The 207,945-nt window shown below is 43.3% G+C and overlaps 1 protein-coding gene and 1 long non-coding RNA gene across 8 annotated transcripts; both read left to right on the forward strand.

Moving 5' to 3' along the window:
• The first annotated feature begins 23,696 nt into the window (after nt 1-23,696).
• LOC125426934 lies at nt 23,697-48,143 on the forward strand. The gene is made up of 3 exons (XR_007243601.1): nt 23,697-23,853; nt 47,323-47,432; nt 48,025-48,143. It is a non-coding gene; the product is annotated as an uncharacterized LOC125426934 (long non-coding RNA).
• Nucleotides 48,144-82,820: 34,677 nt separating this feature from the next.
• Nucleotides 82,821-202,546, forward strand: PTPN5 (protein tyrosine phosphatase non-receptor type 5). Of its 7 annotated transcripts, none has more exons than XM_048485806.1 (15): nt 82,821-82,960; nt 116,962-117,035; nt 121,977-122,111; nt 151,947-152,125; nt 152,486-152,605; nt 155,036-155,119; nt 164,231-164,469; nt 165,501-165,690; nt 168,803-168,887; nt 176,405-176,484; nt 187,985-188,122; nt 190,185-190,295; nt 192,828-192,988; nt 193,680-193,793; nt 201,923-202,546. In XM_048485806.1, exons 4-15 carry the CDS (start codon nt 151,967-151,969, stop codon nt 202,017-202,019), a joined length of 1,578 nt encoding a protein of 525 aa, XP_048341763.1. In that variant the 5' UTR covers nt 82,821-82,960; nt 116,962-117,035; nt 121,977-122,111; nt 151,947-151,966; the 3' UTR covers nt 202,020-202,546. The 7 variants fall into 7 exon arrangements, with proteins under 7 accessions (XP_048341763.1, XP_048341766.1, XP_048341762.1 ...); XM_048485805.1 differs by lacking the exon at nt 82,821-82,960 and adding an exon at nt 83,048-83,175; XM_048485810.1 differs by lacking the exons at nt 82,821-82,960; nt 201,923-202,546 and adding exons at nt 83,048-83,175; nt 199,748-199,918.
• The last annotated feature ends 5,399 nt before the right edge of the window (nt 202,547-207,945 follow it).

Consider the following 207,945-nt stretch of genomic DNA (forward strand, 5'->3'; position numbering starts at 1 on the left):
GTTGGGTCTTCTTCTTTTCCTGCTGCTTTTGGCTTTTCCTAATGTTATCTTAATGAGACCAACACTGGCGCAAGCCCCTGCTCTAGGGATTACAGTACCCTTTGGTCCCCGCCATTCTGTCGAGGCTCTGTCCTCCCTACATAGCGAGGGATTGAGCTGCCCCTAGAAAGCAGGCACCAGCAGCCAACTGCTCCCCAGTGCCTGTCAATGTAGCTCCCATCCCACTCTGGTAATGTGGCCTGAGTGTCCAGGGTAGCAGATCAGGAGACTCCCACCCTCCTCTAAACCCATGCAGCATGCCTTATTCGCCATTCCTAATTAGCCTTCTCCCAGTAGGTGGGCTCTGCAGGCACAGGGAAAGAGCAAGCTAGAGCAGGGGAGGTTTCTCCAGAAGCATGGCAGCAGGTCTGAAGATGATACACTTTGTTTGCAAACCTTCTAGGTGTGCGACTTGCGAGAGATTTACATGCTTAAAAGTTAATTCCCTTGCACCTGCTTCTGGTTCTGTTTCTCTGGCTAAGCAGCCTTCCCTCACAGGGTTGGTGCAGTACCAAATTTTCCCAGGCGGTGGAGGGAGAGCCATGCCTGTTTTGGTTGGGGTTAGGAGGTGATTTCGTGAGAGATGAAGCTGACGCTTAGCTTGGTAAACCTTTCATGGGGGTGACTTTGTGAGATTTACATGCTTAAAAGTTAATTTCCCTGCACCATGGCTTGGAGCTGTTTCTCCAGGGCTAGCAGCCTACCCTCATGAAGCTTGGTGTGGAGGACACAATTAGGAAAGTGGTGGGGAGAGAGCCATGCCCTGCTCTAGCTGCAGGTAGGTGATTTGTGAGAGATGATGCTGACGTTTGTTTGAGTGCAACCTTCAGATGGGGCACTTACAGGATCACATTCCCACTCTGCACTGGCTTAGGCAGCTCTTTCTGAGGCTAACAACCTTACCCTCATAGGGAAGCGTAGAGGATGCCACCAGCAGAGTTGTGAGGGAGCCACAGCTGTTTTGAAGAGGGTGAGGCTGTTGAGTTGTGCAAAAAACGGCCACTGGTGATGCTGCCTGGGGAGGGTGGTCGCCCACACCTGGGGTGGGGCAAAGCAACCAAACTTAGAATTTTGTCCCTATCTAGTTAGTTTAGATTCCTTCCCTGGAGACCAAATATGATAGTCTCTAAGACATTTCAGCTTCTAGAAAGAATTCGGGCTTGATTTAATACTAACAATTGATGGTCTCTACCACAGTTGGCTCCTGGTCTTGTTTTAGCAGAGAGAATAGAGCTTTTCTATCTTTCACCTCTTTGGAGGTCCATAAAATTGGTCTCCCTGACAAAATCTTTACCAAACAATCTTTACCAAACCCTGACCCAATGACCAATCATTACCAAACTTGGGGGTTATTCTAAACTTATTCCAAGGAGAGTTGCCTGAAGCAAATTTGGTGGGTTTACCACCCTCAAGAGCCCCACAAAAATTTCCCACAGGTTCTAGTATACTCCTCCCCAAAATTTAAATAGTAAAAAAGCCAGAAAATTCCCATTTCAGTGTGGGAATTTAACTTTTTCAGAGTTTCTAAAATTTTCAAGTTTATTAAACTCTGATATGGAAAATACCAGGAACAAATTGATGCACACCAGTAGTTAGAAGAGTTCTTTGGAGCAGGCATGGGGAGCTCTTAATTCTCTAAGTGACAACTGATGCGCATGTAACCCCTGTGTCAGAATGGGATGATCCAGAAAGGGGTGGAGTCTGAAATGAAGTAGAATGCTGCAGAACTCATGAGGTTGGAGGAAGCGAGACTACCAGGCTGGGACCTTGATTGATTTTATTAAGCCCTTAACACCTTGTTTAAGGTAACTGCAATGTTGTGGGGAACTAGTGGGAAGGGAGTTTCATTTTTTGTTATATTGTAAATGTTAGGAATTTATTGTTTCAGTGGTTTTTTGTGTATGTAAATGGTGAGAGTTTTCTGGGAACCTTCATCATCTTGAAGCCCATTCACCAAGCCTCAGAAGTCTTCAAAACCAACCACCAGCAAAGAAGAATTGGACTTGGCAATATCAGTAGACTGTAAATAAGGACTTGAAAATGCAAACTTAACAGGACTGCAAAGTGTAAATGTTAAATGTTTTAAAAGTGTTATTTGTTAAGTAAAGTAAACTGTTTTGTTTAAATTTGGTTCTTTGCAACTCCTTCCAAGTACTGCCCCACAGAACCCACAAGCTGAGGTTACACGCACTATACCCTAAGTGTGCCTCAAAGGCAGGGCAGTCTCTGAAGAATGCAGCTAAGGGACACCTGGCAGGGGGTCACATCAACATACTCCCCTACTAACCCAATCAAATTCCTGCTATAATTATAATGTTTATAATTGTTTCACACTAACAGCCCAATTCAGATCAGGCTGGTGGGCGAGGACAGTGCTGCTCTGGCACTGCACTGCCCTCTCCAAAGGGCTTCTCCATGGCACAGGAAGCCCAAAAAACAGCTGGAATTCCCCATAGGGAATAACAGAGATAAGCCATAACAAACGTGGTATATCTCCTAGGATGGCTCCACCAGCAAACGGAGGTTGGGTAGGAAGTGGAAGTTGACTAAGGTCAGCTCCACCCAGTCTTCCTCCAGAATACCCCTGGCTACACCAGCTCAGCTTTCTGCACCGGAAGCCTAGACACAGATGGCAGCTTCTGGGTTAGGCACCATGAAGCTAAGTCTCCCCTCTGCTGGTGAATTTGACCGTTGCATCGGGGGGGGGGGGTAGGCATCCCCACCAGCACAGGGCTGAACTGGTTCCACCCCTCCCCCAGTCTGAACTGCCCATGTCAGGACTGGCTTGAGAAGACTGGAAGAAGCACCAAAGTATTTTCTCTCTTCTAACTCCACCAGAGCTCAGCTGAACACTCAGCCAAACCAGAGTTTGCAACCCAGCTGCAAGTCCTTGTGTTGCCTGAAGAAAAGGATACTGTGACCACTTCTCCCTCAAACAACCAGATTTTCTCCCCATTCCCAAGAGGTGTTACAGTTATAGCTGAATGCTGCCAGTTCCTAATACAAGAACACATTTCTCCCAGTACTTTTTTTCTTGAAGTGAAGGAGCCATTTTGACTCACACACACTACTTTTCTTTGACTAAGTTCTCACCTCAGCCCTTATCATCTTTATCATCTACATGTACTACACCTTGAGAGTATGCAGATGTCTGCAGTGACCAACATATACAATGACAAATGATTTACATACCAGTAACCTATAAGCCCAAACCATACCCTAGTATACTTCACTAACAATAAACACTTTGACCTACTGGGTATCTTGCACAAATTGAGTGTGTACCCTGGAATTTTCTGAAATGCTATTGAAGGAGGTAGTTCAATCTCACTTTGTGTGGGTAACATTGCCTCAGATTCTACCTTCCAATATTTTGTCACAGTTTGCACCAATTTGTCCACCTACAAGTTACCAGGCTTTTAGACTCTCATTTTCAAAATTAAGAATTCGTAAAAAGTTTACAATTTGAAAACACACATGATTTCCATCTGGATTCATACTGATCCCAGGTATATTGTTGTTCATTAATGGCTCATGAAGACTAAAGCCCTCTGTTTTTAAATATGTAATGCTTGCTATCTTCTATCCCACAGGTGTCAAACTCACAGCCCTTCAGATGTTATGGATGCTGACAGGGGATGATGGGAACATCTGAAGGGCCATGAGTTTGACACCTATGTCAAGTAAACACTATTTTATCCCATCATGAGAGATGCACAAGTCTTGTCCAATAACACCAAACACAGTTTTAGAGTATTTAAGTTTGGCATACATATTCTCCAAAAGACTGCCCATAACATAGTTTTTGGATACAAACACATTGACAAAAACAAGCTGTTTCTTCTTATGGTGGAATAGCACATTCAAATGATTTCCCCTTCTGCCTTTGCATGCACCACAGCGTTCACCCTCAAACTGATGAGGCATGCAAATATCCATGTCACACAGCTTTAAGCACATTTTAGAAGGCTCCATCTCCAGAAATTTTCCAGCCTGGAGTTGGTAACCCTGTTCTCAAGGGAAGTGGAAAGAACATGGCAACTGCTGCTCCATCAAACTCAAATCTGAAAGCAAACTAGAGAATTTGTCTGTCATGCAGTAGAATGTAGAAAAATGGCAGCCTATATGGGACCTCAGTATCTTCAGTGTTTTTACTATAGGGTGTAAGTCCTCTGAAAAGCTGTATATTACTGAAGCACCTGTTGGCAACAAGAACTATATTTCAATATAACAATAACAGAGAATGCTTGGTCCCACCATACACCCAATGTTCCCATGAACTCAGCCCCCCACCCTTTTTCAGAGATGGTATGAATCCCCCTCCCATGCATTACAGGGGTGGCAGGAAGCAGATGTGGGGGTAGATCTAATGCGAGAATATCAAAATACTGAGGAAAATCAAAATAACAAGCCCCCTCTCATGGCAGCAGAAGCAGCAAGAAATGTGTGTGCGCACGCACGCCCATACATGCTGAGGGGAACAGAAAATATCAGTTCTAGGATATAGTCCCCTTCTTCAGCAGTGTGTGGTCCAGTGAATTGTTTGGCCTCTTTCATTTGGGGGTGGGGGTGGGATTAGCTTTTGAAAGGAGCTACAATATCACTATAACAGCAAAATCTATGTAAGCAATTTAAAAGGCTTTAACAAAGCCAGCAATCTTGCAATTGTGTGCCTTTAAGAGTGAGCTGGAAGGTGGAATTAAGAGAAACCAGAAAAAGCAGAAACCTCAGAGACTTTAGCAAGCAAGTTGCGCAGCAAAGAGCCCCGAGGTAAGCGTTCCATGCATAATAGGCCTGAGAGAAGTAACTAGTCTTTGTCAAGGTTGGTAACAAATAAAAAAATGCACCAGCCCATAATAGTTGCTCTTGTGGACAATATTAATGAATTAAGTGGTGTGTAGGTTTGCACTCTCAGGAACAATAGAATAAATAAAACAATCACTTTCAGGTCTCAGTTTGGTCAGTTAAAATTGCCTTAGCTATCTCTGTCATTTAGATTACAGGTTTTGGGAAGTTTTGTCTTAATAGAACAGTTCAGCACAGACAGCTAGATAGGGAACTCATTTAGGAGTCCCTACTATTTGGTGGAAAAATGAGGCTTGTACGGCCTCAATATGATTGTTAAAAGCATCCATTCGTACAGGAATACCATATAAAATTTGTGTTAAACCTTTGGCATTAAAATTTTTTTATTGCAGCAGGAACTGATTCCCTTTCAGAAAATAAAACTGTTTAATTTAAGTAGCAGAACATCTGGCCAAATTAATAGTATGATTTCTGTGCATTGTCCATTTAGATTATATTGATAGGAGATGGATTTTCATATAGCCAATTTTCCAATTCTGGAAAATAATAAATAATATAATGGTTGTGAGGTTATAAATAATATAATATTTGGTTATAATATATAATAAATATATAATAAATAATATAGTATAATGGTTATAAATAATAATGGCTGTGAGGCTTTTATGAGCTTTTTTGCGGATAAAGTCACGTCGCTCCGCCATGACCTTCCTGCCACCCTTGATACAATAAGTGAACTGGAGGCTCCGTGGCCAGCTTCAGGTCCTTTCTTGGACCAGTTTTCCCTGCTCGCCGAGGCTGATGTTGACAGGGTCCTAGCTGCTGTTAGACCTACTACCTGTCCTCCGGATCCGTGTCCCTCATGGCTGATTAAAACTTGCCGTGAGGAATTACGGTCCCACCTGTTGAATATCATCAACTGCTCCCTTGAGCAAGGAGTGTTTCCTTGGTGGGTTGAAGCGAGGCAGTGGTCCGCCCACTCTTGAAAAGACTATCCTTAGATCCTAGTGTGATCTGGCCAAGCTACCGCCTGCTTCGAATCTTTCGCTTCTCTGGAGAAGGTAATTGAGAGAGTGGAGTTGGAGAAGCTTCAGGGCTTCCTGGAGGACAGATCGGCCCACCATCCCTTCCAGTCCAAGCCTGTATGCTGGGCATGGGACGGAGACCGGGCCCTTGTTGTTGCCACCAAGCAGATATGCTCCGTGCTCAGCTTGACCGAGGAAGGGATCGTGGCGCTGCTGGTGCTCTTGTGGGATCTCACCGCATGCGTTTGACGTGGTCGATCACGATCTTTTGACTCCAATCAGCTTGGCTATTGTTGCTAGAGTAAGTGGGCACAGCTCCTTCAGTGGCTTGGCCTCGTTCCTCCGGAAACAAAGTCAGCAAGTGTGGGTGCGGGGACCGGGCTTCCCAACGGCTTCCACTCACCTGTGGTGTGCCTCAGGGAGCTTTGTTGTCCCCGCTGTTATTTAATATCTATATGCGACCCCTTGCCCGGCTGGCGCGGAGCTTTGGGCTGATCTGTCATCAATATGCTGATGACACTCAGCTCATTCTGTTGATGGAGGCGGGGACGGCCGCCACCCCTGCTGCTATACAGCATTGTTTGGAGGCGGTTGCTGGTTGGTTGAAGCAGAGCAAGTTAAAACCTAATCCAATGAAGACGGAGGTCCTCTGGCTGGGTCGTGAAGGGGGAGGCTGAGGGCTTGCGGCCGCCGGTGCTGGAGGGGGTCCCTTTGACATCGACCCCTTCCGTTCGCAACCTGGGTGTCCACCTGGATTCATCCCTGTCCATGGAGACCCAGGTGGCTCATGTAACCCGGGTTGCTTTCTTCCATCTCCGCCAAGCCCGGCGGCTGGCCCCCTACCTCTCCCAGACCAACCTGGCCACAGTGATCCATGCAACGGTCACCTCCAGACTGGATTATTGTAATTCGCTCTATGCGGGCCTTCCCTTGCGGTTGATCTGGAAACTGAAGCTGGCCCAAAACGCAGCGGCTTGTCTTCTCATGGGGGTCTCAGTTAGAGATCACATCACGCCCGTGTTGTGCTGTCTGCATTGGCTCCCAGTGGCATTCCGGATCGTCTTCAAGGTGCTGGTTCTGACCTTTAAGGCCCTTTACGGCCTGGGGTCCTCATACCTACGGGACCGTCTCACCCCTTACGTCCCAAGTCGTGCCCTCCACTCTGCGGAGGCGAATTTACTGGTGGTCCCCGGCCCCTCCATGATGCAGCTGGTTTTCCACACGGCTGTGGCTGCTACTGCCCTGGCTCCCTGCTCGGTGGAACGCCCTTCCTCCAGTGTTAGGTTCCTGCGGGACCTTGGTGAGTTCCACAGGGCCTGCAAAACGGAGCTGTTCCAGAGGGTCTGTGAGGGAGCCGGCCGCTGAGCCCGCCCCTCATGTTGTCCTGCACACTGGCTATCTATTGGACCATCTGCCAATCCCCTCCCTTCCCAGGGTTTGATCACTGGGGTTGGGTGCCAGACGTCTTCCATTATTAATCAAATTATTTATTGAAGGCTACTACTGCTGCCGTAGTTTTATAGTTTTAAGGTTTTGTATTTTAACTGGGGTTATTCGATTTGTTTTATTGTATTGTTGTTTGTTGTGCACCGCCCTGAGCCCTTTGGGGGTAGGGCGGTTTACCAAATCGAATGAATGAATGAATGAATGAATGAATGAATGAATGAATGAATGAATGAATGAATGAATGAATGAATGAATGAATGAATGAATGAATGAATGAATGAATGAATAGGTTTAACAGATGTGGGCCAAGGACACATCCTTGCTTGACCCACTTAATAGTTGGTATTTAGGTAATAATTGGCCATTTGCTGTACATTTAACCTGGTACATAGTGGCCTCATAAAGTTTTCTGAGAAGGTATAATAATTGCTGTTCCATACTCAGTGCCTTCAGTTTGCTCCAAAGCAAGGCAATTGTATCAAAAGAGCTTTTCAAATCATACAGAGTAATGTGAAGCCCTTGTACACAATATGTTTCAGTCAAAGGATCTTTCTAGCTGAGTTAATTGAACACCCAGATTTTCCTTTACAATGTACTTGCACCATAAGCCTTGATCCAGCTCCAGTAATGAGATATCTTATAACCACATAAGTAAGTATATGATATATTTATAATCAACTTTTCTGACGATCATTTCACAAAAGGCTTATACTGATAGAGAAAGGCCACACCCTCACAATCTAAAAAGACAAGTATATAAAGAAAAGGGTTTAATTGAATATGAGAGAGAGAGCGCGTGGTTTAACAACTGGAACTTGGCTAAACTGATAGTTGCTAGTGTTCTTGCTTGACTGGAAGTAGTACAGCTGTCCTGCAGACCTTACTGCCCTGGGAAAGAAAATGGACTTCTGATCTATAACTAACAGCAAGGCTCATTTTATGTTCTTACGATCATTAGGTCACACCAATCTTGTCTCCAGTACCTGCATCCACACCACATTTAGCTAAAGTACATCAGAGCGGACAATTAAAGAGGGGAGGAGGGGGAAAGAGGACAGTAAGGAGGCTAGAGAAAGAGCTCACCTATCCTGTGTGAAGTAATCTGCTGTGTGTTACTGCATTCCAGGAATCTAAAGATCCAAGTGGACTTCAGACTTTACATCAGCTCAGGGGCAAGGAGTGCCAGGGCAGGAAACTTGGCGAGGGTGCCAAGCACGAATCAAGGCAGTGATTCAGGCATTATACCTGTAGAGCACCTGGAGCCAGACTGAGGGGAATAATAAGATACAAAGATGCCATTTCAAAGCTGAGCGCAAACTGGAAGGCTGAGGAGCAGCTCTTATTGCAGGGATGGAGAGTAATAGAAACAAAGTTTGCTTTTCATAGCGTTGAAGGAATGTGGATATCCCTGAAGTAGCTTCTGTATTGGTAGACAGGAACAGAAGGCTTGAGGTGGGGAGGCGGTGCCAAAACAGAAAGCTTTACAAAGAAGGAGAGCCAAAAGAAGCAAGAGATAATCCATTAGAGGGAATACCCTTTCTCTTTAGTTACAGGTTGTTATCATCAAAGATCTTTCCTGTTAGGCTATCTCAACACTTAAAACCAGGGCACTGTACTCTGATTAAATGAAAACTTCTCAGACTATAAATTCTGACCCTCAAAATAGAACCTTATTGCTAACTGATAGGTTACAAATATTATTAACCTATTTATTATTATTATTAAGCTGTGTGTGTGCGTGTGTGTGTATTGGCATTGTATTTATGTACTAGAATCTTAAACCACTATTTCTGATGTAACTATTACTCACAAATGTTAAGTACATTGTTTATAATTGATGTGGCAGATCATATTCTGTTATTGCTGGAACCACTTTAAGTCAGACTGTCTGTCAAATAATATGTATTCCTAAATGATAAAATAAAAATAATTCCAGAAAAAAATACTTCTCAGACTAATAGCTATAGCACCTGAGCCATCTCTCTAGCCTTCTTCTTTTGTGCCAAAGCTACACCTTTCCATGGTCCTTGTACTTCATTACTGATATTAAGTCATGCAAACACTGTTCTAACCTGCCTTTCTCCTACCTAGACAATATAACCTCCGTTGTCCTGCATGCACACCTCCCGCTCTCTAGACAATGGAATGCAAGATTGGTGGTCTAGTCATCGACCAAAGAGAAGTAAACGTTCACTTTACGTTGTCACGTAGCAGTGTGGATTTGATTTAAATTAAATTGATTTAATCTATGATTTAAATCACAATTTAAATCACTAGTCAGTAAGACTTGATTTAAAGCATGGTTTTCTACACGCTTTTATAGCCTGCTGCCATTATCCTCCAGGAAGAGAATAATATGATAAATATCAGGCCACATACTTCAAAGATCCTACTTGTAGAATATTCTGCTCAAAAGGTTTCACTTTCATTTTCACAGCTTGTTCCTCTCTCCTCACATTTAACTTGTGGGGTAGATTCATTCCATGCCCCAAAATGTTCTATTTATTGAACTTCTTAAAACGTAGCACTTTAGAGGAGAGGGCTGATTCTTTGTACTTAGATTTGCAAAGGAACAATAGGATGACAGTATTTTTCTCAACTCTAAGTTTGTTTTATAACATTTTTGCTTTGAAGAAGAGGCATGTTATCTCTGCAGATACATATTCACAATTTTGAGAACTGCAAAACCAATCATGTAATAATATCAGAGATTTTTGGGAGACTCTCCTGATGATACCACCCAAGTTTGGTGAGGTCTGGTTCAGGGGGGCCAAAGTTATGGACTCCCAAAGGGGGTGCCCTATCCCCCATTGTTTCCAATGGGAGCTAATAGGAGATGGGGACTTTGAGGGTCCATAACTTTGGACCCCCTGAACCAAATTTCACCTAATCTGGGTGGTATCATCAGGACAGTCTCCTAAAGATACCCGGAAAGTTTGGTGCTGCTAGCTTAGCAATTGTACCCCTGACAGAAGGCACCCCCCAAATTTTCTCAGATTCTCCTTTTAAATCCACCCCCTTTGGCATGGATTTAAAGGGAGAATCTGAGGTCCCCAGTTTAAACATTGAAAGTGATGCTATTTCAAGGTGAGGGATAATACATCCCCAAACAGCAGCAATTTCAATATTTTTTTAACTGGGGACCCCAGATTCTCCTTTTAAAGTGGATTTAAATGGAGAATCTGGGCTCCCTAGTTTAAACACCAAATGATGCTGTTTGGGGGCGGATTCCAGCATCACAGCGGCCGCTCAGGGGGTGTGTGTGTGCAAAACTCCGATTTTGCACCGGGCTTCATTTTCCCTAGCTTTGCCTCTGTCCAGAGGAAGGGCAGAAGGGATTGCCATCTGCCATCTGGGAGCCCAGCCGATGGGGGGGGGGAGAGCAGGGGCGTCTGTTATCCCTGGCCTTGGAGAGCTGCTTTTATAAGCACTGAGGCCAGGGGCGGGGCTTGGGGAGGCGTGGCCACACACACCCCGTGGTGGGGGGTGGCCCTGCACCACCAAACCCACCCCATAAAAAATCTATACCTACGTCCCTGTTTCTGAGTACTCAAAGTTCACCAGATATATCATCTCCCTAATCTGCTCTACAATTTCACAAAGTCTAATAGCATTGCATTTGAAGGATGAAGGAAGAATGACTTGGCAAAAGTCACATAGTAATGTATTCATAGCTGAAATCAGGTAACATGTTAATCATGGACTTCCTGATCCACTGTTCCAATTCTGAGTCATTATACTACATCATTCCTTAATTTTCCTATGCCTCAGACAATATGAAAAAAAGTTCAACACAGAAAGAAAAGTCCCTCTATCTCAAGTTCATGACTGCTGAAGCAGTTTGTATTCAAAAGGAAAGGGTGGAATTCAAAAATGTAATCACACCCTGCGATTGAAGTGACAGTACATCTCAACACCACCTTCTGCTGCATGAATAGACCCAATCTAGAATCTAGAATTTAGAATCACACCAAATTGTGTCCAAAAGATTCAGAGCAGGTTGCAGAACATGAATACACTTCCTTCACAAACTACTAGGCAGTGTTCTAACCCCCATGCTGAAACTAGGCATTTCTTTCAGGAGACTGGGTTAAAAGTTACACAGGGAGCTAAGCAGAAAAATGAAAGGAGGTGGTATTTCCACTTGTGATTTCTGGAATCTCTGATGCAAAAGCCAACGTTTTATTTTAGTTACAACAGTTAATGTTAATGAATAAAGAAAGCTGATTTTAATCAGCTAAGCCTTTCAGGATACTAATTTGTGAAGCCACCATTCTAGCACCTCAGGCTGTTACAACACTCTATCTCTTCCTGTTGCAAAGATGTTGTGGCCCCCATTCAGATATCTCAATGAACAGAGGTTCATTACAACGCAGTTTGTTGTACGTGAACTTCTACCATTAGTGTCACATTTCACTTCATGGCATTGGTTTTACCACAGCCAAGTTGTTTGTCCTCTAGAACCTCAGGCCCTGCTGAACAACACCCATTCCTTCCCCTCCCACCTGGCTTGGCCTCTACCCTCCTGCTCAGGTGGCTTCTACTCCAAGCAAAGTTGAGAGGAAGATCATTTCAGCAGTCTGATAACTACTGAATTTATTTCCATTGTTAAGCCTAGCCCAAGAAACAGATCACAAATAAGGCATGGAGATAATACTTGCCAGAAGGTGAAACTGGGAAAGGGTTTCAAGGATAAGGATAGAGGATAAGTGTGGCAGAAGGTAGTGCTGGAAGAGTAGTCATATAATTATTGCTGAGATAAAGCATCCGACGAAGGGAGCTTTGACACTTGAAAGTTCATACCCCAAAAATTTTGCTGCTCTTTATAGCATTACTGGACTCAATTCTAGCTCAACACATATGCTTACCCTATCCTGCATAAAATTAAATGAGGATATCATTGATCAGGTTAACGTTTAAAAATATTTTAGATAAAAATGCTTTTGAAAAAATAATAGAGTCAACCTCCTTCAGGTAGTGTAGGATGGACTGAGTAGTTGAGGTAATGCTGTTTGGCTTACTTGTTCAAAAACAACTTTTGTAAATGTCATCAACATAATAAAAGTGATTTCGGTCAGTGAACATGGTTCAGTGAATGTTCATGAAGCCTGCAGAAGAGTTTTAATTTATATCCTGCTTTTCTCTACCGCTAACAGTAGCTTAAAAACTCCTTCCTTTCCTCTCCCCACAACACACACCTTGTGAGGTAGGTGGGACTGAAAGAATTCTGAGAGAACTGTGACTAGCTCTGTGGGTAACCAAGGTTACCCAGTCTTGTGTAGGAGTGGGGAAACAAACCCGGTTAATCAAACTGGAGTCCATCTGCTCTCTCAACCAATTCACCACACATTCTGATTATGAAATTAGATTTTTTTCCTTTTCTAAACTAAATATATCTTAACACGTGCATGTGTTAAATATTTTCCTTCCAGTATGAAACTAAGCAAACACAACAGGTGATCAGAATGAAAGATACAGAAGGTGGGCCTGCAAAGATTCATGAGAGGGAAAATCCTATTTCCTCCACCTCCACCAGCCCCCAGTTTCTCCTGATTCTACAGTTCTGGTTTCTCATTCCCAGTTGCTAGGTTTTCTCTCCCTCCCTCTACCCAGCCACCTGATTGCCTACTCTTCCTGACCGGTTTTTCCTTCCTACACAGCATTCACTCTTCATGCCCAGTCCTCACTCCTAGTCCACCCACTCACCTCTCCAGTCCTTGCCAGCATGGTGAAGGGGTGGGGGAAGAGAGGCAAACTATGGCTGGCCAGTACTACCTGAAGTGTCCATTATGCCACATTTTCATGCAACATCTTGGGTTGCTTTGGTGGAGTTAATATGGCACTCTAAGATGTCAGCTGAAGTTCTTTGACAAGGGAATGTCTGTACATACATACATGTTTCACCGTTCACATTTTTAGATCACTTTCAGCTTTTAAAGCTTTTCTTGCTTTTCTGCAAACCGGGGGTTACCTCTGAGTTTGGAGAATTCTGCACTCTACCAAAATGTGGCCAAAGTATGCAGGTTTTTAATCCCATGGGAGGGCATACATGGCTTTTAGATATAAAGTTATTAGGCTTGGTGGAGGGAAGAGAAAGTTCAGTGAATAAGAACTCTGCAGATATTGGGCGGTGGGGGAGTGTTTTGCACACTTGCTCCAAACTTTTGTACAGCATCCTCTGGCAGTTACTTGACATAACCCTTTAGCATATGCCAACAAGTTGACAGTGGGCAACTGTTGAATATTCTGTGCTTGGGATGGTAGAAGAGAGAATGATGCTGAACAGAACTCAAAGAAGGAATATTCCTTTCCTGGACATAAATGTGTCTCTTGTTGATTTCCATTTATTCATTCCCAAAAAATAAGTAACAAAACAAAGGCAAGTAATTTAGATAGGTTAATTATATTATTAAATACCTTCATAACAACATTTGCAAATGTTCACTGTCATGGGTCCTTAGTCCAAAAAATTCCCAGGTAAGGAGAGGTCCCAGACAGAATTGCTTAAATAAACTCTGGGATTGAATCCACAACCTCCCCTCCCACCCAGTCTGGTAGTGCTGCCACCAACTCTTTGAGATATCTCAATGACAAGAAGCTAAAAGGCAAACTTCCAGCCTTTCTGGAAATTACAAGCAAGAAAGTCAGCTCTGCAAGGCAGGCCAGTTGCATACTGAGTTTCCTAAAATAGTTAACCTGTTAGTATGTGGCCAAAAGGGTCTGGGACTGGATTTAATTAATGACTACGTGATCTAAAAGTCAGGACAAGATAACAAGGCAGGAAGTATTCTTCAGTCATAAACCCTCCCTTCTCATGGGATCATATTTTGATGGCAACCACCTTATCAGCTAGCAAAAGATCAGAGTTCTGGTAATTTTACTAACACACAGCACAATTGAATTGTCCCTTATTATTTTATAATACGCCTCACCTGAAACCAAGTTTTGTAAAGAACAGGAAATGGTGGCAAAACAGTTTCTTGACATTCCCTATCCGTGCAGTACTGTAGCTGGAACTGTTTTTGATGTGGGAGAGTATGTATGAAGCTTTAAAGCCATTTGTCTTTCAACTTGCTGTTCTTGACATAGCTCTTGTGAAGAAAATAGGCAGTTTTGAGCTACAAATGTAATAAGCAAAGACTCCTCACTCGACATCAAGAATAGTTAATGTTCACCAGGATATGAAAACTAAAACATGCAAAAGAAAGCAAGAGCAGAACCTTATTGCTAAATTACACATTATGTGTGACACAACCATATCCTTTTTTTGCAAGTGGATGTGACACTACAAATTAAAGGTTCCCATGCACACAAGGGCCTCATTTGGCTTCTGAGTATAAAGCAGGAAGAAGGGTTTCAACCTTCCTTCTCATGCCATTTTCTTGAGCCAAAATGGCCATGGGGGGCACATTAGCCTCCTCCCACCACACTGCCATTCAGGGCTCAGGAAAACAGAACAGGAAGCAAAGGTGAAGCCTCTCCTACTCTCACATTGTGGTCCTGAGACAAATCGGGTCCTGGTACACTTGGCGACATTAGTCCCTGATGTTACATCTTTCTGCACAAAGAACACAGCTTCCCTGACCAAATTCACTTTACTGGTAACATGTAGTCTCCCCCTCCCCACCCCCAAACTATAGAATTCAACTCACAAAATTCAAGAATGCCACAGGAACTATTTTCTCATTAAAGGAACTAATCTCAAAGACTGGAAAGAATGTGTGGTACTTTATGGACTCAGCAGCTAATATTTGATTGTGGGGGGTTGGGGAGGAGGGATGTGTTACCTGTTCGAAAATCTTGATGTGTTTCATGATGATATTGCGTATTTATACAGAGTCAGATTCTTGCTGCTTTCTTCCACTGTGATGATTGAGAAGAAGCAATTGCAATTTGGGCCAGTTTGCTATCAGCTACCTGTCTTTTTGTTACAGTCCCAACAGGAGGCAGCTATCGCAGTACTCTTAGCTTTAAGTGAATGAACATTGATCATTAACAGATCTTGATAGTGTATCAGGGGAAAATGTAGATCTTTTTCCTGTCTAGAACAGAACTGAGTCTTAAAATAGCCATATGCAAAAAAAAAAGTGGGGGAAGTTATTTTGAGGAAATATGTAACATTTTGTTGTTAAATCCTGAAGCTGCAAGCCAATTTACACAACTCCATCAGTATGTCTACAATGAGAAATGGTAACATGCCTCAATCATATAACCCCAAAAATATATACCAGAACAATCATATAGCCTCCTATTTCTCTAAAAAAAATTACATGGCATGAAGATTCTTGACAATACACTGCACATAGAAAGTACTGCTAAGGGATCACGGTACATTTTTTTTCCACACACTGAATCTTAACTATGAGATCAAATCTTCCACGTACACTGGCCATGTGTAACATACTGCTTCTTAGATTCTCCAGTTTGTTTCCAATCTTTTCTACTCGTTTCTTATTTTAAAGATTGTATTTAAAGCAGACAGAAAGTTGGTGAATGAGACAATATAATCAATACCATTCTCTTGCATCAGGTAAGATACTTGCTATTTCCACCATTCTTTCTTGGTTTTGTATATCCCAAACAGAAAGGAGTAAATATGTTGTGTGACTACAGAGTTGTTCAGAGCATTTGGTGTGGTCCAGTAGTTTTCTGCAAGATCACTAATTATGTTTACTTCAGTGAAGGGACCAGTTCAGACCCCACATCTGTGCATCTATAGGATGAGATCCCATCATCACTTTCTGAATGTGTATGTATATATGGTATTTTTTAGGAATGGGTCGTATGTATTGTTTTCAGTCTTGCTGACCAATTTTAAAACAAAAATGTAAGAGTTCAAATTCCAAATACTTACTTCACAGAGTATAACTTTAAAATAACAAATCAAAAGAAGTATGATATACCAATATAAGCTGGGGAAAAAATCAAAAAGAAATAAATACTGATCTTGGACAACAGATCATAAAAAAAACATACTAAGTGTTAGAGGTAACCACCCAAGGCAAGTCTACTCAGAAGTAAGTAAGTCCAATTCTATTCAGGAGGGCTTATACCTAGGAGATTTCCCTAGGACTGCAGCCACAGGCTTTCAATGAAAGACTATTCATTTTTGGCAATTAATGGTTTACAATTTAGAAAACTGCCTTGTGGCAAACACCAGGCAACAGTAGCTGGAAGGGATGTTATTATCCACATTCTTTTTTGAGACCATAACTTTGTGTACCCCATTCCTATCCAGCAATCTCAGTTGTTCATTGTACATAGCAAAACATGTGATATGTCTCTTCAAGCACTAGGGAAGTAAAAGAGATTTAATGACAGCCATGATAAGAGCTCTTTGTTACTAATTAACCAAGAGCAACCTAACTTAATATATTAAAAGAATATTTTTGCTGTCTTCGTCAAGCTTAAGTCACAGTACAAGCATAAACAACTTCTAGGAGAGGAATGCAATTTCACCAAGAAATACATACACACAATCTTAAAGTATTAGGAAGTCTTTCCATAGAAGGAAACAAATATTTTGACCACATCAGTAGCCTGAATCAAAGGTAAAGACACTGAAATTAATGGAGGAGCACTGCTCTAAATTTTTAAACAGACCAATCCAAACTTGAGCTCCCAAAGCAAGGATACTCCAGTGAGGATACTCCATTTGAATATACCGTATATCAGACCTGGGCATTATACGGCCCGCGGGCCGTATCCGGCCCGCCAGATGACCCTGACCGGCCCCCCTGCCTTGCTGGGGAGCACAGGCGTTTTTGCCTAGGGACAGTACCTCTTGTCCCCGGGCGCATCCATTTTGGTCACGTGGGGGGGCACCAAAAACGTCCCTGCACACAAGCTGATTCAGTAGGCCTTAGCAAGCCCAGCACTGAGGCAGCGACTGTTGCCAGTGCCTGTTGTAGCCCCACCCACTCTGTACGGTGGCCTGGAGTGTCCAGGGGGCAGGGGAGAAATCCCTTGATGCTCCAGGTAGCAGGACTGGAAATCTCCGCTCCCTCCCTCTGACCCAGTGTGCCTTATTCTCCCTTACTCACAAGCCTTTCACTGCAGAGATCTGGCTCCGATAGACACAGGAGAAGGGGAAGCTGAGCTGGATCCCCGCCAGCAACAGAACTGATGATGATGCTGGCAGCATTTGTTTCCCAGTAAACCTTCAGATGGGGGTGGTTTGTGAGAGATTGAGATGCTTAAGAGTTAATTTCCCCTTGCACTGGCGCTTGGAGCTGTTTCTCAAGGCCAGCCTACCTCTAGGAGTTGGTGTAAGGACAAAAATTAGGAAAAGAGAGTTGGTGGGGGAGAGAGCCATGTATGTGTTTGCTGGGGTGGGGGGTGATCTGTGAGAGATATTGCTGACATTTGTTTGGTAAATCTTCTGATGGGGAGGTGATTTGAAGAGATTTCACATGCTTAAAAGTTAATTTTCCCTTGAACTGGCTTGGGACTGTTTTCTCAGGACTACCCTCGTAGCTGTTTCTCAGGCTAAACCTACCCTCACAGGGTTGGTGTAAGGATCAAACATTAGGAAAAGAGGAGTTGTTTGGGAGAGAGCCATGTATGTTTTCGCTGGGGGGTGGGGGGTGTTTTGTGCAGTGGTGCAAAATCATTGTTTGGTGCGTGTGGTGGGGAAGGGTGGCCGCCCACATCACGGGAGGGTAAATTCAGGTTTGTCCCGGGGCTCCAGTTTGCATAGATGCACCTCTGCTAGAGTGAGAGCCTTTGAAAGCCCGCAGAGAAGCTGAAGTTTGCCTTGGCTGCGACTGCTTCGGGGAGCTTTCATCAGCATACGCTTACTAGGCGTGAGGTGTCTTTGAAAGCCCACTTGAAGCCGGTTGCCTTGGCTGCCCGGCTTCTGCGGGGCTTTCAAAACCAACTGGCCCGGCCCTCCACAATATTTTCTGTTTCTTATGCGGCCCCATGGAAAAAATAATTGCCCACCCCTGCCGTATATGTTGTATTAGTTTAGACTAGTTGTTAATGGTTCTAAATACATTTTAAAGTTTGTATCCAAATCTACACACACATATATTGCCATCAAGTCACAGCTGATTTATGGTGACCCCATGGGGTTTTAAAAGGCAATGGACATTCAGAGGTAGTTTGCCACTGCCCGCCTCTATATCATGACCCTTATATTCCTTGGGGGTTTCCCATCCAAATACTTGCCAGAGTTGAGGCTGACAGTTTGTGACTGACTGCAAGCTTCCATGACAGAGTGGGGGAAAGAGTAGAGTGAAAATACAATAATTTTTCAAACTCCTCTTGCTACTAATGAAATGACCAGCAGTTCCCCAGTTTTATAAGAAAACAAGGTAGTTGGAATTATGCTATAAGTAGCCACCAATAACAGCCAGAGAAAGATACCAAGTGGCCAATAGCAACAAGAGCAGATAGCAAAAGTTTCAGGAATGGCGTAAAGGCTGGAAGATTTTGGCAGACATAATGAGGACTATGGACTGTATATTGAGAAGCAATATTATAAACAGTTATTTTAATACTACATCAGCCTCAATTCAGATTCTTAGATACTATTAATATTGTCATATATTTGAAAGGACAACACAGAATAAACTGATCCACTTCCTAGTAAAGATGCACATTTCCCACCTTGCTACTCAAGTGTTCCCAAACATACATGTTTACTGGGGAAATGGGAATAGGAAGAATGCCTAACCCATCCATATTAGATCTACAAACATTTTAAGAGACAGAAAGCAACAACAGAAGATACACTAAAACCCTAAAGATGTGGTTCATAATTATATCTATTATTATATCAGCTTTGTTCCATTACTTGTTACATTTTGGGTAACAAGGTTGCTTATGCCTCATAGTGCTGATCAGTTAATAAAGAGTATCTGAAAGTTTCATTTATTTTCATTTCATTCATTCTTTATTTTGTCACAAATATAAGGCCTCCCGCGATGTGGGGTAAAAGCTTGACGGCCTGAAGTGATAGCGCCCAGTGGCCGCCCGTTCAGATAAGCTGCTGAAATACAGCAGCGTTTCGACCTCGGCTACCCTTCCCCTCAGGGGCGGCGTCCAGAGCGCCCTGAAAAAGCGCTAACCCTTTAAGCGGTTGTTTTGAGGGAACAGTGTCTTCCCGGTGATTGCAAACAGCACCGCCGTGCCAAGTTTCCTTTCCCTTCCCACTCTTTGTCCAGTCGTGGCCTGCTGGCCTCCAAGCCCTCCCTCACTGTCCTCCTCAACCCCTGGAGGCCGGAGAAAACAGCGCATGGGCGGGGCCGGAGGCCAGCAGGTCGCATGACGGGACAAAATGAATAAGGAAAAGAGTCAGAAATGCTCCATGCGCGGTTTGCCGCCTGTTGTCCGCCTGCCTCTCCTGAGGCCGCCCGCACGCTTGCGTGTGAACGGCCTCCGCCCTCACGCCGGCAGAATTCTTGCCGGCATGGGGGCGCCTGGGGGGCCATGCAGAAACGGCCATAGCTAGGTCAGAAAATGTACTGTTGCAAACCAAGACCTAGCCCTATGAGGAAAGGCTGAGGGGCTTGGAAATGCTCAGTTTGGAGAAGAAGAGGTTGAGGGAAGACATGATTGCTCTCTCTAAGTATTTGAAGGAGAGGAGAGCAGGGAGCTGTTGCTGTTGGCAGCAGAGGATAGGATTTGTTACAGTGGGTTTAAATTATATGCCGAAAGGTACCAGCCGGATATTAACAAAAACATTACAGTAAAAATTATTCAACAGTGGAACTGGCTACTAGGGAGGTGGTGAGTTCACCCTGACTGTCAGTTTTCAAGCAGTTTTTGGATGAATATTTGTCAAAGATGATTTAGGCTGATACTGCATTGAGCAGGCAGTTAAACGAGATGACCTGTATGGTCCTTTCCAATACTATGATTCTAAACATGGTAAGTTTTACCTTTCTTGAGTGGTACTATACCACCACCCTCACCTAGATGGTCCAGGCTTGTCCAATCTCATCAAATCTCATCAACAAAGCAGTATCAGCCCAGGTAAGGATCTAGATGGGAGATCACCAAGGAATTCCAGGAATGTTACGCAGAGGAAGAACAGTTTGAATTTATTCACCACCTTTCTCTCCTATAAGGAGACTCAAGGCAACTTACAAACTTTCCCCCCCTTCCTTTTCACACCACAAACACCTTGTGAGGTAGGTGGAACTGAGAGAATTCCAAAGAACTGTGACTAGCCCAAGGTCACCCAGCAGGCTTCATGTGTAGGGGTGGGGAAACAAATTCAATTCACCAGATAAGAGTTTGCCACTCATGTGGAGTAGTGGGGAATCAAGCCCAGTTCTCCAGATTAGAATCCACAGCTCTTAACCGCTATACCACAAAGACAATGGCAAACCACCTCTATAAGTTTCTTGCCTTGAAAATCATATAGGGTCACCATAGATCAGCTGTGACATGCTAACAAGTCTACCACTGACACATGCTACCACTGAAACATTCATATTGTCAAATAGTGACAGGAAGCATCACCTTTGACCAAAATTTCATGTAATAACTAAAACCTGATCTAGCAACTTTCTTTTCTGTAGAAGGTACCCAATCTGCTGAAAATAGGAGATGGTGAGAGAAGTGAGGGAAGTGATTTCCCTTTCTAGTGCTATTATTTTCTGGTGAGCAGGCAATGTGTATCATGTTCAAGAATAGCCAGCAAAGACAGAAGTACTGGCAATAAGTAAAACTGATCCTTGGATTATTGGTGCCTGTACGATTGAACTTCATACCCACATGTCCTGTACACACCACACAGCACTTCCACATTCTTTATTGTGCACTTCATGTTGTCACAACTGGGAAGTAATACATTATAGTGAGTGGAATAAAGATGCGATACAGACTAAATGCACCAACTATGTACAAATCTTTAAATAAACCTAAACATGCATCAGAAGACCCTGTTTCCCTTTCCCACTGTTTTTACAGAATCACTCTTGAACTAGTGAACTAATACACCCCTTGAGGCAAACTGGAATATGATCATGTCCTTGTGGTTGCCACAAGGATGATGCCACCATTTTAAAATCATGTAAAAATGATGTGAGAACCTGATCAGGCCAGCAGTGCAGAAGACTGAGGTTTTTTTGTTGGCCCCACCACCACCACCTTGTTAAGTGCCAATATGGCTGCATCCCTACCACCAGATATTTGAACTTGAAACAGTGCAGGGTCAAGAGAGTCATGCTACCAGCCTAATCAGCATTGTGTCCTTAAGGTGTTTTTAAATAACTTTAAAATGGTGGTGGCATCCTTGTAGCAGTCAAAATGATGCTATCATGCCTATTTTGGCCCTTACATCAAATTCAGTTTCTTTACTTATGGACACTAACACACATCACCCTGCCACAATACAAATGCCACAGTATCACACTATTCATTATGTTTGTGCATGTGCGTGAGGTGCCATCAAGTCACAGCTGACTTATGGCAACCCAGTAGGGTTTTCAAAGTAAGAGACAAACAGAGGTGGTTTGCCATTGCCTGCCTCTGCATAATGACCCCGGTATTCCCATCCATGCACTACCTAGTGCCGACCCTTCTTAGCTTCTGCAATCTGACAAGATCAGGCTAGCCTGGACCAAATCAAACCATTATTCATTGTGCTCCTTCTTAATTCATGGGATGCTCATTGTCTGCTTGTCCATCCTCTGCCCAATCCTTGTTTCTTCCCCAATCATATAAAGGGGAAATCTTTCCTTGCACTGTTTACCCACCCTGGATTGCAAACATAACTGGAATAAATAATATCACACCATAAAAACAGCTATGTGGCTGAGCATAAGCACCAACACACTTCAAAAGAGTCAGGAAACCTACCACTTTGCTATTCTTTCTCCTCTGAGAAGACAAATGTGATTAATGAGAACATTAATTAACTGGCATCACAGTGATTTTTATACGCAGGCCCAGTTACACACACTAGCAGTGCGTGCTTATTCAAATATGAATCCCACTGACTTCTGTGGGACTCAGACCTGACCTATCTATACATGGGAATGAGATGTTAGAATAGGAATACATCACTGGAACTCTGGAGATGGATGCCGGTCTTGCCACCATGATGAACAAAACAATAATTTCATTTCAAAAAAGAAACCGAGTACAGCAAGGAGAAAAGCATTCTTGCCCAGCTGATGACCTTCTGTACTTACTCTCTATGGGCAAGGAGCTTTTACAGAGTATAAACAATGTGATTTCTTACTGCTCTGGAAAAGTGGCACAACCCATTCTACTGTCATAGCATTCTACCATCTTATTCTGCTTTTTTGGTTGGGACTAAGCCTTATCTCCTAGAGAAGTATACACAGCCTCAAACTCATTTTTTAAAAAACATTTCTGTCATCTCTAAAGTGAACTCCATGGCGCACACTAATATTATATGCCCTACAGGAGTATTTAATGTTCTATGGTGTAAAGAATTCCCATACACCAAAGAGCCTCGTCAAAGTTAGGCGCGCCTAACGATGGGGAAAGACGTGTTCAATTCATGACCCAAAGCACTCCTCAAGGACTCTCAGCCACGTCCGCCCCAAACACCTTTCCGGATCAGCTTATCATGGACTTTCCTTTCCTTAAAACCCGGGGGGAGGGGGAGGAATAAGGAAGCTGCAAAGCGGCTGTGTTTCCACGAAAAGAAGAAACCGGTTACTCGACGTTGGGAGCGGGGCTGCATAGGTGAGCACAGCAAGACGCTCGGGTGCAAGGCAGAATCAACCAGACCTTGATGGGCTGTAAATGCCCCTCACAGCCCCCCACCCTTGCCAGCAGCAGCCCCTCCTCCAGCCACCCTCCAAGCGCCTTACCTTGCTAAAGCATAACACGAGAAGGAAGAAAACCGCCTCCAGTCGCCTCATGGTCTTCGCGGGTGGGGGGCTTGACAACGCCTCTCCCCGACTCACGTTAGGTTTACTCAGCCCCACTCCGCGGAGTCATGGCAGAAGGACTCCAGCCCGCCCTCCCGCCAAAAAAGAAAAGGCGAGAGCGGGTCCACTCAAGCTGCCCCCCACCCCCGGTGGGACCTCGGGGGCTGATCTGTCCCCTTTCTCCGTGGCGAATGTGAAACCTCGCAGGGAAACGAGAAGCGCCCGGCAGGGTGGAGCGAGATGCACGGGCAGGACACGGCAGCCGGGGAGTGCGAAGCGGCAGTCGCCTCCCCTTTCTGGACATTCATCGCTTCCTCCACGCTGCCGGGGGGCAGGAACCGGTCGACGTTGGCAGGAGTTGAAAAGGTCGCTTTTTGCAGCCGGCCGCTGGGAGCCGCGGAGGAAGTTGTTCAAGCTGACATTCTGCCCCTACCCCGTCCGGGCTGGGATTAGGCGGGGAAATGGCTCCAGGGTGTCCCCCCGCCCCTTGCATTCTTCTCCGCATGGGATTGCAACTGAGGCCGAAGGGAAAGGGGGTCTTCCGGTTAGGGTTTTGGTTGTTATTGTTGAGTGCAATGCATTTTTTTCCCTAGTTGCGATAATTGCGACTTCACCGTGGCAATCCGAAGCGCATTTGCTAGGAAGTGAATCGAGTTGAAAATGGGGCTTTTTTGCAAGTAAGCATAGCTAAAATCGGGTTATAAATGTTATGTAGTACTGCAGTTTAACTCAATGGGTTTTACTTTGGGAGAAATATACGACAAAGGAAACTGCCTTGGTTGTAAAAATACTATAAAATGGGATTTAAATGGGTAGGTGGTTAGGCTAATTTTAAAACCTAATTTTATTTTGTGTACACTGTACCTTGTTTTAACGCACCTTTATAAATACATATTAGTAGCTCAGATGTATAGACATTCTCTAACTTTTGCCCACGTGTCAACTTTCATGTTTTATAAAATGCTGTTCACCTTGAAATGTGAGCAGCTCTTCAGCCTCTTTAATTTGTTTAAGGTTACTGAAGCATTTGCAGTTCATTCCACCTGAACACAGGGTGTGGATTAACCAGCCAGTTTGTTTTGCTCCGTTACTCATTTTATTTTCAGGCTGAAATCATATGTACATTTAAAGTAGTTTTATCACTGAGGAAATTTCCCCCAGCTCAGTTAATGGAGTTACCATAATTGTCCAGTTATGCACTGCAGATGTCACCAAAACTCCTTTCTGGTGAAATGGACAGTTGCTGCTTGCTTAAAGAAAAACAAAAGTTACTGTGAACTCCACTTAGCGTTGCGAATGGGGCCTAGTGTTCTCCCAGAATTACAACTGATCTCCAGATTGCAGAGATTATTTCCTCTAAGTAGGGGTGGCTGACCTATGGTGCTCCAGATGTTCATGGACTACAATTCCCATCAGCCCCTGCCAGCATGGCCAATGGAGAAACCAGCAGCTTTGGAGGACACACTCTATGGCTCATTCCGCACATAATGCACTTTCAAACTGCTTTCAGTGCTCTTTGAAGCTGTGCGGAATGGCAAAATCCACTTGCAAACAGTTGTGAAAGTGGTTTGAAAACGCATTATTTTGCGTGTGCGGAAGGAGCCTATGACACCGCATCCCTGCTAAGCTTGTTCCCTAAACTCCACCCTCACAAGGCTCCTCTACCCCCAAATCTCCAGGAATTTCCCAGTCTGGAGTTGGCAGTTCTAACACCAGTACATACATGCCTTTTGCAGAGACCTCTCTCTTCACATATACCCTGTTTCCCCGAAAATAAGATATCCCCTGAAAATAAGACATAGTAGAGGTTTTGCTGAAGTACTAAATGTAAGGCCTCCCCACAAAGTAAGATGTGACAAATGCCCATATTTGGGAAGTGGTTTCCAGTGAGAGACTGCCCTGAAAGAGTTAAGTCCTGCCCAGTCCTGATTAGCTGGAGGAAATTGCCAGGGAGGAGAAAAGGAGGCAGCTGGAGTGCTGAGGGTTCTTTTTCCTTGGCTTGTGCTTGGACCAGGATCCAAAGCAGAGAGAGCAGATCAGGAAGGGAGATCTGTCGCTGCTTGTGTGTTCTGACAAGAAGTCAGATTGCTCTAGAGTCTAGTCAGGCTGAGGAGGCTTGATAGAGTGTGAGGGAAAGCCCTGGGCTTGGTGGAAGGTGAACCCGCCACTCAGGTGCTTGTCAGCTTGGCTGTCCAGACTAGTGTCTGTCCAACCCCAGTTCAAAGCCCAGTCAGGAGAAGACCGGTCCATAAAGGGGGCAGTTGGGCCTTAACAGGGGACTGAAAGGGAAGGTGGCGAGTGTCGAGCCAGAGTCCTTCCAGTCTTAAGACTTGGGTAGTTGTGTGAACTAGAAAGGGTGTGGATCAGAGAGAATCTAGTGTCCGTGTGTGTAACAACTAAAAGCTGAAACCTCTGTGAGAGAAAGCTGAAGCAAATTAGAACCTGTGTGTAGGAGAAAGCTTAAGAACCAGAACCTCTTTAAGAGAAGAAATATGTTGGCCACTTCATGCAGTGACCAAATGGAAAACTCTTATTGTGAACCACTGAGTAACCTCTAAGTAGAAGCTGTTTACTTTCTGTAATCAACAAGCGTTTAAAACCTCTCAAGTCAACTGAGAAGCCTTCATTTCTAGCAAAATAAACTTTACAAGTTCTGTTTCACGTTACCCGAAGTTCCAGTCTACTTTTTCAGTGTGCCTACAAAGGGAGGTGTCTGTCAGCATTTGGGCCAACACTCTCTCTTACAGAGTTTCCCCTCCATTTTTGTCAGAGGTTCCTTCTTTTCTTTCTCTGGGGGAGAGTTGGAGTGAGGCAGACTCCAAAAAGGAGTCTGAGCGTCCACACCCTGTTACATAAGACATAGCAAAGTTTTTGTTTGGAAGCATGCCTGGCGAACAGAACACCAGGAAAAATAAGTCATCCCCTGAAAATAAGACATAGCGCATCTTTGGAGGCAAAAATTAATATAAGAAACTGTCTTATTTTCGGGAAAACACGGTACTAACTTTTCTTCTTTGCTGTCAGGAAAAAGTTTGATAAGGTTTTCCTGGAATAGATGAAACTAACAAGGTTTTTCCCTGACCTTGTCATTTTCATCAAGGAGGGGAGACAGAACATTTTGAAAGTTATCTGTATTAATTAATGCGGAAAGTTTAAAATGTAAGAAAAATATTCCCAATATGTATAAGTAGGGATTCAGGGAGGTAAATAATGAAAACACATTTCAGATAGAAACCATCTGCAAAATGTAAAAGGGTTGAAATGTATAAAGCGTTCTTCCTGCATATTCCACAGTTGATTTAAAACCAGGAAGCATACACATTTTAAAACTACATTTCTGACTTGTTCAAATCCATGTCAACATCCAAGAGAGGCTCAAACATGCTTTAAGTGGCATGTGTGAAATCTGTCTCAGGCCAAAATCATGTGTGCATTGTAATGTGCAAGTAGGCTGAAATGCATCTGTAAAGCAACTTTCCTGCAGAATCATGTTCAGCAGCTTTACATGTGGCATTAAAACTACATATTTTCACCCAGGTACATCAACAACAAAAGAGGGACTAAATAGTTATTTAAGTGGCTTGTGTGGATTTGATCCCACACTCTTCCTGTACAGGGACTTTCAGTGTCAGAGGTGCTGAGTATTCAGAACCTATTTCTATAGTGAGGATTTTACAGTTAAATAGGGGATGCCACAAGCAAAGTTTCACAGAAGTGGGAGGAAGACTTCCGATGAGAGGATAGTCACAGTTTATACATAAGCACCTATCTCATAATGTAGCACTGAAGGTTTCAGTTGTTCTTATGAATGTTCAGAAAGGTAGATTAGCTTACTAGCAGTGAAGCCCATTGCACAAAAAAACTGCTGGTGGATTAATGGCGCCCACCAAAGAGGCCAACCCCCTTGCTTTTCCTCCCCTCTTGGCCCTGCACCACCAGCTCCCTCATCCTCTTCCTGGACGTTTGCATCGACACACAAGGGTTAATGACAGCCACCAAGGGGGACAGACCCTCCTGCCTTTCCTTGACTAAGGGGGACAGACCCTCCTGCCTTTCCTCTCTCCTCTGCCCCATGTCACCAACTCCTTCCTTCTCCTCCTCTTCCTGGATGCCTATTCCTTATCCCAGAAACCTGTGTTGCTGTTCAGCTACCAGCAGTCACAACTTCCTATGGGGAGCAGCCAATACCTGCACCTGCTCCTCCTCAGGCAGCTGCAGACAGCATATTGACTGTAATTATTCAGCAGTGGGGGAGAAGGGCAAATGCCCAAGAGAGCAAACCACCACCACATTCCGCTATTTTGTTTGTGTTGTTTTTCACTTGTTATGTGTAAGTACTGCCCCTGAGCGCTGTGTGTGTGAATTGCATGGTAATTGGCTGGAAGTGAATCGTTGCCACCATGGTTAGCCTTTTATATAATAGGCTTTTGTTTGTTTTTGTTTACAATTTTGTTTACAATTAAAGCTGCACTTTCTAGGCCATGGGTAGCCGAGCAGAAAATTATTTTCAAGTCATATTTGGGTGGGAAAGTATGTGCCAGGCCACTTTGGTTCAGAGATCACGTGAGAAACTCATTCACTGTTTCTACAAGGGATGTGACAATACCCAAAATGAGAATCCCTTCTACTGATTTCCTGGCAAATTGACTGTTCCTGGTGCCTACCATGAATATAGGATTAATATTTCAAAAAACTAATTTATAAAATCCATATTTATAGGGTATGTTTTTATTCCTTTGAACAGAGACTCTTTCCTTAAATTGGGACAGGATGTTGAAAAAAAGTGACATTTGCCCCTTCAACAAAAGTAACAGCATCATTGAAAGTAACATTTTTCTTCTTATTGCCAGCTTTCAAGTAACTTTATATAGAGTTTAATTCTATTGTATCAACTCTATAAAACAACTGAAACATTATTGCAGCTCCAAAAAGTACATCCTTCCTTTTTAAGAGCAAGAAAGCTGCTTCTCAGAGCTGATAACTCAGATAAACCTTCTGCAAATATTGTGAAGTGATCTGAGCTTCCCTAAGCCAGCACAAACAAAGGGGCTCTAGACCATCCAAAAAGTTAACAGAGATAATGTAATAATGGGCAAGGTCAGCTGACAGAACTTCTCTTCACCCAAGACTGATTCAGACACTGTGTTCATGACATAGGTTCATCTCAGCATAGGAGCAGTTGCCACACAGAGACCATCATAATTGTAAACTGCAGCTCTAGCAGGACAATCACAAGTAGCTTTCAAATGTCATAGCCCCAGAATGACATTTATGCCTTATGGAAGACATTTCTGGCAGCCTCTGTATGGCAGCTGAAATTTTGAATCGTTAAGCAAGAGGGGACAAACAAAAAGGGGTCATGCAACCTGCAGTACGTTGCCAGGTCTACTGAAGAAGGATATAAGGGTTATAAAGTCTCAACTACCGTAAATGCTACTCAGAAAGATCTTCTGGTCTAAATCACACCTCTATGTGGGTTTTCAACTTGTGTTTGCCCTCAATTATGCTCTCCCAATGCAACTTTTCGAGCTAACTACAGTCTGTCAAGCTACTCCTTAAACTGTGTGAATGTCTGTGAAAAGTAGATACCCACAGCAAACATTCATTTATCTTATTTACTGAGAGTACTTATATTTCTGTCTTCCTTACAAGAGATTACAATGATAAAAACAATTAAATTTGTCACAAAAACAAAGAAAAACACAAAAATGAAGATTGTTTTTGAAACTGACCAGCATTCTTTCTGTCTGGCCTGCTCCCTACTGCCTGTGAGATTCCTTCTGTAGGATTGCCATATTTTATTCTTGCATAAATTTTATCTTTATCAGCAGTGTGTTAGGATAAATATCAACAGGTACATTTTTCCCATTGTGAAAAGATTGTAAGGGAGAAACTGTTCGGGTGAGCCTCTTGTTACATGCAGAGTTTAAAAAGCATAGAACTACCGAGGGGATAAAGTAGGCAGCCACACCCTCCTAAAGTTTTCCACATTACTGTAATTTATTCATTTCCAGTGTCCAGTTTTCCAGTCTAATGTCTAGATATCCTGCAACAAGTGCACTATCAGATTAGTTCCTGCTTTGGACCCATCTCATCCTGTGTTCTTCCATCTTGTAGTCAGATATAGTGGAAAGTCTTGTGGTATTTCTGGACTCTTAGATGTAGTATCTTTTGGCAACTTAGTCAGTTTGAAGAACTGATGATAGATCTTCGCTGGCCCTGCCTATGTGCCCTTTCAGTTCCACTGCTGGCACTTTATGCTCTGGTTTCTATTTTCTTTATGCAAATACCCAGTGTGGAAACAATGGGTGTGGTGTACTTAGGTTGAGCACCAAGTTTCCTACACTGGAAAGAGAAGATTAATTTTGGGTCTTTCATGAAGGGAAATAGAGTGTGTAGTGGCTCCTGTTTCCAGCAACATGGGGTGCTGTGTTGTTCATTTCTCTGTAGATTTTCTGCACAATATGGTGGTTATATTCCTGTTGATAACATGGGCTGTAAAGACCCAGCCATGTTCCAAAAGTCAGTCTGCTGTTTACCTCCTGCAACAGTAACACAGATCCTGGGAATGAATGGTTTATGGCTTTACAATGTTCTATTAGTTCTTACCCCACTGGAAATGTCCTCCACGGCAGCTACATTGGCTTCTGGGTTTCATTTTTGTTTATACAATAACCTTTGAAAATGTTAAATCTTTCCATTTTTATTCCCACCATTCCTCAAAGGAGCACTGTTATCCTCCACTGTAGCCTTACAGGAACATGTGAGATCAGCTATGTTCATAGTTGAACAGGAATTTGAACCCATGTCTTAGTTACAGTCTGGCATGCTAGACACTGTTGCAAACTGACTCCAAGACAGGCATGCAGTATGGCAAGAATTAGAATAGCTTTTTAGTTATGAGTTGTTTCCTTTGTATTCAGAAATTAACTTTCACAGCTGAGTCACAAAATAGCCTGAAAAATAAGGTTCGGGCAGGGGGATGGAAACATCTGAAAAATCAGAGTTGCTGAAGAAGACTTTTATAAACCTTTTGTGCCATGAGATTTGATTACTCTGGAGCAACAGATTATATTTGCTGCTGCTACTAGTATTTGGGCAAGAGTGAAAATGTAATTTTCACCTGCTTCCTCTGATAAAATAAACAGTCTTGAAAGAAAGACAGAGGGAGGTAAGTAGGTAGGCACAAAAAGTAAGAAAATAGTCTAACTGCTGTCTTACCAGGGTCTGAACACTATATTGTATGTAGAGAAGTTTCACTTTTGTTACAATTCTCAAATCATGTAGATAGAAGAATTGTAGATGCCTGAAGCATCCTCAATCCCTTGTCACTGCTTTTCTCTTTTTATGCAGAAAGTAAAGTATATGATAGAATCCATAAATGAACAAAATCCAGTCCTTTTTATAGATTATTGCATTATGTTAATTGGCCCATAGTGACTCACTAAGGGGATCCACTAACATAATTGCTGTGCAGATGACCCATTTTTCAATTCTTTCTTTCAAGTTACCAATGTATTCGGCTTCTTCTACACCAGCTACAGGCTACTTGCTGGCATATCCACAAAACCCTTCTGAAAGTTTCAACAGTTCCCTTCCTATTGTGTTCTGCTAAACCTGCAACACAAGGCATTTTATTTATATGAAGCAAGGCAATTATGCTGGATTAGCAGACAGGAACATATAACCACAATTATCTAGGGTAATTTGCCCTGCTGGTCTTTACTCAGTGACTTTGGATACAATCTATAGACACACTTACTTGGAGCAGGCCTTAGTTGCTGAGAGACCTCTGAATACATATGGCATTTGCAAAATATGAGCTGCCAAGAAAATGTAGTACCATGCATTTATATATCACTATGAACAATAGGTTATTTATTTAGGCTATTTATTTAGAACTAAGAACAATATAATATGTTGTGAGGCCAGAACTCAAGTCCGGCCTGCTCAGCTGTTTTGAGAAAGATAGGTTAGAAATAAAAGCATCAGACATCTGACATCAGAAACAAACAGACAGTTTTTACTTAGCAGAATACAGAAAGTTACAGAATGTGAACTCTCCCGAGGGAGAGGCACTCCCTGAGTGCTCTCAAATGAGAGACACACCCACCATAGGAAGGACCTTAGTCTTTATAGATACAAAGATACATACGTCACAGTTCATCCCCTTACTCACGTACATAATCCATACCTTTTCCACGTGCTATAAGCATGAACCTTAAAATCCCATTGGATAGTTCTGTCTCATAAGAACATAAGAACAAGCCAGCTGGATCAGACCAAAGTACATCTAGTCCAGCTCTGCTACTCGCAGTGGCCCACCAGGTGCCTCGGGGAGCTCACATGTAGGATGTGAACGCAATGGCCTTCTGTGGCTGTTGCTCCCGATCACCTGGACTGTTAAGGCATTTGCAATCTCAGATCAAGGAGGATCAAGATTGGTAGCCATAAATCGACTTCTCCTCCATAAATCTGTCCAAGCCCCTTTTAAAGCTATCCAGGTTAGTGGCCATCACCACCTCCTGTGGCAGCATATTCCCAAACACCAATCACACGCTAGTGAAGAAGGTGTTTCAACATTAGTCCTAATTCTTCCCCAGCATTTTCTGCTAATAGATGATGCCCCTGGTTCTAGTATTGTGAGAAAGAGAGAAAAATTTCTCTCTGTCAACATTTTCTACCCCATGCATTAATTCTTGTAGACTTCAATCATTATATCCCCCCCCCTCAGCCAGCCTCCTCTCCAAACTAAAGAGAGTCCCAAACGCTGCAGCCTCTCCTCATAGGGAAGGTGCTCCAGTCCCTCAATCATCCTTTTTGTTGCTCCTTCTGCACTGCACTTTTTCTATTCGGCTCCCTCAATATCCTTTTTTTGAGATGCGATAAGCGACCAGAACTGGTCACAGTACTCCAAGTGCTGGTCCACACCACTGCTTTTATATATATGGGCAATGACAATCTTTGCAGTTTTATTATCAATTCCTTTCCTAATGATCCCCGACGCATAGAGTTCTTGCCTTTTTTACAGCTGCTTTCATGCATTGAGTTGACATTCCCATGGAACTATCAACTAAGACAGCCTAAATCCCTTTCCTATTCAGTGACTGATAGCACTGGACCCTCTGTAAGCGTGTATGTGAAGTTTGGATTTTTTTGCTCCCTATGTGCATCACTTTACATTTTGCTACATTGAGCTGCACTATTTGCCATTTCTGAGCCCACTCACCCTAATTTATCAAGGTCCTGGCTAGAGACTCTTTCAGCCAATCCTTTTGTGGTTCTCACCACCCTACATAATTTGGTATCATCTGCAAACTTGGCCACCACGCTACCCACCCCTACTTCCAGGTCATTTATGAATAGGTTAAAGAGCACTGGTCCCAAAGCGGATCCTTTCTTTGGGGACACCACTCCCGAGCATCTTTCCATTGTCAGAGAACTTCCCATTTTACACCCACTCTTTGCTTCCTGTTTCTCAACCAGTTTTTTAATCCATAGGAGGACTCTCCCCTCTTATTCCCTTGATTGCTGAGTTTCTTTCTCTCAACAGTCTCTGGTGAGGTTACTTTGTCAAAAAGCCTTCTTTGGAAATCCAAGTGAACCCAATAATGTCCACCGATTCACTCCCCTGTCCACATGCCTGTTTTTTACACCCTCAAAGAACTCTATAGTAAGTTTGTAAGACAGGATTTGCTCTCTCTGCAAAAAGCCATGCTGACTCTTTCTGCTAGCAGGTCTTGCTTTTCTACATGTTTAATAATTTTATCTTTAATGATAGATTCTACTAATTTACCAGGAACAGATGTCAAACTGACTGGCCTGTAATTTCCCGGGTCCCCCCTAGATCCTTTCTTAAAGATTGGTGTGACATTGGCCATCTTCCAGTCTTCAGGGATGAAGCCTGATTTCAGGGATAAGTTGCATATTAAAGTGAGAAGATCAGCAATTTCATGCTTGAGCTCTTTAAGAACTCTTGGGTGAATGCAATCTGGGCCAGGGGATTTGGTAACATTTAGTTTATCAATGGCTGCCAGAACTTCTTCCTTGTCTACCACTATCTTCGCTAGTTCCTCGGATTCGCCTCCTAAGAAGCTTGGTTCAGGTGCAGGAATGTTCTTCACCTCCTCTTGGGTGAAGACAGATGCAAAGAATTCATTCAGCTTCTCTGCAATCTCCCTGCCATCTTTTAGCACACCCTTTGCTCCTTTGTCATCTAACGGGCCTACCACTTCCCTTGCTGGCTTCCTGCTTTTGATGTACTTGAAGAACTGTTTGTTGCTGGTCTTGATGTTCGCAGCCATGCGTTCCTCATAATCCTTTTTTGCCTCCCTTACAGCTAACTTGCTTCTCTTTTGCCACCATTTGTGTTCCCTCTCATATTCTTCATCAGTCAAACTGGACTTCCATTTTCTAAAAGACATTTTCTTTTTTCTGATAATTTCCTCAACCTCTCTTGTTAACCATGGTGGCTTTCTTTTGGATTGGGTGCTGCCTTTTCTAACCTGTGGAACACATTCTAGCTGAGCTTTTATTACTGTGTTTTTAAATAACCTCCAAGCATCCTGGACAGTTTTGACGCTCTTGATTTTCCCTTTCAACTTCTTGCGCACTATCCCCCTCATCTTTGAGATATTTCCCTTTCTGAAGGCGAATGTAACTACATTAGTAGTTGCCACTTGTTCGCATGCAGAGATACTGAATCTGACAGCATTGTGGTCGCTGTTCCCTATCGGCTCAACAACACTGACTTCCTGCACCAGGTCCCACATAGATCTAGGATCACCTCTCCCCTGGTTGGTTCCACAACCATCTGCTCTAATTGTCTCCTTGTCACATTAAGACAGCCTCTATTCTACGTGTCTGATTCCTTCTGTTATTCAAAAGCTGCATGCTGTTAGCTCGTGGCCCTCTCTGCCCATATGCAAAGGGCAGCAATAAAACTAGCTTCTGCCTCCAAGAAAAACCTGTTTTCTAAGTTTGCCTCTGAGGAGAGATATACCTTCCTAGGGTATGCAGGTTTGACATTCCTTTAGATCATAACACTTCCCTTTTCATTTTAAAATGATTTTACCTTTTAACAGATTATACAAATGATTCTAACACTTATAGAATTATAGTGAAATACAAATAAATGTGAATCTCTCATTATCATTTCTGTGTTCCTTTAACAATATATAGAAAAACACTTTTTAATTTAACTAATCACATTCTATAGCTAGTTCTGAAAACAAAGTTTATGTCTGCTGTCACGTTGGCCCTTAGTGACAAGATATTAAAGATGTTTATCTTTGCTTGCCTGCATAATCACTGACAAGCTTCTTTGACCTGCTGCTAACATGCAGGCTTCAGCTGGTCACTATAGAGAAACTCCATTTTGATTCTTCATATCTTTGGTTCATATGAATTTCCATATTCCTTAATCAAATACAATTTATAGACATTCTGGTCCATCTCCACAATGTACAATAACAAAGTCCTTTCCCAAAATGTTTACTCCAATAGGCAAAGGCCAGTCATCCCACAGGAATAGATGTATTGTATCAGTTCATATTTAGATGTTGTGCTATATGATGAAAATCCAAAGAAAGATATGCTTACATTTAATTGAAATAATTGAGATTTTAGCACCCAATTAAGGGATTAATTCATATTGTCCATCATTAATCTTATACATGCTTACCATAATTTGGAATGTAATTGCAATAAATATATCATGAGAGAATTTTAAATGTAAAAGTTACTTTTGTTCTATGTCAGTTTACATGTGCAGAATCAACAAGGCCATTGGAAATGGTAGTTGGAATTTGGTAGTTAGCATAATGTGTTCTGAGTTATTATTCTTTTTGTTAGATATATAGCTAAAAGGTATCAGCATTGTGCAGCTGCAAATTTCATCTCTCAGATAAACTTTGAAACCAATATTGTGGGTAGATAGAGCTATCTGAGACGTCTTCTATCAACACCTTGGCTATAGCAATCTTGTTGACAAGATATGTTGCTCAGTCATGGTAGCTTATTAGGATATGCAGAATTAGTAGGCTTCCTTGGGAGCTCAGATTTTGATAACAATTTGTTGTTTAGCAGATTCAAAAGGATATAATTATTTGTAAAGCAAGCTTTGTATGTAAACATTTAAAGTTAATTTTAGTTCTTCTTTTAAAAAATTATTACAAATTATGCAGAAAAAGCAGAGTAGGAACTTATGTTTGTATTTGCTCTCCCCATCATGTCCAGATGACATAATAAAACTAGCTGCAAAGAAGCAACATACCGTTAGTTTCCATTGATGTTCCATTGACGGGTTCTTTTAAAAAGCACAATCTTTCTATTAAATGTCGAATGTGGGTAAAGGTATAGAGTTTTGGTCTAGTCATATGGCTTGTGATGAAACAACAGTGTACAAATTACACATTTTGCTAAGTATATGCTCAAAGGTTAATTTAAAATCACGGCTAGAAGTAGGCAAAAGGTTACAGATCTATTTTTTCTATTTAGTATTTATTCCGCCAGGCTAGAAACATGTCAGTCCATATGTTAATTTTCTAGCCAACAGAAGGGGAAAAAACTTTCCTGCGCCTAATAAGGGGAAATATTGCTGAAAGCTTTCATGGCCAGAATCAACTGGCTGTTGTGGGTTTTCTGGGCTGTGTTACACTGTGCCACGGAGACAAACACATCTTACCATGATATGCCTTCGAAGATGTCAGCCATATATGTGAGTGAAACATTAGGAGCAAAGTTACCTGATCATAGCCACACAGCCTGGAAAACCCACAGCAGCCAGTCTCATGGGAAGGTGACAACTTTGGAAGAGGAATGCTTGAGGGACATGAGAGACTTAAATAAAAAAAACAACCTGTGAATGGCTGGAAGAAGACTGGCCTGAACATAGCCTGAAACAGAAATCTAATCACTTAACACATTATCATAAAACGTCAGTGTTATATGTGGTAAAAAGTACAGTCAAGTTGCAGCCAATTTACCGGTAAGGGTTTTCAAGGCAAGAGACATTTGGAGATGGTTTGTCATTGTTTGCCTCTGTGTGACTTTGGACTTCCTTGGTGGTCTCCCATCCCAATGCTAATCAGAGCTGACCCTACTTAGCAGCTGGGATCTGACAAGATTGGGTTAGACTACTAGACCATCAAGGCCAAGGCAGTTTTATATAAAAGGAGAAGAATTTTGTTCTTTGCTCATTATATTTTCCCTTTCCCCAGTAATTGCTATATAATATTTTCCTCATCTATATGCTTTTCCTTTTTATAATCACCTCCTGAAAATACAAATAAAACTTTTTCCTTCTCTACAAATGGTCTTACAGTGATCTGCCTGCAACTACATTAAGGCCTAACTTGGCCCATGCTTACTAAGGTAGAATGGGAAGGTTGGGAGACACCTGCCTGAATCTGAATGTCTCTAACAAGTGAGACTAAGAAGGCTTTCCTTACATCCATATTTCTTTACACAGGTAGCCAAGTAAAGCCCAGGCTCTTTCCGCACATGCAGAATAATGCACTTTCAATCCACTTTCACATTTGTTTGCAAGTGGATTTTGCTATTCCACACAGTAAAATCCAGCTGCAAAATGCATTGAAAGTGGATTGAACGTGCATTATTCTGCATGTGCAGAAGGGACCCTAGTGTTAATTTTAAAGAGGAGTTAATAGACAAAAATAGAGAGGCTAGATTCAGTTATCTAGAAAGACATTTCTCTGATTTATATTCTGGCGTGGCAGCAACATTTGTGATTGAGTAGAGAAATAATAAAGCAGGAGAGATAAGCTCCAGCAGCTGGGATCCCAGCCAGCTAAATAACTGCTATCTTATCTAGTTACTCCAGTGTGAACTCATTGTGGGTTTATATTGAAGTAACTTTGCATAGGGTTGTATTGTAAATTCTACACCCACCATAATAAAATGAGGTACCTGTGGAGAATATTCACACTGATCAATGCTCAGAACAAGCTAAACATGCTTAATTCTGTGTGAGATTGTTCCCTACATGTGCAAGATGCCATAGAGTCTACCCACCAAAGCATTCATTTTCTCTAGGGGGAGCTGATCTCTGTTGTTGGAGATGAGCTGGCATCCCTAGTTGGAAAGTGATTGATGCTGGAAGTAACAGTATAATCCTAAACAGAATTATACCATTCTAAATCTATTATAGTTAATGGGAGAATAAGAGTGTGACTCATGGTAGCCAGGCTTTTCCTTATGCAATACACTCTTCCCACCAGGGCTGCTTTGGGCAGCAGGAAAAAAATGTTAAAAATTTGCCAGTGACATGCATTGCATAATGTCACTTCCAGCAAAAAAACAAACAAAAAAAACCAGAGGAGACATCATGGCAACCTAGGAATAGCTGGAAACTCTGTGGTTTTATTGGGGTGCTGTGTGGTTTCCGGGGTGTATGGCCGGGTTCTAGTAGCATTCTCTCCTGACGTCTCGCCTGCATCTGTGGCTGGCATCTTCAGAGGATCTGTGGTTTTATGCTGGTACCCTTCAATGTCTCCCCCTTCCAAATTCCCACTTGCTGTTAACCTTCAGTTGGCAGTCCTGGTGTAATTGCAAGTGTTACACTGACAAATTGGCCAAGCTAAACATGTTTGTGTATGTGAAGAGAGGATGCTTTCCATTCTATGTCCTTTGCTTAATTATCTTGCCCTGTATCATTTAATAGGATTCACCTATTGAATGAAAACATTTCACAAACTCTATACTCATACTATCAAGCAAGTATCTAATTTTTCATTTTTTTTCTCTGTCTCCTTCTCTGGAAGTTACTGGACAGAGGATTCTACACAGAGAACTCTGAAAGAACTTTATTATTAACAACAGAGGAGGCTAGTGGGTCAAAGCAGCTCATAAACAAGAGGTTTTTTCTTTTCAAATCAGCATTCCAAAACAAAGAGGCCTATTGAGTGTCTAAATTATAATATGGGGGACTCAGTGTTCTATATTTTGTCTACAAAAGCAGCTGTAAGTTTTCACCACCACCCCTCAAAAAAAAAGAAGGAAAGAAAGAAAGAAAGAAAAGGATCCCTGGGTCCCTTTATACGCAACTATGCAGAACTCAGTGACATTCTGTGATAAAAATAGAAAATAATGCCATTTATTCATTTTGACTGAATATTATTAATTGTTGGCTGCTTCCACACAGACAGGATTCTCCATGTTTGCATATACTTTGATGATGGAGCTTCTACACATGGCAGTTTCCCCCCCACCCAACTTTTTAAAAGGGGAGGGCAGCTTTCCCTTCTATATATGCATCCCAGTGACTATGCACTGACTAGCAGGGGAATGCTCAGTCTGGCAACTTGCAGACAAATTTTTTTTGTTCTTTTCTTCATGGATAAGTTATAGCTCTAGAACAGCTCTACTAAGATTGGAAATAGGTAAAAGGCAATAGATTGCTATAATTCATTTATTTTATTTTATTTATTTATTAATTAAACTTATAGGCCACCTCATCCCCGAAGGGCTCGAGGCGGCTCACAACATGGCTGTTCCAACGAACAGCAAATCAACAAATCAAATCAACGGATCAGCACATAAAAACTTAATCCCTTAAAACCTATGCAGCAATAGATTAAATAACTAAGTATTTTAAAACGAAGATTGTTTAAAACAGGCACCCGAACCAAGGCCAAGGAAGGGAGGAGATAGGTAGGGTCAGCGATGTTATCAATGGATCAGGCCCAACCAAAAATAAAAAGATGGAGACAGGCAGTTTCAGATTCGGTGGGGAGCAGTAGGACCACGGCCGGCCTCTCCAAAAGCCCGGTGGAATATCTCCGTCTTGCAGGCCCTGCGGAACTCACCAAGGTCCCGCAGGGCCCGGACAGCTGGAGGTAGAGCATTCCACCAGGCAGGGACCAGAGCCGTAAAGGCTCTGGCCCGGGTCGAGGCTGGCCGTATCATCACGGGGCTAGGGGTCACCACCAGTTCTGCTGTTGCCGAACGCAGCAGCCTATGTGGGACATAAGGGGTGATGCGGTCCCGTAGGTATGAGGGCCCCATGCCGCGTAAGGCCTTAAAGGCCAGTACCAACACCTTGAAAACAATCCGGAACTCCACTGGGAGCCAGTGCAGACGGCATAGCACAGGGGTGATATGATCTGAGTAGTCACCACCTGTCAAAAGCTGAGCCGCTGCATTCTGGACCAGCTTCAACTTCTGGATTAATCGCAAGGGAAGGCCCGCATAGAGCGAGTTACAGTAATCCAACCTCGAGGTGACCGTCGCATGGATCACAGTGGCCAGGTCGGACCGGGAGAGATAGGGAGCCAGCCGCTATGCCTGGCAAAGATGGAAAAATGCAACCCGGGTGACATGGGCCACCTGGCCCTCCATTGATAATGAAGAGTCCAGGCGGACCCCCAGGCTGTGCGCCAGGGATGTTGGGGCCAACACAACCCCCTCCAAAATAGGCAGCTGAAAATCCCTCGGTCCCTTCCCCCCAGCCCAGCCAGAGGACCTCCATCTTCGTTGGATTAAGTTTTAACCTACTCTGCCTCAACCAACCAGCAACCGACTCCAAACAATGCTGTAGAGCTGCAGGGGCAGGGGCCGCCCTCCTCCATCAACAGAATGAGCTGGGTGTCATCCGCATATTGGTGACAGGCCAGCCCAAAACTCCGCACCAGCTGAGCAAGGGGTCGCATGTAGCTGTTAAATAAAAGCGGGGAGAGCAAGGCTCCCTGAGGAACCCCACAACTAAGTGGGGCTCTATGGGAAGACTCATCCCCACACCATACCTGCTGACCCCGACCCTGGAGAAACGAGGCAATCCATTGAAGGACAGTGCCCCGTATTCCAGAGGCAGCCAGGCGGTGGATCAAAAGGTCGTGATCGACCACATCAAACACTGCTGTGAGATCGAGCAACACCAGCAGCGCCGATCCGCCTCGGTCTAGCTGCATGCGGAGCATATCTGTGATGGCGATGAGGATGGTCTCCGTCCCATGCCCAGCACGGAAGCCGGACTGGAAGGGATCGAGCACCGATGCGTCCTCCAGGAAGCCCTGAAGCTGCTCCAACACCACTAATATTATAGTTCTATACCAATTATTGATTTTAAAAACTTCAAAAAGACCTCCAGTGGCGTGGAAAGAAAAAAAACACCCTAAAAATTATTTAGTTGCAATTCAATCCTACCCAGGCGGCTAGCTTTTATAAGTCAAAAAAGGCAAGGATCTAGAAGACATGTTGCTGGCCGGACCCCAGCAAGCAACTTGTCCACATCAGGCCTCATTAATTGAAACTGAAACTTGATCTCTGGGTCCCTCCTCTTGATCATTCTCACTTGTGGTATCCAATTCACAGTAGATCTGAGCAACTTTGTCCTCAAAGTGGCTTGCAGAGTCATCACTTCAGACATCATCTGTCCATTGCCATTGGCTCCTCAGGTGGTATCTTACAAGCCCATTTAGTATATGGAAAATTTCTTCTGGATGACTACTTGAAGATGCAATGGTGGTGGAGAAAAAAAACTCCCCTTCACTATAACCACCATTACCCGATGGGCATGATAATGTGTTCTAACTCAGGTTTGGTCAGCCCCACAGCAGGATTTTAACCATCTGAGCTTTAGCCATATACCTTCCTGTTTCATAACCAATCATGTTGATGGCCTGCTCATCTCACCATTCCAGAGAGAGACCAAGGCCTCGAAAGGCATGCCATCCATTGGATATATCTGGAGTAGAATCCAATGACACAGAATAATACTCAAATATCTTCACTTCACCAACAACGTGATCCAGTATGCTTGATCCAATCTGATGAATTCCTCACATGTTTTAGATAGGTATGATCTATGTCCCCTTCCTTTGTTTGCATGAGTATTTATATGCTGTGCAGAAAAAGGTCAAACTTGGCCAGTAATTCTAACAACCCCAAGTAACTTCCATTGTTGCCAGAGGAGGAGAGAGAGAGAGAAAGTTCAAGGGCTTCTGTAAATATACAAAACAATTGTTTAGTGAAATGGGAACTAGCCACAGTTTGTTTATTGATTTGCTGGCAGAGGTACAGCACAGAAGATGAATCTAGTCACTGTGCAGCAAACCTGCTGCTCCTCCCCCATGACAACCTTCCCCCAGGGCCAAGTGCTGAGGGAAACCTGGAGCAGAAAGACCATAGGAGTCATTTGGGCACTTACCTCTGCATGAATCTTCCCTTGTTGCCTCAAGGTGTGAGCCCACTAGCAGTTCCCTTCTGGGCATACAGCACCAAGACTCACTCCACCCCCAAAGTATTCCTGGACTACCTCTTTATTTATTCTGTGCTGAATTTTCCCTACTGTATCATCTGTTCCATTTCTCCCTGGTTGAGCACTGTTTTCCTTTTGGAAAAAGACCAAGGCAAAGAGTAGTTCTGCCTTTTCTCCATCCCCTGTTAGGATTTTGCCATCTTCTCCATTATCAAATTCCTCTTTTCCCCTTTTGCTATAGACATAACCAAAAAAGTATTTTCTATTGTTTTTAACCTCTCTGGCAAGCCTGGGCTCATTCTGAGCATCACCTTTTCTAACTTTCTCCTTACATGTCCTGGCTATTTGTTTGAATTCCTCTTCGGGGATTTTCCCCTCCTTTTCCATTTCTTGTAAATGTCCCTTTTAAATCTCAGCTCAGTTGAAAGTTCTTTAGACATTCATTCTGGTTTCCTTAGACTGCCCGTTTTTCATCCCCATTGGGATTATTATAAATTGTGCATTCAAGATCTCACTTTTGAGAAACTCCCATCCATCATGCACTCCCTTCTCTTTTGGTATTCGTAACCACAGGATCACATCCAGTCATTTTCTAAGTTTACTGAAATCAGCTTTCTTAAAGTCTAGAATGCATGTCTGACTATGCTTGGCATCCCCTTTCCACTGTATTATGAACTCCAAGAGAACATGGTCACTTCCACCTAAGGATCCTACCACTTCCACCCCATTAACCAGGTCATCATTGTTGGGTAGATCTAAAATAGTTGATCCCCTTGTTGCATCTTCCACCTTCTGGACCATGAAATTGTTGGCAAGGCAAGTGAGGAATTTATTGGACTTGAAGTCTTGGCAGAGTTTCATTCCCAACAAATATCAGAATAATTTCAATCTCCCATTACTATTACTTCTCTCCTTTCTGAAAGTTTTGGTCATCTGTTCCAGGAAGGCATTATCTATTCTGTAATTCTGCTCAGTTCTCTCTATGATGTTTGGACTATTATCTCTTTCACTTGATGAACTCCTGCCTGCTTGAATACTGTCTCCTTCCCCCTCAGAACTCAGTTTAAAACCCACCTGATCAAGTTTGTGAGCCTGCTAGCAAATATATTCCTAACTATAGCTGTGAGGTACAACAACTCATCCCTTTCTGAAAGTCCATCTGCATGAAACCTCAAACCATGGTCCAAGAAGCCAAACCTTCCTTGCGGCACCACCTGTGAAACCAGTTGTTCACCTCCACTATTCTTCTTTCTCTCCCTGGGCCATGTCCTTCAACCTGGAGTAGAGATGAAATGACAACCTGTGCATCCAGATCCTTCAGGTTCCTTCTGAGAACCTCAAAATCCATTGTGATGTTCCAAAAGCTACACCTTTCAGTGTCATTTGTTCCCATGTGGATCAAAAGGAAGGGACAGTGGTCTGTGGGCTTGACAAGTCTCATCAGCCTCTCTGTGACATCATGGGAGACAACACACTTTGCAAGACATCTTGTCAGGCCTGCAAATCACTGCTTTTGTTTCCCTTAGCAGGATGTTCCCTACCACCACCATCACCACCACATGTCTCCTCTGGTGTTTTGCAGGGCCGTTCCATGGGCTGAACCTTCAGTTACTTGCACATTCTCCAAGGGCTGATTCTGTTGCTCCTGTGCGGCATGCCTGTTCCTTCTCCTCACTGACAAAGGACAGAACTTCAAATCTATTCTGTAGCTTCAAACTCACAGAATGCTACCTGGTTCCTCTACTTCTATGTGTCACATTCCTCCAATTGCCCACCTCCTGTGTTTGAGAGCAGCTGTCCTCCTCAGAGTGATCCCTTGTGTATTCCACATCCAGTATCATCTACTGCACTCTGTCCAGGAAATCCTCATTCTGCTTAACAGGTTTAGTACCATTTTTGTGAGTTACTTCCTGAAGTTTGCTAATCTTTACGATCATACATGTTCACATGTATGGTTTTTTTGTTTCTGTTTTCTGTTTCTACTGTAAGAACCCACATTCCAGATGATTCATACTTTCTGCTCTGTTAACTTCCTAGTAGTCCACAGCCTGAAAAGTGTCCGGCTGTCCTCAACTGGACCTGGGGGGTTTTCTGATCTGGCTCCAGCCTGGTGCAATGATTTGTCAAATAAAACCAGGGCCCTGTGGAATTTGTCTCAATTTCTCAGGGCCTGTAAGATAGAGCTGTTCTGCCAAGCGTATAGTTGAGGACAACAGGTTATGGTTCCATTGCTGATGGCCTCCCTTTCCTTTTTCCTTCCTTTTTCGTCCCTCCCTTCTGTTGTTTTGTGGGCTGTTTAGGATAAGGTTGTGAACATCCAAATGTTTCATCTTGACTTAATTATGTGTCATATATACAGGTTTTTTTAGAGCGTATCATTATTTTTGTATATTATTGTATATTTTATGATGTAAGCCACTCTGAGCCCACTATGGCAGAGAGAGCAGGGTATAAATTAAATAAGTAAATAATATTAGAAGGCAGCACAGGATACCACTAGCAATCTACGAGGTGTTTCCCTCTTCTTTCATTTAAATTTTGTTAATTCCATCAGTGGATTTTTCCGGGAGTTTAGATGGGGCTGTAAGGGAAGGTGGAGCTTGAAGAAAAACCAAACAGGGGAGAACTAAAATGGCTAAACATAATTGAGCAGCAATCTGCTTTAACAATCTGTAACCAATTAAACTGTTGTGAAGTATGCCAATGAATGCATCCAGCTGCAAATTTTGTAGAGTCAAAGTAGGTACATGCTTTGACATTCAACTCTTGCCTTATGGGGCAGCTCTTATAACTGATGTTCATAAAAGAATATCATACACCCCTGGGGGAGGGGTGACTTCAAGATACAAAGTGACCTGTGGAGATTAGTGCAGGAGAGGCTACAGGAAACAAAGAGAGATTTCATTTTAGTGAATGTTAAGCCCTATGTCCACTGAAAGGAAATGAATAGGACAGTATAGTAGAAAGCACCGTGAATGTAGCTTGGCAGCATCCTCAATCCCACTAAAGGGTTTTTTCATCCCCTTTTTTCTGCCCTTCCCTTTTCATCCATGTAGTTAGTAAGTTGGGATCAAAACCTAATCACTTCACGTATTTTGTATAAAAAGAAATGGAAAGCCAGCCTCTTCCTAGAACAGCATTCTTTTTAAATCATACAGCACACAAATGAGCAAAGAGAATACCATAGGGCCGTGGTGGCGAACCTTTGGCACTCCAGATGTTATGGACTACAATTGGCCATGCTGGCAGGGGCTGATGGGAATTGTAGTCCATAACATCTGGAGTGCCAAAGGTTCGCCACCACTGCCATAGGGTATTAGTTATACTACAGGGTATTAGTTAGCAAAGAGAATAATGCCACAGGGCATGCTCAAACTGCAGAAAGATTAGCTACTGTTTTCTAAAGTACTAAAAAGGATTTTAATCAAGGTTTATTGGGGGGCTTTTCCCAATTATATGAACTAAATGTTTTTTTCCCACATGAACTAAATGTAACACTGAAATTACATGGCTTTAATTTTGACTGTAACTCTGAAGTTGGTAAAGAAATAAATAAAAGTCCTTTAAAGCAGGAGTCCCCAACCTTCTGGCTCAGGAGGCCCACATTAGAATGCCCAATACCAAAAGAGGGCCAGATCTTAAAATGTAACAAAATTATTAACCTATCTATTAGAATCAAAATTAAACACTCAGAGGCAATGAAGAGATATTAACTTGATCCAAACCCATTTTGGAACAATATTTTACAATGGAATTTCCATCCGAAAAAAATTTACTTGAATATTCTGGTGCCAAGCCTCAATCATGAGAAGCAAAATGGCAGCTGGGGGTAGTGGAACATGGCTGGAAGAAGAGGTGGGAAGGGGAATCCCATAAGTACCCCTGCTAAGAATAATCCTTTCCTCTCAAACCAAGGGGCCACTCAGTGGCTCCTGAAATCACAGATGCACAAGAAGACTCCCAGCCAGGTTGGGTGGGGGAGGAGAGGCAGAAGCAAGCAAACCAAAAAGTCATAGCAGTCAGCTCTTGTTGAGGAAGGAAGAATGGTTTTGCCAGCAGCTCACCAGCAACTGTGAGAGCCACTTGGAGGAGCCCTGATGGGTGGAGCCTCTAGAAATGTTAAGTATGCAAAACACTTTGTGTCGTTCTGTATCTGTGTGTGTACACGCATGCACAAAAATACTAAGCTTTTTATTGTCTTTTCCCCACCTTTTTTTTGTAAAAGCAGGCCAGATTACTCCTGTACCTATTAACGCAGCTGCTTTTCAGTAGTCCCATCTTCCAAGAGGCTATGGTTCTCTTCTGTATGTCTGCATAACTTCGGAGATAGCAACTTGGAGGGAAAATTATATTGCCAGAATTGGCAGGACCAGCTGAATACAACTATGTAGTTTTGGGGCTGAATCGGCACCCAGGATCAGAGCTGGCCTGCAGAGCAAATGTTCTGGGGCTACCTCCAGCAAATGACAGCAGGGAGAATCCCTTCACCAGCACACAACATTTTGGGTGCAAGCTGAAGGTGAAACTGACCTACATTCAACACAATCTGGCAGTAAATATCTTGCAAGCTGCTTAGAGGGAAAACCTGCACTTTGAAGTGTTTTTTTAAAAAATGTCTTGAGCAGAAATAAGCCATCCTAAATACATCTTGAGAAAGTGCCTTCCCAGGATACCTATTTTTGCATTCTCAGGATAACTCATTGCAGCTGTGGGGAATTGACCTTTTCTTACACAAACTGGAATGATTCTAGCTGCTAATCTTTACTTCTTATGTGGGCCTCCCTTCAATGGTGCACCATGTCTGATTATACTGTGTAATTTTATTTTTCTCTCTTATGGTCCCCTATCACAATGGGACCTGAGCTTTGCGGGCTAGTAAAGTACCTAGAATAGCAAAAATGCTAATATGGAGGATAAGACCAAGAGGGGACTGACAGAAGAAAAAGCGGAGACCAGAAGAAACAATGTCACTATTGTGTATTTTGCAAGAAAGGGACAGGAAGAACAGTAGCCAGTAAGTGGTGCCTCATGAGAAAAGAAGAATAGTGTGGGTCTGAGAGAAAATGTGTTGAGGGTGATAGAAGCAAACGAGCAGATTGGAGGGTTGCACAAAAAGAGCTTGGGAACCAACTGCAGCCTGTGGTTCCCAGTTTCATTTGTAAATTCAACACATGTTGGTTCCTTCTTACAAACATGCATTCACTCTATCATGTGAAAGGGCCTCCCAGGTCCCGCAGCCAGCCCCTAGGAGTGCAGCCCACTCCAGGAAGGTCACCATGGGGAGGCTTGCCTAGGTGGCCTTCCCAGGCTAGAATAGTGGGCTCCAGGGTGGGGAGGAGAGCCCAGGGTGGGGAGGAGAGCTGAGCCAGAGCCCTCTGCTCCACCACCCTCCACTGCTGCCTGCCTTGCCTCTCCTCCGCACCCTGGGCTCCGAGGAGCTAAAAGCCCCATCGCTTCCTCTCCCAGCAAGGGGGCTTTTAACAACCAGTTTGCCTGAACCGGGCCAAACTGGCTGAATCCCACCACTGAGTGAAATGTGTAGTAGGCACTAGAAGAGACTGCCTGTGCTTTTCTCATAGGCAACACTGAAAATATCTTTATGAAGCTTGTGCAGTAATGTACCAACACTGAATCCTGCAGCCGAAGCAAAGGATTGACCTGCCACATGTCTGACACCAACAATGCCAGTCTTTCCCTTCAGCCACTAACCACTCATCAGAAGAATGAACAGACCCCGAGAGCAGGATGAAATGCTATACAGCTCTGCAGAAGGACACGAACATGAGAGGAAAGGACTTTCAACAAGTTGTTCTGCAGTGTCAGTCGGGGAGTGGGGGCAAGAGTGGGGATGAAGTACCAGGTAGTTTATGTCAGGAAATAATAATGCTAATACTACACTAATTATCCATTTCCTCTGGGCTTCTTCTAGGCTATATGAGTGGAGGGGAAGCCAGCAATTTATGGAAGGAATAAGAGGATGCATCTGTTTCCGGAGTTAGACTGATCATCTCAACAGGCTCAAGTTTTCACTTTTGAAATGTGAATGTCTTTAGATTGGGATTTCCTTTTTTTAAAAAACTCGAACATATGCTTATAAGAAATGCAATGAAGATTTCTGAATGTGCAAGCTCCAGTTGGTTCAGAAACCTGTTTTAAAAGCAGGAGCGAGATCCTGCAGGGAGGAGCAGGGATTTGTAATGAAATCAACTTTGAAAGATTCAAAGTACAAAAAATCGCAAGTGTGCCTTGTGCTTGGTTATATAAATGCTACTGCATGTGTCACAAAGAAGCAGGGAAAGAGGAAGCACCAGTCACTTGAGCTTCCTCTTTTGCTGTCTTTTCAGCATTTACTATGGACAATTTTGTAAAACACTAAAACCCCTTTGAGCTTCTGTTATCCCATTTGTTCACCATAAAAATGCTTGTATTACAAAAAAACACACACAAAAGGACTGCTTCTAGTCAATGGAAATATTACATTTTCATCAAGCACGAATGCACTGGAGCCTCCTTTATAGAAATGCCCTAACTCTGGATATTCATTGAAATGAACTAAAGTTCCAAACTGACCATACATTTGAAAAGTTGACTAGATAGAACTCATGCTTTTCTGTGTCTCCTATTTATGCAGAGGTCATTTATTCTTCCAGTCCATGTGGTCTGCAGCCAGGGAACATGGTCTGTCTAGACCAGGGGTCTGCAACCTGTGGCTCTCCAGATGTTCATGGACTACAATTCCCATCAGCCCCTGCCAGCATGGCCAATTTGCTCATAGGAACACAACTTGTATAAAATGTAAGAAACGTTATTGTTCTAACTAAGCCTGTTTGTCACATTGCTTTGTTTCTTCATGTTGTGAAATGACAGAAATCTCTCATGGTTTTCAGCAATACCATTACTATAATCTAAGAAACTGTGACCAACTATGTTCCATGCTGATAGGGACTTTACCTGCACATACAGATGCAAGCATGTTTTGCTGAGACATGGAAAAAATGGGCAAAGTTATGAATATGATATTGGTTGATTGGTTGATTGATTGATTGATTGATTGATTGCATTTATAGACCACCCTCCCCCGGAGGGCTCAGGGTGGTGAACAACAGATGAAAATGAAATTCAAAATAATCAAATTCATAACATTAAAACCAGGTTGCCCCTATCTAAACATTGAAATACCATATAAAATCCAATATTAAAATATCTTCAAAAACTCAGGAACCATATATAATCAGATGGTGGCATGCCCCCCCTCCTCCCAACCCAACCCTTCACCCGTAGGAGGCCTAGATGTAATTGGGTGTTGTTCTCCTCAACCCAGCTGGCCAAATGCCTGGCTGAACAGGTCCATCTTGCAGGCCCTGTGGAAACTTTGTAAGTCCAGCAGGGCCCTGGTTTCCTTGGGGAGCCTGTTCCACCAGGTAGGGGCCAGGGCTGAAAAGGCCCTGGCCCTTGTAGAGGCCAGCCTGGTTTCTCTTGGGCTGGGGATCCTAAGCAGGTTCTCCTCTGAGGAGCGGAGGGACCTGGTGGGGCAGTTTGGGGAGATGCGGTCCCTCAGATATGCAGGCCTGAGGCCGCTAACAGCCTTAAAGGTAAGAACCAATATCTTGAACATGACCCAATACTCGATCGACAGCCAGTGCAGTTGACATGGACTGGAGTGATCTGGTCCCAGCTAGATGCCCCAGTAAGGAGCCTGGCTGCTGCATGTTGTATGGCACCTGCCCGAGCTGCCTGCCTAGGCCATCTACTGCCTAGGCCATCTACTGCTGTGGACAGCATGGAGTGGGTGCAGAGGAGCGTGACAAAGATGATCAGGGGCCTGGAGATCAAACCCTATGAGAAAAGGCTGGGGAACTTGGGAATGTTCAGTCTGGAGAAGAGGAAGTTGAGGGGAGACATGATTGCACTCTCTATTTGAAGGTCCGTCACTTAGAGGAAGGCAGGGAGCTGCCCTGTTAGCAGGTGGGGATAGGACTTGCAATAATGGGTTTCAATTACAGACAGAAAGGCATTGGCTGGTAAAAGTGTTCCGATAGGGAGGGAGGGAGGGAAGGAAGGAAGGATTGTTTTTTTGCTTGGTCATGGAATGCCAGATTTCTGGCTGTTAAACTAGGTGAATAGTGCTGTTGATAATACTACTTTTGGCCTCCAATGAACTCAAGAATATGGTATCGTTAAAACTGAAAGGAATTCCTGTTTCAATCTGTTATTCTTGGCTTGCAGAGTCATGTGGGTTTTCACTGCACATGGTCTATTTTCTTTGGGGCAATTTTCCTTCAGTTCATCAGCTGCTATTTGGACTGTTCCACTTAGACTTTGTGACTGTTTTTGGATGGAATTATGTACAGACCAGTAATGAATTAGAGGGCTGTTCAGGACATTTTCTTAGACAACTTGTTCTATTTCTGCTTTATGCCCTTCCTTTTTTCAGGATTTACCCTGCCCCAAAATTCTTTAGAATTGTTTTCTTCACTTTAGTATTACTTAAAATATATGTCCTGTATGGGTCAACCTAGAACTGAACAGTCCAACTGTATAAAAGAAAACAAATATCTACCATTTGGATGGGATAGTGGTAAGCCTGTGCTTAATCGCAATACATAATGATTAATGAATACATTATTTCCTATTCAGTCAGTCTGCATCCCTGGGAAAGTGACGTATCTTTTGCTGAACAGGATTCTCATCTGCCAGATTGCTGCATGAATTATTCACTCATGGCATGCAGTCCCTTAAGGCAGCAGTAAAGATAGACTATTATTTCCTATCAGACAGTAGGGCAATTTAACTATTGCCCAGACTGAGCCTGGCTGGGCTAGGAAATACCTACTAACTCTGCATTCCTTTCTCTTAAAGTTAACAGTTCAGTGGTAGACTGTGGACACAAGGTCACAGATTCAGACCTTGGCATCTCTCTTTAAATGATCTCTGATAGCAGCTGTTTGAATGTTTGTTTGTTTTTGCCTAAGATTTGGAGGAACTCTGCCAGTCTGAGGAGATGATGCTAGATGGATTGATGGTCTGAGTTAGTATGAAGTGGATTCAAATATGTGATACATAGGCTATCTCATAGGGTGAGATAGCTCAGTGATCTCAGGTTCAATCCCTGGCTTCTACAATTAAAGGATAAAATAGCAGACTTTTGAAGGGGTCCTTGGAGAGCTGCTTTTGGCTAGAGTAGTGGCATGAATTGTGTTTCCTTCACACTAAAGTACCATTACTACCATCAACAAATCTCCCACTAAAGCTGAGGTGCATGGCAGCACAATACTACCATTTTTTTCACTCAACTCAGGCTATTCCATCCCAACTTGGGAGGAATGGTGTGGTGGCTCCTAGGTACTGTTTTTGTGATGGGCAACTTTAAATAAGTACACAGAGGCATTTTCCACACGGTCCAAATATCCCAGGATGGGCAAGTGAAATATGCCAGTTTGTGCAAGATTTTCACATGGTTCCCGGTCCTAAATCCCTTATCCCGGGATTTTCAAAAATTACCAAATTGGAGGTTCTATTTAAAAATCCCAGGGTGAGACTGCTACTGTGCAAAAACCAATCAAGAACAGATCTGGTTTATTTTTCCCACCCAGCCTCCTGTTCTCCCTGCCTGACATTCATTCAAGCTGCCACTCAAAAACAACAGCCAATCAGAATGCAAGACACTGAGCATGCTGATAGGTGCTTGCAGCTGCCACTCAAAAACAACAGCAAAGCAGAATGTGTGACACCAAGAATGCTTATTACTGTACTTTCTACATGTTTACAAAATGTGGCTGACACAGTATTTCAGTCAGTATTAATGCTGATTTCCAAAATCCCCTGAATATTGGCCTTAACTAAGGTGGCTGATCACTCGGCTACAAATGCTGCCGTTTCACAAACAAGAGGAGATTACAATGTGCTTATGGTCTAGTGAGATTCGCTTGAAGCTGCCACTCAAAAACAACAGCCAATCAGAACGCGGGACACTTGCAATGTGAATACAGAAGTCCCAGACTCATGCAAAAGAAACTTCATCCTGGTTTTAACTTGATTCCTTCATGAAAACAGACAGCCGCATGAAGGGAGAAACCGGGATAAAATCGACCCAGTATGTATGATTGCCTACCTTCCTCAGCTTAAACCATTTGCTCACGAGTGGCTGCAACCTGTGTTAAAACAAAAGAATTGTGGATAGTGTGATTCTTGAATATACCGTTTTGGGGAAGAACGCCTCTCCCCATATTGCCCAAGAAGGCCCCTCCGCTCCTCAGAGGGGAATCTTCTGGTAGTCCCTGGCCCAAAAACCATCCAGCTGGCCTTGACTAGGCCAAAGTCACCCAGCTGGCATGTGTTGGAGTGTACAGGCTAATCTGAATTCCCCAGATAAGCCTCCACAGCTCAGGCGGCAGAGCAGGGAATCAAATCCAGTTCCTCCACATTGGAGTACACCTGCTCTTAACCACCTCACTACTAATGCCTGATCCAGCCCTTTTTCCTGCCATTGCACGCCGCCCCCCCCCCCCTTTGATAAGGCGCTGCGAGCTCTGGATCAGTCTGAAGTTGAATGGAGTGGAGGGGAAGATGAGCTTTTCTCTTGTCTCCCTTCCCACTGCTTTAAAACTGGAAGCTGTATTATATTTGGCTTTGCCAAAGGCCACTAGTAGACCTGTTCCCTCATCTGATACGCTTGGCCTTCCCTGAAGAATTTGATTTTACACTTTGGGAAAGAAGGAGAAACAAATACAGAGCGCCCACTCATGTGCATTTTGTGCCATCAAGTTGCTTCTGACATGAATCAATGTTTGCCAAAATGTCCTCTTGATAGCAGCCTTGCACAGGTCATGCAAACTGAGGGCCATCGCGTCCTTTATTGAGTCAATCTACCTCATGGTGCCTCTTTCTCTTTTCCTATTATCTTCAACATTTCTTACCATTATTGTCTTTTCCAGTGACTAAAGTATAGAAGCTTCAGTTTAATCATTTTAGCTTCTAGAAGCACAATGGCCCCTTTTGCACATGCAGAACAAAACACTTTCAATCCACTTTCAATGCACTTAGCAGCTGGATTTTACTGTGTGGAATAGCAAAACCCACTTGCAAACAATTGTGAAAATGGATTGAAAGTGCATTGTTCTGCATGTGCTGATGGGGCCAGTTACTAGATAAAAATTTTCTTGGGTTTTCCTTTATCAGGCTGTGAAGGAGTGTGAGGTATGTCAGGTGTGTCCTATGTCAAAATTATTTGTGCTACATTTTAAAAAATATTCAGTAAAAGGCTAGGATGAAAAACTTTCTCCTTGAGTTAGGTTTTTATATGTGCAGGGGGGTTGAGAGAATATTCAGACATTACACATAGATAAAATAACATAACAATGTAATTATTCATTTACAGTTCATAGAGGTTAACATAATTTATTCTATCATTTTAAAAAGTTGTTGATTACATGCATATATAAAAAGCAAATATGTACATAAGGAGCATCATTTTGTACTTCCCCTCACTTCAAAAATATATATGTAGATCCAGCCCTGACAGCTTTTTCTGATAAGCCACCATACCGGCTAGAAAACAAATGCATGGATCCTGCTGCAAAATTGTCTGGTTTTAGATACTTTGGTATTTTACACAACAATGATCTTTGTCATTAATGCATCATCTTCTAACAATTTTAAGAAAATATTTCTCTGTCACTAATGGAATTGAACACTATTGGGCACTCCCTGCTGAGTAAAGCTAAATGATTTTCTGTGAAAACTATGACACTTTTAAACAAGTGTGCAGCTTAGCAGAGGGCTTCACACTTGTTGTATGGTCAGACAGTGATGGTATTCAGGAGTATAAGACCTCATCTTCAAGCAGAATCAATAGGAAGGTCTACAGAGATGACTGATAGGACCACAATTTGTTGCACTATTCATTTAGCTTGTGTGGCACAGTTGGATGAGTGTTTGAGAAGGCTGGAACTGTGCTTTTGAAAGCAGTCCTCATGGTCTTCTGTAGGACAACAGAGGCAAGATTTAGACTTCATTCAAAAAACACTTCATGAACTGAGATATTGTAAAACTTGTACGCACAACTGAGGTGTTCCTTGCCAACTAAGGTTAATTTCCAAACAAACAAATAAATACAGCAGCAACTTATCTTCAGCTATATGCTTGTCTGAACAGCATGGCTGCCAGCAAACTGGAGGAAAAATGCCATGTTAGTATTAGTAAACAGAGATTTTCTAATATATTTTTTACAGATGATGTTATTTACTTCCATGCCTTGAAAAGCTTCAGCTGCCCATTTCCTGCTGTAGCCTACAGGCCTGGATAAACATGTCCTATCTCCTTAACAGAAACTTTGAAGGTTTTCATGGCACTAAGGTAAATAACATGGTCTGGTAAACAAAATCCCATTAAGTCTCTAAGGGACATGACATTTTAGGCTTGTTGGCAACCCTAAATCTCACTAGAATTACATAATCCAGATCCAGATTCCACAGTCATAGTTTAGGAAGGACGGAATGACTTCTAGATATGGATGAACCTTGTCATAATTATCTTTATACAGTAAACTATTGTCCCATAGTCCCTTTTGCACCCTTACTGGAAACGTATGGAAGGTGCAGGTGAAGGGAACATTACTTTTCTAGGGAGTACTGATATATAGGCAACATCGCCATCTATTGACTCAAGAACCTATTTTTGAGAACTTTAACTTAACAGATTTACCTCCTCTGTTTCACTCAGCAACCCCACATGCTTTGGAAACTAACAAAATAACAATTGCATTCCCATGCCATCAAGCTACTGTGCATGTTATCATTCTGACAATAAAATCATACATTTTAGGAGTCTGTAAAGCAAATACAGGCAGGAATTTTTTGGTTATTAATAAAAAATAATCCAATGCTAATGCCCTCTTGACAAACATAACAAGTACTTTTTTCCAGCAGTATTTACACAAACATTACAGCGGCCATGTGCAGGAATACCAGAGCAGTAGATCTCATGAGACTCAGTATGCATAGGAAGCCAACAATAAAGCTATGATGTCCATTACTGTAATCCCTAGATACTACAAAGGGCTTATTGTCTGTGAATCTTGTAAAAGTACGTTAAACATTAGATGGCATTCTGGATGGCCTAGAAAGTTTTGCACGATTTTTTTTTTGCAAACAGAGACTTGAACACTTCATTCTTTGTTTATGAAAACCTCAGTATTTCTCATTGGTCATGTAATATTCAGCAGTAAGAGAATGACTACTGGAGATGATCTTACCATGGTAGGATTTATATTGCATTCATAGTATTGCCCATTTCCCTGACACTGTCTTTAACAACTATGTGGCTGGTAAATTCAGTAACAACAAGCCTTCCTTCATCACTGCATGTCAGAAAAGGTTGTCGGTTGTGCAACCATTAATTCCATAGAGCCTTTGTCAGGAAAATAAAGGAAAACCTTCTTTACTAAAATAGTGTGGTATTATATCAGATTTTTACTGGTGCTCTAAGCATATTGATTTCACCAGGATTTACTCTCACAGCCTTCACCCACACTGGGAAATTCAACATAACATAGCAAGATAACATTAAAGTGACTATATGAACAGTTGTGATATTCAGACATAGCTAGACAAAAGTAATCTTATAATGCATCCTGCATGGAGAAACCACAATATATTTCTAAGCTTAGACTCAGAATCTTTATTATGGTCATAGTATAAAACAGCATAAGGTTAATTTAGCAAACACAATTAAAATAAAAGGTTTAAAGCTAAAAAAAATAGGCACAAGGGGACAATGAAATTAATACATAAAGTACTATAACTATAACTTTCAAATCTAAGCCTATTTTTGGCACAGACCACAGTAGTGTAAGGACATAGCTATTCTCATCACACAATTTTGACAGCTTTTAGGGTGTGGTTTTGCTGATATGGCACACCCTGATTGGTCAGTAGGCGGAACTTCCCCTAGATTAGGTGGGCCTTCCTGCTCAGAATGTGGGGCACTCTGATTGGTTGGTAGGTGGGCCTTACTGTTCAGGGTTGGTGGGCAGGCGAGCTTTCCAAACAACATGTGTTAAAACAGCTATTCCCTCCTTACACTGTTTGAAAAAAGCCAGCCAATCAGAGCTCAGTATATGGTGTGTCATATATCAAACAACCTAGCTGCGCATCTAGCAAACTTTTACGCTGTTTCCAACCACGCTCCAGGGTGTGTTCAGGAAGCCATACCCACGATGCTCTGTGTTTGAATGTGGCTAGACTGGGGCTGATGTGTTTCTAGCTGGAGTTTGTGACTAATGAGATAAAAGAAAATTTAAATGCTTGAAAATGTATTTTGTTTTGCGCTCTGTGTTTGCTTGCAGGCTGAAGAAATGAATAAATTTTACTTTTTGGGTTGCAGTGGAACATATAGATGCTTGTGACCAAAAAGAAGGTGCTTGTGTTTGAACGTTTGAGGGGTCTGTCCCCCCCTGCAAACAGCCTGGCCAGTGCCCAGGGGCTGTTGACATGAAGCCTCTTGGTAGCCAGCTTCCCTCCCCTCCCTGTCTCAGTCGTAGTTTCTCTGACAATTAGGACAAACAGCCGGCCCTCTCCCTGTACAACCCAGAAATCTTGAATGTGTATTCAGCATCCCAATTTCTACTTTCATCCCGCCAATCATTCTACAACTCACAGCTCACATATACACACACACCATTTTAAATTCTTACAGGCATGCTCTGCTCTCAGGCACAGAAAGCAATGTGCATTTTAAGAAAAAACCCAGAGCGCACACACACATGTTGAATGCCTTCATAGCTGTGGGAAATTGAGGTTTTTCGGGAGGTTGGAGCATGTTTTACAGTAGTCTTCTGTGCATTTTGGAAACACCTGTATTTGATTTTGTGTGTGCTGGAAGGCCTGCCTATCAACCAATTAGAGTGCACCACACCCTAAACAGGATGTCCTGCCTAGCCCAGGGGGAAGTCCCACCTACTGATCAATCGGGGTGTGCCTCATCAGCAAAACCACGCCCTAAAAACTGTCAAAATTGTGTGATAAGAATAGCTATGTCCTTACAATACTGGCTACCCCACAGCATATTGCAAATGCTGCTGCACAGAACCTTTCAACATTGCATGTTGTATAAGAGTCAGTATCTGCAAACAGCAAGAAGTATAAAATTGTCCTGTGTGCCCTAGTAATCTACATAGCAGAGGTGAGATAAAGCTAGCATGTATGTTTTATAGTACTGACTCTGGAGAATCACTTAGCTTAGAAGAAAAAATTCAGGTCATTTTAGAATACAGGATTTTTTATTATATCTTGCTTTTCTCTGAAAAGCTAGACTAAAGGCTCATTAAATATCAAACTTTAAAAATAATACATAAGAATTAAATAAAGCATAAAAATTAAAATACCATACCAATACCATATGTTTATTTATGCTAACAATTCATTTACTGTTTAGTTCACCTTTCTCACTGGAGGTCAAGGCAGATTATACAGTTTAAGTGGATGCTATCGATAGGCTGAGGCATCTAATAAGCAATTTGAAACATGCCAAGAATTTTAGACATGATGCAGAATGTAAACAATTAAGGATGAAGAAAATAATATTCCATGGCTACTCTATCACCTAATGGCTGCAATACACAGAGAACAATTAACAAAAGAAGGTGTATATTTGAAAACAAAAACAGCTTTTGAACAATTAATTACTGGAAATACAAGACATATGTTAAAGATAATTTACAGATCATTATTGCAATATGATACAGAAATAAAACAAACAAAAGACTGGATGCAAAAATTTGGAGAAAATATGAGTATATGTGGAAGAGTATTTGGACAACAGAAATTAAATCCACAGAATGTCAAATACTAAGAGAAAACCAGTATAAAATGTTCTTTAGATAGTACATTACCCATAAAGATATAGCTAAAGTTAACAATGGTTACAATGGAAAATAATGGAAGTGTAAGAATACAGATGCTACCTTTTATCTTATGTGGTAGACATGTCCAAAAGCAAGGAAATATTGGATAATGACACATGATAAAATACCAAAGATACTGAGAGTTAAATAGATCTGAAAAGTATATTACTAAATATTTTGCCAGATAATGTACCAAAAGTGTATAATGAACAGCTTAAATATATGGTGACAATGGCCAGAGTTGTATTTGCAACAAGATGAAAAGCAGACCATCACCCAGATCTTACAGGATGGATGAACAAACTAATGGAATATTTAGCAATTGCAAAGCTGGTATTTTGATACTTAACAAATCATCCACAGAGTAGCAAAAATAATGGATTTTTTTTACTACATAACCAGGGATAACGGGTCTTATGTACATGAATAAAATGTTGTACATGAATGTACATGTACATGAATAATATGTACATGAATAAAATCTTAAATCTTATTTAGACTTGAAAAATTCTAATCAGCTTTTAAGTTGTAAATTTGGACGTTCACAAATGTGAGTAAGCTTCACATATTACTTTATTTGTAACAATGAATCTTAATTTTATTTTAAAATTAATTAAAATATGTTCTACATATAGATTGAAGAGATAGAGAGATAAAATCATCTTTGCCTGACACATTTATCATTTAGAAACCATTTAGTTTTCTGCATTTTCTTACCCAGCAGTAGCCTCTTGTCTGGTGTACAGGTTGCACATCAAAACAATCAGATCCTCTGGCACACCCATTTCTTCTAAAACCAATCATCGCTTTTCATGATCTAGACAGTGAAATGCTTTGCAGCAATCTATGAACCACAAACTGCCTTTCTTATGAAATTCTCTGATATTCACCAGCAAACAGTGTAAATTTACAAAATGATCCCTAACGCCTCATCTTTTTCTGAATCCAGTTTGAACATCTGGCATTTCTTATTCTATTATGGTTATCATCTTTGTGTAAGATTTGTTGCCAAGGGGAGGGGAATCTGCCCATGGGCATGGCACATGGCCTTCCCAACGGATTTGCCTTCCCTGAGGCACTTGCCCTGGCAGAGAGGTGATTTTGCTGACATGCAGCTTCTGCAGCCCTCCTCAGGCTGGGACACAGTGCAGAATGTGGTGCCAGCATCCCAGCATTTCTGCCCCCTTGAACATAGTGGAAGCAACAATAGTCAGCTTCCTCCTGGCCATTCACCACCTTATGCCAGCAGCTGGTGTTGTACATTTATTAAGCCCAGTAGGGACTTCTCTGCATGCCCCATGCCACTGGGAAGCCCCTACAGGTGCAGTGGGTTGGTATGGCTGCACTGCCACATCAGCCACCTGGCCTCTTGGACGGGGCTACCCATGCATCACATAAGAAATTAATGCAAAGGTCCTATATTTACTGCAGTCTTTGCATTAATTCATAGGCATGTCATAAGTTAGAAGTGACTTGATGGCACTTAACTCATACAACTGATGGGTAGCCAATGTAATGGCCACAAAATGGATGTAATATGTATGATCCACCTTGCTCCTGATAATTACTGACAAGTGGCATCCTGTACTAAGTAGAGTTTCCAAGTGGACTTCAAGGGTAGACCCATGTACAATTCATTACAGTAGTCTAGGCTTGCTGTTACTGTGGCATGGATCCAGGTGGCCATATTGACTGAGTCAAGAATGAGCCATTTTCTGGGCAAGGCAAAGTTAGAAGTGTTCTATTTCATTTCATTGCAGAAGCTTCTTGAAGGTTAATGCTTGGCCACAATAAACCCCAGGTTCTGCTAACAGCCACCAGATGGCAACATCAATACAATTTTTCAATATACTTTATAAGCAGTGGTTACTTTCATTCATTATAATACTGCCACTTGTTCAGTTTCACTGACATAAATATTATAATTTTGCCAGTCATGGCACTTGAGCAGTAGCCTATGTTTCCTACTATATCCTTTAGGGCAATGGTCTATTATTTTAAACCATGGGAGACTGGCATGGGAAAATAGTGTTAGAACCTATTGAACCAAACAACATGATACAGTTTTTAACGAGTGGGGTCTGGATTTTATGGACTTGACTTACTCTCCCTGCAGTCACAGAGCAGGTATATGGAATTGCATTTTTAAAATCTGCAGGGGTTCAGTTCAGCTTAAGACTGCAGTATAAGGTGTATAAGGTGCTGCCCTGCTGCCCTGATGTTATTTTTCCAAGCTAAAACAGCCCCAATGAAGTTATTTACTCCCAAACATGGTGAGATATATCTATTTCAGATAGCTGGCTCAATGCTGACTCAGCCTTCCATTCTTCTGAGATTGTTAAAATGAGTACCCAGCTTGGGATAAAATACAGATGATTGGGGAAAGCAAAGGCACTCTGTTTCACCCTCCAGGGTTGCTTTAGTTGGACAAGTGTTCCAAGATGGGGGGTCAGAATAAAGCAAGAAGAGGAGGTTTCTCTTCACCCAATTTTCATAGTCCCTTTCCGCACGGGCCATAAACGGCGGCTTGGGGACGGCAAAAATGCCGTCCCCAGGCTGCCGTTTGCACAGGAAGCGCAGCTGCATCGCGCCGCCCTCGCACTGGCCGCCCATCCCGACGCCGGCGTTTTCCCAGTGCGCTTCGAAGCGCACTTGTTGAGGAAACACCGGCTGGAAGCCGCTTCCGTGCGAACGGCAGCGGCTTCCCGGCGCTTCCCCCCCTCCCTCCCTGTACTTACCTTGTCCCCGGGCCTCCGGTGCGTTGCCGAGGCCTGGGGACACGTCCCCCTGCCCTGCACCGCTGGGACGGTCCTAGCGTCGTCGGGTCGGCGTCGAGTACGCCGACCCGGCCGCTTCCGCATTCATGCGGAAACAGCCATACTCTGCAATTATCTATTCCCACATGCCTTGGAATCAGAGGCATACTGGGGGGAAATGCCACCTGGGGCAACACCCAGGGTCCTCAGAGAATCTGCCCACAACCTGCTGGGCAATCTGTGCCAAATGGCAGCTGGGTGCCATCTTCCTGATGGTGGATGGTGAACTTACAGTGAACAGGTGGAAGGGGGAAAATAAAGCACCCCCTGCCTGGTCATTGCATGGGAGCAACTCCAACATGGGATTTTGTAAAAGAATTGCTTGTTTACTGATTTTTGAAAATCCCAGGTTGAGGGAAATAAAATAAGGCAAAGCTTTTTGGGGCAGGACCTGTGTGAACAATAAAAGCCTAATAATACCCATCTAGGGACCCAACTGAATGGTGTGTATGTTTCCCTGTGACTTTTCAGGAAGCCCAAGCCTTGAGAAGAAAGCCCTTTTCTTCCAGATATCTGTTTAAAACAGCTCCCCAAAATGACTTTTTGTTGAGAATTACAGCCATGAAAGTATTAACCATCTGTTTGTATGTAAACAAGATGAGCTGACCTATAGATTAGCCATTGGCCAGTTTAGTAGCCATTGACTACATGCCTGAGAGCACCATTTATTTAATGTCATAAAGTTATCTTACAGCCCCATCCCGGGGATCCCCTGCAGAGCCAATGCACCCCTGCTCCAGTGTGGGTGCCTACACTGCCAATGCAAGGGGAAATATGCCAGCAGGGGATTACTTACCCGAACAGCTGGGAGATGTGCAGCTCCACAACGCCTGATCTGGAAGCCACTGCCCTTGCCTAGGCCCATTGGCGCAAAAGCTGCATTGGTGTGGCCGAAGGTGTTCCAGGGCACAGAGCTGACATTAGTCAGCTTCCTTCTGGCCTTTCCCCACCAGAACACCAGTGCTGGGGGTTTGGGCTTACACCATAAGCCCATAGAGCCCAATGGAGGGCTTCTTGGCAGTGGCCAGTGGGAAGGCTTTTTTAGTTTTTAGCCTCCCCATGCTGCTGAAAAGCCCTCCTTGAGGTGACAGGATAGCGCTGAAGCGGCGCTGTGGCCTGCCGCCACAGGCTCTGGCTTCGGCTGTTCATTTATTTGTTCTGCAGTAGTGGGACTCTTCAGCCATATGCTTAGATAACTGCAAAAAAATGTAATCAGGATTTATTGTTTTCTTTTTCATGTTTATCCTTTCATTTAGCTGGTAAACTTGTATAAAAGAAACTCTCTGGTATCTGTGTCATTATTGGTCTATATTTTGCTCCAGGGATGGGGATAAGGCGGTATACCAAATTGAATGAATGAATGAATGAATGAATGAATGAATGAATGAATGAATGAATGAATGAATGAATGAAAACAACAACAATAATAATAATAATACGCCAATACATTACAACTTCCTAGGCCTCTGGGCGAGGCTCGAATTGTAATGAAGGCCAACAACCAGCTAAAGATCTGGCAGCTGTGAAATCAACAACAACAACAACAACAATTTATTAATGTAAATCAACCACACCTTTCTACTAACAGACACAGGGAACTATATCCTTTCCTTCCATCCTACAGATAGAAAAGCAGCTTACCAAGGAAAGAGTTGAAGAGACTGCCATGCTCAGTCTTCCACCCCCATGCTGATTGTCTTACCTCTGGATGCTTTCCTTTTTTTTTTTTTTAAAAAAAAAAGCTCATTAGGAAAAAGGTCATTCAGCTACAGGCAATATCCACTTTGTCACTTAGGTGCACTCCTGATAGAGTTACAGAAGGTGTGGATGTGAAAATTGGGTGTTTTTGAATGCGTGTATCCTACAGGTACATTTGTTAGGGAGCTGTGCTTGGATTTAGTCCTTTATTGCTCTTCTCATCCCAAAGCCTTTCCTTCATACTCCATGTAGTAAAAGGCTGATGAAAAGTTAGGAGGGAAATGTATTATTTCCCCTGATCTTTAGACACCATTTCGTCCAACAAGCTCAGGACAGCTTACAGGGTTCTTCGCTCCTCCTTTTATCTTCTCAAACTCCAAGGTTAGGCTCAGGCATTGAGACAGGTCCAAGGTCACCCAGGGAAGTTCATGGCTGTATAGAAATTTGTACTTGATGCTCTGGTTTACAGTCTGACACTGTCACTGCTGCATCTCCTTATTGCTGACATGTTTTTCAATCTCTCATGTTCTTCTCTGCCTCTTAGTAAGGAGACTTCTGAGCTGGGGGAAATTGCCTAATTCTGCTGCAATGTCTCTTACCTCCTCTGCTAAATCCCCAAATGGGAAAAATGAATCCATTCTAAATTGTTTGCATTTCATATGTGGGCTTTGTCACATGGTATTCCTCAACCACAAGTTTCCCCACTGGGCTGTCAAAGCTCCCAGTCCTAATCTTTATTTATTTGTTTACATTATTTATATCCGCCTTTCTCACTCTGACTGATTTTTTTTCCACTCACCATTCTGTCAGTTTCAACAGAAATGGATTGCTCCTGCTTCAAATATGAGTGACCAAACCCAGACTCATTATGCCAACAGTTTTTGAGGGTTTTTTGCAACAAACCTCTCTAATTGTTTTGACTCCAGTAATTCTGATTCTTGAGTAGGAAAACTAAAACTCTGATCCAGAACTGTGGGATTTTCTTTGTAATGTTTCATCATATCCCACTGATAATTTATTATACTGAAACTAATCCTTACACGTCTATTTAATATTCATGCAGAGTTTCTCCCTCTGCACTTAATTAAAACAGGGTACAATTGGTATAACTAATTGAAAAAGGATGCCTTGTTCAGCCATGTACCGTGTGTATTTGAGAAAAGCTAATGGCCTTTTTGGTTGCTTATTAATGAACTGTAACAGAAAGGTGCATATTAAAATAAGAATCTGAAAAACCTTTCTTCTTCTTCTTTGCAATATAAACACTAGGGACTATTTGGATATTGTTCCTACATTTGTAAAGTCTAATCTGCAAATGCCACTGCACCTAAAAAAATTCAGGTTTCATTAAGAAAAAAGGTCATAATGGTCCAGCACTGCTGCTATTATGGTACAAATTTTCTTTTGAACAGACACCAACCTTCGCTGACATCAGAACATCTTCCATTTTACTTCTAGGTATAATTTGGTCTTTTATGCATCCCCTATTTACCTCATGGATTTTTGCCTCACTGTGGAGTTTTCCCATAGTTTCCTGTTCTCACTCTGCATCCCCAGCTGAGGCAATCAGCCCTCCCCCATCACTTCTGAGCATGGAGATGGGGAGTGAAATCCTGGGAAGCTCCTGTTGCAAGACTGGCTAAAAGGAATTATGGGGGTAGCACAAAGTGTATGTCCTGGATCTCAACGAGACAAGTGAGCCAGGAAGACTGAGAATAGAACAGTTTTGCGTGCCACATTATACAAAATCGTTCCCCCACCCCTTCAAATCTATTCCAATAAACATCAGGAGTTTTGTGAATATTTTGAAAAAGACTAGGAAGCAGGAAGACTCTGATGGTCAAGGTTATAAATCAGCATTGATAACTATGCCATGCTACAAATTTTTTCCTAAAGTTTGCCCACTAATATAATAATTTTGTTGTTGTTTAGTTCTGCATATTCCATTTCTGCAGCCTCATCTATCTATTTTGTGTATAACAGATTAAAATGTTTTGCCTCTCTGACAACAGGAGACAAAAATTTCTACGACACAATTATCTTTATAAAATCCCATGTGTAACAACATTGGCTCAAAGTGATCTTCAACAGAGAGGGGATATGTGTACCAAAATATAGACATGGAAAGGATGAGTTTGTTTTTTATTTAACATGCTCTTTCCCCTTGAGTGTTGTAAAAACCTCACATTTTCTGAACAAAGTGTAACATAGGTGTAGTGAAAATTACCTTATGCTTACCACTAACTGTTTCACTTCCCCTTCTATTTAGCCTGCCTCAGCCAAGGGATGAACTGTCAGTGAGATGGTTTGAGTAATCTATTGATTTACCTTAGAACAGGGGTCAGCAACCTTTACCACCCAAAGAGCCATTTGGACCTGTTTTCCATGGCCCCGAAGGTCTACTGAGCCGGAGAGGCGGCTCCGCACGGAGACACCTCCGGTTCGGCCCCTCCACTCACCTTTCCTTCCAGTGCTGGGAGGTGGAGGTGCTGGACAGGAAAAAACCCTCTGCCCGATGGAGCAGGCAGCCGCCTGCTCCATGGGGCAGCAGGGGGATGGCAGCCATGGCCTGCCCGGTGGCACCGCCTCTTGTGCTGCGGGAGGCAGCTGTGCCGGGCAGGGAAACCCCCTCTGCCCAATAGAGGAGGCAGCCGCCTGCTCTGTGAGGCAGAGGGGGGATGGCGGCTGCTCTGGAGGGACACAGTCAAGCTACCCTTCAACCTCCAGAGGTCAGAGGGCAGCGTGGGCATGTCCCTCCAGCCCTCCAGGGCAGCACTGGAAGGAGAGGTGAGAGGTGGGGACACAAAAAGCGGCGCCCTCATGTACGGAGCCGCCTCTGGTTTGACCTCTCCACTCACCTTTCCTTCCAGCGCTGCTCTGGAGGGCTGGAGGCAGTGGTGGGATCCAAAAATTCTAATAGCAGGTTCCGATGGTGGTGGGATTCAAACAGTGGTGGCACCGCACACACACACCTCCAGTCCCTATTGGGCAGGGAGGTTGCTTTAGTAACCCTTTCTCGGCACTCAGAAAAAATCAGTAACCACTTCTAGAGAAGTGGTGAGAACTGGTTGGATCCCACCTCTGGCTGGAGGGACACGCCCACGCTACCCTCTGACCTCCAGGCCATGTGGAGCCGCAGTATAAGACTGAAAGAGCCGCATGCAGCTCTGGAGCCATGGGTTGCAGACCCCTGCCTTAGAAGCTTACATCAATCCTTTCCACTCAACAGGTCATATTCAGTACACTCATAACAACAATTTCTTGGGAATAAGCCCCATTCAGTAGGTCTGATTAGGATGGCTCTTGTATATGCTAAATGCATTGTGCTTCCCTTGCTGAATACTTTTTTTCATTTCTGTCATTGTTTTCACTAAATAAAATCCAGCCCAAATAGTGAATGGTAACTCCTTCCAAAATCTGGAATCAACAGTATTTAAGTGACACATATACATTAAAGTGGCTGACTCCTGTTATATCAAACATTACCTAATATATATCTCTTCCAAAGATGACAGTCTCTTACATACCTATCTAGATGAGCAAAAAAATAGACCTGCATTTTGGGTAAATCAGCTAGTAGAAATTTATTTTGTGCCCATGCCTTATGAACAAACATCAAAGTGATTTTTCTTTTAGAAAAGTTTTTTTTAAGAACAGCAGTCTCAAACTTTTGAGAAAGCCCTGTCCCCTTCTTCTCTAATATGTGAAATAAATGAAGATCTAGTAACCGTGGCATTTTGATTGCATCACAGTAACCATGACAACAAACCTGAAATGGTATCATCAAAGCCTAGCTCTGTTATATATATTTAATAGCTATGGCCAAATTCCTTTTACAATATAAGGAACAACATTCAGTGTTTCATTTTGTGCATGCCAAAAACATTATTTGTAGCTTTTGAAATCAAGGTTTTTTTCCCCCGCTTGCCATTTTTAATGATCGAGCTCCACAGCTAAAACATCACAATGGATATAGATGGGGAACTATTTTTTTCATTATGCCTTCAGACGTTCCATGGATTTAGTGAATATAGAATGGCAAGTATAATGTAAATTAGGCTGTCACAATATAATGATGTTAGAATGGCAAAATATATTATAGAGTTATAAGTATATTATAGGTATGGGAAGCCAGAAAACCATCTGAGGAATGGATATCTACAAATGTATACATTAATAGTGGGAATTTGTTAACCATACCTTACAAGAGAGAACTAGCTAGAGGAGTCCTCAGGGATAATAAAGATATTCTAATATAATATATTTTGTATAAGGGAATTCTAATATATATAGTAAAAAGAAGAAGAAACACGGGAAAGGAGAGAGAAAGTGGAGGGGTCTGAAACTACCAGGGGCATTGAACCTGCAAACTTTGAACTTACAGTAAATCAGGAAAGAGGAGTTTAATTTGCATGTGGACATTGCAATGGCAGATAAAGAGAAGGCTGTGAATATGAAACTGATTTCATTTAGACAGTACAGCAGTGCAAGCTAGGGATCTGATATAGATACAATACCACAACATATTAAAAGTGAACAATAGAGTAACAGCAGATTCAGGGGGGAAAGGAACATGGAGTCAAGAAAGGATACGTAAGGAATGCAGTGATGTTTTCAAGGGAGATAGATAACTTGTGGGATGCTCATAAAAGAGGATATGAGACCAATTATTTTGCCAAAGAGAAAAGTACCGGTTGCTCTGGTATAACCTTTGAATGATGAACTGCAGAGTTTACAGAAGCAAGTTTCTACAACTAGCAAAGTATAGATTGGATAAGCAGTTTGGTGGTAAGGAAGCCATTCTGTAAATTAAAGATATGCATAGATCCAAAATGCTTGAACAAAGAACTTAAAAGAAGCCATTTTCTCCTACCTACTATTGATGATATTTTGCCAGAATGGTCAAAGGCATGGTCATTTTCAGTTTGCAACATAAAAAACAGGTTCTGGCATATGCAGCTAGATGAAGAATCCAGTCATTTGACAACATTTGCCACACTTTTTGTCAGATACTGTTGGCTGAGAACGCTGATGGGCATCAGTCTGGCTCCTGATGGGTATCACTCTGGCTTCTGAACTGACTGATACAGGCCTTGGAGGTGTTGATAAGAATTAAACCTGATGATGTGCTGATAGTGGGAGAAAGTAACAACCCACAGCAGGCAAGGCAGGATCATGATCACAAACAAATAATATTTTTTATAGATGCAGAGAAAAAAATATAAAATTGACTCATATTTAGAGGCAGCTAACCCACGAAAACAGTTTTAGGAAGCAACATTAGGTAGAGCCTTGGCCTCTGTGCCTTCCTGGGTGTGTTTCACAAAAAGAATGCTGGACTAGATGGACCACTGCTATGATCCAGAAGGGCTTGTCTTATGTTCTGATGTTCGGACAAAGAAAGATTCTGGGAGAAGCAGAGTCCTCACTAAAAGCAAGAATGTTTAGAAAAATTCAGCTGTTCGCTTCCTGTAAACCAGAGAGCACTGGAAACTTATGCTGCCCCTGTTGATCCATTAATTCACAGATGTAGAAACAAAACATAGTGGAAGCAAACACATCACAGGTCTGATGCCCAATGAACAACAGCATGCCAAGAATTGTTCTATTTTAGCCAACTCCGACTAAAAATTCAGTTCTGTCTGTCTCTATCAGTGAATACAGGTGATCACTTTATCAATTGGAGAAGTGTGAAATGCTGAAATACATCTCATTATAGGTAGCTTTGTAATATTTTGTGGGTTTAGTTGCTCCACCCCTAGTTACTGACTTGGTCTGTTGCTATGGAGTGAAGATGATAGTTCTACCTATCCCTTCATGCTTTGCTGCAGTATTTTTTCTGTTTCCTGACTCTTTTAAATTGATGTAGATAAATAAGTGTGAAGTTCAACAAGTCCCTATTGTATTCTTTGTACGTGGACTTTTGTCAAGTGCATTTTGCTTAATTTTTTAAAGGTGCCTCTGCCATTTATGTATTCATTTATTTCCATGCTGCCTCTCCATACAGTCTGCTCAAGAAATTCTTTGAAGAAAATAACCCCTCTCCCAAGCATTCACTTTACACATTAAAATAAAAATTATCTGTAAGCGTAGGCACACCATGTCAGCAATATGCAGGAAAGAAAAATAATTCTCCCTCACCCCCCACCCCCCACAAATTCTCCCTCACCCCCCCACAAGACTAGCCATGAAGCTCTGAAGCTCAGATGAATATTTTCCATGCTTACTGTCACCAGCCACAAGTTACTAATACAGACAGCCGTTCAACAACATGCTGGATATATGGAAGACTTTCCATTTGATAAATACACCAGCCTTTACCATACATATGCAGGAGTGACATGAAAAAATACACTATGTTTTTAGTGATAACTAGCGGGCCTGGCCACACGTTGCTGTGGCTGAGTCCGGTGAAGTGGAAAAGAAAGAAAAGGGGACGCGAACGGTTCGAACATGTGTCATTGCGCAATGCTTGCAAGGGAGGGGAGTGGCAAGGGGCCCCTTGCTCCCCTCCCTCTCTCCCGTTCCCTTGCATAGCAACCTGGCCAGTCCCTCCCTAACATTCCCCGTCCTCTGCTATGGTGGGTGGGCCATGTGCAGGTGGCTGATCCTGTCCCTTTTACTCCCTTCCCTTGCAGGCGAATTATCTAGCGTAAAAAACTCTGGGAGGCATGAGCTACGTTGTGTTCAAATTTCAGAGCGTTTGGTCCAGCAAACCCCGGACCCTCCCTCACCTCCCCCTTCCTCCGCTAGGGTGGGTGGGTCATGACCAGATGACGGGCCCCATTCCTTTCACTCCATAAGGCAGTAGTTTTCAAGGAAGGCATGGTTGGTTCCCTTGTATCAGAGGGTGTTGCTTTGACGGCCAGCAGATGGCGCTATTGCGGAACAGAACTGTGGTTCTAACTGTCACAGGTGTGGCATGTACACAATAACTGGCACAGTTGTGACATGTACACAACAGGAGGTGTGGAAACAGTATGGAAACCTGGCCGCATGCGAATGCGACGTTGTGTGAAAATTTCAAATCTATCTATCTATCTATCTATCTATCTATCTATCTATCTATCTATCTATCTATCTATCTATCTATCTATCTATCTATCTATCTATCTATCTATCTATCTATCTATCTATCTAGTTATAGATATATTATATAATAGATAGATAGATAGATAGATAGATAGATAGATAGATAGATAGATAGATAGATAGATAGATAGATAGATAGATAGATAGATAGATAGATAGATAGATAGATAGATAGATAGATAGATAGATAGATAGATAGGCAATGAAATTAAGCAGACACACGATAAAAAAAATCCTGTCACACAATCAGCTCATTTATTAGATCCCTTTCTGCCCAAAATACTAACCACGTTTTTAACACTAAGTAAAACATCCTCAATTATGACTATTAGTGAGAAAATATCAACTAATTATATCTGATTGTCGGCAAACGAGTTTAACAAAAGATTGCAATCCATATTTTGTAACTATATAGTTTGCAGCTAAATAGCAAAAAAAAATCCTTATAGTGCCATAAAGACAAACAGATTTATTGTGATTTATTTATTTTTCACAGGTTAACTTCAGTAATAGTGTAGAGTCTTGTGTTGTAGTGGCAGCTGCAAACATTGTTAAAATCAAAGCAACTGTCATGCCCCCAGAGAAACTCTTGTTATATTCTTATTAAGTCTCAGTTGTCCCTTTAGTTATAATGGATTTAGTTCTTTTGTATAGTGTTCTTTGAGAGGGAACTGTAGTTAGACCCTGTCCCTTTAAGAAATCCTCCTAGAGGCAGTCTTCCTTTCATTACCAAGTGGTGCTTCTGTTCAGTTTAGTTAATTTAGTCTAAGGTGCCAGCGAAGTTGGAAGGCTGCAATATCTCTTACGCATAAGGAATATAAAAGTTCAGGTGTTACAGGAAGTCGAGTCAAGATAAAGGACACTGAAGGAACCAAGAGAAAGCAGAAAGTGGACTTTCTTGGAAGAAGTCAAGAAAGAATCAAAGTCTCAAGCTTCAAGTTGTTCCAGTCAAGCAAGTACTTTATTTTAGTCAGACCTTAGGAGGAGTTAGAGTTTCAATTCTTCTAGCAATAAATCTCTCTTTTTTTAACTGTTACACCTTGCTTGTGAGTGTCCCACTCTGTTCTGGCCAAGTACAGGGCACCTAAGACTGTTTTACTTGGGGAACAGAACAGTTACATTTTTAAAAATCTGGATAGTGAAGCAAATCTTACTGAGCAAAAGCCGCACTTGACTCCACATATTTTCTAAAAACACTTGGTAGGTATCAGAAGAAGTGTCAGCAGATGCCATGGTGCCCATGTACATCATGTATGGGATCTCTGCACTTAGCTGTTACTTAAAACAAGAAATAACAGACAAACAATAAATTTCACTAGACTTTTTAAAAAAGAGAGAAGAGCACGTGAAGGCAAAGAGGCAGTCCTACAAGGCAGCAGTTCCAAGTACCGATGGATCCCTGAACAATAGCACTTTAGAGATATCTAACACTAAAAAAACTAACTATTAGCTCCCATTGAAAAAATGCAGTCCACTGTTCTGGGTCACTGGCCTAGAAAAGAAATGAGCAGCAAATAGCCATCAACATATCTAACTCTTAGCATTGCGTAATCTGTGGATACTTATATCCAGAGACTAGAGCTGTGATGGACAGCAGTATTCTAAAGAGTTGTCCTGGTTGTAGAACCCCTGTAAGTTACAGAGAGTTTGATCAGAATTCTGAGAATGGCAGTTATAAAACTGACAGTTAAGAACTAACATTGACTCAGAAGTTAATAGATAAAGCTGTATGAGCTATAAACTATATGGTGGAGGATTCTCCTCAGGAGTGAAAAGGAAAAATTTGGGATGTTTTTTATTAGGATAGGATTCATAAACAGTTATCCAAAGAAAATAGCTCCGACGTTACAGTCATTAACCTTTAGTGGCATAAATTATAAACATAAAAGAAAGAACAAAAATGCTATTTTAGCATTACAAAAAGAAAAGTCCTCCATCAAAGGATTTAATCTTATGATCCTAAATCCTCACAGCAATTAAAAGATACTGTGATGGACCTAAAGAACAGGCAAAGCTGACTGTAAAGTGTTAATCCCCCACAGAGCTGAGTGTGTGAGTGACAGGCTGTGACTGGATGGAGTTTTAGAAGAAGTCAGAGTTTCTGACAGGATTAGGAATTCAACTCTGAGTTTCAGAGAGAACAGACATGTTTAGTACCTGTGAAAGAACTGTGGTGCTGGTAGGAAGAGAGTACCGAGGAAAAAGATATCCTGCTGTAGCCAAGAAGGGAAATTTATTTCTAGGGAGAAGAATTCGTAGCCCGGGTTTTAAGAGCAGAGCTAGTTTGGCTTCTGTGCAGAGTGGGTAGAACTGAGGGAACTGACAAAAAGTTTGTGTCAGAGAGGGACCCTTCTCTAGTCAGAAAGGGAATTTACACTGCATGTAGGATAAGAATTCCCATCCCTAGTTCTTTTACTTCAAATATTATGAAGTGATCCTAAAGTTTAGAAGTCTGAAGTGAAAGTGAGTTGGGAGACTACTCCTTTCCGTATAATTTATAAGAACAAGAGTTAACACATGAACATCTGAGTGCTAGGTTGGGTTAAATCTGTGAAACATCTTGAAAGTTATATTGTAAAGCATTAAGAATTCTATGACCAACTGAAATTGTAATAATCAGCCAGACACCATCTGTGCTGAACTTTGAAAACAACTTCATACTTGTATATGGAGCAGCAGTGGCATAGTGGCTAAGAGCAATGGCTAAGAGCAGGTGCACTCTGATCTGGAGGAACCGGGTTTGATTCCCAGCTCTGCCGCTTGAGTTGTGGAGGCTTATCTGGGGAATTCAGATTAGCCTGTACACTCCCACACACGCCAGCTGGATGACCTTGGGCTAGTCACAGCTTTTTGAAGCTCTCTTAGCCCCACCCACCTCACAGGGTGTTTGTTGTGAGGGGGGAAGGGCAAGGAGATTGTAAGCCCCTTTGAGTCTCCTACAGGAGAGAAAGGGGGATATAAATCCAAACTCTTCTTCTTCTATATACAATTGCTTCTTTTCTTATGACCAATATTCCCTCCTATCCTATTCCTTTGAAGTGTTTAATAAAATTATTCTATTTTACTTTTAAAAGCTTCTTGCGTGGTTACTGAGGTAAAACAAAGAGAGAGAGAGAGAGAGAGAGAGAGAGAGAGAGAGAGATGGGGGGATCATCTTAGTTCCCCAAGTACATTTATTTTTAAAGAAGTACAGGGTAGGACAATTGGTGAGAACCCAAAAAGGTTATAGAGTGAGAGTGAGTGTGAGTGTGAGTGTGAGTGTGAGTGTGTGTGTGTGTGTGTGTGTGTGTGTGTGTGTGTGTGTGTGTGTGTGTGTGTGTGTGTGTGTGTGTGTGTGTGTGTGTGTGAAGAAAAGATTTTTGGAGAATTAGGGAACATTTTTTGCCTTTGGGTTTAAGGAAGCTGGGAGTTTCACCCCTTGTGACCCCCTCCTTTCACAGATACCTTATTACTAAACAGATACTATAAGGATGATGGTCTGACAAAAGGCGTAAAATTAAGCCTCTCACTGGAATATCCATGAAAGTTGTACAGGAGGGGACTAATGAAAGAATCCAGCATTTTAACATAGAACTCATAATAAAATAGAATATGGAATACAGATTCAAGATTTCTAAATCTGCATGGACAGAGTATTTCATGATAAAAAAGAACTGCTATGGGTAGGGCATTAAATCTTGCAAACATAAAAGCTCAGTGTAATTGAGGAGATGCTTGTTTTTATTTATTTTATTCTATTTATGTGTCACCCTTCTCTTTGTGGGCTCAGGGTGGCTTCCAACATTTAAAATACAATCAAAACATAAAACCATAAATAACAACAATTAAAACCCAGATGGTGAGTTGGGTAGCCCAATCTAAAGGTGACCATTGCATGAGTCTCTGTACTAAGTCAGTTTGGGACAAGTAGGGCAGCAATAATCTCACCTGGTGCAGGTGACAGAAAACATGTGTGACTTGAGCCTCCATTGATAGGGAGGCATCAAGCATCACACCATGACTCTTTAACTTTCATGCTAAGCATGAAAAGTAGAATCTTAGAATCCCATGATCAGGTATAATACCAAACTCCAGCAGGGTGCATGTCTTGTTTGCTAAAGAACAGATAGCTTGTTTTTCAGTATCCAGAAGTCTCTGTTTGAAGGATCTAAAAGCTTGAGAGTCTTCTAACATAAGGAGAGAACTGAGAAGGATACAAATAGGCTGTATTTTCTGCAAAATTAGATGTGACAGATTAGATAGAAGGGAATCAGACAGCACATACAGCATATAGCTAGGGAATTCTGTTCTATAAAGGAGGCATAGCCAGAATTTCAGGGTTAGAAGTCAAGCTCTTATCTCTAAAAGGTTCTGTCCAGTCTCCAAATATATGGTTGCACATTAGTATTAGAAGAATAAAATTGTATTGCATTGGCCATTTGCCATCACAATATGTAAACAAGCTAAAAGCTTCACAATAAATACTAGCGGGGCCCAGCCACGCGTTGCTGTGGCTTATTGTGGTGAAATGGAAAAGGAACAGTAGCAGCAAATCAATTGCAGAGGCTAGCAGTACGTGCTCATGCAAACACGCAACCTGATACTGTGCGATGTCATTGATGTGTGCCCGCATTCCTTTGGGAGGGGAAATGGAAAGGCACTCCTCCCACACATCTAGGTTGGCTGGTCATGATCCTTTACCTGGGAGTAAGTTTGGTTGGTGGCAATGGGTGTCGCTTCTGAGGAAACCCTCTGAGGGGCGCGACGCAGCCATTCAAAGCATGTCACAGTTGCTGTACCGAGCTTACTCCTGAGTAATGCGTGCCTGGTTTTCTTAACTGTAACCACAGTATTCAAGGGATCTAGGGTGCCTGGCCCCTCCCTCTCATCCCTTGCATGTCGCCCCTCACTCTCTTCCCTCCCTCACTTCTCTTCCCTTGCATGCCACCCCTCCCTCCCCTTTCCCTCCGCTAGGGTGGGTGGGTCATATCAAGATGCTGGGCCTCCTGCCTCCCCTCCCTTGCATGCCACCCCTCACTGTCTCCCCTCTCTCACTTCTCTTCCCTTACATGCCTCCCCCTCCATCCCTTTCCTCTCCCTCCCTCTCTTCCCTTGCATGCCACCCTTCCCTTCCCTCTCCATCATGTGTATGTGTGTGTATGTGTTTCACTTCCACTCGAGTTACTGCCTATGTACTGTTTCCACTGCTCATATCTGGCCGTCTGAGTGAACATTCTAAGCAGCACGAACATTCTAAGGGTGACAGTTACACACAGGCAGCTGCATGTCCTTCACCAGGGAGCGCCAGGAAAAAGGCGTTTTACCTGGGCCAGGTGTGAAATTTCAGGTATGTGACCATCTAAAAACACTCTCGCCTGGCTGACTATAGTGGCTGGGAATTTTCAGAGGAATTGGCCCAGCAGTTACTGAGGTATACTGTCATCAACAAAAACACTGTTAGCTTTTTATATATATAGATGGGAGCAAAAAATATCCCTGAATTTGCTCAACGTTTGGGCTGAAAATGCTAATCCAAATGGGAATTCCATAAAATAATTGGGTTACTGATTTAGCATTAAAAATATTGTTTGCTGCAAGTGCATATTAGCTACCCTTCACATTAGAAAAAAGAGCAACAGCAGACATACTGCACTTGCCCAAGTTAATTGCTTGTTTCCATTGTGCTGTCCAGCTGTTATAAACTGAAAATAAACTCCCAAATATTTAAACTATTTTACTGGGTCAATGTCATTACCTGTAATGCCAGTTAAAACTTCACCAAAACCTCAAGAAACAGCACTACTGTGTCATCTGCATATAGTAATGAGGGACAAAGTGAGGGCCAAGTTTAGGAAAGTGTCCATCTACACTTGCAAAGTAAGGACTAGGTCATACATAAATAACTTCCCTGACTAGAGGGCATCTTAGGTGTTAAATGACCCAGTCAACTATTTTGAACTTGACAGCTAGTGGAAGAATGTAATTTGCAGAGAAGGAAAAGTAAATGTTTATCCATTCTCATCATGTTCAGTTTATTCCACAGAAGATTCCTTTAGAGTGAGCAAAGCAGAGGATATTTTTCCCCACCCACATCACTATATTTCTCTGCCAAGTGAGCAAGAGTAATACAATGATCCAGGGTAAATTTACTAGAACAGAACCCAATCTGTTCTAGGCCCAAAAGATCTTGATCAAACATCTGGGCTGTGAGCTTACTGAGGAAATGCCTCGCATAGAGTTTGCAGGCTATTGGGCAATAGTTCCTCAGCAATTTAGGATCACCTTTTTAAAAAATTGGAACTACAGCAGCATTAGTCCAGGTGTAAGACATGATCCAGGTGTAAGACACGATGGTGTTATCAATTAGAGTGAAAAGAAAGGCCAGAAGAAGAATTCACCATTCTAGATGATTTTTGAATAATTCAGGAGGTAGCCCACCAGGGCCCGAGGTCTTTCCAACTTTCAGATGATTAATTAGATGTTAAATTTTGTAGGGCTAACTGGATGCTGTTCAGGCAAATCAGGTGTGATTGTCTCTTGTTGAACAAGAGAGGTAGTAGAAGAATCATGAAGTATATTTAAAAAGTAATCTGTCCAAGTCTGAACAGAAATGGGGCAGTTGAAAGATCAGAATAGTTTGCTATTTTTGGCTAAGGAAACATTAATTAATAAATCCCAATTTCTGCTACATACCACTCTCTTCTTTTGAGCAATTGTATTTTGAAGGGTTTTTTTAAATTTTTCAGTTTGAAATAACCAGGGAGAACAACAGTTCTTTGTTACAGTTGTTTTGCTATTACGATAAGAATGGTATGCTATTACTATAAGAATGGTATGCAGCTCGTAATTGATATTTCAGTCTTTGACATTCACCATCAAACCATATATCAGTATTATTTCTAAATAAACTATGACACATTACTGATTGCTTTTGAAATGAACAAGTGATGGTTCAAGACTGAAAGGCCTTGAGAAGATTTTTAGCATTTGTTAATTGCTGGTTTAGCTCATTTAGTCTTTCAGTATTTAGCCTTTCAGTATTTATCAACTGGTTGATACCCTCATCTGAAGACCATCTAATTCTTTGGAGAACTAGTAAATTGTTGCATGAGATAGTAGTGGGAAGTGATGATTGGAAAAGGGATTCATACTCAAGTGATTCATACTCAAAGACTATGATCAGTGATCACTTTCAACACGCTCTCCTACATAAAAGCTTACAATATGCCTTTTCAAGTTAAAATTGACAATAACTTAATTGATAACACTACTACCCCTATTGGAACTAAATGTATGTTCGCCAGGAGAGTCTTGAGGTGAGTACCCATTTAAAATTAGTTTATTGAATGGAATACAAAAAGACCCCGACATCATTAACTTGTGGGCCTTTGAGTTGTCTTGTAGAAAATAAAAAATTAGGAAGGGAATAATTTGGGTCAGAGTCCAGGGCCTTACGTAAAAGTTGATCACTCTTCCCAATTCTAGAGCTAAAATCTCCTAAAAGTTCTCCTGAAGCATATTTCAGCTCAAAGTTCTCAGCATACACATTTAAACAATCCCACTGGGCTGAGAGATCAGCAAACTTAAATAAGACAATTCGAGAAGAAATGCTTGGGCAAGAGAAGAGCAGAAAGACAGAATAAGTTCACATATTAGCTGTATCTAGATGAAGCAACACAAGCCTGCTCTACAATGCCCCTACGACCAGTTTTAGATGCCAAAATGGAACAAGATGTGTACCCTACTAAATTTATTTTATTTTGGACTCAAGTTTCTTAGTGCAGAATGATATCCAAACTTCTGGGGTGGGGGGGGGGGGAATCATGGTCACCAGCCTTTTTCTGCCATCCAATATTCCAGGATAGTATCTTAAGGGCTGATAGTTTGCAGCTAATTTAAATCACTGTGATTTCACTGACTTGAATTGGCACTGTCCTTTTAGAATATTAGTGGATTTTCGCCCATATAGACCTCCCATATTTTGAATAGTCCAACAGGTATACTATACAATTTGAGAAACACTGCTGTGGTTCCTATAAGCAAGAGACCATGTGTGAAAGAATTACTGATGTTTTGCAGGATTGCCAGGTTCAATATGGGAATAAATGCTTGCAATGTTCAATGTTTGAGAAGAAAGAAGGTTTACAGCAAATGCCCCTTCCACTTTTTTTTGGTCTGTGCAATTGCCAGACTGAGGTCCCTTCGGTATAGGTCAATAAATTCGGGCTGGGGACAGGGAAAAGCCTGTTTCGGAGGGGGTGGGGAGACTTCTCCCACCCCTAAAGTGAAGCTGCTCCACATCCCGCCCCCCAAATGGGTTATTTGAGAATCATGCTATTTGCGATTCTTTCATTTTGGGTATTCAAGTCACTCCTTCAGGAAGGCAGATAAGGGAGTGAGAGGCTAAGCACTCTTAACTAGTTACTTTGCAAACAGGGTGAGGCCCCCATAGACTTGAGTGATGATAACGACTGAGCCATCTGCAGCTGCAGAGGATTGTACATGTGAACTGCCAGGCCTGCCAGGCCTGTCATGGCGCAGGCCTGACACTCAGCTAGGTCCAGGCATACTGTTTGGTGATGCTGTTCTAAAGGGGAAGGTGAGCTGGGGGAACTGCTTGCTTGGAATACTGGGAGTGGACTCTGAAAATGTCTTGGATCATCAGCAGATAGTTCTGGCACTGGACTGTCAGTGTGGAGTGATGCTTCTGGGCTGAACAGTTGTGCTTGTTCTGCCTCCTCTGAAGAACAGCTGCTGTCATCCCGTGACCCACAGCACATTCCTTCACTACTGGTGGAGAGATTGAGAGGAGGATGCGGGAGGGTGATTTCATCACCACTCTCCAACAAGGACGGAGGACTGGCCACTACACATGTGGGGTTGCAGGAATGTCTTGCAGCAGTGTGACACATCAGCATGGCTGTAGGGGCCATGCGTGCTTTCCCTGGTGGCTATGCAGCATGGGAGGTGAGTATATTTCAAAAAGATAAAGGGCAGCCCACATTGCCTCTGTGGACTTCAGTTGCTGCCTGCGTGGAGGTGTGCGAACGGGGTAAGAGGGAGAGCAGGTTCCTTTATCCCGCCTGCAACCTGCTCTCCCTGTGTTTTGCGGAAAGGGCCTCAGTGCCCTGGCTACAGCTGAGTCTGGTACCCTTGAATTGTGTATAGGTAATAGTTGTTTAGAAACTTGGAGGTTTTTATAGAGGTGACATTGTCCAAAGTACACACGTGTACTTTTTCTGCCTCACTACCAGTAGTGGGATTCAAATAATTTAACAACCGGTTCTGGTGGTGGGATTCAAATAATTTAACAACTGGTTGTTTACAAGCACCATTTTAACAACTGGTTCTGCCGAAGTGGTGCAAACCTGCTGAATTCCACCACTGCTCACTACCCTTTATAGTTCATCTGAATTTACAAGCTTCTGCAGTGTTCAGAACAGTACCAGGAAAAAGCTGAAACTAGCTCCACCCAGGCTAATCAGAAATACAGAATGTTGGCTTGACTTCTTAAATGATAAACATGCATACAGCATTTTTAGTACTGGTTTGAAAAGTTGGTTTTTCAAACAAAAATCTATAAGTTATGACAACCCACAATGGCACAACCTGGAGTGAGAGAGCGTGGATGTTCCTTCCTCTCACCCCCCGCAAACAGGAAATTGCCAGTCCAGCCAGCTCTGCAAGTCACCTCTATGCTTATCCTCCAAATATCTGAATTTTAAAGCAAGTTCCCCATGAATGTATTTTTATGCTTTATAGGTATCTATGGCAACTAAACCCAAAGCCCAGAGCAAGTCTCACCATGCCACACACACGCAATTCTGTTTTTCAAGTGGTGGAGCTGGCATGGTATAGTGGTGGCCTCTAATCTGGTAGATCTAGGTTTGATTCTCCACAGTGGTCACTAATTTGGTGAACCAGGTTTGTTTCCCTTTTCCTACATATGAAGCCTGCTGGGTCACAGTTCTCTCAGAACTTTCTCAGCATAGTTCTCCCAGACCCCACTCAGCACAACCTACCTCACAAGGTGTTTGCTATGGGGCAGGGTTGACCCTGTTTAGCTGCTGAGATCTGACAAGATCTATCCTGGGCTACCCAGGTTAGAGCAAATGGTGTATGGTTACCTCTAAAATCAGAAGCCTTACTGATTATAGCAATACCATCCCCACCCTGCTTCTCTTTGTAACTGTTGATCACATAATTATGGAAGTTACTATGCAAAAAAACTGGCATAAATTATTTTTACTTTATTTGCTGATGTTCCACCTTCTAAACTTTCTCCACAATAACACTGAAGTTAAATGCAAATTAGATTCATTTACATCTCCAGCCCACTAAGACTGAAGAAACCAGCAAGATTCTAGGGATTTCAAATGGAGACAAGAAATGTAAGGAATGCCTTTCTTCAACTTTCTGTGCACATTTCATTCATTGATGCAACATAAAAATAAACCCTGCAAAATTAAACTGCTTTCTCCATTATTCTAATAAACTATTTAAAAAAATCTTTGTTTTCTAATGGCTGTAAGTAGGCAAAAAGTGGGGGAAGGGAGATAAAACAGTGCAAGTATTTAAACCCTTCTAAGCCCATTGACTTCAGTGGATTTAGAAAGGTACAACTCTGCTTAAGGTTGCATTGAAAATCAGGACTCCGCCCCCCCCCCCCCTTTGGAGGAGGAAAGTGTGATTTCAGCTTGAATATGTGAAAAATCTGACCCAACACTATTCCCAGAAACAGTTTCTCCTGAAAGATAGAAAGAGATAGTATCTTAGGAAATTGGGTCATTTCCCAAGAATCAATGTTGTACTGTTCAGGAACAAAACTGTACCTTGGAGTAATAGAATACCTTGAATTGGACATGAATGCATGAAAGGATTGTACTTGCTTATCACATGGATCTCTTTAAGGAAATAATAAGAATAGCTTGGATTTATACCCCACTTTTTTTCAATTGCAAGGAGTCTCAAAAGCTTACAAACTCCTCCATTCTTCTCCCCACTACAGACATATAGTGAGGGAAGTGGCACAGAAAGAGTTCTGAGAAACTGTGACTAGCCCAGGGTCACCCAGCAGGCTTCATTTGTAGGAGTGGGGAAACAAATCTAGTTCACCAGATTAGAGTTTGCCACTGACATGGAGGAGTGGAGAATCAAATACAGTTCTGAAAATAAGAGTCCACCAACTCTAAACCACTACACCACACTGGCTCTTGTGGTGCAATATATATTTTTAATGCATTGTTAATGTTTAAGTTGGTATGTGTGGGTAAGGTATCATCAAGTTGCAGCAGACAATGGCAACCCAGTAGGGCTTTCAAGGCAAAAGATGTTCAGAGGTGGGTTGCAATTGCCTCCCTCTACATTTCCTGGGTTGTCTCCCATCCAAATACTAACCAGTGATGACTCTATTTAACTTCAAGATCTGATAAGACTGGGCTAGCCTGGGCCATCTACATTAGGGCTCAAGTTAATATTCCTTCACAATATTTGTAGGGATGAGCCGCTGACCCAGCAGAACCGTAGGCAGAGCGCTTGGCATGCCGGCCCAACTACGGCCTTCTGGTCGCACCCGCTCCCCCATCCCCCACCCCCCCGGTGAGTCACAGGTCATGAACTACCTGGCTCACAGCCACCAGGTGTCCCAGACAAAGGGATAATGGGCCCTTGCCCCCAGGTGTGGATTAGGCCCAGACACGGACGCTTCCTCCTGCACGTACCAGCCCGATGAGATCATGCATCACCTGACGATCTCCCGGCCTCCAGTTCTCCCGCTCTCCCGGCCTCCCGCCGATCCACCCCTTTGCCCGCCCCCAGAGAAACCCTAATAAAAGGTGTCAGGAACTAGCACGCGGCAGAGTTGCCAGGATCACGGACCCCCGCGCTCCCGCTGCTGGCTCTCTCCACCAGATGATATCTCCGCGTCTCGTCTCGTTCTTACGGTGACTCCGCGTGCACGACTACAAATATTAAAAAGTAAAATGAAACAACCCAGTAAACATAGTAATGCAGAATCCAAACACTGGATTCTAGACAACCAACATTCATCAGAAAAATGTCAGTAGTGATAGTACCTTACATACCTACTTCCTAAGGTAAACCATTCCACAGAACTGGCATTGCAACTGTAAATTCTGTGTTCTCCTATATCTGTCTATATCTGCTGAATGGACAGCAGCCCCCAGGAAATCCTGTAGAGCAGAATTCTGACATGTATGCTCATGTAAGGAATGTGATTCTCCTGGCAAATGCCTTCTATGCAGAATGGCCCCAGTTTCATGTCTTGTCTTTTGTGTTAATTCTCTTCCCTGCATAAGATCAACTTCTGACATGCCACTGGAAATGTGCCTCTTGAGGCAACATGCCAAAAGTTGAATCCTGAACCTTAGCTGTCTGGAAAACATAATGGGTAGAAGCATCAAGTATTTCCTATGGCTGCCACAGTTCCCCCAGGGCTGGCATGAACAGAACTGGCAGTTGTTCTTTGCTGTGGGCATTTTAGTGTGTGTAGCAATATATCTCTATCTAAATGATATGCATGTATGAAAATTATACTGTCTTTGAGGCTGTCTGTAAGAGAGAACAGAGGACTGTAGATACTGTTGTTCTCTGGGAAGTTGGTGTCCCCTTTCCCTTCCCTGGCCTTCTCTTGCTTCTGGGCATTTCTGCAGCCTGAATATTTCATTCATGGTTTTTTTTCCTCCTTCACCATTCCTCTGGCTCTGTTTGTGTGCGTGGGTGGCCTTGAAAGGCTTTCTGTCAATCAACCCACTGAGCTGAAAAGAAACAGAGATATAGGGGAGAACAGTTTTAATGGGGGAAGTGGGTTGCTGTTGTTACTGATTCTGCCAGCTAACCATGCAGCCCTTCCCAGGGCTATCTCCATAAACAGGGAGAATGGGACTTTCCCCACTTAAGACATCACCCTTTTCCTCCCCCAAGACATATCTTCTTTTCACCTGCCACAAAAACATTACCTCAAGCAATAAAATGAGTGTGTGTGTGTGTGTGTGTGTGTGTGTGTGTGTGTGTGTGTGTGTGTGAGTGACACAGAGGGACGATGAATGGAGCCTGCCTTTTGACATCTGCTGTACTTGGTTAGTCTAGAAGTCAAAAATTCACCTGTACCTGGTGTGTGGGTGTGGAGGGGAGGGACTGCAGTTAGGAAAATAGGGTTAGAACTGTGTCAGTGAGGGAGAAAATGAGTTTCAGTAGGTTGAAATCTGTCTCAAGGCTGAAGGCATTGTGTAAATACTATATAATATATTTAATCTAGCAGAGTCTAGGTATAATAAACACAGTGGCATCAGAATATGGGATCTATAGCATGTGGACTTGTGGAGGCACATTTGCACTATGTGGAAAACTGAGATTTTCAGTAAGTAGGACTTCTGCAGGGTGTCAGGAAGGTTTTACGGCATGAAATAGGAGACTGTTGGTATAGGTAGTAAAGAGGAACTGATTTCCCAACCCGCTCTTCAGTGCCACTGCTCAGCTCTGGACTGTGAAGGAGTCAGCATGTGCAGAGTGCCTTTGGCTTACCGCTGCTGAATACCCGCTCCTAACTCCAAACGTTTGTGTCTGCGAGTCCGACCTGCTATGCTTCGAGCTTTGCATGGTACAATTGTTAGTGCCGCTTGGGGCTCGGAAAGGTGCCGGCAGCATTTCTAAGCTTTTCCAGTATAAAGGGGGAACAGCATTTGCAGTCATTCCCGCTTGGCGCTGTCCAACACCCCACGGATGGATGGGCTATGCAATGTGCCACGGGGTGGAGTTCCGCAGCGTTCGGGGGCTGTGGATCGCTGCTTTGCACCATGGAGTTGGGTGGGGGGGCTTTGCAGACTAGGCTGGCTGAGCCGGGAAAAGGAGGAGGACGAAGCGGGCGGGCGGGCGGGCGGGCGGGGGGGGGGGCTTTGCAGTGGGTAAGAAGAGCGCGCGCACACCACCTTCCTTTCTCTGCCGCCTTTGCAGCTGCTCTTCTGGCGGGGGTTTCTTCAGCAACCGGAGTGTTGCCTGCCCTCCCCCCCCTCCCCGCCGGCTGCTTCTTTCCAGAGTGGAAGCGCGGCGGCGGGACTGCACAGGTACGGCTGGAGGCCGGGGCCGATGTGAGCGCGGCATGGCAGGAGGAAGGGCAGCCGGGCAGCGCGCGCAGCCCTGTCAGAGCTGTGGGCGGGAAGCCCTGGGGGAAAAACAAAAAGGCGCCTGGCGCGCTCGCGCGGGCTGGCTGGCTGGCGGGCTGGACCAGCGGTGCTCGGGTGAGGAGCGAGGCGAGGCTCCTGCGGCTGTTTGAGCGCAGGTTTGTTCGCGGCCGGGTCCCCAGCGGTGCGCGGCTGCTCTGCTTAGCTCCTCTGGTTTTCTGCAGGCACTCTCTTCTTGGCAGCCTGCTGCAGCGGCTTCCTTGAAAGGTGGCCCCGCTAGCAGCAGCTTAAGGGTGGGCAGGCTTGAGGAACGGGGGCGGCGGCGGCTAGTGTAGCTTGGCGAGCCGGAGCAAAAACGCAGTCCTCAGCCAGCCAGGCGAGCAAAAGCGGGGGACCTGGTACTTGTGGTGATGGTGGGGAGGGGGTGGCAAGCATGCGCGGCTCTGGTCCAGGTTTTTCCTGCGTCGTCTGCAAATTACGAATAAATAAATCAAAGCGCTTCCCATAGTATTAGCACCCCCCCACCCCCACCCCCCACCCCGGCAGTTAACGTCCCGCTTAGCCCAAACAACTAGCGGAGTCTATCGTACTGTCCTTCCGGACTCAGTCGATGGGCTTTTGATGTAGAGAGAAACACTGATAGGGTGTTTTTCCCCCCTTCCTAATGTAACGTGTTGGAAAGCCCAGCCGCAGATTTGCAGGGCAATGGAGACAGGTTCTTCCGGGAAAGAGACCACCGAAGTGTGTTCAGGGTAGTGCGTCTGTTTTAAATCACAGAATTGGGTAGCTAGCCTGATCTCTGCTTTCTGATTGCAGTAGAATATTAACAATGGAAACGGATCCCAACCCCCAGTGCTTTCCCAGAATAACACACTGTTTGACTGAATCCTTGCTGATGATGAAACAATCAAAAGTCACCATGGTAGCCCATCATTTTCTGCTAGACTAGATGGCACTGCTGAGAACAGCATAGTCAGTAATGGACAGGTAATGAAGCTGGGATGGTTATGGGTACTGCACCCTTGTGCAAAGCCCAGTCACCTCTGAAAAGGCTGGGTTCTTTGGAAGTGACTGGAGGCCACTGTGCTTGGTGCAAAATGAAGACTGGTTCTGAAAGAATTGGCTTCCTCTTAGTCAACCGCAGTATTTGTGGCTGTGTGGAGCCAGATACCTGGTTCTTGGCTTCCAGGCTTCCAATTGAATGTAAACTTTCCTTAACCGTAGGACTGTCTCAGCCAAATGCTTGTTTCTGGTGGCACAGCTTACATTTCATTTGCCAGAGAATATCAGTGTTACCTTATTTCTCCCACCTCTCCCTTTTACAATACAAATTATAACACATTCTGAAAGAAAGTTCAGTCACTGGCACTCAAATAACTAATATTTTTGACCTGGAGTACAATATTTACGCTTTTGTGTTTTTCCTGTTTTTGTCAAGTTTCAATATGTGAAATGGAATCTATGTGTTTAGTGGTAGGCCCTGTATTCAGATTCTGGGGTCCTACTTACTTATGTCCTTTGTGGGAGAAGGATGTGTGCTGAAATTCATCAATTCAGAAAAGATCCGTTTCTTATCTCAGAATAAAATGGACTAAAGTTTAGAACTGTGTATTCCAAAAGTGTGGGGATAAAGATCAACCTTTTTGCAATAACACTATATTTGCTAAAGGTATGTTGTTCCCCTCCATTGCATTAATAATTGAATAATAATTGGAATTGTTATGAGAAATGAGGGTTCGCTATAGGTATAGATTGGAAATATCTTCCATTGAAGCATGCTAGAATTCACAGCTGCCCACAAAGTTTAATCCAGGGTCTTAGTCCATCTTTGAGTATACCATGCTTGGGCAACATGTCTACTTATATGTCTACTAGAAGCTCAATCTCTGAAGCGCATGTTCATCCCATTCAAGTGAATGTTGCCCCTTCTGTGGACTGGGTCCATTCTGGACCCATCACAAACAGGTGGCAGGAAAACTAGTTCTTATCTCCTGGTTTCTGAGATCTTGCTGTTCATTTGGCAATCCAGTGTGTGCTTTGTATACCTCCCTGTCTATTTTTGTGTATGCCCAACACCGTTCATTATGAAGAAAATCCCTGCATCCTGATATATCCATTTCATAGGGACAGAAGGAAGGAAAGGGTGTCTGCTATTTTTTTTGCTAAGTTATTGTTGATTACTGATATTAAAATACATGTGGAATTGTTTCACATAATTAACATACTTAAGCCTCATCCATTATGGTTTTGCAATAGAAACTGCAATCTGGACATAGTACTTGATGAAGCATAAAAGTCTGGTAGCCTTTTGTTTTGTACAGCAATCACATATGTTCCTGTGACAGACTAAAAATTAGGCCATTCTTTTAAAATCCAATTTAAACAGAAGTGTATTCTCTACTTTAATAGCATGAGCTCATTTATGTATTCAGATAAGAACCCATAAGAGACAAGAACCCATACTTCAGTTAGCAGATTTTTAAAAATGCATGTTCTAAGAATAATATGTAGTCACTGTACTCCTTACCATAAGTCAGTAGTCCTTTCAGGCCTGGTCTGAATGTTATTGTTATCTTTGGTATGCTGACCTATCCCTAAGCCCAATTTGGACCACTGCAACCCAGTAAAGGAAATTTCCATGATAGGGTGGCCTCTTCTGGAGGTGGCTGAAAAAATGTGACTAGCAGTGCTACATGGGGGCAGACATCTGAGGTGGGGGTAAGAACCACTTGTGGGCTGTTGGGAATCTAAATTTGCCTTATAATGTACTGACTGAAAAAAAACCTGGTCTACTTAGCTGTAGCCCAGTAGCATCTATATTGACTGGCAACAACTCTCCGCAGACTGTCAAACATAGACATCTTTCCCAGTCTTGCTGCTTGAAATCCTTTTACTGGAAATGCCAGTGATATGGCCGAGGACTGCATATGTATAAAGATGTGTCTTTCCACTGAGCTGTATTTCTTCATTCTCCATTAATGGAAAGGAATAGAAATCATAAAAGGAAAACTGTATGAGATCTCTAGTTTCCCTTAATCTGATGCCATCTTTCTTTGCATTCATATATTTGTGATTGGTTGGTGTATTGCTGTACTAATGAAGTTTTTTTTTCTGTTCTAACAATTATATTGTAGTGAACAAGTCTGGGTTTTAAGAATTTCTCAGACTGCACTCTTCCTTGCTTCTTTCCTGTGATTTGTTTATGCACTTTTGTGCTTCAAAAACAGCACTTGAATAAAAGTCTCTTCCATGGTGGCACCTATACTATGGAACACCTTCCTTCAATAGGCTCACTAAGCAAGTTTCCTTGCAGTGTGAAGAAAAGCTTTTTAAGGAAGGCACCTTGGTTCTCTGATATAGTTTAATACTTTGTTTAATGCAATGCACTGAGTAGATTATATGTTTATAGTGGCTTTTATACTTTGTGTGTGTGAGCTGTCAGGGCACAGCTGATTTATGGAGACCCAGGGTTTTCAAGGCAAAAGATGTTCAGAGGTGGTTTGCCATTGCCTGCCTATGTCATGACCTGGTATTCCTTGGAGGTTATCCATCCAAATACTAACCAGGGTCAACTCTGCTAACCAGGTCAGGGCTTTTAAGTGATATATATTCAGTTGTAAGTTGCCTGGAGAGTTGTAGGATGTTGTATAAAAGTCATAAAAATAAGAGGGTGGAGAGGCTGTACTATGGAAGGGCAAGGATGACCAATCATAGGGGAGAAGCATAAGGTCTGTTTTGAGTAAGATGATTATGAGGTCTTGGTGGAATTAGTAGCCTCCATCACCTAGGACCCTGATCTTGTTGTGGAAATATGAGATGGGTGTCCAAGAAACAGGGCTAACAACTGTTACAGATTGAAAAATATGGGGTGTGAAGGGTAAAGCAAACTTTATGGGACTGGGAGAAGCCATAGGGCTAAGCAGGGTAGGTGAAAAAGGTCTAGGTTTCAAATCTGATAGTGATCAAAAGACATATAGCTGATGGGAGAGAGACAGTATTCAAGGGGGCAGGAGTTCATCAAGTGAAAGAGATAATAGTCCAAACGTTATAGAAAGAACTGAGTAAATGGGTCAAGAACCCAACAGTGGGAGGGGGAAAACCATCAATAAGCAGCCAGGGGGAATGAACCATGACCTTAGATGTCTCTACAATATTGCACAGAGCATGGGAAATAAACAAGACAAACTTGAACTCTTAACATGACAAAGCAAATATGGTATAATAGGTATCACTGAAATCTGGTGGGATAAATCTCATGACTGGAATGTAACAATTGAGGGATATAAACAATTTCAGAGAAATAGACCAACTATGAGAGGAAAAGGAATAGCATTATATATCAGGGATAATTATACCTGTGAGCAGGTCCATGACTTAAATCCTGGAAGCCAGGTTGAGAGCATCTAGGTAAAAAATAAGGAGGAGAGAAACAACAGTGATCTCATTGTAGTGGTCTATTACAGACCCGCAACCCAGACTGAAGAACTGGATGATGCCTTCCTGGAACAGATGACCAAAACTTTCAAAAAGGTGAGAAGCAGTAGTAATGGGAAATTTCAATTATGCTGATATTTGTTGGGAGTCAAACTCTGCCAAGACTAAGGTCCAACAAATGCCTCATTTGCCTGTGGACAGTTTTATTGTCCAGAAGTTGGAAGAGGCAACAAGTGAATCGACTATTTTAGATCTTCTCCTAACCAACAATGATGATCGGAAGATGGGGCTTAACAGGGGTTAACAGAGTTCATCTCTTGTTCCTCTTTGTCCTGAGAGGTGGGGCTTTTGTCCTGAGAGGTGGGGCTTTAGTTCAGTCTCTGGAACCAGCAGAGAGGAGTAGCAGCAGTGGGAAGAAGACTTGGCCAGGAAGAGCAGAGTGACCTGCTGGTGTTCATTTTGGAGGGCTTTTCTCAAAGCCACAGCTTTTAAAACAGTGTATTTTAACAGGGGTTATCTCTTTTTCTCCTTGTAAGGCTCCTGTGAGCTAAGGCTGCTGAATCTGGAAGGTGGGGCTTAACAGGGGTTAACAGAGTTCATCTCTTGTTCCTCTTTGTCCTGAGAGGTGGGGCTTTTGTCCTGAGAGGTGGGGCTTTAGTTCAGTCTCTGGAACTCTGGAAGCAGCGGCGCGCGCCACTAAGGACATATTTGACAGATAGTACGTGCAGATAGCTCCAGGGGGGCACTGACTAAAAGCTTAATATTTAAATATCTAAACAAATCAGATATGAAGGCAGAAAGCCAGCAGGGGGATGGGGGCTTTCCAGTGTTTTGCACTGAGTGTCACATGTATGACTATCTGCCACTAGGACAGAAGTCGTGGGTGTGCCCTCGCTGCAATGAGCTCCTGGCACTCAAGGTACGTGTGCGTTCTCTTGAAGCCAAGGTGGCAGACCTGGAGAAGCTGAAAGAGGCAGAGAGGGTGACAGACGAGGCTTTCAGGGACTTAACAGCCAGGTCCCACTCCCAAGGTGACATCTCTTCAGATGTCATGGAGAATGAAGGTCTTGGGGACGGAGGGTGCCAGTCTGAGGTGGGGGAAGATGCTCCCTTCGATGGGATCCCTTCCTTAACTGGTGATCAGCTATCCTCTTGCACTGAGGATACCCCTCGGGGAGGTGGGGGGCTCCTTGTAGTGGGTGATTCGATCATTAGAAATGTAGAGAGTTGGGTTTGTGAGAGGCGTGATGACCGCATGGTGACTTGCCTGCCTGGTGCGAAGGTTGCGGATGTCACGCTTCGTCTAGATAGGCTTTTAGACAGTGCTGGGATGGAGTCAGCAGTTGTGGTCCATATTGGCACCAACGACATTGGGAAATGTAGCCGGGAGGTTCTGGAAGCTAAATTTAGGCTGCTAGGAAACAGGTTGAAGTCCAGGACCTCCAAGGTGGCATTCTCAGAAATGCTACCCGTTCCACGCGCAGGGCGAGCTAGGCAAGCGGAGATACAGGGTCTCAATGCGTGGATGAGAAGGTGGTGTAAGGCAGAGGGTTTCAGATTTGTCAGGAACTGGGGAACCTTTTGGGACAAGGCAGGCCTGTACAAACGGGACGGGCTTCATCTTAACCAAAGAGGAACCAGGCTGCTGGCGCTCAACATTAAAAAGGTGGCAGAACAGCTTTTAAACTGATCACTGGGGGAAAGCCGACAGGAGCTGAGGTGACTTTGGAATACAGTATCTATGGGGATGCAGACAGAGAGGGAGGTTTTTCTAAATCAACCACATACAAGAGAGGAACATAGCAATGTGCATGTGACAAGGGATAGTGTCTGCAAAAGACTTGAGGGTAAAGCACATAAATCCCAGGTTAAGGACAGAAACAGGGTATACAGGTGTCTCTATGCTAATAGTAGAAGCATTCGACCTAAAATGGGGGAGCTAGAGTACAGAGTTTTGAAGGAGGACTTTGATATAGTGGGCATTACAGAGACATGGTGGAATGAGGAGAACCAGTGGGATGCTGTTATACCAGGCTACAGGCTCTATAGGAAGGATAGGACAGGGCGTATTGGGGGTGGGGTGGCCCTCTACATCAAAGAGAGCATAGTGTCACATAAAATAGACAATGCAAGGGGAGCTGGTTCCCCTACAGAATCACTGTGGATATCAATACCAGGTGTGAAGGACAGTTTAATATTAGGAATATATTATCGTCCCCCTGACCAAAGTGCACAAGAGGATTCTGAGATGGAAAAAGAAATTAGAGAGGCCAACAAAAACAAAAAATGCTTAGTGAGTAATAGGGTGATTTTAACTAACCCCATATAAACTGGAAAATTCCATGTTCAGGTCATAGTAAGGAGAGAGCATTCCTGGATATGCTAAATGACTGGTGGCTTAAGAGCAGATGGTTTGTGGAACCAACCAGGGGGAGAGGTGATCCTAGATCCTACAATTCTATGTGGCTGGGACCCCAGGACCTGGTGCAGGAAGTCCGTGTTGTTGGAGCCCGATAGGGAACAGCGACCACAATGCTGTCAGATTCAGTGATATCTCAGCATGCTTGAACAGAGTGGCAACTACTAATGTAGTTACATTCGCCTTCAGAAAGGGAAATTTCTCAAAGATGAGAGGGATAGTGCTCCAGGAAGCTGAAAGGGAAAATCGAGAGAGAGTCAAAACTGTCCAGGATGCTTGGAGGTTATTTAAAAAACACAGTGAAATAAAAGCTCAGCACAGGTTAAGAAAAGGCAGCACCCAGTCCAAAAGAAAGCCACCATGGTTAACAAGAGAGGTTGAGGAAATTATCAGAAAAAAGAAAATGTCTTTTAGAAAATGGAAGTCCAGTTTGACTGATGCAGAATATGAGAGGGAACACAAATGGTGGCAAAAGAGAAGCAAGTTAGCTGTAAGGGAGGCAAAAAAGGATTATGAGGAACGCATGGCTGCGAACATCAAGACCAGCAACAAACAGTTCTTCAAGTACATCAAAAGCAGGACGCCAGCAAGGGAAGTGGTAGGCCCGTTAGATGACAAAGGAACAAAGGGTGTGCTAAAAGATGGCAGGGAGATTGCAGAGAAGCTGAATGAATTCTTTGCATCTGTCTTCACCCAAGAGGAGATGAAGAACATTCTTGCACCTGAACCAAGCTTCTTAGGAGGCGAATCCGAGGAACTAGCGAAGATAGTGGTAGACAAGGAAGAAGTTCTGGCAGCCATTGATAAACTAAATGTTACCAAATCCCCTGGCCCAGATTGCATTCACCCAAGAGTTCTTAAAGAGCTCAAGCATGAAATTGCTGATCTTCTCAATTTAATATGCAACTTATCCCTGAAATCAGGCTCCATCCCTGAAGACTGGAAGATGGCCAATGTCACACCAATCTTTAAGAAAGGATCTAGGGGGGACCCAGGAAATTACAGGCCAGTCAGTTTGACATCTGTTCCTGGTAAATTAGTAGAATCTATCATTAAAGATAAAATTATAAAACATGTAGAAAAGCAAGACCTGCTGAGAAAGAGTCAGCATGGCTTTTGCAGAGGCAAATCCTGTCTTACAAACTTACTAGAGTTCTTTGAGGGTGTAAACACGCATGTGGACAGGGGTGAACCGGTGGACATTGTCTACTTGGATTTCCAAAAGGCTTTTGACAAAGTTCCTCACCAGAGACTGTTGCGAAAACTCAGCAATGAAGGAATAAGAGGGGAAGTCCTCCTATGGATTAAAAACTGGTTGAGAAACAGGAAACAAAGAGTGGGTGTAAATGGGAAGTTCTCACAATGGAGAGATGTCGGGAGTGGTGTCCCCCAAGGATCCGTTTTGGGACCAGTGCTCTTTAACCTATTCATAAATGACCTGGAAGTAGGGGTGGGTAGCGTGGTGGCCAAGTTTGCAAAGATGATACCAAATTCATGTAGGGTAGGGTAGAGAACCACAAAGGATTGCCCGAAAGAGCTCCAAGCGGACCTTGATATTAAATTAGGTGGAAATTGGGCTCAGAAATGGCAAATGCAGCTCAATGTAGCAAAATGTAGAAGTGATGCACATGAGGGGCAAAAAAATCCAAACTTCACATACGCGCTTACAGGGGTCAGTGCTATCAAGTCACAGACCAGGAAAGGGATTTAGGCGTCCTTTAGTTGATAGTTCCATGGGAATGTCAACTCAATGCATGGCAGCTGTAAAAAAGGCGAAACTCTATGCTGGGGATCATTAGAAAAGGAATTGATAATAAACTACTGCAAAGATTGTCAATGTCTCTATATAAAGCAGTGAATGGCTGCATCGCGACTTGGAGTACTTGTGTCCAGTTCTGGTCAGCCGCATCTCAAAAAAAGGATATTGAAGAGATAGAAAAAAGAGATGCAGAGAAAGGGCAACAAGGATGATTGAGGGACTGGAGACACCTTTCCCTATGAGGAGAGGCTGCAGCGTTTGGGACTCTTGCTGGATTTTGGAGAGGAGGCTGGCTGAGGGGGGATATGATTGAAGTCTACAAAATTATGCATGGGGTAGAAAATGTTGACAGAGAGAAATTTTTCTCTTTCTCACAATACTAGAACCAGGGGGCATTCATTGAAAATGCGGGGGGGAAGAATTAGGACTAATAAAAGGAAAAACACTTCTTCACGCATAACGTGTGATTGGTGTTTGGAATATGCTGCCACAGGAGGTGGTGATGGCCACTTCAACCTGGATAGCTTTAAAAGGGGCTTGGACAGATTTATGGAGGAGAAGTCGATTTATGGCTACCAATCTTGATCCTCCTTGATCTGAGATTGCAAATGCCTTAACAGACCAGGTGCTCGGGAGCAACAGCCGCAGAAGGCCATTGCGTTCACATCCTACATGTGAGCTCCCAAAGGCACCTGGTGGGCCACTGCGAGTAGCAGAGAGCTGGACTAGATGGACTTTGGTCTGATCCAGCTGGCTTGTTCTTATGTTCTTATGTTCTTATGACCTGGTTAATGGGGTGGAAGGGGTAGGATCCTTAGGTGCCAGTGACCATGTTCTCCTGGAGTTTGTTATACAGTGGAAAGGGGATGCCAAGTGTAGTCAGACATGCATTCTAGACTTTTAAGAAATCTGATTTCAGTAAACTTAGGAAAGTACTGGGTGTGATCCTGTAGTTACGAATACCAAAAGAGAGGGGAGTATATGATGCATGGGAGTTTCTTAAAAGTGATGTCTTGAGGGCACAATTTCAAACAGTTCCAATGAGGAAGAAAAATGAGAAGTGTCTAAGGAAACTAGGATGGATGTCTAAATAGTTTTCACCTGAGGTAAGATTTAAGAGGGGCATGTGGAAAAAGGGGGAAATCATCAAAGAGGAATTCAGACAAATAGCTAGGATGTGTAGGGAGAAAGTCAGAAAAGCTGAAGCTCAGAATGAGCTCAGGCTTACCAGGAAGGTTAAAAACAATAGAAAAGGGGGGGTTTGTTATGTATTTAGCAAAAGAAGAAGAGTTTGGATTTATACCTCCTCCCCCTTTCTCTTCTGTAAGGAAACTCAAAGGGGTTTACAATCTCCTTTCCCTTCCCCCCCCTCACAACAAACATCCTGTGAGATAGGTGGGGCTGAGAGAGCTCCAAAGAGCTGTGTCTCACCCAAGGTCACCCAGCTGGCATGTGTTGGAGTGCACGAGCTAATCTGGTTCCCCAGATAAGCCTCCACAGCTCAAGTGGCAGAGCGAGGAATCCAACCCAGTTCTCCAGATTAGAGCGCACCTGCTCTTAACCACTACGCCACTGCTGCTCCTAGGAAGAAAAAGGATATGTTAGGTTCATTGCATGGAGATGATGGCAAAATGCTAACAGGGGATGAAAAAAAGGTAGAACTACTCAACACCTTCTTTGCCTCAGTCTTTTCCCAAAAGAAAAACAGTGCTCAACCATGAGGAAATGGAACAGATGATACAACAGGGGAAATTCAGCACAGAATAAATAAAGAGGTAGTCCAAGAATACCTGGCTGCTTTCAATGTGAAAGGGATCTGGGAGTCTTAGTAGACTACAAACTGAACATGAGTTAGCAGTGTAATGTGGTGGCCAAGAAAACCAATGCAATTCTGGGTTGCATGAATAGGAGTGTAGTATCTAAATCAGGGAATGTAATAGTTCCTCTGTATTCTGCATGGCTTAGACCTTGCCTGGAATATTGTGTCCAGTTCTGGGTACTGAATTTCAAGAAGGATATTGACAAACTGCAACAGGTCTCGAGGAGAGCGACCAAAATGGTAAAAGTCTGGAATCCATACCCTACAAGAAGTGAGGCAGAGTTTTTAGTCTGGAGAAGAGAAGGTTAGGGGGTGACATGATAGCCATGTTTAAGTATTTGAAGGGATGTCATGTTGAAGAGGGAGCAAGCTTGTTTTCTGCTGCTGCACATATTAGGACCAGGTGTAATGGATTCAAGGTACAGGAAAAGAGATTCCACCTAAACATTAGGAAAAAATTCCAGACAGTAAGGGCTGTTCAACAGTGGAATGCACTGCCTCGGAGTGCGATGAAGCCTTGGAAGTCTCCTCATTTGGAGGTTTTTAAACAGAAGATGGATGGCCATCTGTCAGGAGCACTTTGATTGTGTCTTCCTGCATGGCAGATGGTTGGAATTCATGGACCTTGTGGTCTCTTCCAACTCTATGATTCTATGCCCTTATTGCTCTCTGTAAGTCTATGAAAGCAGCAGGGAAATGCATGTCTATGACGTAGTTGGTTTTATGAGGGATCCTATGGCACATGAACATTTCAACTGAGATCAGCATGCCAAAAGCTTGCTCTGCCCCCCCCCCCCAATAACTTCTGAAGGACTGCATCTTCACTCACTCTTGCCCTCACTGCCCTTTGTGTCCAGAATAGGTGCAAGATCTATACCATATGCAGTTCCAGGGATCTGTGGCTGGATTCTCAGATATGTATTTATCTGCTAATACTAACTGCACAGGTCAGGATCTGGACTGTGTTGCTGTCTGAAGTGTTTCCTTGGTCACCCCCCCCCCCCCCCCTCCCTAACTGCTTAGGGACAAAAAAAATTCTATGTGCCTGATTTTTTTTTCTTGCCTTGGCAAAAGTAACTATGGGGGTGCTCAGTTTGAGTCAGAAAATGGTACAGGAAAGAAGACATGCTTCTGAAAACATAACTATGGAATTGTTCTGAAGGAGGTTGAGGAAGAATTGCCGGGCACTGAAGCACTAGGATATGTTACAGAAGAAAAAGGAGGTATCAAAACTGATTTCTGTAGGGAAAGTCAAAATATCCCTGACAGTAGGCTCAAGTAGAATTGTATATTAGAGAGTTTCTAATCTGAATTTTACATTCCAAATAAGCAAGATTTGGAGAAGTCAGAATAATTTCAGAAAATTCTTATTACAACAACAATAACATTTCAACAAAATGAAATTGAAATAATTAATCAGATATCGAAACATTGTACTGGGTTAACTACTCTAAAGGACCATCTTAATATAGCAAGGTACCATGCAGGAGAAGATCTGTATTCTAAGGACTGGTGTCAAGGCTGTCTTTGCTTTACAATTAGGTAACAAGAATCAGTTTAATGTTCAGTACTTTATGAGTATTTTCCAAATTTGAGCCTAGTGGGGTACAGTTCCAGGATACCATGTGGCACAATCCAAAAGTTGACTGCTGGCAATTCATTTGTCACATTAAGGTGTAGCACAAATTTTCTTTCCCTATTAGCAAGTGTGTTCTTTTTAACATTGTGTAAAAGGCAGAGAGTGTGGACCTGTCAGAACACAGCAGACTACAACATGAGGAGTACGGTAGGCTACAACATGAGGGCAGCCAATAAGTGCTTCAGGTGTGAGTATGAGTGGGAAGAAGGGAGAAATGAGAATTCAATTGATACCAGTGATCTCATAGTAAAGCTGCTATAAATCAGTCAGGCTGAAGTCCTTTATATGGCATCACAGAATCAATATTTTTAACCCCGGTTAATGTCTTGAAACCTTGGTAACAGAGTGCAAGCATGAACAGTCTTTTTAAAAAATCCAGTGGGAATCCCAGACAATAGCAGATCTTGATTCATTGATTTAAACAGCTGCTGTTTGCATACTGGTAGTTCTGAACTATGGAGAATATATATGCATACTGTTAGCACAGTTATTAGAAGACAAATTAAGCAGTTACAAATATAATATCCAGTTGCAATGTTACTCCTAGATCTTAGAGCTGTGCATGATATTTGCTCTTAACTAATATATGAAACTAGGTCATTGTGTCAGTTTGTAGCTTGTCAGTTTGTTGTGGGGGAAGGTATCTATATAAGGAGTGAATTAGATAGCCTCTTCCTATCTGCCATAAGGGGATATTTGATTGCAGATGTATGGTCGCAGAGGACCCATATGTGCAGACCTCAAGGACTTCAAGCCCACAAAAGTTTTTGCTAGCCATTGGTGGTGTTGGCCTGGTCTTCCCCAGGAGCAGTCAACTCTGGCTGCATTGTGTCCTCAGATTCTGCCTTGGAGTCCTTAGTGTCCTGGTGAGTACCCAGGGGCTCATGACACCCTGTGAGGTAACTTAGAATATGTAACTAACCCATCTGAGAATATGTGGAGGATTAGGGAGCCCACCTCAGTTCTCTGGATTAGCGTCCACCACTCTTAACCAATGTACCATGCTTTCTGCTATAATGGTTAGAATTTCAGACAGGGACCTTGAATTCCCATTCTGCCATAGACATGTACTGGATGACCTTGGGTTAGTTACATATTCTAAGTTATCTAAGGGGCTTTCCGCACTACAGAAGGGAGCTAAGGTCGACTCAGTTTCCTTCGGTGGGGGGCAATTCCAGGCTGTCCGCACAGCAACTTACTTGGCCCCTGGAACCGAGCTAAGTGGGCGGGATCATCTTGGTGCCTGTTTTAGGCTCCCTCGATGCGTCGATTGGAGCTTGTGTTACCTGAGGAAACCGAAGGGGCGTTCTTTTACAGTTTTACAGTTTTCATTTACATGCCCGCCGCGACTCTCCCGTTCTGCACATGCCACCAAAAGCGGCTCCTGATTGGTTGAGCGGATGAGGGGTGTGGGATTTCGATGCGATCCACGCCGGAGAGCGTCGAAGCGGTATCAACCTTGTTCCAGCAGAAAGGTGCAGTTCGTAACTGCGACAGGAATGTCGCAGTTCTGAGGGGGAGGGAACTGAGACAAAACAACATTGAGCTCAGTTGCAGTGCGGATACACTGTAAGTTACCTACTATCAGCACACAGGGTTGCTTTGAGATGAAATGGAGGAGAGGAAAATAATGGAAGCTGCATTGGTTCCCCATTGTTCAAAAAGGCAGGATATAAATGAACTAAATAAATACAATGGGGGGAGGGGTGATAAAAGATAGATGGGGGATTTGAAGGAGAGAGGGAAGCAAAAAAAGTGATATGGGAGTATCTAGGATAAGGGAAAGAGGAAATAGTGTGGGGAGGGGATATAGGAAAATGTCCTTAAGGGTACTTGAGGGTTTTACAATCCTGAAACAGCAATCGTAGGTATCCTTGTTGATTAAAAATATTCTATAATAGGTTAGTGGATCCCACTTCTGAATTCTGGTTAAGGAATTTTTGTGAGTTGTCATGAATCTAGTTGATAGTACAGTGGAACCTCAGTTATCGTCACCTTCGGTTTTTGCCGGTTTCGGTTTTCGCTGGTCACCTCTGGCCGTTTTTTGCCTTTGTTTTTCACCGGCGTCTTGGTTTTCACCTACGCCATTTGCGCAAATTTACGCTTTTTGCTTAAATTTGCTACGCTGTTTGCGTAGTACATGTGCAAATGGCGTAGCCTTGGTTTTCACCGGTTTCAGTTTTTGCCGAGCGTCACCGGACGGATTACTGGCGAAAACGGAGGTTCCCCTGTACAAGATAGTATAAGATTGATGGTTACAGTTTGTGCCTAGAAGGTGTGAGGCTTGGCCAGTTAGATCAGGACAGAGCCTCCAGTTATACAAATAGGAGTGCCACTCTCTATGATAAAATTTCTGTGATTTTGAAAGGAGAGATCCTGTCCTAACATGAACATGTGGAACTGACAACATCCTTATCAGTTGAATTTCTATCTGTCATGCAACTGTTAAAGATACAGTCACCTTGGGGGTAACATAACAGCTAACACATAACAGCTAAGAGGTTTGTAATTCAAAATATGCCCAGAGATAATTTCCGAAGCAGTGAGCTTTGTGTCTATCTATATATATAAAAGGCTAACCATTTGTTAGTTGATCCTGCCCTAACACCAAAACAGCTGGACAGATCACCCCCAAATTTTCACATGACGTCCCTCCCTGTTGTGGACAGGTAATTGGACCTTCAAATTGCCAAAAGTCCATACTTGAGCCAGGTAAAACGTCTTTTTCCTGGCGCACCAGGCCACGAAGCTGGCTGGGTTTAACTGTCACCCTTAGAATGTTGGTGCAGCTTATCTGTCTGTGGCCTGAGGGCTTAGAATGTTCGTGCAGATGGCCAGAGATGAGCAGTGGAAACAGTAAATAGGTAACACTGTTAGGTAATACGAGTGGAAGTGAAACACATACACACTTTGCCGTGTGAGACGTCAGGTGGGGTTCCTCCCTACACACACATGCAGGTAACTTTCACTCTCTGTGCCTCACCCACTACTACCACACAACACACATACTCTCATCCACATCCACTTCATCCTCACACACCTTACTCTGCCCTCCCTCACATCCAACCACCACTTACCCACTTCCTCACCCAAATTCGCCTCAGCTCTCTTTTACTAAAAGCAAGCTGGAGTTTGCCTTTTTCTTCTAAGAAAATCTGCAGGGTGGGGGTGAACCAACACTACTGGCTCCGCTTCTTTTACATGTGGCCCTTTAAAAACCCAGGGAGCTGACCTCAATCTGAGCGCCTCACCACCCTGCCTCTGCTGCCTCACTGGGATAGCCTCCTTGTCCCAGTTCTGCCTTACCCAAGCCAGGACTGTGCGTATCAACCAGCCTCATGGACAGCGGGATTCGCACTCTGAACAGTTCCGTTGTGGAATGGAAATGGTTACCTTATACTAAAAACCAAGACAGCACCATATAATAATGTGAATTGAAAAGGGAAAGAGGGATTCCATTTGACCACCCCAAAAGAAGTAGTAGTAGTAGTAGTAGTAGTAGTAGTAGTAGTAGTAGTAGTTTGGATTTATATTCCCCCCCTTTCTCTCCTGTAGGAGACTCAAAGGGGCTTACAACCTCCTTGCCCTTCACCCCTCAAAACAAACACCCTGTGAGGTGGGTGGAGCTGAGAGAGCTGCGAAAAGCTGTGACTAGCCCAAGGTCACACAGCTGGTGTGTCCTGGGAGTGCACAGGCTAATCTGAATTCCCCAGATAAGCCTCCACAACTCAAGCTGCAGAGCTGGGAATCAAACCCGGTTCCTCCAGATCAGAGTGCACCTGCTCTTAGCCACTACGCCACTGTTGCTCCCAAAAGGCTATGCTGGGGATCATTGGACCTGCATGGACATCTGTGTGGGTTGCGGACTGTGATGAGAAGGACAATTGCCACAGCAACGTGTGGCTGGGCCCCGCTAGCGAACAATAGATGTTCTGATATTTTGCATAGCTTCCATTTAAGGACAACACTTGCATACCTAGCGAACATCTAGAATTTCTGGAAATTGTTTCCTTCATTTTTTGCTTGCTGTGTCTAACAATGCTACCTGTAACTAAGAGGAGCCAAAACCAATCCATCTTGTGCTGTTTGCTTCCAGTACTAGCTAAGGAGAGCTTTAAAACAGGAATGTTTTAAGTTATACTGATAGTTTGCAGTACTAGAACCTATTGAACCTGTTTTAGCATAAAGAAAAATTCATGTTAAAGTCATATTTAGTTAGAGGCAAACAATAATTCTTTTCCCCAGAGGGGCTAAAGTTGCATATACACTAACCCCATTTTTGCCTGTGATATTAGGAGCCTGTGTGGTTAAGAGCAGGTGCACTCTAATCTGGAGAACCAGGTTTGATTTCCTGCTCTGCCACTTGAGCTGTGGAGGCTTATCTAGGGAACCAGATTAGCTTGTGCACTCCATCGCATGCCAGCTGGTTGACCTTAGGCTAGTCAGTTCTTTGGAGCTCTCTCAGCCCCACCTATCTCACAGGGTGTTTGTTGTGAGGGGGGGGAAGGGAAAGGAGATTGTAAGCCCCTTTGAGTCTTCTTACAGGAGAGAAAAGGGGGATATAAATCCAAACTCTTTTTCTTCTTCTATCTTAAATTGATTGAAAACCTACAGAACAAGGATAAAGGGAAGAAGGTATCTCTTCAGTGCTAATGTACTTTCCGGTCTACCTCTGAGCCCTTACAGAAAACCAAACTATCCCAGGTACTTTGGTGATCTGTAATACTATCATCAACTCGTGACAGGGAACATTTTATCATACATCAGTTTCAAGCACATAGTAGAATATATAATTAAATGGCCTATTGTGTTAGTGGTACTTTCTGCTACCTTTGGGCTAGAGATCTTCTGTCTCTTCCTGTTGATGCACCTTTATGTCTTGTGACAAATTATTCCCACCATTTCATTCTACTGATTTCCCCCAACAGTTTGTCATATCTGAGAGCAGCAAACAAGAAAGATGGATCAATAGAGGCCAACTGGTTTGTTTCTTCATCTCCTTTTGAAAACACCCAGTAGTCATTTATGAAACATCATAAACCTGATATGTGATTGTGAGGGCAGGGAGGGGGAAGACAATGAATGCAAATATGTGATGTCTAGAAAAATGAGTAACATTAGTGTTCTAAAAGTGGGAACCTAGCAGAACTTGTGGAAAGCATCTCATTTTTTCCTCTCCTTCTATTTCCTCTTTCCCTTTCCTGAAAGCCCTCAAAGCTTCTTCTGTTTTTTGCTTCCTTCCCTCCTTCCACCCAACAGCTGACCTACAATTATCTGCCCAGCTTTCACCCTTCCTCCTCCCCACCCCCAGCAGCCTATACCTAGGAAAACTATATTGTAGTTGTGCTGTCTCAGTCACTGGACAGGCCCACTTAGCTAGTAGGGAACCCTCAAAGACCTGTTGGAGGCATGCCACTTTACCCTGTAGCCTCTTCCCTGCACTATTTTCTTCTTTCCCTCCTACTGGCAATCCCCATATCCTCTTCCCTTTCCTTGCCTCATTGTTGCCTTCTCAGCTATTCACCAAGCTACCTTTTATCTGCCTCCCATCTTCAACTATAATTATAATTTATTTACGTCATTTGTATCCTTCCTTCCTCCACAGTGGGAATAATTATCCCTCCTTCCTCCAAAGCACTGCACATTATTCTCCTCTTCTTTTTATCCTCACAACAACCCTGTGAGATATGTATGTGACTGGCCCAAAATCACTCAGTGATTTTCCACAAGGCGGGGATTTGACCTGGGTCTCTTAAGTATCCTCAGATTTGACTGACTTTGCTATTAGAATATAAGACTGTGCACCTTTGTGTGTGCACAGTGTTCTTTAATCAAGGAACATCTTATTTGACTTTGTAATTAAATCTTATAGTTGTATCAGTTTGATCATCTGACTATACCTTTTCTAGCTGATACACTGTATCCACCATTAATCTTTTACTTTTTCATGTTTCCACTTTTTTCAAGACCTTTTGCTTACAGTCCAATTAATGTGTGTTTACTTGGAAGCTCACTTAGTTCAATAGTTATTACTCCCAAGTAAATATCATTAGAGTTGCAGCCTTCGGAAGTTAAAAATCCTCTTTATTGTCCTTTTTTTCCCTCTAGGGAACTTTTAGTCATGACTTCTTGTGAAAAATAAACAAAAGGCAATGATCCTTTAAGACAATTTTCTATGCATAGGATAATGTCAGCAGTATCAGCCTTTGTTATGCAACTGTAGCTGAACCATGAGACAATTTACACTGCATTCATTATTTCTATTTTCTAGTGATAGAGTGTTGACATACATGTTTAAGACTGTTTTTATGGTTCTGAGAGGATCATTAATTGCATAAATAGATAGCAGTAGCCTGCCCAATTTTTCCTAGGGAGGAGCTTTACATCTCTAGGTGTGACTAAGTCCACTTCTGTGGACTTTAATTGAACTGGCTTATCACTGAGTTTTACTGGATTGCATTTTTTTTGTGAGCAACTATGGTCTTTGTTGAAACCTTAGTAGATAAATGCATTGTTGAAGGCTTTCACTGGTTATGGTGGGTTTTCTGGGCTGTGTGGCTGTGGTCTGGTAGATCTTGTTCCTAATGTTTTGCCTGTACCTGTGACTGGCATCTTCAGAGGTGTATCACAGATACATTCTCTGTGATACACCTCTGAAAACTGAAAAAAACACTAAAAATACAACCCCCCCCCACAAACCTGAAATTTTTGCACCCTCCACTTGAGGGGGGGGGAGCCTGGGAACATGGGGTACCCCATGTCCCTAGGCAAATACACCACTGCTCAAAACAGTCCACTACAGAATTCCATCTAATGTCTTGTGGGAATTTTAGCTTGGTTCCACACATTCCTTTCAGAACAACTGTTGCAAAATTATTGTTATGGAAGTATCTAGTAATTTCAACAACATTTGTCTTTAGTTCTGGTACACTGAAGTGCAGCAAATGAGCACTGTAACCATATGTTATTAGCTTTGTATTCTCTTCATATTTGCAGCATTGTCTGTGACTAAACTGCATACTAGACATTTGAATTTTTGTTCATATTTTATTATAGCTTTTGCTGCTGCTATGTGTAAGTGTTCTGCTGCATGTGCATTTCCTGATGTATCAATTGTTCTACAAGAAGGGCATCCCCTTCTTCTGTTGTTATATAAGCACATACAACAGGATCATTGTGGACATTACTCCACCTATGAAGACTTAGGTTAACAATTTTACCCTCTGGACCTGTTGCACACTGCTCCATTTCTCTGTCATACACTTTGTCCAGTAGTTTCTGTGCAACATCTACTCTGTTGGGTGGATTGTATCCTGGTCTCAATGGCTGAACTGTATTAATTGTGAGTTTTCAGTCAGGCAGAAAGAAGAGTTTGTTGCATAAACAAACTGGGCATTTTTTCATCAATTACCTTTTTCTAGTTTCTTGGTTTTTACCACAAACTTATCTATGGTGGTTCCTGAATGGTCAGACTTTTTCTTTCCTTCAGGTTATATACTGTGTATATGTGATATATTTGATGTGACTGAAACATATCCTGGACAGACAATTCTGAAACTGTAAAACAGTAGGATGGTGATTCACAATTTTGAGAAATGCAAAACTGAACATCTGTGATAATATCTTCTAGATAAAAAAATTGTCCAAAAAATCTTACAGAAACCTCTGGAAGAGCATGACATTATGAATGAATGAACTGAATTAATTTACTAAAAATTTAAGCATTGCATGAATATACAGCCTGATGCTCCATAATTAAAAATTAATCCATATTTCATGATGAACAACCTTTGGGCTGTAATGTATCTTAAATTGAAAACTTTGGGTAGATTTTTCCTCTAAAAACATTTCATTAAAAAAATCTAATTTAAATTAAAAATAATTGAAGTGAAATCAGAAAAGTATAATTTTATTTTTTAAACAAAAACATTAATTTTAATCCAACCTGGCTGGAACTCTGCATGTGAGAACATAAGAACGTAAGAAAGAGCCTGCTGGACCAGACCAGAGGCCATCTAGTTCAGCACTCTGCTACTTGCACTGGCCCACCCAATGCCTTTGGAAGCTCACATGCAGGATGTGAAAGCAATGGCCTTCTACTGCTGCTGCTCCCAAGCACCAGGTCTGCTAAGGCATTTGCAATTCAGATCAAGGAGGATCAAGATTGGTAGCCATAGATCGAATTCTCCATAAGTCTGTCCAAGCCCCTTTTAAAGCTAATGGATAGCATGCACCACGAACCTCTGGATTAGGCCAGGAGAATATTGTGCTCTGATTACTATGACAATGTTCAGAAATGTCATAGGGTCTTTTCATCTTCTATGTTAAATAACTCAATCTAATGTAACAGAGTGTACATTAATGAATTTTTAAAATATAAGAACATTAATGGGGAAATATTAGCTTTTGCAAAGACAGCACAGTCACGACATGGCTGGTAAAAACATCTCTACTAAATAGCAAGCTATCTTTGGGGATGAGTCATATCCTCTGAATTTCAATACTTTTTCTAAGTGGTTCAAGTCATTTAAGCGATTGGAAATTTTGGTATCTCAACCCATTACACAGACTGCACCAAATAGTTTTCTCCTAATATTTAAGGATGTGAAAACCAGAGTACCTCTTGTATATACTGTAACTCAAACCATCTGCTGCCTTAAAGTAGGCAGGATATTATGCTGATAGCAAACCCCATACATGAATTTTCCAATTTTTAATGATCTGCCAGGATTGGAAGAGACAAACCACTCTGCATTCTTCCATTTGATTAGAAAGTGACAAATTCATTATACACCCTCCATCAGCTGCATCTAATTCACCAATTTTCTCATTATCTGGATTCACCTGATCTGGCCATGCTGAAATTTCATGATTGATTACTGCAGCATGTGCTACATGGGGTTGCCCTTGAAAACAATCAGGAAGCCACAGCTGGTTCAGAATGTGGCAGCCTAATTGTTATCAGAGTCTAGCTGCTGGGAACATATGTTGCCCATTTTGAAATAGCTGCATTAGCTGCCATTCTGTTTCCAAGTTCAATTCAGGGTATTGGTTATAAAGCCCTTCGTGACTTGGGAACCACATGTTTGAAGGATGGTCTCCTTCCATATGTTCCTCTATGCCAGGGGTCTGCAACCTGTGGCTCTCCAGATGTTCAGGACCACAATTCTCATCAGCCCCTACCAGCATGGCCAATTGGCCATGCTGGCAGGGGCTGATGGGAATTGTAATCCATTAACATCTGGAGAGCCACAGGTTGCAGACCCCTTCTCTATGCCAACTATGAGAATCAGGCAGCCATCTGTGGCTATGCTGCTGTTTTGGGTGACCTGTTTGGCATCTACCAGAGCCTGGGCAGTGGTGGGATTCAAATAATTTAACAACCAGTTCTGGTGACAGGATTCAAATAATGTAACAACTGGTTGTTTACAAGCACCATTTTAACAACCGGTTCTGCCAAAGTGGTACGAACCTGCTGAATCCCACCACTGACTGCCTGGGCCTTTTTCATCATAATTCCTGCTCTGTGGAATGGGCCTCCTGAAGAGGTGAGCGGGACTCTCCATGGAGATAGTTAGGAGGTGCTGCAAGGCCTGCCTCTTTGCCTGGGCTTTTGAGGGGGTTTCAATGGCAGGAATCTTTTAAGGGGGAAAGAAGGAAAGATTTGGGGCTTGCTGTTTTATCTGGGGATGTTTTGATTGTTAATGGAAGCCACCTTGAGCTGAGAGGACAGGCAAATGTTCTAATAGAATAAATAAATTTTAAAATTGTTAAATCTTTTGACTTTTTCCTGGCAAGCCATTGAATTAATGATTAACAGTTATGACACTTTTACTACAGTAAAACTAAAGATGGTTCAGTAATAAAGCTCAGTGGGACAAAAGTTTACCACCACTGTGGGCTGCATCAACAAGGTGCTGGTTATGCCTTGTAAAGCATTTCATGACTTGCCTTTGTCAATCAGTTGCACTTCTCTGTAATGTTTTCAGTTCTGGATGAAAAAACAGAGTTGAGCATCCATAGATTTGGGGCATAGAGCCATGAATAAGCCATGACATACAGCTCCATTTCTTTCCCATCTATTTCCAGAGTGTCAGTAGCAACCTTAAAGCAAGATAATTCTAGGTGACTGGAACACAAAAGATAGAAACAAAGTAGAATCAAATACTGATAGAATGAATGCATTATAATCTTTCATAATTATAAATTCCAATTCTAATTTACTTCCTTTGATAACCATTGTTGTCTCCTTGTAATACAAGCCAGCACCAGAAATGGAGCCATATGCAAGGTGTGGGAATTACAGCAGCAGTCGTGGCCAATTTTCCCTTTACGATGTTTGACGCTGCTACACTGAGTTCTGTAACAGATTATAGTATACTGTGAGGCTGCCTTTGGTAGATGGAAATTCAGTGGGATGTATAAGACCTGCAGAAGCAAAAGACCACGTTGAATAGTCAAAATCTGTTCATGGCACTTTTTCTGATTTTTGCAATCCTAGCCTTTTTGATAGCTTAGACCACTTGTGTTGTTTGATTGCACTGTTTTACATTGCGTAATTCACTTTGAGTCTGATTTATTTTGTGTGTTAAAGCATCTATATTTCGCCCTTCCTCTTGGTTCAAGGCTGTGGGAAAGGCAGACTATAAACAGTGAATAAATAGATTTTATTCCCCCCCCCCCCCGGTAATAAAACAACACGAATGGCACTTGAAAAAAACACTAGGTTTATAACATCTGTATTCTGTCAAAGCAGTTTCATCCTAGGCAAGTCATTACCTGTGAATTTGTGGTTAGTCTTGTTTTTGGCATACTTTAATCTGCACTATAGGAGGTTTTAATTATTTGTTGTTATTCTGTATTTAAATTTTTTAATCTAACTCAACTGCAGTCTGCAGCTCTGGGAGTTGTGCTGCAGCTTGGGATGGTGTGGATTGGTGTCCTGCAGCCAACTCTGTGTCAGGGTGACTGTGGAACCTGGACTCTGCTGGAAAGGGCAGCTGCTGTCCATTAGTGGACCAGAGGAACAGGGGAGAAGGGAGTCAGCGAGGACAGCCCAGGAGCAGGGAGGGGTGACAGAGGGCAGATGATCTATCAGCCACTGCCTTGCCCCCACCCTTTAAAAGGACCTGCTAGGGTCAGCTGTTCCCTGGTGGAGTGTTATGAATCAGGAAGCAGTGGTGGCTGTACTGAATGGACTTCATTGGCCACAATTCTACCTCCTCCGATGCCTGGGCTCCCATCCCCATCCCTATTAGACCCATCTGCCCTGCTTCTGGGCACACCTTTGCCTCCCACCCCTCTGTGGAACAATATTCACACACTGAAAGGGACCAAGGGCTACCTCAAACTCAAGGGGTGAAGACATGTGTGGCTCAAGTGATGCATTGAGCTCTCCACCCCATGCAGATGGACATGTGGCTGCTAGAAGGTGGCCAGTCTGGAGTGGCTGCTGGTCCAGTGGCCCCATGTGACATGGAGCTCCAAGTTTGCTATAAGATAGAAATAATTTTTCACATTTCTTGATCCTGGTAAGTTCAAAATTATTATGCCCCTATTTATACACCCATGTATACACCCCAGCCCACCATACCCTAGATTTTGTTCACATACAGTGCTACAAAAAGTGCATACTGGATAGGGCAACCCCACTGTGTGTGAACGAATCTAGGGGAATGGATAGACTGTAAACTGAACATGAGCAGTCAATGTGATGCAGTGGCAAAAAAGGCTAATGTGGTCTTGAGGTGTATCAACAAAGGCATAACATTCATATCACAAGATGTCACAGTTCTGCATTGATCAGGCCACACCTGGAGTACTGGGTACAGCTCTGGAGACCTCTCTTCAAAAAGGATGTGAACAGAATAGAGTGGGTGTAGAGGAGAGCAATGCGGATGATCAGGAGTCGGGAGACCAATGAAGACAGTATGAACGTCTTGGGAATGTTCAGTCTGCAAGTTGAGGTGGTTGAGGGGAAACATGATTGCACTTTTTCAGTGTTTGAATGGCTGTCACTTAGAGGAGAACAAAGCGCTATACCTGCTGACAGCAGATAATGGGACTCACAATAATGGACATAAATCATAGGCGGAAAAGTACTGGCTGGACATTTAGGATTTTTTTTTTTACAGTGAGAGTAGTTCAGCAGTAGAATTAGCTGCCTAGGGAGGTGACGAGCTCCCTCACTGGCATTCTTCAAACAGTAACTGGATTAACACTTGTTAGGGATGCTTTTGACTGATCCTGTACTGAGCAGGAGTTGAACTATATGGTCTGTATGGCTCTTTCTGTGATTCTGTGATCAGTATTTCATTGTGCTTTTTAGTAGTCTTGTTTAATGTTTCGGGGATTATAACTATAATTAGTTCCAAAATATCCCTGTTGAGTTATACTGTGATTGTTCATGCATTATGGGTGCTAAAATAATCACACTTACTAGGATGCTAGTCCCACTGAATTGAATTGGATTTACTTGAGAGTATATACGCTTAGGATAGCACTGTATGCCTGTGAGTGGTGGATAACCATGTGGAATATGTTAACTGATTTGAGTATCTTACAATGCAATCCTGGGCCAGTTATACCCTTCTACCCATATGAATAAATTTCCTAGAAACTGGCCTAAATTATGTGTAGTAGAAATTACTACCAAGCATTTTTTTCATTTGTATTTTGAAAGGATTGGCTCACCTTGTTTGATTAGTCTGTTATACATGGTACATTACTAAAAATCATAACAATATCCCAATTAGATCAGAGCTACAGTCCATCTAGTCCAGCATTCTCTTTCCAGCAATGGCCACAGTACATGAATTGGTTTGCATAGCTAGTTCCAAAGCAGCTTCTTTTATGTATACTTATGATAGACTTTTAAATGCAGTTAGCATTATATGCCCACCCTAGGTTCTGTGAGAGTTAATTTAAAAAACTTTAATAATAAAAAACTTAAACGGCTATTTATTTAAGAATAGGGTAGAAATGAATTGCTCCATGATTCCTAGTAAAATTATTTTGACATGTAAAATGGCTTTGGTGTATCCAGATTTAGTATTAGTAGAACGCCTATAGACTTCCTTCATGAAAAATCAAACATATCCAGTTATTTTGAACAAAGCTTTTGCCCTTAATTATATGAGTCACTTTTGAAAGTGTGACTTATTTGTCACTTCCTGAATCACATATGTGCTTTGGAAATGTTTTCTCTTTCTTTATGGAATACCAATGTGCCTTTTTTGTAAAACAATGTGCTACTGAGTGCTTTTGCCTTAGAAGTGTGTCCACATATTTAAACTAACAAAACTCTAAAGTGTTCATTATGGGTCTTGGGAAAGTGGGCTGATCCCTTCTAGATTATGGTTGATGCCTCTTTAACTGAATTCCTGGATAACTACAAAATATTTTCCAGGAAACTATTGTTTGACTAAAGCATAATTAGGTTTGAAATATTTCCCAGATTGCATATGGGATGCAATCCTAAGGATTGCTGCTGATCTGTTCCCTAAATAGAATCAAAATAGTCAGGGGGCCAAATTAACACCCCAGCAGTGTGGCTGTATGGACCACAACCATGAAGGCTAGTCTCTCCAGCAACCAAGCTGTCATAATCACAAGATCACACAGGGGTGCAATAACGCAGCCATGATGAATGGGGAGAACCAACCAATCACATGACAGCTGAGGGACCTGGCCCCAGGAGCAAAGGGCCAGGGTCATCCACTTCAAAGCCATGCCCATGGAATACACACCTGATCCTCTTAAAGGCATCGGTCCCCACTGAAAAGGACAGAGGCAGCACTACAAAAAGGGGAAGCACTACCCTTCACATGGGGACTAATCCTAAGCAGGTCCACCCAGGAGCAAGTCCCATTTAAAGTGACAGGTGTAACCCTCAAAAAGTGGCATGGGAATAACAAAAGGAATGTGGGACCAGTCATGGGTACCCAGTAAGAACATAAGAACTAGCCTTCAGGATCAGACCAAAGTCCATCTAGTCCAGCACTCTGCTACTTGCAGTGGCCCACCAGGTGCCTTTGGGAGCTCACATGCAGGATGTGAAAGCAATGGCCACCTTCTGCTGCTGCTCCTGAGCACCTGGTCTGCTAAGGCATTTGCAATCTGAGATCAAGGAGGATCAAGATTGGTAGCCATAGATCGACTTCTCCTCCATAAATCTGTCCAAGCCCCTTTTAAAGCTATCCAGGTTAGTGGCCATCACCACCTCCTGTGGCAGCATATTCCAAACACCAATCACACGTTGCGTGAAGAAGTGTTTCCTTTTATTAGTCCTAATTCTTCCCCCCAGCATTTTCAATGGATGCCCCCTGGTTCTAGTATTGTGAGAAAGAGAGAGAAATTTCTCTCTGTCAACATTTTCTACCCCATGCATAATTTTATAGACTTCAATCATATCCCCCCTAAGACTTCTCCTCTCCAAACTAAAGAGTCCCAAACGCTGCCACCTCTCCTCATAAGGAAGGTGCTCCAATCCTTCAATCATCCTCGTTGCCCTTCTCTGCACTTTTTCTATCTCTTTGATATCCTTTTTGAGATGTGGCGACCAGAACTGAACACAGTACTCCAAGTGCGGTCGCACCACTGCTTTATATAAGGGCATGACAATCTTTGCAGTTTTATTATCAACTCCTTTCCTAATGATCCCCAGCATAGAGTTTGCCTTTTTCACAGCTGCCATGCATTGAGTTGACATTCCCATGGAACTATCAACAAAGATGCCCAAATCCCTTTCCTGGTCTGTGACTGATAGCACTAGTCACTAGAGGAGTACTGACACCATGGCCATGGTAGTGAAGTCTGCCCTGGGGTGCACTGCTGCCTTCTTCCATCACTGGTGGAGGATGGACACAGGGGTGGGGTGTATGAATCCATGGACAACTGCCAATAGGTCTGTGAGCAGTCCCTTGATGCATGCCATCTATGCATTCATGTCCCCAGTGACAGCCACCGGCCTCTCAAGATAGCTGGAAGCCACCCTCGAGAACACTGAGACACCCTCCAAGCACTGCTCACATCAAGTTGCAGCATTCCTCCACTTGTGCTGGGTGTTCAGTCACTTCTTCAAAATGGCCACTCAAATGGATGTGAATGTGCATGGAGGTTCTGATCTGGCCACAGGCCTTGCTCCTGGCAGCCTGCCCAGCGCACCGGGGGCAGCACAAGTCACAACATCCATAGGCAGGACTGAGTACACCATATACTTAGTAGCCTTCCCCCATCTCCTGAGGCCCCCATCCTCATCCAAGGATGTGGGATCCACCAGTTGTGATGTCTCATCCACATTCACTCACTTTGGGGAGTCACTGATGCCCAAGGACTGGAGGACAACCAACCTGGTCAGACTCAAGGTGATGATATGTGACAGTATCAGTGGAGTCAGAACATCAGTGGAGAAGGTCAAAGCAATGACGCCTGGGTTGACAGCAGTGGCGAAGCAAGGGGGAACTGTGTCCAGGGCATGTGCATGTCCTGCACCTCTGCTGTGGCGCCGCCTGCCCCTCCACACCCCTGCCGTGGTGCAAACCTGGGGTGTCGTGCGCCCCCACCCTATTGGTGCTACGCCACTGGTTGACAGTTAATAGGATCACTGCATGCAGCATGCCCTACTACCAGGCAGATCTTTCACCACTGCCCACTTCTAGGGATTAACCCATGAAGGCATACACATACTAGTCAGCTGGACTGGAGGAGTCATTCCTCTTTCAGGGTGGATAGCTCCAGGCATCATAGCCCAGGGCAAAGACCTTCACTGCTGCCATGTGTTAGAAGACACTGATATGCTCCATCACTAGCCTATACAGCAGTACTTTCTCTGCCTCAGTCCAGTGGCATTGATGGTGGACAGCACACCACTGGGGAATAAAAGGGTAGGGATAAACACTCTGGGAGTCATCAGACCAAGGAATGCAACCCCCAGCCCACCAGTCCCAGGACGGACAAAGGGCAGCAGCAGGGCACCTCCCTCAGCATGGCAGTAGGCCGTGGGGCCAGGTATGCGGGGGTGCTGGCTGTTGGCCATGGGTGTGGGGAGGAGGGTCTCCAGTGCAAACAGTTCTAATACTGTGCTCATTGCTCCCCCCCACCCCCAGAGAAACGGCAAGTTTGTTACAATCAACACAGCTTCTACAGCTTGAAAATGCAGGCTAGTGGCAGCTACCAGAGGAATCTTCACGGACTTGATGGCCAAATTCCTGTACACTGTGTACATATCTATGTCAGTTCTGGTCTCCAGTGCCTGCTGGCTGCCTGGATAGAGGGCAATGGCTGACTGCTGAGTCAGCTTGTACACTGCGGAGCAACTAGGCAAAGGTGGTGTCTTGATGACTGCCTACTAGTGACGTAGGTATAGATTTTTTATGAGGTGGGTTTGGAGGGCATGGCCATGCCTCCCCAAGCCCCGCCCCCAGCCTCAGTGCATATAAAAGCAGCTCTCCGAGGCCAGGGATGGCAAACACCCCTGCTCGGCCTGCCCCCCCCCCCCACCGGCTGAGCTCCCAGCTGGTAGTCCCTTCTGCCCTCCCCTTCGGGCAGAGGCGTATCTAGATAAAATGGATCTCAGTGCAAAATCTGAGTCCCCCCCATGGGTGGCTGCTGTGATGCTGGAATCCACCCCCCAAACAGCATCACTTTCAATGGTGTTTAAACTAGGGAGCCCAGATTCTCCTTTTAAATCCACCTTAAAGGGAGAATCTGGTGTCCCCAGTTAAAACAACATTGAAAGTGATGCTGTTTTAGGGTGGATTATCCCCCACTCTGAAACAGCATCACTTTCAATGTTTAAACTGGGGACCTCAGATTCTCCCTTTAAAGTCATGCCAAAGGGGATGGATTTAAAAGGAGAATCTGGAGAAATTTGGAGTGTGCAATTGTAAGCTAGCAGCACCAAACTTTCAGGGTATCTTCAGGAGACTCTCCTGATGATACCACCCAGGTTTGGTGAAGTTTGGTTCAGGGGGTCTAAAGTTATGGACCCTCAAAGGTGTAGCCCCCATCTTCTATTAGCTCCTATTGGAAACAAAGGGGGTTGGGGCACCCCCTTTGGGAGTCCATAACTTTGGCCCCCCTGAACCAAACCTCACCAAACCTGGGTGGTATCATCAGGAAGGTCTCCTGAAAACTCCCTGAAAATTTGGTGCTGCTAGCCCCAAAACTGCACCCCTTGCAGGCCAGAAACTGAAAAAAACTCTAAAAATACAAAAAAACCACAAAAATACAAAAAAACCCAAAAAACAAAGGGGTGGAGATTTGTACATGTAATGGGGGGTTGAACACGGGAACCACCCCCTTATCTACATCCTTGCTGCCTACCACAGGTGACTGGGGCTGCTCCCTACTGCCATACGTTCTCATGCTGTACACCAAGGATTAATTAGTGAACCTAATCATCTACAACCAGAGTCACATAGTCACTGAGCAGGAGCGTGACTACCTGAAGTTACACTGGTGTTTGTGGCCTGTACTGCTGACTCATGATGCTGGATTTAGTAGGGGTGGCCCCTCACACAGGACACTGGCTCCACAGCATGCCCCCATGTGGCCTGCATGATCCTCAGGGTCCCCTTTCCTCCTGTCCCACATAACCCCTCCTACTGATGTCCATGTCTCAGAGCAGTGATGTACTGGGCAGTTGGAGCATGCACCTCGGCTGGTTCATGTGTTAGATTAAGAAGGCACAAGACAAGTTGAGTCAGAGAGCAGCAATCTGTAGCAGCCTGTAGAGACCCAAATACCCACATTAACTTATCCTTAGCCATGGTCACCACCAGGCCTGAGGCGTAAACAGAGGGCATTGCAGTCCTGGAGCAAATGCATCTTCTTCTGGCCCAGTCAGGTCTGTCCCATAGAGTGGGGGACTTATCCTCATGCAACCTCCAGAAATGGGGAGAGCGTTGCCTTGAAGTACCCAGTGCTCTTTGACTGGGCTGCCGCTGGACCCCAACCTGCAACCTTTGGCTTAGCAGCCGTATCATATAAACCAGCTGGAGGTTCAGGGAGTTGTCACCTGATCTTGCTTCTCTCTGCCTTCCAACCATGCCCCCATTCCTCTCTACAGAGGCATTGCTTGTGACTGCTTTGGTGGCCAGCACCTCATGGACATCTGACTGGACCAGGTGACAGCCATCCAGTAGCACCTGGAGAGGGTGATGGACAACATGTGGTAACTCCAGCAGAACATGAAGCACCACCTGTGTGGCCTGTGGATGGCCACCTTAGGCAGTGGCTGGCTCATGGGCTTGGAAGACATCCGGGGGTACTTGCTGGGGTCATAGGCTGGCTGTTGGATGTCCTGGGGGTACCTCTGAGCAAAAGGTACTGCAGGGGGTGGCAACCAGAACACACATAACAGTGAGAATTAACTGGATGTCATGGCCCCCAAGACTCCCTCCCCTCATGTGGTAATGTGACTGTGTAAAGTTTATTGATGCTGGTTTTGTTGTTATATGTGTTTGTATTAAAAAGGTGTTGTTGATTCACGTTGTTATATGTATTTGTATTAAAAGTTGTTGTACACTGCTTCAGCTCCATAGTGGCATAGGCCATGCTTGACTTGGTTCACCTCAGGGATTCAGGGCCCCTGGGCATGGACGTAGGTAAGGGGGGGGGGGTTCTCGGGTTTGAAAACCCCCCCCATTCATGTCCAAAGGTCCGCCCACCCGTTTGTGGGTTTTTAAAACATTTTAGTGCTTTTTTGGTTTTTGGCCTGCAGGGGGCGCATTGTTTGGGCTAGCAGCACCAAACTTTCAGGGATTGTTTGGGAGACTCTCCTGATGATACTACCCGAGTTTGGTGATAGTTATGGCTATCTGCCATAACTTTGGACCCCCTGAACCAAACTTCACCAAACCTGGGTGGTATCATTAGGAGAGACTCCTAAAGATACCCTGAAAGTTTGGTGCTTCTAGCTTAACCATTGCACCCCTGACAGCAGGCACCCCCTAAATTTCCCCAGATTCTCCTTTTAAATCCACCCCCTTCGGCATGGATTTAAAGGGAGAATCTGAGCTCCTCAGTTTAGAAGAAGAAGAAGAGTTTGGATTTATATCCCCCCTTTCTCTCCTGTAGAAGACTCAAAGGGGCTTACAATCTCCTTGCCCTTGCTCACTCACAACAAACACCCTGTGAGGTGGGTGGGGCTGAGAGAGCTCCGAAAAGCTGTGACTAGCCCAAGGTCACCCAGCTGGCATGTGTGGGAGTGCACAGGCTATCTGAATTCCCCAGATAAGCCTCCACAACTCAAGCGGCAGAGCAAGAAATCAAACCCGGTTCTTCCAGATTAGAATGCACCTGCTCTTAACCACTACGCCACATTGAAAGTGATGCTGTTTCAGGGTGGGGGATAATTCACCCCAAAACAGCATCACTTTCAATGTTGTTTAACTAGGGACCCCAGATTCTCCCTTTAAGGTGGATTTAAAAGGAGAATTTGGGCTCTCTAATTTAAACACCATTGAAAGTGATGCTGTTTGGGGGTTGGTTCCCACATCACAGCGGCTGCCCGGGGGTGTGTGTGTACGAAACTCAGATTTTGCACCAGGCTCCATTTTCCCTCTATGCCTCTGCCCAGAGGGGAAGGGCAGGGTAGGAGAGTCTGCCATCCCCGACTTGGAGAGCTGCTTTTATAAGCTCTAGGCCAGGGGCGGGGCTTGGGGAGGCGTGGCCATGCCCTAGGGGTGGGTGGGGGTGTGGCCCACCCCGAACCCCCCCTAAAAAATCTATACCTATGTCCCTGCCCCTGGGGAGGCCATGCTCTGAACCCCAAGTGGCAAAGCTGTTGCCCCAGGAACTGGGTGGAGCAGGGAGGGATTGTGCCATCCAGCTGCTATCATGGATGGTTCTAGATGCCAGCTGATGAGCAGTGAGTGGACAGATCATCTGGGGACTTACATGTGGAAGAGTGAGGCACAATAATAGCATGAATGCAGGGAAGTTCATGCAATAGACTCCTGTCCACCCATGCTGTGTGAGTTCCAACTTGCAGCTTGGAATGCCAATTCACAGTTCAGAGGGGCAGCAGGATGTGGGCCTGTGGAGGTCATCTGCTGGACCAGAACTCTTCCAAATGGTAGGGGCTATCTGCCATCTGGGAATTGACTTTCCTTCTGCAGCAGGCCATCCCAAATGGAGGTTGTTCACAGAGATTCCAGCAGGGCGGACTGTGTAGGGGGCTCAGTTGTTAGCTGCTGTTAGTCTAGGCATGCCCCACTCACGCACACACAAGTCTTTTAGGCCAAATCTTTTTAGAAAACATTAGCTGCTCTGTTCTGAGGGAAAAATGGAACTTGGAGAGGCTTTTAACAGTAAACCAAACAAGAATTTATTTACAGGTGATTTCTTCTCAACATGGTCCTGAATACTCTCCTAAAACACCCACCCTTAGCACAAAAGGGTTTCACCCTGGTTTGGGACAGAGTAAGCTCTGGAGTTTCTTTAAACCCTCACTTAACTCTGCCCGTTAAGCTAACACACCCTCATGAACGCTCCGGTCCCAATATCTAGGTGTGGTCTCCTAATGAGATGATAGCCAAGCCCTCTGTGTGGTCTTAGTAGTGTCCTCGTGAAATAAGTTTCACTCTTGTCTTCCACCAATACCTGGCCACCCAGTCTCTGATGAAAATAAGGATCTGTCCCACTCAGTCTTTGAGATTTCTTACAGAACACTGGCTACCTAGCCAGTCTCCCTCTGTCTCTCTGGCTCTCTCTGCCTCTAGACCAGTGGTGGTGAACCTTTGGCACTCCAGATGTTATGGACTACAATTCCCATCAGCCCCTGCCAGCATGGCCAATTGGGTTCGCCACCACGGCACCAAAAGGTTCGCCACCACGGCTCTAGACACTATCTCTTGACTGGATCTGAGGACTGACACGATCTTCTTGATCTCTGTATCACACAATCTCCCAATCTCCCAAACTGTTCCCCGACAGGCTCTCTACCTTATATAAGGTGAGCACCCCCTCTCTGTGGGCTCCTGGCTACAGCCAGGAGGCCAATCAGGTGGTTCTCAGAGTACTGGGCAACGGCAGCTATGAAGAGGTTGGATTTTATAAAGATTGTTAGCTATGCCACCCTGACCTGGATAGCTGCAGGCTAGCCTGATCATGTCAGATCTCAGAAGCTAAGCAGGGTTGGCCCTTGTTAATATCTAGATAGGCAACCTCTGAGGAATACCAGGGCTGTGACCAGGAGGCAGGCAGTGACAAACTACCTCTGAACATCTGTCACCTTGAAAACCCTTCAGAGTTCCCAAAAGTCAACTATGACTTGGCAGCAAAAGGAAGGAAGGAAGGAAGGAAGGAAGGAAGGAAGGAAGGAAGAAAGGAAGAAAGGAAGGAAGAAAGGAAGGAAGGAAGGAAGGAAGGAAGGAAGGAAGGAAGGAAGGAAGGAAGGAAGAGGCTATGAAATAGGTTTTGCTGGTATAACATTCTGCTGATTCTTAGGGCATATTCCCAGGCTGGAGTGGCTTTGGAAGCCAAGTAATTCCTACTTGCCTATGGGCCTGCCCCTCTTCTGCTAGTTCTGGAGTTGTACGAATGCTCAAACTCTAGCTGAGTGGCACACCAGTGTTTCTTCAGTTTACGGTGGCATATCTCTGAAATACACTGGCATCATATCCAGTTGAGTCACTGAGTGATTTGTCCTTTCCTGAGGGTTGCACTGAGTATTAATTAAGAGAGCCCTAGGATGTAGTGCTTTCATTCATTGATTTTTTTCCTAGACTTACACTAGCAATTTTGAAATGGTTTCTACTCTAGATTTTAGACCCATTTAGACAAGTATGAGGTTGTGTTTAACTTTTGAAATACATTTCTGATTCAAATTAATTGAAAAGTATTGTGTCTTTTTTCTTCTGTGCTTTAGGGGAAGGTGATAGTAACTGATGATTCAGCTTGGGAAATCCTGGAGCTCTGGTAGATAGAATGACTGAATGCTTGGTAAGTGTACAGTAGCTGCCAACACTGAAGAAACGGAGCAAGATTTTGGGTTGGATCCAAGGGGGAAAGCTCAAAGAGGGAGTTGGTAGAGTGGCTTTTTCGTTTCCTCTCCTTCTGCTTGTCTTAGAAATCTGAAAACTGGGGAACCTTTGTGAACAAAATACAACACAGTACATGGGCTGCAGTGAAAGAGGAATTGGGTATAAATACCTTCCCCTGCCCCAGTGCTGGCAGCTTGTGCCAGGGAGGAGGAGATGCCTCTTATCTTCCCTGCTCCTGTAGCCCATTAGGTTGAATCAAGCAAGCTTTTCTGCTGGTGAGAAACAGTGCAGGGTAATCTCTTTCACCACAAAGAAGGCTGTGCTGGGGATCATGGGACCTGTATGAACAAAGGCCTGGGGGCATAGCTAAGAAGGATTTGCGTGACTGAGCTGGCTTAATCCAACCCATCATTTTTCCAGAGATTATCTTAATTCTGCTATGATATAGAATCCAGCAAATATTAAGTTTCTACTAGTTGTTTCAAGTGAAGTCTCATATAGTGAGTGTGATATATTGATACTATGCTTACTTAATTCATCACACATTGTGATCTCTGCATAGGATTGGTGTGATTTTTTTGTTTTATGCTGAAGTGAATTCAGATTCAGATTTTTAAAAAGGTGTGAAATAGGATTGGTGGGCTTCCATAGGGTAGGCTCTGTGTGTTCCTGAAAGGCATCCTTAATTCCTACAGTACAGCTACCATACTATGCAAGAGCTAAATTGTAATGAAGCATGATAAAAAGATTACTGTCTAACTTTTGTGTAAGGAAAAGTAAAAATAAAATAATTGATCATCTTTCTTATCATACAATACAACAAGGGAATGGTGCCAATAAATTACGCACATTAGATGACTAACAAGGCTCCCACACAATCCGTGTAGGCAGGGAATGTGCTGTGCTGCCACATGGGGTGCCACTGGTTCTTACTAAATGCTTTTATTTCCTTTAAAAAATAAGATTTAGATTAACTTAAAGGAGGTTAGTGCATGCTCATGCTCAGAAAGAATTTTGTTGATGATATCTGTAGTCCCGAATGATCAAGATAAATATCTTTGAAACCAGTGGGATAATCTGTCGATTTCTATATATTTTAGTTTAAATTAATTTGGGGAACATTCTGTTCATTGCTCCTTAAGAATGTTTCTTAATGTAATAACTATGTTATCAGTTTATGTACTATTTTATTTCAGTGCAGTTTGGATATTATTGAGCTCAGTTTTTTTATTTTCTCTGACATATTTTCATTTATTCATTTATTAAATTTTTAGACTGCCCTCCCCCGAAGGGCTCAGGGCGGTGAACAATAATAATAAAAACAATAAAATCACAATTTGATATACAAATATAAAACAGGTATACTTAAAAAACAGACTGGTTCAGATTGTGACAGTTTCCCACCCACTTACTATACCCACAGGAGGCCTAGATGACATAGGGATCTACTAATCAACCTGGCTGGCCAAATGCCTGGTGGAACAGGTCCATTTTACAGGCCCTGCAGAAACTTTGCAAGTCCCGTAGGGCCCTGGTCTCTTTAGAAATCCTGTTCCACCATGTAAAAGCCCTGGCCCTTGTCATGGCCAGCCGGATATCTTTCGGGCCAGGGACCTCCAGTAGGTTCTCATCCGAGGAGCAGAGGGACCTGATGGGGCAATATGCTTTGGTGTTATGCTTAGAATGGTCTAAGCAGTTGGATACTGTTTTTTTAATAAATTTTTTTTATTTTCCACAAAGAGTTACAAAAACAAAGATTTAAGAAAAAAAGAATAGATACAAATAATAGTGATGCTTAAAAGTAAATCGAAAATCAAATAATCCCAAAAATAAGGGGAAAAAACACAAGGAAAATGAAACTAAACAGACAAGAAAGAGAGTGGAGGGGTGGGAGGGGGCACTTCTGAAAGCCCAACCTGGATATTTTCAGAACTAGTGGGTCTATTAACAATCCCCAACAACTTCAGCTGTCAAATTGAAGCTCAGAGCTCCTGGGGAGGTTAGAGTCAGACCCCATCTGCTCTTATGCTGGCAAATTGCCCCTTTCAGTCATGTGTGGCAGGGAGCCTAGAGAGCTCAAACCAGCTGAAACACTGTCTTCCCCAGAAGTGGTTAGATACTGTTATCATAATCACAGGGAAACACCCATAGAAATATACTTGCTCAAAATTACTGTTCTAAACTCAGGACCTTATGGTGTAAAATGTGAAGTCCATTCTTTGTTGTACACAGAGTAGCGGCATCGTAAGTGTATGCTCAGATTGCATGGTTCATGCTTGTGCTCGTTGTACTGTATGCATGTAGAACTAATGCAAATACAAAATTCAAACAACGAATGGCAAGTTGAGAAGGATAGTCCATTATGTCATGGGTGCAATAGGCTGGGCCAAGTGCAGTCCTGATCCACAGGAATGTGCCTGCTTATGGCTTCTGTGGAACACAACTGAGTATAGAAAAAAACTATATACATATGTGAACCAGGGAATAATTTGCTGACAAGATAGGAAACATATATAGGGATAGGAAAGTACTGTAACCAGCTCATGGAGAGAGGAGGAAAAGTCGTAAGGAGTTAAAATGGGAGATTTTTAGCTTAACTTTACTCACTTGAGAAATTAATGTGATGGTCTAATAGTTGCTGCAGTCTTTGACATCTTTTTAAAAAAGAAAATTAAAATTTAGATTGAACATTTCCAGTCTGTGGACAATTTTTCCCCATATTTCTTAGTATATATATTTTTTAAAGATTTAGATGGATTTTGTTTCGGTGACATGAAATAGCTCTATTGATATCCCACCTACACCTGGTGATTTGTTTCTTCCAATTGCTTTTAGTGCAGTCTTCATTTCTCTTTCTAAAATTGCAGGTTCTTCTTCAAAAAATTGTTTTTTGAAGATATCTGTCATTCTTTTATCTCATTTATAGTTCTTCAGTGTACTGTTTCCATCTTTTCTTTTCCCTGTTTACTTCAAGTAGCTCCATGTTAATTTTTCAGCATGCGTAACTATGCTATAAATTTCCCTTTGATTTCTTTGATCTTGTGGAACAAATCTCTTATTCTTCCTTTTTTGTTGTTCTCTTATATTTCTTTACAAATATCATTATAATAGTTCTGGGATGCTGCATTAAACTTCTGGTTCTATTTCTGTCACATTTTACTTTTGCTTCTCATCTTGAGTAATTTTAAGAGATTTGTCAGTCATTCATTGCTGCTTTTAGTTTCTTTTGACTATTCTGTCTTGATAATATCTCTGGTTCCAAACCTTAGTTCTTCTGGTTCACATTCACTTGAACTTAGTAATACAACTTAGTAATACAAATCTGCTCTTTACATGAATGTTGCTTGGATTGAATCTTGACACTGTGAATGTTTTGATCTTATTCTTCAGCTTTCTTTTAATTTTTAATATTAACAGTTCATGGTCTTTACCACAATCAACTCTTGGTCTTGTTCTAGCAGAAAGAATACAGCTTCTCCATCTTTTGCTTCCAATTATGTAATCTATTTGATTTCTATATTGGCCATCTGGTGGTGTCCATGTATACATTTGTCTGTTTGATTGCCTGAAAGGTGTTTATAATAAACAACTTGTTGTCATCACAGAATTTGATGAGTCACCCTCCTGCTTCAATTTTTGCTGCAAGCCCCAAAATTCCAACAGTATTTGATTCTACTTTTGTTTCCCACTTTTATGTTTCAGTCACCTAGGATTGTCAACTCATCTTGTTTAAGTGTGTAGTCAGTTTCTTCCTGGACACTGACATAAAAGCTTTCTATTTCTCACTCTTCAGCATGCCAGCCCTTCAGATAGCATAAGTTCATTGAGCCCAATGGAGGGCTTTCTGGCAACAGAGGAGTTTTTTCCCCTCTCCCTCCTCAAACTGCCAGAAATCCCTCTGGAGGCAGTGGGGTGGTGCCACAGTGGTGCTGACCCATCCGCCTGAGGTTCTGGATTGGGCTGCCCAAGACTTTATAATTTTCTGACTGTAAATGTCCTAATCCAGTCTACTTTGGGTCACTTTTTCCCAGGATTGCAGTGTTCAAATGTTCCATTTCTGATTTCAATTTTATTTTTATTCATATTTCTAATGTTCCGTGTTTCTATTATATGTGTCAAACTGCTTTAGACTATCCTTTTACATCCATTCATTTTAATACGTGAATGTCCTTTCAGCTTTAATCCAGTTGCATCATTAAGAAAAGTGCTACTCACATTTGTCTTCTGCACTTCTCCAGTAGGAGTTCTATCCGATTTGGGGGTCCTGTCTTCCAACACTATATCTTCTTTAGTTGTGGATTGTGTCCATAGCATTTTCAAGGTATGAGATTATCAGAAGCAGTTTACCATTGCCTTCTTCTGTGCAGTACTAACCACGGCCAGCTGAAGTGTCACTGACATTGTCTGTGGTAGATCCTCTATCTGAGTCACTTTCCACTACTGCAGCTGCCCTGTAGCTACTCTTCAAGGATTTCTCTATCTCATCACTACTGGAATTGTCCATTCTCTTCTGCAGATGTGGCTGTTGATCCCTGAAGGGGATGGACACATCTTAATCTGATGTCTCAGCTGTGATCATTTTGTTTTGAATGACTCTGCCAGGAGTGTAACCTCTTGACAGAGTCTAACCTGCTTATGGTATTGCTGTCAGTTTTGCTTATACACACACAGAAAAACCCTCACTACATTAGGGTTTACTTCCAAGGGCTGTGGGGGGTGGGGAACAGTAGGTATTATAAAAAACATTTACAGCAATATCTTAAACATAATTAGTAGCAATTATTTGACTAGGTCATTCTTCCAAATAAATTGATTCAAGATCAAGGTTCCAAAATTGTTTGAGATCTGGTGGTATTAAATACTTGTTATTAATTCTCCCTTCTTTTCATTCTTTTATAAGGCCTCTAATGTGTAAAACATTTGCAGACTCAAGGTATTTGTCTGTGAAGATAGCATTCCAGTCAAAAGAGTACTGGAAGAAGCTTTGGGAGAATTAACCATGTGACTGAGAAGGATTTGATCTGCTTGTCAGATGGTAAGTAACTAAAAAAACTTCTTTTTTGCTTTTCCGTAAAGAAAATATTTTAGAGAGCTCACTGGTAATAGTCCCTAGATATAATATATCTAACTAAAAGCATTCTTGGAGCGTTTACCTTTACTTTTGGAGAAAATCCTGTTACTCTGCATTCTTAGTACATGGTTTTGTAATTTTCTACAGATATGTACTTCTATCTGTTCGTCTGTTTCTCAAGTTTGGGTAAATCTATTTAAATCCTCAGATCATGCCCACGATGAGAGAAAGGAGATTTTTTTTGCCAAACCTCCTAGGTTTGCAGAAAAATTCAAAGTGTGAAAAAATAAATTGGGTGGTTTAATTCCCTCCAAATCTAGTAGTGTTGTAGTTCCCTCCAAACCTAGTAGTTCCTGCAATGCTCTTATACTCCTCTTGAGGTGGAAACAGTATAGGGAGGTGGGAGAGGAGTTGCTGTTGTCTCTGAGGCAGGGAAGAAGCAATTAGCCAAGTGAGTGGCCAAGGTGGTAAAGAAACTGGAGTGGAGGGGGAGGAGAAGATGAGGGACTTCCTCCATTGCCAGTGCACTCTGGCCTGGAGCGGCTTCCTCTGCTACCATTGTGGCTTTCCGTTCCGTGGCTGGAGCACAGCCATGGCTGCAGACAATGGGAGACTCTCTGTTTTCAGTCACAGTGGTGATGGCATCCAGGAGGCTCTATGACCTTGGCTTTTTGACCAGTGCCAGTGACTGAGAGGCAGTCCAGGCCCAGAGCAGCTCCCAGGCTTGACTGCCACTGTGGCTAGTCCCAGAGGCCTGGAACCATACCTGGCTCAAAGATAGAGAAGCTGATCTGGACTTGGAGCAGCTTCCTGACACTGCAGCTGCTGCAGCTGGTAAGGAGGGGGTGTGAGAGAGAGATGGGGGAGAAAAGGGGGTAGAAAAGGGGGAAAGAGAAAGGGGAGTAGGTTGATAGAGGAGGGGAGAGAAGATTGAGGGAGAAGGGGTGGGGGTAGAGTGGGTAGAGAGGGTAGAGGGACAAATAAGGTGGGGAGGAGAAGGAGGGAGGGAAAAGGGGGTAGGTTAATGGAGAAAGGGAGGGAGAAATTTCCCTAAAAGGGAATGGAGGCAAAAGAGATAAAGATAGAGGAAGGAGGGGAGAGAAATAGAGAGGTTGTAGGTTGCCCGAGAAGTGGAGAGGTAGATTGACAGAGAAGGGGAGGGGGCAAAGGAGCAGTAGGATGACGGGGGGCGGGAGAGAAAGAGGGGGAAGTTTGTTAGAGGAGAAGGGAGAGAGAAGGCAGCAAAAGGGGAGAAGGGATACATCCTCCCTGCAAGTTTCTTTCAGGCATGACTTGTATGTGACTAATCTGTACAGTAGCCATATTTACATTTGAGCATAAAACTCTTGTCTAAAAATACTCAGCTTGCAGCAGTTCCTTGGTTTAAAGCTTTTAAAAAAGAAAAGGAAAAGAAACACAGAACAAAATATAAAAGCTATGGGTAACTCAGAGTAGAAAAGTTGGTAATTGTGAACATTCGCGGCCTGGGACCATCGTATCTTAGAGACCGCATCACCCCATATGTCCCTACACGGCCTCTCCGTTCCTTGGAGGTAATTCCACTAGTGGTCCCTAGCCCTTCAGTGGAGTGCAGCTGGCCTCCACACAGGAGCCCAGGACCTTCCTGACCTAGCCCCGGCCCGCAGTGGAACGCTCTTCCACCAGCTGTCCAGACCCTCTGGAAGGACAACAGGGAGCTATTCCGCCAGACCCCAGGAGGAACCAATAACCGCTAATAATTGCCCCCTTTCTTCGACCCTCAACAGCTAGGCCATCTAATAAATCAACAAGACTCATACATGCCTCCCTCTCTAAGGGGGGAGGGATTTTTATTACTAGAATGCTGGGCGCCACTTTGAATTTGTTGAGTTTTATAATTGAAATACAGGAGTAGAAACTTTTATAAACATATTAAATTGTGTATTTTATACTGTATTTTATATGTTGTGCACCGCCCAGAGCCCTTCGGGGATGGGGCGGTATATAAGTCCAATAAAATAATAATAATAATAATAATTAATGGAATTGTACTGAAACCGACTTTAGAAGCATGTTAAACTATGAGATCACTACCCATAGTTATATACTTATGAACTTGTCTGTGCGAATAAAAACAAAGAAGTCCTTTAAAAATGGATAGATCTTTTTATGGCATAAGCAAAGTTATTTATCAATGTAGTGCTATTTGTATTACTAAACTGGATGGATAGTTGAGCAAAGATCAGAAGCTGATCAAGGTCCACTCTTCGTTAGTACTTGAATGGGAGGCCATCAGGAAATCCAGGGTCTCCACACAGAGGCAGGCAATGGCAAGCCACCTCTCTTATTTTCTTGCCTTGAAATCCTATGGGGTCACCATATGTTGGCTGTGACTTGGTGGCTCTTTTACACACACTGCTGTTGTGAATTGTCATTGTGTTTATCCTTTGGTCTCTGTGTTGAAACATCATAGGTTGAATGTTTTGCATTTTGTGGCCTTTTGTCTGCACTATTTGCATTTTTTTCATTCATACCCATTTCTGCATATCTGAAATGCAAAATGTTCAGTTTGTTATGATAGTCTTCAAAGTATTGTTGAAGGCTTTCCTTAGCTGAATTCAACTGATGTTGTGAGTGAGTTTTCCAGGCACCGTGAGTCCCAAGTAGATCTCTTGTTCCCTTTTCCTTAGCATCTGTGGCTGGCATCTTCAGAGGTGTTATAATGCTGTGCGTGCAGCTGGCTTCATTTGTGATCAGCTCTTTAGGCAGAATTTGATCTTACTACCATCCATGCCAGGTTGCAAACTGAAGTTAAGTATCACTTCCTCTGCTTCAGATAAGCATATGGGAGTGATTGCAGTCCTTGAGTGCAATGGTGCAGTCTGCTGTTGATGAAGATCAAATTCTCACAAAGTAGCTCATTTGTTGCTCTTGGTTGAAATGCAGCTGTTCAGTGCAAGGATTAGTTTCCTGTCAAATCTGCTGAGTGGATGCTTGGCTTCAACATTGGAGTAATCCCAGCCATAGTTTGTAGTACAGAATGTAGCTGTTTTCACAGGCCTTCTCATGATTGCCTTGTTTGGCTGAGATTGTGCCTCTGTGTAGGCAGTAATCACAGTGGTTGGGAGAACAAAAACATCTGTATGGACATCCATTATTTCATTTAAGGGAAATGCCACTGTTGCAGTGCCACTGTTCAAAATGCCACTGTTGCATTTGCTGAGAGGTCATTCTAACCATTGCCACGAGGCAGCGGATCTGATATACTATCCTCAGGTCTGACTTGGGCTGTGTCAAGTAGTAGTGTACTGACAGGTCCTCACTGAAAATTAGATTCTCAGGTGCTCAGATCAAGACCATGGCATGCAGAAAGAGGCAGCTTCTGTCAGCCTCTTGTTTCTGTTTTCTCAAATTAAAAGGGTCTTGAGGAGCTGCTTTTTGCTTTATTGAGCAAACTTGCTTGTTGTCCTTTAGTGCACATAGCTTTTACCAATAAAGCAAAAAGCAGCTCCCCTGGATCATATCAGTTTGGGAAAAGGAAAGTCTTAAGCCCTCTTTTCCCTGTGTACTACAGTCCTGATCAGAATAGACGCTCACATGGTTGAGGGCTTTCTGGGCTGCGTGGCTGTGGTCTACCAGACCACGGCCACACAGCCCTGAAAGCCCACAACAACCAGTTGAGTCTAGCCATGAAAGCCTTCGGCAATACATTAGTCCCTCACATGTTTGAATGTTGAGTTTCTGCCAGGAATTCCCCAGTCATGTTTGCTTGATAGGATTCAGGATAGATTCAGGAACAGTGTCTTTTGTAGGTAGGTCCCCTTGAGGCACACATATGCATGAGACAGTCATTTACATATTTTGGGGGTTTTTTTAAATCCAAACCAGCATAAAACAAGAAGAGGGTCTTACCATATACCCTACTTCCCAGAAAATAAGACAGGGCCTTCATATTAATTTTTGCTTTAACAGATGCATTAGGTCTTAATTTCAGGGAATGTCTTATTTTTTTCCCATGATTTTGCACCTCCTACATAACCAGATCAGTTGCGCCAGGGAATCTGTGACTAGGGCTTATATTTCAAACATCCTCCAAAAATCCCAAAAAATCATGCTAGGGCTTATTTTCGGGGTAGGTCTTATTTTCGGGGAAACAGGGTAGATGGCAGCAGAATTAATCCAAGATGCAGCCAGACCAGTGCAGCCAGAGGGACATCACTTAAAAAAAACCCTCACCCTGAAATGGAATCAAGTTACAACCAAGTGGGCTTTTCCCATCTCTTTTCCTATGTTCAGAATGAGAGAATAATTGAGATTGGGAAGAGCTCCCCCTAGTGTGTGATCCTAATGCTTGGGAGAGATGACACTTTTGCGCCCTCCCCCTTATTACCTTAGAAACCTGTTAAAAGAAAGAAAGACAGACAGACAGGCCTGGGATCCTTAAAATGTCAGCCTTAGTTATTCTCAAATATTTTCAGAAATATTCAGAACCCAGATACTGACATTGTCAAGAATCATAAATATCAAACCCAAATATACTAAAAAAAACACCAGTAAGTTATTTTTTAGGTATGCATTCAGATTGGATGTATCTGAACACACATCCTTAGCGGACATGCTACTTCCATGTCATTAATGTTATAGGTGCCATTTTCTAAGTAGTATAAGTGAACAGGAATATGTAATAATTCCTATACAAAAATGTCTTAGTTATGCCTCTTACAATATTTCACTTTAATATGCAACTAATCCCTGAAATCAGGCTCCATCCCTGAAGACTGGAAGATGGCCAATGTCATACCAATCTTTAAGAAAGGATCTAGGGGGGACCTGGGAAATTACAGGCCAGTCAGTTTGACATCTGTTCCTGGCAAATTAGTAGAATCTATCATTAAAGATAACATTATAAAACATGTAGAAAAGCAAGACCTGCTGAGAAAGAGTCAGCATGGCTTTTGCAGAGGCAAATCCTGTCTTACAAACTTACTAGAGTTCTTTGAGGGTGTAAACAGGCATGTGGATAAGGAGGAACCAGTGGACATTGTCTACTTGGATTTCCAAGAGGACTTTTGACAAAGTACCTCACCAGAGACTGTTGAGAAAACTCAGCAATCTGAGAATAAGAGGGGAAGTCCTCCTATGGATTAAAAACTAGCAGTTTGAGAAACAGAAACCAAAGAGTAGGTGTAAATGGGAATCTCCTGATGGAAAGATAGCCAGGGAGTAAGTGTCCCCCAAGGATCCGTTTTGGGACTAGTGCTCTTTAACCTATTCATAAATGGCCTGGAAGTAGGGGTGGGTAATGTGGTGGCCAAGTTTGCAGATGATACCAGAATTATGTAGGAACCACCAAAGGATTGCGAAGAGCTCCAAGCGGACCTTGATAAATTAGGTGAGTGGGCTCAGAAATGGCAAATGCAGCTCAATGTAGCAAAATGTAAAGTGATGCACATAGGAGCAAAAAATCCAAACTTCACATACACGCTACAGGGGTCAGTGCTATCAGTCCACCAGACCAGGAAAGGGATTTAGATTTTGTCTCAGTTGATAGTTCCATGGGAATGTCAACTCAATGCATGGCAGCTGTGAAAAAGGCAAACTCTATGCTGGGGATAATTAGGAAAGGAATTGATAATAAAACTGCAAAGATTGTCATGCCCTTATATAAAGCAGTGGTGCGACCGCACTTGGAGTACTGTGTTCAGTTCTGGTCGCCACATCTCAAAAAGGATATTGAAGAGATAGAAAAAGTGCAGAGAAGGGCAACAAGGATGATTGAGGGACTGGAGCACCTTCCTTATGAGGAGAGGCTGCCGCGTTTGGGACTCTTTAGTTTGGAGAGGAGACGTCTTAGGGGGGGATATGCTTGAAGTCTATAAAATCATGCATGGGGTAGAAAATGTTGACAAAGAGAAATTTTTCTCTCTTTCTCACAATACTAGAACCAGGGGGCATTCATTGAAAATGCTGGGGGGAAGAATTAGGACTAATAAAAGGAAACACTTCTTCATGGAACGTGTGATTGGTGTTTGGAATATGCTGCCACAGGAGGTGGTGATGGCCACTAACCTGGATAGCTTTAAAAAGGGCTTGGACAGATTTATGGAGAAGTCGATTTATGGCTACCAATCTTGATCCTCTTTGATCTGAGATTGCAAAGGCCTTAACAGTCCAGGTGCTCGGGAGCAACAGCCGCAGAAGGCCATTGCTTTCACATCCTACATGTGAGCTCCCAATGGCACCTGGTGGGCCACTGCGAGTAGCAGAGAGCTGGACTAGATGGACTGTGGTCTGATCCAGCTGGCTTGTTCTTATATTCTTATCCACCCAAAGTGGTTCTGCATTTAATTGCTAATAAACTCACTGTGGCAAATTTAGTTTAGCTCTTTTCAGATGTTTGATTTTGGTGCTCAAGTCATGTATAGTGGTTGTTATTTTGTGTGGAGGAGGCACTGTGGTCTATTCCACACAGCCTAAATTAGATGTCCTGGGGATGCAAAAAAGGCATCCTGGGAAGGCACTCCACACAACTTCCTTCCCAAGGTGTCCTCAAGATGCCTTATTTAAGCTTCAAAGTGCACTTTTTTTCTCTAAGCCACCTGCAAAATGTCTCCTTGACTGTATTGAATGCAGAGCTCAAGAGGTATCTTATTTTTCCCACCCGACCGTTTTGCTCTCTGATCAGTTTTACCCTCAACTTGCGCCTGACGTTTTGTGTGCAGCTGAAGGGATTCTCCCTGCCGCCATTTCATAGAATCATAGAATCATAGAGTTGGAAGAGACCACAAGGGCCATCAAGTCCAACCCCTTGCAATGCAGGAACAAACAATCAAAGCACTCCCGACATATGCTCATCCAGCCTCTGATTAAAAACCTCCAAAGAAGGAGACTCCACCACTCTCCGAGGCAGTGAACTTCACTGTCGAACAGCCTTGATGGTCAGGAAGTTCTTCCTAATGTTTAGGTGGAATCTCTTTTCCTTCACCTTGAATCCATTACTCCATGTCCTAGTCTCTGTGGCAGCAGAAAACAAGCTTGCTCCCTCTTCGACATTACATCCCTTCAAATATTTAAACATGGCTATCACCCCTTAACCTACGCTCCTCCAGACTAAACATCCTCAGCTCCCTAAGCCTTTCTTCGTAGGGCATGGACTCCAGACCCTTTATCATTTTGGTTGCCCTCCTCTGGACACCTGACATTTTGTGTGCAGCTGAAGGGATTCTCCCTACCGCCAGTTACTGAAGGTTGTCCCAAGACGTTTGTTCTGCAGGCTCCAAAGCTGAACGCCTTTTCAGCCCCAAAAGTACATTGTTATACTCAGCAGATCCTGCCAATTCTAGCAATATATAGTTTTCCTTAAAAAAAAATTTCAATGAGCTCTACCTCTGGGAGATAATAGAGTACCCAATTGTTAGCTCTGTCTCTGAGGATGACTAGATTTTGTACAATTTAGTCTGACTCTTTAGAAAGGGCAGGCTGGTGAGGGTGGGATCCTGTGTGTGAGAGAAGATCCAACCTAGTGGCTAGTTAGCAAAAGTCTGTTTGTGCATGAAGACCTCCTCTGCTTCTCGCCATTGCCCTTGTCAAAGATGACTGGCCAATGCTCCTGCATGGGCAGCTGCCATGCTAACCCCCTCCTGATTCCCCCACCCACCCTCTCCCAACCTCCAAATTACAACTTGAGTGGCAGGACAGTGGTGGCTTTGCTGCCCTATGCTGCACCAGCCCCACAAGTACCCTCTCGATTCCCCTGCTTGTACTCTCTAGTCAGAGGTGGGAGGAGAAGTTGGCCTGATCCTGCTTGCTGGATTCAGCAAATAGGATTGGGCCCTCTACTACTTTTCCTGGGATCTGCAAGCTGTGGGAAGCTAGGTGGGGGAAGAAGCAGGCCCAATCCTGCTTGCTGGAGCATGCTGAGTCCAGCAAGCAGCATCAGGCCCCTCACCTCCCTTTCCCAGACCTGTGGACCTTGGATGGTGAAGTGGGGGGGAGAAGCAGTCACAAGACAGCAAGCCAACCTGTCATTTCCCCCACCCCACTTTCCAAGGCCCCCAGACTTTGGGAAGAGGGGTGGGCAGGAAGTCAGCACTATCCTACATGCGAGACAGAACTAGCTCTGTCCTGCATGCAAGATTGCCCTTCCCACCCCACTTCTCAAAGCCTGGGGACCTTGGAAAGTGTTGGGAGGGGGAAACAGCACAGTGGTGCCTATGGAGATGGGGAAAACTGTCCCATATTCACCTGCATCCTGCTGGCTCCCCCCGCTCTTTGCAAAGCCAGGATCTCAGCTTTGCTAACAGTGGGGTGGGGGGGCATGGAGATGGGAAGAACTATCCTCATCTTCACAGGCATCCTGGTGGCTCCCCCCACTTTGCAAAATCTCAATCCAGCTTTGCAAAAAGGGAGCAGATGGGCTTTTGGGTGGGGCCATTTAATGTGCTTAAACAGCTTATGCAATATACTACTGCAAGTTTATTTATTTAAATATTTACATCCCACTGTATCTACTGAGATTGAAGACAGCAAACGCAGCAATAACATACAACACAGATACAAAAACAACAGTCTATCAACAAGGTAGAACTAGGCACAGGTTTAAAATACACTGGTTCAAAAAATAAGTAAAATTTATATAAACTGTTTGCCCTTCACCAAATGGCCTCTGAAATAAAACTGTCTTGCATGCCTTTCTGAATTCAATTAGTAAAGGAACCCTCTGCAGTACTTTTGATAAGCCAGAGTGTAGTAGTGCAGCGCTGACCCAGCAGCACCGTGGTCGAGCGCTGGAACACCTTCAGCTCTCTGACCCCGCTCACTAATCTGGTAGCATCACCCCCACTCCCTCATCCCCTATGAGTCACTTGGGTCATGAACTTGTCTGGCTCAGTCTTTTAGAACGGGGCCTTAGGGACAATGGTCTTGCCCCAGGTGACTGGATTGCGTGTAGGCTCAGGCAGCTTGTCCTCTCATACGTAGCCAAGGTGAGATCATGCATCACATGATGATCTCCCGACCTCCCGCTCTCCCGGAACTCCCTCCGTTTCCTTCCTCCCTCCTACGCCCCGATGGGAGCCAATGACAATAAAGGTGCAGAACCAGCCTGCTTGCGGGGAGGTCATGGGAACCACGGACCTCAGCAGCTCCCGCTGCTGTGATCTCCACCAGATGTTATCTCCAGCGTCTCGTCCTAAGTTCTTCACGCTGACCATTCTGATTGGAAGCCTACAAGCTAAGTGCAGAACCGGAGATCTCCGAACCTCCACCCCTCTCCACGTCGCCTAGGAAAGAGACATCGATACTTGAAGATCCGCTGGATCGAGAAGCATCCAGGGACCACGGAACGTTTCAGTGCTCGCCTGTCCCTCTGGATCCGAAGCGCGTCAGGATGCAGCGTCCTAGGACCTCTCGTCCGTGAGGAACACGGTGAGTGTAGGAGCTTGCAAAGAAACAGGGCTTATGGTAAACCGTTGTGAACGCTGAAAGCGTTAATGAAATCACGGCAGGAGTCCCATTAAGAAGGGGCTGCATAGGTGGTTCAGGAGATTGAAGCTCAATGTCACTTGGGTACCCAGAGAGGACATTGAATCTTGGGACTAGCTTAAGGAAAACATGGGGCGCACTCTTGGCACAGAGCCCTGTGGCAACTTGATGCTCACTGCTACGAGGTGTGGAGACAATGTTATGTAGCCATACCAGCCACCTGCAGACCTATAGCTCCCTCCACCGTAGGACGCCCTCCTTCGATCTTTTCACCTTCAATTTCAACCCCCAGATTTTCTCTATCATTCGGGGTGGACGCATACTGTCCTCCTTCTACCTTATCCTCCATCCCATTTCAAATTCTCAGCGGCTCAACGCCGCCCCTCCCCATATCCGCCTTCATTTCCGAAAGCCACTGCACCTCCGTCAAGCGCCCGCATGTGTGAAAGTTTCAAACTCTGCAGAAGTATTAGCCTGATCTGCAAAGAAACCCTGGCCGGAAGGCCATGTGCCGATATTCTCGCATTGTTGCCCGATCCATTTTCACAGATACCGAGGGGAGGATGGCATTGTTGGCCGGGTTGTCGATACGGTCTGCCCTTTGGCTATAACATCCTCCCGCTGAGCTCTCCATGGCTGATGCGAGACGTGGGAATCATCTTCCAGCCCCTACGATGAGAGGCATGCCACAAAGCAGTCATGAGGAATCGCCAATATGGTTCAGTTGACTGGAAGATAACCACCTTCCGCATGCTCCTGGAGCCCTGCACGAGATTTGTGATCTGGGAGGCCGAGTTCCAGCCAGCAATGCTTTAGCCAGGTGCAGCCGCCTCGGTACGGCGCCTACGCAGCACAGCTTTGCAGCCCCGATGCAGCTTCAGTAACCCCAACAATCAAAGATTGTCCTGCCTAGAGAGGCTACCATACGATTGAGCCATCTGGAATTAAACACAAGGCGTTTGTCAAAGGTCCCCGAATTCCTGGCCAGCCCACAGGAGAGCTTCCCTCATGCATCTGGCCAAAGCCCCAGAGCCCTATGCCGGTATTGTGAACAGGCTCCAGGAGGCGCTCAAGAGAGCAGGTAGATAGTGAAGGGCCCAATGGCAGGCTCCTCATAAAAGCCTCAGCTAAAGAGCAGCCTCCCGCAGTTACCGCAGAGCAATCAGGCGAACTGGGCAAGATCCTGAACAGGCGACATGCTTAAGGCACTTGCCAGGACCTTCGGATCTTCCAGCCCGCAAAGCTAGCCCCTCCTACGCCGCAGCACTCTCCACGGTGGGGAGGCAGCCTCGAGATGACTTTACTTTAACTGCGGCAGACCGGGACACTTCGAGAGAGAGTGTAGGCAGCCAGTGGGGGCCACCACAACCCCGATGGAGAGGTCCTCCCAAAGGAAGGCCGCCCAAGACCCGGTGCCCACGATGCCAGAAGGCTTCCATTGGGAGAAGCGACTGCCCGACCGGAAACTTCAGCATGGCGTCTCCCAGCCCAGGACAAGGAGGGAGAATATTAGAGGAGCAGACCCAGACACCCAGGCCCGCCCAGAGCACGCCCCCCCCTGTTGGTATCTCATCCGCGTGCACTTGGCCCATCTCCTTCAAGTTCCCCCACGAGGGTCAGCAGCCGCTGGCCAGTCTGGCGGCCCATCCCTACCGGGACTGGTTATTGGGCTGTAGTGCTGCCTAAGGCCCTCATACGCTGAGCAGGGAAGTATTCATCATTCCCGAGATGTCGACTCCATGCACCAGGGACCCATCCATCTCCAAATCTGGACGAGATGACATCATAGGGAGGTGCCCACGGAACCAGCTGCGCACAGCTGATCCTCCTGCCCCCATCGCTGCCCGCTGCCGATAATAAAAGGCTGACAAGCCCGGCAGCCAACATGGGCGCAGCCAAGCACCACCATGTGGCCGGTGGGAAACACCCATCCGGAAGCTCCGCCCATACCTGGAAGCTAGCCATAGAGGATGCATGTTTAAGGGCCTGGTGGACACCGGCTGATGTTGACTGTCATCAGGGCAGCCCGGTGAAAGCCCTGAGCCAGTGTGACGACATTGGGGCTGCCCGCACACATCTGGGGGGTGGGGAACAAACCCTTGAGGCCAGGCGTCCATGCAGCTCCACGGTCCCCACAGCCAGGACTGGAGGCGACAGCTCACGAAGTGCGTCCCATCATCTTGGACATCCATGTTAATCTCACCAAGGAAGAGACCTCACTTGAGGCCAGAGTCCAAAAGCGACCTTAGTCTGGGATAGATAAATCCATCCACACAGATCACTAATCCCGATTGTACCTCAGACTGCCTTCCGAACTTCGCATGAGAACTACACCTTTCTCTCCTTCCCTTTTCCCTCATCTTTCAGCCAGTAGAAGTGGGAGAGGCCAATTGGCCTAACTGGCCCTCCCTGGATTAGAAATGGGCCGTCCTGATACGCAGCACTTTTACCAGGACAGGCCCCAAAGTTTAAAAGGAGGCTGCCGCACCGATTCACTTCTGGAAAATAGCAGTAGCCTCCAGTGAGTGATGTGGTATCATTAGACACCATCATCACTTCTAAGGCCAGCTGCTTGAAACAGCTTACCTTAAAAGTGGTTTATTTGGTAACTTTCCCAAGATAATTGATCTAAATTTACTTTCATCAGCCCCCTCATTTGGCCCGCAAGATCCTGGTAAAATTACATTTCCCTTACAAAGAAAACCCCCCCCCCTCTGCACCTGGGGTCCTCTGCCCTCAACCGCCTGAATGCCTTGTTCCCCTGAAGCACCACATCCCCAAAAGAGCTCCGAAGCCCCTCCGTGCTACCTGATTAAGCATGCATACCCACGTCCCCAAGGGTCCGCCCACCCCCCTGCCCTCTCTATTGTCATATAATTTTGAGGAAAGAGGATGGCGGCTAGCAGCAATTACGCACTACACGCCAGTCCTGCAAAATAGCCTCACACATTGAAACTCTAGACTCAGAATAAAAAAACTTCGATCTTGATCTCCACGCCACCAGCTCTCAGGGCAGACCACTGGCGGGGACCCGGCCCCCCCCTCCTATAACCTGGGGAAGGGGGTGTGTTTTGAGTCCCTATTCCTACAGGCTCCTGTGGATTCCGATTACCTCGCCATGACGGGCCAATAGCCCATGGAGATAGCGCCAGGGAAGAAACCAACCCCCATCCCAGAGATGGAGACACATCTCTAAGAAGGATCCATGCCTTAGCAGACCTCAGCTAACGGAGCGCCCGGCCTTGACGCCCAGGCTGGTCCAAAGACCACCTGAAAGATGACCTGAGAGGGAAACATCAAAACAACCCATAGCCAAGCCCAAGAGTCGCTACTGCATGGCAGCAAGAGCCACCCGAGACACGCGAGCCGAGAACCTCCTGTGCCGCTTCTCTTTGCGATCATCACTGCCAACTTTGACCCATTGCCATCCTTTACCTTTTGCCTGCTCTGCACCCTGCCTCCTGCCGATAAGCGATCAGCCACCCCTGGACGAAGCTTTCACCAGACCAACATCTGGGAGGTGTTTGCTACCGCTGCACACTGTCTTCATCTTTCTGCCTGGGCCCAGTGCCTGGGAGTCGGAGGCCTGCTAAGCTCCCTGCCTGCCTCCCACGTTGCCAAAGCCTCTGGAGACTTCCCTGGCGGAGTCTGGCTTAAGCCACACATGAATGCTTCGTCCATCAAATTACTCTATAGTAGCTGACTGGGGACCGTCGCTGCCCCAAACCCATCCCGGCCGGTGGCTCTCTCCCTTGTCACCAAGATCGTTGCCATGAAATCACGAAGTCCAACACCTCGCCCGCTCTATCCCCATCCTCCGCGTGACCCAGGGCAGAGAACCGACCGGGCCCATTCACCGGTTAGAGCCCAGCTGGGCTACTACACCGCCTTACGTGCGGAGGACATTCCCAGCGATCAGACGAGAGAAACCATCTTGCTCCCAAAGGAGTTGGTTTCTACCGGACTTACAGAGAGAGAACTTTCAACTATCCCGCATCCCTGCTCGCTCTCTAGCCGACTCTTTGTTACCTTAATTGCCGGTAGCACACCATGCACGTCCCTGCCCTCAGAGCTCCACCCCAGGAGCCGAGCAGCCTTGCGCCAGCTCCGCTCTGCCCTCGAAAGCCCTCTTGCGGGCTTGATCTGATTTGCCACCTACTCAGGCGGAGTTCACGTCTCCCTCATAGCTTCCCTGAGGCAGTAGGAGTCCCGGACTAAACTTCTTACAAATGCTTAAGACCATTGGCCCGGGCTGGCCTGTGCCCTTATACGAGAAGTCCATCAACTCTACCTCCATTTGCTCTGGATGCTCTCTGGCCTCCGAGCAGCAGGAACTCACGTCAAAGCTGACCCTAAGATAATGCGTCATGCGCTATTGATTGCCTGTGCTATTGCATCACCAAGGTTGTGAGAATGCACACAATATGTGTTATTTTAATCTTTCTGATAACTCCCAATTGGATTCATATGAAAGTCGTGAGATTGCAAAAGTTGTATCCAGTTTAAGTATGATGTATTGCCCAATTGGTGGTCAGCCCTCTGGAGCTGGCTGCCAGGAGGATGGTTGAGTGCTATCATACAGCTCTGCATTAGTTTTGATTGTATGCCTCATGCGTGGGTCTTGTATACGTTCAATGTGTATCTAATGTGCCTGTAGCGTGTAAGAAGCCCCTCGACTTTCCCTGCCCACTTGGCTTAAGTTCTAATGTTGCACAAGCAGCTTCGGTCAACTTCAGCCAAATGGCTGGAGGAGACAAAGCGTCCCCTGTCCTTCCCTCAGCATTTGGCCTCCTTCTAAAATGTAAAAAAGGAGGAGATGTAGTAGTGCACATCTCACCCAGCAGCACCCGTGGTCGGCCTTTGGAACACCCTGCAGCTCCTCTGACCCCTTATGGTGCATCGCACCCCTCCCTCCATCCCCCCTATGAGTCACAGGTCACTTGAACTGTCAAGCTCCAGTCACGGGCATGGGACCATTCTTGCCCCAGGTGAGGATTAGGCTCAGACGCTTACGCTCCTCTCCGCACGTAGCCAGGTGAGATCATGCATCACATGATGATCTCCCGACCTCCCGCTCTCCCGGAACTCCCTCCGTTCCTTCCTCCTACACGCCCCCGATAGAATGACAATAAAAGGTGCCAGGAACCAGCATGCGGGAGATTCGCCAGGAACACGGACCTCCGCGCTCCCGCTGCTGGCGATCTCCACCAGATGTTATCTCCGCGTCTCGTCTCGTTCTTGCGCTGACCACGTGGGTCGACTACACCAGAGAACCAGTCCTAGCATAAGTAAAATCTGTGCTGTGACTATTCCCTTGTGGACAATTATACCATCAGCTGAAGGCTGTCTGAAGACCTTTGTCGATCCATGAGAGTATGACAAGAGATACTACGTTTAACTGCCTAAATAATTTTATTTCACAGGCCTCCTAATGGGGACCTGAACTTCTCATTGTTCCAGAGGGTTAAGAGCATTTAATGGTACAGAATAGGGTGTAGAATGTCAAAGACAATTGCAGAAACCAATGCAAATATGTTACAAGAAGAGTAGATGGTGTGGCCACACCTTAAGTCTAATTGAAGTTAGTTGCATTTTCAATCTGGCAAGTGATTTCACAGCTGCAGTCATAATTTGTACTGATCTAAAAATAGCAAATACAACAAAGCATGCACACACAATTATAATACATTTATTATGCTCAGGCAATGGAATCTGAGAAATTATTATGATAGAGTACATCAGAGGGATTGAAAAAGAAATCAATTGTAAGTAGTACACCATCTTACAGAGTAAACAAGTAATATTCTAAAATGTAATGAAATTGGTAATGTAAATACATATTTTAAATATCACAGTGGAATTCTCCCCATATGACACTCACACTCCATATTTTGACAGTTTTGAAGAAATAAAGGCCCTAAACAAATTGAAATTTCTTGTGAAAAGTTGTAAATGCAACATTGGAATGTGGGCTGCATTCAAAACAAGACTGTGGATAGGCTATATCTTCCTTAGGGTGTAGTTTCAAGTCCAGGTAACAGTCAATACACAAACCTGTATATGTATGTGAATCTGTATTTTAGAATTATGGCTGTGACCTATCCATGCTGTAAAGCTGTTTAGAAAAGATGTACAATCACTATGTAGGTGTATTATAGCAGATCTTAATGCTTGTGGGTTTGGGGGGTTTGCCCTAGCTTTGTATTTTTTAAACATAAGCTGCTTTTTCAAACACAAAAGCTATTTCCATTTAAAAATAGATTATTTTTAATTATTTTTTCTTTTCAATTAAAGAAAATATGTTGTTCTAGAGAGGAGAAAATAATTAACCAAATTAAATGTGTTATCCAAAATCACTTCTCCTTTAGCTGTTTGTTTGAACAAACCTTCCAAGCTTTAGTCCACTATTCATCCTACGTTTATTCAGTGTTTTTCTCTGAATGCCATTATTCTGTTTGGAACAATAAGATCTCCTACCTGCTTGAAGTAGAGAGCTCTGTAGGAGGAAATTAAACTGTTTAAGACTCAGTAGGCTGTTGGGTTGGCATAAGGTATGCACCAGCCGTTTTCCATATCGTCCCCTCCTTAGCAAAACAAGTAGCTATTATGAAAATTGTTCAAGAACTTTGCACAGAAAAACAAGAATTGGACCTGTTAGTTTACTGAGGGACTGTGATGATGAAAACACAAGGGTAGGATGACAGTGGAGAAAGACTTGGGATGAAATTGGCAGGACATGTGCCTCACCTCATTTGAAATCTTACTCCATGGTGATAATGGCAGCAATGCAACAATACTTTCTTACCAGATGAGTCTGCACAGTGTATTCCAGTGGATCTGTTCTGTATCATTAGAGGCCTGTCAAAATCTGGCCTGCAAGTTTGCTTGGTGGTCTGCTGTGATCATTTTGCTTGATGCACTGTGTATAAAATCTGTTTCATCCATACTGATTTGCACTCTACATTAGCAGTGACAGAGTCAGGTGGTACCTGGTTGCCATCTTATTCAGTTGTTGGATACATTTCCATTTATTCAGTCTGAGAATGATGACAGGATGCCTGATTGTTTGAAACCTACCACATGAATGTATGACTTTTCTAACTGTTGGAATCTGTGAAGTCTGTGAGGCAATGCTTCCTTGTGAGGGGGTAGTGATTTCCGCAGCATTGAAACTTGCTGTGGTTTGTCCACTACTTAAAAAACCAACTTTGGGCCAAGTTGATATAGATGTTCTTGGATGTTCCATTCTTGAACAAAGTGGTTAAACAATTGGTGACTAAACAACTCCAGGATAAGGTGAACTGTTTGGCTCCTTCCCAGTCTGAGTTCAGGGCTGGCCATGGGATGTACAGCCTTGATTGCCCTGGTAGATGACCTGTGCTGAGAGATGGACAGGGAGAGTGAGCCTGTTGATCTTTCAGGACCTCTCAGAGGCTTTCAGTACCTCTGGCTATGGTGTCCTTCTGGAACTTCTTTTGATGTTGGAACAGGGAGACTCCATTTTGTGATGGCTTCAGTCTTGCCTGGAAGGCAAGTTTCAAAAGGTAGTGTTAGGTGAATGCTGCTTTCCTCATTGGCGTTTGACCCATGGAGTTCTGCAAAATACCATCTTATTCCTTGTGCTCTCTCACATCTGTATGAAACTGCTAGATAAAGTTATTCAGATATTTGGGCTTGGTTATCATCAGTACATAGATAGAACTGCGAGGCTACCAAGGATGTAGGTAAGGGGGGTTTCTTGGGTTCAACCCCCCCATTACATGTCCGAAGCTGCACCCCCACCCCCCATTTGTGGGTTTTTTGTATTTTTTGTGTTTTTTGGTTTTTGGCCTACAGGGGGTGCAGTTTTTAGGCTAGCAGTGCCAAAATTTCAGGGATTTTTGGGGAGACTTTCCTGATGATTCTACCCTAGGTTGGTGAGGTTTGGTTCAGGGGGTCAAAAGGTATTGACTCCCAAAGGGGGTGCCACCAAACCCCTTTGTTTCCAATGGGAGCTAATAGAAGATGGGGGCTACACCTTTGAGGGTTCATAACTTTAGACCCCCTGAACCAAACTTCACCAAACATCGGTGGTATCATCAGAAGAGTCTCCTAAAGATACCCTGAAAGTTTGGTGCTGCTAGCTTAACAATTACACCCCTGACAGCAGGCACCCCCCCCAAATTTCCCCAGATTCTCCTTTTAAATCCACCCCCTTCAGCATAGATTTAAAGGGAGAATCTGAGGTCCCCAGTTTAAACATTGAAAGTGATGCTGTTTCGGGGGGGGATAATCCACCCCAAAACAGCATCACGTTCAATGTTGTTTTAACTGGGGACCCCAGATTCTCCCTTTATGCAGATTCTCCCTCCCGCTATGCAGTAAACATCTGGCCTCCTGTGGGCACGTGAAAGGGGGAGGGGTGGGAGTTGAAGCCATCTGCCATTTATATGTGGTTCTTTTAATTATGGACAGTGATTGTTTTAACTGATTTTAATGTATGATTGATGTTGGACACCACCCTGAGCCCTTTGGGGAAGGGCGGTATATAAATTAAAAAAATAAATAAATAAAAAAGTGGATTTAAAAGGAGAATTTGGGCTCTCTAGTTTAAACACCATTGAAAGTGATGCTGTTTGGGGGTGGATTCCAGCATCACAGTTTTCCCTAGCTACGCCTCTGCCCAGAGGGGAAGGCAGAAGGGGTTGCCGGCTGGGAGCCCAGTTGGTGGGGGGGCGGGGCAGGGGAGTCTACCATCCCCGGCCTCAGAGAGCTGCTTTTATAAGCACTGAGGTCGAAGGCCCCACCCCCTGAACCCCCCCATAAAAAATCTATACCTACGTCCCTGGGGGCTACAATCTATATTTAGCTCCGCTCAGTTACATTTTGAAAGACTGAGGAAGGAAAATACCAAAGACTCAGACTTTGAGAAAGAAAATTAATTTTTACTGTGTTATTCACAGAGTGATCTCCAAGAGAGTCACATCCAGCTAGACAAAGACCTTTATCTTTTATAGATACAAAGAATACATACGTCACAGTTCAAATCCCTCTACATACGTACATACCCAGTATTATCATATTTCTCCAAGATCCAGCCCTCATGAGGTAAAGGGTGTCTGACTTTTCTCAAGACTTTTCGAAGAGATGAGCATATCAAGAGGGAGACCTCTCCAGTGTAACAATCATATAGCTTATTCATTTAAAAGGTTAAAAAATGACCATAACAATATCTATAATATGTGATTCTATCTATGCATACCTTTCATATATCTCACTACCATTTCAGTGTTCATTAAAATATAGAAAAATACAATTTCACTGTTCCTACAAGTTCTATGTCTCCTTTGACTTCTGACCTCTGAACCATGTACTACGCTGTACCACACATTCTTTAGTGATGAGCTTTTGCCAGCATCTAACTACTAAGCAATTGGCCTAGAAAGAAAACCTTCTTGAATCTTTGGTCACATAGGTTATATAGATACATTATTTATTTTTAATATCAAATACAATTTTTAGGCATATTCTCTTACATTACAATACTCAGATCTTCCTGGGAGAAAAGATCTGGGCACTGTAGTGCCATTCCCTAGTAACATCTAGATTAGATTACAGCAGTGCTCCCTGTGTAGGGCTGCCCTTGAACAGTATGTGGAATTTGAGAATTCCCTTAGAGGAAAGCAGAGATACAACACAAAAAACGTGGCATATCTCCAGGGCTGTCTCGGCTGGCGTGCAGGGGTCTGGGTGGGCAGTCGAAGCCAACAAAAGTTGGCTCCACCTCCTGGCCTACCCCTGGAATGCCCCTAGCCATGTCAGCACAGCTTTTTATGCCAGCAGGCCTTAAGACAAGTGGTAACTTCTGGGTTGGGTGCAGTGGAGCCTCTCAGTGCCTGTCTGCTGGGGCAATGCGCCGGCATGGTGGGCAACCACACCGGCACAGAGCTACGTCAGCTCCAGAGAGATTCACCCCCGCCCTGGATTGAGCTATCAGTGTTCTTCCAGATTTCCTAGTTTTTCTACTGGAAAAATTGAAAAAGTCCTTGAACTTTTTCATCCTATACCATCTGGCTGTGAAAATTCTTGCCTTGAGCAACATTTCACTCATTCTAAAAAGAAAATATTTTATGAGCTTTTTTTCCCCCAAGTGCTCGCTAAGATTTCCATTTATTGGTAATTTTTCAGAAGGAAAGAGAGTTTTTTAGAAAGGCAAAAGGGAAGGCTTAAATGAAGTCTCAATTGTAAGACAGCAAGGGCTCATTACATGTGGGTATAAAGGAGACTAATATTCCTCATATGATCTTGCTTGTTTTTGTTCCAAGAACAGTTGTTTGACATCATTTCTATATTTTTTTTAAGGAACACAATAAAATAATGTTTAACTATGGCTTTAAGTTAATGAAGTATTGCCAAAAGATCTTAATAAAGAGAAAATGTCTTCAGTGGAGAGTCCATATTTTAAACGTTGATGTATTACCTAAGAAATGCATGTATAATGCAGGAGGTGTGTATTTTAAGTACTCAATGGGCAGAATGCTTTTAATTCAAATAACAGCTTCTGCTAATACAAGAGGGAATTCTTGGTTTTTATTGATGCCCCTTTTCTGGTGCCTCTGGTCAGGTGGAGCTTGAGAGCTAAGCCAACAATATAAAGCTGGAGCCCGACTGCTTAGTTGGATGCTGGGCTCAGCATAGCTGGGTCGAGTTTTAAACTGCAGGCTTCGAAGCCTGTAGTTTAAAACTGGACCCGGCAAAGCCAAGCCCAGAATTGAATAAGCTCACCCCACTCCCAAACTCCACATGGAGTTCAAAGTGGGTGAGCCCAGATAAATACTGAAGATCAGACTGACCTGAAAGCTGTATGGGTTTATCTTGTAGCAGGTTGCCCATTGGAATCATTCTGGCTTTGTTGATCTGTTTCCTTGTTACATCAGATGGGTATTGTAATTCCAAGAATGGCTAGCAAAGCCAGGTCTTGAAAACTGAGGACTGTGGCATCCTTGATGGAGTCAATCCATTGGCGTTTCCCCATTCACCACGACCCCTGAGAGCAGCGCGCGTCATTTCTGGTGCACGCCCAGGCATCCCCACGACATCATCAAAAGGCGCCGTTTACAAGAGCGCCAGGAATGACGCGCGCTGAGGGGGCGCAACAGCGGCAGCGTCGAGGCGGCTGCATTGTCGCTGCCCCTGTCGTGGGGAGTGCCGAGGGACCCCGCGCTACTTGAGGAGAGTAGCGCGGGGCTTAAGGTAAGTGGGGAAAAGCCCCATCTTAAGTTGGGTCTTTTCCTACAGCCATCAGCTTTTATAGAATTATCTTTTCCGGTTACCCTTATCTTCCCATAATGTGAGAAGTACAATAGCCTCATTTTGGTTATTTTAGCTTTTAGAGAAAGTTCAGGCTTGATTTGATCTAGAAACCCCTTATTTGTCTTTTTAGTGGTCTTTTTAGTGCAGTTTTTGCCAAACTGCAAAAGCAAACCCACTTGGGGCTAAAAGTATTTGTAGTGGTGACAGTGAAGCAGCTGCAAATCTCTTGTAGTGTTGCAGAGAATGCTGGACCATGACTTTTCATTTATGTTGCTTGAGGCAACAGAAAGTGCTTCCGATTTCTGGGAAAACTCCAGGTTTTCCTGTGACTGTGTAGAGAACTTTGGTATATACCCTCACATTTTCCAGCGTACAGTCTAATAACCTCACACAACTCTGGAGTGTGTAATTCTTTAAAACAGTTTAGGATTAAAATTTATACAGCCCAATCCAGATGGGAGTGTTGAATGCCTACAGGGAGCAGCGGAGGACTGTGCCAGTTCATTTCCCCCCTCCATTTGTGCAAGGAGCGCTCCTACCAGTGGAGGGAGCAGTGGTCCCAGTGCCTGGCTGCTTCTCATCTCCATGGCAGTGAAACTTGGAAGTCTAGGCCGCCATGGAACAATGCCAGAGTCCACTTAGATTCCAAAGTATGGGTGGGGGGAGAGGAGGCGTTCCCAGGGATGGAACTGACATTAGGGGCAATTTAACTATTGAGAGGATTTTTTGTTCCTCACCCAACACCCCTTTAGAGGAGGTTCGGCACTGCCTTCGCTGCACTGCCTCCAGCTGCCTCTGCACACACACACACATCTGGATTGTACTCCTAGCCTTTTATTACTGGCAATTTGGCATCCCTCCTCTAATGTGTTGGAATTAATGGACCATTTCTCATTTGCAAGTGTTTGAATTGATATTTTCCTTGAGAACTGTGCTGAAAATAATGGCTTCATTTAATTCTTCTGCTTTTATGTGATAAAACACAAGCATAAGTTACACTATGAACAGACTGAACAACACTATTTACAAATTTCTAAGTAGTGACTTATTAATTATTAATAACAGAGTACACAATGAGAAATAAAGCAGCAGTACCTCTACTGCATTAAGCAGCTGAATTCACAATCATAATAAGAGATTTGAGACCCATGTCCTTGGACGCATGATGTTTTATCATGTGGGGGGGCATCAGCCGCTGGCCGGGTCCCTGCACCCAGCATCTCCTGCGGCGACCTGGCCGGTGGCTCCCCCCATGCTGGACTGCCGCTTACTGGCTGAGTTGTTCACCGCAGCTGCAAGCTGGCTCCTGCACCCCCAGGGAGACCAGGGAGGGCAGGAGCCAGCCTACCACTGCAGTGCCTGCCCAAGCCGCCTGTCCAAGCCGCCCGCCACTGAGCTATGTCCCTGGCTTGCAGGGAGGCCAGAGGCGGGGCATCGCAGCGGGCAGCCCAGGTAGGCGCCACAGTGGGCAACCAGCCCAGGAGCTGGCCTGCCGCCTCAGCGCCCGTCTGAGCTGCTCGCTGGCCTAGTTGTTTGCCGTGGCCACAGGCCGTTTTCTCCTCTCCCCCCGGGAGGCCAGGGAGGGCAGAAACTGGCCTGCTACTGTGGCACCCATCTCAGGAGCCAGCCTGCAGGGAATCGGGGGGGGGCGGGGCTTGGCAGCAGTTGGCCCAGGCTGGCACAGTGGCAGCAGGCCAGCCCAAGAGCCCAGGAGCCAGTCTGCCACTGTGGTGCCCCTGAGCCCTGGCCCTGAGTCCCACCCTCCCTGCTGGCTCCCGTAAGTGGGGCTCAGAGGAAGAGCGCAGTGAGCTGGTCATGCCCCTGAGTGCCATTTAGGCCCGGTACGCCACTGTTTGAGTCCACACATTGTGAGCTATTGTGATTTAAATTTTCCAAATTAATTCCAAAGATGCTATATGGAGCCCAAATATGGGTAGGTGACCCGATTAAAGACCTAGAAAGAATTCAGTCCAAGTTTTTTTCGCAACCTTCTTGGACTACCCAACTGTGTTGCAAATGTCAGCCTATGCCTAGAAATGGGTTTAAATCTTATGACTACAAGAGTCTGGATATCAGCCTTGAAATTTTGGGTGCACCTCCATCACAATGCAAGGCCAGGCAAATTAACATGTCACATGCTCACAGATTCATACCACTCCAAATGGAACCAACAAATTACAAATTATATCACAACCTTAGGTTTCTCTCTGGAATTTTTTTCCAACTCGGATGAGATCAGTACCTTTCGCACCTTAAAACAAAGAGTACTTGATCTGGAAAGACAAAAGCTGCTATCTGAAACTAGCAGGCCTTGCTCATCGTTGAGCTATGGACTTCTTCCACCTGATGGATCCCTTCCGGCCTACTTCAAAAATCTCTCATCCCCATTACTGAGACGCTTCTTTATGCAAGCTCGTCTAAATGTCCTCCCCTCTGGAGTTCTCCGTGGCAGATTCCTGCAGGTCCCGTTACAAGCAAGAACTTGTCAATATTTGGCCAACCAAGTACAAACAACTGCTCATATACTCCTGTATTGTTCTCGCCACACAGAACTCAGGAGTCTCTACATTGAACCTCACAGTAATTCATGTCTTTCCACTTTTGATCAAGACAAGCTATGTCTGCTTTTGAATAACTTCTGCCCTAAAAGAACTGCAGACGTAGCAAAGTTTTTGGCAACAGCTTTATCAACAACTGCACACTTCAGTTGATCACCTAATAACCTTTTATTGTTATTGTTAGTCTGATTGTTGTTTTATACTATGCCTAATAAAGGCAATGTATGAATGATTTAAATTTAAGATCATTTGTGTGCTTCTTTTGAATAATAGCAAAAAGAAAATGGAAGTAAATAAGATATATAAGGCTGAATCCAACTATTTTCATGAGAGTACATTTTGTTCCTTAAGGTCCATTCTGTTCCTTAGAAGATTATAAAATTATAATAGAAGCATTAAATGGCATGTTTTACTTTAGTATTTGCCGACATTCAAAATAAATAGAATAATTGTTTTTGGGAGGCATGACTTCTATTACTAAATGTGCAGAAGTTCTGTGCTGGAGAAGGTAAATAGGATAGCCCTTCAAAAATGTGGTAGTATGAACAAAATCTCTCAGTGGTTTGAATTGTGGTATTCTGGACATCCTCAATAATTTCTTTGTTGCTTTTCTTGCTAATGAGCTATGCTGTATCTGAGTTCTTTATGTTGTGACTGCTTCTTTGATGAAAAAATTCCTACAGTGTTAAAGCAGTTACTGGTAAAGGTATTATAAAGAAGCCCTGTTTGGGCCCAGAGGATTTAAGCAAATATTTCCTTTGGGGGAAAGATGCTTGAGTGGGAAGTAGCAGTCCCACTCATTTGGCTGAGGCTGGTTATCTGGACTCATTTCAGTCTGGATTCATGTATGGTTTTGGTATGAAAGATGCTTTGGCAACCTCCTTTGGGAAAGAGACATGGGGGCCGAATTCCCACTGAAAATTTAATCTAGATGCAACCAAGTTTCAAAAGAATCAGCACCTTTTCATCCAGGTTCCAGCATACTCACTGCAGCATGTTTCCAGTGAAGATGTCTATGCCTACCCCTTGGGGTGTGTGCCTGCTGTCAGGGGTGCAATTGTTAAGCTAGCAGCACCAAAATTTCAGAGTATCTTTAGGAGACCCTCCTGATTATACCACCCAGGTTTGGTGAAGTTTGGTTCATGGGGATAAATGTTATGGATCCTCAAATGTGTAGCTCCCATCTCCTATTAGCTCCCATTGGAAACAATTGGGGACCGGGGGCACCCCCTTTGGGAGTCCATAGCTTTGGACCCCCTGGACCAAACTTCACAAACCTGGGTGGTATCAGTAGGAGACCCTCCTGATGATACCACCCAGGTTTGTGAAGTTTGGTTCATGGGGGCCAAAGCTATGGACTCTCAAATGTGTAGCCCCCATCTCCTATTAGCTCCCATTGGAGTGTTTTTTCAAAAAGGTGCATATACAAGCAGGTCCAGGAAAATCCTGTGATAAAGGAAGTGGGGAGTGCCAGAAACGGGACTGATCTGTGTTTTGTGGTTTGGCAGTGGGGAGATCGTGAGGAAACCTGGATATTTTGGGTGACTATCCCAGTGGAAAATTGCCTGGGTTATGATCTAACTGATTTTTGGGGGCATTCATTCCATCAACCATGTTACCTTTTTGGTTTGAGTGGCTAAGATGGGTACTGCACTGCACTGCACTGCACTGGCTCCAGTTAGTTCTCTCATATGATTACAGGACAGGATGTATAAAGTGTCATCAGGTCAACACTTATGCATTTGTGTTACGGTTTTCAGCAGGCTTCCATTTTATTCTCCATGCTTTTAACGTCTTCAAAAAGCTGCTGTAAGAGGATTTGTTTGGGGCCCCAGAGTGTGATGTCATCACTATGGAAAGGTGATTAAACCACCCAGGTTTGGTGAAGTTTGGTTCATGGGGGTCAATGTTATGGACCCTCAAATGTGTAGCTCCCATCTCCCATTAGCTCCCATTGGAAACAATAGGTGACGGGGGGCACCCCCTTTGGGAGTCCATAGTTTTGGACTCCCTGGACCAAACTTCACAAAACCTGGGTGGTATCAGTAGGAGACTCAGGATTACTTACTCTCATCATCTGAGTTGGGCTAAATAGGGGATATCCTAGACCAGTGTTTGGAGGCAGTAACGACTTGAATAAGGACCACTAAATTTAAATTAAAAGCAACATAGGAATGTGGAATCTGGATGAATTTATACTCCATTTGACGGATTAAGTTCATGCATTTAAGAGGCACATTGCAAACTTGAGATACAGATGCGTAAATCATCTCTCTGTACTTTTCCCAGCTTATGCTGGAATTTCTTTCTTCCACTGCATGATTTCAGCATAGGATCCATACTTTGACTGCATCCAAGTAAGCCAGCCAAATTTGCTAAAATGTGTGTGGGAGAGGAAAATGCTCTGAGCACCCAGGTGAACCTAATGCCCACAGCATTTGCCCCTCCCAAGCAAACTTTAGCAAAATTGGCTGGTTCCTTTCAGGAGACTCACACCAGTAGCCCTACAGGAAATAAGTGCCCCCACCCAGAGCAAGACCCCTACCAGAGTGCCTCCCGTTGAAACCTCTACCACAGAGCCAGCTGGGCATAACAGAAAGCCCCATTGAAGTCTATGGTGGGAAAAGTAATTTTTCCCACCACAGAACTTGCTGAAGAGCCTGGCAGATTCTGGGGAATTTCTGAGTGTTTAAGCACTGGCTGCACATTTTTGAAGATAGAGGCTCCAGACTTTCAAGGTGACTCCAAGAGGTCTCCTGGTAATAGCATAAAAGCTTGGTGAGCTTTGCTTTGGGGGGGGGGGGGATGGGGGTGCGAATTGAGAGAGTTCTGAGAGAACTCAGCCAGCAAGCTTCATGTGCAGGAGCGGGGAAGCAAAATAAGTCTTTTGGGGGGCCATAAAATTGATCTCCAAGCCTGGATGCTATTACAAGGAGGGCCTCCTAAGCCACCTTGAAAGTCTGATGATTTTATCTTCAAAAATGTGCAGCCTGCTCACACACTCAGAAATTCCCCATTGGCTACAATGAAGCCAAGGCATTGCAAAACAAAGAATCTTTGACAAATTTCTTGGGGTGCCTGTCAGGGGTGTATTTTTAAAGCTAGAGACACCAGAATTTCAGGGTATCACCTGTTAACTATTCTTATGATACCACCCAAGTTTGGTGAAGTTAGGTTTAGGGAGGCCAGAGTTATGGACCCTCAAATGGGTAGCGCCCATCTCCTGTTAGCTCCCACTGGAAACAATGGGGGTGTGACAAATGCCCATATTTGGGAAGTGGTTTCCAGTGAGAGTCTGCCCTGAAAGAGTTAAGTCCTGCCCAGTCCAGATTGGCTGGAGAAAATTGCCATGGAGGAGAAAAGGAGGCAGCTGGAGTGCTGAGGGTTCTTTTTCCTTGGCTCGTGCTTGGACCAGGATCCAAAGCAGAGAGAGCAGATCAGGAAGGGAGATCTGTCGCTGCTTGTGTGTTCTGACAAGAAGTCAGATTGCTCTAGTCAGGCTGAGGAGGCTTGATAGAGTGTAAGCCCTGGGCTTGGTGGAAGGTGAATCCGCCACTCAGGTGCTTGGCAGCTTGGCTGTCCAGACTAGTGTCTGTCCAACCCCAGTTCAAAGCCCAGTGAGGAGAAGACCAGTCCAGAAAGGGGGCAGTTAGGCCTTACCAGGGGACTGCAAGGGAAGGTGGCGAGTGTTGAGCCAGAGTCCTTCCAGTCTTAAGACTTGGGTGGGTGGGTGAACTAGAAAGGGTGTGGATCAGAGAGAATCTAGTGTCTGTGAGTGTGACAACTAAAAGCTGAAACCTCTGTGAGAGAAAGCTGAAGTAAAATAGAACCTGTGTGTAGGAGAAAGCTTAAGAACCGGAACCTCTTTAAGAGAAGAAGTATATTGACCACCTGTGTGTGACCAAACAGAAAACTTTATTGTAACTGATTGATTAACCTCGCAAGTAGAAGCTCTTTACTTTCTGTAATAAACAAGCATTTAAAACCTCTCAAGTCAACTTAGAAGCCTTCATTTCTAGCAAAATAAACTTTACAAATTCTGTTTCACGTTACCCGAAGTTCCAGTCTACTTTTTCAGTGTGCCTACAAAGGGAGGTGTCTGTCAGCATTTGGGCCAACACTCTCTCTTACAGAGTTTCCCCTCCATTTTTGTCAGAGGTTCCTTCTTTTCTTTCTCTGGGGGAGAGTTGGAGTGAGGCAGACTCCAAAAAGGAGTCTGAGCTTCCACACCCTGTTACAGGGGGATAGGGCACCCCCTTTAGGGGTCCATAACTTTGGCCCCCCTGAACCAAACCTCACCAAACTTGGTTGGTATCATCAGGACAGTCTCTGGATGACATCTTGTAATTTTGGTACTGCTAGCTTTAAAAATGCGGCCCCTGCAGGCCAGAAAACGCCAAAAATACCCAAAAAGTCCAAATACCTTGCATTTGGATTTGTTCATATTTGGGCAGGACATATTCAGACAATTTTTTTTAATATGCCCAAATTCGCCCAAATTCTGTCCAAATCTGGTATTTGTTTTATCCGAATCTCCGAGTCTTTTCATCTCTCTTTCCATACAAAATGACAGGTGGACTGAGTGGGCGCAATGTGAAAGTTAATGTGACAAGGATTGGTGACTCAGCAATGACTGTAAAATGAAGCAGTCTTCTCAAACATGCTGGCACTCAGCTCCTGTTCCGTTTGCCCAGAGATTGCAGTACACCATTGTGGGTGGGACTGGGTAGGAGAGTCTTTATTGGATTGCATTTCCAGTGAACCTTCAGGAGTTGTGGGTGGGACTGGGTAGGAGAGAGGGCAGGAGAAAGAAGCTGTCGTTTACTGTCACAGAGGGGAGTTCTTGTGCAGGTTAATTTGTGGATTTATTCAAGAGCCAACAGCAGAGGAGAAAAATTATGTTTGTGCCAAAAATAAATACGATGCCAAAAATAAATGTGGTTTCTTTAAAAATCATTTTTATATATAATAAATTACTATTTTGACATTTACTGTCCAGTATTCCATACAACAGTTCACACATGCTTTTGTTGTGGAAGCTTATTTTCACTACAGTAGTAAGCAGTAGAGTGGGCATAGCTCAATGGTAAAATGCATGCCTTGCATGCCAAAGGTTCAAGCCCTGACATCTTCATTTAAAAGAAGCCAGGTAGGGGTGGTTGAGAAGACCTTCATCTATTTCAGATCCTGCAGAGTGGTTGCTAGTTAGAGTTGGCATCACTGAACAAGGTGGACTAGTGGTTGGATTCTGTGTGCCTTCATATATTTACCACAAGAAGCAGTTAAGATCAAGGGCCCAGATCTACAGATTATTTATCCGTTGTTCATTATTATGAATGATATGCTTGGTTTTATATCTAGGATTTTTTGTATTAGTTCGTTAATGACTTGCAGTCAAATCCTTACTCAGAAGCAGATTTAGCAGCTTGCATTCTTCTCCTACCCTCCATTTTTCCTCACCACAATTTTCTGATGTTGGTTAGGCTGAGAGATTGTGACTGTCCCAAGGTTACCCATCAAGCTTCCATGGCAGAATGGGAATTCAAACTTGAGTTTCCCAGATCCTAGTGAAACAGTCTAACTAATATTACTAATTACTAATATTACCTTTTTATTTGTGAATGTTGCTCAGTCGGTGCAAAACTTCAGGACCACAACTGGGCTCGACAGCTTTTGCATGACATTTTGATACTGTGGCCCTTTCCGCAGGGGCTAAATACAGCATCCCAGGGATGGCAAAAACGCTGTCCCTGGGAGAGCATTCACACAGGACGCGTTGCTGCTGCGCAGCAGCACCATCCTGGCTTTCCCCGGGCAGCATGAAGCCACCCCTGAAAACCTTGCTCATTGAGAAATAGTGTCTTCCCGGCAGCGCAGTGCGAACCGCACCGCCAGGAAGCAGCTGCTTTTCCCGTTGGCTCCACTCACCTTCTTGTGCAGCATCCCTCTGGAGGACTGCAGAGACCCGCCCACGCTGCCCTGTGACCTGGTCACATATTACACCCTGAAGTAGCTGGAGGTTAGCTAGGAAAAGTAACAGAGTGCAGGAAAGATCCTTGAATCCATAAAAGGATGGATCCAGCCTACTGTAGGTGAAGACTCAAAAGCAAGGCACATTATTTCATCCTAAATAATACAATCAGCGGAGAGAATAGAAAACTGAAGAACATTCAAAGACTATCAGCCTAAAGCACTACGCAATATAAGGTCATAATTGGGAGTGAAATAATTTTCCATTTTTTAAAAAATGTAAATGATATCTCATTAGTGAGTAAAAAAACCCAAATTCTGTTCAAAGGCGGCAATACTGTATTTTCCCTACATATTTTTTCAGTACTCTGCAAAAAGGAACGCAGTACTAAAGTCTGATATTCATACCTCCCACTGCATTTACTGATGTGGTTGCTGATGTGGTTGCTATTCAATTACTTTTTCTGTTCATTTACCTCTGTAATTCCTGCAGCCTTTTTCATTTTCATATTTGAAGGTCTTTCCAAGTCAGTAGTAATGGAACCATTGGATGAAGCTGATGGACAGGAGGAACCACCAAAGACGACAGAACAATCTCAGAAGGGCTCAAAGGATATTCAACATAACTTGGTGGCCTGGTGGAATGGACTGAGTGCAGGAGGTGTCGTTTACCTATTTGCTCTCTCGCAGATCTTGGTAAGAATTCAGACTTAACTCAGATAGAGATAGTTCTTTTTTTTTTTTAAGAAAGGACAACATTGCTTTTGTTTTTTTTAGATTCATACATTTTAGGGGCCAGATTTCCCACGTCATATATGCTGATATATCTGAAATTAAGTCAAAAGCTGTGCCATTTATACAATCAGGTAACCATCTGTTTGTCTTTTTATTCTAGTTAATGTTTGCAGTGTGCAAAATATCTGACTCTTTAAAACACAATGATAAATACAGATTTAAAATGGGATACCTTCAATGGGCTGTGAAGATTTGAAAATAAAATGAAAAAGCAATATAATAACAAAACACTCATTACTGATTATTTGATTGACTGTACAGGTTTTCGCCTTTATGTTTTGGAATGATGGCTATGAAGTACTCCCGGCAGTTCAGAATGCTTTTGATGTATTATCTAAGGTGCTTACTCCATTTGGACAGTTGGTTGCAGATTCCAGCAAGGTATGTCCACTGACTACACTATACTTTAATTGCAGTGCTGATGTCTTCTTGAATTAAATACGCACAATAGATGCATCAGGAGGGCTTACAGTATAGTACAGCTTCTAAGAAATACTATATTAAGGAGTAGTCACCTTCGTGCTTCACAAAAAATAGGCTTGGGTTCTTCCAGTCTAATTCTTATATAACATTGTGTATGGTATATATTTTCAGCCACCCAGAAAACAGTAAAATTAACAGCATACATGAACTGTAGTTGCTGTTTGTTTGTTTGTTTGTTTGTTTGTTTGTTTGTTTGTTTGTTTGTTTGTTTGTTTGTTTGTTGGATTTTTATCTCCCCCTATCCCCGCAGGGCTCAGGGCGGGTCACAATATAAAATCAATTACACAATTAGTAAAATCATTATCATAAAAACAAATCCAATATCAAACAATAAAATCGTACAAATAAAACATTAAAAACAACATTCAGTGTAGAAGGTCAGTCGACATCAAAAGACCAATAGCAAAGCTGACAAATAATAAATAACCATCACCATTTACCCTCTTCCCGGTTGCATTTTTTTGCTGTTTCTGCTAGTGAAAGGCTCATGAGATTTCATGGGTGGGAGTAAAGGTCTATCGCTGCTTACTCCAGCTGTTGCTCTCCCCTTTCTTTCTCTTCCCCTGGCTCATCTCTTGCCTTCCGCCCCTTTCCTCTAACACTGCCCAGGGCTGGAAAATTCCTGCCCATTCTCACCACTCCTGCAGTATGTCATCATATGTCCAACCTGCTGCTGCTGCTCCTGGGCCTGCTGCCATTGCAATCACAGATGGATCATCTCATGCCTCTGTGCTATAAAAAGAGTCTTGGCAATGGGACTGCCTGTTTAGAGAAGCTGTTTTTCTTGCCCTTTGTGTCAGCATTGTGAAAGGATGCATCCAGTCAAGCAGCAACACAATGAAGTGTCATAGGAATGAGAGGGAGCCCCCAGACTCTGGGAGGGGGGAGGGGGCCGGGGAGCAGGGGAGGATATTGGTATCTTGCTGCATTACCTCTACTCCCTGCCCTCCTTCAGTCAGCCTTTCATTTCTTTCACATGGAGCCCTCAAAACATGACATTAGTGATGTGATATGGCAGAAATGAAATAGAATGTTGGCAGCTGATTTTTATGTCACTCCTCCATTAATAAAGTGGCTGTCCCATGTGTAGATGTACTTAGAATCAAAATGAGAGGAGGAAGGGAATAATAGGAGTCTTATCAAATGAATGAGATGGGCTCTAGGTGCCTTGAAAACAAAACCCCTACATTTAAAAAATCCTTTTTCTGCTTAAACCTCAAGATCCACAGAGTCAAAGGACTGCCCATGCAATATTTGACAACAGAGGACTGCCATTATTGGCAGACAGGTGAAAGGAAAGCCACTTGTTTAACTTCAGCTTTGTACCTAAGTTGAAAAGAATTGTATCATCTGGTTTGTATCCCCAGGAATTTTTAAAACTGAAATGGAGAGTGAAAATATTTTTTAAAATCCTACTTGACCTTCTTCAACTTAGTGATTTTTTTCTGGTGCTCCACTTGAATAGAGAGAATGTGGAAATGAACCATCAATGAATATTCAGTGCAGCTACCAACATGATATAGTCACCTTAAATTTTTAAGGCTGCAACTTTAAGCATACTGACTTGGAACTAAATATCATTAAAATAAGTAGGATTTACATCTGAGTAGACATTGTTAGACTCAAGCTGTGTGTTAGTATATCATCATTACAATGTACATTGTACATAGTACATCATTAAAATGAATATAGAACTGTAGATATGTTGACTTCAGTGGACTTATAGGATATAACTCTGCTTAGCTTAACTCTGCACTGTAAGTTCCATTGACTTAAGCTAGCTTTACTTCTTGGTACTTGGTGCTGCTCAGTCAGGAAATTATTGAACCCCAATCCTTCAATTCAAATTTCACCTCTTGGCCTTTCTATTCCGTTTTCTATTGTGTATCACCTAGTTAAAGTAAAGCAAAAACTGCTTCCTTTGTTCCCTGAACAATGATTATGAAACACAAATATTATGCATCATTATATTTGCTTTAGACAAATGGTTTCTCTGTGATCTTTTAAATTAGATTTATTATTCATAATTAAAAGCTTCTTGTGCAGCAGGAGGAGTTCAGACTATCAACATGTTGTTTGCAGTGAGTCAATCTAGGTCAATTTTTTCTCTCTCTCAATTCTGACTTTACATGAATTTGATTAGAAATAGACTTGTTCTGTGGATTCAGTAGAGGGAATGGTAGTTCTTAGACAAATACAATGAAGTGCAGAACTGTACAGGTTTATTTCCCCGTTTTTCGTTCCATGAAGAATAAATGGTACGGGGGGAAAAGAACCAAAAGAAAAACAAAACACCTTCTGAGTTAACTATAGGTTTTTGTTCCTTAGGATCTGATCAGAATTGGGGGCATCACAGTGTCATATGTCCTGCTGTCTTTGTTTGCCTTTTGCTTGCTGCTCATAGGAACACTGGTAAGCTAACCTCTGTATTCAACAGTGATTAAAGAATTTGCTAACTAAATTGACATCTTTGTAGTCCCCACAGAGTTCTGCCAGTGGTTTTGATGAAAAATGCTTTCTAATATCCTGTTTGGTACTAGTAATTCACATGAACATAGTCGGAGCTAATAAACAGTGTTATTTATGTAGTTGTAGTTGTAGTTAAGCACATTTGAGGACACTGGACAACTGCATGGTTTTCTCTGCTTCCTTGGCATTAAGAGAATTTAAAATCATTCACTAAGGATTAGTAATTAACATTAATACCTCTGTGAATAAAAATGCTGGTGTGGGTTGTGAGGTTAACTTTGCCATGCAATTGCCTTGCTCTTTGTTCAGGCTTTCCTTTGGTAGATATATTGTGTGATCAAATAATAAATGTCTAGAAAATGGTGCAACTGGGAATGTTATGGTGCAATGAATGCATTTCTAAATTGACAAAGAACTGTATAAAATCCAAGGGACTTATACAATGTTTTTCAAGTTTTAGAACAAGCCAGATCAGAATAAGCACAGTGTAATTTTCTTGCTGTTATGGGTTCTCCAGGCTTTGTTCCCTTCCACTTCAGATTTAATTAAGAACAGCTACAAAGAACAAAATAAGTAATGAAAAATGTTTCCCCAGTGTGGTTGTAGGTCCACTACACTAGTATCTTCTTGTTGTGAAGTCATTTTTGTTATACAAGTTCACTTGAGGTAGCCAAGTTATCAGAATGCTCACCGGCAGAAATGAGACAAGACTGGGATTGTTCCTATGCAAAACCATTCTAATGGAAATCCCCCTAGTTTATAGTACTCTAGTTCATTTTTGATACTTTTTCTATTGATAAGAACTCCATGTTACATTCATTAACAATGCTATTTTGCAAAGTTACTCTCTTTGAAGCTCATTGACTCCAATGGACAGGCAAGCTATAATTCTACTTAGAACTAACTGTGTAAATGCATTATATTCCAGGTAACAGGTGATATGTTTAAATGAGATATTTAATGCAGTACATTGTATTGGACTGCCCAAAAGTTAGCTTGTCAAATAAACAAAGGCTTAAGAAGTAGGCCATCAAATCACATGACATACTTCCCTCACACCTCCTGTACCTGTGTTCATCATTGTGTGAGACAACTGTGAGTCTAAATAAATGGATTCTGGAGGTTTCTATATTCTCTGTAGATATGATTGCAAAATGACTGGCAATACAATCCTAAAAGCTTTATTTGGGTGTGGGAGAAATGATAGCTACACAAGACCTATGGCATGACTAAATAATTACTGTGCTTTCTTAAATGTAATTGTCGCCATCCAAAAACACTCTTCTTGCATGTAAACTATTTAGTAAAAACCCTGGAAATGCCCAGTGTTGGCAGGTTCTGTATCTGAGTGAGTCCAGGTAACTGCCCACAGGCTGGCCCATGATAATATCCTTATCCACTGTATAACTAGTCAGTCAAGTATTTATTGAATCTTTGGTCTTTTAAGCATGGACTGCTTTCTGCGTGCTTGAGAAGCAGTCGTTATGTGATATTTGCTTCACAGCAGGGTTTTTTTGCTTTTGTTCACTGTCCTTTCCTCCCACCTTTTTTGTTTGATCTGCTGCGGGGTTTTTATTTTTCATATCTGTGGAAGTCACTGCTTTTGCTTGCCCAGGTGCAGGGTGTGACTTGTGACATGGCAAAATAGCAAGTTCATTTTTAAAAACTTTGGCATGAAAATGTTGTCTATCACCAAAGATACAGTTCCACTGCCTTCCTGCAAACATTTTATATGATCCCCTTCCCTTTCTTGATCAGTCATTTTGTCCACCTTCTTTGTTGTGTCCTCCCCCTGGTTGCTTTTTTTCCCCCCAGCATCAACAGACCAGCTATAGAACACTGGTCTAATATTCCCTTTTGATGCTCACTTCCAAATATGGGTAGATATGTTAGTATCACACTGTAGCCAGAAGCTACAATTCAACCCTTCTTCCTTGGTCCTCAATGCCACTGAACCCAGGGGCTTATTCCTGAGTAACCATATCTAGAATCAGGCCACACAGGACAGATTTCTCCCCACAAAGCAGCAGATGTTATTTCACCCGGAGCATACTCTCCCAATTAAGCTACTAACAGCAACCAGTCTCCTCCAATCCCGGCATTGCTTTGCACTTCCTCCCTACAAGGAAGCCCCCCCACCCCCGCTTTTAGGCAAGATCACAGGAGAAGTGGCAGTGCTAGAAAGGTTAGATATTGACAAATCCAAGAATCCAACCTTGTCAACTTCACTGTGGTTCATTGTTCCATTGACAGACTTTTGCTGCTAATTTTTTTTTAAAAAAGAGAGATTACCAAGAAAAGTTCCAAAAACTTTCAAGCATTGTAAAATAGAGGTGGCATGGGAATGGAAATGAAGGTGGGAGGGAGATGGGCAGTTGAGTGGGAGGAATGATTATGGTGGGGAGGGGGGAGGCAAGAAGCCCAAAGCAAATGTTCAAATTTGCCTTTGTTTTTCCCTGCAAAGAAAAAAAGTTGCATTTTGAAAGCATTCATAAAACATGGGGAATCACAGAAGTTAAAATGCAAGGAATGCTGAAGAGGGGAAAATGTGTGCATACAAAAAACCCAACAGAAATTGATGCTGAACACAAAGAAAACGCACATGCGTAAATGGCCTTTCAAAAAAACTTTTTAAAATATTACATTTTTCAAACTTAAAACTACCACCCCAAAAACCAACAATAACAAAAAATTAAAAAATTCAAATATAGAAACAATATAACAAAAAAGTTGAATCAAATTATTGACAGAGTATTTAACACATTTTTAGTTTATCTTACAGTTACACTAAGAGAGGTCCACTGTGTCAATGGCTGCAGATAGCGCTATAAATTCACTGATATTTGACCAATCAATTTGACCAATAAATATGGTATAAAAGGTTCATAAGTCGGACACAGACAATTACTGCTTGTAGCTCTCTGGCTCATGTTCACTGCATGTTTCACAGCCCATATTTGTTTCATGGTATTTTACACATTTATTGTTGGAAGTGCCAGTAATAGATGTAACAGAGTGCTGAATGAAGAATGCAGCAGTTCCCAAAGCACTGGTTCATACTAATCTGTAGAGTTGATAGGATGACGTAATATCAATCTTTTCTTTTCAAAGAATTAGGACTTATTTATATTACAGACATAAATTAAGGTAACAATTATGCTTTTCATCCAGATAATTCTTTGAGTTGTAGTTCAAAGATACCTATATCAAGGCCTGTTCACAGGTAAGAGCAAATCATGTATACTTGACCTTTACTTCCCCATGAATTATTTAAAGTATTTTGCTGACTGAATACACTAGTAGCAAAATAAGACTACCTTGTATGTCGCTTTCTGGACCTAAAGGGGGCCTTCGATTACTAGGGACCTCCTTTGGAAGAAATTGGGTGGAATGGGCATTGATGGTAGGCTTTTATCCTTAATTATATCCCTTCATAAAGACACCTTCTACCAAGTAAAATGTAATCAAGAGGATTGTCTCACCACAAAAATAACTGTAAATGGAGGAGTCAAGCAGGGTTGTGTCTTGGTCCCAGACATTATTGAAGTTCTTTTTAAATGATCTAGCTCTAATGGAGGTAAATGCTCAGAGTCCCACACTTGGTAGATCTAGAATACCTATCTTATTATTTGCGGATGATGCCATACTGTTATTCCGCTCAAGAGTGGGCTTGAAGCGCCTCCTTGATCAATGTTCCAAATACTGCAATAGCAATAATTTGCACCTCGACTACACTAAAACTAATGTCTTGGTCTTTTCCCACACCTGGCAACCATCCAGATGAATAGTCAATGGTAACTTAGTAGAACAGTTCAAATACTTTAAGTTCCTTGGCTTAAATTTCTACTTTGAGGCAAGCTGGTCTACACATAGGAAATTGGCAATTACAGCCAGTAAGATAAATACCACGGCCATCATTCAGTTTTTCTATAGTAGGGGGCATGAGTATATACCAGCAGCATTGAAGGCCTTTAATGCCAAGGTGAGCCAACAGCATACCAATAGGTGGCGTACCAGTCTGGATAGGAGCCTGGAAGCAAGACACTGAACAAGTTCAGTCTACTTTCTTTATAAAATCTTTGGTCTGCCTTGTTCAGTCCCCTATGCTGTACTATGCCTCGAATCAGGTCAACACCTGCTTGAAACAAGGGCATGGTGTATTACATTCAAGTTTTGGCTTTGTCTCTGTTTCCATCAGGAGGATATGAGTCTCATATCCCAGGTACAATTGGTTGTACATTCTTCTGATTGGTGGGCCTGTATCGAAATCAAAATTGGGGACCTGGGTTTATCCCTTGAGACACTAGCTATGCTGCCTTCTAGTGAAATATTTTGTACCATCAAGAAAAGACTATTTGATTTGGAGCACTAGATCCTAATCAGCAAAGCAAAGAAATTTTGCTCCCCTCTTTTTTTTTGAGATTCCCCTCAGTCCCTTTGCCATAGCTAAATATTTGAACTTATTAGTTGAACCCAAATTTTGCTGTGCACTATCTCTCGCAAGATGCAATATCACTCTTACCCTCTGCCTTACAGCAGGGGAGGGCCTTAAAACTTCCACATCATAAAAGATATTGTACCTGCTCTATGAACTGTGAGGAATCGGTAATGCATGTCTTGTACCACTGGCCACTGCATAATCCAGTTAGGCAAAGATATTGCTCCCTCTACTTGTGGGCACTGATTGTCTAACTGAGAATCAAAAGACTTTTTTTTTACTGAACAATGAAGATTGACATATCTTGTTTCTTTGCTATGTTATTTCCAAATTCATTCCAAATGCTTGTAATCATGATTATACCTATGCTCTTATTTATAAGTGTATTATTGTTTTCTCAATCTTTTATTTTATCTGTGATTTATTATGCCATTAAAGGTTATGTACTACTACTTCTTGACTTGAGTACTTGACTTGAGTAATTCTTATGTTCAATGCATGTCCTAGCATGTGTACTTTGGAATACTGAATTTTATCTGAAAGAAATCTTCATGAATGCATCTAGCTGAAAGGTTGCATAGGTACAGTGGTAGTAACGTCCAGTAATGAAGGAAGAAGAGAAAGAGAATGGCTAGGGAGGGGCACACTTGAGACTTTTATCATGCTAAGTATGCAAAACCTTGTATGTCTTTTATAAAAGTAGTGATTTTCCTGAATAACGAAAGGGAGGTAGAGTGTGGAACACTGACAGATGAAATATGAATTTCTTCAATTCTTTGTGCAGTTTTCTTCAATGGGTCATGCAAAAAACAGCTGGTCTTAATATACCTGTGGAAGACAGGGAGAAGTTGAAACTCTCACATTTTACCAGTGCTTAGAGATAGCAAACTGTTTTAAACAATAGAGGCCCAGTAGCAAGCTGATAAATGGTGCATGTTCAACAATGAATAAAAAAGTACTTGAATTTATCCCCACAGGGTATTAAAGTAAGCTCATGTATATGCTTAGCAGCTTAAATCTAAATGAGATTTAATGCAGGTTTCTGGAAATACATTTCGTACAATCATAAGAATACTAGTTTGATAGAGACCCAGGCAATCATTTAGTCAGACTCCTTGCTTCTCTTATTGCAGGAAATCCTGTCTTTAAACCACCCTTGCCAGAAGCCTCTCTTTAAACCACCCTTGCCAGAAGCCCTTCGGGGATCGGGCGGTATACAAATTAAATAAATAATAATAATAATAATAATAAATGTTCAAAGTCGAAATAAAAGGGCTGTGCTGGTATGCTTCCAGTGGGATGCATAAATAGGGCGATGCAGCCCTACACCTCTCCCACTGCCCATTCCACCCCTCCCCCAACTAGATTGGGCTGGAAGTATTTTAAAATTCCACTCAATTTATATAATTTTCCATAGAAAAGGACTATTTTTCTTTGACTGTCATGAAATCTTTCTTTATCTGTAAGAATAATTATCCTTCAGCAGTTAAGAAATGAGGGTCAATCAATCCTAGTGTTTAAAGTTATCTTATTTGTAGCTGCGAGCAGTCAATCTAATCTCTGCTTTCTGACAGTAGAGTATCTATGAGGGGCACGGGGGGTCATTTGACCCACATGCCATGTGCCTGGGTCACATGGGGGTACATTTTGGCCCCCCAGACTGCTTCCCTCCTCCTCTCCCCACCCAGTCTCTGGCTAAACTCCCCACCCTCTGCCAAACTTCCCACCACAACTGTCCACAAACCCCACCCCCCAAAAACAAACCTTTTCCTCCTTCAGCAATACACTGTCCCGTCTTCAGTGAGTTGTTGGCCGGTGCTGCTTGGATGGAGTGGAGGAAAAGGTTTGTTGGGGAGCTTTTTTGCGATGGTGGTGGGAGCAGCGGGGGAGGGGAGTTTGGCAGATGCCAGGGCAGAGAGAGTTCAGTGGGGGCTTGTGGTAGTGCACTACTACTTCCTGGCTTTTGACTCCAGAGTGAACCACAACAGCCTCCACTTTTATGATTTACTCAAGAGAAGAGCTTCTTGAAGCGATTTTGGGTTTTCTCTTGATTTCAGTCTGGAGTGATTTACTCAGCTAGAATTATGCCTTCCAGATGGCATTCCAGCCATGATGCTTCTGTGCAGTTTGCAGAGGCACCAACATACCATAATTACCCCACCAGAAGCCCCCCAAGACCAAATTCTTGAGACTCAAAATCCACTTAACTTCTTTTTCTAATTAACACACTATCATCTGTATATAGCTAGAACATAGTATCTGTATATAGCATTGTATTCTATGAAATGTTGTACTATAGGGGCACCTGATCTTTTATGGTGCACAGTATCTTTGTGTTCTAAGATATGTTCTTAGTTTCCTTGAAGTTTGGAAATTCTGTATAATTCTTATCACAAGGCATTTCATGATCTACTAACCATTTGGAACTGCATGTGGTAAAATTGTTAAGAAAATACTTTCGTTTTCATAAGGTTTAATTGAACTTTTCATACTACAAATCAGTTTATATATATATATATAATTGCCACAAGAATCTTAATTATTTTGGTTTTTATATCCACCCTAGCGTGGCCCAGCCATGCGTGGCTGTGGCTTATTGTGGTGAAATGGAAAAGAAACAGTAGCAGCAAATCAATTGCAGAGGCCAGCAGTATGTGCTCATGCAAACACGCAGCCTGATACTGTGCGATGTCATTGATGTGTGTGCCCGCATTCCTTGGGGGGGGGGGTGGAAAGGCACCCCTCCCACACATCTAGGTTGGCTGGTCATGATCCTTTACCTGGGAGTAAGTTTGGTTGGTGGCAATGGGTGTCGCTTTTGAGGAAACCCTCTGAGGGGCGCGACGCAGCCATTCAAAGCATGTCACAGTTGCTGTACCGAGCTTACTCCTGAGTAAAGCATGCCTGGTTTTCTTAACTGTAACCGCAGTATTCAGGAAATCTAGGGTGCCTGGCCCCTCCCTCCCATCCCTTGCATGTCGCCCCTCACTCTCTTCCCTCCCTCACTTCTCTTCCCTTGCATGCCACCCCTCCCCCTCCTTCCCTTCCCCTTCCCTCCGCTAGGGTGGGTGGGTCATATCAAGATGCTGGGCCCCCTGCCTCCCCTCCCTTGCATGCCACCCCTCACTGTCTCCCCTCTCTCACTTCTCTTCCCTTGCATGCCTCCCGCTCCGTCCCTTTCCTCTCCCTCCCTCTCTTCCCTTGCATGCCACCCTTCCCTCTCCCTCCCTTCCCTCTCCCTCTGCTAGGGTGGGTAGGTCATATCAAGATGCTGGGCCCCCTACCTCCCCTCCCTTGCATGCCACCCCTCACTGTCTCCCCTCTCTCACTTCTCTTCCCTTGCATGCCTCCCCCTCCGTCCCTTCCCTCTTCCTCCCTCTCTTCCCTTGCATGCCACCCCTCCCTTCCCCTCCCTTCCCTCTCCCTCATGTGTATGTGTGTGTATGTGTTTCACTTCCACTCGAGTGACTGCCTATGTACTGTTTTCACTGCTCATATCTGGCCACCTGAGCGAACATTCTAAGCAGCACGAACATTCTAAGGGTGACAGTTATACACAGACAGCTGCATGATCTTCACCAGGGAGTGCCAGGAAAAAAGGCATTTTACCTGGGCCAGGTGTGAAATTTCAGGTATGTGAATATCTAAAAACACTCTCGCCTGGCTGACTATAGTGGCTGGGAATTTTCAGAAGAATTGGCCCAGCAGTTACTGAGGTATACTGTCATCAACAAAAACACTGTTAGCTTTTTATATATATAGATAGATTTGATTTTCTTATTATTGTGGGAATAAGGTGCTTTTACCAAAAGAGACCTCTTGATTGGAAAATTGTGTGCCTCTCTGAGTGTGTAAAAAAATTAAGTGGAGGTTAGCAGACATATGCTGGAGACAGACAAATGTTTTAAAGAGCATTAGTTTTCCGTAGTATTCACACACATTTACTTTTGTCCCACTTTCACGTTTGGTCAAACAGGCTGGGCATGTTTTTGAAACAATACAGTAGCCTATTTATCAGAGGTTAGCAGCCAGGTCCTCTTTCAGAACTTCTTTAACTCCCGGAAAAAACTATTCTCTGGCTCATTCCGCACATGCAGAATAATGTACTTTCAAACTGCTTTCAGTGCTCTTTAAAGCTGTGCGGAATAGCAAAATCCACTTGCAAACAGTTGTGAAAGTGATTTGAAAACACATTATTTTGCATGTGCGGAAGGGGCCTCTGTCTCCAAACTTTGTATAGTTGGATTTGAGAAAACTCACAACCTTTAACCCAACATGTGATTTTTGTGAGCCCAGTGCAGTTGACCACTAAACAAAGAAGCTAGTGAATTCATATTTGGCATCTCAAGAAACCTTCTCAGTATGGGTGCCTCTGCTATGTTTAGAAGCAAAGTTTAGCAGGTTCCATAAAACCATCTGCTTGAATAAAGTAATATAATAGGCATTTCTCTTACAACAGTCACAAGAAGGAGTTGGCCTTATTTCATTTTCCTGTTCCCTTTAGTGCTATTTTATTGTGCAGAGGAATAATGAAGCCATTGATCACCAAAACGGCAAATCCTCTTTCAGAAAAGCATAGGGATTTTCAGCTTTAAATGCTATATATCTCTTTGTAGGCTTGGTATCTTGTGAAGACCCCTCCAGATCACCCCTTCCCACGTCAAGAGGACAGGAGGCAGTCTGTAAGTCGTCAACCTTCATTTACCTACTCTGAATGGGCAGAGGATAAAAATGAAGAAGACTTCCTTGATTTGGACCCAGTCCCAGAGACACCAGTTTTTGACTGTGTGATGGACATGAAAGCAGAGACCGATCCAACAACACTGACAGTTAAATCTGTGGGACTGCAAGAAAGGTAGGATAAGTGCTTAGAGGCACACAAGAAGTATTGATTAGGAGTGTGTAGATTTAGGAATTATGTGGAAATCAACCTGATAACAACCTTATTATTTCTGTTCCCAGGTTACTCTCTTTTTTCATGTATTCTGTGATTTTATTGATTAATGCCTGGATGATTTTGCTGATATCTCCAGCTTCAGATTTTTTTGGATATCTTTTCTTTGTGCTTTAAGCTCACAGTCTCTAGTTTTTTTTAACTATTTTAATGATACTATTGTTTAATTTTGTTGGGTATTTTAAGATGCCTTAATTTATTACCTAGTCTAATTGCCTGGTAAAGTTGAAAGCAGCCTTTGGTTCCAAATTAGGACTCTTCCCCATTATTCTTTTTGATTGTCCTCTCAGGAATGCAGTTTTGGAGAAAATCCTGGTTTCCTTTTAAAAATTTGATTTTTTTTGGAGAAATTCATGTTTGTCTTTTAAAAAGTTGAATTTTGAAATAATCAACAAAAAATTAGCTTGAAATTTTTGAAGTTTTAAATGTATATGTATTTGATGGAATCTAGTCAATGACAGTAATAAATTGAATTTGAATTTGGAAGTGTTAGTGAACAGTAGTGCTCAATTTGACACCTCAATTTCCTCCACTTGTTGGTTCTAGGAAAATGAAGCAAGGTTTTGAGGTTAAGAATATCAGTTATGATGCTGACAACTGATACAGCTGCGCAAAGTATGATATTATAATGTAAAGTATGATATTATAGCACAGAAGTATGATATTGTAGCACAAAGTATGATATTATAACACAATCATAGCAAATTTTGTATTGATGTGTTGTGAAAGTATCTTGTGCAAAAAGAACTCAAATTATAAAAATTAAAGTAACCTAAATTATTAGTGGTACATATTAAATTTAAATGTTATACAGTTTTTAGGCTACCACTTTTTGTTTGTGTTACTGCAAGTAAAAAAGAACAGTAAGTAGTGAATTCTGGGTTATTTCTCAGTCCTTAATAAATGCCTGTATATGCCATTGGCTTGTGCAGGAGGGGTTCCAATGTTTCACTCACACTGGACATGTGCACTCCAGGCTGTACTGAACAAGGATTTGGTTATATCATGTCTCCAAAGGAAGAATTAGCTCAAGAATACCTCCAGACAGCATCAAATGTTCTCACTGCAGAGGAACTGCACACAAAAGCATTAGATTCTTTTGTACTTCAGACAGAGTTTTTTGTGAGTATTTTGACTTTACAATTTTTAAGACAAAAATTACAGCATTGCTTCACTTCCCAGTCACAGTTGGGGTTGCCGTGTTATGCTGAGCATTTACCTTTCATAAATGAAAAGTGGCATTAGTAGTCTCTTCCTGCTGATGGCAATTGGATTTTCTGACTCATTACCAGTTAACAGATCCTTCCAGCTATTTGTACTATCACTGACACGTGGTAGTGAAGACACTTGTGGTAGTATGCCGAACAAGCAGCTTCTGCTTGTGATGAATGAAACAGATGATGCCATCAACACTAGCAGGAAGTCACTATGGAAAAAATGAGAGGGCAAAGATCCTGGCAATGATGTGAATCTGTTCTGGCAGATAGCAGAAACATTGATCTCTTTACGTACCTCTCAGTGATGGTCTGAGATCATTCAACAACAACGTAAAAATCATTTTGCTCAGAATCAATTTGATTTGGTGGCATGTTCTATCAAGTTTTGATAAGCTGAAAAGATGGGTTGAGAGCTAAAAGGAGGAGTGTAAGTGTGATAGGTTGGGATGGCAGGAGCAGCTACTAAAATATTATTGGCTGGAAAACCTCCAGTCAGCCCAGTACCACTGTCCTTGTGTTGATAACATCTCTTGATTCTGGGATTATTTGAGGATTACTGCCCACACCATACTTATCTGTCACTCCAAGAGGCCAGATAAATATTTACTTACTGGCCTGCCAGTGCTTGGCGGTATTTACTGCTAGTCATATCTGAGATAAATTGTGATGGTGTTTCTGAGGTACACTCTCCCTTGCCTTGGTTAAGCCTGTTTATAACTTTTTCTTTCCTTAATACCAAAGAAGAAAACAGTGATTTAATGCAACAAGAAAAAAGTTTCATTTTACAGTATGGGAGAAGGGAACTGTGAGTGTTCTGGATCAAGTTAATATAAATATAATGTAATAATATATAGTAATATGGATTAAAGTTTCTTTATGGGTTAAATATATTGTGTCAGAGTGAAGAAAATGACAATAACTGCCAGACTATTTTAGACTTTCAAAGCTGTCACTTTTTCCTCAGTTTTCATTTGAGATTCTTCACTAGTGTCTTTATACCACAGATCTGAGTTCCCAATAGTGTTCAAAAAACACCGAAATGCTGTGTGTGAGAACTATAAACCAGTGAGTCCACCAAATGAGGCCATCATACTATGCAGCCCATTTCCACCTGAAGTGATACTCTTCCTCTCATGAAGTGAATGTTCTGAGGGCCCTGATTGACTGTAGCTGGCTTTTGCTCCAGACCATTAGGGAACAAAGGGGATTCACAGATATGAAAAGGGGGACTGTCTGTCACAAGGAGGTTCAGAGATTTCCTGGGAAGTATGATCCATTTTAATACTGGATTGTAGTTGTATGATTGTATAATTTTCTTTAAAGGTCTAGATCAGGGATCAGCAACTTTTACCACCCAAAGAGCCATTTGGACCTGTTTTCCATGGCCCCAAATATCTACTGAGCCGGAGAGGCTCCGGTTCAGCCCCTCCACTCACCTTTCCTTCCAGTGCTGCTCTGGAGGGCTGGAGGGACACACCCATGCTACCCTCCGACCTCCAGGCCATGCGGAGCCGCAGTATAAGGCTGAAAGAGCTGCACAGGTTTTTCTGCTGACAGGTAATCTCCCAAACTACTGGACCGATTGCTTTGAAATTTTCACACATCACAATCCCATGTGGCCAGATTTCCATACTGTTTCCACACCTCCTGTTGTGTACATGTCACAACTGTGCCAGTTATTGTGTACATGCCACACCTGTGACAGTTAGAACCACAGTTCTGTTCCGCAGCAGCACCATCAGCTGGCCATCTAAGCAACACCCTCTGATACAAGGGAACCAACCATGCCTTCCTTGAAAACCACTGCCATATGGAGTGAAAGGGATGGGGCGGGCCATCTGCACATGGCCCATCCACCCTAGCGGAGGAAGGGGAAGGTGAGGGAGGGTCCGGGGGTTTGCTGGACCAAACGCTCTGAAATTTGAACACAACATAGCTCATGCCTCCCAGCGTGTTTTACGCTAGATAATTCACCTGCAAGGGAAGGGAGTGAAAGGGACAGGATCAGCCACCTGCACATGGCCCACCCACCATAGCAGAGGAAGGGGAACGTTAGGGAGGGACCGGCCGGGTTGCCATGCAAGGGAACGGGAGAGAGGGAGGGGAGGGAGGGGCCCCTTGCCCCTCCCCTCCCTTGCAACCATTGTGCAATGACACATGTTCGAACCATTCGCTTCCCCTTTTCTTTCTTTTCCACTTCACCAGACTCAGCCACAGCAACGCGTGGCCGGGCCCACTAGTTTTTTTTTAAAAAAATACTTCTCCTCTAAGAGCATTTGAGTGACTTATTCCATTATAAAAAATGTCATACTTTAGATTTTGAGATAATTCCTAAACAGGTCTGCTCAGAATTCTATTCAAGCGTGTTCAATGGGGCTTCCTCTCAGGAAAATGTTCTTAGGATTGCATATAAATCATTAGATGACACATTCTTAGACACCACTCACATATTTCTCCCTGAAATCGCTGAAGGTAAGTTAGGATAGGTTAGCTGGCAGCAGTTGCAGTCAGCTGCAATCTTCCTCACCTACCACACGTAATGCATATGTAAGAATGCCTTTGCTTTGTAAAATTATTTTAATTATGTATCATGCATGAATTGTTCTTTTCATACTTTATCACTGACCACTGAAGTAATGAATTATGAGAATTCTCACTATTTGCCCCAGAGTTTAGTTTTCCTACTACCCCTATATAAAGGACTGCAGTTGTGATCCTAGACACAGAGGCTAATAAAATGCCATTGATTTCTAAGTACTTAAGCAGCCTAATCCTTTAGGAGAGCTAGCCTAGCAGGAGTCCTATTACTTAATTTTGTGTATTCTTCAGAAGTATTTTTGTATTTACAACTTAAAACAAAACTATCAATTCAAAATAAGAAATCAGACTTTCCTAGTAAGAACAAACAAACCCTAATTCCTCATCATGCATTACAGATAATTCAGGTTATAACAAGGTTTTGTATCATTCAACCCCTTATGCATCTGTTAATGATTTCTGTTGTATATTTCCAACAGGAAATCCCAATGAACTTTGTTGACCCAAAGGAATATGATATTCCAGGTTTGGTGCGAAAGAATCGCTACAAAACTATTCTCCCAAGTAAGCACCAGATGTGTATTTCAGCCACTGTTGTGGCTGAGATTTACAACAGCATTTTAAAGTGTTTGCTTTTCTTTTACAATTGCAAGATTCCGCAGTAAGTGTTTCAAACATGTCAGAACAGTTATTAGTCATACTTGATATCCACATGGTGGTTTAATGTATGGCTTCTCCTTAACAGGAAATAGGGAAACTTCTATAAAATGCAAGATTTTTCTTTGTGGGTTGCCATATAAACAATGAGATAATGCAGGGCAGGCTCTTGGCCTGCTGCTTCACAAGGCATGCATTCAGTGGTTATGAAAAGGATTTCCTAATGGCCACTTAGGACCAGTGAATGACAGGAACCTTATAGGTTGGTCATAATGCTCCCAGTAATTAATGTAGAGGATGATGTAGAGGATGATGGGGAAAGTAAGTGATTCCTGAAATGTATTTGTAACTGAAGCATCTGTGAGCAGAATTGTTGACTCTTGTCTTATGAACCATTAACTATGCTATACTAAGCAGAGTTACATCCTTCTAAGTCCGTTAAAGTCAGATAGTAGATTTGTTTAAAGACCATACCAGTCCAGAAATGAGTAGCAGCACTTTTGCTGCTCTTGTAGTGAGGACTTTAACCCTTGTGAACTGAAATGTGGGTAACACGGTTAGAGGGTGGACCAGCACCTAACAGCTGCATGAAGCTAAGCTCCAGTTCTACTGCATAGTCAGCAGGAGAGATGGGGTGAGATGGCAGTACAGTAACACTAGAACAGAAGATACCCCTAAACTGTTGTCTCCCTATTTGCTACGAACAGTGTAGGGGAGGGGAAGAATGGCACGTGATAGCACCAGGACAGGAGACCCCTTTCATACAGTGGCAATGGTATCTCCTGGTCTGGAACGCCTACATTCCTGTGTAAATGAACTTACATTAAGATGGTCTAGATCAGATAGCATGCTGCCTTTGCTGGAAGTAGCATGCTTTCGTTCCCTTCCAGTCCAGCTTCCATGCTGGGCATGGGATGGAGACTGTTCTTGTCGTTGTCACAGATACGCTCCATATGCAACTTGACCAAGGTAGATCAGCGCTGCTGGTATTATTAGATCTCACCGCAGCGTTTGATCTGGTTGACCACGATCTTTTGACCCACCGCCTGGCCGCCTCCGGGGTTCTGGGCGTTGTCCTTCAGTGGATCGTCTCTTTCCTCCAGGATCGTAGTCAGCAAGTGTGGTGTGGGGATCAACCTTCCCAGAAGTGCTCTCTTCATTGCACTGTTATCCCCACTATTATTTAACATCTATATGCGACCCCTTGCTCAGTTGGTACAGAGCTTTGGGCTGATCTGTCACCAGTATGCTGATGACACTCAGCTCATTCTGTTGATGGAGGGGGAGCAGCCGCCGCCCCTGCGGCTCTACAGCATTGCTTGGAGGCGGTCGCTGGTTGGTTGAAGCAGAGCAGGTTAAAGCTTAATCCATCGAAGACGGAGATCCTCTGACTTGGTCATGGGGGGGGAGGTTGGGAGTTTCCAGCCACCGGAGTGGGAGGGGGTCTCATTGGCGCCAACCTCCTCCATTCGCAGTCTGGGGGTCCACCTGGATTCGTCTCTTTCAATGGAGACCCAGGTGGCCCATATAACCCAGACTGCTTTTTTCCATCTTCGTCAGGCCCGGCGGTTGGCTCCCTTCCTCTCCCATGCGGACCTAGCCACTGTGATCCATGCAACGGTCACCTCCAGGTTAGACTATTGTAACTCGCTCTATGCGGGCCTTCCCTTGCGTCTTATCCGGAAGTTAAAATTGGTCCAACATGTGGCAGCTCGCCTGCTTATAGGGGGCCCCTTTCAAGGTCACATTCAGCCTGTGCTGCGCCGCCTGCATTGGCTTCCAGTTGAATTCCGAATCATCTTCAAGGTGTGGGTGTTGACCTTCAAGGCCTTACACAGCCTGGGACCTTCGTTCCTTCGGGACCGCATTACCCCACATGTCCCTACTTGGCCTCTGCGTTTGGCAGAGGCCAATCTACTGGAAGTCCCTGGTCCCTCGATGATGCGACTGGCCTCCACTCGGGCCAGGGCTTTTACGGCTCTGGCCCCGGCCTGGTGGAACACTGTCCCTCCAGCTTTCCGGGCCCTGCAGGATCTCGATGATTTCCACAGGGCCTGTAAGACTGAGTTGTTCCACCGGGCCTTTGGAGAGACCAGTCGCTGAATTGTGTCCCCCCCCCCATTCTCCTGTGAGGGTCCCTTTACATCTTTGGGACCCACCGTGCCCCCCTCTTCCCTCTTCCCTCGTAAGGAGGATTTTTTAAGTAAGGGTTTGCGGGACGCCAATTTTTATGTAGCAATTGCTGTTTTAAATTAAATTAATATTTTAGAGTTTATGGGGCTGAGTTCTTAATGTTAGGTATTATTTATTAGTTGCTATCTACTCGCCCTCTTGTTATTGTATTTTATGTTGATGTTGTACACCGCCCAGAGCCCTTCGGGGATGGGGCGGTACACCAAATTGAATAAAATAAAAATTAAAAAATTAAAAAGATTATGGTATAGAATTGCTCATAGACAACAAGTGATATCGGTAGTGCTGTTGTACCCTTGTTATAACAGTTACAATTGTGCGAATGAGGCTGTGGATACATGTGTTATTATACATCAAATGAATTAACATTCTGGCCTTCAGAGGATTGTGCCACTATATATTAATTACTCCTTAACATACCGGTAATACAGAATTCTGAACATCTGAAGCTGCCTTATACTTCTTTTAGAGAATGCATTGATTTAGTATGGTATTGTTTACTTTGACTGGCAATAGCTCTCCAAGCCCTCAAGCAAAAATCGAAATTTGCTACCTCAGCCAGTTCTTGTCCTTGTTGGTAATTTTTGTTGTTGTTTTCTCTCCCCACAAAAAGACATCAATAAAATAGAACCAAAAAACCACATCCTGAAAAATACTGATTTTTTTGTTGCATTTTTTCAGGCCACTCCAACCTGCCATCTTTTTTTTTTAAGAAAAAAGAAAACCCAGCTCCCTCTCTCTCCCATTTGATGTCTACCCAGGCCCAGCATTGAACTGTAAGTGCTGCCTCCAGTGTTCACATGGAGATTGGAGGCAGCGCATGCAGTTCAATGCTGGACTCAGGCAGGCCAGGCCCAACATTTAACTGTGTTCATCCCTTCCACTCTCCATGTGGACGTTGGAGGTTGTGTTCACAGTTCAACAATGGGATTAACCTGGCCGAGTCCAGCGTTTAACTGCAAGTGCCATCTCCTATCTCCGTTTGGAGATCAGAGGCAACATACACAGTTCAGTGCTGGGCTTGGTCTGGCCAGATCAGAGGCAACATACACAGTTCAGTGCTGGGCTTGGCCTGGCCAGCATTCAACTATAGATGCTGCTTCCAAAGTCTACATGGAGATCGGAGGCGGCACCCACGGTTGAATGGTGGACTTGACCAGGCCAAGTCCAGAATTCAATTCTTTGCTGCTGCCCCTGAACTGTATGTGCGTCTCCGAGGCAGAAGCTGGCACAAGTTCAACTTCATGCTACTTATTGCCTCCCAGAACCATATAAAGTCTGGAGGCAGATGGCTTTTTGGGGGTTTGGGTTTATTAAACTGATTTTTTTTAATTCCTGAAAAACTAATATGAAGTATCAGTTTTTTTTCAGGTTTTTCAGACATTTCCAGCTGTATAAATTTATAATTTTTTTTGTCCACCCCTACATTTTTCGGAGTACAAAGAATGCACCGTATCACTGAGCTGTACCTAAAATCCTGATCAGATGAAGCTATATCATATTGTATTGTAGCAATAGAACCAGCATGGTGCATTGTTAAAGAATGACAGACTCTAATCTGAAGAACCAGATTCCCTTCCTCACTCCTCCACATGAGCAGCTGACTCTAATTTGTTGAACCAAGTTTGTTTCCCCACTCCTACACAAGAATACTGCTGGATGACCTTGGGCTAGTCACAATTCTCTTTAAACTCTCTCAGCCACACCTAACTCACAAAGTGTCTGTTGTGGGGAGTGAAGGAAAAGGAATTGTAAACTGTTTTGATACTTCTTAATGATAGAGACAAGAGGGAATAAAAGTCAACTCTTCTTAGCCTTGTATTGTGTCATCTGGCTAGCAGCCACATTTCAAGATTGCAGGGAGGTGGCTTTTGCAGGCATGCTAACATCCTTAAAATGGAGTTTGAACCGGGGATCCGACATATACAAAGCTTACACTTTTTGCCACGGTGGACCCTTTGTTTTTCTTTTAATTAGGCAGTTATGGCTCCTTTTCACATAGCAAGCTTAATATAGCCTCAGCCCTTTGAATATCTATTTAGTTATCTATAAGTTACAAGTCCCTTGCAGACCTCCCACATGTTTGTTACAAAGTCCTAACTGCACGAGTGGTCCTTATTTATCTAATTTCTCTCTTAATGTATACATAACATATCAAGAAGAGGATACCTGAGTTATATTTTGTTCAGTCAAGCACTAATCAAAGGACAGTTTGGGGATTGGGGAGGGGTGACCAGGAATGTTATTAGCAGTATTGTAGTAATACCAAGAACTAGATAATAATATTGTAGTAATAATATCAACTGGATTTTTAAAAAGCTATCTTGGTGGTCAAATATTGTATGAATACCTGGGCAAAGTTTTCATGGGCAAGTCTTGAAGTCCCTGTAATTTATTTGGTGCTCATAGTGTAATAAGTTGGGAGCAAAAAGGGAAGGGTACATTTATAAACAGCACATCTAAAGTTCACATAAATAAAATTCAATAGAAAATTTCATTTACAGGTTTGTAAAAAATTACATAGTTACAGTATGCAGAAGTATTCAGTTACAGTTTAAGAAGTAGTGCCATTAAGTAGACAAGGATTTTGCAACTGCTAAAGTCACGTTAGGATCAGTATGCACTAGTAACAGCTTCAAGCTCCTGTTTTGCAGCAAGGATCCCTTTTTTTATGAGCCACATTATATTTCTTACAATTGATAATGAAATGCCACATGGTATTTAGATCCTCTGATTTACACACACAAAATAATTTAGAAAAGGGAATCCCTTGAAATCTGCCTGTTAGTTTCCCTGGTGGCAGGACATTTAGTCTTGCCTTAGAGAATAATATTCTATATTTGGGAACCATTAGAAATTTACAGTATACAGTCTTCAAAATTGGGAGATCGATATGATGTAGGCAGCATACTCTTCATGCTCTGCAGCATGTGTTCCATTTATCAAACTGTCAGATACTAAGTTTGATTTGTTTGCATGCAGAATAGAGATCCATTTGAATAGAATAAAGATCAATTTGATTAAGGGATTCAGGGGAAAGGCCCAATTTTTGTAATCTGTCATTCACCAGTTTCAGCCACAAGCTTTGAAAACCATCTTTGCCCAAATGAGTGATAAATGTTTAATCTAAGTGAAATCTGATCTAGACCTTGACCTCCAGGTATGGTTCAGCAAATTCCTAAAGCGCCTTTACAGAAAACTCAAACTTTGGTCTGTTGGTAATTAATATTTAAGGACTTCCTTGAACAGTACTGTGCAAAAGCACTCAGCAATTGCCTTAGCCCAGTTCAAGATTGAGATAGCATCACCGTGTCAGCTGCATAAAACAGATTTGAGATAGGTCTGCAAGACAGGTGTGGAGGATGAAATGATTCCACTGAAAGAGAACTGTCAATATCATTTAGATAAAGGTTAAATGGGTAAGGATCCAAGGCAACCCTGACACACACCACTGTTATTTTACTTTGGTCAGTTGGCTATTTTCTCTGCATCTTCCCTGTGCAGTACTATTTTGGAATTGTTTGTATATTAAGCAGAGAAGCCAATGATTCATAGAGATCTTGGCTAATTTTTCCCACATTCTGACACGAGGAATTCACTATAATATAATATGGTCCGGTTAGCTATGCGGGTAGATCTTTGCAGGACCTGTAGTTTTGTAAGATGGATGACAAAGGGGCATCTTGCTAGGCAACCACAAGTGTATCTGGCACTTTACAAAACAAGAAAAATAGAGCTCTGTCTTAATGAATTTAGACTCTACATTTGTTATATTTCAGAGAATCAGAGAATAGAATCATAGAGTAGCCATAAAGGCCATCTGGTCCAACTCTCTGCTCAATGCAGTAACAGTCTAAAGTATCCTGGGCAAGTGTTTTCCAGCTGCTGCCTTAAGACTGCTAGTAAAAGGGAGTTCACCCCCTCCTTAGCCAGCCAATTCCACTACTAAACTACTGTCACTGTAATTTTTTCCCCAATGTCCACCTGATACCTTTCCGCCTGTGGTTTGTACACATTATTGCAAGTCCTATCTGCTGCTAACTGGAACAGCTTCCTGCCCTACTTGAAGTGACACCCTTTCAAATATTTAAAGTGAAGTTATGTCTGCTCTCAATCTCCTCCTCTCCAACCTAAAAATTCCCAAGTCCCTCAGCCTTTCCTCATAGAACTTGGTCTCTAGGCCCCCAATTATCTATTTCAGGGCACAACAGAGAAATGAGGGGATGGCAAGGGTAGGAAGGGGTGATAGGTGTCCAAGGATGCTCTTCTTGGCTATTGTTGGAACAAACCACAATTAGCCTTCACCAAAGACTATTACCTGTCATACATGTCAAAGCATGTCAATTACATGTCGTAACTGGGGGAAGGGGGAGGGTATAAACTGTAGCTTGACTTTGCAAACTTGGTTATTTCACTAACATTGTTTGCCCTAAAGCATTTTGTTGCTTTAGCTTCATGCTTAAAGCAGCAAGTACTTGAACTGAAACTTGCCTGCAAGCAGAATGGTTTGTTGTGAATTTTTTAATGTCTAAGGTTGTCTGAAACAGATGTTCATTCCAGTTAGAACTAAAAGGTAAACAGGCACTTAGTTTAATGATCAGTTGCTTGTGACTCTACACTTAATTGCAGTTAGTGAGAGAAATGATAATAGTCTTTAATTCAGCTAATTTATATTCCTTTTGTAGGAAATACCTTCTCCAGATTTACATATTTATTGTCGGTAATTTTTTAAAGGAGTGGTTTGTTTTGTTTTTGCAAAAATTGATTGCTTTATGGTTTTTTCCTTCTATACTATCAGTCTAACCAGATTAGTATGGATGATTTTAGGTTTTGCAAAGCAATGAGCTAATTTCTATGACAGCAAAATGTAGAGTTTAGTACTAGATGCCAAAGTGGTGCAAGTTCCACTGATATAGAAAACAGAGCTGCCTCCCATCTCTGCTGATACATCAGTATTCAGTCAAAGCCCTGTGCTGTGCAGCATTTCGGTGGAAGGGGTCTGGTTTTTCTAGATTCTGGAGCATTATGTTTCCCCATTGCTAATGCACTGTTGCTGTCGATTTAGTCAGAGCAATTAATGTAAGATTTCAAATAAGCTTAAAGTATCATTGGGTTGGTTCATATTATCACTCCTTACTTTTTTGCTGTTATGTGTAGAGTGCAGATAAAAATGAAAAGGATCTCTTGTGTCCTTGTAATATGTGACTTTAGTATTACTTCATGCTTTCCAGATCCTCACAGCAGAGTGTGCCTTACATCAGATGATCAAGATGATCCCCTGAGCTCTTACATCAATGCCAATTACATCAGGGTAAGATTACACACGGCGAAGTTCCCATGACTTTCAAAGGGAATTGGCCAGGAAGTCTTTGTTTAGGGGCATGTTTGGCATTATTACTCACTGCCCTGGTTGCAGAGGGGCAGGCATTACCCATCAGCTGGCTTTTTGCTTGTATCGGGTGGTGGGGCGTTTTGTGTGTTTTCTATCGCACACATGTGCTTTAATTTTTAATATAATATTTAATTTTTATCTTTAATCTTATCAATAGATTGATATATCAATCTATCAATAGATCAACATCAATATATCGATAGATCAACATCAATAGATTGATATATTGACATAAGAAAAGTCTTAAATATGCCATCTGTATATTTTGCCTGAACACTGTTCCAGCCTGCTGGGCTCACAGGGAGTCAGGTTAAAGCTACTAGTAGGCACAGATGAGAAAAAGAGACAGCAATCTTACTCTGAGCCCAGAGGAACAAGTTCCAAGTGGGTCTGGGAAGAGGCAATCTCCTGTTGATATCACCCCGGTTTGGTGACGTTTTGTTCAGAGGGTCCAAAGTTATGGACTCCCAAAGGGGATGTCCCATCCCCTATTGTTTCCAATGGGAGCTAATGGTAGATGGGGCTACCCTTTTGAGGGTCCATAACTTTGAACCCCTTGAACCAAACTTCACTAAACCTGGTTGGTATCATCAGGAGAGTCTCCAGAAGATAGCCTGAAATTTTGGTACTGTTAGCTTAAGCATTGCTCCCCTGACAGGCACCCTCAAATTTCCCCCAGGTTCTCTCTTTCAATCCACCCCCTTTGGAGTGGATTTAAAGGGGGTCTGGGCTCCCTAGACTAAAAATCATTGAAAGTATTGTTGAAGGCTTTCACGACCAGATTCAACTGGTTATTGTGGGTTTTACAGGCTGTGGCCGTGGTCGGGTAGATCTTGTTCCTAATGTTTCACCTGCATCTGTGGCTGGCATCTTCAGAGGTGTATCATAGAGAGAAGTCTGTTATAAGAGAAGACTGGACACAGTGTATAACAGACTTCTCTGTGTGATACACCTCTGAACATACCAGCCACAGATGCCGGCGAAACATTAAGAAGAAGATCTACCAGCCCAGGGCCATGCAGCCTGGAAAACCCACAATAACCAACATTGAAAGTGATGCTGATTGTGGGATGGGTGGGGAATCTACCCTGAAACAGCATCACTTTCAATGTTGTTTAAACTAGGGAGGCCAGAGTCTCTCTTTAAGGTGAATCTGGACTCCCTAGTTTAAACAATATTGAAAGTGATTGTGTTTTGGGGTGGATTCTCCCTTTAAGGGATATTTAAAAGGAGAATCTGGGCTCCCTAGTTTAAACAACATTGAAAATTATGCTGTTCCAGGGTGGATTCCACCCTCATTCTTCATCAGTTATCTCTTTCAATGTTGTTTAAACTCTAGGAGCCCAGAACATCTCCTCGCGGATTTGGGCGGAGAATCTGGGCTCTCTAGGTTTAAACAACATTAAAAGTGATGCTGTTTCTGTAAGGAATTCCATAGACGCAGAAATAAAAGGCTTTGGTAATGAAAGTCCATTTATTAAGACATCTTAGAAAGCTCAAGTACCTTATGCGGTAGGGGAATGACACTTCCGGCCAGCACACAGGTTATAATACCATTCCACCCCATCCCTCCGATTCCTGATGGGAATTGAGACTTCATCTCCTCGCCAAGAAAGATAAAGTCTCCGCCGATGCATCTGCCCATCGCCTCGCTGTGGAATGCACTCAAGTTACTTCACCATCAACACCATTGAATCCTTTACACTCTGGCCTCCCTAAAGAAGACCCCTTCCCCAGGTTTGGCGCGGAAAGGCGCTGTGGAGCAGAAATAAGGGCGGGGGCTTCAATGTTTTCGAATAAACCCATTGATTATACCCAGAGGAATATCCCACCCAAGAAACCGCTGGCAAGCGTTGCGATAAAGCGAAGAGTCCAGGATAGCGCCAATTTCAGAAGTGCTTGTGGCCATCAATAATAGTCGGAGGGCCTCTCCGCTGGTCGCGGCTAGGCACGGGCTTTGTTCCCTTGAGCAAGCTGGAATGGAAGACAGGATGGATGTTACTAAGAGCTAGGCAAATCTAAGCTGGCAGTGACATCATTAATCACTTTAGTAATTTGAAAGGTCCCACAAATCTCGCCAAGTTTGGAAAATTCTATAACGCCTCTGGAGATTTTTTTTTTTGTAGATACACCCAGGAGCCCACACGTTAGTGGAAATCTGAGCGGTAAGCTTATCCGCTTTGCAGTTTTTGGGATCCTTTGCTTGCTGTAGGCGGTTCGATCCACTTCCATCCTCGCTAGGGATGAAATCCATTGTTGGAATTCTGGGGTCCAACGCTGCTGCGTGGTAGTTGTGGTAACGGGCGGAAGCGGTTTTACCTATCACAATTTCAAAGGGTTTTCACTACTATGAACCGCAAGATTATTGTAGGCGCATTCGCAAACGGAATAAGCTCTCGACCAATTGTCTTTGGTGGTAGTTGGTGTAACAACGAAATACTGCTCTAGGGTTCTGTTCGCTCTCCGCCTCGCCACTTTGAACGCGGTAGGGCGGCGACGTGTCATGCTCCCAACAATCCCAAAAAAATGCTTTCCAGAACTTTGAGATGAATTAAATGGTCGGAGACCACCTTTAACGGGCGGAATGGAGACGTAAACATGTTGAATAAACAGCCGCCAACTTAGGAGCAGAGGGATGGAAGCATTGGCTGAATAAAATGGGCTTGCTTTAGAATAAGTCTACCACCACCCATAAACCGTTGCCAGCGATCTTCGGCAAATCTGTAATGAAATCCATGGAGACTTCCCATGGGGCGGAAGTTACCGAGAGGTTTCAACAGTCCATGGGGCTTCCCGATGGTTTTGGCTTCTGCAATGTCCCAGCAGCCTTTAATGTAAGCCTCAATGTCTTTGCGCATTGCCACCAGAACTGCCGGGCGGAAGCGTACGCAGAGTTTCTAAAGCCAAAATGTCCAGCCGAACGGGCATCGCGGGCAAGCTTCAAGAATCCTGTTTTGGCGGAGGGGAGGCACGCATCAACATTCCCTCCGCCAAACTCCATTCTCCAAACGCGAGTTGGGAGTCCCTTCAGCCGCTAAGCTCATGCACTCCTCCAATTCCCGCAGGAAAGGAGAGACGAGACTGGGAACTGGGTGAGGGGAGATGACGCTGGAGATCGGTGACAGCCAACCCCAACTGAGGTGGGGAAAGAACGCGGAATGTCTCGAAGGCAGCTCCACCCCTCCTCGGTAGGCTGGTGAGCCGCCAGCTAGTTTGTTGGTTTTCCAGGAAAAATGGACTGTAAATGAGAAAACGAGAAAAGAAATCGGCCCAACGGTTGTTTTATGGACATCTGGAGGGGGGGTGGAAAGAGCTGCCAGGTTTTGCGATCCCACCAAACTTGAAAAGGGTGTTTAGTCTTCCAGCCAGTGGGCTTTCAAGTGGAGAGGCAAGCTGCTTTGATGGCCGCGAGTCTCCCTTGTCTCCCCACAGTCCAGTTGAGTTCGCACCAGAGAATTTTTTATCAAATAAGGCACACGGAACCAGTCTACCATCTTTATTTTTCTGCAACAGGCTTTCGCTCCCCGAAAGTGCTTTGTCCGAGGCGCCCACGCGGAACCACAAACGGAGATCTGGGTCAAAGCTTTAGGATAGGTTCGGGTGGTAAACGCGAGATTTTAATAGTTGAAAGGCTGCTTGACATCTCGTAGACCAGAGAAGTTGGGGGCCCCTGGCCGGGCGGATAGTGAATCTTTACCCTTAGTGCGAAGAGGCTCTGTGAGAGGGAGAGCCAGTTCAGCAAATTGGGGTATAAAATCACGAGCAGAAATTAGCAAAACCAAGAAATCCACTGGAGTTCTTTATGGTTGGTGGGGCAGGCCATTGGAGGACTGCATCAATTTTAGCAGGATCCATTTTAAGCCCTCGGCTTAGATCCGTAACCCAAATAGTCAATGGAGGTCTGGATGAAAACAGCATTTGGAGAGTTTTCGGGCAAAGAGAGAGTTGCCAAGCTGCTGCCAATACCTCTTCGACCAACATTTCATGCTCTTCTATAGTTTGGCGAAAGTAAATTAAAACGCCATTCTAAACATACAACAACTCCCTTGTACAGTAAATCATGGATAACTTCGCTGATAAGGGGCCAAGGAAAAGCCCTGGGCCCCACTCTAACCCGAATCGGCATTATTAAATATTCAAATCCTCGTCCAAACTTTGTATTAAAACGCAGTCAGGGTGTTCATATCCTTCAGCAATTCTGACTCTGTAGTAAGCTTCTCTCAAGTCTAATTTAGTAAAAAATGCTGGCCCTTTGCCGAAAGTGGCATCTAAAAAAGGTCCTTGGATCAAAGGCAAAGCATATTTATTGGACAGGGAGACCGCGATTGACCCTCGGATAATCTGTGCTAAAGTCGTGAAAGACTATTCCATCTTTCTTTTTGACAAACAAACGGGAGCATGCGGCAGGCGTGTTTGGTAGGCCGTGCATGAAACCGCGAGCGTTAAGGTTCTTGTCTAAGAAAGCACGGTTCTCTTTCTCCTCATTGGGACTCATGCTGTAGATTCTACCCTGGGCAGTTGCTCTGGTTGCATGACACCTTTACAGTCAGTGTCTCTGTGGGTGGCAGCAATTGATCGCATTCCTGTTCCCTGAAAACTCTGGCTAGATCCTGATATGCAGGTGGGATGTCAATAGAATCGAAGCAAATCACTGAGGGAAGCCAGAGAGGGGAGTGTCAGTCAGGAGACGCTTGGATTTCTCCCAATCCATGTGTTCACCGCGAGGGAGGGTCAGTGAATTCCTAGGATCCTTTCTTTCCAAAATGAATTTTGGTTCATGTAACAACAACCAAGGCGGTATGCCTAAAACTATGGGAGTGTTTGACACTGGCGCTAGTAAAATGAAATCCAATTTTCCCCAATGGTCGGCGCAACGGAGGAGAACCGCTGTGTTTTGAATTACCGGGTCCTTCAAGCTCGGTGGGGCTTTCCGCCCATTTGGGTGAATGGTATGTATTAGCTAGGAATTCCGGTCCAGACCTAGCTCCTCTGCCGAATTACCCAAAGGCCGATTAAGCAGTGGGAGCAGCTCGAATCCACCAAGGGCCGAAAGCTATAATGAAAGTGTGTTTAGCGGGTTATTGCTGAAATGCTTGAACAGTATTGAGCGCTTCGCCTTCACTCACCGCTACAATAGGAGTCAGTCCACGTCCATGGGGGGCTGAAGAAAGACAGACAGCTGCTTCCCTCCTCTGTCGCCTTCGGTCACCGCGACGAAAGCCAGTGGGAGGCGGCCCTGACTCCGCGTGGTGGTTTGGCAGACGGAGTACGCGAGCTGGAGCTGTTGGTTTTGCTTCTGGGACAGTTTATGCTAGATGACCGCCTCCGCAGTAAAGACACAACCCAAGTCGGCTAATTTACGGGCGCTCAGAGGTGGTTTCGGGTAGAAGCCGGCTGGGCTTGACTTGGTGGGCACGGTAGTGGTTTTTTCGGGCGCATGCGGCCCTCCTTTGATCGAAGCCGTGATTCCAAACGAAGACGCCACTTGAGACCCCAACTGGATCCAATCTGCAATGGTACGCAGGGAACCCTCGGATTAAAACACATTAAAGTTTCACGTGAAGCTTGCTATCCATACAGCATCCGGTGAAGTATTCTTCCGCGATCTCATGCTCAGTAGGCCACTCAGGAGGAAGTTTGTTGCCGGCATCTAAATTCACGGACAAATTCTGCAAACGGCGTTGCCTTGCTGGATGGTTTTGATGGTGCGGATAGCTTCATTCTCGGCTTCTGATCTTGAAAGCCGCCTTCAAAGCTTGGAGGAATGCGGGCATTGTGCGCAGAGTCCTCATCCTGCAGTAAATCCAAAACAGTCACTTAACTGAAGTCGGCTGTCAGCCTATCTAGGACTGAGCCGATGTCCCGTGATTTTTTCGCTAAGCTCAGACCCGTAGAGATCATCATAGTCTTCCGCTATGGGCATTTGAGTTGCAAGATGAAGTAGTGGAAGTTTGGAAGCCGGGTCCCATCAAAACGGGCTGGTATCGGGGCCGAAAGCAGCCCCGTTCGACGGCTCTTGGTCAAGCTGGGGAGGTGGTTGGCTGCCAGCTGAGCAGGTTGGGCAGGCTGCTGTTCGTACAGGCTGAATCGGGTTTTGGCGCCATAGCTCGGCATTTGCGGCAGGACCCAGGCACGCGGGCCCCCGGCAATCGGGTACGATCAGTAACAGCATAGGTTCCAACTTTGCGTCTCTTCTGGTCTGCCGCCCTTAGTTCCCTCCAAAGCAGCCAGCTCCCCTCTCCCTTGGCGCAGCCATCGCATCTTGCGCGCGCATGCAAAGCAAAGCTTTTTCATTTCCTAATTCTAAGCAGTTCGGCCCCGCTTAAGGGCTTCAGCGGAGTTCACTTATGCGGCGAGAGCCTGAACGCTGCTGTCGCTTGTAAATCCAGCGCCCACCGTTCCAGGACTTTATCATGGACTGACAGATTCTGGGGTATTGTCGTTGAGCCAGTTTCGGCACGTCCAAACTCGAAGCTGGACTTCTTTATGCTGTTGTTCCCGGTCCCTCTGCAGGTTCTCATTTTGCTGCAATCCGTGCTCCTGCTCTCCTCCCCAGCTGGCGCTTCCACGGTTCCCATGCCGCTGGCATCTCGGTCGCTTCTACTTCTCATCCCAGTTCGATGGGAGAGGAAACCGGTCCGCTGGGAATGCAGGCTTTCTTTCAGACTCTTCGCCATCAGGAAGCTGGTGTTCTCGGACACCATCAGAGCCAGAGTTGCCACCGGTGGTTCCCCTCGAGGCACCTCAGGCGGTCGCCGACCGATGTAGTCCCATTGGGAAGCGTACGATACCCCCTCCCAATTCCAGGTGGTTGAGTCCCGTGTCCTTTGACGGGCCCCAGTGCTGTGCCACGGTGGTTCCTTTGGGAGCATCACCAAAATACGGTGTCCAGGAATCGCTCAATGGATTCCTGGGTTGCCGCGATGAAAGGTGGTCGCCCGCCTCCTCCATGACAGTTGCACTGAGGTTTGTAATCCACACTCCAGAACGGTAGAGATCCGCTCCACAGGCCGATCCATGGATTAGCCCAAATCCACTCATGGAAGTCCCCATCGTCACTGCCACGCCCCTCGCTCCAACGGAGTAAAGGAAGACTTCGCGGTTGATACGAGGACGAAAGAGCCACTCAGCTGCAGGCCCGCTCTCCTGCCGTTTCTAGATCCAGAAGGGAAAGGTCGGAGTCTCTTTGGGGCTACCGCGACCTTCAAGAGTAACATTCAACCTTCCATCGCGAAGACAAGAGGTTATCCACTGTAATATAGATGAATTAGGATTCCTACCACAATGTAAGGAATTCCATAGACGCAGAAATAAAAGGCTTGGTAACATTCCATTTATTAAGACATCTTAGAAAGCTCAAGTACACGCAGTGGTAGGAATGACACTTCCCGCCAGAAGCACAGGTTATAATACCATTCACCCCATCCCCCCTTCCTGATTCCCATGGGAACGGAGACTTCATCTCCCGCGCAAAGATAAAGTCTCCGCCGATGCATCTGGCCCATCGCCCGGGCTGTGGAATGCACTCAAGGTTACTTCACCATCAACACCATTGAATCCTTTACAGTTTCAGGGTGGATTCTCCCCCTTCAAAAAGTAGCATCTATCAATGTTGTTTAAACTAGGGAGCCCAGGGTGTTTTCAGATTTTATGTGTTGGGGCATGTTCTATAATGTGATGGTGACTTTGAGATGACCTGGTGCAAACAATGTTGTTTGGTCGTGGTGGGGGAGCACAAAACTCAGATTTTTCCCCCAGGCTCCATTTTCCCTAGCTACGCCTCTGCCTTAGGGCTTCCAAGTGCACACTGCACTTTTTAGAGTGCAGTTCCTGCCAGGTACTAATTCTCAACTGCCTCACAAACTTAGATGAGCTGGGTAGACTCCTAGTTTGGGCGTCAGTAGCTGGAGGTGCTTCTTCAAGCTCTCTGACTTCCAACTCTTGGTTTGGACCAGCTCTAGCTGCATCCTGTGAGGCTTCTGGCTGTGCTTGAGGTCCAGTTGGCTGGGACTCCAGCACAGTGGGGTCATCCTGCCAGTGCTCCTCATCAGATAAGAGAAGAAGAAGAGTTTGGATTTATATCCCCCCTTTCTCTCCTGCAGGAGACTCAAAGGGGCTTACAATCTCCTTGCCCTTCCCCCCTCACAACAAACACCCTGTGAGGTAGGTGGGGCTGAGAGAACTCTGAGAAGCTGTGACTAGCCCAAGGTCACCCAGCTGGCATGTGTGGGAGTGTACAGGCTAATCTGAATTCCCCAGATAAACCTCCACAGCTCAGGCGGCAGAGCTAGGAATCAAACCCGGTTCCTCCAGATTAGATACACGAACTCTTAACCTCCTACGCCAATGCTGCTCCAGAGGACTCCTGACTGATTCCAAGTCCACAACAAACACTGATTGTCTTTTATGGCAGGAAATGCGGGGGTGAATGGTTGGAGTAATGGCAGTGTGCAAGCTGCAAAATCGCAGAAGGACAGCAGTTTGCTAAGTTCCTCAAGTTCATAAACGTCTGTCTCCCAATGTGCTGTAAACCCAAACATTAACACTGACGGGCTTTTCCTGGTGTGGTCTGGAACTACTGATTGCTTGTTTATAAAACTACGATGCTGGAGACATCCCAGTTTGTTGATCAAATGCTGGGGCAAATTGGGTGTACCTGGACTGATCAACTAGCCTTATTATTTTTACATTTTTTAGTATTAGTATGAATTTATTGATCTATCAATATGATTATTTAATTTTTAAAAATCTAAACAACCAAATAATTGCAGGAGTAGGGAAGCCACAGGCAATAGAAATGATACAACAGCACAAGAAGCAGGAAGTAGTCATCAGCAGGGACGAGGTCAAGGGGGAAATGTGCAAAGCAGTGCAAGGGAGTAGGGGGTAAGAATAGATGTGCTGTCTGTGGGCAGAGGGAAGAGGTCTGGGATAAAACTGTGCCCATTGGCAAATCTGTCCAGCTCTGGCAGTGAAGCAAAATTAAAATTGCGCTGTAAGTGAATTTGCTTGCTATGGAGAGAGTGCAAAGTGAAAGCGGTGCTAGAGGAAATACTTCCGTATAAGAAAGTCGCCTCCACCACACAGCAAATACCTTGTGTGTAATTGGCCAGCAGTCCTATAGGGCAGTCATTTTCAGACTTTTTGAAGTGAGAGCCATTTCTAAACTCACCATAAGAACATAAGAAAGAGCCTGCTGGTTCAGACCAGAGTCCATCTAGTCCAGCACTCTGCTACTCGCAGTGGCCCACCAGGTGCCTTTGGGAGCTCACATGCAGGATGTGAAAGCAATGGCCTTCTGCTGCTGTTGCTCCCGAGCATCTGGTCTGCTAAGGCATTTGCAATCTCAGATCAAGGAGGATCAAGATTGGTAGCAATAGATCGACTTCTCCTCCATAAATCTGTCCAACCCCTTTTTAAAGCTATCTAGGTTAGTGGCCATCACCACCTCCTGTGGCAGCATATTCCAAACACCAATCACACGTTGCGTGAAGAAATATTTCCTTTTATTAGTCCTAATTCTTCCCTCCAGAATTTTCAATGCATGTCCCCTGGTTTTAGTATTGTGAGAAAGTGAGAAAAATTTCTCTCTGTCAACATTTTCTACCCCATGCATAATTTTATAGACTTCAATCATATCCCCTCAGATGTCTCCTCTCCAAACTAAAGAGTCCCAAACGCTGCAGCCTCTCCTCATAAGGAAGGTGCTTCAACCCTTCAGTCATCCTCGTTGCCCTTCTCTGCACTTTTTCTATCTCTTTGATATCCTTTTTGAGATGTGGTGACCAGAACTGAACACAGTACTCCAAGTGTGGTTGCACCACGGTTTTATATAAGGGCATGACAATCTTTGCAGTTTTATTATCAATTCCTTTCCTAATGATCCCTAGCATAGAGTTTGCCTTTTTCACAGCTGCCATGCATTGAGTTGACATTCCAATGGAACTATCAACTGAGACACCCAAATCCCTTTCCTCTTCTGTGACTGATAGCACTGACCCTTGTAGCATGTATGTGAAGTTTGGATTTTTTGTCCCTATGTTCATCACTTTACATTTTGCTACATTAAGCTGCATTTGCCATTTCTTAGCCCACTCACCTAATTTATAAAGGTCCGCTTGGAGCTCTTCGCAATCCTTTGCAGTTTTAGGGCCCAGCAGCAAAGTAACTCCATACTACTTTTCTCCCCTTCAGCATAACATGCAGAAATCTCACACTATTTAATAGTTTATCTTTTATTTCTCATGCATAGCATTCGTAAATATATAGCACTGGTTGTATTTTATGGTCATTTTGTATATCATACAGAAGCAACCCCAAGTTTGCCATCAGGTCTCCCTGAGCCACCTGTCCCTGCCTTGCAGATTACATGAGATTTGCTGCCCACTTTTGGGTCCAAACTTACAGCCCCATCCAAGTGGGGAGGGCACCATGACCACACCACCTTGCAATTCCCTGAAAGGCTTTCTGGTGGTGCAGGGAGGCTTGCAAAACAAAACAATCTCCGCTTCTGAGAAGCCTCTATGGGGTTGGATGGACTTACTTAACTCCAAAGGGTTGTGTAAGTCTGAATTTCCTGCCACCTTTGTAACCCGGCAAATGGCCAGGAGGAAGCTTACTAATGTTGGCTCCGTACTCGGCCTTACCTCCAAAACGCCCCCACTGCACTGGCAGCAGCAGGGGCACTGGGACACTGGTGCAGTATCCTGTGCCACATCCCAGTTCCAGGGGTGGGTGGCAGCGGCCACACAGCAGCAGTTTCACCCTTCTACTGAGGGTAAGAGTCCTGGAGAGGATGAATCTGCGATGTGATCACCCTACCGCTCCAATAAGTGAATTCAGCCCCCCCACCCCTGCTTTTGGATGGGGCTCTTTTAGATCAAGAATGAGTGCTTTGTGGTTTTCTGTGTGGCAAATTAGACATCACTAAATTATGAGCAGTAGCAAAATTCCATTAATGATGAGACATAGACAGACACACACACACAATTTTATCTGGGAATTAAAATAGATTTTAAATGGTTTTGGAAATCAGCTTCTGATGGTTGACTATTAGTCAGCTATACCGACTCTTTCCATACTACTTGGACACAGCCAAGACTAAAATGAATGTTATGCTAGACTAAACCTTGCAAAATTCAACCTGGCTTAGTCATGCATCTTGTATAGCTTAAATTGCTTCAATTGCCATAGCAACTGTTGGTGATGGAATAAACTGAAACTGTGCCTTCTGTCCTTGGCCTGTATATGTACATATGTATGTATGCAAGAGAGAGAGAGAGAACACAAGTGTATTTATTTATTTAGTTATTTATTTAGTTATTTATTTACGTTTTACCAACCATTTCGGTGTGAATACTGGCAGACTGAGGCCTGTGTGCAGTGTAATACTAATGAACCTTTATTGCTTTGTTTGCAGGGTTATGGAGGAGAAGAAAAGGTGTACATTGCTACTCAGGGACCCATAGTTAATACTGTCAGTGATTTCTGGAGAATGGTGTGGCAGGAACATTCTCCAATTGTGGTCATGATTACCAATATAGAAGAGATGAATGAGGTAATGCTATATCTATCCTATGCTGTAGCTGATGTTCTCACAGTGGACATCTGAAACATTGTAAATGATCAAATGCAACATACCTCCACTTGTGGAGTTACTCTGCTATGCAACTAACTTCAATAGTCAGTTTTTGGAATATGTTATGAAAGTTTCAAAAACAACACATCCTCCCAAATTTATGTTTTGCTCCACTATTGAGAGTACAAATACACTCTTCTTTCACATTGTTTGTAGGATATAAGTGACTTCCCTATCGATAACACTTTGGAAGCACTGTCGAAACTGCATTTTTCTAGAGTTTTGATATTCTAAAAGCTGAGCTTCCCCTACCTGCTAAAACTTAATTTGAATGTGATTGCACTGGATCAGCAGTTAAGTTTTTCGGGGGTATCATGTTGTTAAGGTAGTGAGGGATGATGTGCCAGCACCTAAGCTGTGTTCCTGAAAGTTCTCAGCCATAAATTCTGATGCTACTGACTCTACTTTTTTCATTCCTGTTTTAATTCTGTATTAGCACTCATGGCATTTTTAGGGGACCGGATTTGCACCTTACATTTCTGATTTCTATCCTAGAGTGATAGGCATAAAATATAAAATTGGGATTGGCTTGCAGAAGTGAATGTGTATGTAGCTGTACCACTTTTCAATTAGTTGTCTGGATAAACAGCATAAATGATCTGACTGGAAGAGATGAGTAGATTTTGGTCAGCAGCCATTTTCATTCCTGTCTGTCCCTCCCAAGGTGTATCTGCTGCTTTATTTAGATGTTACCAAGGAGATGGGGAAGCAGCGCATTTATACACATTCATATTTCTCTAAAATACAGATTTGGCTAGAAGTCCTCATTCATGCACTAATGTCTAGCACATTTTAACAGACTCTGTATTAACAAAATATCTGATTAATTCTAGTTTTTTTCATTGATACCACTTATTTTAAAAATCAAATTGTACTGTGAGCCTCTCACTAATACCAAAGTTCTGATATTCTACTTTCCTCCCATTTCAAATTAATATAGGAATATTGTGTCATAAAAAATGCACAGCTGAAACCCTTTTTCTGCCACAATGCTAGAAAAAGAGGCTTTGTATTTTTGTTATATACATCAGCTCCAAGGATTAGTGTCTTAGTATTTCAGTACTTTTATCAAGTCTAATTGAAACTGACAGACAACCCACAGAAATGTGTGGGTGTTCTTCCTCCACTTCATTTCAGCTCCTCAGAGTCTGAGCTATAGATAGCTACTAGTATGTTTGATAGGGTTGTTTTTTTTTACAATGGATGCTGTTGTAGTGAAGGAAGCATAGAATAGTGAAATAATAGCGAAGTAATGAGAAATGGTAATGGCAAGCTTTCCCATTGGCATAAACTGGTGGCGCAGCATTGGTTTCAAGGAGCAAAAACAGCTATACTGAAAAAATGAATCTTCAAAGAAGATATTCTTCAGCTGAATTTTTCCTTATTTCAACTCATTAAGTTTAGGAGGACAAAGCAGAATATTTGAACAATCTTGCAAGAAACTAATCCAGCAAGAGACAGGTTTGGGCTACTTTGTCATATCCTGAAGACATTAGAAACACAGCCTGTGGAGTGTTTGAGAGTACATGTCATGTTCCTTAGGGCAGAAAAAAATAATTTATATCTATGTAGAGAGTTTTTAACCTCACAGGGTTGTGCAAGGGTACCCATGCCTAAAGTGAGGGGTGTCAGAAGAAATATTCATCTTTATATGACTTCTTCCACAACTGCAATACTGTGGCTGGAATAACTGCAACTAGTACATTTTCCTTTTTATGTATAAAATTAAATGAAGTCCTCCCACAGTCTGGATCTGGTAAACAGAAAATTTCAAAATTAGTTCCTGATATAACAGTCTACTGTTCAAAGAAAAATTCTACTGAGTGTTTGAAAGCACGTTGGAAGTTGCTCTTGGATTTGTGGCTGTTGGTAGATACAGTACATTCATATGGACTGGTCAGAAAACTATTTACATTCATTGCTCAGTTTCAGTGCATCAAAGTAACTTTTGTTTTATATGTATTGTTTATGTTTTTCATAGAAATGTACAGAATACTGGCCAGAACATCAGGTGACCTATGAAGGAATTGAAATCACAGTTAACAGAGTGATACAAGCAGATGATTATCGGTTAAGGCTTATTACCCTAAAGGTAAAAGCATACAGATGTATGTGCAGCAGCATGAAAATCCTATCCAAGGTTACTCATATACCAATTACACCATGTGCGCTTGGCACAGTTGATACACATTATTATTTCTGCATTGATTCCTCTGCCCAGTTTCCAGACATGTAATCAAAACAATAGTTCAAACAGGGAGGCATTTTTTGACAGAGTATGAGAACTCACTTGTAACAATGAGAACTCATTGTAAACCAAATGTCCTTGTACAGTAGAATAATACATTCAGTCATTCTACGAAAATGTCTACTGATCATTTATTACATCTTGCTTGCTTCACAATAGGGGTATGCATTCAGATGCACCTGAGCCACAAATATGCCTGCAAAATACCTTGTCGGTGTTTTTTGGGTATGCTTGGCACCCCAAATATATCTGGGAATTTTTCAGGAAACCAGTTCAAGAAGCCAGGAAGATGGGGAAGCCAATGTTTGCAGGCTCCTGGGGACTGTTTTTTTCTTTTCTTCCTTTTGTTTTTGCAACTCAGAAAAGGTCTGTGGGCTTGCCGGACTGCTTCTGTCAGATATCTCAAACACTGTTGATGATATAATCATATAAGTGATCAACAAGGGACCATATGCGTTTGAACCTATTTGAACTTCTTTAATGGTCATATATACAACATGATTATTGAAGATAACACATCTGAAAATATACTTTACAGATATTTTTCTCTAAAAAAGAAAAACCCTAAGAAGCGGAAAGAAAAAGAGAAATTCTAATTAATATAAATAATATTGTTCTATAACTGGAAATTTTGGAAGAAATTATTAAATATAATATCCTACATACCTTATATCCTGTGTGACCTGATGCTGCCTATTAATTCAAACCATGGGTCTTTCATCATTGAAATTGGCTCACACCGAATCAAGGAAAATATATGAACTGAATTATAGTTTCAATTTAAGATACCTAAGGACCAGTTTCTAATTACCAATTCTTCTGGATGTGTGTAACAACAACCAGTGATAAAACGTAATGACACTAATTTGGTTTGCAGTTGTGAATGGCCTTGATGGGGGGGGGGACATGAAGCACCTGGGGGCTTTCCCCACTAACATTTGCGGAATGGAAGGATGCTGCAGTAGTACCTCCCACATGATACATCTCCAAACATCTCTTGCCTTGAAAACCGTACAGGGTCGCCATATGTCAAACTGACTTGATGGCACTAAAATAAAATAAAAGCAGACACTAATTTTTTTAAGCAAGGTTTTGTGATATCTTAAAGACTAACAATTTTATTGCAGCTTTTGTTTCTCAGATATTTGGCACTGTATTCAGTTGGTAGAGGTATTTCATACAACTGACAAGGTGGAATTTGTCTTTCTCAAGTTTGTACCATGATACATTGGTTCAGTGGTGGGATCCAAAAATTTTAGTAACAGGTTGCCATGGTGGTGGGATTCAAACAGTGGTGTAGCGCCAATGGGGCTGGGCGGGGCACGACGGGGGTGTGGCCGGACATTCCAGGGGCGGGGTATTCCTGGGCGGAGCTGTGGCAAGGACACAGGGCACGCGCACCCCAGGTGCAGTTCGCTTTAAAGAGTCTCCAAACAGCTAACAAACGCCCCCCTTTCCTCTCCCCACAACAAACACCTTGTGGGGCAACAGGTGGGGCAGAGAAAGTGGGGAATCAAACTGAGCTCTCCAGATTACAGCCCAGCCAGGTGGGGCAGAGATTGCCTCCCTACCTGGCCTATGGACTTTGCCTATGCTGGCCGGCACCCGTCTGCTGGGGAAAAGGCTTGAGAATGAGAGCAATGGCAATGAGTTAATGGAGAATAAGGCACTACACTCTGGGTGAGAGGGAGGGGAGGCAGAGCTCCCCAGTCCTCATCCTGGGAGCACAGTGGTATTTCTCCCCCTATGGACACTCAGGGCCACCATAGAGAGTGGGCAGGGCTATGTCAGGCTTCCTTAATTCTTGCAGCAGCCGGCTTCCTCAATTCCGGGCTTGCTGGGGCTTGCAAAATCAGTCTGTGTGGAGGGACATTTTGGCGCCCCCCCCCCCACGTGACTGCAATGGATGCGCCCCGGGACATGGGTACCCCTTGACCCTAGGCAAATATGCCACTGCCTCTGAGCGGACCCAATTAGTAACCCCCTTTCGGCACACATAAATAATTAGTAACCCACTCTCGGGAACCTGTGAGAACTGGCTGGATCCCACCTCTGCATTGGTTACAATTTAAGGTGCCACAAAACTCTCTTTGTGATTTTGGCTACAGTAGACTGACATAATTTCTAAGGTAGTTGAGAAGCCTAGGGGAAATGTCCTGTGTGGAAATCAGCACCTGAAGCTTTTCATGACATGGAAGTAAATAACTTCACCTGGTTAATTATATCCTATTATGCCTGCTCTTTTAAAAGGACAAGATATTTTTTTCTTCAGGCTGTTTGGTAACCCTTCTAGAAGTTGTTATCCTAAATGCTGGAGAGAAAAATAAAATGGATTTTCCTCTATTGCCCACAATTCTCTTTCTTAATGGCTCACAGACAGGTGAAGAAATAAGGAATCTGAAGCACTACTGGTATACATCCTGGCCAGACCAGAAGACTCCTGACCAAGCCCCTCCCCTCTTGCAACTGGTTCAGGAAGTAGAAGAAGCTGTGCAGTCTGCAGAAGACAAAAATGCTCCAATCATTGTTCACTGCAGGTAAGCTACTTGTTCATCGTTAAACTTGCATGATTATAATTGAACAGAGAGGAAAGAAAAAATGGGAAATTTACATCATTTCTGTTTTCTTCTTCCTTCCTTCACTTACATTTCCTTCACTAACATTTTGTGCTGGGCTATATTATAATTATTCATTGAGAATTAACTGATTGCTCCGTGTTTTCATCCTGTAGCCATATTTGGTCTCTTATCATATTTATCCTAGGAAACCTTTTCATCTAGGCCTTTTTAGGTGTGCTGCATGTTTGCAACATTCAAAACCTGATTTAAGCATCTCTCGTACTCAGCCTGCTAAATGCTAAGGCAGGAAAGGGAGCAATTATTTTTTTAACGAGCTTTGTCATAAACATAAATCACAGATGAAAATATAATGTGTGTGGTGTGTGCTGTTCTTGCAATTCACCAAGGCCCCCTTCCTTTGGGGAGTTCCTACGTATAGGAATATGATATAGTATGGAGACAGTATTTTCCCGTCTCTTGCAGGGAATTGCATTGCAGCGGCGTTTGCTGGGAATGTTCCATGGGGTTCTGAACCTACAAGTAAATAGTTGTGTTAATATTTGTCTGGTAGTACCATTGTTCAGAGTAGGATGGCTTTTTTGTTTCTTAAGAAATGTCAGTGCTCTTTCCAGAGACTTTTCCTTCACAATCTCTTGATCTCTGTTGCTAGTGCAGGGATTGGGAGGACTGGCTGCTTTATTGCCACCAGCATTTGCTGTAAACAGTTGAAAAACGAGGGTGTGGTTGACATACTCAGAACAACCTCCCAGCTGCGGCTAGACAGGTAAGAGACATTTCTCCTTTCTTCTGAGAAACAAATCTGGTAATGGTGCTGATGAAACTTATTCCCAACATTACAGAGATGCTGCTATTGTGGGGAAGACCTGACCCAAGGACTGTGATGTCTCTTGTGCTGGACGGTGTTGTGCTCCCCTAAAGCAGCAAGTTCATATCTTAGAGCTGCTGCTGAACCCTGGCCTCCTGTTGGATAAATAGATGACAGCAGTGGTCATGACTGGGGAGCCAGCTGCAGCCCTTCCAGGGCAGGGAAAACCTTGCCACTTTGGTGCATGCCCTGGTAACATTTCTGTTAGATTCCTGCAATGTATGGTATGTGCGGCTGCCTTGAAGACTGTCCAGGAAGCTACAGTTGGCACAGAATACTATGGGCCATAGCAACCAAATCACTTCAGTCTTGTTCCATTTATATTAGCTCTAAATTGCTTCTGGTCCAATTCAAGGTTCTGGTATTGACCTTTAAACCCCCATATGACTTGGGGACAGCATACCTGACATAGGACCACCTATTCTCTTATGAATGGATGTACCCAACCATTCTGGCCATCTTCAGAGGCCCTGCTTCAGGTACCCCTACTATTTGAGGCTTGATGAATGGCAATCCAAGAAAGGGCCTTCTTTTCCTGTCTCCCTCTATCGTTGTCATCTGCCAGTAGGTAAATAGTTTTTTGCTTTGTTGGTGTTCTCTTAGTAGTAGTAGTAGTAGAAGAAGAAGAAGAGTTTGGATTTATATCCCCCCTTTCTCTCCTGCAGGAGACTCAAAGGGGCTTACAATCTCCTTGCCCTTCCCCCCTCACAACAAACACCCTGTGAGGTAGGTGGGGCTGAGAGAGCTCCGAGAAGCTGTGACTAGCTCAAGGTCACCCAGCTGGCATGTGTAGGAGTGTACAGGCTAATCTGAATTCCCCAGATAAGCCTCCACAGCAGATTAGATACACGAGCTGTTAACCTCCTATGCCACTGCTGCTCCTAATAAGTAGCTCTTATTAGTCCTCCTCCCTGTTTTTGTGTGTTCTATGTGTTTATGTATCTATGATAATAATGTTTGTTTTAAATATTTACATATATTTGTATTTTAAGTCCTTTTAAATGTTTTAATGTTTGCTTCCTTGGGGTCCCTGAATTGGGTAGAAAGGTGGAATAGAAATGTTTTAAATCAATACATTAAAAAGGTTGGTGGTTCTCTGGATAATGCACACCTTCCTATCCAGATTACTTAATATGTACTTGGACTGCTCTCTTCCCAGGAGGATTGGAGAAAAGGAGGTTTGGGAAGGAGCACAGCAAAGATAAAGAAAAGACATCTAGAGCACAGTTAAACTACAGCACTGTGAGATTGTTCCAAATAAAAGTGCTGTTTGTTCACCAAAACAGAGAACAACCTCCGTGAGAAAACAGATTTATTAATTTTCAACTCTGTCTTCAGTAATAAGGAATAAATGAACTGCTACATGCATTAAAACACTAAGGCCATTTCTGCATGGCACAATTATATCAGGTTACAATCAGTATCTTATGATCCAGGTATGTTTTATCCTGGTTTCTTCCTTCGCATGGCTCCCCATTTCTGTGAAGGAATTGAGTGAAGACCGGGAGGAAATATTTCCCTTGCTCAACCCAGGATATTTGGACCATACAGAAACAATCTAACTTAGGGATAAGTCCCCCTGAATTCAAAGTAGCAGCACATAAGAATGGCCTGTTAAATGAGTTAAAATTAGTTAGGCTCAGATCATGTGGTAATGTTGGCAAGGTGACAGTGTATCTGTGTATTAAGTGCCTTCATGTCTTAGCTGACATATGGCGACCCTGTAGGGTTTTCAAGCCATCAGGCTAACATTGCCTTCCTCTGTATAGCAACCCTGGTATTCCTTGGTGATCTCCTATCTAAGTAGTAACTAGGGCCAACCGTGTTTAGTTTCTGAGATCTGAAAGGCTAGACCTAGGCCATCCAGGTCAAGGCAAGGTGTTGGTAAGTAAGGAGATGACAACTCAGACATTAAATATTCATAACAAAGTATGTGGAGAGAGAGAGACATGGTTTTGAAAAAGGCATTCTAACTGATGTATAGTCACGAATACTGATACCTCATGTTACATGAAGTGGCCTCAAGGCTTGATTTGGAAGATATTTATTCAATAACTACTGTAGCCACAACACCATCTAGTGGTTTTGTTCAGCCTCTTTCCCAGCAAACAGGAACTTTGTGGCAGGAAAGCTGAAGCATGTATGCTGCTTCCCAGTAAGGCAAGGTGCAAAAAAAAAAAAAAAAAAACAGCCAATGAGGTGCTTCAGGAGCAGAGTTATTCCTATCATTACTGTTGCTCCTTAGGGGTTCAGGTCTTCCAATGAGGTGTCTTTCAAGGCAAAGTACAGTATTTATCCCCACAACTAGTGCACACATGTGATACCTATGGGATGTTCACCCCAACATTTGACACTTTGGAAATCTGAAAAATGCTATCTTTGCCTTTAAGAAAAAAATGTAATTACCTAGAAGTGGCGGGCTATTCAGTGTCTTACTCCTTTGTCATAAGCAGATACTTTCAGTTTCTGAGCAGCTCGCACCCACCATTTTCTGCCAGCTTCGTGAGCCTCTGGGCTGCCTGCCAAGTGCAGAATGTTTCCAGTAAGTTTCCTCTGTTTCCAGCTTGTTCTGTTCCCCAAGTAAAACAGTCTTACCCGGTACTCGGGTAAGGTGTACTCGGGTAAGGTGCCCTGTACTCAGCCAGAACAGAGTGGGAGACTCACAAGCAAGGTGTAACAGTTCAAAAAAAAAAGAGGGTTTATTGCATAGAAGAATTAAGACCCTAACTCCTCCCAGGGTCTGACTAAAATAAAGTACTTGCTTGACTGGAACAACTTGAAGCTTGAGACTCTGATTCTTTCTTGACTTCTTCCAAGAAGGTCCACTTTGTCTGTGCTTTTTCTTGGTTCCTTCAGTGTCCTCTACCTGGACTCTACTTTCTGTAACACCTTAGACTTAATGCTCCTTATACACCTTAGACTTTTATATTCCTTATACACCTTAGACATAAGAGATGTTGCAGCCTTCCAGCTCCACTGGCACCTTAGACTAAATTAACTGAACAAGAGCACTACTGGGTAATGAAAGGAAGACTGCCTCTAGGGGGCTTCTTAAAGGGACAGGGTCTAACTACAGTTCCCTTTCTTAGTACATTATACAAAAAGAACTAAACCCATGCTAACTATAGGGATAACTGAGACTTAATAAGAAATAGTAAGAGCTTCTCTGGGCCATGACACAGTTCATCCATATATCATTTCAGTGTATAAAGTTCATTAATAAAGTTAGTTTTTCCTGGCAATCCCGCGCACATGTTGTTTTTCCTCTCTTTTTTGTTTTCAAAGAGGTATCTTTGAAGCTATGATGAGATGTACCATAGTAGGTCACATTTTCCTACCTAACGTGTTACTTTTGCAGTCATATAGTTTTTTACTAACTGATATTGCTTCTTCTAGCTATGTAGAAGGAAAAAGAAGCTCTATTCCCTACATTCAATTGCCTTCCCCCTCCCAAGATTTCATCCGGCACTGTGCTCACTCTTTCAGTTTTCTGTCCTCAACTGAAAGGTCTAGGAACTTGTTATTTTAATGGAGGAAATTTACCATTTTCAAGTTGCAGAATTTGGGGCCAAATACCAATTTCATATCTGCACAGTGCAGTTGTAGAAAGGCAGATTACATGAAGCCTGAAAATGCTCTTTCACAAGAGCAGTCCATCACAAGGATGAGCAGTCAGAGGGGAATACTGTTGATTTTACTTAAGGAGTTTAATTAGCTTCCCAAGAGCCAAGCTGTTGAAGTCTCCTAAAAGTCCTTTTTTCTAGGACATCAAGAGCCACTAGGGAAGTACTGCTAATTACATTTACAGTTTCTCTGTCTTCATCACAAATATGGTTGTAACCTATTTCTGGATTCTTTTCACAAGTCTTATACAGACACCAGCCAATATATGCCCCAAACTAAGATGAATCATTTTGATATATTCTTGTAGCTTCTGGCTGTATTGGTGCATAAGGAGTTCAAGCCGCCTGAGGGTTAAAAGCAGAGGCATAACGGGGAAATGGTGCCCAGGGGCAACACCTGCTATGGGGACCCCGCGTGCCCCCCCCCCCCCACACGGCCCACTTAGTTTTGCAAGTCTGCAGGGAGGCCGGGGTTTCGGGAGACAGCGAGCTGCTCAGTGGATGCCTGATGCCGGCTCCTGCACTCCCCACCCCAATAGAGGTGGGAAGGCCGGCAGAAGCCAGTGCTAGGGCAGCAGCCTGCCACAAGCCCGCCAAAGTGCCCCTTGAGTCGAGGGGCACCTGGTGGTTCTGTGGCAGACTGCCCCCCTCTATCGGAGGCCAGCCTCTGATGGAGGTGGGGAGGCTGGCAGAAGCCTGTGCCAGGCCAGCAGCCTGCCGCAAGCCTGCCAAATTGCCCCTCAAGTCGAGGGGCGCCGGGCAGGCCCATGGCAGGCTTTTGTATGTGGGGGGTGATTTTGCACCCCTTCACATGACCTGATGGGCAGCTGTCCCTCTGGCAGGTACAGTCCTGGTTAAAATATTGTGTCCTTCAGGCAGGTACGCCCCGGGTAAAATATTGTGAAGGGCATTTCCTGGTGGGAAGCAGCTCAAGGATTAGAAAATGCCCCTTCAGCTGAATGAAATATTTTGTACTGTATATTTTTAAAACCTAAAAAAAGCATTTTAAAAAATAAATAAATAAAAATGCCCCATCAGTACTTTAGTTCTGTATAGCGCAGAACTAAAGGAGAACTGTTTCAGCTGGAACTGCTACTTTCAGGATCCGAATTTACTGGAATTAGCAGCTTTGAGGATTTGGGGGAATGAGGAGCAGGAGGAGATGTCTGCTTTTTCTAGATAATTTCCCACATTTCATGTCTGCAGGTTGCTACTTGTTGAGAAGTATCTAGGAGGTAATCTGCACATGAAGAATATTTACATGTTATAGGCCTGTTGGAATGGTATCACCTCAGACTGTAGTTAGGAAGTTGTATTTTTAAAAACTCTCCCCAATGGAAAAAAACCCTACTATACAGCGAATATTAGGATACTGGGGAGAGATTTCCATTGTTCACAGAGTGATTTTTCTACAGTGAAGAATTATGCCCCTGACATTTTGAAATGGTTCAGGCATCTGTACAATGTGATTTCTTTTAAATATGTAAGCTAGCCCTAAATGGGTTTGAAGATTCTGATTAAACAACATCTTTGTTCTTGTTGTTTTGCATATGTTCTGTTTCCAATATCAAATTAAATTGTTTTCCAAGCATGTGATTTCTGAATTATATTGATTTGTTCAGATCAGATTTTACTGAAAAGAGACAACAATATTGCCTTCTTATTTGGACACTTGTATTAGAAGGGTCTGCTCTCATATGGGTGGCCCCGGTTAGCTCAATCTCATCAGATCTGGGAAAATAAACAGAGTCAGACCTGGTTAGTAGACCACTAATGAAGAACATGATCGCTATGCAGAGGCAGGCAATGGCAAACCACTTCCGCACATCTCTTGCCTAGAAAACCCAAGGGGGTTGTTATTAGTCAGCTGCAACTTGACAGCATGTTCCACTACCACCTGCAGCTCTTCCTGGATAGAAAAATTCTGGTCATTGTGGTACATTTCCTGATTACATCTAATTTAGATTACTGCAATATAGTGTACATGGGGTTGCTCTTGAAAAGTATTTTGAAACTTTAATTGGTACAGAATGCTTCTGCCAGGATGTTAACTGGAGTGGATCGCAGGGACCATATCACTCCAGCCTTAGCTTATCTACACTGGCTCCTAATCTGTTTCTGGGTGCAATTCAGGATGTTGGTCTTAAACTGTATTTTTTGGGACCAACATACCTGAAGGACCATCTAATAACTTATTAACCCACTTGTCCATTATGGTCATCTTTGCAGGCCTTGCCTTCTGAGACCAGGTGGGTGTCAACCCAGGAGAGGGCTTTCTTGATCAAAGCCCTGGAACTCTCTCCACAGGGAGACTGAGCTGTCCCCTTCTGTTACCGTCTTCCACCAGTGGGTGAAGCCTTTTTTGTTTTGTTTGGCATTCTCTCAACAATCCCTACTTTGTAACCAATGTTAGTAAGTTGTGTATGTATTTTAACTGTTCTGTTGTATTTAACTCTGTTTTTAACTCTTTTTAAGCTATTTTAATAATGCATGTTTGGGAGGTTAATTGTAATGTTTTATAAAGTAATTTTAACTTGTGTGTTGTAAATTGTTAGCCGCCGTGGCAGAAAGGCAGGATATAAACTTTGTAAGAAAAAAACATACATAAGGGTCCAGTATAGCTGTTGGGGCCTGAGCTCAGGTTTGTTTGCAAACTGGATGTTGGATGAAGTTCAGGCTCGGATAGCAAGAGCTTGAAGCAGCCAAAGGATTCATCCGAAGCAAAGGGTTCTCCTAGTAACTGGAAATAATGTCTAGTCTTCTGAAGAACACTCAGATCAGGGTTGTACTCCTGGTGGCTGTTTGCTCGGTCCAGGCTCATAGGTATCACAGAAACATGCTAGCCATACAAACTATTTGATCTATCAAGGCTCTCTGTTTCTGGACTTAATTTGGCCGTGGCTTGATTTAACCCTGATCCTGGAAAACAGTATATGCCCAAAGGCAGTTGACAGTGAGCTCCCTCCTCACAAGCCCACCAACTCCATTGCTCCAGCTAGATGGGGTAAGAACCTGGAGACTAGGAGCCTCGGATCTGGCTGTACAAGATAGGGAGCAGACTACCCAAAATAAGGTCTGTTCCCTTTTTGTTTGGGGAATTGATGAGAAACAGACCTTGCTCTGCAAGAAGGGGTAACTGGGTTGGACTACCTATTTATAGCAAGGTTGTTAGAAATCCAAAGACCAAAGTAAAGTTTAACAAGTTCTATTTGGAAGCAAAAATAATAAACTTACACGTATGCAATTGAGGTAATACACACGCACAAAATAATACTGGAGAGTCCTAAGATTTAGGAAGAAGGAACAATAGTCTTTGTAGTAGATTGAGGTCGATGTTGGGTAATAATTACCTGGCCAGAAGAGAAATAGTCTGAGAAGCAGAGTTCAATGCCTGCATTGAACTCCAAAGAGATGGGGTGAAAGCAGCTGACACGCAGTGTAACTGAACCAAAGGCAGTCCAGAAAACACTGGGCACTGACTGCAAAGTGCACAACTAATTTATAGGAAAATTTAGCCATCTAGCAATGTTTAGAGAGTTTAATCTTCTGGGGCAAAGACAGCACTTGTCCTCCAAAGGAGAAAAATGAGGTGGACACAAGACTTGATGACTCAAAGAGTGTCCAAAGATTGATTAGATTGCAGGGTGAGTTGATGAAATCACAACTCAGGGTCCATTCCAATACAAAGTGAGGTGGTCTTTCTTAGAGGTAAAGCAGGAAAAGGATGATAGGATTAGCAAAGCTAAAGAAAAGTTAGCAGGAACCCTTGATTGTATTATATCGCTGGGTTTTGCATATCCTTTGTTGAACAGAGACCAGATGTGCTTCAGTCCCAGGGCAGGGACTCCTTTTCCCAGGCAGGGCTATGTTTCCTGGATGGCTTCAGGAAAAATGTAGCTAACGGCTACACATCCCAATGAGTGGCAGGCAGATTTTCCCTATTGGTACCACTGTGCACTTACAGGAGATAGCTTCCATCTTTGAACTATACTGTTAAAGCACCCTTTAGGAGAGGGGGACTAGTAGAGACACTGCTTCCTAAAAACTTATCCCTCCTCAGGTTTGACTGGTAACACTTAGGACTGGCAGGTTGGCTGCATCATTTGTAACTAAATCTTCAGGGACACAGTCTTCAACTGAGGCCTCAGTCCCAGGGGGTCCAGTAGTGCTGGGCTTCTGCTGAATCTCCTAGTCTAGGATCATCATGGTCATCCTCTGAGGAATCTTTTCTTGAGTCCAACACAGGAGAGGTCACAATAGAAGTAGCTCATAAAAGGGCTTCTAGTCAAACCACCAGAGTTCCAACCAGCTCCTTGGTATCAGTTCCTACATTGTGTTGCTTTCTTCATTAATACCTATATTAATATTGGCTCCCAACTCTCCCCCTTGCTTTTTTTTCCCCAGGGGAGGAATGATCCAGACTTGTGAACAGTATCAGTTTGTCCACCATGTCATGAGCTTGTATGAAAAGCAGTTTTCAAGGGCAGCAGCTGAAGAATGAGGATTCCAGATAATTTGTTATAACAAAAACCAATTGAACTCTAGCCAGAATCGTATGTATTCCAGAGCTGAGAAGACACACATGGGAATTTCAAAATAGAAGATATTTATTTATACATATATAAATATATATATAATTTTACTTTCATATTGCTTTGTTTTGCATTTAAGAGCTAAGGTACTTCTTGTCTTCAATATGTGACAGGACACCATCTTCCTCACCAAAACAAAACAAAACAAAAAAGGCCTATTTATACTGTAAATAAAATCAGTAGCTTCATTTGTTACAGAATTTAAAAATATCATTGTCAAATTTGCTATTTTAAACAAAATTAACATGATTGCTACTAGATCCAAATACAGTGTGAAACTCTTTGATAAATGTCTTGCTGAAATCTGTAGCGTATGTTGACTAAGCTTGAAAGTAACTTTTTTTCCTTTTTTCTGATTGTTTTTACATTTTAAACTACCGGATACTGTGTATATCATAAGAACTTCTGAGCCTCTGCATTAAAGGATTCAAATTGATTCATACTGAAGTGATTTTTCAAGTCTTTTGCCTTTGCTTATTGAAAACAGCCTTTACAAATTAGTAGTTCTGCCAAAACTAGGAGAGAAAAAAATACCACTTAGAATCCAGGGCACAAGCGTAGCCATGTTAGTTTGTTAGGGTAAAGCCAATGAAAGAGGCGAATAACTACTGAAAGATGGATAGTGGCATACATTCTGTTGTCAAAGTAGCATTCCTTAGTAGTTCCCTCTCTTTTTTAAAAAAAAAAGTTTTCTATTGCATGACTTCGTCTCGTGTCAATACACACACACACACACACACACACACACACACACACACACACACACACACACACACAGTATGAGATTTTTTATCGTTGGTAACAAGCCTGATTCATAATCATGTGCCCAGCTCTAACCTCAACCCAGATTTTTGGAGAGTTCATTCACAGTTAACCCTTTTACTAGGATTCCGTACAAACAACATACCTTGTATAGTCAGTTCAATGAATTTCCTTGCAGTTCAACACTAAGTCCATTTGCTCTGAGACTGATCCCATAAAGTTGAATGGATTTACTCCTTTTATACGAGTTTACTATTGATGTTGAACTTCAGTATATTTGTGGTGGTGAAAGCATTTTTTTCTGTAGCCTGACCGACTTGTTGGGGGAGTGGAATTTTGCTTTTCAGAAAGCTTGTGGTTTAACATATCTGGATCATATGAAAGCATCTGTTCTTCAGCTTCCTGTTTTATACATTGTTTATTCCTGCTGTTTGCTTGTAAGCTGCTGCAATTAATGACAGAGATTACCATGGTGAAACTATTTGAAGTACAGATGACCTTCTAACCCTGTGACTAGAAAGGTTCTCCCATACATATTATTTCATTCCTTGAAGTGACTGATTGATTGCACTAAGCTGGCCATGATTTCAACTGCCATATTTGCAAGGTAGGTGTATGTAAGATACTGTTACAGAAACTACTCCTTCACGTACATATACTCAATACATGAGTCATAACAAAGTGAATCTGAATAGAACCGTGGAGGCGAACCTTTGGCACTCCAGATGTTATGGACTAAAATTCCCATCAGCCCCTGCCAGCCTGGCCAATTGGCCATGCTGGCAGGGGCTGATGGGAATTGTAGTCCATAACATTTGGAGTGCCAAAGGTTTGCCACCACTGGAATAGAACCTGCTGGCACGGAGAACAGCATTAGATCTGAGATTGAGATGAGCCTTCAATGTGAAACATTGCTTTGGCCTCTTCCACACACCAAAATAATGCGTTTTCAAACCACTTTCACAACTGTTTGCAAGTGGATTTTGCTATTCCACACAGCTTCAAAGAGCACTGAAAGCAGTTTGAAAGTGCATTATTCTGCATGTGCGGAATGAGCCTTTGTTTCAGGTTACAATTATAACCTATATGGGCTTGAAAAAGGATAACAAAATAAAACAATATCGAGAGGTTTTATAGTGCCTCAAAATTTAGCTTCACCTGTTAAATTTTATGGAAATAATTTCTAAAGTTATCTAAATGAACAGAAATTGAGATATTGTTTGAATATAGTTTGAGATTCACTTTGTTATGACTCATGTATTGAGTATACGTACGCGAAGGTGTAGTTTCTGTAACATGATTTAAACTGGGGAGGAGAACTACATAGTTGGCCATCACAGGGTTGACTTTAAAAGGGAACTTATGGATTCATTAATGTGATCAGAAAAGCATATGTGATCATATTCTTGTCTATGTGTTATTTTGGCAACAGACAACATTATTTTCTTATTTGAGAGTAGATATTTGAGTACTTTAACCAGTGTGGTGGTCTGGCAAACTTGTGGTCATAATTTGTATATTTCTAGCAGAGAGAACACCCAAAAGGATACCTGCCATTGCCATTGTCATGTATTCATGTAGAAACTAACACTTAACACAAGATGCCTTTCCACAGTTTTGAACTCTTGATCTTACTTAACTACTATGAAGCAAAATTGTCCACATACAATGTGAATTGATAAAGCCTACATGAACAGAGCTTTGATCCTGTTTTATCCATGATAGAAAAATATACTTGAATAATTAACACATAGTGTAAAACTGAATGATATAATAACTCTACAGTATTATATTTGCCTCAATTAACTCAATTCTGCAAAAATAGACTGAAAATCTTTGTTAGGTATGTGAACACAAGCAAGTCATGTTTCCAAAACTCATAAGAAATAAAGCAAGTGCACAGTCCATTCAATTGCATGGGGCTATTTTCTACCATCAGAAGAATCTAGTGATAAAGCTTTTTCTGTAGTGCAATATCTTTGGCTTATGTGTTGCACTGTGTGTTGCACTGTGTGGCACCTTTGGCTTGTGTGTTGCACTGTTTCCATGTTCAAAGGAAGCTCCCTGTTCATACAAAACCAGAATACAGGAGAGAAAGGTTCAGCTTAGGCTTTTGTCTGATGTGTTTTTCTGCTGCTTGCATAAAAGCTTCCTTCTGCTGGATTCTAAATTTGGAGGGAAGGAAGTATAATCTCTCCTCCTAATAGGTACAGTATTTTTTTAAAAAATTAACCTGTATCCAGGTTAATTACCAGATCATCTACAGAGAAGCAATTCTTCTGACACGTTCCTTAAAAAACATTTGTCCTTGGAGATGTGGGACTGCCTGCCTGAGTCAAAGTTTTATTACTATTTATGACCTGAAGGTCCACTGACAGCTGCAACACTACTTCTTTACTCTTATAAGGTAAGGTCTTACTGTGGCCATTCGTCCCTCGGGGTTTGAGGGGGAGGGGAGGGATTCCTAAGCAGCTTTTCCTGCTTTGGCTTTCCCATTTAAACTAGCTTAAGGAAAATATGCCATAGGAGCTAAAAGAAGACTCCATCCTCTGGGAGAGGTAGCAAATGCCCACTGAGTGAAGAAAGGAATGTCACTTTGTATCTCATGTTCATATTACAGAAAGTAGGAAAGAAATTTGTCTTGAATTTATAATTCCAAAGTAGTGATGTTTTGGGAAATCATGGCTGTATCTCCAGAACTAAGGGCAGAACAGTACAGCATGAAGGATACATAGTTGCTACCAAAACCAGCAACCGCATGTCAAGTTTGGTCTATTCCACCAGTAACTTGGGGAAAATTGAATACTTCCTATTTTATTAAGTCACTAGGATTTATTTACCTGTCCATATGCCAATGGCAGTTAACAATTTTTAGTAAGGGTGCGCGAACTCAAATGTCATGATTTTGTGATACTGGTAAGTAAATAAGTAAAAATAGGCATTACCAAAAAAAGAGAAAGAATTGAACACAGCATTGTAATTTGGATAGTTTCAAGTCAGTACTGGAAAAATCTGAGGTCAGTTCTCACTCTGCCATGGAACTGATTTGCTGACTTGGGCCAGTCATTCTCTTGGGGTTGTTACATGGTTAAAATGGAAGAAAGAATGATTTGTGCTTTTCTGAGCACCTCAGAGCAAAGACAGGATACAAATGCAATAAATATATACGTTAAGTGTTTTGCCCAGGTTTAGAAGTTATGGCATCCTACATCTGCCTGGAAGCACACACTCTACTCTTACAATCTGCTTCTTTTATCAGAGTTTGCTTTTGAAAATGTTTAGTTTGGTAAGTGAGTTAAGACCAACCTCATGATTAAGAGTTGCATCTTTTAATAATGTCAGCTATTCTGCTTTCAGCTGTAGGTCATTATAGTTTGCTTTGCTCTGGTCATGGAGAAGGAGGTGTAGCAATTGTGAGACATTTGTCCAACCTCCTCCCCTTCAAAAAGCAAGAGAGAGAATGGCAAAATGCATAATGGGATATACAGAGATGTTGCAGCTGCCTTGATGCACAAAAGCATGCACTTACAGATTGTTGCCCTCTTGTTGGAACATGAAAATGTTGGTTGCACATCTAACTTCTGAATCTTTCCAATGCTTTAGCCCTTTTGGGCATTACAGTGGAGGCACTCTGCTACTCTGACTTGCATATGAAAAAAGCCATAGGAACACTGAGTAGGATAAGTTGTGGAGTAAAGTCTGGACTGCACTGTACATGGTACTAATCAGAAGGTGGACATGGTCTTAATTTATTGGTATCTCATGGAACAGCAGTACCTCACAGTCCACTGCATAGTCATGTTTGCTACCCTTCGCTGCAATGAAGGTTGCAGAATTTTATTATTCCTGTTTTTTAGTTGGACTACTGAAAGAGATTTTCCACTCATACCACGGCAACTTGTCTGAAAGTAAGAGCATCTGTTTCATGATAGTACTGCTGATTTTTCTCAGGAGAACCTAGAATATTGTCATCATGCCCTAAATCATCAACTATTAGAAGAGGGACAGTTTACAGATATGTAATGACGTAATGACAGACATCTATCAACATGTGTACTTCTTTAACTAGTGTACACTCTTTTCAGCCATCCAGCTAATCTGGCATCAGAATAAGGGTATTAAATGGGATTGGAACCTATGATTTGGAACTTTTCTATCTCTCCCTCTCACAGTAGTCCTAATGCCTCCCAAACGCAGCCCCAAGGGTTCAGGGAACTAGAAGTCTACCAAGAGCAATGTGGAGATTTGTATTGAGAGTGGGGAGTCAACTCAAATCGCACTTCCATCACTGCTGCCAGTGGAAATGACCTAGTACTGGTGGAAATAGACCAGGGGTGGGGAACCTGTGGCTCTCCAGATGTTCAGGAACTACAATTCCCATCAGCCCCTACCAGCATGGCCAATTGGCCATGCTGACAGAGGCTGATGGGAATTGTAGTTCCTGAACATCTGGAGAGCCGCAGGTTCCCTACCCGTGAAATAGACCATAGGATCCAAACCCTGGAGCCATGCTGGAAGGACAGTTTTCATTATTGCTTGATGTGGCTATTGATTTCTGATCCTTGACTTGAGAATTTTGGTTCAAAACCGGTTGAACCAAAATCTAATGACATGAACCAATGGTTATATCATCATGCATTTTTAAATGAAAAAGAAATACTGAATGTAAAAGAAGTGTTTCCAAGAGTGCAAAACCTCTGCAGTTAATGAGACTGATGAAAATATGCCAGTTCTGATAGCTGCAGTTTTCTTTCTAATCCTTGTTTAGAATCCCAGTTTGTGGGGAAACAAAGTCCAGTTTGTCCAGGTACACTGCGGCAAAGTGCTGTTTGATCACTTCTCAAACCAAGAATCTTCTATCATATTCTACATCACATTCTACATTGAAGGGAGAAGGGAGGGTATGTAGGATCATGACAGCAAGCAAACAAAACTGAATGATGACTGAGTACAGTCCATATATGTGGGTGATGTCATGCAAATATAGAACTTTTAGGAATTTGAAACTTAAAGCTTTAGTATACACAGAAACCTTTATACCTTAGTTTTATCACTGACTTATATCGTTTTCAC

Source organism: Sphaerodactylus townsendi, linkage group LG02, assembly GCF_021028975.2.
Source record: "Sphaerodactylus townsendi isolate TG3544 linkage group LG02, MPM_Stown_v2.3, whole genome shotgun sequence".
In the NCBI taxonomy this organism is placed as follows: Eukaryota; Metazoa; Chordata; class Lepidosauria; order Squamata; family Sphaerodactylidae; genus Sphaerodactylus; species Sphaerodactylus townsendi.

Excerpts from the sequence above, each read along its gene's own strand:
- PTPN5 (XM_048485806.1), top strand. The coding sequence starts at position 151,967 with ATGGAACCATTGGATGAAGCTGATGGACAGGAGGAACCACCAAAGACG. Across the intron at positions 152,606-155,035 it reads TGGTTGCAGATTCCAGCAAG|GATCTGATCAGAATTGGGGG; the intron begins GTATGTCCACTG and ends TTTGTTCCTTAG. Across the intron at positions 188,123-190,184 it reads ATATAGAAGAGATGAATGAG|AAATGTACAGAATACTGGCC; the intron begins GTAATGCTATAT and ends TGTTTTTCATAG.